We start from the raw sequence: 288358 nt of genomic DNA, 5'->3' as shown, positions 1-288358 counted from the left end.
CAGGCACATCTTCAGATTCTGTCTATCCCCCCCCCCCCCCCCCCCCCCCCCCCCCACACACACACACACACACACACACACACACACACACACCATGTTACTCAGACAACATGGTCGAAACATCTACGCTAATATCTACAGTCCAAACTGGTCACAATGTTACAATGTAAACTGAAATGCCTTCAATGGTTGATGATGTTTCCACACACAACTTGTGCTCACTGGACACTTTATTAGGTACACCTGATTCCTTTGCCTGCAGATGAGATCTGGTGGCTGTGGAGGCCATTTGAGTGCTGATTAGATATTTGTGCTAATGAGTAGTTGAATATGTGTAACTAACAAAGCAGCTGGTGAATGTCAGTTCAAATATTATTATTATTATTAAATCCTTTATTTAAACAGGTAGTCTCATTGAGATCGAGATTTCTTTTTCAAGAGAGACCTGTGTAAAAAAACATACAAAAATTGAGGAAAACAGCAATATAATAAGGAACAAGTTATAATACTAATTAAGAAAAACATTTACAGAGCAGTTCCATACAGACAAATTAAACCCTTCAAAATGTTTCAGTGAAATCAGAGAATGGTGTTTCATAGTTTTCTGTAGCTTGTTGTATTTGTAGGCAGCAGAGTATTTGAATCTAGTGAGAGGCACAGCTAATGTTCAAATGTCCTGCGTCCTGACACAAGTACCGCGTTTACATTCAAAGAGCAGAGGGAAGCCAGCAGTCTTTGCAGCACCACCTGTAAATAAACATCCCATTTTTTCACATAAGCTTGTCACGGTCCTGGGTCCTTTTGACCCTTTGTGTTTTGTTTTTGATTTATTTTGTATGTTCTGGGTTTCTTTTGCTGCGGGGTTTGGTTATGTTCCTTGTGTTTCCAGGTGTTCAGTGTCCAGTCTGCATCTTTGTCCGCCCAGCTGACTTCCTGTTTTATTTTGATAGTCATCTGGTGCCTGTATGTTGTATTCAGTTTTGGTTCACCTGTGATCCCAGCTGTTTCCACTCCCCTCATCAGCCTTTTTGTGTATTTTAGTCCTGTGTTTTCTCTGCCTGTTGTCATGTCCTTGTCATTGTTTTGGCCTATGCTGCCTTCTGTCCTGCTGTGTGCTACCTGTTCCTAATAAACTGGCCACAGAAAAGACTGCGTTTTTAGAGACTGTGGATATTATAAGGGCTGAAAACTTAGCTCCGGTGGGGTGTTTTATATGCGGTGCAGGCTGGGACTTCTTTTTTGGTCCTCGCTCTTTGTGCTCAGTTTTTTGGCTGCAAACATATTTGTCCCTGTTTTTTTTTTCCCACTTTCTTCATTCCTTCACGTCCATCCTGATAGTTTCAGCAGTCTCCTACCAGGAATTTGCTGACAGTTGTGAGTCCTTATACTGATGCTTTGATTATTATTCCTGATTGTTATTCTCTCACTGATAAAGTAGCCGGAAACGCACAAGGACGCAACAGTTTAGTCACAACACTCTGGGCTGCATGGACCCGACAAGTTATCCCGTTTCTCCAGAGGCGCAGGCCAGGTTACCTGGTAGGATCAGAGCAGTTTCTGTTGTGTGCTTCTCAGGTGGACTTTGATGTTGCTGGTTTTTCCTGACTGAGAAATGTTCCGCACATTTTTCATCATCCACAACAAGACTTTAGATTCTGTCTGTGCTCTTGTACTCAAAGAGCCTCCATACAGGACTCTGCCGCTTACTCTGCAGACCGCAGCCATTACTTTGCGGACCAGCGTGGTGAGCGCACGCACATGCGCACACACTCACACAGTTGTCCTATGGCGCTCCCAGCTTAAACTCGGAGAGCAGAAAAAATGATTTCATATCAATCCACAAGGCTTAAAAAAAAAAAAAAACAAGTAAATGAAAGTCAGTTTATCGATAATTTCAGTTAGTTTTAGTTAGTTTTGTTAACTCACAATTCAGTTTTAATTAGTTATCGTTTTTTTCCTTTTAATTATAGTTTTTATTTATTTTAGTTAATCAAAATGTTTTTTCAATTTCAGTTTTTGTTATTTCGTTCGTTTTCGTTAACTATAATAACCCTGGTTGAGACTGGGTAGCTTAAATGGTGATAGCTCTTATATAACGCCGTTCTACTGCACCCATTCACACACACATTCATACAAACACTTTTTTCTATGCTTAAGCTTCGAATCCACCATGGTGGCAAGTTTAGCCCCAGTTTTCAATAACAGCTTGGACAAAAGACAACATGGGGTTGTTTTATGGAGGAGGATGGTCTTACTGTACCAGTCAAGTAGAAAGGAATCAGGAGAATGAAGGACAGATTGTACTTTGCACAGCAGTTCCAGTCAGGGCTGAAAGCAGCGATTTCCACGCTTCAGAGGACCAAGCTGGACAAATGAAACAAACAATCTAAGGTTCAGTGTGTCTTAAGCCTCGGTTCATGCTGTAACAGAGCGATCGTGGACTTTGAGCACGTCCTGCACATACACGAGATTTTCGGAGAGCTTGGCCAAAGCAGTTAAGAACTAACATCAGGTAACCGGTGAACACGTGAGTTTGTGTCTCCACACTGGAGGGTGAAGTCAGTATGTTGCTGCAGCTCAAAACAATTAAAACTTGAACTTTAAGAAGAGCTTCATCTGCTCGAAGGCTGCCCCTTCCAAATGTCTGTGTATACAGCAGTCACTGCACTCTGTCACGGTGCCCGACGTCCTCCAAACAGATCAAATCAGGATCTTTAACTGCAGTTTACGTTATGGGGTGAGAGCACTTACTGGAATACACCGACGTAATGTGATGTCTGGCCCTGTGCGCACGGGGACTGCACCAGACTCGGTTCATTAACTGCAAAAGATGTAACGAAGCAGCGTTAGCAGGTCTGACTCTGCTCAGCCTCCTGTGCTGCTGTGAAGTAAAAATGGATGAATAAAAGTATAAAAGGGTGCACAGATATCTGCAGAGAAAGCACTGCTAATGCTTCAAACGCTACCATCATCAAAACCAAGCATGAACTCTATTCAACCTCCTTTCAAATAAAAATGTCGAGGAGAATTCAGCTCGAGTGTGACAGATGTTTGCTCCCCAAAAGACAGAACAATTTAAAGGAGCGTGCGAGCTCTGAGCTTCATGGTGCATCTTAAGTACTTGAAGAAGAAAAAAAGAATGTCTCAGCAGCAGACTCACTTCTGTAAGGAACCAAAGCTGTGAGTCATATTGAAATACCATTTAGTCATTTTTGTTCTTAATCTGCTCTCGCAAGTTAATCATTGATCTGACCTCTTCCCAAATCTTTGAATCTTTCTGTGAAACATGCATTAAACGTATGTCTGCTGTGTCATAACAGTTTCCCTTACAGACATCTGTAATGACTTACAGCCATTTAGTGCATTCACCTTGTGATTGTGGAAGTCAAAACAAAACAAAAATCAAAGCCTCTGTTCTCATTCTCAGCTGCTGGAGCCCTTTGGCATTGGTGCAGTGTGCCAAAGGGGACGTAACACTGGGCAGAACAGCAATGCTGGGACAACATTGAGATCACACTTTGATATGCATCTTCCTGCCACGATTTAGGTCCACTTCTCACCTCACGATCTCCTCACAGTCCTGTCGTGAGGTGAGAAGTGGACCTAAATCGTGGCAGCAAGATGCACGCCAAAGTGTGCCTTATGTGCAGGATTTATTTTTAATAAAGCAGGTGAAAAACAGGCTGATGCGTCTGTCTCTGTGACGGCTCCTAAATGTCAATGAGATGGATTTTATTTCCAAAACATGCTGAGTAATAAGAAGTGCTTCCCGCCTCTTCTCTAAACCAACCACCACATTTTCTTTGCATTCCCGTTTGCTCCTAACTCGAATTTATCATTTTCACCTCCTGTTATCCCTTAGACCCAACCTCTGTCTGACTCTTTAGCACTCCTCAGCATTCATTAATAATGCTGTCAGCCTCAATTCCCCCACTATGTAACACTCATGGAAGCCAAGTGCATTTCCCCAGAACAACAGAGCTTTCCAGTTAAGGCTTGACTGTGGAGTACTACCGTAAATTTTAATGCTAATTGCATGTCATAGTTCCTGTGTTAGAAATTTTAATCGTTAGTAATATTTCTTCTTCCAAACTACTTCTTCCATGTTTTTCTTGGTTTTCCACCCTCCTTCCTCCTCTCTGTTCGTTTTGGCATGGGCTGAAGTTTCCAACTGCTGTGATGATGATGATGATGATGATGATGATGATGATGATGACGATGATGCATTTCGTTAGCCTCATAGCATAATGGCCTAAGTCATATTTTGGCCAAATTGAGACATCTATCTAAATGAATCTACAGTGTTAGCAAAGTAGAATTAGGAAGGTATCTCAATGTGGCCAAAATATGATTTAGGCAATTATGCTGTGAGGCTGAAGATTTACTGTTATAGTGATAAAACCTCTGTATTATTGTACAGTCTTTTCCTTACAATACAAACCGCCTTGAAGCGACTGTTGCTGTGATTTGGTGCTATATAAATAAAACTGAATTGAACTGTTTTGAATTATTCCTGGGACTGACACCAGCTCAAGTTGCACTGACATGTCGGCCTGCGGGGAGACGACAGTTAAGCTGAGAGCAGCACTTAAAGAGACAAGTTTTCCACTCAGGATCCAAACTACCATCACTCACAACTCAAACTTCTGGAGGACTTCCAACAACTGTCCACCAAAGAGTTTAATCATTGAATTATTTGTCATTGGTTATCAAAGTTCTTAAGCGGGATATCACGGAGGAAGACTGGCGGGAGGCAAACCAGAGAAATTTTAATTCACAAAAGATAACAGGATGCTATCCACACTGAAGGAAAGCAGGAAGATAACCTAAACCTAACGGAACATTAGGCGAGGTAAAAACAAGCCTGAATGCAGGAGCAAGAACTTCCAGAGGAATGACCCAGAGGCAGGCATGCTGGGCAGTGACATCTCTACTGGCGGTGAGGCCGGAGAGCTGGGCAGCTGGAGCAAAGACGTGGACATGGAGGGTGAGAAAGGAGCAGAAACTGGACCGAGCTGGATACACGACTTATCGGTGGCAAGTGAAATGCTAACAGGCTCCATACTGTGACTAACTACAGTCAGTGGGAGAGACCAGCAAGCTTGACAATAACGATCTTATGCTGACCCTCAGCGCAGGCCCTCAGTTCATCCTCCTGGAAATTAAAAAAAGCCATTTCAGTGCTTCTGTCTTTAAGGCAGGTGTCGTTTCATGGGTCTCCATGAACAGAAAGTTTGAACCAAGCAGAAACCCTCACAGTTGAAAAATGAAGCCCGTGTAAAGTTCCAAACACATTTGTACAGCACACTTCCTCCAGTGAAACAAGTGTCTGGAGCTTCTCCCTCTTCATAACATCTCTACCAAGAGGAAATTTTTTATGCCCACTGGAGCATTTTGGATTAATCATTAATTAGCAGGTATCTGTGTGAAGCACCTGTACAATCATTTCTGGCATATGAGCTTTTGCTAATTGCATTAAAGCTCTCCATCTGTGGCAACCTGTGTGCGTCGCTGTTTTCTGTGTATATGTGTGTGAGAGGCTGTGCATAACACAGAGCTTCCTGCTTAGCATGTTCTGAGGTTGGAGAGAGTATCAGCACATGAACGTCTGTGTTCTGTGCTGACCTTTTTTCTTGAATTGTCTTCTCTGGTCTTGGTTGCTGGCCTGTCACCTGACAACATGCCATGCTAACAATAAGTGCTGCTGGTTTTAGCAGAAAGCCCATAAATCTGTTCCTGCCTGCTTATCCTCAGTCTGCATTTCCAACCCCTCTGTGAGAGGTAACTGTGTATTAGAATCATGTGCTGTGGTGCTGTGATTTATCTTCACATATACTCTCAGTGTTTCTCCTGCCTCCCAGACTTGGTGAGCGCATTGGTTAAAAATTTTGATTTATTTCAGAGGAGTACAAATAAAAAAAGTGACATACTTTGCTGGCTGAGTGAATGAGGAACTTGGTAAAAGGATCAAAGTGCTGCTTTTCCTGAGTTACAACCTCAGTTGGTCCAAAATGCAATCCTCAATTATTTTGAAGGCATGAGGGAGCGATCTTGCATATATTTACTAACCCACCTAAACTGAGACTAACAGTGCAGGGCAATGCTGGGTTCAGGCATAACAATATCAGCCTAACTATGGCCCAAACCACACAACTAAGACAGTTCAGCACAAAATTTTATGTTGAATGGTGTTATAATGGTTGAGACCCAACAGAAAGACTAGCATTTCCAGCATTTCTATGAGGCCGACTATTAAGAAAACTGAGTGCTCTGCTAGTTGTTACAGCTGTGTACAAGTGTAGACATGGAAAATTAGAAGAGGAAGGATGTTGCTGGTGTAGTTGTTGATATCATACTTGCTGCTTTGGTTGCTCCTGCCCCTCCTGATAGCATCGTCACATCGTGACAGTGTCATGGCTCGTGCTGGTGTGTGGGGATTCTCTGGATTTGGGAGGGCTGGGTCAGTTCTCCTGCCCTTTGGGCAAAGCCTTTTTCCTGTACAGCATGATCATCGGATCATTTCATGGTAAACTCTAATCTGCTGGCAGCCTCACACCAGAGGCCTGTTACAAATGTGTGATCATCTAATCAGACACAGTGACCAAAGACAAAAATATCATGTAGTCCAAGCCAGGCAATAATTTAACCCTGTTTAACGATCATGGGCATCGAGTTAGGTTGTCTCCTGGGGACCTCTTTTCGGTGGGTCGGTCGGTTGGTCAGGATAAGACAAACGATATTACTGTATGCCTTTCTTTAGAAAGAAGAACAGATATGGAAAGAAAATGAAAAGACAAGTTTAACATTGTAATATTTATGAATACCCCATTAATTATTTTACTACTCATTATCTTTGAGGTTCTTCCTTTCCTTTCTCTCCACTCATTTTACTCTGCTGTTGGTTTTTTTCTTTGTTCTAGGTCTTTGATGCATATTATATTTATCATTCTGCGTCTCTCCCTTCTATGTCCACTTCTCTCTCAGTTGAATCCATCAACATTTCCATGGATCATCAAACAAAAGGATAATAAATCCTTTTATCCATCTTCTTCCACTTATACAGGGCCTGGTCTCAGAAGCAGCAGCCTAAACAGAGAAATCCAATCCCCTGTGGGACATGGTTGCAGAGGGCGGGAGTTACCCCTCCCTGCTACTCCCTGCTGTTCCCACTGGGATATGGGTGCCTGTGGGTCCTGGGGTCCATGGCTGGATGTCTTGGCGTGGCTTTTGACCTGCTCCCTTGGCGGCTGTGGCCTGGGGGTGGCTCAGGCCTCTTTGGCGTTGGGGGGAGGGGGGGGGGGGGGGGGTGTCTGCTGGATGTTGGGCGGTTCCTGGGCGCCTGGGGCCTCGGGGGCCACATTCTTGGCTTGTGCTGGGGGGCTGGCCTACCGAGGGGGGTGGGCTGCTCATTGCCTCTGTCTCTCTGGGCTCTTGCCCATTGACCGTGGGAACTCCGTCTGGGGTCTCCCGCCTTCCTCCTCTGGGGTGTGCGCACGGTTGCCATCGGGATGTGTGGCCTCAGGTCTTCTGAACTCCTGGTGGGCCGTGGATGTCTCCTGGGTCTTTCCCTGCTTGCCTCTGGATCCCGAGGGGGTGGTTGCGGCTTCTTGCCCTCATTATTGAGTACGTTCCATGACAGAGCAAGACTGTATGTATGTGTGTATATGTATATGCATGTATATATATGCGAATGTGTATGTATGTGTAGCTATCTATCTTCTATTATTTTTTCTGTTCTTTCCCCCCTTTTTTCTCTATCTCTCTTCTTTTCTTCCTTCCTGCCTGTCAGATCAGGCAAGAATAAATAAAACAAAAATAAAAATTCAATTAACAAGAAGAGCCTATAGAAAACTTATAGAGCTCTTCTTGTAAAAGCAAATACATTTGTTACAACAGTGCATTCAGATCATCATTCTGATTGAGAAACAAAACAAAACAAAAACAAAACAAAACAAAAAACCCAGAGAAATCTGGTTCTTATATAGCATGTTAGAATAGATAAACGCTTAACTGTTTTTCTATGTATCACAATGTGTTTATCATAAACATGCACATGGAAAGCAGGTAACGCCTGTTTCCTGAGGACACACACACACACACACACACACACCCACATACACGTACATGATTACATCATGTGACGTGAGTGATGTTGTTACCTGAGCTTTGTGTAAACTCACATGATGCTAAAATAAAAGAGCCAAGCAGGAAGAAGGTTCAGACTCTCCCTCAGACATACACACACACACGCGTGTTGGCTGACTGAGACTCTCCCTGCAGGTTAAAAGATCAACTACGGGTTTCTGTGTCTTTCTTTATTTAACGGTGGTCCGAACCTAACATAGCACTTTTCTACTCTATGTAAACACTCAAAGCACTTTCAACAACATGCCCCATTCACACAACACTTTCTATCTAACATTCAGACTCCAGTGAACAGGCTGGGTTCAGTATCTTGGGTTCAGTATCTGCAAACGCTTTCTTTTGGTCACTACCCAGAGCTTATGGCCACAGGTGAGGGCAGATCGACTGGTAAATTGACAGCTTCACTTTAACTCTCAGCTCTTTCACTCTTGACTGCTCCAGTGCGATCTGTAGACCACCACCTGATGAAGCCAACAGGACCACATCATCTGCGGGCTTTCCACTTGGCCTGCTGGTATCAGTAAGCTGCCTCCGATGTCCAACATTCTAACCAAGCCTGATAGGACTCTTTCTTCAGCTTGATGACTTGCTTCACCTCTGGTGTCCACAGCCTCAACAGTGTAGGTGTAGAACATGGTCCATTCGGACTCAGTGTCCTCAGCCTCCCTCTGAATACTGCTGAAATTCTGCTGGAGGTGGAAGTCGTAGATCCTGCAGACTAGGGCCTCAGCCAGGTGCTCCCAGCGCTGTCCAGCATCCTCTTCCACTGATAGTAGTGTTAAGACACTGTGCTGTGTGAGCCATGAGGTTCAGAAGTCCTCTTACTTTAAAGGACAGCAATCAAAGTGACATTTAATAGATGACAGCAGTGATTGATGTCTGCCACCCTCCTCAGGGACACATTCAGGCCCCTCAGACTCCTTTGTCCTCTGAAATAAAGGTCTCTGATGGAGTGTGCATGCTTGTAATGAAGTTATCCCTGTGAGTCAATTCTGTCAGCTGATGGGCATGAAGTCATCTCTAGTTTTACTGTCTCTCTGCTGAGCAAATTAAGCTTCATTATAAATGTTAACAGAGATTACTTTATGTGATCTCTCATGCAAAAGATTCATAATTACTATTTTCACCATATAAGCTGCAGTGCCACCGTTTTGCTCCTCTCCTTTAGTCCAGACTTAATCTCTCAATCATGCATGTTCATGAATTCTGATAGAGTCCTTTTTGATAAATCCCTGTGATGGTGGTCACACCCTGGCTCTTCATCTGACATCATTCCAAGGATCCTGTGCCTTAGTGAAATTTTGCAATAACTAAAGTGCGTTTAATGTCATTAAATGGCCTTTGAAATGTGATCACGTTGGGTAATCCAGCACTTTCTTCTGATGTAAAGCTAATGCAGCCACCAGCCTCAGGAACACAATCTGGATGTTAACAGCTTTCTGAGATCCGTAGAAAAAAAATTGGTACTGACCAAAGGATTTTGGCCAAAGGGAGAATCACCAGGACTGTGGATCAGACTCATAAGGCAGAACTCAAAAGCAGATTTTATTTCGTGTGTTGTTTCACAAACTTAAGAAGATCTTGTAATTAGACTCTGTGAGCTCACTTGTTTCTTGAGTAGGCACTTCTGAGGGGCAGCTGGGAGACAGATGGGTTTAAAGGAAGGCTGGTGTGATAAAGGAAGGCGAAAAGTTTGAGTGGAGAGCTGGAAGGCCGATAAAAGGCAGGTACGCCGTGTTAAACAGTCTCCTCAATGCAAGAGGTGTCCAAAGGAGTTGAGCAACAGTTTTCACGTGAACACCAGTGATTGTGGAAACTAGTTTTTTTCCCCCCAGCATTGTATTCAAATACTGAGCACTGAGTATGAACAATAGACTGCAAATGGCCACTGTAGAGTTACCTAAAGATTAATGAAGCGTTAAGTTTTAACCAGACATGATGAGAAAGGGGAGGATCTGTGCCTCAATTAGGACCACAACTTCTAAAATGAACATGATGTGTTCTACAATGATACTGAGACCATGAACTTGTCAAGAACGTATTTATTGAGCTCAGATCAGGTGAGGAGGAGGCTCATTTTCTCATAAACCTCAATACAATCAGACTTCTAGCTTACAACTTGGCTTCACTTTTTAAATCTAGAAGGTATACCGATCTTTTATAATACAGTCTTTGGGGAGGGAAAGTGGACCAAGTCAAACTAACTGAGGTTTATGAGAAATGAGGATTATAAAATACATTTTACACATTTTTCTGTTTAATTTGAAATGTTATTATTAATTTGAGTGATTCAGCACACGAGGGTGGTAGGTTAAACAGGCCAGTCTGACACACACACACACACACACACACACACACACACACACACACACTGAGTGTAGTCTGGAGTTGAGCAAAATACATTTGGGAATAAATACAGAGAAATGTGGAGCTGGTTTGGAGGTGTTTTGATGATCTGTTTTGCAGACTGACTTCCAGCATTATAACAGCACCTTTATTTGTAGCCCTGCCCAAAGCGTCCCTGATTAGATGGACTTTAAACTTTAACGCTACATCATGATTTTTACTTTCCTCTTTTCAGGCAAATTTGCTTCATGAATATTTGCAGCCTCCAGGTTTCTTCCAGTAACTAATTTCACTGAAACAAGGAGCCTGATTATCCAGGTCTCAGAGATATGGATGGAACTTCTCGGATCTTCAGTCTTCAGCTCTACCGTGACACCAGGTTATTGACTCAGGTACTCGGTCACATTTAAGCCATTCTTGTGCTGAGCTTTGTGCTTGTTGCCTTCTTGCTCTGTGTCCAGTCTCATCCAGTCCTGCTCCAGATCTGCACGGCTCTCCTGGCCTGTTGGATCATCTGAATGCCAATCAGCTCTTTCTGTGGCTCCGCTTGTCTCAGCTGTTGGTTAATCTTCCAGCTGCCTCCTCCAAACCTCACCCCCAGCTCTCTGACTCAGCTCTCCATTTGAATTGACAGTTAATTCTTCATAAGCCCTAATTAAATTCTTGCTGAATTATTTTTTCTGAGCTCCAGCCTCAAGGTGAATGTTTTCTCCATGAAAACCAACCCTAATGAGCACTAGCAAGCAATGCATGTGTAAATAACTAGACAACTTATTTTCTTGATGAGACGGTTTTCTGTTCTTTGTTTAGTTTTGTTATTTTCCAGCAGCGAGCAGCTTCTTCATCACCCCCGTTTATCCTCCACGGTCAAATGAATTTTCTCTCTTAATTGTGTTGTTTTTCAACGATTCCAACTCAGCACTCAGTGCTGTGCTTCAAGTGCTGTTTAATAAAATACTAGCTGATCTGTATAATTGTAAATGTTCAGATAAGCAGACAGCTGTATTCAGAGAAAAATGACTATACAGGAAATTTGCAACAGCAAATGATTGACAGATGGGCGAGAAAATGAAACCCCAAGCAAGCGGCATAACCCCAAGCATATCACCCTCGGAATACCACCCTCCCTCTGCCGCTGGGTCTTGGACTTCCTTACAGACAGACCTCAGGCAGTCAGAGTTGGTACCAGGACATCAGAAACAAAGACAGTGAGCACTGGGACCCCACAAGGCTGTGTGCTCAGTCCTCTCCTGTACACCCTCTTCACCTACGACTGCATCCCCTCCCAAAGCAACACCTCCATCGTCAAGTTTGCTGACGACACCACCGTCATTGGGCTGATTACTGGGGGAGAGGAAGCAGCTTACATTGAAGAGGTGGCCCAGCTGGTGTCCTGGTGCCAGGAAAATAATCTCTCCTTAAATACAGAGAAGACTAAGGAGATGATTATTGACCCGAGGAAGAGAAGAGACCAGCATGCTCCATTATTCATCAACGGGACTCAGGTGGAGAGAGTGAAGACCTTCAAATTCCTTGGCACCCACATCAGTGAAGACCTCACCTGGACCTACAACACAGCACAGACTGTCAAGAAAGCTCAGCAGAGACTCTTCTTCTTAAGGAAACTGAGGAAATTGGGATTATCCCCCAAGCTCCTCAGCAACTTTTACAGATGCACTGTGGAGAGCATCCTGACAAACTCCATCACGGTGTGGTATGGAAACTGCACCAGTCAGGACAGGAAGGCTCTCCAGCGTGTCATCAAAACAGCACAATTCATCTGTGGAGCTGCCTTCCCATCACTACAGGACACTTATAATACCCGGGTAATAAAGAGGGCACACAACATCATCAAGGACCGTACCCACCCACAGCACACACTGTTCACACTCCTGCCGTCTGGCAGACGTTACAGGAGTGTAAAAGCAAGAACAACCAGACTAAAAAACAGTTTCTATCCACAGGCCATCAGGCTACTGAACCACTGACTGATTACCAAACTGTGATTACCTGCCTTTCTTTCATCTCTATATATCTGTACATATTGCACTTGCTTTATTATTTATTTATTTTTATTTTCTATTTTCCTAATATACTAGTTCTTAAATTTTATTTTAACTTAGTTGCTTATTTCAATTGTTTGTAAAGCAGTCGCAAGTAAGAATTTCATTGCTCAGCATAACCACAGTGTTTTGCGGTGTACATGACAATAAACTTCTTGAATCTTGAATCTTAAAAACTACACATGTTTAAGGTATTTGTACTTGAATATTTTGAGGTGGAGTACAGAAATTGTACTCCACCTCAACCAGCTGCTGGAACAAAACTCCAGATTTTACAGTAATGCACAAGAAATAAAGAACAAGAGACACAGAACTCACACTTTTCTGCAGAGTATAATTTACCAGGGTTTTTCTTTTTTTGCTTACAGTGGTTTCCATCTTCAAGAAGGGGGACCAGAGGGTGTGCTCCAACTATTGGGGATCACACTCTTCTGCCTCCTCATGAACCTCAGATTCAAGGGGAACAAAACGGTTTCATCCTGATCAAGGACCACTGGATCAGCTCTTCACCCTCTCAAGGATATTCGAGTGGGAGCTTGCCCATCCAGTCTACATGTGTTTTGTGGACCTGAAGAAGGCATTTGACTGCTCGAGTATGGAGTGTCTGGCCCATTGTCACAGTCCATTTAGTCCCTGTATAACTGCAACGAGTGCTTGGTCCGTATTGCCAGTGTGGTGTAGCAAAAAATGTGTCATCCTGGTGTTTTTAGTTACTTCATTCAGTTACTGTATTTAAATATACTGCATTTGTGTAATCTTTAACATTAGACATTTTAATGTACCATTGTCAAGAGCTTCCTGAGTTTTTAAGGGTACAGAGCTATTAAGAACAAAATGGAACCTTTGTTGTGGGAGTAGTTGCCAATCAGGTTGCTCTTTCTGGGGGGACTTCTTGTTTACCTCAGTTGCAATTAGGATGTGAATGGCAGCACTCTATTGTAATCACTGCTCTGACCAGTTGCTCTATTCTTTCAGGTTAGTACACAGTCAATTTCAAAGGTGGGAAGTAACAAAGTACAAATACTTCGTTACTGTACTTAAGTAGATTTTTTTAGGTATCTGTACTTTACTTGAGTATTTATTTTTCTGAGTACTTTTTACTTTTACTCCCTACATTTTTACACAAGTATCAGTACTTTCTACTTCTTACATTTTCAAACAGACTCGTTACTTTTTAACATGTCAGAGAGAAGTTTGCATTTCCGGTCAGTGCGCCGTCAGTCATCAAACGATCTGAGCCTAAATGGAGGAATAATAACATATAAGAGACAATCGTACTGGCGTGTCCTCCATCACCGGGGTTTATTGGGTACAAAGGCATTAAATACAAAAACCCATATAATTAATGTCTCATTTATAGCCCTATAATCAGTGGTTACAGCGGGCCGGACCGAGTCCGTAAGCTGTGCTCGTGGGACATAAACAGCTTAGCTAGCGCTACTGAAGAGGAGCGAGCATAAAGAGAGTAACGTGTAGCTGGGGTGGGTATTCTTGTATCCCCCTGGCTTGCTGCCTGTACGTCGGAGTTTTCACCGGTGGACGAGAGGGTAGTTTCCCTGCGCCTTCGGGCTGGGGAACGGGTCCTGACTGTTGTTTGCGCTTATGCGCCGAATGATAGCTCAGAGTACCCACCCTTTTTGGAGGCGCTGGGCGGGGTGCTGGAGAGTGCTCCATCTGGTGACTCCATAGTCTTGCTGGGAGACTTCAACGCTCATGTGGGCAATGACAGTGAGACCTGGAGGGGCGTGATTGGGAGGAACGGCCTGCCCGATCTGAACCCGAATGGTGTTTTGTTATTGGACTTCTGTGCAAACCACAGTTTGTCCATAACGAACACCATGTTTGAACATAAGGATGTCCAAAGGCGCACATGGCACCAGGACACCCTAGGTCGCAGGTCGATGATCGATTTTGTAATCGTATCATCAGATCTGCGGCCGTATGTTCTGGACACTCGGGTAAAGAGAGGAGCTGAGCTGTCAACTGATCACTACCTGGTGGTGAGTTGGATCAGGTGGTGGGGGAAGATGCTGGACAGACCTGGCACACCTAAACGTATTGTGAGGGTGCGCTGGGAACACCTGGCAGAAGCCCCAGTCTGGGAGATCTTCAACTCCCACCTCCAGCATAACTTCGACAGCGTTCCGAGGGAGGCTGAGGACATTGAGTCCGAATGGACCATGTTCCGCACCTCCATTGTTGAGGCTGCTGCTCAGAGTTGTGGCTGCAAGGTGGTTGGTGCCTGTCGTGGTGGTAACCCCTGAACCAGATGGTGGTCACCGGAGGTGAAGGGAGCCATCAAGCTGAAGAAGGAGTCCTATCGGGCTTGGTTAGCCTGTGGGACTCCGGAGGCAGCTGACAGGTATCGACAGGCCAAGCGGAATGCAGCTTGGGCAGTGGCCGAAGCAAAAACTCGGGTGTGGGAGGAGGTGAGGCTATGGAAAAAGACTTTCGGATGGCATCGAAGCAATTCTGGCAAACCGTCAGGCGACTCAGGAGGGGAAAGCAGTGCTCCACTCACAGGGTTTATAGTGCCGGTGGGGTGCTGCTGACTTCAACTGAGGCTACAGTCGGACGGTGAAAGGAATACTTCGAGGACCTCCTGAATCCCACTGACACGCCTTCTGTAGTGGAAGCAGAGTCTGGGGACGAGGGAGATGACTTGAACATCACTGGGGTGAGGTCACTGAGGTAGATGAACAACTCCTTGGTGGCAGGGCCCCTGGGGTTGGTTGACACGCCTCTGCAACATCGTGTGGAGATGGTAAATGGTAAATGGACTAGTTCTTATATAGCGCTTTTCTACTCAGTCAGAGCAATCAAAGCGCTTATACAACATGTTTTACATTCACCCATGCACTCCCATTCATACAAGCACTTCCATGTTTACTAAGCTAAGTGCTTTTAATTAGCTAACATTCACACACATTCATACTCCGACAGGACAGTCGGAGAGCAACTTGGGGTTAAGTATCTTGCCCAAGGATACATTGGCATGTAACCTGGAGTAGCCAGGAATCGAACCGCTGACCTTTCAATTCAATTCAATTCAATTTTATTCTCATCGAGTGTCATCTCTGCTCTTTGCAGATGATGCGGTCCTGTTGGCTTCATCAGGGGGTGGCCTCCAGCTCGCAGTGGAACGGTTCGCAGCCGAGTCTGAAGCGGCCGGCATGAGAATCAGCACCTCTAAGTCTGAGGCCATGGTCCTCAGCCAGAAGAGGGTGGAGTGCCCTCTCCATCTCAGGAACGAGTTCTTGCCCCAAGTGGAGGAGTTCAAGTATCTCGGGGTCTTGTTCACAAGTGATGGGAGAAGGGAGCGGGAGATCGACACACGGATCGGGGCTGCTTCTGCAGTGATGCGGACGCTGCACCGGTCTGTCGTGGTGAAGAGGGAGCTTAGTGTAAAAGCGAAGCTCTCGATTTACCGGTCGATCTACGTTCCTACCCTCACCTATGGTCACGAGCTTTGGGTAGTGACCGAAAGAACAAGATCGCAAATACAAGCGGCAGAAATAAGTTTCCTTCGAAGGGTGGCTGGCCTCTCCCTTAGAGATAAGGTGAGGAGTGCGGCCATCCGGGAGGGGCTCAGAGTAGAGCCGCTGCTCCTCCACATCGAAAGGAGCCAGTTGAGGTGGCTCAGGCATCTGATTAGGATGCCTCCTGGCCGCCTCTTGGGTGAGGTGTTCCGGGCATGTCTCACCAGGAGGAGGCCCCGTGGTAGACCCAGGACACGCTGGAGAGATTATATCTCTCGGCTGGCCTGGGAACGCCTTGGGGTCCCTCCGGATGAGCTGGAGGAGGTGGCTGGGGGAGAGGGAAGCCTAGGCTTCTCTGCTTATTCTCCTGCCCCCGCGACCCGGCCCCAGATAAGCGGAAGAGAATGGATGGATGGATGGAAAACTGAGAACACTAGGTCAGAGACCCAGGAAAATGACAGGGTCAGGGACGAGTTGCTGCCCCAAGTGGATGATTTAAGTATCACAGGGTCTTGTTCACAAGTGATGGAAGCAGGAGATTGACAGATGGATTGAGGCTGTGGCTGCAGTGATATGGACACTGCAGTGCAGCACCATGGTGAAGCGGGAGCTAAGCGTGAAAGCTAAGCGTGAAAGCAAAGCTGTCGATTTACCGATCTATCTACCCCACTACCCTCACCTATGATAACGAGCTTTGGGTAGTGACCGAAGGAACAAAATTGCAGGTACAAGTAGCAGAAACGAACTGCGAGAAGTGCAGCCATTTGAGAGGGGCTCAGAGTAGAGCTGCTGATCCTCCACATTGAAAAGGAGACAGTTCAGGCTTTTGACTTGGATGCCGCCTGGGCACCTCTTGGGTAAGGTGTTCCAGGCATGTCCTACCAGGAGGAGGCCCCAGGGCATATATCTTACCTTGGTGTTCCACTGGATAAGCATGTGAGGTGGCTGGGGAGAGGGAGGTCTGGTTTTCTCTGCTTACTCTGCCGCCCCATGACTCCAGATAAGCGGAAGAAGATGGATGGATGGATGGATGGATGGATGGATGGATGGATGGATGGATTTTTTACTTGAGTACCCTGCGGGTGTTTTCCAGTTTGTAGACTATAAAATGATGTGTAGGAAACAGGAAAATCCTTACCAGCTGCAGAACAACAGCATGGAAAATAATTATCCAACTCCACTTTTTTACGAAATGTCAGAAAAAACTGAGGACCAAAGTAGGCACAAAGGGTCTAAAATCCTCACAGAACCATGTTAGGATAATAACAGTGTGAATGGTACTGCTGTTGTCACACTGAAGGTGTGTTTGGGAAATTCTGGAATATCTCCTGGTTAATTTAAGCCTTACAGATCATACTGGGTGAGCTAAAAATATACCAATCCCCATTTTCACAGGAGCACAGGGAATGAGGGTTATTCCTGGAGAAACTATGCTGGCCTTGAGTCAAGAGATACTACCTGCCTTCAGTAATTCATCTCATCGACACAATCTGGAAGAAATGAAACTATAAGACACTGACCAGTCCCATCTTCTTTAATGAGCATGGAAATAAAAGATCTTTCTGGAGAGATTCAGAGAAAAAAGGAAAATGAAAAATGTCACTCTCTATGAACGTGTTAGAGAAACTCAACAATTAAGGAGTTCAGCAAAAGAACACGAGCTGGTATTTACCCAGACACTGAGGAGTTATGAGGAGAAAGATCTCCTATAAGCCAGTCAGCAGAGGTTGTACCTGTCGAAGCCAGGGGAGGTTGTATCCTCCACCCTAACATTTAGCAGTATTAGCACATCATATTAAACTGCCATTCACACAATGCTCTTTTCATTTGAGCTCAGCACTGATGTGAAGTGACAGGAGTGCCGGCTGAGCCATGCAGGAGGGACAGGACGCTCGAGTTCCTTTTTAAATGGCATTTGGAGGATGTTAGATTTCCTTCTCTGTGAGGAAAACACTTCTCACTGAGGAGCCTGAACTTTACTCACAGAATCAATTACAGCTAAGGGATGAATCTGGTGTGATTCACCCTGGTGTTCAGTGTATTCCTTTAATGTGGCTCCATGGGCCAGCCTGACTTTACAGTCTCCACTGCCACAGAGATGCAGAGAAACAAGGAGTCATAAAGAATGAGAACCATGCCTCTGACTGCATTCGGGAAATATTATCTAAGCCAAGCACCTGCATAGCCATCCTGCTTGCTTAAGTTTGAGGTGAACTTTCTGGAAGCTTAACAGCTAAATACACCCAGAGGTGCACAACCCAGCGGAATATAAGGGTCATTTCAGTTTGATGGTTAGCTGCATTCATTGGAACAAGAGTCCACAGATGAGGAGTGAATTCAATGGAAAATGAGTGTCTCGATCCCAGCAGAGGGACTGAGAGTGTGTTTGTGGGGGCCAGAGTGACTCCCATTAAAAATCTGCTAAGATAGTCTTAAAAAATAAACACAGTTCACATGCTTAACTTTGGGCAAATGTTACGCTTCTACAAAAATACAGTAGAGAAGTGCCTTCTTGTAATGAAATTGTTCTCCCAAATCTCAGCCGTCAGGAAGCAAAGAAAATAATCATTCTGACACAGCAGGAACTTACATTTCTTCTAACACAGTCTGTTCTGGTTAACACCTGTGATGGTTCAGAGGGTTCACCTGCAGGACGCCCACAGCAACGGCTTTCGCTGCTTTCTTTGTAGCACTGGATAAATGCCAGACCCCAGAGAAGTGTAAATATTACAGCTAGTAAAAATGTGGTACTTACAGGTGAACAGGCATAAAAATGTTGTGCGGTCCCACAGAGAGTGGAACACCTGGTCATCCTTTCACATTCCCAATCTGCTGAACACTGAGGAGGAAAATATCTGCTGCAAAGAGCAGGACCTAAAGACTCCACATAGATAATATTCCATTTTTATTTATATAGCACCAAATCACAACAAACAGTCGCCTCAAGGTGCTTTGTATTGTAGGTAAAGACCCTGCAATAATACAGAGAAAACCCAACAGTCAAAACGACCCCCTATGAGCAGCACTTGGTGACAGTGGGAAGGAAAAACTCCCTTTAACAGGAAGAAACCTCCAGCAGAACCAGGCTCAGGGAGGGGGGGGGTCATCTGCTGAGGGGGGAGAGAGACAGAACAGAAGACACACTGTGGGAGAGAGACAGAGATTAATAATAACTAATGATTAAATGCTGAGTGGGGTATAAACAGAGTAATAAGAGGTGAATGAAAAGAAACACTCAGCGCATTATGGGAACCCCCCCCCCCCCCTTCCCCCCCGCAGCCTAGGCCTATAGCAGCATAACTAAGGGAGGGTTCAGCGTCACCTGATCCAGCCTAACTATAAGCTTTATCATAAAGGAAAGTTTTAAGCCTAATCTTAAAAATAGAGAGGGTGTCTGTCTCCTGAATCCAAGCTGGAAGCTGGTTCCACAGAAGAGGGGCCTGAAAGCTGAAGGCTCTGCCTCCCATTCTACTCTTAAGTATCCGAGGAACCACAAGTAAGCCAGCAGTCTGAGAGTGAAGTGCTCTGTTGGGGTGATATGGGACTATGAGGTCTTTGAGATAAGATGGGGCCTGATTATTCAAGACCTCGTATGTGAGGAGACACCATAAAAGTAATTCTAGCTGCCTTAAAAAAAAAAAAGAAAGAATGAAAAAAGAAATCTGTCTTTAACCCCTTAACTGGCAAGGGCCCGGTGACGGGCCGTTTGTAGTCCCTTTTATATGGCAGGCTAGACCCTCCCATTTTTATTGACACGTCATTCGGCCAATCATGTAACTGGCTGCACCAAATCACCTGACAAAGCTACGTGACGCCCTCTGAGTATTATTGGCTCTGGGAAACCCATTTCTTAACATGATTGGCCGAATGAGGTGTCAGTCAAAATGGGCGGGTCTAGCCTGCCATATAAATGCACTTCATTCGGCCCGCGGACCAGACGCAGCCGATTAATAGGCTATGAAATGGGTTGTTCAGAGCCAATAATGACCAGAAGGCGTTATGTAGTTTTTGTCAGGTGATTTTTTTGCTGCCAGTTAAGGGGTTAATAAATTCTGCCACTGTGGGGTCTCTTATCATAATTCTGGCTGATTAGCTAATCAGGACTTGAATGATTTATCTGTGGATCCTTATAGATGAATGATCTGGAATAGACTGACCCCTGACCTCTGACCCCTGACAGAAATGGTTTTGAGTTTACGTTGCAACATTCAGACTGGTGTTACAGGCAGAGCCTTCCCCTTTAGGATTGCAGCCTTGTGGGGGATGTATTCCAAGTGAGAGGTGCCATGTTGTAGGCTTGGAGGGACCGCCCATGTGTTAGTTGTCCTCTGCGCCGCCCTGTGTTGTGTGTTGCGGGCTAGCGCAGGAGTGGGAAAGAAAAAGTGTGTTCGGGGCAAATGAAAAGAAATAAAGTTTTGTTGCTGAAATCGTGGGAGTTGCTGTCTTTCTACGCCTGGCGGAAGCTGACCCGCTGTGAAGAAGCAGGCTTGTTACCCACTACGAGCCGAGTGAAGAATACGCCAGGGGTCTCCTTACCACGGTTGGGAGCCGCGATCTGGTCAGGTAACACTGGGGGCTCTTGTCCGGGATTAAGCTCCGCAAAGGACGGCGAGAGAGAGAGTGCTCCGAACGAGAGAGAAAATGGCAGCACGCGAGGATGCCGAGCGCAACACCAAGGTAATGCACCGTAGCAGGAGCGCTAACCCATTTTTGCCGGAGCACACAGAGACTGCTAAAGTTAATATGGACTCGCCCGATAAAGTATATGCTAAACGATATAGTAGCAACCCTTTCATCACAGGCATGGAGCTAACATTAGCCGCTAATGAAGAAGCCGCTGATATGTTACAGAGTGAGGCTGCATGGCATCTCACCCCGCCACCCTCCACACACACCAACCCCTTCTTAACACCAGAGGCGTCACAGAAGGCAGTTTGTGGCGATTTCAATTACCGTCACTATCCAAACTGTGACAGCTCTATAAACATGGCATCCACACCAGTTAAAGCTGCACCCTGTGGCACAGATCAGCATCCTACTGAGTTCGTTACACCCACTGTATGTGACCAGCCAGCCATTTCGCTCACGGCTATGAACCGTAACCGTTGCGCTCCTGTAAAAGCCCAGTTTACTGAGCCTGCTGATCCATGTATCGTGCCATGCACACCCCAGCCTGTACAACTCAGCCCTAAAATGCTGGCTCAGGATTGCTGCTCCTCCACGCCTCACGTAGCAGCAGCGCCAGCTGGGGAGCTTGGACTTTATGAACATGGTCAACACAGCCCAAAGCAAGTCAGGCCAGTGCCACGTTACTGTCACTCTAGTGCGGCGCATGATCGTGACTCTGTAGACAGTAGTGACGATGAACATTACAGAGGCAAAGAAAAAATTCCTGTACTGCAGCCAGGTCACTTTGATGGATCAGGTTCATGGAAAGATTTTCTTTATCAGTTTGAGAATTGTGCAAAGGCTAACCGCTGGACAGAGAGGACTATGGCTGTCCAACTCAGATTCAGCTTGAGGGGCGCGGCTGGCGCCATAATCCACAAAAACCCCAAATCTGCTCGTTGGAGCTATGGGAGGATTGTGGAGGAGGTAGAGGTTGCCTATGGGCCATGTTCAGAACATGCAGCAGCCATCGGCATTGAGTTAAGACAGAGACTCAGGAAACCCGGTGAAGCCTTGCACACCCTCAGAGATGACATTTACGAAAAAGTTTCTATTGTGTATGCCGATCGATCCGAGAGGGAGCAAGATCGCATTGGTGTAGAAATTTTTATCAATGCTGTGGCAGACGCTGACACGATCCAGAAATTACTGGAGGAACAGCCACGCACCCTGGCCAAAGCATATGGAATTGCCCACCAATTCGAGACAACCAGGAGGGCCGCCAGGGCAGTCACGCAGCTGATGCGGCCAGGCACCAGGGGCTCAGCAACACAAGCGGTTCGGGCGGCTATGGTACGGGAGAATGTGCACATGCTAAAATATAAACCATCAGAGAGAGCACACAGACCTCAGCAGCATGGGCAGCAGAATCCAAGCATGCATGACAAATTGAACAGGAGAGAAGCTGTCTGTCACAACTGCTCGGGCATAGGACACCTATGGAGGAACTGTCCCTCCCCTCGTCCTCGTGCACAAAAGCCACTAAGGGCCAGCAGGGACCAGACCTCTGACCCAGGTGCTGTGGTCATTTGCAACAAAAATCGCAGAGATGTGATGTGTGTTGAGATACTGGTGCATGGGCTGGAACTATGTGGTTTGCTGGACTCTGGTGCACGGAGGAATGTGTTGCCCCTCCACCATTTTGACACCATTCCCATAGACTCCAGGCCCCAGACACAGCCATCCACTGCTCAGGTCCTACAGGGCATCAACCCAGAGGGTTTGGCTGTCCTTGGAGAGGTTGTCCTGCCGGTGCATGTCGGTAGCAGGGTCACGGACGTGAATTTCATCCTGGCTGACATGGCTGAGAGCACCGAAGTTATTCTGGGGCACCCTTTCCTGCAAGAAGCAGGCGCTTGTCTAGACTATGGCCGCAGTGAGGTAACCCTTTTCGACGAAAAGGTACCCCTCTTTAAATCATATTACCGACCCCAAGTACATGTTGTTAGAGTGGCACGCACCACAGTGTTGGCGCCCGGCTGCGAATACGTAGTCCCAGGGTTCTCCCGTGGCATCACTCATGGGGACTTGATGTTGAGCCCCACTAAAGGCTTCGTGGAGAAGCACCAGGTACTTGTGGCCCACGCAGTTGTGCAGCCTCGGAAACCCTCCAGCATCCCTATCCAAGTCTTCAACCCTGGGGCTGCACCTGTTACCTTAAGAAGGGGTGCTGTGGCTGGGGTCCTCCAGCCGGCATGGGTCTTGGAAGGGATGGAGCCTCATCTGCTCAGTCCCCCAGCAGCCTCTAAGTGCAGCAGCCCTAACCCTGCTTCCGTGCCGGGCCATCTGCATGCCCTGTATGCCGAGAGCTGCTCCAGCTTGACGTGGGATGCCTGCCACAAGTTGGCTGGCCTTCTGCAGTCCTACGGGGACGTCTTCTCAACCGGCCCAAATGACCTTGGCCGCACCAACGTTGTTCAGCACGACATCCTGATCACACCGGGGCCACCGGTGAAACATCCACCACGCAGGATGGCAGGGGACAAACAGACAGCAGCTGACCAGCAGGTACAGCAGAGTCTGGATACTGGGTTAGCTCAGCCTAGCAACAGCAGTTGGGCTGCACCAATTGTGATGGTGAAAAAGAAGGACCAGAGTCCACGGCTGTGTGTGGATTATCGGCCCCTAAATGAGCGCACCATCAAAGACGCTTACCCCCTGCCACGCATCCAGGACACCCTAGATACGCTGTCCACAGCCAAGTACTTCAGTACACTGGACCTGACATCCGGGTACTGGCAAGTAGAACTGACCCCTAGAGCCCGCAAAGCAGCTGCCTTTTGTACTCGAAAAGGGCTATTCGAGTGGAACGTGATGCCCTTTGGGCTATGCAATGCGCCGGCCACGTTCCAGAGGTTAATGGATCGAGTCCTGGTTGGGCTGCAGTGGGAAACGTGCTTGGTATACCTCGATGACATTATTGTCTTGGGGCAGGATAGCAACCAGATGTTGGAGCGGCTTGAACAGGTCTTTGCTAGGCTACGCAAAGCCAACCTAAAGCTGAAACCTTCAAAGTGCTGCCTTTTCCGAGAGCAAGTCGCCTACTTGGGGCACATCATCTCGGCCGGGGGCATTGCTACTGACCCCCAAAAGGTTCAGCAAGTGATCGAATGGCCTGCACCTCGGAATGTCACAGAGGTGCGACAGTTTGTTGGATTGGCTTCCTACTACCGCCGCTTTGTGGAGGACTTCGCCACAATAGCCAAGCCACTCCATGAACTCACTAAGAAGTATGCACGCTTCAAATGGACTGCTGAGTGCCAGGAAGCGTTTGAGGAATTAAAAAGGCGTCTTACAGTAGCACCCATTTTGGGCTACCCCCTGGACCAGGGCGAGTTTCTCCTCGATACGGATGCCAGCGACTGTGGGATCGACGCAGTCCTCTCCCAAGTACAGGGAGGCGAGGAGAAGGTCCTGGCTTATGGGAGCAGGCGGCTGTCAGCCACCGAACAAAACTACTGCACGACCAGACGAGAGCTCCTGGCGGTTGTAGAGTTCACGTCCCATTTCAGACAGTATTTGTTGGGCAGGCCCTTCACGGTTCGCACTGATCATAGCAGCCTCCGCTGGTTAACTAGGCTGAGGGAGCCAGAGGGCCAGCTCGCCCGCTGGTTAGAGAAGCTGGCAGAGTACGACTTCAAAGTGTTGCATCGGCCTGGAAAAAGCCACCAAAATGCCGATGCACTTTCCAGGAGGCCATGCCGTACGTCGTGCCCCTGCATGGCTCCAGATCCCAAATTCAACAGTAGCCAGTTCCAGCATAAAGGTGTGCAGTGCAACCTAATGGACCCCCCTACCGTCATTAACCCCCCAGGGCACCCTCGAGTGGGGGTAGTGGAGCCTCAGGTCGGCAGTAGCGATGGTTCTGTAGGTCACCCAAGCATCCACCGGTTGAGTGAGTTGCCCCACTCAAAACCATTCAGTGGGTGGACCCCAGAGCAGCTTGCGGCTGCCCAAAGGGCTGACGCAGACATAGCCCCTGTGGTGGAATGGATGGAAAAAGGGGGGGGTCGGCCACCCTGGGCTGACGTAGCCGCTTGTGGACCCGCCACTAAAGCCTACTGGGCACAGTGGAAAAGACTGTATCTAAAAGATGGTGTGCTGGCGAGGAAGTTCCATTGCACTGAAGGCAAAGTGTTCTACCCCCAGATCTTACTGCCCCACCCTTTTCGCCGCTCAGTGATGCAGCAGATGCACGATGGCCCAGTGGGTGGTCATTTTGGGGCAGAGAGGACTCTGGCGCGTCTGAAAAACAGATACTACTGGTATAACATGAGGGATGATGTGACACTATGGTGCCGCACTTGTACAAACTGTGCCGCAAAGGCACGGCCACTGAAAACCCCACATGCAGCGATGGGCACAGTGCGCGTTGGCGCCCCCATGGAGAGAATTGCAGTTGACCTAATGGGGCCACTAAATGAGACAGAGAGGCATAACCGTTTCATACTAGTGGTGCAGGACTATTTCAGCAAGTGGGTGGAGGCCTATGCAGTCCCTAACGAACAAGCATCCACGGTGGCAGAAAAGATTGTTTCAGAGTGGGTGTGTAGGTATGGGGCCCCCCAGTCATTGCACAGCGACCAGGGCACCAACTTTGAGTCGGCTGTTTTCCAGGGGATGTGTGCACTGCTGGGGATCGAAAAGACACACACTACCCCGTTCCATCCACAGTCTGACGGCCAGGTGGAACGTTTCAATGCTACCCTCCAGAAAGCATTAGCCGCCACTGCAGAGCGCTGCCACTGGGACTGGGATATAATGATCCCGTATGCTGTCATGGCTTATCGGGCAACCAAACACAGTTCCACAGGGCTGACCCCTAACATGATGCTATTCGGACGAGAGGTAACCGAGCCCCTTGACTTGGTTGCCACCCGACGATATGCACAACAACACTCTCCCACATTATGTGGTGCAGCTCAGGGAAAGGTTGGAACTTTCTCATCAGCTGGCACGGGAGGCCCTTGGGAAATCTAGTGAGCGTGCTAAGAGACAGTATGACAAGAACATCTGCCAGGTGCAGTACCCAGTTGGTGCTGCAGTGTGGTATCTGGTTAAAGGGACCAAGAGAGTGAGACACAAAGTCCGCAAGTTCCTACCTTCCTACGAGGGACCTTACTTTGTAATAGGCCGGTTGGATGATCTGGTCTACCGCATTAAAAAGGGACCAAGAACAAAGGCTAAAGTGGTTCATCATGATAGGCTTAAGCCTTATCACTCCAGGACTCTGCTGGACAATGGCTGGGTCTTCCAAGAACCCGATCTGACAGCAGCGGCTGAGGTACCTCCTCCAACGCCCGACGAGGATGACCCCGACACCGACCTCGGCCCCCTCAACCTGTGGGACACTCAGCCAACAGCCGATGGTCCTGATGCAGGAGTTTCCTCGGGAGCTGTTTCCCCACTACCTGCCCTGCAGTCTCCGCATGGATCCCTCCAGCCCGAAGTGGATGTGGCTGGTGGGCTGTGCCCAACTGCGAGACCAGACCGTCACCCCCCTCCAAGCATCACACCCCATTGCAGGCCGCAGCGGAGACGGAGGGCACCTGACCAGTTTGGTGACTGGTTAATGGACCAAGGCTAATGTAGCCTAAAACTGAGTCAGGGTGTAGGCGGATCGCTGCCCTGCTCAGTCAAAAAAAAAAAAAAAAAAAAAAAAATTTGTAAACTGGTAAGCTTGACTGTTTTGTAAGGACTGTAAGGGTACAATTTCATGATTGCATTGTCCTGCTTAATTTGTTGTTTTGGTCGTGATTCACAGATACTGTGTAATGCCTTAGCGGACCAAGGAAAAAAAAAGGAGAGAATAATAACAGTAATATTGGTTTAACAATATGTTCATACCCTCAAGGGAGGGACAAGAGTTCAGGTTATGCAGCCCTAGGGCGGTTCCATGCCCAGTGTGAGTCCCATTGTCGTTAGGCTGCCCGGTTAGGTGAATGGGATTGTCTATGTTTAGTTTGTTTTGTGTGTAAAACATGATAGGTTATGGACATTTAATTGCATCCCTTTCCAGAGTGGAGGATGTTTACACTCGTGTGGGAAGTTCAGTGCCTTCATCTTCAACCTGGACTATCCTCCACCAAAGAATTGCTTGTTTATGGACTGTGGGGAGGAGAGTGTTTTTCTTTTCAGGATCTCTTTTGTTTTACCTATTAATGTTATAACATGCTGGAGTGATGTTAAGGGTTTAATCATCATCCAGAGTGGGGGTAGTGTTACAGGCAGAGCCTTCCCCTTTAGGATTGCAGCCTTGTGGGGGATGTATTCCAAGTGGGAGGTGCCATGTTGTAGGCTTGGAGGGACCGCCCATGTGTTAGTTGTCCTCTGCGCCGCCCTGTGTTGTGTGTTGCGGGCTAGCGCAGGAGTGGGAAAGAAAAAGTGTGTTCGGGGGCGGATGAAAAGAAATAAAGTTTTGTTGCTGAAATCGTGGGAGTTGCTGTCTTTCTACGCCTGGCGGAAGCTGACCCGCTGTGAAGAAGCAGGCTTGTTACCCACTACGAGCCGAGTGAAGAATACGCCAGGGGTCTCCTTACCACGGCTGGGAGCCGCGATCTGGTCGGGTAACACTGGTTTTAATTGCAGTCCACTCATTAAAATCTGTTACCTTTTCAGAGTGTCTGCCTTCAGTCTTTTGGATGACATTGGCACACTGAAAATGTCTTCACACATTTCCTAGTTAAATATGAGAAAATTATTTTAGCTACAAACTTGAATAATCTGGTCTTATTTCCTGCGCTTATCTGAATATTGTTCGTACCTGGCTGGACCAGCATGGCTCAGCTGCACCCAAAATGCCACTAATCACATGCTTTACTTCATAAACCTTGTGCTACCATTTAGGTTTGCTGATAAAAGGAAGCAAAGTTTGGCCCTAATGGAGGCTGAGTCAGGAAACACTGTCTCCATCTTATTTCATGGTTTTAAATGACGTCCATTACATCTGGGTTAGAAAAAGCCAGGACATGTTTAAAGCAAAGTGGACCCAGCAGACAGAGACGGAGCAGGGAGAGAGATTTTCCTCTGGCTAAGAAAAAGAGAAATGTGCTTTTCTCTCTCTTGACTAGAACAGAAGAAGGTATTAAAAGGCTTTACAATTATATCATGAGTCATTATATCAGTTTTATTTCTGTATACTGTGTTTTCTTCATGTAGATTACAAACATGCTCTCTAATGGATATGAATCATGTAAGAAAATATGCAGAATTTGTCACAGACAAGAATCAAGTTCTCAGAAAACGTTTGTCTCTGGCTGAATGACTCTGTACAGATGGAGTGCCACACAGCACAGCAGCTTGGTTAGGACAAAGTCAGAGGAGGAAATGAGGGTGACAGTCTATTGGAAATCTTATTGATTTCAGCTCAGAGCCAAACACGCTTCCTTCACCAGCAATAATTTTATTACTGTTTGTTTGCAGGTGTGACGTGGGAGAAAGAATGAAGCTCACTGAATCATAAATTAGACGTATATGTAATCATCCAACGGCTGGGACACATAACTGCTGTGTAATGACACAAAAGCAGCTTTGGCTCTCCTACAGCGCATTACTGGAGCCACACCAAGGACACGCTGAGTCTGATTTATGTGCAAACAGCACTGAGTTCATTTCGCTTTGTGCTTAATTGTGGGATTATACAAGCAGACCTGTGAATGAGATGTACAGCAGCTGAATTAAATTCCTTTTCCTTTTCTTAAAACCAACCACTGCTACTGTTCTTCCTGCTGTAGCAGTCCACTCTACACTCATAAATATTTTACCTCAAGACTTTTGTCAAGAGAAGTCATTGACAGCTTGTGGATGAGGCCATATTTGAGGTACCTGAGGAGTAATGCAGACTTTACAGATCAGTGTCACCAACCATGAAAACACCTGAAGTTCTCAGATCATTTATTGTGGATCACAAGACATAGTAGTAGTAGAGGTAGTAATAGTGCACCCCATTCACTCCAAGCCCCCGGACATTCAGTTTTTCCATGCAGTAGCCATCTTTCATCATTTTTATCTTACTGTTACGAGGATGTTTGTCTCAGGATGGCTGTTTATGTGAGGCACTCCAGACTCGCCAGCTGTGCTTGATGTCAGTCTGTGTGTAAAGGGGAGGAACACACACACACACACACACACACACACACACACACACACACACACACACACACACACACACACACACACCTCTAAATTCCTAGTTTAGGCTTCGAACCAAGTGTTAAAAAACTCATTTCAGGTCAGTCGTACCAAGCAGAGCCGGAACAATGAAACAGCAGCACAACACAAGCAGCATTCAGAGGATAATCAGAATGAGAACTTCAATAGCTAAGAAGAAAAGAAAGGGCAATGCAATACAATGGCATAATGATAATGTGGCACAGAAATGAATTTGTTATTAATAAAGTGGCGGCTGCACAGCAGAACCTGATTTAGTCATTGTATCATTTTATTCCATGATAGCATGACGGTGCATGGCAGTGCATTTACTAAATTGCTTAAGGAGATGTTGGAGTTCAGGGAAAAGAAAACAGTTCCTGCCTGGTCGTTTCACCTCAGTTCTGACTGTACAGGATTTCTTTCAGATGGCTGAACATGAACAAGCTGGACAATGGACACCATTTTTTTTTAAGTCAACATCAGGAAGAATGAGCACAAGAAATCAGAGAAGCACCAGGGCCTGAAGGAACAGCAGGACCAGATGTGGAAGGTAAACTCCAAAGTGGTCCCAGTGGTAGCAGAAGCATCAGGAGCTGTAACCCCCAAACTGGAAGAGTGTCTCCAGCAGATTCCAGGCACATCATCAGAGGTCTCTGTCCCAGGAACATCTAAGACACTGCGCAGAGCCCTCAAACTCCCAGGCCTCTGGTGTAGGACCCGAGTTACCCTCCATGAGGGCGTGTGTGATATATGTGTGTGGTACACGTGTATATCTTGAGTCTCTAGTTGTTTGGATGAGTGCTTGATGAACGCTGAAGCCTAGAATCTTTTTCAGATCTGTAATTTTATCTGATGTTGAAAACATTTTCATTTTGTTTGAGCACTTTTGAACTTACTTTATTTTTGTAATAACTGCAGAGACTTTTTAAAATGTCTTTAATTTTTGCTCCTTTTTCTCTGCACTGATGTTGCTGTCAGGTGAGTCCAGGTTTATCAGTCGACCCCTGGATTCATCTGATCAGCTTCTTCTGTCTCTCATCATAATTTGGGGGGTTTTCAGCTAAAAGTATTTAAAAATTGAGCCACAGTAATTGAAAGGACAAGATCAAAAATAGGTTTGAATAAGTGATTCTTTGAACCTTTGGATGAAAAATCAAAAAAAAGTGAGGCTTAAAATAGGCCGAATAAAGCAGACAGAGGAACAGACGGAGTAAGAAGGTACAGCAAATCAAATCACAAGTCTGCGAGAGACATCATGCTGAGCTTTGTGGCAACAGCATGCAAATCTGAGTCATTAGTCTCAATCATCTCCTCCCTGAGAGGAAAAATGAGAAAATTATAAATGCAACAATTCAACTTTCTACCTCTCGCCACCTACATGGCACAGATGGTGTTTGTGAAGACATTCAGAGACCAAAATACTTCTGCAGCAATCAGACTTTCAGAACTTTTGGAAGAAGAAGTCAAACTAAGTTCAGCTGCTGCAGTGGAGCCGGGAAAAGGCCTCCGAGTGGAAGTCTCCTCTTACCGGCACTCAATCACACATGAAACTCTGGGCTTTGTCAAACTGATTCCCTCCCTCCTCAGAGAAAATGATTGCTCCTAACTACGAAAATATTTGTGTTACTGGGGAAAGTGAGTTGAAATGGTGGGAGTCTAATGGGTGAAACAGTAGCTGCTTTGAGACAGCGTGGTGGGTGAAATTACACAGAGGGAAAGTAAAGATAAATGTCAGAGAAGAAAAGTTGAGGAAATAAAAGTCTGAAGCACTGAAGTGAGTGGAGACATGAGCTGTCCTTTTAGTGAACTTTGAGAATCAAAGGTCACAGGAGGCTGTTTGAGCGCCTGAGGACATTCTGCTCCTGCTCTAAATGTTAAATTGGCTTTGCTACTGAAATTATTTTCTAACTGTCTGTGAAAAACATTCATGAATTAGATCCCAAGAATGCTTCTCATCATCCCTGACAGTGCAGAGACAAACATTAGGTCTCATAAATACAGGCAAAAAGTGCTGAAAATGTCAACAGACGACAAACAGCAAGCTGGCATAAAACATTTAAATTAAAGGGGATCCCTGCTTGAGGAAGAGTATAGCTCTGTTTTAGCTATGACGTTTTCATTTTAGAAAATAATCCATGAACATGATTTCATTTGCAGCAGGTAATGAAACTGTTCACATGAGACACACTAAAGTCGTCGGGGCTTACCTGATGGGCAGCAACGCTAAAATAAAATTCACTGAAAAAATAACAGTCCCTTATTAATGGCTGCTTTAACATAGCAATAGTCATTCAATTTTATTTATATCGCACCAAATCACAACTAACAGTGCTTTACACTGTAGGTAAAGACCCTTCAATAATTACAGAGAAAACCCAACAGTCAAAACGACCCCCTATGAGCAGCACTTGGTGACAGTGGGAAGGAAAAACTCCCTTTAACAGGAAGAAACCTCCATCAGAACCAGGCTCAGGGAGGGGGGGTAATCTGCTGAGGGGGGAGAGACAGAGATTAATAATAACTAATAATTAAATGCAGAGTGGGATATGAACAGAGTGAAAAGAGTTGAATGAGAAGAAACACTCAGTGCATCATGGGAACCCCCCAGCAGCCCCATTCTACTCTTAAGTATCCTAGGAACCACAAGTAAGCCAGCAGTGTGAGAGTGAAGTGCTCTGTTGGGGTGATATGGGACTATGAGGTCTTTGAGATAAGATGGGGCCTGATTATTCAAGACCTTGTATGTGAGGAGAAGAATTTTAAATTAATTGCTGGATTAAACCACTGCAGTGCAGTACCTTTAATACCTATAATATATGTTATGGTCAACAGTATCAAAGCTGCACTGAGGTCCAACAGGACAAGAACAGAGATGAGTCCACTGTCAGAGGCTCTAAGAAGATCATTTGTAACCTTCACTAATGCTGTTTCTGTACTGTGATGAATTCTGAAACCTGACTGAAACTCTTCAAATAAACCGTTCCTCTGCAGATGATCAGTTAGCTGTTTTACAACTACTCTTTCAAGAGTCTTTGAGAGAAAAGGAAGGTTGGAGATTGGCCTATAATTAGCTAAGACAGCTGGGTCAGTGATGGCTTTTTAAGTAGAGGTTTAATTACAGCCACCTTGAAGGCCTGTGGTACATAGCCCATTAATAATGATCATATTTAAGACTTAAGCATTAATTAATAGTAGGATTTCTTTGAGCAGTCTTGTAGGAAATGAACCAAAGATGAATCATTGAGAAGACTGAAAATGTTTAAACACAGCTGGTTACATCAGGTCACCAGTTTACTGAGTTTACTGATGCTAATTCTTCACTTTGCTGCACTTATGTTCAGTGGAAGTTTTCATGGCTGAAGAATTTCTGTTCCCAAATAGCAGACTGAGACAACCTGTACCATAGTTGAGAGCTTTATTTACAACAACCCAAAGAATGAATGGGAAGGCCGAGGACTGGAGGACACTGGGAGACATGGAACATGGGGTGGATTTTCATGAAGGGAGGAAGCTAGAGATGGCAGACCGATTAATGACCATGTCAACTTCAACGGGACCAAGATAGCTGGGAGAGCTTACAAGACTTAAATGGAATGTCTTTGGAGGATAACCAGATTGTCTGACCAGGGAGGTATTCTGGGGTGGTTTGCAGTCCTGAGTAGAGCCTACTTGATCTGCCTCCACACCCAGCAACAGCAGCAGAGATGGTATTGCACAGAAGGCACTGCAATGTCACTTTCTTGATCTGAGAGAACAAGTGGTTGGTAACCGAGAGAAGCTTTGAACGGCGATAACCCGGTGACTGAGGAGGTTAGCGGGCAAATGTATTCAAACCTGGGATGTGAACTGTGGAGGGAATACCATGGAGTCGAAAAACATGGTCGGAGCAGAAGGCAATTTAATCAGCGGAATGAAACGAGCTGCTTTAGAGACCCTGACTGTGAGTATTACTGTGCTGCCATCAGAACGAGGTAGTACGGTCACAAAAACTAGGACTGTGTGACCAAATTCAACTAGGAACAGGTCCAGACACAGCCAGTTAGGATTTCCTCTCCCAGCCAGTTCCCAGCTGCTGGGAGTCCCCCTCCTTCTCCTGGAGCAGATCTACGTCCCACTATAAACACGCCTCTTTCACTCATTTGCAGTGTCACCAAGAGATGGCGCTTTCTTTTGATTTTTATAGTTTCAAACTGTTGTGATAACTTTCATGCTTAAAAATTTTGACCTGCTGAAATATACAAATTTCATTAAAGTTCAGTTTTGAAATTGTAAATTGGCACTGCAAATCAAAACTATTCCCAGCAAAAATTTCTCCACCCATTTCAATCTGATCTCCTAAATAGATACAATTTTAAAGAAAATTAAAAAAAGAAAAAAACATCTTGCACACAAACGTCCTCGTGCACCCAGCAGCACATGTGAAGGTTATGTCTGTGCTGGTCGAACTTCATTTTTCATTTTTTGTTTGTTGGGATCAGACTTGTGTTTGATTCATGAGTATCCCCTTATAAATGTCAGGTTATAATTTAAATAGTTTTGATTCATGCCATAAATTTCTTTAAACTTTGGTATTGAGCAAAAGTCTTGAGCCACCTCTCATTTCTTTATATTTTGCATATGAGAAGCCAGACTCACCGGGCTTATGAAGGTCTTTCAAAGTTGATCTTTGGACATCGGCTGTGTTTGAAATCATTTTCAGTCCAGCCCTTTTACCTGAAGAGGAACATTTGTTCATTGAGCTACTTAATAATGAACCATAAATCATTCAAAAAAGCACCTAAAAGGTTTTGTGCAGTGATGAATGCAAATTTGAGATTTTTGTTCAAATTATCATCAATATGTATGGAGGAGGTTGGGAAAGAGGTACAGTGACTGTATAGAGCCATCTGCAAAACACTGGAAGTTCTGTCATATTTGAGGCTCCATTTCAGGCACTGGAATCGGAGATCTTGGCAAAATTCATGGAATTATGAACCGAACCGATTTCGGTGCTCTTTCCGTCTAGAAAGCTTCTGATGAACAGTTTCATTTTCCAGCATGACGATGGTCCCAAACACACTGCCAACACAGTTAAAGCATACCTGGATAGAGAAACACAAAATGCAAAACTTTCAGTCATGGACTGGCCTCCCCGCAGCGCAGGCCTCCGGATCAATAAAGTATCTTTTATACAGTCATTGGTGCAGTCGGATTTTCTGAGCAGCAGATATCTCTCTTCCTAAGTCCTCATTAATTCTTTTTTCACACCTTTCCCCACCTCATGACATAAAATCCATTTTACTTTTCACCCCCTCCCCTTAAAAAAATAAAAAAAAATCAAATATTTCCAAGTAAATATCTGATGAGGTCATCCAAAAGCAAAACATAAATTCTTCCTCCCAAAGTAGACCACAGAGTGCAGTCTGGGGAGAAGTGTCACAGTGTGTGTGTCATGGTCCTGGGCCGGTGGCCCAGTGTTTTGTGTTCCTGTTGTATAGTTCTGTGTTATTGTGGTTTCTGTCTCCCTGTGCTATTGTTTATCCGTAAGTGTTTAGTGTCTGTGTTTCTTCCTGTTTTATTTTGGTAGGTCTTTGGTCAGTGTGCTGTGGGTTTAGTTTTGTTTCCTGTGTTTCCCTCCCAGCTGTTTCCCATTTGCCCATTACCTCCTGTGTATATAAGGCTTGTGTTTTCTGTGTCTGTTGACGCATCATTGGTTGTTTGCTGCTGTCTTGTGTGTACGTCCATTCGAATAAAGCCAGTCGGTTTCACGTCTCCCCCCGTTAGGTGTATGCTGGGGAGAACTCCCGTATTTCTGTTATTTGTGCAAATAAAGCGTGTGAGTGACTTACACCCGTCCCAGAGTTCTGCGTTTTGGGGTCCTCCTTCCTGCCTGCACAGCGGTGAGCTGTGACAGTATGTTAGCAGACTGTGTGGAGGTGAGGACACAGGAGCAGGAGGTTATAAATAACAAAAATTAGCCTTTATTGCAGCTGAAACAAAAGTGAACTTGAGACAACACGGGGAGACAGACACACTGAGGAAAACAGACACTGGAAACTCCACACACAGCGGGAACATTCTGGGACAGAACACAGGGGACTAACGAATACATAAAGAGAACAAGTTGAACCATAAAACTAACACAAAAGTCCCTTCAAAACAAAACACTAGGTTACAGACCTAGGACCATGACAAGAAGTGGAAGAACCTCACATATAATTCCATCTCTGCTGGAAATAAAAAGCCAAATAAAACAAAAGAGAGAGGCAGAGATGAAGTGAAGAGAGCTTTAGTCAATTAAGGAGGAATTCACAAAGTAGAAACAAAAAGAGGCACAAAGAATAAAGAGATAGATTCCGCTTAGTGTGGAAAATAATGTGTGTGGAAAATAATGTGTGTGGAAAATAATGTGTGTGGAAAATAATGTGCCTTCACTCATCACTCAGTGGGCAGGATGCTGACTGTAAGGTAACATAAACATTTTGTTTTTGAATAAATTAAAGACTTTTGATTGCCACGATAATCAAAACAGATTCAGATTCCTGCTGTTTCTCTGCAGCTCACGGCACCGGCAACAATTTCAACCACAAATATAAAAAAAAAGAAAACAATAGAGAATAAAACCATTTCTCAACTACTGATGTCACTGCTCCCTGTAGGGGGCGCCACATCGGATCATCTGCCTCCATCTCACTCTATCCCAGCATCCTCCTCTGTTACTCCAACCCTCTGCATGTCCTCCTTCACTACATCCATGAACCTCCTCTGAGGTCTTCCTCTTCTCCTCCTGCCTGCAGCTCCATCTTCAGTATCTCCACCCTCCCTCCTCTGCACATGTCCAAACCATCTCAGCCTCTCTGACTCTGAGCTGTCCCTCTGATGGACTCATTTCTAATCCCATCCATCCTGCTCACTCCCAGTGAAGATCTGAGCATCTTCAGCTCAGCCTCCTGTCTTTGTGTCAGAGCCACCGTCTCCAAACCATCACAGCAGGTCTCACTACCATCTTTAAACCTTCCCTTTCACTCTGGCTGCTCTCCTTCTGTCACAGATCACCCCTGACACTCGTCTCCACCCTGCTGCACTTTCTTCTTCACCTCTCTTTGGATGGCTGACCCCAGGTATTTAAACTCATCCACCTTCACTCCCTCTGCTCCTTGCAGCTTCACCTTTCCACCCGTCTCCCTCTCACGCACACACATGGATTCTGTCTCGCCTCTTCCGACTTTCATCCCTCTTTTCTCCAGGGCATACCTCCCCTCTCCAGGCTCTCCTCCACCTGCTCCCTGTTCTCACTACAGATCACAGTGTCATCTGCAAACTTCATAGTCCACAGAGACTGCTCCTGACCTCATTCCTTTCACGTTAACTAGTAGTGACTTCATGGATTTCTTTACAAATAAAATTTTAGACATTCAAGAAAAAATTATTCATAACCATCTCAAAGATTATTCTTCATGTTCGGCTGCTTTCAGCACTGCTGGTATTTGTTTAGACTCTTTTGCTCCAGTTGATCTTTCAGAGTTAACTTCAATAGTTACTTCCTCCAAACCAGCAACATGTTTGTTAGATCCCATTCCTACTAGACTGTTCAAAGAAGTCTTTCCAATTATTGATGCTTCAATCTTAAAAATGATCAATCAGTCTTTATTAGTTGGCTATGTACCACAGACCTTCAAGGTGGCTGTAATTAAACCTCTACTTAAAAAGCCATCACTGACCCAGCTGTCTTAGCTAATTATAGGCCAATCTCCAACCTTCCTTTTCTCTCAAAGATTCTTGAAAGAGTAGTTGTAAAACAGCTAACTGATCATCTGCAGAGGAACGGTTTATTTGAAGAGTTTCAGTCAGGTTTCAGAATTCATCACAGTACAGAAACAGCATTAGTGAAGGTTACCAATGATCTTCTTACAGCCTCTGACAGTGGACTCATCTCTGTCCTTTTCCTGTTGGACCTCAGTGCAGCTTTTGATACTGTTGACCATAACATTTTATTACAGAGATTAGAGCTTACTATAGGTATTAAAGGTACTGCACTGCAGTGGTTTGAATCATATTTATCTAATAGACTCCAATTTGTTCATGTAAATGGGGAGTCTTCTTCACACACTAAGGTTAATTATGGAGTTCCACAGGGTTCTGTGCTAGGACCAATTTTATTTACATTATACATGCTTCCCTTAGGCAGTATTATTAGAAAGCATTGCATCAATTTTCATTGTTATGCAGATGATACTCAGCTTTACCTATCAATGAAGCCAGATGACACACATCAATTAGTTAAACTGCAGGAATGTCTTAAAGACATTAAGGCCTGGATGACCTCTAATTTCCTGCTTCTAAATTCAGATAAAACTGAAATTCTTGTTCTCGGCCCCACAAATCTTAGAAACATGGTGTCTACTGGTTTTCTACTTCCGGCGCCGCGCGAGCAGGCAGCCAGTTTCAGCAGCTCCGCACTAATTCCGTGTTTTTTCTCATTTTGTTTAGTATTAGATGTGTTTTTGTGTTTCTGTATCTTCTGCTCTTTTTCCTCATGATGGAGTGGACTTTTTTCTGGAAAACATTGTTTTTATTTACCCTTTTTATGGTGTTTATGTTTGGAGACTGCGAGAGTGGCCACGCTCCTATTGTTTACTCTCGGGACCAGCTGATCTCCATCGGGAGCTCCGCTGTGCCTACTCCTGCAGAACGACTCGATATTCCCCGCGAACTGAGAAGGAAGAGACGCGGGAGACGTGCGGGCATAGGTCGTCGTTGCCAGGGGAGAAGGTACAGGCCCGTCATCCCGTCCATCATCATGGGAAACGTGAGATCTCTTCCCAACAAAGTGGACGAGCTGGCGGCGCTAACGCGACATCAAAGGAGCTACCGGGAGAGCAGCCTCATGTGCCTGACGGAGACGTGGCTAACCGAGCTAACCCCGGACTCACACATAAACATGGACGGCTTTCATTTGATCCGTGTCGACAGAACCAAGGAGAGTGGTAAGAAGAGGGGCGGGGGTCTGGCTGTGTTTGTAAACGATAGATGGTGCAACTCCAGACATCTAACCATCAAAGAGACGCTCTGCAGTAAGGACATTGAACTGCTCGCTGTTGGTATGAGACCACACTATCTTCCTCGGGAGTTTTCACGTTATTGTGATAACTGTGTATGTGCCGCCCTCTGCTAACGCTGCTGCAGCCTGCGATGTCCTCCATGCTACTACCAGCAGACTCCAAACACAGCACCCGCAGGCCCTCTTTCTGATCTCAGGGGACTTTAACCACGTCTCCCTGTCCTCCACTCTCCCCACCTTCACCCAGTATGTCACCTGCCACACCAGGAATACCAACACACTGGATCTACTGTATGCCAACATCAAGGAGGCATACAGCTCATCACCTCTGCCTCCCCTGGGGGGCTCAGATCACAACCTGGTTCATCTCCAGCCTGTGTACAAACCCTTGGTACACAGAGAACCAGTTGTGACACACACAGTGAAGAAATGGTCTGAGGAGACTGAAGAAGCTCTGAGAGACTGCTTTAGCTCCACTGTGTGGGAAGAGCTTTGTGCCCCTCATGGGGAGGACATCGACAGCATCACGGACTGCATCACTGATTACATCAATTTCTGCGTGGAAAACACTGTGCCCACCAGGAGGGTACGGTGTTTTTCAAACAACAAACCCTGGATCAACTCTGAAATAAAGGCTCTCCTGAAGGAGAAGAAGAGAGCCTTTAGATCAGGAAATAAGGAGGAGCTGAGAGCCGTGCAGAAGGATCTGAGAAGGAAAATCAGGGATGGAAAAAACATCTACAGGAAGAAGATGGAGGACCAGCTACAGCAGAGCAACATCAGTGGGGTTTGGAGGAGTGTGAACTCAATTTCAGGCCACAAACCAAGCCCTAGGGTTGTGGGAGACTTAGAGTGGGTTAACAACCTGAACCAGTTCTTTAACAGGTTTGACCAGCCACCCACCCCTCCCCCAGCCCAGTCCCCCCTGCTGTCAGCCCCACCATCTTTAATGACTGCCAACCTTTCTTCTTCTTGGGACCTCACACCTCTCAGCTCTCAGCCATCACCCACCCCCTTCACTTCTGAGGACTCCATCTCACAACCCCCATCCCCCACCTCCATCTTGTCCCTCTCAACTCATCATGTGAGGAAGGAGCTACGTAAGATCAAGGTGCGAAAGGCTGCTGGTCCAGATGGCATCAGCTCCAGGCTCCTGAGGTGCTGCGCAGATCAGCTGTGTGGCATCATGGGATACATGTTCAACCTGAGCTTGAAGCTGGGGAAAGTACCACAACTGTGGAAGACCTCCTGTGTGGTACCGGTACCAAAGACCAAACATCCAAAGGATCTTAGCAGCTACAGGCCGATAGCCCTGACATCGCATCTAATGAAGACCCTCGAGAGGCTGGTCCTCAACCATCTACGCCTCATGGTGTCGTCTTCGTTGGACCCGCTGCAGTTCGCCTACCGGCCTGGCATCGGGGTGGATGACGCCATCATCTACCTCCTGCACCGAGCTCTGACCCACCTGGAGAAGCCTGGAAGCACTGTGAGGATCATGTTCTTTGATTTCTCCAGTGCTTTTAACACCCTCCAGCCAGGACTTCTGAGAGACAAGCTGGAACTGTCAGGAGTGGACCACCACATCTCCGAGTGGATACTGGACTACCTCACTGACCGCCCACAGTACGTGAGGACACAGGGCTGTGTCTCTGACAGGCTGGTCTGCAGTACGGGGGCCCCACAGGGAACTGTGCTGGCACCGTTCCTCTTCACCCTCTACACTGCAGACTTCTCCATCAACTCCCCACGCTGCCATCTGCAGAAGTTCTCTGACGACTCTGCCATAGTTGGCCTCATCACAGGTGAGGATGACTCAGAGTACAGACAGTGGACTCAGGACTTTGTGGACTGGTGCCAGCGGAACCACCTCCTGATCAACGCCGCTAAAACCAAGGAGCTGGTGGTGGATTTCCGCAGGCGCAGACCCACCACACGGACACCGGTGAACATCCAGGGAGTGGACATTGAGATAGTGGACTCTTATAAGTACCTGGGTGTTCACCTAAACAATAAACTGGACTGGACTCATAACACTGATGCGCTCTACAGGAAGGGTCAGAGCAGACTCTACCTGCTGAGAAGGCTGAGGTCTTTTGGAGTGCAGGGGACACTCCTGAAGACCTTCTATGACTCTGTGGTGGCATCAGCCATCTTCTATGCAGCAGTATGTTGGAGCAGCAGCTTGTCTACAGCTGAGAGGAAGAGGATAGACAAGCTCATCAGGAAAGCCAGCTCTGTCCTAGGATGTCCTCTCGACTCAGTGCAGGTGGTGGGAGACAGAAGGACTCTGACCAAAATAACATCACTGATGGACAAAGTCTCCCATCCCATGCATGAAACTGTTGCTGAGCTGGAGAGCTCCTTCAGTGACAGACTGCTGCATCCTAAATGCACAAAGGAGCGTTACCGCAGATCCTTCCTCCCAGCGGCTGTAAGACTTTATAACCATCACTGCTCCCAACAAAAACCACAATAGCCTACACAATGTAGGATAATATATAATATACTGTAAATAGTCCGGCCTGTTAAGGTTCAACACACAGGCACATCATGTACATTGTATATAGTGTTATTATTAGTAGTATTAAGGTTAATATTGTTTGTTGATTTTATATATATTCTTTTCTTAATAGTGTGAATTATTATATCTTTATTTATATTTATAATAACTGCGGCTGCTGTTACACCCAAATTTCCCCTCTGTGGGACAATAAAGGCTGTTTCTTCTTCTTCTTCTTCTTCTTCGTCTAACCAGATACTTACTCTGGATGGCATTACTTTGGCCTCCAGTAACACTGTGAGAAATCTTGGAGTCATTTTTGACCAGGATATGTCCTTCAATGCACATATTAAACAAATATGTAGGACCACTTTTTTGCATTTGCGCAATATTTCTAAATTTAGAAACATCCTTTCTCAGAGTGATGCTGAAAAGCTCATTCATGCATTTATTACTTCTAGGCTGGATTATTGTAATTCATTATTATCAGGCTGTCCTAAAAGCTCCCTGAAAAGCCTTCAGCTGATCCAAAAGCTGCAGCTAGAGTACTGACAGGGACTAGAAAGAGAGAGCAGATTTCTCCCATATTGGCTTCTCTTCATTGGCTCCCTGTTAAATCTAGAATAGAATTTAAAATTCTTCTCCTCACATACAAGGTCTTGAATAATCAGGCACCATCTTATCTCAAAGACCTCATAGTACCATATCACCCCAACAGAGCACTTCGCTCTCAGACTGCTGGCTTACTTGTGGTTCCTAGGATACTTAAGAGTAGAATGGGAGGCAGAGCCTTCAGCTTTCAGGCCCCTCTTCTGTGGAACCAGCTTCCAGCTTGGATTCGGGAGACAGACACCCTCTCTATTTTTAAGATTAGGCTTAAAACTTTCCTTTATGATAAAGCTTATAGTTAGGGCTGGATCAGGTGACCCTGAACCATCCCTTAGTTATGCTGCTATAGGCCTAGGCTGCTGGGGGGTTCACATAATGCACTGTTTCTCATTCACCTTATTTACTTTGTTTATACTCCACTCTGCATTTAATCATTAATTGATATTAATCTCTGGCTCTCTTCCACAGCATGTCTTTCTCTCCCCTCAGCCCAACCGGTCGCGGCAGATGACTGCCCCTCCCTGAGCCTGGGTCTGCTGGAGGTTTCTTCCTGTTAAAAGGGAGTTTTTCCTTTCCACTGTCGCCAAGTGCTTGCTCATAGGGGGTCGTTTTGACTGTTGGGTTTTCTCTGTATTATTGTAGGGTCTTTACCCACAATACAAAGCGCCTTGAGGCGACAGTTTGTTGTGATTTGGTGCTATATAAATAAAATTGAATTGAATTGAATTGAATTGAATCTGTCAGCCTGTCCATCACCACTGCAAAAACAAAGGAGCTCAGAGCTGATCCCTGATGTAATCCCATCCCCACCTTCAACCCACCTGTCAGTCCTACTGCACACCTCACCACTGTCTCTGTCCTCATACATGTCCTGCACCACCCTCACATCCTTCTCTGCCACTCCTGACTTCCTCATGCAGTCCCACAGTTCCTCTCTCAGCACCCCATCATCTGCTTTCTCTGGATCCACTAAGACACAGTGAAGCTCCTTCTGACCTTCTCTAAACTTCTCCCTCAAAACTTCCTCAGTGCTCCAAACCTTAGAAGCATGGTGTCTAATCGGGTACATCCAGTAACACTGTGAGGAACATTTCTAAAATTTGAAACATCCTGTCTCAGTGTGAGGCTGAAAAGCTAAATTATCCATTTATTAATTTGGCCAAATTTTTAAAAGAGTTTTGCTTTCTCTTATTATTTTAGAGTTTCTCTGTATTGAATTTCTTTTGCACTCAGTTTGCTAATCTGTGGATATCATACAGTGTGTAAATGCTGATGGAGAGTGCTGAATATTAAAACGCAGCCTGTAGCATCAAAAAAAAAAAAACTGTGGAAATTAGCTTTGACTTCTGATGGCTCAGCATGATTATTGTGAATCCTAAAGCTTTGGGGAAACACAGAAGATATTTGAGTCTGAACAACTGTTAAAGGTAATGTCCACTAGAATGCTATAAAGTCCCTCCATCTCTCTATTTTCTCCCACTTATCATGTTTGGGGTCATGGGTCAAGCAGTCTACCTCATCTGGGCCACACCAAAGTGTTCCCAAACCAGCTGAGCAGTGTAATCTCTCCAGGAAGTCCCTGTTCTACCCCGGTTCCTCCTCTCAGTAGGACAAGCCTCAAACACCTCACCTAGGTCCCAGGAAAACAGCTTCCACTCTGCCTCACAGTCATGGCCACAGTGAGAAACAGTTTAATGATGAGGAGAATAAACACTGACTGTATCAGAAAATACAGGAGGAAAAAAGGAGTCACAGCTGCCTGTAGGTAATGATCCTGGTATCAAATGTAGGTAAAGATGAGACCTTTCATATAGCCTCACCTGTTCTGAGCAGACACCTCTCCCACATGCTGATATGAAGGTTTACCCAGAATGCACTTTGTGAAGTTTCCTCCAGTGAACAGACATTCATTCCGACTGTGGTGGATCACCACACTGATGCTCACAGCTGCTCAGAGAACACAACCCTGCTGAACACAAACTGATTTGGTCTTCACACTGGGACTCTTGGACTGGGTGTAAAAGAAGCATTTAAATGTGTTTTTCAGTCCTGAAACTTTCACTCTGCTGTGAATGATAAAAGGCCTCTGGAAACATTCACAGTATGAAGGTAACATTGAGCTTCATTAAATATATTAAGGTATACAGCTGATTCTGAGGGGTCACTGTGACTAAAACAGCAGAAACATTTTGCCTCTCTCATGGTTCCATTTATTCAAGCAATAAATGATAAACAGCTCCGTAACCTTTGGAGCAGCAGACTCTGGTACTCACATCAGCTTTGAGACTGAGACTGAGATAAATAGTGAGTAATGAGCTGAATAGCAACAGATAAGAAGAAGGAATGACAAAGTAATTAAATTCATTACACCAATGAGGGATGACACAGCAGCTTGATAGAGGAGGAAAAATATGATGGTAATTTGTTACAGCACAAGCTGCTGACTGCAAACAAAGCAGGTCTGTTCTGAGTTCTCTGCCTGTGGATGGGCTTCAGTTCATTAATGTATGTGTTTAATTTGCACATAATGAATATTGATAGTAAAACACACTCAAGCAAGTGGAGAGCATCTGTACAAACCTCAAATTACACTTTAAATAAATTAACATTTGTGTTCAGGCCAATAAGATGAGAAAAAACTGTTATACTACAAGCTATATTAACCTATCATTACACACACACACACACACACACACACACACACACACACACACACACACACACACACACACACACACACACACACACACACACAGATGCCTCAGGGGTAGCAGGGAGCACCCTGGAGACCCCACTCTCCCTCCTGATCTTAGAGGGGAAACAGTAAAAGTACAACAGCGCTGAGGTTTTCTATAAATGTATACATTTATGAATATAAATGTATACATTTATATACAGTACTAGTTAAAAGGTTGGACTTAATTAAACCAGGAAAATTAGTTAATAGTTTTTCCTGCGTCATCTGTCAGGTGGATTTTTTGTTTGTATTGTTTAGCACATCTCAAAGATTCTCAGTGGGGTTCAGGGCTGGACTCTGTAGAGGCGTGTGAAGGTGATGCTTCCTGAACAGGTCTTTGGCTGTTTGAGCCTGATGAATCCTGGCATAGTCATCCTGGAATATGTCTGTGCCATCAGGGAAGAAAAAAATCCACCGATGGGAAAACCTGGGAATTCAGTCGACTTTGGTTTCTGTGCATATAACGCTGCTAAACTTTGACCTGACCATCTGAAGCACACCTAGATCATAACCCTGCATCCACAGGCTGGTGCAGTAGACACAGCACATCGCTTCACCTGCCTCGCTTCTTACCACGATGCCCCCAACACTCTAGGGCAGGGTACATCTGGACTCATCAGACCTTTTTCCATTGCTGCACAGTCCAATCTTTATGCTTCCAAACAAACTGAAGCTTTTTGCTGATTAGCCTCACTCATGAGTGCTTTTCTTCACTTTAGTCAGTCCCTTGAATTCTCACTGCATCATGTGTGAGCAAATGCTCTGACTCACAATTAAACATTTGTAAAAACAATTTTTGTACCTTGAGTTCACCAAATATTTAAGTGATCTTTGATTATAATCATTCATTCTTGTTTGAAGTTGATCTGTGCAGGTTTTAATAATGCGTTGGACAGTTTTTAATCCAGGGTTAGTAGTTTCAGTTCCTCTGTACTTGTTTTCTTTGCTTGATGCAGGGCAATAACTTGAACCTTCTGAAATGGAGTCAGGATATGTCTTCAGACATGGCTGTTTAAATTAGAAGCTACTCACTGCATCAGTTTCCAGTTGAAACACAATCACCATCACAGCAGTGATTGTTGAGTGGCAGATTCTTACCTGTTTGCTCAGGTAAATCCAGGCAGTGTGTGGCTTACATTTAACCTCATTTGAGGAAAGCATGTGTGTGCCATGCAGGGTTGAAATAATGATATCTCTGTGGGTGTATGTTTCTGTGTTTCACTCAGATCTGCAAACCGATTTCAGACCCAGTGGCAGCTTTGTGTCTGATCAGGTCATTTTCTCGCTGCAGCTGTTTTTCCAGCTTTTTCATTTACACTTCAGCTTCTTTAGTTTGTTCACCTAAGTATGTATTTCCTGTTATGTTGGTGTCATTTGATAACTCTGATTGCTCCGTCTCAGTTTTGTATGCTGTTTGTTGGGCTAAAATATTTTCATTCTCAAAGCCAGAAGCTCACATGAACTGCACACAGGCTGCTGGAAGAAGTGCTTTCCCCTTTTTTAATCATTACACAATTGCCAGAAACATTCCTTCACTTTGTAATATTTACTACAACTAAACATCCAACAGCTACTGAATCAACTAATTGGAAACATGAGACAGTTTTCGCTCAGCAACAGGCAACAGCAGGGAGCCACTGAGCTCTTTCAAATCCCTCCTGTTTCTGCTCAGATACTCAGATTAAAGGGCTAATTATGTTTGGGAGCAGTCGTCCAGCCGCTTAATACACACACACACACACACACACACACACACACACACACACACACACACACACACACACACACACACACACACACACACACACACACACAAAAGTATGCATGCAAGTGCAGTGTAGATGGATAAATGCACTAATGGATCCACATAGAGAACAAATGCTGTCTTACTGTCAGATTTGCAGCAGTAAATTTACCAGCAAAGTTACAGCTTAAATATTTTCAGTCTCAGTTCTGTTTTTGTGAGACTCACTATGTTCAGTGTGCAGACTTTCAGTAAAAAAAACCAAAAAAACCCTCGGATAAAGCCACTGTATGCCAGACCCAGAGAAACACACTCATCTGGTATGAAGCACATCTGTAAGAGTCTGCTATATGTGGAACTAGGGCTGCAGTGATTCACCGACGTAATCGATGACGTCGACTACAAAAGCATCGAAGCATCATACTTTTAAACACATCCATCTCTTTTGTTCCGCTTATTGTGTGGTTTTGTCATTGCAATGCACTACAGGAAGATATGGGGGCAGTATTGGCTCCATTGTCTGCCAGCAACAACAATACCAACGAAGAAGAAAGTAGCAGAACAGCATAACGCTTAGTGGTGTGCGATATTGCAAGATTGGTATCGGATCAATACCAAGTAAATACAGGGCCAGTATCACCAATATTGATACCAGTACCGATACTTTTATAATAATCATGAAGAATTTTCATGAAGTTTAAGTGTTTTGTGATTTTTTTTTTCCCCTTTAGTTAAAAACCAGGATAGAATTGGGCAAAGTTTATAGTTAAATAGAAAATACTTTATCAAGATAAAAGTTTTTGTTCTGAAACATTAGAACAATACCAAAACAATTTTCCCCACACATTGTGATGTCTGGATTTTTTTCTCAAAGTGTACAAAATGATCACTCAAGAACAAATTAAAAGTTTTTTCAGGTAGTGTGCAGAAAGTATAATACAAAAATGTAATAAAAAATATCCCTTCATTCACTGATTTTCTGGATTTATTTATTAAATAAACAAGCTGTACAAAATTATCACTGTATAGAACATTTACTCTTACGGCTCCGCCCCCTACTTCTGGCCCTTTAATTTGGTCCTTTAAGTTACTTTTGTGACATTTCGCTAACTCCTCTTAATTGGAGCGGAAAGCAAAATATCAAAAAACATCAAAATATCGCCGAGAGTTTGAAACAGCTGACAAATTCCTTTTTTTCCCCAAGTAAAATATGTTACATGTGATGTGACGGTATAACATCAAAACACTGCGGGGAGGGGAGGAGCAAGTGTTCCTGCTCTATGCTGTGACAGGAGTGGCACTTAGACAGTCAGCTCACATCTTTGATAAAACCACAGCACTGTATACAGGAGAGAAACTGAAACTAAAGTATCAATCTCATTACACTGGTATTATCAATATCAATACAAACGTTGGTATTGATATTATCGATATTTGGATCGATCCACCCACCACTAGTAACGCTAGTGGAACAGAGAGGAGGGAGGAGAAAATGAAAGAAGACGGACTGTCAAAGGTGTGGGAGCGTTTGACAGAAACAAAGATAAAGCTGAATGCAGAGCAGAGCTTTCCTTCCCCGGCAGCACGTTAGTACATTGTAGATACCTGTTAATGTTTGTACAGGTATGTGTTAGTTTACCTGTCAGAAACAAGCTCTCGTGGATAATATTTGCTAAGCGCCACCATTTCAGTGATTTTAGCTAACAAGTGAAGGACAACAGGAGCAGCTACGCTGGCTCCTATTTTTTCCCCTCATATTAATATCAGTGTTTATTCTGAATAGTAAACCTCTGTATGAACTGAATCATCTGTAAACTTTTCAGCTGTTTTGGATGGAAAAAACTTTTTGATTTAATTTGAAGCCTTATTTGAACTTTTGGACAGAGGCCATTTTTATTTCCATTTGTTTCTTCTCATTCACCTTATTTACTCTGTTTATACTCCACTCTGCATTTAATCATTAATTGATATTAATCTCTGGCTCTCTTCCACAGCATGTCTTTTCTCTCCCCTCAGCCCCCCCACAGCAGATGACCCCCCCCTCCCTGAGCCTGGTTCTGCTGGAGGTTTCTTCCTGTTAAAGGGAGTTTTTCCTTCCCACTGTCACCAAGTGCTGCTCATAGGGGGTCGTTTGACTGTTGGGTTTTCTCTGTATTATTGTAGGGTCTTTACCCACAATACAAAGCGCCTTGAGGCGACTGTTTGCTGTGATTTGGTGCTATATAAATAAAATTGAATTGAATTGAATTGAATTGATTTGCACATTATATTTTCATTTAAAAATAAAAATTACATTCACTTTGATATGCATTTTAATTGATATTTATTGTGATGGTCACATTAATGTTAAAAATACATTTGATTAGTTTCAACTCGTATTTTTATGGGTCATTATTTCAATTGTGAGAAGAGAACAAGGTGATGGTAACAGGTGGGCAGGCTTGAACAGGTGAGTTAAGATTGAAATAATTGTTGACTAATCGAATAATCAATAACAAAAATGACAGATTATTCGACTACCAAAATAATCTTTAGTTGCAGCCCTATGTGGAACAATAGTCACTGATTTGCTGGCACATCATAAAAACAAGCCAAAAGACACAAAGCCGAGACGTACCCACCTGACCCAGGTTTATAGTCATTATTGTTTTCCCTGATGTCCAAAAGAGAGTTAATCCAGCTTTAAATATGACAGCTGAATATGATGTTAATTGTTCATATGTCAGTCCTTTCTACTACAGTTTTCATACAGGTCCGACTGATGCTGAAAAGCTCATTCATGCATTTATTACTTCTAGGCTGGACTATTGTAATTCATTATTATCATGCTGTCCTAAAAGCTCCCTGAAAAGCCTTCAGCTGATCCAAAATGCTGCAGCTAGAGTACTGACAGGGACTAGAAAGAGAGAGCAGATTTCTCCCATATTGGCTTCTCTTCATTGGCTCCCTGTTAAATCTAGAATAGAATTTAAAATTCTTCTCCTCACATACAAGGTCTTGAATAATCAGGCCCATCTTATCTCAAAGACCTCATAGTACCATATCACCCCAACAGAGCACTTCACTCTCAGACTGCTGGCTTACTTGTGGTTCCTAGCAGGGTTATTATAGTTAACGAAAACGAACGAAATAACGAAAACTGAAATTGAAAAAACATTGTCGTTAACTGAAATAAATAAAAACTATAATTAAAAGGAAAAAACGATAACTAATTAAAACTGAATTGTGAGTTTACAAAACTAACTAAAACTAACTAAAATTATCGATAAACTGACTTTCATTTACTTGTTTTTTTGGGTTTTTTTTTAAGCCTTGTGGATTGATATGAAATCATTGTTTCCGCTCTCGGAGTTTAAGCTGGGAGCGCCACAGGACAACTGTGTGAGTGCGTGCGCATGTGCGTGCGCTCACCGCGCTGGTCCGCAAAGTAATGGCTGCGGTCTGCCGAGTCCCGTATGGAGGTTCTTTGAGTACAAACACCTGCACACGACCACAAGGTAATTAACACACACAATCCAGCTACACAAGCATAAATGCGGACATGAGGTCGGCAACTTCTGTAGGTTGTGTACAGAGGCCGCAAAGACCCTGCAGGTTTAATTAGCAGCATCTAACCAAGCTAGCTCCAAAACAGAAGCAGCTTCAGGTGGTGAGAACATCAGGATGCAGATGGATTTGAGCTTTGACTCCTTCAAAGAGTTTGTTTTTGTTTAACACCACATGTAGCTGTTGTTAATCTGCTGCACTGATGCTGAAGTTTATTGTGGAGTTTATTGTAGAATTTATTGAGTTTGGGAGTTCATGTTTTTCTTTGTTTCTCCCTGTTGATGTTCATGTGTGTCCTTAATATTACACACATTTAGCATGTCTTGTGAACAGTTGGTTGTTGACTATATTTCTTTAAACTGTATCTTTTGTCAAGTTTTCATTACACAATAGTCACTTTTGCGCCTTGAATCTTGCACCTGATTAGGTATGAAAATACTAAAACTAATACTGAAACTAACTAAAACTAAGCATGAAACCAAAAATAAAAACTAATAAAAACGGGCAAAACCACTCTGAAAACTAATTAAAACTAACTGAATTAGAGAAAAAAAAGTAAAAACTAACTAAAACTAAACTATAATGTAAAATCCAAAACTATTATAACCCTGGTTCCTAGGATACTTAAGAGTAGAATGGGAGGCAGAGCCTTCAGCTTTCAGGCGCCTCTTCTGTGGAACCAGCTCCCAGCTTGGATTCAGGAGACAGACACCCTCTCTATTTTTAAGATTAGGCTTAAAACTTTCCTTTATGATAAAGCTTATAGTTAGGGCTGGATCAGGTGACCCTGAACCATCCCTTAGTTATGCTGCTATAGGTCTAGGCTAGAGACCACTCTGCATTTAATTATTAGTTATTATTAATCTCTGTCTCTCTCCCCTCTCAGCAGATGACCCCCCCTCCCACTGTCACCAAGTGCTGCTCATAGGGGGTCGTTTTGACTGTTGGGTTTTCTCTGTATTATTATAGGGTCTCTACGTTACAGTAACCTTGAGGCGACCGTCTATTGTGATTTGGTGCACTATATAAATAAAATTGTATTGAACTTAATTGAATAGAATGAACCGTGCATGATACCTGCAGGTCGAGGTCACTGACGAGCAGCTCATCTTTTAATAGATCTATAATCCACATGGAGTTGTAATTACACCATGCTTCCAGAGTGTCCACTGTGTGTGTGTGTGTGTGTGTGTGTGTGTGTGTGCGTGTGTGTGTGTGCATGCGTGTGTGTGTGTGTGTGCCTGTATGTTGGTGTATTATTTAATTTATGATTTTATTATTATACTAACTATGGTAATGAGGACATTTCTACATTAAAAGAGGCCTTGATTAGCATCAAAGAGCTGTTCAGGGTTATGACCTGCTGTTAAAGTTTGGTCTGGGGGGTGACAGGTAATGCATGTCCTCACAAAGAGAGAGACACACACCTATGTGTGTTTCTGTTCTCGCTAATTGCTCTGCTTTACTCTGTGCTGGGTTTGCTTGAGCGGAACGATGGAAACTCAAAGGCCTTTATTAATTGGGAATCAACCGAGTAAACCTTTGGCAGCAAAACGTTCTCACCCTTCCTGTCACGTGAATGATAATCACTGTCACCGCTCTTTACGTGCTCCTTTTAACCATGTTGGTTTGAAATAAACAGTTTTCATTGTTCTTTTAATTTAAGATTCATTTCATCCTCATTTTGCCTGTCAGGAGAGAGGATTAAAGGGTGGGCATAGAGCTGAATTAAACTGATAAAACACACACACACACACACACACACACACACACACACACACACACACACACACACACACTGGGATCTAGATCAGGAACACTGAGAATGCATACAGGGTGTGAACAGATGATCTGATAACCAACATAAAGGAGAGAAACTCCAGCTAGTGAGCAGGTTGAGTTCACAAACTCAGACTTTTCAGCTAAACCTGCTTCCTGGAACAGGGCACAGAGGGATGAGCTGGGAAGCCAGAGTGAAGGCTTAGTCAAGCTTAAAGTCACAGTTTTATGTCTGACAGTGCTTCTCTTTTTTACCTGCTAAATCACTGATGCAGCACATGTCACCTGGTCAGGCGAAGGTTATGCTCAGAGTTTTGGTTTAAATGAACTTCAACAGTTACTTCCCTCAAACATCAACATGTTTATTAGATCCCATTCGTACTAGACTGTTCAAAGAAGTCCTTCCAGCTGTTGATGCTTCAATGTGATCCTTTTAAGGTGGCAGTAATTAAACCACTAACTGACCCAGCTGTCTTAGCTAATTATAGGCCAATCTCCAACCTTCGTTTTCTCTCTAAAATCCTTGAAAGAGTAGTTTTAAAACAAATCTATAAATGTTTGTCAGATGTTTTATAAAAAAGAAAGCAAAAAAATAATTTGGAAATTGGAATTGTTAAAATAAAATGAGTGAAGGTGCAGAGAGGTCACAGAAAGCTGTTACAATGCAAAGGTGAAGTAGATGATATTAATAGCCACATGCCCGGCGTGAACAAGAGTTCAGAAGAAATGTGCACAGTATGTAAGTTTAAGGCGGTGGACATTACAGGCTCCACGTCATGGTTTTGGATTGTTGTTTCTGTTCTGTGTATTTCCTGTTGTATTTCCTATCACTGGTTTTTGTCTGTTCCCGTCAGTTTTACTTCCCTCGCTTTGATCATTTTTCATCCCAGTTATCCGTCTGCCCATCCTGATTAGTCTCACCTGTGTTGTGGTCCCTGTCCACCAATCCCTCTCCTGTGTACAGTCTGCAAATCACTGTCCTGCTTTCCAGTATTCCATGTGTTCTTATTATTCCTCCCTAGTATTTCCACTGACCGCCTTTCATAGTTTTATGGATTTGGACTGTGTGCCTGACTGCTGTCCTTCCTGTGTATGACCCCTGCCTGTTTCTAATGAAGGGTTTGGTTCTGTGCGTGCTGCGTTTAGCTCCTCTGCTCACAGTCCTGCGCTCCAGCAGTGTAAGCTAACCTTCTCATGTGTATAAGCATCTCCTTAAATGTCACTCACTGATGCCATTTGCTTCCATCAGTAATGAGTTGCTTGTGTCACGAATGAGAAAAGTTCATTTCTCCACTTCAGGTTGCAAACAGTGATTTCACCTGTCCTCACCACACGTCTCAGAATGTCATCAGGTGCTCGTCTCTTCCTGCGTCAGTGCCCTTTATCTGATGGAAGCAGTAAAATGTTGGTCTTCATCTGTGTACACCACACTGTCTGCTCTTACCTGACAAGTGACCGTCATATTTTTCACTGCATAACCTCACCTGCGTGACTAATACCAATAAATGACAAATGGCCATTCAGCAAATGCTGACACCCCTAACCAGGTGACACTAATTTGACCTGGAGGGTGCACCACGGTCCTCAGACCAAAAGAGCAGGTTAAGTCTTTACGGTGAGCACTCACCTTTCTGGAAGACAAAAACCATGTGACTCAGGGTAAAGGTATAACATGTGTATGTATGACACTGTACTGTGGGACCTTTGTTCTTTGTGGATCGGAGATGAATTTTTAGTGTGCACTTCAATTGTTTAATTTGCACTTTTATTTACTCGTATTTTTCTTCCCCTTATTCTTATATTGTGACGAGGATGGTTGTAACGTTGTATTCTTAGATCTTTTTGGTATACTGTACTGATGTGAGGTTTTTAAAAAATGGTCTTTTCTATTTGTTTCTTATTTATGTGATAGACTATTCTGGTACATCCATGATTTCAGGTGTTCTTTGTCCTATTTTTTTCTTGGACATTGAATGGTACCTGTCACTCAATTTCTTGGTGACGAGTGGGTATTTAAACAGGTGTGTAGCATTACCTTGTTGAGTCTGAAGAAGGGCATTCCAGCCTGAAACATCACTGTTTGAAATGCTGATGGATTAAAATTTCTCAAGGAGCTTTTTGGTGCGCAGACCTCCTCCTTGTTACTCAGAGGAAAGGTCCCAATTTTTCAAAAGAACATGAGTTATTTGTTCCTTAACTGTAAAATGATGTTAAAATTGTTATCTGTGGTCTGAAATGTGTGACGTTAAAGCCAGAATGGATGTTCCATTAGTTTCCAGTTTTCCATCAGGCAGCAGGTGATTTTGTGCCTGACAGAAAGTGAACATTTTAAAATGACCTCTCAGCTTTAATCTGACTGCATTAACTACCTGCTGGATAAAAGGATGGAGAAGGTTCTTTGGTACCTGAAAGCAATCATGGTGGAAAAGGGAAACAAATCAAAATACAGTTACAGTATATATATATATATATATATATATATATTATATCGCTGCATCTTGTCTTGGTCATGGTTTTGAGATTTTTTTGAGTTTCACATTCTTAGTTAATATATTTTGATGTTCTAGCTGTTTTATTTTTTTTTAGTATTTTTTTTAATATATAATATGATATAAGATTTTACAGGTTTTAAAAAAATTTAATTGAACAATTAATTAACTGTTAATAGGAAATGCTGTCATTTCATATTATTTTCATGTCTTCATTTCTTCTTCTCTTTTTTCCCACCGTTTTGCTCAATGATAGGAGCGCTCGTTATGGAACGACTGATGCTGTCGTTCATTCGGATTGGAGGACATGTTGGGGGGGGAAACAGCTAAGTGAAAGAGGGGAGCTAGCTAAACCATCTAATCCCAGGTAAATTAGAAGATTATTTGGCCCTGAAATGAGCAGTTTGTGGCTGAGCGACTCTCTCTGGAGGCCTGAGCAGAGGTGGATGCTGGCCAGCATCAGGCTCAGAGCCCACAGTTCATCCACTGACACTGAAAACTGCAGGAAGCATGATGTGAAGCATCAACAGTTTAGCTGTCATGTTTTCTGCTGCTGTGTTAAAAATAAAGATCAGATTCATGTTTGAGTTGCACCCCTGTTAATGTTGAAGTCACAGCTCGTTAATAAAACGTGACAGATGTGAGTTTTCTTCCAGCCTCGCACTCTTTTTGCCACGAACAATCTTTGGCTGGATTATAAAACAGAAAATGAAATGCTGCTTTAAACAGTTTGAAATATTCAGTCATTCTGTTTCATACTGTACATTAGAAACTGGTGGTGGTGACTTTCCTCAGATCATCACAGGGTTGGTTTCTAGTTGTTAATTGGCTCTCCTTCATCATGTTTCTGAAATTCTCAGCTTTCACTAGTTTTCGCTTCCTGTTTTATTTTGGCGATGATTCTTTTTCCTTTAAAGTCTGAGCGCTGACGTGCACAGCGAGCACTAAGATGAAGATTGACTGTGTGATTTAAGGGAACAGATCAGCTCCTGGTGAATGAAATATTTGGAAACCGTTGCTGACAGTCGGGGGAAACAGAAATCAAAGCTTTGAGGGTTGGATCCAAAATCACAGCAGATAAAAATATAAAGATAAAAATTGTTCACATGTTGAGCAGGTAGCAGCTTTCTCTGTTATTTCACTTGCAGCACCAGTGTTGCATGTTGTGTTTCCATTTGTTTCTTTTTAATCTGTCTTTTTAAATGTCTCTGGCTGCTCAGCTGATCCTTTTTCTGCTGAAGAGTCAAACAGCACGTCGGGCCCCCCCTCAGATCCAGAGGAAAGGGTTAGCAGAGAAAGTCGTGATGGCCGTTATCGGTTACTCGGGTTTCAGGTTGTGTCGCGTCGGCTAACAAAGAGCCTGCTGTGCTGTTTGTCCGTTCACCGTCCTCTTCTGTGTCTTTTCTCCTCGCAGCTCATCGTCGTTTCCTGTGTTTTTATTAGCTTTCTGCTTTGTTTTCAGTTTGGATTTTATTTTTTGTTGTTTCAATCCTAATATTTCCTGAATCTCAGTCCCTGCCTGCCATAATTACCTCCTGTAAGTTTAAGTGCTTTTTGTTGAATACTGTAGGTGCTTGTCTGCAACTTCTTTTTTTTTTTGAATTTGCCTTCTCAACCTGAAGGTCAATCATAACATGAGTATTAATTAATGCATTAGTTTGATGGCATAAATGTGAGTTGTTGCTAAAGCTTCTACAAGCAGCAGTGCCAGTAAAACATCATTGCACCAGAATAAGATGAGAGAAAAAAGTTGTAAAGAGAGAACATGAACGGAGAGAAAAATACCAGTGAAGTGACAAATTAGAAGAAAAATAAGAGAGGAGGAGAAGGAGCCGAAAGAACAGATCTGGGGGAGATGAAAACAGAATTAGAGAGAGCCCTGATGAAGAAAGTGACGCAGACCTCTGCAGTGACAATCAAAGCCGGCTGCTCCTCTCTGATCATCCAAATCTTGGCGCGCTGCTGTGCTGCCTCCAAGATGTCTGCCAGCCCTGCTCAGATTCCCACACAGCTCCAAATAATTACAAATGGCGTTTTCACTCAGAAAGCACAGGCTGAGATTTCAGGGAACAGAAACACCTGCACACACTTTAGTCCTGGTTTCCTGGTTGACAGTGAATAAAAAAAAAAAACATCTTAATGAAGCATCTGAGCACAGAAGGTTTTTACAGGTATAAAGATAATCACTGGCAGCATTCCAAAGGAGGCTGAGGACACCGAGTCCGAATGGATCATTTTCCTCACTTTCATTGCTGAAGTTTCTGCATGGAGCTGTGGCTGGAAGGTGGTTGGTGCCTGTCATGGTGGTAATCCCTGAACTAGATGATTAACACTGGAGGTGAAGGGAGCCATCAAGGTGAGGATGGAGTCCTACTGGGCTTGGTTAGCCCGTGGGACTGATGGGTGCGAGCAAGGCAAGTGGAATGTAGACACAGAAAAAGGTGGAGTGCCCACTCGGAGTCAGGGACGAGTTGAGCAGCTTAAGTATCTCAGGGTCATGTCGGGAGCTTTGAGTAGTGACCAAAGGAGCAAGATCATGGAAAGAAAGCAGTGCAAATGAGCTTCCTCTGAAGGGTGGCAAGCCTCTCCTTTAGAGGAACAGTGGAGCGTGCAGCAGCTCGGGAGGGGCTCAGGATAGTGCTGCTACTCCTCCACATCAAAAGGAGCCGGCTGAGCTGGTTCGGACGTCTGACTTGGATGAATTCTAGGCCCCTCTTTGGTGAGGTGTTCTGGGCATATTTGCTGGGAGGAGGCCCCGGGGCATACCCAGGACACGATGGGAGAGGGAGGTCTGGGTTTCTCTGCTTAGGCTGCTGCCCCTGAGACCCAGCTCCACATGGATGTAACTGTATGACTGTTGTCTTTGTGGTTTAAATGAAACCTCTCTCATTGTTCTTCACTGAAACAGAACAGCTTTCATTGAGAATAACTGTGGCTGTGACTCCATTATAAATGTCTGTTCATATCCATACTCCTTATCTCCCAACTTGCTGCCTCAGATCAGCTGATCAGCTGCTACTTGAGGTCCCGAGATCTAAGTTAAAGCTCAGAGGCGAGGGAACTTTTAGCATTGCTGTTCCTATTTTGTGGAACGATCTCCCTTTACATGCCCCGTCATTGTCAACTTTTAAAACTTCTTTAAAGACACATTTTTATTCACTGGCTTTTAGTATACTATGAGATCTTATTAATTCTGTATTTGCTGTTTTAATATTGTTCTAATTATTTTTGCTCTTTTTCATTGTACAGCACTTTGTTACAGTTGCTGTTTTTAAAGTGCTTTAAAAATGAATAAAGTAAAGTAAGTAAAGTTTGCTTGTTTGTTCACTGATTCCATGGATCACCTGCTGTCTGTCCCACAGCTCAAACTCAGGGTTTGTCCAGGCTGCTGGCTTTTACATAGAAGGTGGTGGAGTAGGACACATGAGGTTATAGAACCACTGAGACGGGACTGTCTACACATCATATTTCTGCTTTGAAGTTACTGTTATGAAGGAATGTATTTTAAGTCAAACCACCATTAATCAAAAGTCATTTTCAAATTGTCTTGCATTCATTTGTTTGAATATTTCTTTTGTGAAGGCCAGTTAATATGTACTGTAGCTCAGAGTGTGATCAGATTGAATGCTTTAGATTTTGAAGCACTTTGGACTTTTATGAATTGGTGAATTTCTTTGACCTCATGTTTCTGGATGATCAATGACACCATATTTCTGGTCCACACCCTCCATAAACCACTGACGTTCTCCTCAGTCTGTGCCGTGCTTCATGTTTCCTGCGGCTTAGAAAATGTTTGCATGAACACAGTAAAGCTGTGATTTTGTCATTGTCCCTGTGAGTGTGTTAGGGTTAGTGCTACAGACTCTTAATTGAGTATGCTTTATTAAAGACCACATCAGTCTGTGTCACACACGAGTCTGAGGTGTTAAGAATAATTTTGCAGGTTTGTAAAATGCTTGATGTGATTCTTTTTGTGTATTATTTTTAAAACTATTCATATTTTAAAGTCAGATGAATGAGGCTGAAAGCTTTTCTTTTGAAATATTCATCCTGCCTGATGCTACCTTGTGATGACTGGTCATTAGTGGAGAGCTGCTCACAACCTTAAAAACCATCTTAGAAATGCTGGATTGAAATGATGGGAATGAGATGTGACCTAGAAAGCTTCAGTGTTTGAAGTCATTTCAGTAAAATGGACCACAGACAGCCAGCAGTTCACTTATGGTCTGCATCAACTAAAAGTCTATTTCAGAAGAAGTCACAGCCAGGTCGCAAATATGAATTTCATTTTCAGCAGCAGCAGCAGCAGCAGCAGCAGCAGCAGCACACTGACAGAGAGGCTGAAGCAGGTAGAGGGAAAAGGGCAGCAGAAAAAGCAAAAAAGGGTGCGAGCGAGGACTGACAGAAATCTTTCTTATGCAAAGCGCACATGTCTGATTCACTAGCAAATAAAACTGTCATAGTGTAATTACATTTAGCCACCAGAGTCAGAAAGGCCACATTCATATTAAGCTTGAAGGTCGGATATTGAAGTGTTAGATACTGATATGATGTTAGGCGACTGACTCTGCTCATGTGTGCCTGCGGATGCTGCCAGACTTACACCATAACAGCACTTCCTCACTTACCTGCAGAGCAGTTTCAAGGCCTCAGCCTTTAGTGTCAGCTCTCATACATGCAGCCGCTGAGGTCAAGCACTACTCACTCTGTGTGCTTTCAAATTTTTAATTCTCATATTTGCCAAAGCACAGTCTTGGCAGTTTGGCACCTGTTAACCCTTGAGCCAACAAGTGTTAAAACCAAAAAAAACCCCTCCAAATTATGATATCAGTAAAATACCCTAAAAATGTAACTTAAATGCTGTATTTGATAGCATTATGAAAAATATGATAAACAGCTACCATGAATGCACAGAAAATATCATTAAAATATAAAGTATAAGCATCCTTCTAACAGAAAAACACAGCTGTGAAGCCTGCTCTGTAGTCACTGATAACTTAGGCCAGCGTAGCACTAATGACTGGTTAAAAGGTGGTTAAAATGAAGGAAAAACAAACATTAGGTGTTTGATGGGGTCCTGGACCACCGTGACTGGGGGGGGGCTCTCCCTGACAGACCACATTTCTTCCACCGTTTTGACGGTGGCGCCGAGCACTCGCTGTCACGTCAGTCCAAAGGCTCCCACATGTGTTGAACTGCGTTTTCCTCTGGTCACTGTGACCAGTTTTATATTTATCAAACCACTCAGTGACCCTTCATGCCCCGTGGAGGGGGTGCTGTCATCGTAGAGGAGAAGAGAATGTTTTTCATCTCGAGAGGCTGTGAACATGTTTCACTGTTTTCCTCTCCTAACTTTTGGATTTTATCTTCCAACTTTTTCTCTCTTTTTTGCCATCCAGATCATCTGGAACTGTCTCCATAAAGCTTAAATAAGACAAAACAATAGAGCAACAGGCTGGATCAGAAAATGTATCATTTTAGTTGATAGAGGCTGGAATGTGGGTGAGTGTAGTTATCCATCATTCATGAGCATGTGTTACAGACCACACTACATTCATATGGGGGATGGTATAGCATGTATACTTGATGCCACAGTAATCAGAGCATAAATCTGGGTTACAGAAAAAGGGGACCTACGCATCATAATGCTGTGAAATGAGAGACAGAAGCAAATTAGTAAGACAGGAACAGTCACCACAGGAAGCCATTACACCCAACCATAGAGATCCAGCGAGCTCAGAGCCATTTGGAGACATCAAGAAAGATGAAAGTTTGGTGTGTGCTCTCTGCATCCCTTTCACAACTTTTAATGCACTTTGTGTTGCTGTAGTTAGGCTACAATTCAGTTCCATTTCCACTGGGCTCAGTTTACAGATCAGTAAACACACAACAGCGCACACAGATCAAATCCAGCCTTTACATCAGAACAGAATGGAGGTAGGAAGCAGTGTCTGTGCTGATGGTGCAAGTGTTAGCAGTTTTTATGTGAGTGCTTGACTTGTTGCACAAACACAAACTTTGGAGGACATTCACACCATGATGCACAGCAACATAAGGTGGGAAGAGTTTTCATCCAAAGCATTTTGATTAAAATGATTAAAACAGCAGGAGATATTAAACCGTGTTAAACAAAATAGCATTTTATTGAACTTAATTAACTCCTCAAACAGAACATGAGGACATTCTATATTTGTGATATGTGATCAAAATATTCAGTGCTCCTGATGTCCCACATCAGGGACAGCACTTTCTATGTTTCTCATAGATTAAATTGAATTTTTGAAGTACTAGTCCATGAAATCACTCTTTGTGTGTGTGAGTGTGCATGAAGAAGAAAGTCTTTAGTTATCCTTAAAGTTGGGAGAGACTCCCAACAGCAACCAGCAAACTGGAGGGGTGGGGGTTATTCACTAAAATGTAACTATTGCAAAATAAGGAGCTTAAATGAATGCAGGGATCGTGGTGTGAGATGGGGAAAATGTCCTGTATCTGTTCTTGGAGCAGCAGAACTCAAATAGATGTTTTCAGCTGGATGTCCAGTGAGTGTTGCAGAGGGTGGTCAGGGTCCACGGCCACAGTCATTTGGATGACCTCAGCATCAGCTGATGGAGGAATCCAAACAGTATGTTGATTCAAACTGCTTTTGCAGTCATGGAAACAAGCATCACTGTGGAAAATACCTGTCTGGAGGGAAACTTACCTGCGATGGTACTCACGTACCTGCTTGCTCTCACTCCACCTCCCCTCAGCTGGACTGATTATTCCTGTGCTCATTAAAAATCTTTGAAGCTGGTGATCTGACTCTGTGTCTGATTTTTGTCTGATCATGACAGTAATATTTATGTGGAGGATGATTAAATTGTTCCATGTGCCATCTTCAAGCACTGACACACATACAGGGGTGAAACTGAAACACCTGGTTTTAGACCACAATAATTTATTAGTATGGTGTAGGGCCTCCTTTTGCGGCCAATACAGCGTCAGTTCATCTTGGGAATGACATATACGAGTCCTGCACAGTGGTCAGAGGGATTTTAAGCCATTCTTCTTGCAGGATAGTGACCAGGTCACGACCACTATCACCCCAAAGTGGCTCAATAATATTTAGATCTGGTGACTGTGCAGGCCATGGGAGATGTTCAACTTCACTTTCATGTTCACTTTCATGTTCATCAAACCAGTCTTTCACCAGTCGTGCTGTGTGTATTGGTGCATTGTCATCCTGATACATGGCACCGCCTTCAGGATACAATGTTTGAACCACTGGATGCACATGGTCCTCCAGAATGGTTCGGTAGTCCTTGACAGTGACGCGCCCATCTAGCACAAGTATTGGGCCAAGAGAATGCCATGATATGGCAGCCCTACCCATCACTGATCCACCCCCATGCTTCACTCTGGGCATGCAACAGTCTGGGTGGTACGCTTCTTTGGGGCTTCTCCACACTGTAACTCTATTGGATGTGGGGAAGACAGTAAAGGTGGACTCATCAGAGAACAATACATGTTTCACATTGTCCACAGCCCAAGATTTGCGCTTCTTGCACCGTCGAAACCGACGTTTGGCATTGGCACGAGTGACCAAAGGTTTGGCTATAGCAGCCCGACCGTGTATATTGACCCTGTGGAGCTCCCGACGGACAGTTTTGGTAGAAACAGGAGAGTTGAGGTGCACATTTAATTCTGCTGTGATTTGGGCAGCCGTGGTTTTATGTTTTTTGGATACAATCCGGGTTAGCACCCGAACATCAATTTCAGACAGCTTCCTCTTGCGTCCACAGTTAATCCTGTTGGATGTGGTTCGTCCTTCTTGATGGTATGCTGACATTACCCTGGATACTGTGGCTCTTGATACATCACAAAGACTTGCTGTCTTGGTCACAGATGCGCCATCAAGACGTGCACCAACAATCTGTCCTCTTTTGAACTCTGGTATGTCACCCATAATGTTGTGTGCATTGCAATATTTTGAGCAAAACTCTTACCCTGCTAATTGAACCTTCACACTCTGTTCTTACTGGTGCAATGTGCAATTAATGAAGATTGGCCACCAGGCTGGTCCAATTTAGCCATGAAACCTCCCACACTAAAATGACAGGTGTTTCAGTTTCATTGTCCAACCCCTGTATTTGAACTCAGTTTGATAAATAAGGGTCCTGCTGACGCAGTCATAAGGAACCAAATCATATGTTCATGTTCGCCAAAGACAAATTATGACATCAGACAAACAGCAGCAGAGAAATATCAGTGAATCAAAACTATATTTAGAAACAAAGCCCATAAATTAGAGTTCAGGTTCACTTAGTATGGCATCAGTCTGCCTCCATCAAGTCTAATCTTAACTGAATTATCAAATGAAGTGAACAAGAATGGCAGTTTGCTTTATGATGCTTCTTAAGAAGCTTGAAATGGATAATTAGGATGAGATATATAGAGATGATCTGTGGTGGAATATGAGAGAGGGAGTCACAGAGTGGAATAAGATGCTTGCGTGTTAATTTTGACTGTTTTCAGTGTTTGTTGTGGAGAAGACCACAACAAACACTGCATTCAGGAGATCTGCATTCAGATCCGCTCTTCTTGCTCTTGCACCTGCCTTCACGCTTGGTATGGGAAACCATAACGCTGCTCATCTCCCTACTTATTATGTTTCTGCAAGCAGATATAAACTGTTCTGATTGCTCTGATGGCATCATGCCCCCAATTTGTAAGGTAGTAGGAGTGGATGCATCCTGTGGAGCTCCATGAATAACTTTATGTGAGGAAGACTCCTCATTTACATCAACAACCTGGAATCTATCAGACAGAAACCATTCAAACCAGCTCAGTGGTTTTCCTGGAATACCAGCAGTGAGTTCCTGTCTCTGTAGTAAAATGTTGTGATGAGTGGTACTGAATGCTTGAATGCTGCACTGGGGGAAAACCCACAGGAGACGAGTCCACTGTCTGCTGCCCACAAAGCCCGTGTTAAGAGGTGAAGGGGTGGTAGTTTCAGGTGTACATCTTTGCATTTTTTATAGATTATTTTCCACTTGCTTATTTTTTTTAGTTTTAACTCACTTTTGTGTTGGTGCTTGTGAGGTGTGTAAGGTTTAGTAAAAGATGGTGGTTTAAATTAATATACCCTCCTTTCCACATGATAACCTGCTCACTGACAAATGACAAGCTGGGATGACTGATGGATGGTGTGTAATTGAGCCACACCAGCAGCTCTAAAATAAACAGCACTGATGTCCCTGAGAGGAGATCAGGAAGAGTCACAAAGAGTCTCAGGACATGTGATGAGAGTTCTGTAAAAATGCTGATTTTCAAGCTTTCTCCTGTTCCCTGTTTGGTTTGTGCTCATTTTCTAGCTTCATTAACTACATTCTTCAGTCATGTGTGGGTTTAGAGAGATTGTGACTGAAGAAAGGAAGGAAAAATGTTGCTTATGCCTGCTGGACACTCTTGTTTTTGCTTGATCATTGGTCGGTGAGTCGCACCCTCATTTAATAAACTCACCACAAACAGGAATAACAGTTCATATCCAGAATGATGTGCAGACCAATACGCTGTTTGTGAGCAGACTTTAGGACCCCCGACATAACACAGCTCACTGCTGGAGCACAGAGACCTAATTTTTCTTAATCACTCTGCACACGCTGAGAGCAACTTTCAACTTCAGCTCTTTACATGCTGACATGTCGTGTTTGGCCAAATGTGACTCAGAGTGAGAGGAGGACTGTGTCATATTTTCCTTGTTCTCAACAGTGTTTACCATCTCCACTTAATAAACTGTAGGTGAGACAATAGATCGGCCTTGGGCCATCTACCCAGCTGTCATGCACCAGACACCACGGATCAAATCTTGACAAAGCTGTAGGGACGATATTTGTCACAGCAGTGTTACTGTTAATTATAATTTGGCCTGAAGGTGGAAATCATTTTGTCACACACAGTATGTGATAAGTTTTGCACATGAGACAATAATGTGCCACTGTTTCAATGAGGCCCGCAGATCTGATATGATGTGTTCATCAAGTTTTTTCTCCATTAATTTAACAAAATAAGAGGCATCTTACCAGGATACCTCCCAGATACCTGCTTCAGGCCCTTCTAACTGGGAGGAGACCTCGGAGCAGACCCACAACACGTCTGGATGATGTCTCCAGGCTGGTCTGGCAATGCCTTGGTGCAAGTAAGTAAGCAAAGTTTTTTATATAGCACTTTTCAAGACAAGAACCCAGCCACAAAGTGCTTTACAGAAGTCACAATGAGAAAAAAACAAGATCAAAATGGACACACAAACCAGCAAAACCGCACAGAACACGACCCAGATGCCTGTGTGAACAGTGAACAGTTTTAAGCTGTTTTTCAAAGGATGTCACAGAGTCAAGGGTGCGACGAGAAAGGGTGGCAAGTTGTTCCAAAGTTTTGGAGCAAAGCTCCGGAATGCTGAATCCCCCTGAGGTTTCAGATGAGTCTGTGGGATGACAAGAAGACCCCTATCTGCAGGCTCAAGAATCCAGCTTGGAGAATTGGGGTGGAGCAGTTCAGAAATATGGGTGGGGGCCTCACATTGAAAGGCCATAAAAGTAAGAACCAAGATTTTAAACTGAAATCTAAACCAGACAGGAAGCCAGTGCAGAAACTTTTAACAATGGGGTGATATGAGAAGAGTTATGAGAGGCAGTTAAAAGCCTTGCAGCAGCAATATGGACAGATTGGAGGTGATTAACAGATGCTTCAGACAGACAAGAAAACAGAGCATTACAATAATCCAAACGAGAGGAGATGGAGGCATGGACAAACATCTCCAGTTCACTTTTTGAGACAACAGTCCTGAGCTTAGCAATATTTCAGAAATGGAAAAAAATAAGAGCGAGTCAGAGACTTGAAGTGAGCGTCAAAAGACAACAACTGATCAAAAATGAAACACAAATGAGCTTCTATGAAAAACAGAAAAACACATGCTGTCTGATTTGGGCAGTAATGCTCTCAGGAGTGAGAATTAGACACCCTGTCTCAACTGCATCAAGCTGCAAAACGTATTTGCCATCCAACCTTTAATTGCATTAACACAATCAATTAAAATGGATAACTTATCCAGTTTGTGATGTTTAAAAGAGAGATACGGTTGAATAACGTTAGCATACAGATGATAAGAAATGGTTTCAAAAGTGCTGATAATATGAATTAATAGGAGAATACACAACCAAAATATCAAGGGACTTAAGCCAGATCCTTGTGGAATACCGTAGGATAGCGCAGCGACATCTGACAGAAAATCGCCCACAGAGACCAAAAATGTAAACCAATCCAATCCAGAAGTCCTGCTGTGTGCTTTAACCTGTGGAGTAAGATATGATTTTAGACCTGAAGAAGCCTCTTGAATGAGAGGTGAAATGTCTTCAAAAAACTTAAAGGTCGCCTTTTTTCAAGCTCTTAAGACACCAGTGACCTGTGTCTCAGCCTACGTCAGCAGGGTCACATCAGAGCCTCATCTGATTCTCTACACCATCAACTTGATGCATAAATCCATAAAAGTATTAGTATTAGTGTTAGCTCTGTACATTCTTGGAATCATTTTCCACATGTTTTCATGCTCTTACTCTGAACAACACCACCAAACAACCATGATGGGATTGGAGTGTGCACTTCTTTAGCTGTTAAATGCAGCATTAAAAATCTGGGCTTAGATATAACCTGGATATTATTCAGTGGTGTCGGTTAAGTCAACACTGTGTAAGACACCTGAAATCTGACTGAGCATCATAACTCTTTAAGTCCATAACATAAAAACACATCCACATATTGAGCCTAATTTAACTTTCTGTTTTTGTGATCCAGCTGTGCACAAAGTTTAGGTGCCACTGAGGTTAAGCTGCCATCACTGTGGATGCACAGATGCAGTTTGGTTTGTGATGCTGGATTCAAGCATAACACAAAGATAAAAATCAAAAATATTCTGAATCATTTACTCACCGTTCTTTGGAAATTTGTCATCCGTGATCTTATTGACTTTGAATACTTTGGGCTTCTCTGCAGAGGGTAAAAACACCTGCAGAGGTAACATCTGGATTAACCCTGAGTTTTCAAATCCATTTTGCTTGGAAAATCACTTTTGTAAGTGACCCAATGAAGCTCACTCTGAGGATTGTGAAGGGTCTTTCAGGAAGGCGAGAGTGCTCAGAGGTGCTGAAAATGTATTTATACAGAGCTTTGCACAGACAGATGGCTTTCTGCAGAGCACATTGTGACATTACAAAACATTAAAAAGAAAAAGAAGAGGGCAGGAGATGAATGCATATGAACACCATTTCATTCGTCAGCCTGTGAATAGAGACATAATCCTAAGCAGAGACTGATTAGACAGGCTCTGCAGCTTCCTTACAGTTTTTATAAATTACAGTCATATTTGCTCATATGCATCAGTCTGAATGAATGTATGTTTATTATGTTTTCTTTTGTTCCAGGAATGTTCAGCACAGCCAGGATCACATGAGGCTAAAATGTCTTACAGCCAATAAGAATCCATCTAAGCAGCACATAATTTAATGTATGAATAATCAGACTTCCCTGTGCCTGAGTGATGGTGCAGTGATATTCACAAGTCTTTTAACTTCACACAGTCTGCAGCTCTTCTTCTGCCAGCTTTGTGTCTGGGATTATTTTTAGTCTGGATTTTTTTTTTTTTAATTCCTCCATAATTTGGATGATAATTTCTTCATCTTGTGAATAAATAAATGCAGCCTGCCCATGTTTGCTCATCTTGTGCCAACACTGCCTCCTTTACATGGAAGCAGCCAAAGCTGGATTCAGAAACCTGACTTACCTGTGCTTACCTGTGTGAATTAGGGCTGGATCATGTGACCCTGAACCATCCTGTTATAGGCTCATGCTGCTGGGTGATTTCCCATAATGCACTGCTCTCCCGTCTTTCACTCTGTGCATCTATATTCTACATGGGGGTTCCCTGTGTGCCTTCTGCTGTAGTTTCCTTGTTCTCTCACCTGGATCACCTGGATCAGTCAGACTCCGCCTCTAAACGTGGTTTCCAGAGAGTTTTCCTTTAACAACAGAGTTTTCTTCTGGCTGAGTGTGAGTCCAGCTCACAGAGCATCTGCGGGTTGTTGGCTTTTCTCTCTGATGTAACATAAACACACAACATGAAGCACCCTGAGACGGCTGCTGCTGCTGCTGCTGCTGTGAATAATTTTAAGTACATAAAACTGAATTAAAGTGAACGAACTGCGTGGCGGCCTCGCATCACTGCGGTTATTTGGCTAATGTGAAGCCAAAGATACCATCAGCTGAACTGGTTTCATGGCAGGCTGCTGATCTGATACACTGCAGGTACATAAATAAATAAATCACTTTTCATTTAATAAAAATGTTTTGTATGTCCAGAAACCTGAGCATCTATCCATACATACACTATGATCATGTAATGATCATAGTGTATGTATGGATAGATGTTTGCATGTCCCCTCCTCCTGCTGTAGCTGATTTTCTGTTAGAGTTCATTTGATGATGTCAGGCTCAAAGGCTGTGGTGGCCTCACAGAGTCTGTCTGATTTAGTGAGACAGGAAGTGAGTGTGCGCACAGGTACGCTGGCCTGCTGCCCGCTGGTGTCTCAGCAAAACTAAATAAACACATTCATGGCTTCATAAGTGAGCACCTACAAACACTTTGATTTATATTTATTCCTTTTTTAATTAAGTAGCAGAGCCATTGTGGCATTTTAAAAAGCTGTTTCATCTGCTTGACAAACACTGCTTACCTCACAGCTGCTCCACCAAAGCTCAATGCCTGGTTGAAGCTGATATTGATGTCTGTTGATACCATGTAGCATCATTTGTAAAGGGTGAAAGTGGAAACAGAGCTTTCTTCGGAATAAAATTTCAGGTTTATTCAGACGTGTAACGTGACACTAATTACTTAGAAAATATAAATTAATAAAAATAAAACAAAACCAGACTTTTCTTGCGAGAGCCCATCCCGCTGTTGGGGCCCTGGACGCCCCTACTCATAAAGACCATGTGAGGTCAAGGTCAAGGTCGAATCCAGAGGCCAAAGGGCAGCTCCTGGCACGTTTCCTCGGTTCACGTCAGCAGGAACGACTTCAGCCAAACGGATCATGTTTATCAAATGAAGTGTGTCAGTGACGGAGAGAGCGCGCGAGCAAGGGAGGAGGGCACGCTTCCTTCTGTTCAGGGCTAAAGAGGAGGGACCAGATCGGTGCGGGTTAATGTCCGCTGCGAGCTCGGGCACAGCGGAATAGCGCTGCTGACTGCACGCAGTCCTGACTGGTCTCGCTCCACGCAGCTTCTCCAACCATCTGCGGGCTCTCCTCAGCTCTCCACCAGCTGTCTCCACTTTTCTCCTGGCTCTCTATCTCGCTACCTGCGGGCGCGCATCGCCACCGCCGCTCCTGGCTGTCCTTGCGCACTGACAAGTCTCCACATTCCCGCGTCTCTGCTGCGCTCCGCTTGTCATTCCGCTCCTGTGAAGAGTCCGGAGCTGCAGCCGCGACCTCGGGCTGTTTCTCCTATTTGTCTCCGGTTATCACTTTCGCTTTGAGCTCGGAGTGGAGAGCGATGTGATTGAGGCTCATGGGGATTTAGTGTCGTGACATGCTTTCAGGACCCGGCGCCTCCGCACAGAAATGGTGAGTTAAACGCGCTTTATTATGACACATTATGAGCAGCTATTTGCTTGAGCTTTTGCAGTTCGTTTGTTCTCCGTGTGAGCGGCTGACCTCTGCGGTCACATGCCGGTGGAGGACTGCTACCTGCTTCAAATGGAAGCATATTATTGACATGGGACTTTGGGGAGATTGGGATAATGTCTGTGAGGGAATCTGAACTTTGACAAGTGTAACAATTTCATATTCAATTTTATTTTACTTTCCGTGTGAAATGCAAACATTGTCACTCATGCTTTTCGTTCACCTGCACGCATTCAAACAAAATACCGCCCGCCAGTCTAGATGTGGTAACATACCTCTCCGTAGATCTGGTTTGGACAGGTGTCGGGCGGTGTGACTGTGCGGCCTGCGCCCGTTTCATACCGATCAGTGATCTATCGATAGGCAGGCTGTAGATCCGCTGAATGGATCCGCTGTGAGTGGATAAACTGTCAGCATGAAGCAGAAGGCTGGATCCTGTAAGTGATGGAAAATCTCTGATATTGTTGGATTCTGATAAGACTTTCAACTAATAAAATAAAAACTCTTTCTTTTGAATGCGCGTTTTAAGGCTCTTTGGGGGTCTGTGTGTTTTTGAGGACTGCTCCCAGCTGTTTGGTTAATCATGCTTCTTATCTGGATTTCCATGACTTTGGGGTAGATTTTATCCTAAAACAAAACTCCAAGTGCCTGAATGAAAACAGAAACCTGCTTTTACCGCAGACTCTTCATGTGTGAATGAAGCAGATGGAGGACAGTGACAGTTATTAAATCTAAACGAGTTCACTTCAGTGAGATTCACCAACTGAAGCTGCAGTTTATTATTTGATGGCAGGACATTCAGAGTGGTTTTCACGTCTTCTGCATCTTGTACTTGACTATCTTTTCCGTGCGCTTACTTAAAGTCTGCTCTTATCATTATTATATAATATTTATGGCTCAGGCCAGGTGGGGAATTGGTGTGACTTGATCAAAGGTGCAGGTAGAGTGTGCCTTTGTGTCAGCTGCTGTGGTGTTCGGGCCTCACAGCTGTATCACTTACAGCTCACACTCTCCAGCTGTGTGAGACAGGCTGGAGGCTGCTGCAGTTTTGCAGGCACATTACCTGAGGTCATGCATCAGCGTGGGCACCAGCACCGCTCAGACTCACTCTTTTTTCTCGCTTTCAGTTCTAATATATATTTTTACCCATTAAGTATGGAACTTAGTGAGACTGATGAATGATTACACTGTGTGACAGTGTAATTTTCACCAAACTGTCGATTTGTCAGTTTTTTCCCACTTAAAGCTTTGCTAAATGATTTTAGGCCATTAGAGGGCAGCGTACAGACTTAAAAACAACCTCCAGCAACAAATGGAGACTGTCCACTTTGTCCAGATGTTTTAGCACCAGCTACTCAGACTTTGGTTTCGGAGACGTTGCTCTCGTTCCATCTCGCTCCATCTCATCGCTGAGCATTAGGTGTTTGAACTTTGGTGCTAGAAGCAGTGAGATGAAACTGAGTGTGATGGTGTCTGTGGGGTTAATTATGGGAGCTGAAGTCTGAATGCTAACTAATATTTTTTTGTTTGGAATAATGTGCTTATCACTGAAGTAGAGACGGCATTATGTGCTCTTCATACACATCCTCCTTTTCCTTTGTTCATCTGCAGCTGCATCTAAAGTATCAGAGAACTGAATACAGATGTTGAAGAGCAGTGATGTTGAATGGTCTGATGCACATTTTAAAGAACGTCAGGAGGCATTCAGTGTAGGACATGCAGCTTAAATAACTGAATGTTACTGGGCACAGGAAAGGTCAGGCAGGAGTGATCCATGTGTGCACTGGACTGCGTCACATGGACAAAAAGAAAATGATGGCGTGGAGATGCTGGCAGCTTGAAGATTTTAGTTCAGTGAGATGGATGAGAAGGGGGCTGTTAGATGGTGATGATCATAACTTGTAGAAGAAGCACTTTGGCTGAAGTGTGTCTGCAGAATACAAATTGCCACACATATTGTAAATATGTAAATATTGTGCATTGGTAATTTTAACATAATGCTGAGCCACATTGTTCCATGCCAGCAGAGCGTTGTTTATGGGAAAAGTTTCTGGCCTGCTGTCACAGCTGTGTTAGTTTCATTTCCCTGACTTTAACCTCTTAATGACTGCATTTGTCATGTGTGTTGCAACAGTTGCTGAAAGTCAGAGAATGTTTTCTGCTTGCATGCTGAACTGTCTTCATTTCCATTGGACTAGTATTCGGCCTGGCTTTGTACTCATGTTAGCTGAATACTGTTTTCCAAGAAAGGCCAGTGTATGCAGATTCATTTGAGACTAAAACCAATTTCCAGTGAACATGGCAGCTGAGGTGGGTGTGCAGTTTTTGGAAAATGCAGGTAATTCTTTCCCATAAAGGTCAGCTGACTTTACTTGTCCTCCTGCATTATTCTTTTCTGCTGTTTCACTCTTGTTGTCTCAGGGTTTCTGTTGCTATTTTTCTTTCTCAGGAATACAGTCTTACCATTCTTAATCCTGCACACAAAGTTTTGAATTGTTGGTTGATTTCTAAAATCAGGGAAAGACGGGTTCAGCCGGGACAAACGAGATGAATACAGCAAAGTTTGGCAAAGTTTGGAATAAGATTCGCGGCAGCCTGTGATCCCCTAAAATATGCTAGTGCACATCTGGTGCAAAAATACATTCCCGGACATGATGTGACATGGATGCTGGATAGGGCTGCAACGATTCATCGAAGTAATCGATGACGTCGACTACAAAAATTAGTCGACGTGGAATTTTAACGTTGAAGCGTCATATTTTAAAACCCATCCATCTATCTTATGTGATTTTCTTAAGTGCAGTACACTGCAGGAAGATATGGGGGCAGTATTGCCTCCATTGTCTGCCAATATCAACAATACTAACAGAACAGCACAACGATGGTGGAACAGAGAGGAGGGAGGAGAAAATGAAAGAAGACAGACTGTCAAAGGTGTGGGAGCGTTTGACAGAAACAAAGATAAAGCTGAATGCAGAGCAGAGCTTTCCTTCCCCGGCAGCATCACCCAGCAGCTGTGACGTCAGCATCACCCTGCAGCTGTGACGTCAGCATCACCCAGCAGCTGTGACGTCAGCATCACCCAGCAGCTGTGACGTCAGCATCACCCAGCAGCTGTGACGTCAGCATCACCCTGCAGCTGTGACGTCAGCATCACCCTGCAGCTGTGACGTCAGCATCACCCAGCAGCTGTGACGTCAGCATCACCCAGCAGCTGTGACGTCAGCATCACCCAGCAGCTGTGACGTCAGCATCACCCAGCAGCTGTGACGTCAGCATCACCCAGCAGCTGTGACGTCAGCATCACCCTGCAGCTGTGACGTCAGCAACACCCTGCAGCTGTGACGTCAGCATCACCCAGCAGCTGTGACGTCAGCATCACCCAGCAGCTGTGACGTCAGCATCACCCTGCAGCTGTGACGTCAGCATCACCCTGCAGCTGTGACGTCAGCTCTGGATGTGTACGTTAGTGCGTCGCTGATACCTGTTAATGTTTGTACAGGTATGTGTTAGTTTACCTGTCAGAAACAAGCTCTCATGGATTTTCTCAGTGATTTTAGCTAACAAGTGAAGGACAACAGGAGCAGCTACGTTGGCTCCTATTTTTTTCCTCATATTAATATCAGCGTTCATCCTGAAGAATAAACCTCTGTATGAAGTGAATCATCTGTAAACGTTTCAGCTGTTTTGGACGGAAAAAACTTTTTGATTTAATTTGAAGCCTTATTTGAACTTTTGGAAAGAGGCCATTTTTATTTATTTGCACATTATATTTTCATTTAAAAATTAAAAACATTCACTTTAATATGCATTTTTTATTTGATATTTATTGTGATGGTCACATCAAAGTTAAAAATACATTTGATTAGTTTCAAACTCGTATTTTTATGGGTCATTATTTTAATTATGAGAAGAGAACAAGGTGATGTTAACAGGTGGGCAGGCTTGAACAGGTGAGTTAAGGTTGAAATAATCGTTGACTAATCGATAAAAAAAAATGTCAGATTAGTCGACTACCAAAATAATCTTTAGTTGCAGCCCTAATGTTGGATCAGAATCAATTTCTTGATGACTTTATTCTGGACTCTTTTATGGAGGATAATACAGAGGCTGTAAATCCATAAACGTGCATGTGTGCAGTCAGTTGAAATCTCAAAGATCAGATGCAAAGTTCCTGCACATGCAAACATACAGTCATAATCCACCATCCACCCATTCTCTTCCACTTATCCCGTTCAGTGTCGCGGGGGGACTGAAGCCTATTCCAGCTGTCATAGGGCGAGAGGCAGGGCACACCTGTACAGGTCGCCAGCCTGTCGCAGGGCCAACACAGAGAGACAGACAAACATTCACACCTATGGGCAATTTAGAATCACCAGCTAACCTAACCCCACTGACTGCATGTCTTTGGACTGTGGGAGGAAACCGGAGTACCTGGAGAAAACATGCAAACTCCCCACAGAAAGGCCCGGACCAAGGTGGATTCAAGCCCCGACCTTCAATCTGTGAGGCAGCAGTGCTAACCACCATGCCACCGTGCTCCCAATCCACACTTCATGAATTTTCTGAACACTTGGATGAAGACTCCATACTAAAATCAAATGTAACAATTCACATTGTGTCAGGTTAATGACCCCAGTGAATAGAATTTCATAGCCTAATTTCTTATCATAGTAAACTCTTTCATGCCAGGAACCACACTCTAACCTTGACCCTGACCCTAAACCTAACCTTTTTGTATGTCATGTCAAACGTCACACTTAAGACTTGGGAGGAGGTCAGTTTCCTGCATATTGAAAGGATGCAGTTGAGGAATAGGATGTCTCCTGGACCCTCCTTGACGAGGTGTCCCATGCCTATCTGGGAGGAGGCCCCGGGGCAGACCCGGGACACAATGGATTGTCTCTCTTGGTTGGTTTGGGAACTCCTGTGTTCCCCCAGAAGAGCTGGAGGAGGTGGCTGGGAGAGGGAGGTCTGGGAGTTTCTGCTTAGAGGAGAAAATAGATGAGACACGAGGGAAAGTGTAAAGTAAGGTGACTTGCTATTTTTAATGCAATCCTGTGATATCACCTATTTAATACAAATGAACCCTCTTTGTGCCAGCTGTGAGGTTGTCTGATCAGAAAGCTAGGTGGCTCCTCCAGTCTGCAGGTCTAAGCATCCTTATGCTAGTTAGTGAACTTAAACTGTGCACAGTGTTTCATCTGTGTGTTAGTGTGTGTGTGACTGCTAAAGCTCAGTATCTATACTATGAATGTGTTTGTGAATGGGTAAATGTGGCTTATAGTGAAAGATGCTCTGAGTGGCTGACAAGTCTAAAAAGTGATTCATAAATGAAGCCCATCTGTCTGCTGCTTGGAGTGATCAGAACGAGCCTGTGCAACAATCCAGCATGAATCTGCTGGACACAACACACACACACACACACACACCAAGGATCAATAGTCACTTGTCTCTCACACTGTCTGCCTGTCTCTCTCTGCCTCTACATCTGCTGGAGCTTCACACCTGGCAGGGTGACAGCAGTACACTTAGGAGCCTGGCTGCATAATTAATTGGATTAAAATCACACTTCTGATCAATTACAGCATTTGCATTTTGATGAGATGTATTTTCAGCCTCCTGGCTTCTGGAACCAGTGTCACTGGTATAAATCCAGACATGTAACCAGACGGTGCAGGAAGACGAGGCAGTGACAAACAGAAAGAAAATACGCTTCACTGTAATCGGACAAATCTAGGTTCTTGTATTCATGTCAGTCACACAGTTCTTAATGCTAGTTCTGATTTTAAATACCAATAGAAACTACTGTAATTAACTGTGGAACCTAAACCATAAACCTGTAATGAGAGCTCGTTGGGCTTTTGCTGCATGTTGTATGGTGACTCTGTGACATTCATTAACCTGGTCCTGATGCATTATTTCTTTGGCTGGGAGAGAAAATGGCATTTACTGACAGGTGGTAGATATTCAGAGGGCGTGTTGTTAGTCCTCTTGTAAATTTAGCATTTTGTACAGTGAAATAATAAACCTGCTGAATCTGCTTCCCTTCACGTTGTCTGGGTCCATTCTGAACATTAATGAAATCACTTTCATTAGCTGCTGATCTCTTAATAAGCAAGGCCTTTTTATTTATTTATTATTTGAGAAAATGATTATTGACAGAGACAGGAACTGTGTGTGTGTGGGGGGGGCTCAAAAAAGTAAACTATTACTTGTTACTTTTCTTTAAAGTAATGCAGTGTGTTACTTATTTACTTGGTGGTGAAAGTAATTCATTCCACTTCTCGTTACATTACTTTCTCATTACTCTGTAAAATGACCTGAAACACACTGTCATATAATGACCAGTTAACAATATAAACCTGAGGCTACAGTCACACAAATCCCTGACCTAACGAGGACACACACACACAAAGCAAAGATGAAAAACATCCCAAAGAGACTTCAGAGTTAAGGCCGCACTGATTCTACTGTAGAAACATGGACAGGTAGACACGGAGGCTGCAATCCTGCAGGCCTGACTGCTCATCACTGCCTTTGTTGAAGTTCAGGCTCCAGCGGCTGGGTTGGGGTCAGCACACACTCAGCTTCATCATCACGTTGGGTCCGTCTCTAGCTTTGTGTTAGCATGCTGTCTGGGCAGATCCTTGCAAAGGGCTGAAGTTGTGTTAGCAGCAGAATGCAGCTGTTTCTGTCCATCGCACGCTTGTGCTTTTGTAGAGTAGCAGTCACAGTAATGTCCACATAGACCTCCATTCTCTTCCTCCTGCACATGAACTGAGATCAGCTGATTGCAGCAGGAGGCAAAAAATCATGTGTGTTTGATGTTGTGTTTTTTCATTTTTTTAATCCACCCTGGGTGCAGATACCCGAAGAACCTTTGTAACGCAGTAATGACATAATTGCAACTGTAATGTTGTGATGTACTGAGTAACATGTTACATTACTGCGTTACTGAAAACAAGTTACTTTGGAACATGTTCCTACAACACAGCTGAGATTACACTGAGCATCATCGCTTTGAAAATGGCTAATTTACTAGTTTGGAGTTTATCTTGAACATCATCATGTTTTGAATTTACATGAGAAAGAAGAGAATGAAGAAGAAGTTCTATGTTAAATAATCAAGATTACGGTGCAGTCCAAAATAATCATGATTATGAGGGACTGTGGATATTTTATCAACTTTGAAAAGGAAAGCACTCTGTCTCACTCAGTCACAGTCCTGGAATAAAATTATGCAGAAAAATGACTGAAATGATTGTTAATATTTTAATAAGGCATAATGTATCATACAGTGACTTTAATCACTCCATTTGGTTTATTACAAGTGGGGTTTGATGCTGTTGTGACTGTTATCGCTATACACCAGCTGCCCGTAAAGCCTCGGCACCGTGTTTCCTGCTCTGCTTTGGTGACCATGAGTTTTTCTTCTTCACCCAGAGAAACCTAAACACTCCATTTTTTTAGTAGTACTCATGCCAGTGATGCTTGTAGTAGAATGTAGTACTCCACCCCCCATTTTCTCCATCCTTTAGTGTGACTTGTAGAGGTTTTATTTGGGACTTGACAATTTGAGAATTTATGGTGACATTGAATCTGTCCCGTGTGAGTGAGCTGGCTGAAATGTACAAATTCAGCCTGTGTGTGTGTGTGTGTGTGTGTGTGTGTGCATGCGTGCGTGTATGTGTGTGTGTGTTTCTGTACAGAGACTCAGACGTGGGCACTCGGGCACCCAGTGATTATTTTAAATCTGAGAATACACAAGCTAAGATTTGCATAATGCTGAGCAAAGTCAATGCAGGTCTGAGCTGCTGAGTGGAGACCATTACCTCCAGTCAGATCTGCTTCTAAATGCAGCTTCAGCTGCACACTGATGGTGACTGATGCTTTCAGAGCCTCAGAGACGGTGGGTTCAAAATGAGAAAATTTGTTTTCTCCCTGATTTTTTGTGTTGTCAGATTTCTTCACCATTTGTTTAACTGAACATTTATTTAAGCAGGCTTCTTTTAGATGTGAAATGTCTTCTGTGAGTGGGACCTGATCAAGATTCAGGACGCTGGTAATGACTGGTTGCAGAAAAAGTGGGATGCACAAAGCGGGAATCACAGAATAAGTCTGCGTGCATAAATATGGTAAACATCAGGATGGTCAGAGATCAGATGGGGCAGTGATGACGTTACCTGGAAGTCAATCAGTGAGACCTCAAAATGAGTGATTTTGTAGCTCATTCTAAGTGGAGGGAGGTGCATGTTTAAATATCTGTTTGTTTTGATTTCAGTGTGGGCTCGAAGGCTGGAAAAATAAGAAGAATGTAGATTTGTATTCAAGATGGGAGAGTACCAGAAGGTTCTCGCAAATAAAAATATGCTGGTAGATAAATCCATGTGAGGATAGAGCAGAAAAAGCAGGTGTAGCAGAGAGTGAGGACTTTAACTCTGTGCAATAAATGTTTCTGTAGGCAACAAAGTGGGAGCAGCAGCATCGGCCCCCATGCTCCATCTGCGTTTCCACCGGCAGTCAGACTCAGTATTGAGCTGCACGTCACTTTGGAGCACTCACAGCCATTTACATAATCAACATGGAAGTAAAATGTAGGGAAAAAACCTGCTTTGGGTCAGTTTCTAGATGCATTTTGTTATCTCAGTACAGGAGGGCACAGAATCCCTCCTGCTGCTGGTGGAGAAACTCCTGCTCCACCATCTTATTCAGGCGGCAGTCATCGAGGCTACAGCTGCTCCCACAGAAGCCTGAGACCAGATTCAAACCGAGGTGATGGAGCATTTGCAGCAGCACCAAATCTATGGAATAACCTACCGCTCCATATCTGCACTGCTCAGATGGCACACGCATTTAAATCTTTATTAAAAACACATTTGATCATATTTTATTTATTGATTTTTTATGCATGTGCTGTGCTCAATTTTTCTTCATTCTGTTCATCTGGACACAAAGTTTTCAAGTTTTCAGTGGGAAAAATCAGGATCAGCTTACCTGGATGATCGAGCATGCATCAAGACAAAAACAACAAAATAATTTGGCTGTTTTCTTCATCCAAAAATGGTCTAAAGAAAAAAATCTTTCCCATGTTGTTGGTCCCATTGTGTGCAGTGTGTAGGGTATTATTCTCTTGACCTGTTAAACAGTTGTGCCTTCAATGCAACAAAAGGACAATTACAAACAAAAACTGGCAGAGGAGGATAATAAAGAGACATAATGAAGTAACCGGGGTTAAACAGAGAGTCACACAGAGACAGAGACTGAGTGAGAGTTGTGGGTGAGAGACGACTGGGTCAGCCACAGTTCATGAAAAGTACAAAAGGGGAAATGGATGTGAATGAGAAAGAGCACGGAGGGCAGGAGAGGTGACGCTGAGGGCAAGAGCAGGGGCTGAGAGGCAGTGTGGGAGAGAGTGTATTTATTTTAGTTTAACGCTCCAAGAAGAGAGAGATAACTTCAGTGACACAATAAGACATTTCATGACAACCTGCTAGAAATTGTTAGAAGTGTGTGTGTGTGTGTGTGTGTGTGTGTGTGTGTGTGTGTGTGTGTGTGTGTGTGTGTGCTCGAGCCCGATGCCTCGTCTGCGGCGGACGCGCAGCAGCCACACAGGCTGCAATCAGCACATTACTGAAGCTCTTTAACTGCTGTCACACAGTCAGTCCGGTGCTACACAAGCCGAAACATTTACGCCCTCCTCCAGTTCTCACTGTCTGCAGGAGGGAGAGCCCGTCTGAAGCAGCCAATCTCAGGCCCTTTTACCGTGAATCAGGTAATGTAGATATGATAACTTCACTCATTACCTGCTGCTCATGTTCATCAGTCACACAGTCAATGCTAATATGTAACTGAACTGTGTGTTTGTGAATAGACCACATGTTTCGAAGGTGGTTTCAGTCATTAAATCCAGTGTCAGATGGATCATGTCAAAGTGTGGCTCACAGGACTGCTGCTCCTTGAGGTTTCACCTGAACAGTCACAGTGCAGTTTGTTAATCTCAATTATTGATTTGATAATTGGAAGTTCTGGTTTTCTGTTCAATGCTTGTGTGCTGCTTTTATTTTTCATGTATAGATTTTTTTCAGGGTGTGTGTTTGTAAACCTGACAGGCAGCAATAATGGAGCAATAATGGAGCGGTGCTTAGGTAGAGCTTGTCTACTCTAATTGAGCACTCAGAGCACTTCTTACTACAAGCCCCGTTCACCCAATCACACACACATTCATGCAGCAACACAGGTTCAACAGCTTGTCTAAAATCCAAGCACACACTTACACCAGTGGATGCATCAGGGGAAATTCGGGGTTCAGTGTCTTGCCCAAAGACACTTTGACATGCAGAGTGGAGATCAAACCACCGAACTTCTGATCAGTAGATGACCAACTTTACTTTCTGGGTCGCAGTATAATGAATCCAGCAGCACTGAACTCCTGAAATGAGATTTGAATTAAGATTCATTGGCTCTCGCTCTCTAAATGTTTCTCCTCTGGCTGTAAATTAAGAACATTCAGTTTTTTTATCTATATTTACTGAGACAAAACTTATCTTACTCATTCCAGTAATCATGAGTTAGAGACAAAGATTTAAGAGCTCATGCACATGGTTTTTCACTTTACGTTGCTGTGTTGTTTAGCGTCTTTGTTCGTGTAACAGGTCTGCAAAGACATAAATCCCAAAGTTTATGCTCAGGGATGGCGCCAGAGCATAACAACTGGATGGGCAGTTGACTCTGAGAAGGAGGCGTTTGGCTCAGCTAGCTTTGCTGTCTTGTAAAAGAAATGACAGAGAGGATCCGCTGTGCATGCTGCACAGCTGCATGAAACAAGCTCAAATGCTCCAATAAGAAACCTTTTAGTCCTGTAACACCGGGCGTTTGCCGCTGATGCACCTGTGACCTGCCCTTACCTGCCGTGAACAGCTGGTTAATGCCGAGCGTATCACCACTGAGACGTCTGACCAAACACACTTTGAATTACCTTAATTACCTTTTGTCCTATCAGAAAAATTCAAATGGTTTCTGAAAGCTGAGAAATTGCGCTTCACACCCAACAAAGAGTAATTACGCTAATTGTTGTCGGACGTCCACGAACAGCAGGACATTTGAAGTATGCTGTGTCCCCGATGACACGCTCAGGTTTATAGGGTTTTAACTGAGTGTTTTGGTGGGTGTGGCTCAGGAGGTAGAGCAGGTCATCTACTAATTGGAAGGTTGGTGGTTCAATTTCTGGCTGCTCCAGTCTGCATGTCAAAGTATCCTTAGGGAAGATACTGAACCCCAAGTTGCTCCCTGACGGTTGCATCAGAGCTCAGTTAGAGCAGAAAGGCGCTGTATAAGAACCGGTCCATTTACCGTTCTCCTTCTAACCCGTTAAAGCCATCAGCATTTATGCGTCTTTCTAGGAATGGTTTCATTCTGATCTGTGCTTTTTTAGTTTTATTTATTTTTTGTTAAATTGTTACTTTTGGAGATGAATTCGCTGAGCTCGTACACAGATAAGAGAGTCAGCTAAATTCCCTGAATGTGAGAAAGCAAATGTAGTCCCTCATTATTTATGCATACAAGCTGCAGGCTGCTGGAATCTGCGTTCACCTCCAATAAGACTCAGGCGATTTCTTCAAGCTGAAACACAGAAGAAAACTCACGGCTCTTCGTGTTTGCTCTTCCTCTGCGATTATTTCATGCTGAAGTCATTTTGGTGACCCTGTATCTGCAGACGCTCTGTGCTCTTTTCATAGTCTTTTGCAAAAATACTGTTGGTCAAACACATGGGAAAGCCTGAGGTAAATGCTTTTTAAACAAGATGATTTCATTTTGCTTCTGGTTGGATTTACACCTCCTTGCTGTCTTTGAATGTGGAGAACAGGAAGTTGTAGATCTGGCTGTCATTTTTAGGGGTTTGGTGCAGACTCCGAGGAACTTGTTTCTGTCCACTTTTATGATGCCGGATGAGCTTCAGAATGCTTTTGTTTAGTTAGCTGAGTTTTTAAAGATCTTTTTTTTAAAGGTAAGCAGGTGTGTATTTGATTTAAAACAGCCGAATGAGACAGGAAATTCAAACAGCAGCTATTATTGTTGGTTTTTTCACCTCTGCCTGTTTCAGAGCTGCTGCCTTTTATGATGTTCTGCAGTGTCATATTTGTGCCAGATGATTTCAGCAGCAGTAAACGTAAAGCTGTACTTGTGGCTCCTGCTCCAGTCAGCGATGAGCTGGAGTGTGAATGGTGCCAAACATCGAAGGTGTCATCTGTAGATGCTGGTGGAGTATCTCAAATGTTGATTGATAACTCCTTTATCTGCAGTTTTCATTTGACTTTGTACAGCATGTTCTCTGCTTAGAGTCAACATGTAAGTGTTTTACTGTCTGGACTTTTGACTCGACCTTTCTGTCAAAGTTTATCCTGATGAAGGGAATCCGAGTTCCCGAGGATAGATGGTGATTTCACAGATGAGCAAACCCAGACTGCTGCTCTCATTTCCAGAAACGTGCAAACACAGACACATTTCCATTTCACTGCAGTCTGTCTGCTCCCCCAAGTTAGCATCTGACTGATTTTAGTCGACATTTACATTTTACAGTGCATTTAGTTTACTGTGTACAGTTACGGTGGCCTCAGAGCCAAACCAGGCCGGTCATTATGAGTCTGTCCTTTCTAAAAAGGCCACGTGTCAAACTCTTCAGTTGTGAGCCCGGACACTGAAGAGCTGGGACTCCAGCGGGTTTCCTAAAGTGAGGTTTGAGAGCAGCTTCCTGCAGTCACATACACGGCGATGCCACCTGAGCAGTAATCCACGATCCATCTTTGTGTTGATGTTCTCAGGGGAGCGGGCCGAGATTCACTTTGACTCTCACAGACTTCTAAGATCACAGCCAAAAACCAAGCAGAGGAAAGCAAAATGGATCCAATATAGAACAATTACAGTTACAGCTGTACTTCTGAATACTGGATTACACAATGCTCATAATTTTCCTCTTAAGTTTGTGTTTTTGTGGCATGACGAGCCTCAATATCAGATGTAAACTTGTATGAATTGTGGGAAGTATATTTAGAATAGTCTTCTGATTGTATAATTATTTCAGTGATTCTTGGAATTTTTAGAAATTACGTGGTCGTTCGGCTAACTGGTGATTCCAATTTGGCCGTAAGTTTGAATGTGAGCATGAATGATAGGCTGGTGACCTAACCAGGATGTTAGGTCATAGGCTGGTGTCCATCCCACCCTGCTGGGACAGACGGCAGCACATCCACAACCCTGAATCAGAGACGTGCCTGAGAAACAATCACCTGCAACGAAGAACCTGATAAAATCACGATGTATTGAAGCATCCACATCAGTGAATATGAGGAAACATCTGACCTGTGTGTGTGTGTGTGTGTGTATGCTGGCATTCAGAACAGGATTTTTTTTTTTTTTTTTGAAGGATTCCTGTATTTACATCGTCTTCTTGACCTGATGACCCCACACACGGTCGGACACAGACTGTTGGATGGGTTAAAACCGGGCCGGTCATTATGAGCCTGTCCTAAATAAAAAGTGTCAAACTCTTTAGTTGTGAGCTCAGACACTGAATACCCGAGACTCTACATACACGAATACAGACAAATTACAGTTATTATATCTGTACTAATGAATACAGACACTAGGCCACTAATGAAACGTATCTTACACAATGCTTATAATTTTCCTCATAATTTTGTATTGTTCTGGTTTGATGAGCTTCAATATCAGATGTAAACTTTTATGAACTGCTGGGGACGCTGTCACCGAGGCTGTACTCGGATCTGTGCCAACATGGGAGTCGAGGTTTGTAAAGCGCTGCCAGACGAAGATCAATGAGATCGTCTACATTATGAAAGGATGCTGTTCCAGAGTCTGTGGGCTCCGCCCCCCTTTGAGTTATGTTAGCATGGCGGCATGTAGCATGTCAGCACTGATGAGGAGGTACTGCTGAGGGTGACGTCAGGCAGGTGAAAACTGTGACCTGTCCTCTTAGAAAGATATCTGGGACCTGGAACGCGTCTCATCACATGCATTTTGTTATGATTTACCACGTTTGTTGTAAAGAATTCATGATATTTGCTTTGTTCAAATATCACATAGTCTGGATTGTGAGAACTGATGTTGGAGGAGAAGTGGGCCATGCACAGGTTCTTTAATGTCTAAATGATGATGACCCAAACAGACACAAAGCTGCAGATTAAAAAGGAGTGATATTCAGTCAGGCTTTTTTCTACTTAAAAAAAAAAAGTTTGTACCCCAAAAAGTGGATTTCCCCAAAGGAAAATCACCAGGACTTTGATTAAACAATTTAATCACATCTTAAAAGATTGAGGAAGGGTTTCATTACGTCCAGCCCAGGCACCAGGAGAACATTCAAACCCTGGAGATGACCGTGCAAATCACCATGTCACCCAAAAGAAGCTTTGTCTATGGATAATGGTTTTTTTTTAACTGTCTTTTATTTTGAAAGTTCACTCACTACAAACATGTCTCATGTTGCCCTACCCAAACTTTCAAAGTGAAGCATTTACATACTGCACAGTCGTCCTTTGGACCTCTCTGAAGAGCAGTGTTACCGATTCAAATATTATTCAGTCTTTTCAGAGTGGAAGCAGTCGGAGTTTTCTGGAATTTTCTAAAAAAATTCAAACTATGTGGACCATCAGTAGCACTGAAATCTACAAAAATGCTGCTTTCTAAATCTCTTTTGGACATATTTGGTCTAAACTGAACCGACTGTTTACACAGAGGCTCTAAAGAGGCCAGGAGTCAAGCGTCGAGCTTCACAATATTTATTTGTCACAAACATCTGAGCATTTTTGTAATCCCTAGAAGATCACGTCCAGCGAGCCTGGAAGGAGCTGTGAGATTGTTGTTCTTGTAGGTTTTACACTGTAGCAGGTTTAAATGTGTGTGAGGAACGGAGACTTTACTGTGAAACTAGAGCCACTGTTCAGACTGCTCCCTGAGAGCCGTCTATACCCGGGAGAAAAACTGAAACAGTTTTCTCAGCAGGTTCTGGTAAAGGTTGCCTTTAAACTGTGCGGTAGGCCAGCCTGGTTTTGATGTTGGACCAAAATCTCCCTTTTTTTCCTGGGACCGTGAGACATGTAAAGATCAAACTGTAACTTTATTATATTTTTCTGTGAATTATGTGTGTGTGCAGAAACCCCAAATTTTAAACGTGCACAGATCACCTTATGATAACCTTAACCTTTGGGTCGATGGCACATCATTAGTTTATGTTTGACACCCACTAAAAAAGTTGAATATGCCTTTCATGCATAGAGGTCACTACAGTGGGCAGCTATCCAAAGCTGTTGTCCTGTATATGCACGTTTCATTGTTATAGCTGCACATCATCATGAGGATGTAATATTTTCTGTTATTGGTTTGTTAAATACATATATCTCTGGTCCAAAAGTCAAGTGCATGGTGTCCAGCTGAGTGGACGTGTTTGTAACTCCATGAAAAATAGGATCATAAACAACATTTTAATTGCATCGTTTCTTTTTATGCCTAGAGGAATAAAAACAGTAATGTTGACTGAGGTTCTCATAATTCATGCGTGAAACATCATCTGCCACACAGTAAGATGCAGCACCACGTTCAAACCGTTTCTGCTTTCCAAAGACTGAATTCAGTGGATTGTGCAGCTGACAGGGGTGTGATCTCTGGGCCTTTCTCATTTTACATTTGGCTTTTAGACAGGAAAAGGATGCTGCTGGTGCCCAATAAAAAGTTTTGAAGTGTACATAAGGGGAGCGCATTGTAGATAGTGTTCCTGTGTGTGTGTGTGTGTGTGTGTGTGTTTGTGTCTGTGAGTGTTCAGCTGTTTGTACCTGTTATCATGTGTGCTGGTCAAACAGTTTGGAATCAGGTCTCGATGTAAAACAGCCCGCTGACCCACTGAGGGTCCGGCTCAGCTCGCCGTTATTGCTCTGAGGTTTTAATGCAGTGACTGTCGAGGGATACGTGGGGATGACACCACTGTTATAATAAACTGTAACACACATACAGTTGTGCTCAGATGTTTACATCATGGGCAAGAATATTATGGTAATTTTTGAACTTTTTTCCAGAGTGGAATGACAGCATATGTCTGTAATGACTTGAAAAACAAGAAATAGGTGCACAAGTTTGAATTTATTTGGGATTTTTTTTTCTCAAATCCATACAGGGTCAGAATTATACATACAGGCTTAAAGATACACACACACACACACACACACACACACACACACACACACACACACACACACACACACACACACACACACACACACACACACACACACGGGTTCTGCAATGTCTTTTACTTGATGAACCAGGCCTGTTGACTTGTGTTCAATGACAGTGAGCGGCCTGCCTGATCTGAACCAGAGTGCTTTTCTGTTACTGGACTTCTGTGCAAACCAGTTTGTCCATGACCGACACCGTACTGGAGCATAAGCGTGTTCATAAGTGCACATGTAATGCAGTAAAAAGACAAATGCGTTACAAAATAGAATAAAATGTGCAAGTAGAATGAAATGAAAAAGCTCCACTCAGTGAATATAATAAAATGATGCAATGCTGAGTAAAAATACCAAAGAATCAATACAAATAATAGTTAAAACAAAATTATAAAAAAGGTGATGCAGAATGGTGCAGTCACAGCCTGGCTGAAGAGGAAGGCTTTAAGCGGTTTGTACAGAGACATTAGTGAGCGTGCAGAAGCAGCGAGGCGTTAGCCGCGATGGCTGAAGCTGCAAACTTGACCTCACATTTGTACCTCTAAACAAAAACATCTGGATTCACGTGGCCGTTTGAAAGCTCAGTGAAAACATGTTTCTTATTAATCAAATGAATGAAAGGACAAATTAAGTTTTTGCAGTTTTATCAAAACATCTCAAAATGACAAATTATTTTAATCACCTTGCAGTTTTTGACAGCTGCCCAAACAGCTCACATCATCCATTCTGAGTTCATTTGCTCACATACAGCACTATAGCATACAGTATACATTTATGGGCCATTCAGCTGAATGGGTTCAAATTGCAGTCCCATAAAAACACATTTTAAAAACAATTAAATATTTGGACCCCTGACATTTATTAATTAACACCATATTCTGATCTATTTAATCCCTAAAGCATTCGTTCAGATAGTGATACACTAAATATATATCCTCCTTTCATGTGACTTTCTATAAGGAGGCAGATGTCCATAAGAATACATTTTATTTTTCAGACATACAAATAGTTTCTATTTTATCATATATTTTCCTATGGAAAGAAAAACATAAAAGTGCCTATGAAAACAAAACAGAAAAAGTGGGACTAAGAACTGAGCCAGTAAAACACCAGTTTATACTCATCTGGCATATGTGTTATTTATTCTTTCAAAGATTTGGACCACAATATTCATATTCCTGGATGTTTAGTAAACTTTGTACAGTTTGGCTGTATTTAACTGACGTGGAGAGTAAACAACATGGAGGATTCCAGGCTGCTAATGCTATGATATGCTAATGATATGCAGCCTCTTTCTAATGCATGATTGGCTTAGCTTAATGATGTGATCATATTGTCCCATATCTAGCAGCTGACCTCAGTCACTGAACAGTAGCTGATCGTGAGAAACTTCCAGGTAAAGGTCTGTTTATAGGAACATCGGTTGTAGGCTGCAGCCTTACTGATTAGCCTGTGATGCCAACTATTGATTGGCTGAGCATTGTCTAACATGTTGGTCAGAGATGATTCATGGCTGTAGTACAGACTATGACTCATCATTAAGCAATATCAAAGCCATACCTACTGCTCAGGAATATTGCTCAGATGTAAACAACATGGTAAATGGACTGGTTCTTATGTAGCACTTTTCTACTCTGAGCACTCAAAGCACTTTACACAACTTGTGCTTGTATGTGCTTTCTTAAGTGGCAGTGGCACAGCGGGTAGGCGTTCGCCTTACAGCCGGAGGGTTGCCGGTTTGAGCCTCTGTCCCTGTGCTGCGTTGTGTCCTTGGGCAAGACACTTAAACCACGTTGCCTAACGTAGCACCGGTCTCTGGCTGCATGACTGCAGATGCTCATCTCTGGATGAGTGATCTGGAACCATCATTTCGTTGTGTGCCTTGTGCGCACAATGACAATGAGTTGAATCTAACATCTTCTATCTAACATTCGCACACATTTGTACTCCGACGGGTGCATCGCAGAGCAACTTGGGGTTCAGTATCTTTGGCAAGCAGACTGGAGCAGCCAGGAATCGAACCGCCATCCTTCCGATGAGTAGGTGACCCCCCCCTGAGATACAGCTAAATATGGTTACATTATTTTTTGTACATGGTTGCCTTATAGTGCTGTTATATGTAATGCATTGATATCAGATTATGCATTATGTAATAATATTCCTGTGTACACATGAGCATAATATGATGTGAATACCTTCTAAGTATGCATCAGGGTTTTAGCTAGCACCCGATTGCCCGGTGCTGTGCCTTGCTGAGGTACTGTCGCTCTGGGCTGAGAATTACCACTGTTAGCTACTGGATCGCTGTGGTCACAGTTAGCTAGCGCCGTGGCCATTAGCATTAGCAGGCGGTCGTTTGGTCATCCATTAGTGTCGGCCTGGGAAATCTTTCTGACTAGAACCATGATGCATTATATCTGGCTTATTGTTATAGATTATATAAATGGAAAGACATCATGTAGTGTACACCCTTGTACATGAGTGCAGTACGTACTGTTTCTAATTTGTTTTCATGGAAATGTTTGTGTCTGTTCTAGGATGTGGTTACCAAAAGGTATTTGCAGAAATAAGATAATCACAGAATATCTCTTACAGCATGCTTACAATAGTTTTGATTTAATGAGCATTGTTAATATTGAAAACATATTTTTTCTGTACTCTGTATTATATCTTTACTAACCCAGGCGTGACTATGGTATTTGGATAAAGGTTTATGGAAGGCCTCCAAATTATGGCAGAATAGTTTTGCAGAGGGTAATCAGATGTCTGCTGAAGGGTTTCTGTTATGATATCGTCCTGTAATTTTATCCTGACCTCCTGACCTCTAACAACACCCCACCCTGCACCTTTTGCTATCTTTTGGACAAAATACAGCTGCACACGTCCACTCAGCACTCCCTGACATATACATTCATATACATCTGTGTTTTATTTATTTGTGGGTATAATCAGTAACCTGGCAAAGCTCTTCTTTTTAGTTTTTATAAATGCTGGTTTTATTTATAAAGCACAATAACAACAATCATAAATGTAATTTGATGGAGTTTAGACACTTCTTTAGACACTCCATTTAGAAAAGGAAAACCAGAGTAGAGAGAGGACTGCATAACCACAGAAAACAGAGACACATGATGAGAACTGTGGTGAAGACAGCTGTAATACCTGGAACAAAACTTGGATGGGGTTAATAAAGTCAGCACTTAACTGACAGCCAGAGGAGCAGTGAGCAGCATGTGGTGAGGTCGGGATGCTCACTGGAAACGGTTCTTGCAGGAGAAATATTTTAGTTTGTGGCATCAAAAGCCCAAATCAGTGGGCACCAACACAGATGGTCAGAAATCTGTGGGCTGACTCCTGCAGTGCAAATGTTGCACGGCACTGCCCGTCTGCTGTTATCCTGAACTGTACAACACACACACGCACACACACACGCACACACACACGCGCGCACGCACACACACACACACACGCACGCACACACACACACGCACACACACACACACACAGGCTTTGAATTTCATGGACACTTCTGCTTATGATGGATTTTGAAACTGGAGGATTTTATTGTCAACTGAACATTTTTATGACCAACAGCTGAAAATGGACTCTTGACTTTTCCAAACGGTTCTTCTTGTGGTTGGAGCAGCAGCAGGTTGAGTGGCAATATATCTGTTTTTTTTTTAGAAAAAAATAAAAAGGTTTGCTGGCTCCATCTCCATCTGACTGTTTATCGGTTGTTACAGTTTTAATGTCCATGAATGATGGGAGCTTATCTGTATATATTACGACATGGTAAGCACTCATCTGTAGTGTGAAGACACACAGTAATGCAGCCCCGCAGATGTTGTTTGCTGGAGAATGAGATCATTTCCTGTGTTTTTTGTCTATTCCTGATATAATAAATGTCTTGTTTTTCTCATCTCTGTGTAAAGATGTACGCAGCTCAAACAGATGAAACAGAAGTACAACCAAAGAACCACTGAAGCTTTTTCCAAGTTAAATGCACAGAACCTTAAATTTCTTCCTGACATGGAGGTACATCTGCCATCACAGCTCAATTCAATTCTTTTTATACAGCATCAAATCACAACAGTCACCTCGAGGCGCTTTATATTGTAGGTAAAGACCCTACAATAATACAGAGAAAACCCAACAGTCAAAACGACCCCCTATGAGCAGCACTTGGTGACAGTGGGAAGGAAAAACTCCCTTTAACAGGAAGAAACCTCCAGCAGAACCAGGCTCAGGGAGGGGGGGGTCATCTGCTGAGGGGGGAGAGAGACAGAGATTAATAATAACTAATGATTAAATGCAGAGCGGAGTATAAACAGAACAGTCATCGTGGGAACCCTCCAGCAGCGTAGGCCTATAGCAGCATCACTAAGGGATTCAGTTTAGACAATTATAACATAAACTCTGAACATGCCTAGTCAGAGGATTTTAATAATGATTACAGGTTCTACAGTCTAAAAAATAAAAACAACCTGAAAAATGTATATTATTATTTTTCATTCAATTAAACTGTTATTACTGTCCAATACAACAGCCAAGAGCTACAGAATAACAAGTGAGAAAGAATAGAGTTATAGAGATTCTACTTTTTTCTTGCATCGAAGATAAAAATTTTAAGTGGATACAATCTGTTGTTTCCAGATGTTATTGAACGATCAGAGTGCACAACCCAAGCAAACATGTGTGATCCCAGCTGCTCGCTCACCCGCTTTATTGAAGTTCCTCAGTTTGCTGGTTCTGTCTCATTTGAAATAATGATCGTCCCACAGGTGAGATAGTGTGAGGGTGGTGAAGGAGTTTGGGCTGCACAATCAAATATTTCTGAAAGGGAAAGCCTGCTGCAGGGACTCTTAGATAAAAACTTCTTGGAGATGTCTCCTAAAGCCTCTTTTCTGATCTCCTGGTTTGGAGCAGCTGACAGGCTGACTGACATGGTTGGCACAGATTCAATCCTATTCCACCTGGCTTTATTCCTCATCAAACCTCCTCCAACTCTGCACAGAAACTCTTTCTGCACATTTTCTCCTTTAGTTTGTGTGGCAAAGGCTGGAGAGGTGAGGGCAGAACAAAGAAAAGCTGATATTGGGAGATATTGATTTGGCCTGTTTAAACTGTGGGTTCAGGACCATATGGGAACCTGAGGAGCAGGAGTGTGTCACCGATCATCAGATGGCCTCGTTCTGTTGTTTTCACAGATCTTAGTTTGTTATGAATGAAAAAAATCATCAAGACAAAAAAACAAGAAAAGGAAAAAACAGCTAATTTGATCTTAAAAATTTACAGTCTTTGGGGCACTAAAGATGTTTCAAATGCCAACACTAACAGAGCAGACTGGATCTTTGGTTACCAGCGGCTGGGAACCATCATCCTCCAAACTGATCTGGTGGCAGTTTGTCACAGATGACCTCCTTGAGTTGGTCTCTTTCAGCTCAAGTGCAAATTCAGGCACACCACAGGCAATGGAATTGAATGCAGGAGAAGGCCAGTTGAAAGCAGAACTGATTTTGGATGCATTTTTTCCCTAAACCAAAAAAGAGGAAACACAATGAAGGCAAACAGGAAAAATGAAGGAGGAGAGAGCAAAGCTTAAGAGGTGAAAGAAAAGTGTGATGGAGAGAATACATTTATAATGGATAGATCGATTACTTGAACATCCAAGTGCCTGTGCTCACCGGCTGGACTTCCACCCCGTGTGAGCGGACAGCAGTCACCCACAGAAAGCTGCCTTTCCAATCAGCGGGAAAGAGACGGAGAGAATTGGAGGAGAGACACAGCCAGAGGAGAGCTTATCCCGGAGCTCTGCAGGAGCCTGGAAAGGAGACAGAGCACAGCATTCCTCGAGGTGAAACTTGAACATCAGTCTGTGAACGACCGTCTGCAAACTGCCTGAGTGTTTACCTTAGGTTGGGAGCTCGGTGCGAACTCATCAGTTTATCCTGGCAGGGCTGTCTGGGCAGTCAATAACAGGCGGCTGAGGTGGCACCAATAAGACCCGAGGACCTGACTCCACGGAAAAACACACACACAGTCTAAATCACAGCATGTCGTTAGCTTTATGGACTCAGCCTGAACTCTCACACACGGACTGCAGCAGACAGATGAACTTGGATTCAAAGATTGTGTTAGCGTGATGACACACTGACAAAGCGCTCACAGTCCTTTGCAGCGGAGGAGATCAGCTTTTTCTTATTTTCTTTTTTTTTGGGGGGGGGGGGGGGGGGGGGGGGGGGGCTGATTGAGTGTAGTGATTTTTTTATTTTTATTTTTTTTTACTGCTGACCTGAACTCCAGTATCACTTACCTTTTTGACTGCAGTAATTTAATTTCCACTGAGTATTTGTTCAGTGCATTGTTTGATGGAGCTGCAGAGATGTTCTTCTGCCCCCCCCACCCCCTCACTGTATCAAGAGCTTTAACACATCTGCTGATTTGGGAAATAAGGTGTGATATTTCTGGGAAAAGGGGTTTCCTGCCACGGTCTCAATGAACTGAAGTGTATGTTGTGTAACTGAGTGAATTCAGATGATATTGCGTCCTTCATTTAGCATTTGCTCCTTTCTGCCGACTGGATGCCTCCCTTTTACGGACACGGGGGGGGGGTCGATTGTGAAATTTGTTGAAAGCGATTGAAAATGTTTGACAGTGCAGCACAGCGCATCGTGTCCTCTGTGAAGGCATCTTCAGTTTGTTTTTATTGACCACCAACCAACCAAAATTTGGTCCCTTTAAACTGAATTTGATAACTGTCAGTTTCTTTTTTTCTGGAAAGCTCAACAGAACCACAAAGCAGTGCAGTGTGAGCTGAGGCTCCGATTTTAAGCAGAGTTCACTCAGCCTCTCACGTCCCACTCAGGGACTCCGGGTGGAGAAGCAGTTAAACGGGTGGATGGACGTCTAGATGAATGTATTCTACACTTTGAGAGGTTGTTGTTTTACTAAATCTCAAAAAGCCATAGGTTCAGTACTGGAGACGTTCGAGTGGAGAGAACAACATCCATGAAGTGGTAGATACTGTGTTCTCTGTCACCCAGCATTCCTGGATTCCTTGCAGCATTCCCATGAGCATACATCGGACTGAGGCACCCAGTCAGAGGGAAAACTGTTAGCAGCGCTCCATTAGGAGATGATTTAGGAGACATGCTGCTCCGTGGGAGACCACACATCATCTGCTAATAAATAACAACTGTCTTGTGATTAACAGTGGGACATGTGTGACCTGGGAGACAGTTTGGTTATAAATTAAAAAAAAAAAAAAAAAAAAGTTTATTTTTTTCAAATTAAAATCATTACTGGTGAGAAACTGAAAGGAGGGAACTTCCTGTGTTGTTTTGGTTCAGTGGAGCTGTGTTGAAGGTTCCCTCAGTGACTGTGTGGATTTATTATTATTTATTTATGGATTTGTTTCTTTTCTTTAAGAGAAAATGATTTCAAAGCAGCGGAAGCAATAAAAAACAAAGAGTGACGACTAAACTGGGAGATCTTTCATTAGTTAAGTGTCTGTCAATAGAAAAAAAGAAAAGAAAAGAGCTTTATTTGTCACATACATTTACATGCAGTGAAATTCATTCTCTGCATTTAACCCATCACACACATTGAGTATGTAGTACACACAGCACAGCATGGAGCAGGGGGCAGCCAAAGGGCACCCGGGGAGCAACCTGGGGGGGGTGGGCTTGCTCAGGGACCCACAGTGATGCCAGCCCGAGGATTTTGAACCAGGGTCCTCTCAGTGACGAACCCTCTTCTTCTCTCCTAGGCCACCACTCCAGTACAATAAAAGCTCAATAAATAGTTTTTGAATATTTATGCTATGGCAGAAAATGTGACTAAATAATTTACTGATTGAAAATCTTTGCAGGGATGATTAAATAAAATCTCTAAAGCCTAACGTTCCTTTTTGTAATTAAAGAGAAATTCATCTGGCAAGTTCAGTGAGGTGCACCTGATGCTTGCTCAGGTGTCTACCAGGAGCGATGAAGAGCACAGAGAAAGGTTCCTCTTCAGTCTGAAAGCATTTCCCCACAGGATGTGGAACGAGAAGCAGTGACATCAGCATGTCATCAGTTATCATCAGTGTGGACCTCGGCTCCTGGGGCCGAACATGCTTTCCATTAGAAGACATCCCTGCAGCATTTTATTTAAAATCAAATACAGTTTGAAGTTGTCAAATAATTATGACCGCTTGATGTCAGAGCTGCTGGCTGCCTGAGTTTGCAGCTCTGTGTGTTCTATTTATACAGAAGCTTCAATAAAATATTAGAAATATTATAAAAATGCAATATTCATATAATATTAGTAATAGTAATAATAAAAATATATATTTTTTTTGTACAGCACTTATCAAAAACCAGCAAAAGTGCTTCCCAAAGACACACAATAACCAAACAGAAAATTCTAATACTGTCAAAATCAAAATAAGAAATAATCTGACTCCGTAATAAAGACGAGAGTCATATTTTAATTTTAATTGGCTGCAAATGGGGGATGCAACACACTTAAATTATTCAATTGATTAATTTAACTATCCTTGAAAAATATATCTCTGCTTTCACAGATTACATACAGATTACTAAGAAGTATGTAAGTGAAGTTCTTCCTCAATCACTGCAGGCTTAGGTACACACGCTCGTACAGAGTGGCACACTGTGTCAAATGTAAATAACAATGCAATGATTTGCAAATCTCATAAGCCCATATGTTATTCACAATAGAATAGAAACAGCTGACTTTGTAAGTCAGACTTACTCAGTGCCCACAGTGTGAGTGACACTAACTTCATCTGCCAGCTGCCATTTTGCTGAATTCAGTGTATCAGTATGTGACACTGTCCTCCTCCACCCGCGGACCCTCGGCTCAAACCGGCAACGTCTAATGGGTAACACGAAAAACTTGGGAAAACACGACTGTAAGTTATATCATGATGCATACGCTGGTGTTCTCATCTGCAGATGTAATATAATGACGTTATCTCCCAGCTGCAGCAGTATCAGCATCTGGGAGATAACGGCCCCCTTCCACACTCATAAAGTTCACATTAGGAGATTTGAGGGGTCAGCGTGGCCTGAATCACAGATTTGTCACAGATGATGGTTCTTGTTCTGTCATTGGGTTCACTTTAATTTTTCCACTTGCTGATGTGTTTGCTCTCCTGTGGTTTAGGGTACTTGCTGAGTTTTAGGGAGGAAAAATCATAGTTTGGGTTAAAATGCATAGATTCATTTAGTAAGGCATCACATGCAGTCTAATATTGGCTGAATTATTAAATTAACTGAATCAGAGAGGCAGTTTGCTTTGCGATGCTTCTGGAGAAGCTTGTTAATGGATGATTAGCCTGACATATACAGAGATGATCTGCGGTGGAAAATGAGAGAGATGAAGATTAGAATCAGAGATGCTTTCATCCTGAAATGTTGCTTGTTGTAAAACAAGCAGCGGTGGAGGAGGCTGGTGTCGCTCTGCCTTCAGCTCCTCTCTTCTTGTTTTTGTACCTGCCTTCATGCTTGATATGTGAACCCAGAGTTCACATATCAACCATCATACCCAAGTTTAATGTCATAAATCTGACACACAGTCTGCCTGAAGTAACGTGCCATTGCAGTGCGCTCTGATAAAATGCCCTCTGGTCTTGTTCCACTATGTTTCCTCCATCACGCACAGAGTGACTGCCAACAGGTAACAATCTCATTTTGAAGTTATAACACGATTAAATGCTAGAAGCATGTTGGTGTTGTAGGTCACAGGTTTGTCAGTCAGAAAACTGGTTCATGCCCTTTGACCTTTGTGTTTTGAACATGCTGATTTATTTTAGTTTCAGGCACTGAAACGATCATTAGGAACCACCACTGAACCAGGGCCGGCCCAATCCTTGAAGGGGCCTTAATCAAAATTTGATTTGGGCACCCCTCATATCCCTTCATTGTCCCCTGTTTTATCGCTGTTTTAGTCTCATGTGCATAAGCCCACTGAAAAACAATGTCTTTCAGTATGATAAACATTGTAAAACTATGTCATGTCCATGACACTGAGGAGAGTGGGTCAAATATCAGTGCATGCCATATCCAATCTAGAGGGCATAGGCTTTTTAGGAAATATGTGATTTAGGGTGTTTGACCTGCTTTTGGACATGTTGGACTGTTTTCATCCAAAGATGTATATTTTTGCATAACTGTGCAAATGCAACCTAATTACAGACTAGTAAATAGCCATTTCTAATATATAAACAATAATTATTCAGCATACAGAATTGCTCAGCATCAGTAGAATAATATCAATACATAGTGGTCAGCAATTTGGGCCCGTGCTCAAGAAGTGCTGTAAATATGTATTACACTGCTATACCACAAAATGGGAGTGTGACACCCCAAGAGCACAAATGAGGCATAAAGTGAGGTCTACTAGTCTAACCATGCAACCTGACCACAGTGTGAAAACAACAAAACGCCGTCATCACAGAAACAGTGAGTAAGCCAGATGGATTAAACCACCACAGCTCACAAATGCAGCTCTGTCTGAACATGCATGAATAAAGTCAAGATATGCAAAGGTAGCATGTCCTATCCACTGAACCTTGTAAATACTGAACAACCCTGACATATAAGAGTCATGATTCTGCAGCGCTGCAGGCAGGATAAGGACCCAAACACAGGACTCAGGAGGGAAAGCATGAACACAACTTTATTGCTCAACTGGAGCTAATAGGTCAACAACTAGGAATAATCAGGGATACTCTGAACCAGGAAACACCTACCTAAGTGAGACGATGTGACAGAGAACAGAAGGACACAGACACACAAGGTAATCAGGGAGAGAGGACACACCAGGGAGCACAAACTCAACAAGACAAGGGGAGTAACACTGAATATGATACAAAGAACTGCCAAAGTAAAACAGGAAGTAGACATAGAAAGAGAAATGCTGACTGGACACAACACAGGCAAGCGGACACCTGAGGGATTACAACACCTACACTAGAGGACAAGAACATAACAGGTAACTAGACACAAGAGGAGGACTTAAACTACAGCACAAGGAACAGAGACCAGGACTAAATCCACTAAACAGGAGAACAAACCAGAAACATAAAACACCAAACAGAGCTGAGAACACAGGAAGAACTGAAACAGGATTAAATAGAAAGTGAACAACAGCCAAGAACAAAACTCAGAAAACTAAACTAAGAAGCCTGAGGATAGAAACAATTACCAATCAGAGATTACAGAAAAAGACAAAAATTCAAAACTGCAAAAACACAATAAACTAGGAATCAAACAGTAACCTTAAAAATATAAAACTGAGAGTCCAAAAAAACGAAAACACTGGGTCATAAACCCAGGACCATGACAATAAGATCCAAGCAAGACATATATTAACTAGAAACACACAGAAGTCTCTGACACAGGCTGACAGGTTGTGTTTGACATGATAAATACCATACTAGCCAGCTAGCTATAGCTAACTATGTTTGGAGTTGGTTACCAACTAAACATGTTGTAACTGCTGATTGAAACAGCTTGGTTTTTTATCTTCCTCTAATCGTCTCCTTCCCCTCCTCTCTCTGCCTCAGAGGGACAGCTCCTCTCTGTCACATTTCTGTTTCGTGGCTTCATCCACAAATGACCGATGGACCATCAGGTCACCTGGAGCACTGCTCATGTGCATGCCTGCCCAAAAAAACCTGGATGCAGGCTGACACACAGTCAGTCAGCAAGTGGCCTACTCATTAAATTAGTATTGTTCCAATTGTACAAATCTGAAGAGGTGGAATAGTTTCGTCTTTCTTTTAGGACACTGACATGTTAAAAAAAAAAAAAAAGTTTCATCCCAAATGTAGGTGAGCTTGGGGGCCCCCTGGTGGTCTGGGGGCCCTATGCATCCACATATGTCGCCTATGCCTTGGATTCTACCCTGCCAGCTACTACAGTCTGTATGATGACCAATTACTCCATGTTTTGGAAGAGCACAGTAATTTTCTGGCACTGATTGTAACCCTGCTCACTGACAAATGGGGAGCTGGGAGTGAGAGGCCTGTTTCTTCCACTCAGTCACGGCACGCCATGCCAGCAGCTTGACAACACAACTGATGTTCCAGTTATGAGAACAGGCAGATTTATTTCTGTAAAAAAATAAACTACAGAACTTTATATGTGAGAAAATAACTTTCTTTTTTTTCAGCATTATTTGAACTGGTTCTTTGTTGCAGACGGTGCATTTTGAATTAAAGGTCCAGATTTTTCTTTTTGTCTATTTTTATCTGGTTACATCTATCTTCAGTTGGGTCAGTATTGTCCTTCAGTTTCTGGCCTCCTAATGTGATGCTGTAATGAGTTTGTACTGTGAAAAAGTTCTTTAGTCTTGTTATAATTCTTAAAATGTAGGAGCCTCAGGTTCAGGGTGTCTGTACCAGAGAACAACACTTCATCAAAACAAAAGTCCTGAAGTGTTAAGACAAGAGTGTGAGAGCATCTGATATTTACTTAAGTGAGCAGGATGGACTTTTTTATGCCTACAGAGTCGAACAAAGCATGCTCGACTCTGGAGGCATAAAAAAAATCTCACTGGTGAAGTTAAATCTCAGTGGGTGGAATAAAAGAAAACATTCATAGTCTTAAGTTTGGGAAAAGGTCAGGAAAAAAGCCTGTTATTGAAGGGTCCAAAACTGATCTCAGCATTCACGTAATATTAGTCCTTGCGGTCAGAGCTCAGAGCACGTCAGTATCTTAGCGCTGCTTTGCTTCCTGTGCGGCGCCTCATTACTGACACACTGAAACGAGTCGGTCTGTCGGTCCGGCCGCTGCGTTTGCGACCATTGATGTAATGACTTCTATTTTCAGCTGAGACCCACTGAGCCAGCTGGTCTGATTTGAAGGCTGGGTCCTTCCTATAAACATTTGAATTTGTTCAGTTTATGGCACAAAAAGCCCTCATGCTGTTGAAAAATGCAGCGGATAAAATTGTGTTTTTGCTGTGCATATATTTTATTGATTATCCTCTCCCCGAGGTGTCAAGAGAAAATGGACCTTATGAAACATATTTCTAACAGCTGTGCCAAAAACACAGCTTCCTGTGGGTAGATGAACCACTTCTGCATTAATGACCTGCAGTATAAAGTCCTGCTTTATGGTATTAACAGATGTGTTTATTTATGATGCAGGTTTATTAGGTGTTATATTAATGTTCATTTATCTTTTTAAATTAACAATAAATCAGAAATCCTGCATATCACAAAATGACAGACATCAGCTGCTTTCACCACACAAACTCTGGACAGCGTTTGGGAATCAAGCAGGAATGTTCTCACATGTTGCTCCCAACAGGAGCTTCACTGTGGTTTAGGTGAGGGTGCCGGCTGGGTAGCCTGTGCAGCAGGTGTATTGCTGTGAATGTACCAGAAAATTACCTGTGCTCTTCAAACATGGGAGTAATTGTCATCATACAGACTGTAGTAGCTGGCAGGGTAGAAATCCATTTGATGTCTGATGTGACTAAGTTGAATATTTACATTGTTGGCAACAGCTGTTTCACAAGGGAGATATCATCTGAAAGAACTGAACATAATTTAGTGAAGCACAGCGTTTGAGTCAGAAAACATTTGGTGATGAGACTCTGAGGAACTGTTAGGACTCCCCGGAGGCTACACGGTGGTGGCTGTGGTGGAAATGAAGCTGGTGGAGACTTGGTTGAGACTCTCTGAGTGAGGTGAGTGAATGAGGCGGAGGTGGGACCTCAACCTTCAGAGAGCTGTGCATAAATGAATGCTGAGAACGTCAATGAATTGAAGCAACACTGTGAACAAGAGTGGGCCAAAATTACTCCACAGTGATCTGAGAGACTGATGACGACACAGAAAAACCATTCCTGGGAGTCGTTGCCTGCTAAAGGAGGTTCTACAAGCTGCTGAATCACAGGGTGGACTTCGTTTTTTACAGGACTACAGAAGAGACCTTTTACATGACACCGAGAACAGAACTGACTGGATGGCAGATGGGGTGCAAGACAATAACTGAACCAGAGTGATGACAGCAGAACTGAGTTTGAACTGTGCAAGATGGCAGTGATGTAAAGAAGAGACCAGCAGTCCAAACACCCAGCAAAGCAGGGCAGACGAGTGCATACGTCTTCCTCACTGAACTGGTGCAACAACTTCATCACAAGTGAAACAATCCAACAGCTAAACAGCTATGTTTGGTTCAGGAGGGTGAATTATGGTTGTACAGAAAAAAAACCCAAAATGGCCACTCGTGAAAATTCCTCACTACTAAATATTCCACAGTCAGCTGTTAGTGGGATTATAACAAAGTGGAAAGCAATTGGGAACGACAGCAACTCAGCCATGAAGTGGTAGGCCACGTAAAATCACCATTGATGCTGAGGGTCATAGTGCACAGAGGTCACCAACCTTCTGCAGAGTCAGTCACTGCAGACCTCCAACCTTCATGTGGCCTTCAGATCAGCTCAGGAACAGTGTGTAGCTTCATGGAATGGGTTTCCATGGCAGCTGCATCCAAGCCTTACATCACCAGCTCAATGCACAGCGTCGGAGGCAGTGGTGTAAAGTGTTCTCTGGAGGGATGAATCACACTTCTCCCTCTGGTAATCTGATGGACGAGTCTGGGTTTGCTGGTTGCCAGGGGGAAGGGACCTGTCTGACTGCACTGTGTAAAGTTTGGTGGAGGGGGGGTTATGGTGTGGGGTGTTTTTTAGGAGTTGGGCTCGGCCCCTTAGTTCCAGGGAAAGGAACTCATGATGCTTCAGCATACCAAGACATTTTGGACACACCCCTAAACCTTGTGAAAGCCTTCCAAGAAGAGAAGCTGTTATGGCTGCAAAGGGTGGGCCAACATCATGTTATCCATATTACCCAATCACCCTGTGGATTAAGAATGGGAGGTCAAGTCAAGTTCATAAGCGTGTGAAGGCAGTCGAGTGAGTACTTTTGGTATATAGTGTATCTTCTCTACAACAGACTATCCTACCAGTCCAGAGATGGTGTGAGGAGCTCAGAGTAGAGCCGCTGTTCTCCACATCTAAAAGAACCATTTGATGTGGTTCAGCAGCTGAGTAGGATGCTGGCTTGGGGACCGTCTTTGTATCCCCCAGGGAGACATAGGTCTGGGTATCTCTGCTTAGACTGCTGCCCCCACAGCACAGACTGGATGGATGTATGGTTTGATTTTTTTTAAATATTTTGGTGCAATCACCCGGTAACACAATCCATATCTCTAATGAGTTTCACCAGTGTCTGAGAAAAACATAGTGATACTTGCTGGTGTTTGTGTAGCTGAGGGCCTCCCTGCTCATTTTCAACATAGTTATTACAGCTCTTAATAACATAAAATACTGATGATTAATGTTTTACCAAAGATCTCTAGAGAAAAATGAGTAATCTAATCTAATGGTTTCATGAAGGGATTTTCACTTTTTCAAGAGCTGATTATGAAATTACTTCATGTGGCCTGCTTGTTTATCTTTAATAGCTGTGGCTAAGCACCAGGGCTGCTGTGAGATCAAGGCTTGGCCTCAGTTGATGATCAACTTGTCACAATAAAACTAAGACCAGTTCTGACTTTCCAGCTCAGTCAGAAATGTCCCGTTCTGTTCTTTTTTCCCCAATGAAAGCTTTCCTGTAACACCCCCGGAGAGCCTTTGTTGAGCTCTTTATGTCTTTATTGTTGAAGGTTTGCAGCTGTCAGCATAATAAATGATCTAATGTGTCAGATAGCAAATACATAGTTGCTTTGAAGATAGATGGTTATAATAGTCTGACACATGTGGGACTCTGAGATCAACTGTAGGGTGCCACTGTACCAGGAAACGCTTGCTTAATATGACCAGGGGATTATGGACCTGTCATAAAGAGATTGAAGCATGCGCACGAGAACGCGCAGGGAAGTGAGAGCAAACAAGCATGCAAAGAAGAACTGAAAGGGAGATTTCTATAAATGCACCACATGCACACAAATATCACACACCCAGAAATGTGAACACACAGACACATTTTATCACTAATTTATGCACCTCTTTCCTTCATGATAGAAGAGTTAATCCAGCAGCATGGACGGTTTGTCATGCCTTTCTTAATCGTTTCTTACTAGCACTGTATAAGAATCTGATGATAGTTCAAACTGTTGGTCTTATATATTTGGTGATATTTTTTTATGCCACTGACAAGGCACCCTGTTAGAATAATCAGTTTCTGTTTCCGGACTCTGGATGCTTTTTACCACTCTGATCGTCAAAGGGAAAACAGAAGAGCATTCACTCTGGATGAAAACTTTTTAAGAATGAGGAAGACAATGTTAGTTGTATTTATGATATATCAAAGGCCAGTGTATCAGTGTAGTTGCTCAGCCACTCACCAGCCACCGCAGTGATCACCGCTGTGATCACCGCTGTGATCACAATGAGTGCATTTTCCTCTGCTTTCTGCTGTTTCTTTCTCCGTTAACCAGAGAACATATCTGGGTACCACTTTACAGTCTCATTAATGAGCTGCAGCAGTGTACCAGCATGTCTGTGACCTACATGCTTGGAGTTTCTATCAGTGCTGCTTACACAAACTGCCATTAAGGTTAATGGGACTGGGAACACTTGTTGGGCTCGGTGGAGCCTTCTCTGCTGTTCCCCTGTGTCTGAGGTCACTCTGAGTTTAAAGTCAACGGTCAGCTTTGAGAACGTCTGTATTTGATTTCCAGTTCACCAACAATCCCTTGGGAGGCAGAATTCATCTTGCTTTGGTTGTCCTCAGAGGACAGAGGGTGTTTCCAGCTACGTCAATTCAAAAAACATAATACTGGATCATTCTACTTTTACTCGCTACTTTTAATGTGCCATAAAATGTCTGATGGTTAGGTTATTGGTAGCTGATATGGGTACAAAACCACCTTATTCACTATAACCTGAACTACAGAGGCTGCTGATTTCAGATGCACATAGCTTGTTTGGGTTGTGGGTAACTCACAGACCTGTTTTGTTCTTCATGATTTGATTTATAGAATAGCTTTTCCCATGACCCTCCAAGCAAGTGGCTTTGCAGACATGTTTAACATGAAAAGGGAACAGATTTGTTTGCTGTGTGGCAGCCACAGCTGCTGTTCATAACAGCAAATAAGACTGTGAAACAGTAAAAATTGGCTTGTGTCATTCCTGTGTTAAATGTCATTTATAACAGACAATCTATAATATTTTGAAAAGCCAAAGTTTTATCTACTACAAGCAGCTCCGGTATTATAAAGTGGAGGGTTTTGGAGAAGGTCTTTGACTCTGGACTTTGCCCCGAGGTGATGAATGAGAAGAACCAGTAATGTTGGTAATGACTTGCTAAAATGTTTAGGGTGCTATAAAAAGGTGGCCTGAAGGTGTTAAATAATTTACAAGACAAGAGGGTGCTTTGTTCTCAGTGGAGGGATAATAAAACTTGTGTCTTTGTGGGTGGGTTGTGTTGTAATGTGCTGGCCTGACTGGAGGTCTGACTTTGTCAAATCATTTTGTGTATACAGTACTTACAAAAATATCTTTCTAAGCACTGTGAGAGATGATGTAATTCCATTTTAACTGCCTGCCTAGTCCCTCGCTCTCTGTGTGTATATATATATTATATATATATATATATATATATATATATATATATATATATATATATATATATATATATATATAATATATCTATCTATGGGATTTTTATCTACTTTCTATATATATATAATAATCTCTCTCTATCTATCTCTCCTAATATATATAATATATATCTATCTATCTTATATCTTCTCCTCTATCGATCTCTATACCTCTCTATCTCTATCCTATCCCATCCTCACTCTATCTTCTCTCCTCTCTCTCTGGAGCTTTTTCTCTTTCATATCTCTCTATTTATAATACTATATAAAATTCTAACAATCCCGGCAGTCTCATTTTGCCCTACAAGCTCAGGTCCTCTACCAGAGGCCTGGGAGCTTGAGGTCCTGCGCAGTATCTTAGCTGTTCCCAGTTTTGCGCTCTTCTGGACAGAGATCTGGGATTTATTCCAGGAATCTGCTGGAGCCACTCTTCCAGTTTGGGGGGTCACGGCCACCGAGTGTTCCAGTTAGCACGGGGACCACTGTTACCTTCATCTTCACCATCCTCTCCAGCTCCTCTCTGAGCCCTTGGTATTGTCAAGCTTCTCTGTTCCTTCTTCTTGATGTTGCCGTCACTTGGTCTATCACTACGACCTTCTCCTTTGTTTGTCCACTGCTACGATGTCCGGTTGGTTAGCCCACCACAAGTTTGTCTGTCTGTAGCTGGAAGTCCCCACAGGATCTTAGCTCTGTTGTTCTCAACCACCCTTGGGGGCGTGTCCCATTTTGACCTCAGGACTTCCAGGTCGTACTCGGCACAGAATGTTCCTGTATACTATGCTGGCCACTGGGTTATGGCGCTCCATGTATGCCCTGCCTGCTAGCACCTTGCACCCTGCTGTTATGTGCTGGATTGTCTCAGGGGCATCTCTGCACAGTCTGCACCTGGGTCTTGCCTGGTGTGGTAGACCCCAGCCTCTATCAATCTTGTGCTCAGAGCTTGTTCCTGTGCTGCCATGATTAGTGCCTCTGTGGTGTCTGTGCTGTATGTTGTGTGTGTGTGTGTGTAAAATAGCAAAATTGCAGTTTTTACAACTGTATTAGTTGTAAAGGGGATGAAGTGAATTTCTTTTTTATGGCACTTGTCTGTCTGTGGCCATAAACGCGAGAGGAAGAAAGAGTATTCGGACCCGTCAGTGGTGCTGAAGCAGTTTGTTTCTTGTGTGTTGCAGGAGTCTTTCCTCTCACAGCTTCTTGTTACACCTACAGAGTCCAAATGAGAGAGAGTGAATAAATTCTTTATTCAAATATTCATCCTTGAAGGCTTCTTTAAACTGAAGGTCTACAGATCAAGAGGATGTGTAACTGATATATGACCGAAATTGATATTTTTGGTGCCGTTTCCTGTTGGAAACCAGGAAGTCACAAGTTTCTGGACGAATGCTGTTTTGCTTCTAATTTTAGAACAGTAATTTCACCTGTAGCGCCCCCTGCAAGGGCTGCCAACCCTCATCAACAGTGTGATTAACATTTTTATGTTTGTCTTCAGTTAAGGAGGAATGCAGGCAGTGCGAGGTTACTGACGCAAGGATAATAGGAATAAAAGTGTTTGTGAGTGTGTTTCCATATGAAGTCAAGGAGAGTGAAGAGGTAAGGACTTGTTGACCTATTATATAATGCAGGGTTCAGGCGTGCTCTATTGAATTAATCATCAGAGCCCTTCCTATTTGTCCTCCAACTGCTGTTTCCTTCTTCTTCTTCTTCTTCTTCTTCTTCTTCTTCTTCTTCTTCTTCTTCTTCTTCTTCTTCTTCTTCTTCTCAAGGTACCAACTTGTCTTTCAGCTACTTTGACATTCATATCATTGGCCAGATGTTGTAGAGGTGAGGTCTTTTTGTGTGGGTATGACCACAGATTTTATAGTCTATGAGTCTGTGCCCTTGGTGACATAGTTTATGCAGTCATGAGTCACCAGCTCCTCAGGTAGACTTTTGAAAGACCAGCAGGGTTTTTATGGCTTCTGCTGCTGAAATCTCCGCTGAGTCACCGTTCAACACGATGCTAGAAACTTCTCGTTGACGTACACAGACAGACAGACAGACAAGGTCATCAGTCGGTATGAAAGGTCAGTTTTTGATGACTACTCAGAGCTCAGGGACCAGTCTTGATTGCCTGTGTTATTGAGTGTTCTGACATTCAGTTCAAGCCAATATCTGAACAAAATACCAGCTGACGTTTATTCCTCCGCTCACTCAGTCTCCTCTTCTGCTCAGAGTGGGCGAAGTGTGTTTTTTTCCTTTTGGTCAGAAGCAACAGCTCAGTAATTAGCAATTATTTAAATTATCCTTTTTTGATGACACTTTTGAACATCAGTGTGTGTTTTGTAAACAATGTTTTTTTCAACTAGCAGCCCAAAACAAAAGTTCTTGTATACAGTGATGCGTCATTTGAAAGGCTGGAACTATAGAAGATCATCACTGGCTTTTGTTTATTATTTTGATGCAAAAAAAAATTACAATTAGTAATCAGCTGTTTATTGATTAGTTTCAGGTCTACAGTGAATGCTTGAGTTGAAAGCATGAAAATGTGGTACGAGAATATACAAATTATTTTCCATTCATCCATCCATTTTATCTCAGTCTCAGCAGTCAAAGCAGAGACTCCCAGATCACCCTGTCACAGACACCTCCTCCAAAGGCCTTCACAAGCCAGCGCACAGAAATCTCCTGTCCTGGGTCTGCACTGGGGTCTCCTCCCAGTTGGACATGCCCAAGACACCTCACCTAGGAGGGACCCATGAGGCATCCGAGTCAGATGCTGAACCACCTCAGCTGGATGTAAAGGAGTAGCAGCTGCACTCTGAGCTCCTCCTGAATGACTGAGCTCCTCACCCCATCTCTAAGGCTGAAATATAAAGTGAGGTCAGAGGTCAAATGTGACCTGATATTTTAAATCTTTATACGGTACTTTCTATATGTGGATGACACATACCACACTGGTCAGAATCATAGTGTCTAAGCTGTTTTGTCAGTTTCCACCAATAAATCGTTAAGCTGGCCTTGAAGATCTCGGCGGATGTGAGCCAAGATTTTAATGGACATTAACATGACCCCACTCTACACCTTTATCAAAATTCATTCAAAACTTTACAAACTGTTGTGTTTGCAGACAGAATGACACACAAACACTACCAAAAAATGAGCACTTGTCGGAGGTAATAATCTCTGAAACTGTGTGAACTCTTGTGGTTGTTTGTCATGTTGCAACCTCATCCATGAAGCCGGGGAGTGACATTACATTTGTAGGAAGCGAACCCAGCTCTGCTGGAAGAACGATGCCTTTAATTAGGCGGAGCCTTATCTTCTATTCTTCTCTTCCTTAATAGTTCAGAGGCCTTGAACTGAGACCAGACTGACATTTAACAGGACAAATTGCCCATGAAATAACCACCAAGTGTCAGCTGATATTAGAAATCAATAGCATCAAGAGACGCAGACTGAAATAACTCAGAGCAAGGTCCAACAAGCCCCTTCATCCTGCTGTCCTTTTGCCTCTTCTTCCTTTCTGACTCCTTTGTCTCTGATATTTATCATCTGTGTTTTAGTCCCCCTATTTCTTCTTCTCCTTTCATCTCTCTATTTTCCTTCATTTCTCTTCATCCTGCCTTATCTTTGCCTCTTTCTCTCTCTCTGCAACTCTCATCACAGCCCATTGACTTAAGGATCATCACGGTTCCTCGTCATCCCATAACGAACGTGAAAATCACATGCAAATGGAAACTGGCAGAAAAGACCGGATAGATCTCATCAGTAGAGAGTAAATGGTCTCCTTTAGCTGCTCAGGGTTGTAGCATGTTTACCACAAGACCACAGGATGCTCATTATCCTCATTTTAGCAAATTGGGTGTAAGACTCTCACTGCTCAAGCCTCCATGTGTAGAAGCCATACTGAAATAGTCATGAGAACAAATGGAAGCTTACTCAATGGAACACGCAACCTGCAGAAGCATCCATCTTGTTATTGAGAAAGAAGAGCCCCAAGACTGCCATCAAACTCAATTAGCATTTAAATTAAATTGGAAAATTCATCAAGAGGTAGAGACGTGTGTGTCCTGGTTCACAGGCACAGGAGAGCAGCATCCTCTCCACCAGAGCGACTGCAGGAGTTAGCTGCCGCACCGCAGCTCCACTTTGTCACAGTGAAGTATTACCCCGGCTGGATAGCCACACAGTTGGCAGCTGGATTGCCTCCTCAACAACAGACAGACAAATTTAATTACAGCTGTCAAATAAAACCAAACAGAGTCATCTGTGGGCCTGCACTTGGAATGAAACCTAAGAGAAGCTCTGTCCAGATGTCTGCAGGGTAATTTCTGTAGCTTCTTGAAACACAGTGAAGGGCAAAGTTATGGTGATGAGGGTTTGGTTGGAGGGCCCCTGAGCACGCTGAGGCCGGCAGATAATTGAAGTGAAGAGAAAAGGAATCAAGGAATTTTCAGTCAGCAACAGTTAGTGTGGAGCTAGAAACTGAAAGGGACAGCAGCCCCCAAGGCAGAACAGGCAACCATTCATATTCACTCTTACGGGTAATTTAAAATCAGTAATTAAATCACTAATTAACCTAACATGCGTGTCTTGTGGGAGGAAGCTGGAACCCAGAGAGAGCCCATGCAGGTAAAAAGGAGAACAAGCAAACTCCACACAGGAAGAACCCAGCTGCACAGTGGATTTAAACCCAGGAACTTCTTGCTGTGAGGTGACGGTGCTAACCACCACATCACTCTGTTGCCCATCAATTCCTCATATTTGTCCTAATAATATGTTTTTGTTTTACTTTGTCTTCAGATAAGTCGTGCTTTGTAAGGCACGGTTACTGTTATTGTTTTTACCAGTTCACATGCATCATCAACAAAACCTCCTCTGAATCCAACCTTAATCTTAACCATGAGTCACGCTGAACTCACAGACATGAAACTGCAGCTCTTAAAGCATTGCAGTGGAAGTATTAAATCTGTTTATTTATATGGTCTTACTCCAAAACCTGAACTTTATTATTTATTGCGTTACTGCTAATATAATCCAGGTTGTATTTTCAATCAAGCAACAACCTCCGGGGCTCAAAAATGAAGCAACACAGAAGTGCCAAAAACTGTGGTTGCAAGCTGGCTCCAAAAGCCAGTCAGTCCCCACAGACTGCCACATTAAAATTCCCCACTAAACAGAATTAAAAGACGTGTTTACAGCCTGCTCCAAAAAAACAGTTTTGGTCTCCATGGATGGTTCCCCCTTCATGACAGGGAAAGGAGGATTTTGCGTTTGGAGCTCATGTGTTTAAATTATGTTAAGGCTTAAAGTTTCCATTTTAGAAGCGGTCACTTTGTGTGACAGGTACAGTGACACAGAGTGTGTCCAAACTGTATGTGCAGACAGCTGTATGTACCAGCTGTTGGTACCTTTGGAGTATTTTGTTGTTATGCTGGATAACCAAGCTAGTTGATAACACTCCAGTCTCTCATCCCAGTGTGGTCCCCAAAAAACCAACACGGTGACGGCCAAAAGGCTCACGTTGACCTTTCAGGATGTGAAGTCGAGAAACCGGTATCGGACACTGGCTCTGAATGTTGGGATTGCTCCGTTTTCCCTCCTGGCTTTACAAAAGCAGCATTAAAACATTTTATTTTACCCTAAACAATATTTTTTTTTCTTATATGAAACAGTTGGCTGATGAGAAGCCAGGAAACTTTCTCTTGCTCAGTCTGGCAGGATAACGAGCGGTTCATTTTGGGATGGGCGATTGCTGCCAGAGGTCCTGGTTCGGTCCGCTGGCCCCTGACAGGACCCGGTTCAGGTCACCTCGCTCCACAGTGTGCTCTGTCCTGAGGCTCAGTGTGGCTCTCCACAGGGAAGGCAGACAGCAGATGGTGTGGGTGACAAAACCACTGAGCGGCACCATCACAAGTGCACGCACGCAAACTCATGTATGTGGCTAATATTGATTTTATTGATCAATTTTTTCTCCACAATAAACATTGAGTAACTCCATAAACTATGATACAGAAGCATGCTTTACCCTTTCACCCTCATATTTCATTCAGTTCATTTCAGTTCTATTTATACAGCACCAATCACAACAGTCACCTCAAGATGCTTTCATAATACACGTCATGTGTTTCCATCAGGGCACGTTGGTTAATCTGTCCTCAGGTAAAGATTTCAAAATTTGGGTTTTATAAAAACCTAACCTTAATGAGTTTTTGTTTTTATATGAATAATGAAGACTGGATCTGAGTGAGAATACATCACATGCTCCTATGATAGCAGCTTGTCAATCAAACCACAGCAATTCCCTGAATATATTTATTATTATTATTGTATTGATCCAAGGGACTGGGACCCTAAAATGAGTATTACTAATGTTAATACATGAGGGTTTTTTTCTTCTATGGAGTCTGACTTATTTTTGCAGATATTCACAGTCTACCCCACACCCTCACTTACTCATCCAAACATTTGTACCATTAAAGCTTTGGCTTTAACTTGTCCACTCAGCCCGCTGTCATTCCCAGAGCATCAAATACTGCAATTTCCACAAAGCCTCTGACATCTCAAAGGTATCCGTGAGATCTCCTTGGCATTGGTGCCGTGATGCACTGGTTTTAGGGGAATACTGAGGCTGGTCTGTCACTTGCCCAGCTTGTCATATATAGACCTGTGTTAAGGACCTTTTAGCGCCACCCATAATTCAGAGCATCAGGGCATGGATGCCAAAGGACGCTGTGTGTTAATGAGAGATACCCACAGCTTTGACAGAATGGCACTAATTTATGCCCCTGGGGTGAGAGCAGGTTGACATAAATGTTTTCACCTGCAGGGTTAATGTTTGTGAAGTGGCATATTTTAACTCAAACCACAATTTTTTGTGAAGCTAACCAAGCAGGGAGTGAAAACACGAAGGTTCAAACAGGAGGTGAATGCCGGCCTCCCGGATGATAAACCTGTGACTAACTGCCCCTCCACCCTCGTCAAACAGGCTCTGTTGCTGTTTAAAAAAACAAGGACCATTATCTCTTGGGATCCACTATCACCTCAGCTGGTGCATCAATGCACATTCACCAAAGTGTACTTTGGTCATGTCTTTGTAATACCAGCAGCAGCTGACACCCCAGCACGGTCCAGCTTTTAAAAGCAAAAAAGCATCACTCCCTCTTTGCTTTGGTTTGAACTCCAGTAACCTAAAAAATACCTCTGGCCCTGTAGCTGCTAAACTTTTCACTTCCTTCTCCATCTAGTTTACTGTGTGTACTATGAGCTTCACAAGTACACAGACCACCAAGATCAAAGTCCCAAACCCCTTTGGTAATTCACAGCTGGTTAATCTGAGACCTTTTCATGATGGACCCAAAATGCAGCGCACAAGGACAGAGTCCAAAAACAAAAGCAAGCTGTTTATTCGGCTGATAAAGGTCCTAACATGAATCCATGAAACACACACACACACACACACACACACGGGAACGAGGCAAGTGGAGACAGCTGGGGCAACAACTGTGTCGATGAGCAACACAGTGAGGCAGGGGGAGGATACAATAAGACAAATAATCCCAAATAATACAGGTAGTATATAACTAACTAATATACTAATAACTAACAGGGAAACACAGACAGAACTAAATTAAACAGGGAACTGACACAGAAGGAAAAGGCAGGGAACACTGAGGGAAGGTGAAAATTGAAACAATAAGCAAACTAAGAAACAGTCAAACAGAACAGTAAAAAACCTAAAACACTGAGTCAAAGACCTGCCAGGACATACGAGTTGTTTCAGCTCAAGTTAACCGGAGAAGAAAACCCATAATTACCCTTTCAGTAATATAAAGTCTGTCACTTTTGAACGGTTGGTCATTATCATGTAATACAGTATATCTTACTCGGTGGTGATATATTCAGATATACCCATCCTTAGGGTTCTGTATGCTGCGAATAAGAATTTAATGCCATCTTATCACCTCAGTTCTCAGTGCCAGATGTTGAAAATGCATGAGAGTGGTAGAGAAAATTGGCAAGGAAGTATTTCCATGGCCTTAAATGTCATTTGACTTTCTCATTACTGCAGTTTGACACCATGGTGTTGAAAGTAGCAGAGCGGTGCCATGTCTCAGTCATGCTGCTTGATTCGCAGGCATCAGAACTGTAAGACTTCCTGCTGGTGTGAGGAAATGTAAAACAGTACTGTCAGGTCAGCGGGCTGTAACAGGAAAAGGAAGGCTACGATGAAGTGATGATGATGACGGGTGGGTGGATGCTGGAAAAGTGATGGGGAATCTTTGTTGGAACCTGAAAATGATAGGACAGGTAAAATGGTCTTTACAAAATGTTTCAGATGGTTCCTAAAGTGCATGTAATGTAGCAGGAATAATAAATTAGAGCCTGTATTGTTTTATTATCAAGAGCAGACTTTAGAGTATTAGAGAAGGTGTGTTTCCAACTCTGTGACCTAGAATGGGAGGCAGAGCCTTCAGCTTTCAGGCCCCTCTCCTGAATCCAAACTGGAACCAGCTCCCATTTGGATTCTCTATTTTAAGATCAGCCAGTTAGGCCTGGATCAGGTGACTCTGAACCTCCATTAGTCATGCTGCTATGGGTTCAGGCTGTACTTGTGTGTTGTCTCTCTGCTTGTCCTTTCTCTTCTTTCTCTTCACCCCCAACCAGTCAAGGCAGATGCCCCCCCCCGACCTTCCCCCAAGCCTGGTTCTGTCCTTTCCTTTCTCTTAGTATATAAAGCACCTTGAGAGTCACCTGCCGGTTGCTGTGAACTGGTGCTGTATATATAAAATGGAATTGAAATGTTACTGATGTCAGTCACTAAAGTTTGATTCAGTACAATAAATAAGTGAGTAAGTACACACTGATGGAACCTACTGTAATGGTAAAAGAGTCCCAGCCTGGATGTGAGTGAATTTGGGCTTCCTGGGGGGACAAAAAGCACCGCTGTGAAAGAAGAGTGGATTTATAACCAAGACAAAATGAAAGCATTATTGAGAAAGAGAATGTGCTGCAATAATCTTGATTATCTCGTTTCATATTGCTGGAAGCCAAACTCAAAACTGGAAGGCAAAAAAAATGAAATTAATTGTCTGGCTTGATAATAGGATCTTTGTTGCTGTTCGTATCCCTCTCACTCCCACATTCCCCCATTACTGCTATCAAATGAAGGCATAAATGCCAAAAAATGATATTTACAACAACCAAAATGATGCTTGTTAGGTGAAATTGTGGGTGCAAAAAGCACCCAAATCACTACAGCTTCAGCTGGAGGCAGATTAAAATGGAGACATGAAAAAGAGTTTGGTGGAGCAATGAAGAGCTGTAATATTGCTCATTATTATTGTTATTATCTGAGACAGACACATATGTTATATATTCATCATGAGTTCTACACCAAAACACCAAACAAGCCGACTGCTGGTAAGAGTGACGATGAGTGCCTCGTCATGTATCTAAATTATAGAAGTTATTTTACATTTAAAAAACCCTGATGATACATTACTGGTGATCAAGCATGTTCTTTCATGACAACTAAAGCAAAGATTGTTTACTCTGTTGAATAGAAACATTTTCGGGTAATTATATTTAAGATTCTTCTGCTTATTTCCCACCATTTATATCCTCTTCCAGTGGGTGTTCATATTAAACATGCCAGAGTTTCTAATGCGGAGGTATCGGTCGCTGTAAACACTCAGTGTCACGGTTTTTTTTACTCTTGGCTCTGTGTGATGCACCTGTGAGTCTGTATCTCCTGTCTTTGACCGTGTAAGTGAGAGGTCAGCTGTGACTGAAAGCTCCTTATTTGGAAATTAAAGTGTTCTGATCTAATCTGAAGATAAATTTTTCTGGAAAGATAGAGAATCATTCAATTTCCTGCATTTCCTGACCGGAAATGTTACATCTCTGTTATATTTTATTTCATCTCATTCTTCAGACTTTTTTATGTGTTGCAATTTTCTTATTGGTTGCCTCTCCCTTTCAAATACAAATATATCAGAATGGACATTTTCGTGCAAATCCAGAGCATTAAAACTCTTTAACACTGAGGATTGTGCAGGCCTCGATGGAGGAATGCTTTCTCGTGTGTCTGCTCTGTTTTTACATCGTCTGCTAATTAGTTCTAGCCCATCTGTCTGCAGTGGTGTGGTGTGTGTGTGTGTGTGTGTGTGGTCAGTTGTGGTCTGATGCTTCAGGTCAGTGGGTACAAAAAGTATTTTGTCTCAGTACATGCTAATCTTCTTACAGAGGCAAACCTCACAGATTCTGATGTTTCCTTTTGGAACGTGTGTGTTTGACTTTGAGAGGAAATCACCCTTATTCCATCTCCATGTAGACTGAAAATAACCAACTCCTCTTAACGTCCTTCCTTCTCAAATAAAATGCAAACAAATAAAAAAGGAATTAAAAGTGGCAGGTCATATTAAAAGTGGTGGCTCTAAAAGCTTCAGCAAACTTAAGAAGACCATTTTACACGTGTCTTGAGGTGTTTATAATGATAATCTTTTAGCTGGGATTGTTTGAGATTCTGATCCAGAGGCAGTCGTATGACACCAACACACAAACAGACACAGCCTGGTGCGAAGCTGCCCTTTCCACTGAGGAATCAGCAGCTTTCCCTGAGGGAAGCTGGAAGCTGCTGCTCGGCTCTGGATCGTTCAGTCTGTGTTTATGTGAGCAGGTTAGTTCAGATCTCAACTGTTAAAACACAAAAGTCACACGACTTCCTTTTCCAGGCAAAATGGAGTGTTTGCCAACTCTTGCCTGGTTTTGGAGAGAGACTTATTTCCAGAAACTACAGTTAACGTCCTTCAGTGTGCTGTCTGCTGCCACGGTGCCCATCTGCTCAAACCTTCCCGTCAGCGATGCCGTTCGTTCCCTGTGGCAAAATCATTAGTTCATTCAAGTTGCATTTGCGCTTAAGCCCTGAACACATCCTGAGTGTTCCCATGTGTCCTTGCATTAGCAACACAAGGCCAGCTGACAGACTGTGTGTGCGTGTTTTCAGTCACATGTTCAGTAAATATGTCACAGTCCATACATACAGTGTCCTTACTGATTAGAGCTGTTTCCAGGTGTAGTTTATAGTCTTCAATGACACGGTGTACTGTGGTTTTCAATATTTCTGTATGATATTGAAGTTTTTTATACTTTTGCTCATTGGGACGTTTGTTAAATCTAAAGATGAAGCAGTGCTTGGTCAGAACAGGATGTTGGTGATTTAATCTGGACTGTATCATCCAATTAGATTGATTTCATATATTTTGAACCCAGTTATGTGTGACTGTGACTGACACAACAGCTCTCTATACTACTGAGGGTCATTACTGCATGTCAGTGGGCCCCAGTGTTCAGTCAGGGGACTGGTACTTAGACCTGTAGCAGTGTAACTAAGGGAGGGTTCAGGAAGATGAAAAGAGCTGAACTACTTTAACCTGCTGCTATGTTTGGTTCTGAAAATATGGTTTCATTTTAACAAAACATAAAAGCCTTTACACACCGCATAAACATGGCACTGTTTCATCAGTGAAAATACATGCAATATATATTTTACTGCACCCGCTTGGTTTCACAGTAATAAGAATGCAGCATCTTGTGCTGTTGGTTTTTCCCTCCTGAGGCTGCTGTGCTGAGGTAAACATTATCTCCTGCATACAGGAGCAGAGATCAGGCCCACCTTCACTGGAAACCTTTGACTGAACACATTTTAATAGACACAAATGACCCCCCCCCCCCCCCCCCCCCCCCCCCCCACACACACACACACACACACTGCTCTGTCAGTCAGTCTGGAGTTTTCTGGGTTTCGTCTTCTCTTCACTGTTTGCTTCTTCCTTTGTTTATATTTTTCTTTTTTTCTATTTTTAGTGTGACATATTTGTGTTCTTCATCAATATTTTGCTTTTTTCTAATGTATGAACCAAATACCTTGTGTGTGTGTACAGAAAGCTCTGTCCTGACCTAGTTTTAAGCATTTGCTTAATGAAGTGGTAAAGAAATGCCAGTGATTTAAATGCTGTTTATCTTTGTGACAGAACAGGAACACCAGCTGCAGACGGGAATCCTGGTGTTGCATCATACTGGGAAAAAAAATAAGATCAAGCTTATCATACAAAAACCTGTGGGGAAATAGGGAAATAACAATGTTGACCCATTTATTTTATTTTATTTTTTTTAAGGTTATAGAGCATCACAAATACAGCGCTGTTAAAAAGTATTTGCCCCATTCCTCATTTCTTAGTTGTTTTTTTTGCATATTTGTCACACATACATGTTTCACATGATCAAATAGATTTTAATATAAGGCAAAGATAACCCGAGTAATACAAAATGCAGTTTTTAAATTTTGGTTTCATTTATTAAGGGAACACTGTGTGAAAAAGTACCTGCCCTCCTTGTTAAATCATGAATTAACTATAATTAAGCAGAGTGTTTGGAAGGCTGCGTTAAGCTTCACTGCCATAACCAGGCCTGGTTACTGCCACACCTGCTGAATCACTTAAATAGAAGCTGTCTAAAAAAATGAAGCAGGTTAAAAGATCTCAAAAGCAGCACATCGTGACACGATCTAAAGAAGCTGCTGAGAAACAAACTCACTGACATCTATCAGTCTGGAAAAGGTTGCAAAGCCATTTCTAAGGCTTTGGGACTCCAGGGAACCACAGTGAGAGACGTTATCCACACATGGAGAAAACCTGGAACAGTGGGGAACCTTCTCAGGAGTGGCCGGCTGCCAAAACTACTCCAAGAGCTCGTCGACGACTCGTCCGGGAGGTCACAGAAGAACCCAGAACAGCATCTCAAGAACTGCAGGCCTCACGTCGTCAGAGTTCATGATTCAGCAATCAGAAAGTGACTCAGCAGAAATGGCCTCCATGGGAGAGCTCCAAGGAGAAACCCCCTGCTGACCAACAAGAACACAAAAGGCTCGTCTCACATCTGCCAACAAACATCTGGACGATCCCCGAGACTTCTGGGAAAATATTCTGTGGACTGACGAGACAGAAGCTGAACTTTCTGGAAGGTTCGAGTCCCGTTTGAGTCTGCATGAACTAACACAGCATTTCATAAAAGACCATCAGACCAAGAGCGGCACAAAGAGTTATTTGGTTTAGGGGGCAGTTACTTTTTCACACAGGCCCATCTAGTTTTGCATAACTTTGTTCCCTTTAATAATGAAACCAACATTTAAAACTGCATTTTATATTTACTCTGGTTGTCTTTGGCTAATATGAATTTTTTTGATGATCTGAAATATGTAAGTGTGACAAATATGAACGAAACTAAGATATGAGGAAGGGGGCAAATACTTTCACAGTACTGTATTCAGCATTTAGCGTTTGCTTCAGGCCACTGTGGCAGTTAAAAATGGTTCGATTTGGATATTATTTGTCTGCATTTGTTCATGAAGTAACTCACGTCTTTGGATGTATGATGCTCTATAAAAAAGTGGATATCCCATCATGGAACCATGGAAACCATCTTTAGATATGTTATTAAGTTAGCCTTTGCAGAAGAGGATGGTGGACGACATTCATCTCATTAATCTCTCACAAGGTCCACTAGGTGGAGGTGATGGTAATTAAAGTTCAAGGAAATAAAAATATGTTCTGTTTTTGTTTTTACATTAAAGGGCTGGATTACAGCTTATCTTAAATAAAGTGATCACAATACTGACCATAATGGAGCAGCCTCAGAATATAGACTAAAGTGCCATATGAATCTGTGTGGTCTAAGACCAGAAGCCCACTGTATCAGGTCATGACTCGGTGTGGCCTGAACGCACTCAGCCACTGATGTGCACGTGCTGCTCTTCAGGCAGCTGAACTTATTTTGTCCTTTTTTTAAGGGTGTAGTCGTCCCATGACGGGAGTATGGCATCAAGACAGAAACATGTCAACACAACTCCAATCCCACTGTGAACATAACAGGCAGCCGCGGCTGAGCTTCAAATATTTTATGAGATTCAGTCTGCCAGCTGCTTTCGTAATGGATGCAGGAATTCCTGCTTGACTTATAGTAACTTACACACACGTGAACACTGGCATTTTGTCCCATCATCAGTGCCTGTGTTTACATCGCTGTACATTAACTGGGTCGTTGGCTCGACTCCGGTTCAGGGCTATCATTTTAAACTGTTATGTGCACTTTTGATACCCTGTGCTGAGTCTCTCATTCATGTTGCCATGAATAAACCTCTTAACAGAATATTTCTGTCCACTTGTGATGTCCCACCCACTGCTTCAGCAGCCTGCCAGCTACAGACCAAAGCAGCTTTTCTGGCTCCTCTGCCTCAGCTTGTTGTCAGTGCTTCTGCTGGTGTCGTAATGTGGTGTAAGGGCTGAACTTACCTGGGCTGCTGCCTTTTCATCTATGAACTCAAAAATGAAATTGCCAATGCATGAAAGTAAAGCAATGTACTGTATCATACTTATTTTAATTCTTTCTTCTTCACCACTCTATTATCATATTCCATTCTTTCATTTACCTTTCAGATTTCTACAGTTGACTCTGTTAGCGTCTCACACCATCTTAGTTCTCCTTGTATTTCTGCTCGCTCTGCTCGTGTGACTGGATGAGAGCTGACAGACTCCAGTAAACCCCTCTTAGCAGCCTCGCCCATTAGCTCTGTCATGCATTCAACTCACCTCCCCGACTGTGACTATTATAGAACAGAGTCGGCAGGCCCAGGGCGACCTGAAGAAGGAGTTTTCTGACTTGTGGCAGATCAGTGATGATATAATAATGACTGAAGGTTTCTGTGCTGTACATGCAGGGAAATAATGGGCCATTATTTTGTGAGATGATGTTTCACAAATTCTTGAACTTGTCATTGGTAATGAAGTGCTTCTTCTGCGAAGTTGACGAGGTGCTCCCGTTTATTTAAGAGCTGAATTAAATTCAATTCAGTTTTATTTATATAGTGCCAAATTACAACAAACAGTCACCTCAAGGTGGTTTATATTGTAATGTAATAACCCTACAATATTACACAGAAAACCCAAACAGTCAAAACGACCCCCTATGAGCAGCACTTGGTGACAGTGGGAAGGAAAAACTCCCTTTAACAGGAAGAAACCTCCATCAGAACCAGGCTCAGGGAGGGGGGGTCATCTGCTGAGGGGGGAGAGACAGAGATTAATAATAATTAATGATTAAATGCAGAGTGGAGTATAAACAGAGTAAAAAGAGGTGAATGAAAAGAAACACTCAGCGCATTATGGGAACCCCCCCCCCCCCCCCCCCCCCCCGCAGCCTAGGCCTATAGCAGCATAACTAAGGGAGGGTTCAGGGTCACCTGATCCAGCCTAACTATAAGCTTGATCATAAAGGAAAGTTTTAAGCCTAATCTTAAAAATAGAGAGGGTGTCTGTCTCCTGAATCCAAGCTGGAAGCTGGTTCCACAGAAGAGGCGCCTGAAAGCTGAAGGCTCTGCCTCCCATTCTACTCTTAAGTATCCGAGGAACCACGAGTAAGCCAGCAGTCTGAGAGGGAAGTGCTCTGTTGGGGTGATATGGGACTATGAGGTCTTTGAGATAAGATGGGGCCTGATTATTCAAGACCTTGTATGTGAGGAGAAGGATTTTAAATTCTATTCTAGATTTAACAGGGAGCCAATGAAGAGAAGCCAATATGGGAGAAATCTGCTCTCTCTTTCTAGTCCCTGTCAGTACTCTAGCTGCAGCATTTTGGATCAGCTGAAGGCTTTTCAGGGAGCTTTTAGGACAGCCTGATAATAATGAATTACAATAGTCCAGCCTAGAAGTAATAAATGCATGAATTAGCTTTTCAGCATCACTCTGAGAAAGGATGTTTCTAATTTTAGAAATATTGCACAAATGCAAAAAAGCGGTCCTACATATTTGTTTAATATGTGCATTGAAGGACATATCCTGGTCAAAAATGACTCCAAGATTTCTCAGTGTTACTGGAGGCCAAAGTAATGCCATCCAGAGTAAGTATCTGGTTAGACACCATGTTTCTAAGATTTGTGGGGCCGAGTACAAGAACTTCAGTTTGATCTGAATTTAGAAGCAGGAAATTAGAGGTCATCCAGGCCTTAATGTCTTTAAGACATTCCTGCAGTTTAACTAATTGAAAGCAGAAGAAAAGCAGAAACATGATTAAAACACATCATGAGAGAAGAATCAACAGCAGCTCAGTGGTGCAGTTTCCTGACACTTCGTCATCATGAGGTCATGAAGGTGATGAGTGCATGTCAGTCATAGGTATGTGATGAGAGCAGCCATGTGTCAACCAATGGGATTATATTGAAATTATTTTGGAAATAAAACTATTTTTGCTCCCAGCACCAAACCAGGACACATTTGGATCTTCATCCTGTAGCCCCTTGCTGGCACACCTATATATGTGCAACACAGTCAGTAGGATTCATTTTAAAATTAGTAGGAACAATAAAACCACAAGTTTACAGATTAATTTAGGATCGTAAATGCGGATAAACACTCAAGACTGCAGATCATGTGCTGGGATGAACATAAGGCAAGGACCTGCTGGGGGGTTCCTATGATGGATGTTTCTTCTTCATTCACATCTTTTTACTCTGTTTATACTCCACTCTGCATTTAATCATTAGTTATTATTAATCTCTGTCTCTCCCCCCTCAGCAGATGACCCCCCCTCCCTGAGCCTGGCTCTGCTGGAGGTTTCTTCCTGTTAAAGGGAGTTTTTCCTTCCCACTGTCACCAAGTGCTGCTCATAGGGGGTCGTTTTAATTGTTGGGTTTTCTCTGTATTATTGTAGGGTCTTTACCTACAATCATACACAAAGCGCCTTGAGGCGACTGTTGTGATTTGGTGCTATATAAATAGAATAGAATAGAATAGAATCAGGCAGTCGAGCTGAATGGAAGGATCTATACCACAGACATGAAGGTGGGATTCAAGAGGAATGTGGGCTGCAGTGTTGTTGTTGTTGTTGCTGTTGTTGTTGTTGTTGTTGTTGTGTGTGTGTGTGTGTGTGTGTGTGTGTGTGTGTGTGTGTGTGTGTGTGTGTGTGTGTGAGATTTAGACATTTCCACATTTTGTTCTAAAGCATTAAACGTGTCAGTGAAAACATTTGTTGAAGTGTTTCTTTATCTCAGAGTTTTTGTTTCTAACCTGCACCAACCACAGGTGCCTGATGACACGAGTCATGTGACCATGTTGTCTTTCGTTCATAGCCTAATACATGTTTTATTCTTAGTGAGCATTTTCAGTCTGTTTACGTTTGTTAATCCCATTGAATTAAAGCTAAAGTCTGCAGTTAAGTCACATGTTGATTGATATAAAATCCACTGTGGTGGTGTACAGAGGCAACATGATGAAACCTGTGTCATTGTGCAAATACATATGGAGATGACTGCATATTAAACAAATACAGCAGATGAACATGTGCTCGTCTGATGTTATAGGACTTCCTTCTTAATACTGCTGCTGAACGCAGGTTTTTTCACTGCATTTTTCTGTATTTGGGAAGTCCACGTGTATGATTTAACGCAGGTTTGTTGCTGGATGGTGTGTGAATCCAGCAGCTTTTCCCTCTGAAGGGTTACTGCGTGCAGTCACTGAGGCTAACATGGAGCTAGCAGATTCCTCCTAATAGACTGGCTGCCAGTTAAACAGCATCTTAATATCTTTGTGTTTGCGTGTTCACTGCAGATGGTCTGTTAGAGGATTTTGACCTGCTGCAAAGCACTGAGCTGGTTTCAGTTACTGATGGTGACAATATTGTATATTTCAAGCAAGCAGCCAAGCAGGCAGAATGGCTGCAGTACAGGCTATCAGAAATGTTGTAGAGCCAATAAAGAGCTTGTCATCTATATTTACATCATGCTTCCTGAATAAATTTCATACTCTATATGATGTTTTCTTTGTCTGATTTCCAGATATTAAGGACAGGAATTTCATTTTCTCTGACTCATGATAGCTTATATATATAGTGCCATAGATTTAATATGCTTTTCCTTTATTTGGTTTTTAATCCAGAGGTCTAGACCCAAACATGAAGTTGTTTAGCACTTAAACCTACAGTCAGAGTTCCTGTAGTGTCTGACACCTCGGTCTGATGCCTCGGCTCTTTGTCCACTCCTTTGAGCCATTCCTGATCACTTTCTGCAGTCAGGGTCAGATCAGATGATAAAGCTCAGGAGACTGTCAGCTTCAGACACTTAGAAACCCGTCTCTTCTTCACTGATTTCAAGATGAAGTTTTTTTTGTTTTTTTTTTGGTCTGTGATTTATTTATTTATTTTTTTGCAATCCCCACAAATCAAAAATGTTTTCAAGTTTTTCTGGTACTCATAACTGTTTTCAAAATGGAATAATACCTGATCCCAGACTTTGGCTAATTGTAGATAACAAAGTACTTTTTTGAGGGTTGTTTCCTGATTTTTTCCAAATATGTTTTCCAGTTTTATGAGTAAAGGATGGATCCATTCTGAAATCTTCAAACACTTTTAAACAAACAAACCACAAACAGGTCTCATGCTTCCTCATTCTGAATCTGTAATCCTCTTTCTTTCTGTTTTCATTCCTGCAGCATGCAATTATTTCTGAAGATTAGACCTTTGCACCTCGATGCGTTTTTCAGTGATGATGAGATAAAGAGGCTGTGATCTTTTCATAACGCTCAGACATTTTTCTGAGGATATGGCTACGAATTCCCATCAGCACATTTTCTTGTGTGAGTGTGAAGCTGCAGTGTTGTACAATTGGATCACAGATTTAAGCAAATACCCTTAACCTTTGACCCCCACAGTAACCCCTGTGGCTCAGTTTTGTTGTGAGGGGCATTTGATTGGAAAGGTTTGGTTCTTGGCCCTCACAGAGGGAGGGCTCACTAGCTTTCTGGGGATGCTTGCAGTGTCTTTGTGGCTGTAAATGTTGCAGACTTGTTCAGCTGGTGTTGCACATGATCCCAGCATAATGTGGAGTAACGTGATATAAATGAATGTTTGCACATGTGTTTGGTTGTTGTAAGAAGATTATGTGCACCAGCTTTATCCCGGGTGCCTCCAAACTGGGCTCATGTTGTTACCAAAACTGGAGAGAAACAGTAGAGACAAAGTGTTTCTCTTTTATTTTATTGTGAAATTGAAACAGTGCAGATGTTTTATCTTTTGTGTAGCGCTTTAAGCTGGGGTTTGTTAGCATGTGTGATGTATGTAGATTAGGTGAGGGCTTTGTTCATGCTGTTGGGGATTGTCAGCTTTAAACATCACATGATGAACCACTTGTGCCAGCTGCCCATATGGCTGAAGCAAAATTATTTTTTTAATGCAGGGGGTAAATCTGCGGGTCGTGATCCCCCTTGGTCTCTTTCTGACTGACTGCCCCCCCCCCCCCACCCCACCCACCTGCATGTCAGTGGACATTTACAGGCAGGCTTCTGTTGACATTTCTGCAAAATGGAAATTAAGTGGGAATAGAAATGTATTTTGCTGTGATGCATTATTATTTTAGGAATTTGACATATGTATTGATTATTAATTGATGCTGCATTTTGAACCCTCTCAATCTTGTTTGGGCTGACTGAGCGTCCGGGTTTCAGGAGACCATCATAATAATAGTTTTCTAAAATATAGAAAAAGCAGAGTATAAAAATAGTTTCTTCCTACTGTTGGAAGAAGATGTGCACACAACCAGCTGGTGAGCTTCTCTAATTTAGATTTTTAAACCGATTTTTTAAGACTCCTTCCATATGAGGTCAGAACAGCAGAGCCCCTGTGTGAAATGTGATGGCCTGACAGCATGGATGACCTCGAGACCTTTGGCTCTGCTGTCTTCTATTATATTTTGCATCTGTGGAGACTTAAAGGCCAGCCCGAGTGCCTATTATCTAATTTGAGTTTCCCATAGTTGTAAGGAGGAGTAGATGCACGAAGAGCCACAAAAACTCTCTAGAAGGACGGACTTGGAAATTCTGGTCAGTCAGTCTGTTGTACTGCTGTTTAGTATCTAGCTTTCCTTATGCAGCTCAGACTCTGGAGTCAGTTTGCAGTCTTCTGAATTCAAAATTGTTCCACCCAAATCTACGTAAAGTTGCGTCCACAGCATCGACTCATTCATCAGTGGACTCCAAATGTCAAAGAAAATTGTTGCATTTGCATAATCCTGAAGTGTTTTAACTAGCCTATGTTAATGTAATCCGCTGACACTGTTAATGGCAGGTCTCGTGGAATAGCTGTAATTAATGTTCACACTTTAATAATTTAAATCATTATGTTAAATTTTTAATCGTCATCTTCTGTCTGCAGGGACTCTCAGCATTTATGGTCACATGAATGTCAGCGCTGCAGGCCAGATGCCGGCGATGGCGGAGCTCGGCGGTGAGAGGTGAGACTTAATCAACTTTTATAGAGAATAATCACGATGTCAGTGATTAGACACATCACGACAATGGTCACACTGATTAATACACAACACAAAATCCACTTTTGAACTGTTTCTTTTTGGAGTCAAATGAAATTCTGACATTTTTCACTGTTTACCATGTGGAGGTGACCGCTGCACTGCACGTGACATAAGCAGCCCAGGGCGGTGCCGGTTAGTGGTTCAGCTACCACCATCAGAGATATAACCAGTCAGCTCAAGGTGGCATTTCTGGATGCTACACTTCTGTTCATAATGTGCTTTACAACAAGACTTAAATATGTATGACTTTTAAACTTGGGCGGCTGGAAGCTGTAGAGAACTCCATGCTGAGCTTCACTTCATGACCTGCCCGAATTAACCCTGTGTTCAAAGCATGCTCAGAAAAAACACTGCATAAGAGTAAAAATGCTTTCATAAAATAATATCAAACATGATGCATGTAAGTCACGCTAACTCTAAAGTGTTCATAATTTCATCCACACGCTGTTTTCTGTTATGTAAAAGTAATAAACCAGTCAAAAATCATTCAGATCAAACATATTTTTGACAGCCTCGGTTTCCTCTTCAAGGGCTTTCTCATCTTCAGATATGTGGCTCAGCTGAGGATACAACTGCTAGTCAGGGCTGCCTGTGTGTCTTTCGCTCAGGCTGTGGGTTTGATTAAAACACTGATGCAGATGAAACTGTTGGGAGGTCTTTTTTTGCTGTGTTGGGATGCAAAGAGAGCCATTTCCCTCAGCCTGGTTAACAACTTTTAGCCTGGAGGGTGTCAGAGAAATGGGATTTTTTTTTTTTTTTTCAAAAATCATCAATGTGAAGGCTTACATTTTTCTGACAGCTCACTCTGACTCACAGATCCACAGACTGACAGTTCAAGAGAAAAAAATCCACAGGATGAAGGCGAGGCGGATAAAAGACACACATACAATTCTCCAAGAAGGCAAAGATGGGAGAATATAAATGTGAGCCAAAGAAAGGAGCACAGCATGAAGTAAAAAGTGAGGTTTTTATAATTCAGCAGTAAATATTTTCCCCAAACCTTCTTGGTGTGGACATTTCTCTTCCTTACTTTCTGGGAGATTCTTGTTTATGGTCAAAACATTGTTCGTGGTGTGATTATTGTTTGGATCTCCTATGTAGTGCTACCATGGTATCATCTCCCTGCTGAGAGCTGTATTCCTCAGCACTGGACTAATTCTGCTTTTCTTTATTTCCTGCCATATACCTCCTGTTCCAGCAGTGCATGTTCATATTAAACATCAAGTCAGTGTAAGTGCAGGTAAACCCACTCAGTTTATCACACTTTGTTACACGGTGTATCCCAGGCACAGAAGCCCCACCCACCTGCCAAACATATGATTTTATTCTCTGGGGAATTTAGAGGAAGTTTAGGCTTAAAGAAGAATTAAAATGAGGTCATTGATGTAAGAAGCCATAGTAGTTAGTCAAGCGTGTGTAAGAGGTAGTACTACATGACCTACTTATGTACTATGCTGTTATGAATGGGTTCCATATCATGTGAGGACTGTCTCCAGCAGCCTAGAAATCTAACGGTTTCAGCCATGATGTAGTCTAACTCAGGCCCACGCAGCGCCCTACATACATTTCATGTGTCAGTGTATGTAAAACCTGGTGACACGTGTGTTATGATACACATATTAGTCAGTGGTAGGCAAGTGACTCACCTCCATGCATGAAACTGGTAAAATATGAGGGGAAAATAAAACACGTGTGCCATTCAGTGAGTGATGGATGTAAACTGGAATCACATTAAGAAAAAATAAATAAAAATTAAGAGGTCATTTGTGTTCTAATTTTTTTCCAGCCTCAGCGTTAAGTCTTTATCCAGCATCCTAAAGTTGCATTCAGTCACAGATACAGGCATCAGTTAGAAAACACAGATGCATACGTTCACACTGAGATCTCCAAAGTTTTCTGTTGGAGGTCCCGGCGGGACGGACATTTGTCACTCTGCACGGCATTGAGTTCATGTCTTGAAGTAATCCTGTCCCAAAAGTGGTTCACCTAACTGCAGGAGATTTTAAATTTTACTCCTGAACAGGATATGAAGTTTAATTTAGCAGGTTTTAGAATAGAATAGAATAGAATAGAATAGAATACTGTCATTGTCATTATACAGAATGTACAATGAGATTGGAGGGCCACTCCTGTTCAGTGCAATGCAGTCGAAAGTCACATTTTCTAAAATATAATATAGAACTTCTAAAAATATACAGAAAATAAACTAGAATGTATAAAATATATACATTGTAAAAAATAAAATAAGTGTATACATATAATAATGAAGATGGTTTGTACTGCACTTGGTGAATGAAAATTGGATATAGATATTGTTCAGTATGAATAATATAATATTGCACAGAGATGTGGGTGTTGCACAGTTACAGTGTGTGAGTTCAGGGTGGTGATTGCTCTGGTGAACAAACTGTTCTGGAGTCTGTTTGTTCTGGCTTTGATGCACCTGTAGCTCCTGCCAGAGGGCAGCAGGTCAGAGGTCAAAGCCAGGGTGTGAGCTGTCCTTGATGATGTTCCTGCTCTGCTGATGCAGCGGGAGGTGTAGATGTCCATCAGGGAGGGGAGAGGGCAGCCAACGATTCTCTGTGCTGTCTTGACTACCCTCTGAAGCCTCCCCCTGTCTGCCTGAAGTTTTAGTCAGCTGTAACTCTAGGTCGTCCGTTTTATTTACCATGGATCTTGTGTTGGAGAGATACAGGCTCGGGCGGAGGAGGCCTGTGTGGTTGGAGTTTTAGCTTCAGCGTAAGGCCAGACCTACACCCCGGCTTCTGCTTCTTCTCCCTCTGCAGGCAGTGGCACCTTCCCAATCTGATAAACCACGGAGCACCCGACAGTCTCACTATGTCTTCTGGGATGTTATGAGTGTAGTGAAAAATCACTCAATACTGATATCTTGTGCTGGTAGTCGATGTCCACAAGATCCTGGCGTGTGTAGCAGTTGATTGCAGACAAATGCACAGCTTAGCATCACCTTAGATTAATGTTGAAGACTTAATGCAAATGAGCCAGATGTGGAAGTCTTTCAAGAACCAACAAAATCATAGTCTTTGTTAGAGCCTCAGAGGGAATCATTTATTGTCTTTCCTGTCTTTTATTTATGTTTCTTTTCAAATGATTTTATGATAGCTGACAGAATCTGAAAACAAAATATGCAGTATCAGTCAAAAGTTTGGACACACTCACCCATTCAAATGAATGGGTGAATAGCTTCAGCTCTTCTGGGAAGGCTTTTCACAGGTTTAGGAGTGTTTATGGGAATTTCTGTCCATTCTTCCAGAAGCACATCTGTGAGGTCAGACACTGATGTTGGAGAGAAGGCCTGGCTCACAGTCTCTGCTCTAATCCATCCCAAAGGTGTTCTTTCAGGCTGAGGTCAGGACTCTGTGCAGGCCAGTCAAGTTCTTCCACACCAAACTGGCTCATCCATGTCTTTATGGAGCTGCTTTGTGCACTGGTGTGCAGCCATGTTGGAACAGGAAGGGGCCATCCCCAAACTGTTCCCACAGAGTTGGAGCATCAAATTGTCCCAAATGTCTTGGTCTGCTGAAGCATTAAGAGTCCCCCCCCCCCCCCCCCCCCCCCCCCCCCCCCCCCCCCCCCCCCCCCAACTTTACACTCAGCACAATGGAGTCAGACATGTACCGTTCCCCTGGCAACTGCCAAACCCAGACTCCTCCAGCAGATTGGCAGATGGAGAAGTGTGATTCATCCCTCCAGAGAACACGTCTCCACTGCTCTAGACTCGTGCTTTACACCACTGCATCCCACAATTTGCATTGCGCTTGCATGGTGTGGCAAGACTGTGTTTCATGCTCTCTGACACACCTTCACAGACGCACTCTCCAGGTACAAATTTTACTCTTTATTTAGGACTTTTACACACTTCTCCTTGTCTGCTGGTTTCTGAGCTACTCTCGTAATATATATGATGAGAAGCAACATCGGAAAGTGGAGCCACAGGTGAAGGTAAAAGATTGCAACTAGATGCTGGTGGTGGAGCACACATGGCTGATGTAGACTTGGATGAAAGGATGCACAATAGCCAACCTGAATTGCCTAGGAATAGATTACAATGAATGAAAAGAACAAGGCCTAGAGGTGAATTAGTGTGGAGAAGCTTTGCCACTGTGAATGAGGAGATTTTGACAGTGAGGGAAACTGTGAAAGCAGAACCACAGGAACCGGCCAGACCACCAGGAAGAATAAAGAAAGAACATGAAAAATAGATCTATGTTATACAGACAAACTTTATTACACAAAACTGTTTTCTAGCACCTTCCTCAGCATCAGGTAGAGCTTCACTGTTTAGGTTTTTACATTTATATGAAAACAATATTAGATCCAGATCATATTTGCATGTTAAGCTGGTGCAGATTTGGGGTCTTTATTATCACTGTTATAGAAAAACTGTGTTTTCTGTAGTTTTTCAAATGGTTTTGATTGGTGGACACAGTTTAAGATTGTAAAGTGTGTGAGATGATCCATTTCCCATACCACACATTTTTATGTAATAATGTTGCGTAGGTATGTACAGCTTGTTCAGAGTCCCTTAGCCAGAGATTTTATGTATAATGCTAATCATTTATCACCTTCAGTTCACAAGTACGTTACACCACATGCATCATCAAAATTATACAACCCTCCAGAGTATGTAGGGCTTTGTATTTTAAAGGCTTCATTATGAGCTGTCCTTTTTTTGGATTTTGTTCAACATCTTTGTACATTTACATTTCTTCAAAAGAATAAGAAGCATGTTAAAGTTAACCCTGGAGTCTCACCTCCAGGAGGCATGCTGGTCAGATGTTGAACCACTGTGACATCCTTTTACTGTGGAGGAGCAGAAGCTCTGCTCTGAGCTCCACCTGAACGAGCAAACTCCTCGCACTCTCTCTAAGGCTGAGTCCAGACGAGCTTCAGCAGAAGGCTGTTTCCACCACTTGTATCTGCAGTCCCGTTTTTTCAGTCACCACCGACAGCTTGTGGTCATAGGTGAGCGTAGGGATGGAGATCGACCAGTAAATCACCAGCTTTGCTTTCACACTCAGTGCTCTCTTTACCCCTCCTGACCAGCACGATGTCTTGATTTTGTAAAAATAATAATTCCCGTCAACATTAATGACACCTGCTTATGTCAATCGGAGGTCACTAAAGTTCATATTGAATCGGTTTGTAACTTTACCAGAACAATGTCGGACTCTGTAGTTTTCTCTGGTTCCCTCCCCAGTTGGACCAGGAATGACATGTGGTGTCCAGAAAAACAATGTGGGCTTTATAAATAATTGGAAAACTTTCTGGGGACAACCTGATCTTGTTAGGAGAGATGGCATCCATCCCAGTTTAGATAGAGCAGCTCTCATTTCTAGAAACCTCCCCAAAATGTGATGATCCAGGATGGAGACCAGGAAGCAGAGTTGCAGTTTTGCACGCCTGTCTGCAGCTTCTCTCCTCCTGCCATCTCCATAGAGATTGTGCCTGCTCCCAGACCACCAAAAAACAAACCAAACCGGGCTACTGTGGGGCTGACTCAAACTCCCCTCCTCAGCTAACAGTTCTGATAAGATGTGGAGTTCATCAGCAGCTAGGTCAAGGGAGATCAGTCCAACACAGGTCAGAAAAAGACAGGACAGCGGGGGCGTCTGTTTACAAAACATCTTACTACTCATCATTAATTGAAGAAAAGAAGAACAAGCCCAGGTTTGTTTTCAGCACTGTAGCCAGGCTGACAAAGAGTCAGAACTCTGTAGAGCCGAGTATTCCTTTCACTTTAACTAGTAGTGACTTCATGGATTTCTTTACAAATATAATTTTAGCCATTCGAGAAAAAATTATTCATAACCATCTCAAAGGTTTATCTTCATGTTGAGCTGCTTTCAGCACTGCTGGTATTTGTTTAGACTCTCTGTGATTGATCTGATAAAATTAGAAACATCCTTTCTCAGAGTGATGCTGAAAAGCTAATTCATGCATTTATTACTTCTAGGCTGGACTATTGTAATTCGTTATTATCAGGCTGTCCTAAAAGCTCCCTGAAAAGCCTTCAGCTGATCCAAAATGCTGCAGCTAGAGTACTGACAGGGACTAGAAAGAGAGAGCAGATTTCTCCCATATTGGCTTCTCTTCATTGGCTCCCTGTTAAATCTAGAATAGAATTTAAAATTCTTCTCCTCACATACAAGGTCTTGAGACCTCATAGTACCGTATCAACCCAATAGAGCACTTTGCTGTCAGGGTGCTGGCTTACTTTTGGTTTTCCGTGCCTTTCTCTCTCCAGAAAACACGGTGGTGTGTTGGTTTGCACTGTTTCTCCACAGCTAGAAGTTCCTGGGTTCAAATCTACCGTCTGGCTTGGACCTTTCTGGTGGAATTTGCATGTTCTCTCTGTGTCTGCATGGGTTGATACAATAATGTTAATAAATATAATTCATTTACACTTCATAAATGTTTATTATAGTACAAACCTTTCATTTCCTCTGGCCCACAGTGAAAGCCTGAACTGTATGTTAAGGTATCATGTTTTATGCAGTGGCTGGCTGCTGGTTGTGAGCAGCCACAGCTGACTGTGCGTCGACTTTCTGCACGAGCAAACACGTGACACACACACTGACACACGGATGTCGTGGTGTGTGTGCTTTTATAAAGATGCTATGCTCCTCAAGTCCTGCAGTGTGTTGGTAATACATATGTTAAATAAGGATTTCAGTTGTGATAATGACACCTAGATTTATCCAGAGCACCATACTATAGATTGAACCACAGCAGCAGCATAAGTCCACCCAATAATTATCCAACCACAGCTTCTTCACAGCAGCTGTGCTCTTAAACAGTAACTGTGTACTGATGGAGGCGTCACACTCAGTAATGAGCACCAAACACATCCATTGGTCACATTTTTTTTCTGTTAAATTTTATTTATATAGCACCAAATTACAACAGTGGTCACCTCAAGATGCTTCATATTGTAAAGTAAAAGCCCAACAATGTTTCAGGAGAGACCCCCCAACAATCAGACGATCCCCTATGAGCAGCACTTGGTGACAGCAGGAAGGAAAAACTCCCTTTTAACAGGAAGAAACCTCCAACAGAATTGTGCTGAAAAAATGATAACAAACAAGACAAGATAAACAGTTTTTAAGGTGAACTATAAAGGTAAAATCAAAAGTAGCCAAAAACAGCCAATTATAGACCGGAGCCCAAAGGGTTAACAACCCTGTAACCTGATTGGATTAGAAGCCTCAAAAAGTTGGTGCAAAGAACCTTCAGAGACTCTGAGGCCCACGGATGATGTTTTCAGATGGGTGAAGGTTAAGACGGTCGAACTATTTTGATTGAAGCCAAAATAACATTGAACACAAACCTGTGTTGTTAGCCTGTATGTTCCATAAATCAGGGGTGTGATGTTCTTTCTAATGTCTTTGCAGTTTGATTTTGTAAAGTAACTCGTCTAATGCGCCATGTGTACATGTGCTGAAGTGTGTGTGCTGCGAGTGTGTCTATAATAATAATACTTTTTTAAACATACAGTTGCAAAGTGCTTCACAGTTTAGGTAAAATCATACATAATCCAGCATACAGTACATACAAACACACATTCACGCACACGTCCTTACACACAGTTAGGCTCATAAGTCTTTGGACAAATTGATGTGATTGCAGTGCAGATTTCCAGCTTTACCTCCAGAGGTTTAACACGAGAATTGTATGAACTATTTCAGAATTGCAGCCATTTTTATACACGGTTATTCTTTAAGTTCAGGAATGAGTTATAGAAATGGACAACAATGTTGCTCTGCTATAGGTGCAACTAATCTTGGCTTTAGTTGCATATTGCAATGAGACTTTCTGTGTACATTTCATCCTGTAATTTGAAGGTAATTCTAGCATTTGTACTGTCTGAGATCACAGCTGGTTGGCCAGCAGCAGCGCTCAAACAGTGAAAAACTGTGTTGGCAGGAAAGAAACAGAATCTGCCCTTTAATCCCAAAACGTCTGCTCCTGCAAATTTGCATTGCGTGCCAGAGCTCTCCTCAGCTAACATTTCACATGTCAAACACGTCCTGCGGTGGAATTGCTCATTTGAGGAACTTTTATGCAACCGAGCAGTCATCCCGGAACAGGAAGCAGCGTTCGAACCATAAGTCAATACGACGCAGTCAATCAGACTCGGAGTGCTCCGATATCAATGAGCTTCTCTTTCCTCTCTTAGGATCAGCTTTCTGCCTCTCTATTTATTTTCCCGCTCCGCATCACCTCAGGTGTCCTGTGACAGATCCTGTTTTCTGCATGACTGCTTCCAAAGGGAGCGTCCAGCTTCAGAAGGCCAAACACAAACTGTGAGGTCGCCTCTGCCCGCCTGTGTCGTAACAGCACATTTGTCTGCTCTGTTTACGCCTTCCTTCAGCTTATAGAGTCATCTGTTCATTTTTAAAGAGTATGAGGCCACTTTTTCTTTAAATACCACATGGCCATTTTTTATTTATCATTTTCTTGTAGAAATATTCTGGGTGAGATGATGGTTTGTTAGCTCTGGGTTCCTCTAAGGACAGACGAGAGGTAAACTGCAGTCAACAATGTTTATTCCTGCACATCAGGAAAAATTAAACACAAAGCCGCGTGGTCCTGCTGCTGCCCGGCTGGCACAACTTTAACAAACACTATCAGGGCGAGCAGACATGCCGCTCTCTCCTTCTGCTACAAATTCCCGCACACGAGCGCCGATAAAGAACACAGAAAGAGAAATTAGCCAACACAAAACACTCTCTCCAGGAACTGCTCCCACTGTGATGCAGCTTAGCTCCAGCTGAGCCCCACTGCCGCTGTGACTGCATCCATTTTCATCAGAAATACAAAGAACTCTTGTTATATTACATGTATGAAAAAATTAAAGTTCAGGGAGTTAAGAACATTTTCAAATACAGAAACTAAAATGTCAAACAGTCATCATAAACATACTATCAACAAAAACAAAAAGGTGATGTTATGTGTGCAGAGCAAAATAACTGCAGTTAGTATTGCAGGAATCAGATCAGTGTGCCAACAGATCAACATACAAAACAACAAAACGGGTTGTTTTGATTATAAAAATTCTCCCGTGTGACCTTTCCAGAATGATTCATATCTGTGGGTTTCATCTGCTGCCTCTAGGATTACATTGAGTTTAAATTTGGCTGGAAAAAAGTGATTTTCAGTGCAGTAAGAAAATCAAGATATCTGTCATGTTGTTCAGGAGTGTTCAGTATTTGAATTGTCTTCATTTTTCTCTTAAAATACTGCATGTTTGCAGGCTGTGCTATCATTGGGAATCCATTCATCATCTCCAAGGCATGATTTAGCCATATTGATTCTTCACTGCTGCTCTGGCAGCCGCTGACACCACAGCCTCAGTATATCTGACTGCATTTCTATTCATTCAGGCTCAACATGTGCTGTTGGGTGGCTGTGCTGCACAGTCAGGACTTGGCACTACACCGTCACTTTTTTCGCAGACTAAATAATTCATTCAGCAACTGCTTATGTAATCTCAATAAGAACCCCTCCATTCACATAAAAAGCACCTGCTGATGCATGAAAGCTGAGCACCCCCCCCCCCACACACACACACAAAACATGGTACAAAACCCAAAAAATAGGATTCCTTTCAGCTGAGACACACACACACATCACACCAGTGAAGTGAAGCACACTAACAATGCTGTCAAAATCTCCAGCGATGAAATCTGTGAAGCAGCTGACTCGCTTTTCCTGCCAGTGGAGACGAGTCGGCGAAGACGGCAGGCGTGTTGGTCGGGCTGAGCGCGCCATTGTACTGTGTTTCCAACCCATTTCCATTCATGCCTGACAAGGTGATTTATCCCACTTATTGATTCAGCCCGCAGAGCCTCCTTTCAGAGTGCACCTTCTTTTTATATGAATAGCATTTATTTACTTTTTTTGGTTAAATAAGATGAAGGCTATTAACAGTTGATCTAATGACTCCATGTGATGTAAGAATGGCTGCTGGTGGTAACAGAAAATTATTCTGCAGCAACTCTGAGGTCTGCAGATCTACTTTGTAGTCCAGCTCAGTATTTTAGTTCTGTGCTCTGCAGTGTAAATGTTTCAGTGTCATAAATATATTATCTAAGAAAAACTGAGGACTACAATCTGCACTGTACACTACCTGACCAGCACCAAAGGCCAAAGTTAGTGAACTGCTGGTGAGGCCCGATAGGTTCCTATCAGGTGTTGCCTGATCTGAACACAGATCTGATCTGATTCCTTTGTGTTTGAGTTCATGTAAATTCATGTGACTTTGTAATCTTTCAGTAAGCTTCTAGCAGGCAGTACCATCTGTGTATATCCATGTTATAGCAGAGCTGACAAGCTGACAGCGGGGCTGTCAGTCACCAGAAAGTAAACTTCCAGTACTGAAAGCCACCAATTTATGCTGGTTTGTCCTGTCAGTTGGGTTTGTTATTTCCTTTTGGTTTATATGCCTGCAGGACGTGGCATTCTGATCTCAGTGTCTGCCTACTGTCCTCAGCCTCAGGCATTCAGAAGACTAAAATCTGGCCACTGTGGAAGTGGACTCTAAACTTCTGTGTTTAGAGGAGACCTTTGGACAGCAGTGGGTGACTCTGAAAACAAATAATACCCATGATGCAGTGAGAGAGGAGCCATTTACAGTAACAAACAGAAGAAACAGCTGTTAAAAAATCTAAAGAAACAAAGTCCAAAGTATGAGAAAAAAAATGCTGAGGACACAGACAGGAGGAGCAGGACAGAGAGACACGGCTGAAAGTCATCATACACAGGTGATGACAGTCAGGGCAGGGCAGACAGTCACAGGAAGCAACAGCAATGCAAGAAAGCTAACTTTCAAAGTAAAACAGGAAATAGCCAAAATACAACTAAATCTGAGAAAAGAAGACACGCAAACAATAGAGCAGCACATCACTCCTGTTTTAGCTCAGCTGCTCTGTCTGTGACATAGATTTCAAAATTTTATTATTTGTTTTTTTAAAGCCATCCATGGATTTGCTTCACAGTACATTACAGACCTGTTAACTTTTGCCTCTGGGTCACTGAGGTCATCATCCCAACAGCATCCCACAGTGTCCTCCTACAGACTAAAGGTAACCGGGTCAGGTTGCTGTCATTACCCCTAGACTCTGGAATAGCCTTTCCACATAAGAACCTGTTCAACCATTTTAACCCGAATTGTTTTCACTCGTGCTCTTGGTTTGGTCGAGCTCTTTCTAACGGCTTACGGCTGCTCGTAAAGCACTCTGTGCTTCAACACAGAAGAGGGACAAAGTGACAAGTCCATGTCATGAGAACCAAAAGTCAGAGTAACAATAAAGTCAAAGAAGAAAAAAAAACACCAACAACAGTTTAATTAAAGTGCTGGAAAATCTGTGTGGAGGATATGAACATACCAGGGGTGTTATTGCTGCTGAAAGATTTCTAGTTGTTGCCAAATGTAAAAGGAGTTTCATATATACAGGATGGCACTTGTTACCCTCCTTGAGCGTGTTCTCCTGGGTGCTGACAGCTGTTTCTTTTTCCTTTCTTTAGGTGTTTCAGTATCAGGCACACTTTGAGGAAGGTACAAAATGCAAAGTCTGAGCTGAAAATCTTCAGTGGATGTTTTTCTTCTTCAAGACTCATTCATCATCTGTCATAAGACAGCCTGAATATTTATTGTGCAGCAGTAATACAGGACAAAGGCAGGATGAATGGAGGAAGTGTGACTCCAGAGCAAAGCTTTAAACCAGAGTTTGTTTTGAGCAAAGAAATAATGAAACCTGTTTTTTTAATCATTTTACAGAAATAAATATTAACTTGAAGTGCAGAACAATTATCTAATTTGCACTGACAAGTGGCTCCAAGCTGCAGTCTGCTCGGTGTTCTCACACAGTTCTCTTTGAACTGTGGGATAGTCCACTTAGACCCCTGCATCACCACTCGACTTCAGATTAGGATGGATGTATGGATGGATGGAGTCACAGGGACTATTCCAGAGCGTTGGTGATTTTAATGACACACAGTTGTTGTATGCTCAGTACACTGTCTTTTTTGTAATTGGATACATAATCACAATACAGTCCCACTGCAAACACACAAAATCCTGTGTGCACTCAAATCTGTGCACACACAGAGACATGCAGTGGAACAGGAGCGACTCTGCTGTCTGCTTTGGCTTCCTGTGTTGTGAGTTTAGTCGACAGTGTCTCCACACTCTGATCAAAGCTGGAGCAGCTGCTTGTCTGTGTGAAGGGGATTAGATCAGGTAAACAGGCGGAGAGCCTGTGGTGGATACCTGCAGGATATGCAAAGCCTGAGCTGGAGATGTTCCACATAGGTGGTCTGCAGCTGAGCTTTAACATGAGCAGCACGAACACCTCAGTTAGATCATATTGTTATATAAGGTGATAGGTTATTGATTTTGCAAAGATAACAGCAACATTAATTAAAAAAAATACATAATTCATGAAAGTGCTGGTTTCAACACCCACATAGGTCAACAAAGATTAAACAATAACTCAAACAGAAAAATAAACTGAATACTTAAATATAAATGAACTCTAGTACAGACAAGGTGTAGTTCAGTGATTCCTCCAATAAAAAGAAGCATTTTTCTTTATATTTGGCCTCCTGCGTCACAACCAGCTGCCAAAGCTACAAAGTGGACCCAGGCACAGAAACGGACAATGAGGCTAGAGTGATTCTCAAACAGTTTATTGACAACACAGGGTAGCTTAAAGGGGAAGGTAGGAGCGAGGCCTTGAAGAAAACTTTTGAATGATGAGAGTTCACTAGCAGTGAGCTTGGGGAACAAACTCCAGGGACGTGGGTGGCTCTTTCTAGACAGAGGAAAGGAGAGGTTATTGGGTGTTCCACAGGGAGGGAGAATGAGCTGGCAATTCCAAAACGCTACTAAGAGTCTTACTCGAACACGGAGAAAGAGTAATCCTTGGGGGAAAGTACGTGGTTGCTGAGGGGGCTCGGCGGTCCTCGGGAGAGCAGAGGGGAATAGGTGAGCGCGGAATGAGGTTCGTACGACGTGTTTCTCTTTCGATGACCACAGGTGCTGGCCATAAAATTAGAATATCATAAAAAAGTTGCTTTATTTCAATAATTCCATTCAAAAAGTGAAACTTGTATATTATATTCATTCATTACACACAGACTGATATATTTCAGATGTTTGTTTCTTTTAATTTTGATGATTATAACTGACAACTAATGAAAACCCCAAATTCAGTATCTCAGAAAATTAGAATATTACTTAAGACCAATACACAAAAAAAAGGATTTTTAGAAATGCTGGCCAACTGAAAAGTATGAACATGAAAAGTATGAACATGAAAAGTATGAACATGAAAAGTATGAGCATGTACAGCACTCAGTACTTAGTTGGGGCTCCTTTTGCCTGGATTACTGCAGCAGTGCGGCGTGGCATGGAGTCCATCAGTCTGTGGCACTGCTCAGGTGTTATGAGAGCCCAGGTTGCTCTGATAGTGGCCTTCAGCTCTTCTGAATTGTTGGCTCTGGTGTATCACATCTTCCTCTTCACAATAGCCCATAGATTTTCTACGGGGTTAAAGGTCAGGCCAGTTTGCTGGCCAATTAAGAACAGGGATACCATGGTCCTTAAAGCAGGTACTGGTAGCTTTGGCACTGGGTGTCAAGTCCTGCTGGAAAATGAAATCTGCATCTCCATAACTTTGATGCAGCAGCATTCTCATAAAACAGTGAGTCTGCTACAAGGCTATGGAGTGAAGAGAAACACTTGTGATCACAAGTGTAGCGTTTCCTCCAGACATCCCATTCAGAAACAGGATAGCTGCTCCTTTATTACATGAACTGAGGTGAAACTGGAGATGGGTTCCAGACTTTATTTCAAACCACATCCTCTCTTATCAGATCAAAGTGCTGACTGCATCATTTCTCCGGCCACTCGATGGCTAATGGTGCCCTTTGGATTGAAACACGCACTTGCTGCTTGTGGAATCTGCTATCCATCCTCACTCTACAGTGAAAATAATACTTTTGTTAGATTCCTGCTAAATAAAAATAGTCCATTAAATGTCTGTAATCTCTCCTTAGCTTTCACACTCTGACATGCTTGCATTTGTTCTTTCTGTACCACCATGTCGTGGTTTAAAATATTTACTCTTCCAAGATGAGCTCTATAGATTCTCTATAGGCTCCTCTTGTTAATGTTTGCCCTTTTATTTTAGTTATTTATTTGTGTTATTTTCCCACACATATATATTGTGTCCTTGTAATGCCAGTGTTGACATGCTGAGAGAGAAGAGAAAAAAAAGAGAAAGAAAACAAGAAAAGGGGACAGCAAAGGAACCACAGTGGATCATCAACTGCTGCACTTGTAAAAAAGATAAAATAACATACAAAAAAAAACAATACTGGGAAAAATAAATTTATGAGGAAAAAACAAAACAGAAACAAACCAACAACCCTGCTATGCTGTGCCTGCATGAGTAAGTGTGAGTGTCTGTGTCCATGTCATGAGATGTAACGAGGTGGAAAGCCGCAGCTCCGCTCACCAGAAGCCAGAGACGGATAGAGAAAGATCCAGGACACCCGGGCTGTCCGCAATAGGGTTTAATATTTTTCCCGAAAATGACATGGATCAAATCCCGGGAAATGACGAGCCATTTCCCGGGAATCCCGGGAAAAAGTTTATTTATTTTTTTATTTTAATTAGGCCTTCTGTAGCCTGTGTCGGGCTTAACCTATTGTGATATTGTAGAGGTAGCTTTCCAGCTATGTCCTGTTATGCCCAGTAGGGGGCAACGTCGTCTTGATTAACGCAATAAAACCTACATCTCGACATTCGAGTGCTCGAGCTATGCGGTGTTGTATCGTTCCTCAACACTCCCTTAACAAATATAATTCGAATATTCCTCCATTGTACATGGAATTATACCAAGCTATTTTACAACTGCTGGTGCAAAACAATACGGTTCATCTCCACAGCATTGATAAAGGCTCAGCCACGCTGTCGTGGCGACATCTGTTGCGCTATATCTCCACCAGTGGAACGCTGTAATAGTCATTGAAAAGTTAACTACCGTACTACACTATAATATGACATAACACAGGGCCTTGAGTAATGCACCACGACTTGGTCATTGCCATTCTGGCAACAGCAAATTTATAACACCGTGTCTGAGGGTTAAAGTAGGTTCGCTGTGAATCGTCTTTTGAAAAACTGGCCAATCCTTATAGCCTAAAAAATATACATTTTACTCAACTCCATTTTAAAAGCGAAATATGTTAAAGTAATCTATTTCATGATAATTTCTTCACACATTAGGCCCGTATCCTAATTCATGGTTGTTAGTAAGCGGCTGCAAACGAGGAAAAGAAACACTCGAAGTTAAACAGATATTTCTTTATTGTTCAGGGCAGGCATATTTTATAGGCTATATAATGCAATATAACAATATATAATAATATAAAATTATATAATACAAAATACCTTAGGGTAAACACATTGCCTACGATTTCAACAAAAAGAGGAAAAAAGCACAACTGTGTAATACCTCTATTAAAACGCTTGAGATGAAGCTGAAGCCTTAAACGGAGGCTGAACGTGCCTGAAATGAAGAGTAATGCTTTTCGCATTAAACGAACCCTTCTCTCAATATTTCCTTAAATTTAACATTCTGAAGCTTTCTTTTCTTTCTGAAAGTCAAATCGACGCGCGCGACTTTTTTCCCGGTTTCCCGTCTAACGTTTCCCGGGAAACGGGAAATGGTTCTGATCGTATTTCCCGGGAATCCCGGATCCCGGGATTAAACCCTAGTCCGCAAGCCATCAAGAGCACTGAAGACCCATGGCTACACACTGCAATGACAACTGCATGCCCATCCCAAGAGACGGGAGAGGGAGGTCCCAGATGAAGCCCTGCCAGCAGCCACCCGAGGGGCAAGGACCCCAGAGAACCCGAGGCAACAGGTACCCCACCCCCACCCCCCACCCCATAAGAGGCTAACCCCCTGCACAGGCCAGCCGCAGGACTCCAGGCGCCTGAGAGCCAGGCCCACGAAGCCCCATCTACCCTCATCCCGGGCAAGTTGTAGGGAATAGGGGTGTAGGACGACCCTCCCGCATCCCCCCCGCTGATTAGATAAGCGTATGTATTTGTGTTTCTGAATGTATGAGGTGTAGAAGGTGTTGTTAAAATTGAAAGTCGTCATGCTCACTCACACCGTCCCCCCAAAACCTTTAATCTTTAAGGTGCAGTGACCCTCATTTATTAACAGTGTGTGCCACAAATCTGTGCACAAAGTGTGTGCACGAGCATTTCACTCAAAACTCAGTGATTCAATGTTTTTGTACTGAATTTGTTTGTACTTTATGACCAAATGTAGAAGTACCTCAGACCAAAAGCAGAAACGAATTATGAGTGTCTGACTGTGAGAGAACATCTTTAAACTGAATACTGCTCCTACTACTACTGCCACTACTAATACTATTAATGATGATGATGATTTCCTTTTCCTGTTTACAGTTTTCCAAAACACTTTAACCTTTTAATTTAAACACATCCCAACAGACATTATCTGATCTTCGATTAAACATGACTCTGTCATTGCTGGACGTTGTTACTGTCCAACAATGCTGGAGATTTTTTTTTTCATTTCAGTGAGTTTCTGGTCTCGGGCTGACCGAACACTCCACCTCTTTCCTTCTTTATTTTGCACTCTCTTGGTCTTTTCTTCACATCAGCTTTGATGTCTGAACTTTTCTCCTTTTTTTTCTTTATATTCTTCAGTCGGCTTCCTCCTGCTTTCTTGCCTTGAAGCCTTGCAGGCTTCTCTCGTACATCATCACCTCTCTCTCCACCCCAACTCCTGCTAAATGTGTTTCCTAATAGAGAGAAATGTGTGTGTGGATAGTATGGAGATTCCAGGCAGTGAGCATGAGCCCGTGGATTTGGTAATACCGAAATTGTCCAGCGCACGTGTCATGAATGTGATTTTGATTGTGGATGTTCTCACACATGTAGTTGTGTGTGAGGCCAGCTGTCTTTAAATTAAGCACACAGTTTAATATAAAATCAAAATCCAGGAACAGACCTCAATCACAGCACTATGTGTTCAGGTGACGAAGAGCCCGTACACTGCAAAAACTACCTGTCTAAATATAAGGAAAAAACTACTTAATTTGGAAAGATTCAGACTATAATCAAGTTAAATATTCTGCCAGTGGATTGAGATAATTACACTTGATAAGATTTCTTGAAATAAGACAAAATATCTAGTCTTTAGACAAGTGAGAAATAACTTAAAACAAGTTGTTTAACACTCATTTCAAGTGCTTTATCAAGTCAAATAAACTCAAAACTAGCCTGCCAATGCTTCTTTCAGTGTTTTTTTCTTTCTCACTTTGAGAGAAAAACTCTTAAAACAAGAGGAACTAACAGCTGTTCTTCTGAATTCAAGAATTGCTAATTCTACATATTCTGTCTTAAAATAAGAAAGCATTTACACTAAATGAATCCAAAAACACAGTACAATATACAACAGCCTTTATTTAAATTGCTTCTCCAAATAGCAACAATAGTATACAGCAGTGCACACATGAATGTGCAAAACAAACCCACACAGAAATGATAATGTTGAGGTTGTAATGCAAGTAATGCTATACATTATACATGGTGTCATTGAACTAATAGTAACTTTCAATTACAACTAAAAACTGGTAAAGTTAATTAACTCTAATCAACATTTAAAGCTACTGAAACTCACATTATAAAGCAGAACATTTGAAGAACAGAAGATGTGTTTGTATTAGATAAACAAAAATGAAGAATTTAAATGTCTTTTTACAGCTCTTATGTTAGGTTAAAACTTTCCAACACAGACATGAAAGTCGTGTACCTGTACAACTCTACTCCTGAATAAAAGCCTTCCACTCTGCCATGGCTTTTTTGTATGAGCTTGTGGTGTCTCGCTCATGGATACTGTCCTTTAACACTTCAGTCTGAATGACAGACAGAAGGGTTGCCACACACTTTGGATATGTGAGATGCAAGGTGTAGTAGTATGCCATCAGATACAGCAAACCTTGATGGAGGTCTTCTTCAGCAAATGTGGTGATGGGTGTGGTTCCAATTGCCATAATACAGTGGGACCCATCAAAGAGCAAAACAGGGCTGAAGAGAGATCTCCTCTGAAGGTAGATGGCTGGATCTTCTGTTGGCTAAAGAAAAAAGGACAAAACAGAGAAGAGAGACATTAAAAAACTAGCTGAGCAGTCAAACTACTGAGACACTATTATGTATATATGTATATATATATATATGAATGATCACAATCATAGAATACACGTGGTACAGCTCATCTTCATATCATTTTGTTTCTTTAGTTTGAAAAATGCCCTACAGAAAATGTCAAATATGCCTGCCAATGAAATAATTATGACAAGATTAACTTGTGTCTTAGTCACTGTTAGTAGTCATTCTCCACATACTTTGGGAAATGACAGAGATACTGCACCTGTAATGTTTTAAATCTGTTATTACTTCCAGTTTGTTTTGTGAATTTTTATGATTTTAATGAATTTTAGTTTAATTAGTTCTTTTTAATCAATTTATTAGTGTTTCCTGTAGACATTGGTCTGTATTTGTATTTTGGCAGGCCATGCTGTCCTCTGACCAACATAGTGCTGCAGAAATTTCAGTATCAATTTTCAAATGTAAATTCTATTATTTTTAGGAGCAGAGATGCTTAAAAAGGACCAAATAAATTGCCAAAATGTACAGTGAAAGCCCTTGCAGACATACATTGCCTACTTTCCTTCGGGATCAATAAAGTATCTATATATTAACTGATAACAATATGAACAAACTCTGACCTGAAGGACATGAAGCAATGCCTCACTGGCATGTCCCAGCTTCTTGGGTGGCGCAGTTGGTGAGGGGAAGAGTGTGGGGAGTGCCCTAAACAGGGCGATGTTGCATTCCACTGGAACAAAATAAATCAATGTTTAGTTCAATCCTAAATGATCTAAATTTGATTGGCAACTTAATCTTGATACCACAGAAAATTAGGTGTCACCATGAACAGTACTGTTGTTCCAGTTTTATTTAATCAGCACTATCATACACAATCCTATACATATTTATGTCTCTGAAAACAGCTACATGATGTATTAAAGATAGCACAATGACTAACCTCTATTTTGGTTCATCGGTGGCTTTAACACCTTCTTCCAAAGACCATAAAACTGAACCATGGAGCAGAAGTCCTCCCATCTTGCCTTTACTTCAGTTATGAATTTGTTGTTGTTCTTATCCAGGATCCGCCGTAGCTCATCCATCACCTATAGTGCAAGTAAATGTTAAAACCTGCACCAGTGCTTGCTTTATAAGAAAGCCACGATGAAAAGTAAGTCACTTACATTGTGAAGCTCCTTGAAACATGGATATGCCTCTAGAATCTTTGTTGGCCTATCTTCTTCTTTCAGAACATCGCTGTCAATGAAGGCTCTTCTTGATTGAAACTCAAGGTCAAGAATTTGGCAAACAGCATCTCGGTTGGGTTTTGGCTTCTTATACAGGTCCTGCAGAGTCTTGTAATGCCTGGCCTGTGTTGCTAGACTATCCATGTTGACTAAAGGGGAAAATACAGAATCAGTAACTGGATCCAACATATCAATCTAAATGATACTATGTGTTTTAGCCAGCAAGCCTAACATTGTGTGTTATATATTTATGATGGTTATTCTACAGAAAGTCAAATACATGAATATTGAAAAATCACATCCTGTCACAACAGATCAAAACCTAATCAAGTTTAAATTTAAAGTGTAATATATCAAGACATCCCAATCTATCAAAGTCATCCAGCCTTCACGTCCATCATTATTGCCATAATTAGAATTTGTCAATTACCTGAACTGTCGCCATCAGAACTGCTCACTGGTGGCAAAAGAATCGTTGATCCGACACTTGAATCTGCATCATCATCTTCTCCCTGGTCACTTGGTGAGAACTCAATGTGGCGCCTTTTTTTGAACGGCCCCTCTCTGGTGTGGGACCCTGCCTCTTTCGAGGGGACTTAATATTCAGGATCCTCTTCTGAAGATAACTGTACATGCTCGTCTATGGTGAATAAGATGTTGAAAGAAAAAAAGAAACGTAATATCACGTATATAATTTCAGAAGTCTGAAATAAATGTGAAAAAAATTTAATCACATACATATTTGGCAGGTAAGTCGTTATCCTGTAGCATGGGATAATACTCCACTAGTTTCTTAGCCATGGCAGTAACATCGTACTTGGACGGGTATCGTAACTCCTCTCCTTGTCGATTTGCTCTCAAGATTGAAATCATGCTGGTGACAGTGTTTCTCACCAGCCTGCATCTCAGCTCTTTGGACATGGCAGCTTCTCCCTCTCTACCAGTGCAGGCCATCTCAAAATAGTGTTTCCGAGCTAGTTCCAGCTCACCATCTGTATAGAGCACATATTCAGGAGGACTGGGAAGCTGTAGAGTCTTCTCTGGGGTTTTCTTTACCAAAGGAGTGGATGTCTGGGGAGATGGAGGTGTTCCTTTAGGTGAAGACCTAGTTCCTGCTTCACCAGGGCCAGCTTTGTCTGGTAAGGTGGAATAGTCCTCCTAAGAAAATAATTCAAAACATAAATATTGTAGGTGTTACAAACAAAACTGCACTACACGTTTTTAGATCAAAGGCAGCAAAAACTTGCCTCTTTGTGAAGATGAGCCCACAACTGTTTCCTCCTGAGAAAGTTTTCTGGACCAGGAAAAAGATCTCTTAAATCATCACGACTGAGGGTGTGGATTAAAACCTCATCTATGTTGGCAGCTGTAAAGAGAGGTCAAATAGTAATAAACCTTTTAGAGTTGAAAAACTTGGACCTTATAAATTTAATGGTATTCAACTTGACAGGGCAAATAAAATCCAAATTGTCCTCTTACTGTTTCATCTCCCAGCTACAAATAAATATACATAGAATAAAATTTTGACATTTGGGTGTTTTGAGATTACATAAATAGTTAAAATTCAAATTTGAAACCAATGTCAGCATGGACAACTTTATTTTATTAAAGACACTTAAACTTGACATACCATTTAGAACTGATACTGTAACATCATCTAGTCCATCCATGATTTCCGTGTGTCTTCCTTTTAATTGCGCCTTTATCTGAGGGCATGAAAAAAAACACGACATTAAGCCAAGGCTCAAAAAATCATGCTCAGAAGTATGTCAGACCATTCAAACAGTACAACACCTTATGGACTTTTCAAATACAACACATGTATTTTCCTTCTGTATACAGTGGACCCAGAGTGATTGACAGGAGCCTCAACTAGTGCAGAAACTAAACTCTCAGCATTTTCCTCCACAGCCTGCATAGGTCCCTCAGCTAAGACATGCACACCTGCCTCTGATCTGCATCTGCTGTTCCTACGTTCATTAGTACCAAGTCTGTCTGCATGTCCTGCTAATTACATCAAACATGTACATATTTTATGTGGAAAATTATATTCAAACTTTTAACACCATTGGTTAGTCATGGTAAACAAAAAAAAAAAAACTTAGCGCATTGTAACATAAATTGCAGGACCAAACCTGTTAGCTAATATTAGCTAAGCAAGCTTAGCTAGCTGGCTTTTAGGCTACAGTGGCAAAAAACTTGTGGACGTATTATGAGAACTGATAGTCCATCCATGGGTAAACTGATTGCTGGACCAGGCTGCTGTTTTCCCAGTAGTACAAAATTTTTAAATCAAATGCTGTAAAAGTTCTCCTTACCTCAGCAGAATCCAGTCCAAGCCTGCTTCTTCGCTCCCCTTCAAACGGTTACAGGACAGACGTGACCACATGAGGGCAGTCAGGGGGGAGTAGGTGCAGACCATAATAATGTTTCTAAAACTTGTAAAGTAATAACAGTCATAATAGGGGGATATTATAACTATAAATTACATTTTAATTATTACTCCTGTTGTGGTCCCTTACTGAATCACAATAACTAGAGTTTAAACTAGATTTAATGAGAGTTTTGATGTAACCGACCCCCCTCCATATTTGGTAATGACCTGCAGCGCCTGTATGAGCCCGCCAACAACAGCTCAAAAGTGATGTGAAGCAGTAAGGTATTTGTTTCTGCTCTTGCTTCTTAGACTGAACGTTTTGTCTACTTTCTTCTGCTACATTTAAATTTCTAATAGAGGTTTACGAACGTGTGCTGTAGTGCTAGCATGACTTGATTTTGCCGTGAGTGAAGATTTTCATTAGGCTAAGAATAGACTGTCTGCATTCAGCTAGCTGCCCTGTTTTTTCTTTTTGGCGGTTTAACATGGCCTGTTGGAGGTGTATGATTTGCTTTGTTTTTGTTGCCTTAACATTGAAGTCTCTCTTAAGCCATATTAACAAAACACATAGCCGCAGTCCAAACTTCCGAGTCATATGCGGAATAGATGGTTGTACAGAGGAATACAGAGTCTTTAACTCTTTTTACTACCATATCAGACGCACTCATGCTCTGTATCTTGCGACTGGGAACCCTCCTACCCAGTGGATGACAGCAGCATCATCTGACTTATCACATGCTGCAGGTGAACATTTTGACATACCAGTTTTTTCTGACTGTGCCACTAAAACACAAGGAATGCAAAGGACCGACAGTGAGGTCAACATACCTGTCATAACAAATGAAATGTCAAGTCCGGAGCTTGAGGATTTCCAGACTCCAAATACTGATAATCAGGTAAGATGCAATGTTTGCTAATGAAAATGTTTAACAGTTAACATTCAGGTGTTTATATTATTTTTTTAATGTATATTAACACAACATATCTACAGGAAGGAGCTGCTACAGCAAGTGAAAATCTCGTCAGATGTGCAGCTGCATTTACCATCAGTGTCCGGGAAAGATGTCACCTATCCCAGGTATTGCACAAACCTAAGTGTTAGGGAAGTAAAATATATATTGAATATATGTATGTGTGTCTGCATTTAAGTATGCGTTTTACCACAGTCATAATTTGCTTATAAAGACTTGAAAATTGGTCCTTGATAGAGTTTGAAAAGTGCTTGAATAAAGACTGGGAAAAGGTCTTGAAAGCATGTAAACTTACAATTCTAATTCTATGGACCATTTTATAATTCCACTGTCAGAGCTACAACAGTGTCATATTTTGTGACAAGGATACACACAAACTTTTTGGCTCTGGGGCCACATTGACTTTTTGAAATTTGACAGACGGGCCGGGCCAGCACCAGATGGATACATATTTAACATAAACATATAAAAAAGCATTACAGTGTTAATACTTAGATTTGCATTTAGTGGGAACAGTGTTGTTTTTAAGTAATGAGAACACGCACGTGTGAAAAGAGGTCAAAAGGGTGCAGGAACAAGAGCAAAAAGAAAGTCTGCACACCAGAGAAGTGTAATTCTGACTTTTGAATTCTGAGCAAGAACTGGACAGAGATCATTTTGGTATGAAATCCTATTCAGAATGTTCTTAAGAAGTGTAATGCTAGTCTCATATTGAACAAACTGTATATAGCTCATATTTCTTTGTTGTTTTTGTTTCAGAGGGGTGTCAACAGTATTGTCTCTGGAGTCCAGCAGTATCAAACTGCTCTTCTCAGTACCATGAAGGACACCATGAAGTCGCTCTTTCAAAGACATTCAGACAATATGGAGCAGCTACAAGAGGCAGTATTGGCAGAACTGGAAAATTTTCAAGATCCTTTCTCCATGATGGCTTCCACATACATTCAGGACAGCACAATCCAGAGGCTTTTTAACCCAGTCATACCAGAGGAGGTAGTTATGTCTCAAAAGGTTTGCAGAGTTAACAAAGGACAGTCAAGAGTAATTGCCATCAAAAACAGAAGTTTTTACTATATACCCCTTATTAGGAGCCTTGAACAGTTGTCCAATTCCAGGATTTTTGCCATGATCAACACCGCACCTCAGAGTTGCCACAAAGATGGGTTTTTGTATGACATTATTGATGGGAGCATTTATAAATCCCATCCACTGTTTTCAAAAGAACCTTCTGCTTTACAGATAATTTTGTATGCTGATGAAATAGAGATATGCAATCCTCTTGGGTCACATGCTTCAGTAAATAAATTATTCATGTTTTATTATACTTTAGGAAACATAGACCCCAAGTTTAGGTCAAAGCTTGCTGCAATCAGACTCCTTGCTATAGCAAAAGCTGATGATATTGACAAATGTGGTGTTGATTTTGTATTACAAAGGATTAATGAAGACTTAAAGTTGCTCTATAATGGTGTCAAAATCCAAACACAGCGTGGTAGCATGGATTTATTTGGCGCTGTAGTTTCGGTCTGTGGTGACACACTTGCCCAACATGAGCTTGCTGGTTTCAAGGAAGGAGTTGGTTTTGCATATAGTAAGTGTAGGCATTGTGAATGTACCTTTGATGACATGCAAATTAATTTTAATGAACTAAGTTTTACTAAAAGGACAATGAAAAAACATATTAAGCAGTGCTGTGAAATAGAAAAGGCTTGCACAGACTTCTTGAAATCATCTCTCAAAACCACCTATGGTATAAACAGAAGAAGCAAGCTGATTGATTTCCCAGCCTTTGACCTCATTCAACAAACACCACAGGATATAATGCACATCATTCTTGAGGGTGTTGCACCCATGGAAATTAAGTGTGTGCTAAAACACCTTGTTCTCTCTGGACAGATGGAGTTGGATGTGTTCAATTCTGCCATGCAGAGTTTTCCTTTGTCACCAATAGACATACGTGACAAACCCTGCCCTATCAGTGTCACTACCTTGGCATCTAATGACAATAAACTGAAACAGTCCTCGGGGCAAATGCTGATACTGTTGAAGATCATGCCTTTTCTGCTCAACAGTATAGAGAAAAATGAATATGTTCAGTTTGTTTTGGACTTAATTAAGATTGTTCAGATACTCTTTGCCCCTATTTTATCTGTACAAAGTGTGTTCAGACTGAAGAATATGATTGAACAGCATTTGAAACAGTTTAAGAAACTTTTTCCTGAGAATAATATAATACCTAAGCAACATTACTTGTTGCATCTCCCTGCTCAGATTCTTCATCTGGGGCCTGTGATAAGGCACATGTGTATGAGATTCGAATCAAAGCACTGTTTTTTTAAACAATGGGCATCTAAATTGAACTTCAGAAATGTCTGTAAGTCACTTGTGAACCATAATCAGCTTTCTGAATGCTGTCAAAATGAATTGGGCACTGAGCATCCAATATTTGTACATGAGAAGGAATTGGGTCCTGTCTCTGAAGTGACAAATCCTGAGTATATTGCAGCAAAGATAAGAGATTTTTTGGGGATAGGTGGCATACAACATGGAGTCAAAGTAAAATGGCTTATTCTCAATGGGTACATAAGTACATAAGTGAAAAGTCTCTAATAATCACCAGTGTGAGTGACACAGTTCCTGTTTTTGGACTTATTAAAAACATTTATGTGGTAGACAGTTCATTATACTGTTTTGAATACCAGCTTTATGAGACTGTGGGCTTTAATACAGATTTTTTAGCATATAAAATTGTAGTTCCTAATCTCACCCAAGCAACAGAGTTTATAGATGCTGAAAAGCTAGTTGATCCTACATCATATTATCCAGTCAGTTTCAAATGCAGTATGTATGTTCTGACAAAATATAACCTTGATGATGTCATTGCACTTAAAAGTTGAAATGAAACAGTGGAAGATGTGCTGTGATTTATTGCCTATGTTGTGGCTGTGGATTCTTACTACATAAAATGTTACACTGCAGCTTTGTAAATATTGTAAATAAATGTGTTAATGATGGGCCAACAAAAGCCTAAGCGACTTATTACTGAGAGGCCTTAAAATAAGCTTTCGCATCTAAAAATGGTTATGAAATATACAATGTGACCTCAAACAGTGTCTCAGTGATATAATTTAGCGTAAAATGCATGTAAAGTAACTAGTTTAAGGATTTAGTAACTAAGTAAGAAATAAAAGTAATATATTCTAATAACAAGTGTTATAATCTTACACATTCAGCTCCTGCTTAGTATATCACTCTCAAAACAAGATCAAAAATACTTTTTGGCTCAATGTAAGATTATTAGACTTAGATAGACTGTCAGTTTTTGCAGTGATCAGCTTAAAATCACCTGGTCAGAGGACCTCAGCTGCTTTCTACATTACACCTGCAGCACCTGTGCGATCAGCCAGCAGAGCTCTGCAGAGCTTCTTCTTTCCTCGTTCTTTGGCTCCAACTTTTGGACTACTGTGAAGATGTCACAGGATAAATTGATGAGCTGTAAGATTGATGTTGTGATTGTTTTTTGATGGATCAAAACAAAGTATGATCACACTGATTTGAACTTGGACAGGAAACTAGCTTCACAGCATTATTGCACTTCATAAATCTCACTTTTGTTTTTTTGTTTGAGTGTGTGGGAGGCAGCCTGAGGATGGTTATTGTGTTTTGTGCTCAATGTGTACCAATTTTTAAAAGTGAAATTTGAAAGGCAAAATAACCTCTCCTGTGTGTGAGAGAACAGGCTGGTTTGACCTCCAATTAATTCTAATTGTTCAGCTTGATTTAACATTGGCTGAAGGGCTGCATAGTAATGAGGGCAGCTGTCCTTCAGCTGGAGGACCATCTTGTAAGAATCTTCTGGAGTGTCCTTCAGAGTGAACCTGAGCTCTTGTGGTCTAAAAGCATGCTCAGATCTCAGATCTCAGACCAGCCACCTTCAAGTTAAACATGATCCTCTAAAGCAGCTCGGCACACGTGACCTCTGTTTTTCTTCTTTTGATTTTTGATATTGAGCAGTTTTAAGTTTCTGTGCCAGATCTTTTCCACGAGCACTGCAATAGCTCACTGTCACTTAAACCCTAAGCAAGCAGCACACAAATTACCTCCAGGTGTTATTTTTATTATTATTATTTTGTGCATCATACACCAAAAGCAGTCTTGAATACATCACTGTAATGCTGTCATCAGTGAGCTGCAGCTCTTTACTGTGTGACTCTCAAACAGGTTTGTGAGGATCAGTGGTCAACAAACTGGGACCAAAAACATATTTACATAAACATGAAATGAGGGCATAATGCAGCAATCTGCTGCTTACACAAAAGATCAAATCACAGAATATCACTGTTAGTAAAACATAAAACAGGACCTGAAAATATGTTCACGCATTTATAAACCTGCATCCATACAAATGAGCAGGCAGGGATTATTGTGAAGGAATAAAGCATTAGAAAGGCCATCAGTGGGGTCAGAGTGTGCTTTATAACGTAAGGATGCAAACTAATGAAGATCTGCACACACTCAAACACACACAGTGAAACACATGTGCACACACAGACAATGACACACACGCGCATACACACACATGCACACTGACACGGAGACATACACACACACACACACACACACACTGTATATCGCTTCCTTTTTATATCAACATCCTCCGTTCTGTGTGCCTGTGTAGAAAAGGCTGCCTCTCTTGGTTTATTAATAATCAAACATGAAAGCTCGAGATGAACGCAGCTGTTTGCCAGCTTACCATCAGGCTCCGATCCAGCAGAGCAGCATTTTGATCTGTCATGCACAGGTTTGTTGCTCGCCTGCGTTTCTTTGGTACTTTGGTGACTCTCTGTCAGCTCGACGGTGGCTGAGTGGGAGGGGAGCTGCAGTTGGGGGTGTCCGGAGAAATCTGGCTCACGGAGAAGCTCTGCTGTCTTGCTGGTCCTGCCCAAACCATGCACAGTGAAAGCTGCAGGTGGCCTGCAGATTATTTTCTGTCTCTAGTCCAGTGCACACATCTGCAGATCTTGTTCTAAACTGGTTCTAAGCTGGTGTTTTTTTCAGTACAACGGGAAATTTTAATGGGAGGAGTTCAGCTGTATAAAGACAATCTGCACCTTTCCAACACATTCTCATCCCAGGGCGTCAAATACGCACACACCCCCTGGTGTTCCAGCGATACGCACAACCTTGGAGTTGGTGTCATGATGTGATGGACACGATTAGATTTGATGCTGAGAGACAATCGTCCACCTTTAAAGAGCAGAAATGCCACTAATCAGTAGCTTTCAGTTTGCTTTCAGTCACTGGTTAGATTAGGAAAAGTATTTAAGACAGTTCTTTAGGTTAAAATAAGCCTGTTTACAACACTCTACCTTTTAGTTTGTGCAGCGTGTTTACATGTGAGGCAGAGTCACTTGTCTCACTACTGCTTGTGAGCATCTGTGAGGCACCAGAAACTCAGACGAAAGGGCAGAAACCCTGCAGACGGGAGCAGGCTGAGCTCTTACACGTGGAGTTGGAGTGTTTAATCAGCTCTGAACTGCTCTCCTGTCGGCTCCACAGGAACAAACAGAGACCGCATGCTGCCAGCTGCTTGTTTTTCACATTGGTGCTGCTGTTCATGTTTTTTGGATCAGTGCATCTCAGAGTTCAGAAGTTGAAGGGCTACAGCCCACACCCAAAACTTTTTATCACTCAGTAACAATAAAAAATGATGTGGGTGTTATTTTAGCATAAATTTTAGCACAAAGGTCAGCATGATAATATTTTTTAAGTCATGCTCATTCAGCTTAATTTCTCTCCATATTTTTATCTTGCTTTTCTGAGCCTCTGGTTTGAGAACCACTGATTTCTGATCACAGATTCGCCTTTTGTTGTCTGCCAGATTAAAATGTCTGTACCTGAAATTAGAGGCTCCAAAGGCCAAAAAAAGATCTACACCAACAACTGAGTCTGGATCCATCAGAGCGTTCTGAATGAATGATGAAAGCTGTCAGGTGGTTACAGGAGATTCAAAAAGTTGATGGCATTCTTTAATCATAAAATAATAGTATTGCTAGAATTACTAATGGCAGACAGTATTATCTTCAGGCATGTCACATCTGTGTGTTTTTGGATAAAATCAATTATTCTTACAGTGGCTGTGACAGTTTTAAAAGTCAGTTAAACAAAAAAGCCTGAACAGCTTCAGGAATTATAGACCATGCACAGATATGTCTTTTTTTTTTTAATATTTCTGCCACAGATAATTTAACACTTTAATCAGTTTAATTCCACTTAGAGAAATGTTGATCATACATCTGAGCTGAGCTATACACACACACACACACACACACACACACACACACACACACACACACACACACACACACACACACACAGAGCTTCTTCTCAGATGCATCCTTATTTTACACACACACTAAAAAAAACAGGTAACCAAGCAACAGAGAGGACAGGAACGTTTCGCTGAGTGTGTGTGAAGCAGAAACCATTCTGAAAAGAACAACGAGCTGAGCAGTATACTTAAAGTTGCATTAAGTAGATTAAATTTGATGCTTCTTGGTAATTCAGGGCTAAGAGCCACATTTTAATAATAAATGTATTCTTTCATACAGTACCTCTTTCTGAGAGAGTCTGCGTGCTTTACTGCAGGTGTCCTGATTACAGCAGACAAAATCCTGCACAGTGACAATCCTGAGCAGCGACTCACACTGACATGTCTGGAGATATGCATATGAAAGTTTGAAGTGCAGTGCAGTCAAAGGTATTTGAGAAAATCATTTTTCTATTTTTTTTTTTCATTAAATTTTATGCTTTTATTTTACAACATCGTTATAAAATGAAAATGTGCTGCTGCAGATGCGTTTGAGAACATGGAACACGAGCACAGCAAACCCAGCGCAGAGTGAATCAGACAAAACCAACGTGACTGTTTAACATAACTGACTTTAATTGTAATAAATGTGAATTTGGCTTCATGGTGTAGAAGGGATGAGAAGGAAATATTAATGTCTTTAATGCAACACCAGACAACTTTTTGCTAGCAATCCACTGAATGTGAAGATTTGGACATACAGTCAAAACAAAGCTTGTACAGGACTCTGCAGTAAACCCTCACGGCCTCCAGAGGAATTAAGAGGAAAAGTAGCAGCCAGGTGCTGCTAATCAGATGAACTCGATTAACTGGTCATTAGCCAGTGTGAGCACCGTAAGCAGTTTGCATGTCTGGTGTGTGTTCAGGTGTGTGTTAACACAAAGCCGCAATCTTCCCAGGAGTGGACATCCCAGCAGATTCACCTGCAGCTCAGATCATGCAATGGTCAGAGAGCAGAAACTGCAAAAAACCCAAGAGCTCCATCTCAGACTCTGCAGGCCTCAGTTAGCATGTAAAGTGTTGACGTTCATGACAGCGCAATTAGAAACAGACTGACCGAGCATGGCTTGTTTGAAAGGGTTGTAAGCACAGTTTAGGTTTGCAAAGCTGCATCTGAACAAACCGCAAGACTTCTGGAACAATGTCCTTCTGACAAACAAGATCAAAGCGGAGATGCTTGTCCACACTGCGCAGCACCACGTCTGGAGAAAACCAGACACGGGAAATAAACACCAACACCTCAGACCAACTGTCAGCACGCTGGTGAGATCTGAGAGAGCTGAGAGGATTTGGAGGCCTTGCTGTCACTGAATGGACCGAGGGGATCTGTGTCCTCTTTGTCCACCTGTAGCACAAAGAATGGATTTAAATCTTCAGTCCTATGCTGATGACTCACTATATAATACAACTCAGTACACTAACAACTTCAATATGTGGCCTCAAAATGACAGAGTTCATTTGGCTTCTTCTTGAAGCAGAGCCAACAAGGATGGAAAAATACCAGCTTAAGAAAGGCGCATTTGTTTCATTATATTGTGCATATTTGTCTTTTCTAAAGTGTCAGCCCCCTCGAGTTTCTCTGTCAGAGAAATAAGAAGTTCACACTTTGGCAGTGTGGTGTAGCAGCAGGGATGTGTGCTCTCTGTAGGTGGTGTAGCAGCTTTCATTGATTACTGTGGCAAAGCTTTGTTTGTGCACGCTGCATGCCTCTAATGATTATGCATCATGTCTCTAAAATGTCTTGTTTGCAGCTTTCCAAATTTCAGTTATCCCCCTCAGATCAGGACTTCAAAAGAGCCGGTTGGCATCAGCATTTACAAGAACACACGACTTCATCATTGCATCATAATCTGATAACATGTTGTCACAAATGTAGGAGTCTGTAAGAACCGTTCCACCTCATGTTCACTATAACATTTCTGGGAAAAGAATATAATCAGCCAATATTTTATGATGTTCTAACTTTGCTTGTGACCACGAGGTTTTGGTTTACGTTAAGTGCTGTTAATGTGGAGCACACAATTTCTTACTATGCACACTAATTAAACTAGCTCATTAGGAGATTAGTTTTCCCCACAATTTGAACAATGATGAGAAAATCAGCATAAGAATTGTTGCAGTCAGAGCTGTCAAATTAAATACATGATAAAGTTTCTGTCCTGAATAGGGTTTAATATTTTTCCCGAAAATGACATGAATCAAATCCCGGGAAATGACGAGCCATTTCCCGGGAATCCCGGGAAAAAGTTTATTTATTTTTTTATTTTAATTAGGCCTTCTGTAGCCTGTGTCGGCCTTAACCTATTGTGATATTGTAGAGGTAGCTTTCCAGCTATGTCCTGTTATGCCCAGTAGGGGGCAACGTCGGCTTGATTAACGCAATAAAACCTACATCTCGGCATTCGAGTGCTCGAGCTATGCGGTGTTGTATCGTTCCTCAACACTCCCTTAACAAATATAATTCGAATATTCCTCCATTGTACATGGAATTATACCAAGATATTTTACAGCTGCTGGTGCAAAACAATACGGTTCATCTCCACAGCATTGATAAAGGCTCAGCCACGCTGTCGTGGCGACATCTGTTGCGCTATATCTCCACCAGTGGAACGCTGTAATAGTCATTGAAAAGTTAACTACCGTACTAAACTATAATATGGCATAACACAGGGCCTTGAGTAATGCTCCACGACTTGGTCATTGCCATTCTGGCAACAGCAAATTTATAACACCGTGTCTGAGGGTTAAAGTAGGTTCGCTGTGAATCGTCTTTTGAAAAACTGGCCAATCCTTATAGCCTAAAAAATATACATTTTACTCAACTCCATTTTAAAAGCGAAATATGTTAAAGCAATCTATTTCATGATAATTTCTTCACACATTAGGCCCGTATCCTAATTCATGATTGTTAGTAAGCGGCTGCAAACGAGGAAAAGAAACACTCTAGGTTAAACAGATATTTCTTTATTGTTCAGGGCAGGCATATTTTATAGGCTATATAATGCAATATAACAATATATAATAATATAAAATTATATAATACAAAATACCTTAGGGTAAACACATTGCCTACGATTTCAACAAATTAAAGAGGAAAAAAGCACAACTGTGTAATACCTCTATTAAAACGCTTGAGATGAAGCTGAAGCCTTAAACGGAGGCTGAACGTGCCTGAAATGAAGAGTAATGCTTTTCGCATTAAACGAACCCTTCTCTCAATATTTCCTTAAATTTAACATTCTGAAGCTTTCTTTTCTTTCTCAAAGTCAAATCGACGCGCGCGACTTTTTTCCCCGGTTTCCCGTCTAACGTTTCCCGGGAAACGGGAAATGGTTCTGATCGCATTTCCCGGGAATCCCGGATCCCGGGATTAAACCCTAGTCCTGAATGTTTGAACTGGGTCTGCATGAGTAAAATGTGGAAGTTTGACCCTGATTCTTTTCTTGCCTGAAGTGAAGTCTGAAGGCCTGGCCAATGAAATTACACAGAATGATGGATTAATGTGGGTCAGGCACAATAAGGTGAGATGTGGACAAAGTCTGCAGTCCTGCTTCTCCTCCATCACCTCTATTTGTTCATTCTCCTCGATATCTGACTTGTGACCGCTGGCTTCTTTTTCTTTACTCTGTCTGCCTGTCTTTCTATTTATGTCTCTCTTTATTAATCTTCTCAGTGACTCTGACAGTTTCTCTGAGCTCACTGAATGCAGTGTGGGAATCCCTTTGGCTATATATGCACTCGGTATTGTGCTTTTCTCAGACCTTAAAAAGCTTCAACAGACATTAATCCCCAGGCAGGAGACTCCTCTCCAACACACAGCAACGTTCCACAGTCCTACAATATAAACGGATCAACAGGAATTTGCTTCAGTAGCAGTGAATTTTATTCTGTGTTATACATCAGCGGCTGCAGCTTTACTCTATTCAGTTACTCTGTGTCATCCTGGTTTTCTAAAAAACATATCAGCTATGATTTTAAGTTCAACACTGGAATCAGTCGAGCCATCTACACCTCTGGCTTTACGGCTCTTACAAGCCAGCAAACACAAGCCAATCCATAGTTTTATGCTTCAAATCTGTTTTCCTTTGTTAATGCATGCAGCCGTGGTCAAAAGTTCACATGCACTCATCATGGGCATGAATGTCATGGTAGGTTTGGGCTTTTAATGATTTCTTTGTATACTAAGAAATATTATCAGTCACATATTTCTTAGTATACATACATGTCAACTAATATTTGGTTAAATGTCTTTTAGCAAGTTGCAACTCGTTGCATTCGGTAGCCATCAGCAAGCTTGTGGAATACTTGTGACTGCATATTTGACCACTCGTTTTGGCAGAATGGCAGAGCTTCATTTAAACTGGGTGGCACAAACCTGGTTTTTCAGGTTTTTAGTCTACAAATTTTCAACAGGGTTAAGGACGGAGCTTTGGGAAGCCCATTCCAGCAGCCTAATCTGAGGAACGTTGACGAATTTGGAGGTAGTCCTCCTTCTTCATTATTCCATCCAATTTGCACATTTTACCAGTACCACTGGCACCAAAACAGCTCCAGAGCATGATGCACCCACCACCATGCTTGACAGCTGGTACAGTGTTCTTAGGTTTGAAAGCCTCACCTTTGCTCCTCCAAACGTATCTCTTCATTGTGACCAAACTGCTCAATCTTTGTCTCGTCTGACCATCAAACTGGAATGGTCTTCCCAAAACCTCAGCCTGATTGGTCTATACCGGTAAACCAACCAATTTAAATTAAATGGCAATTCTGCCAAGAATATTGCTCAAATATCGAGCCAGAATCATACAAAACACTTGTTGATGGCTACTAAAGGTGTCTGGTCGAGCTGCAAATCACTAAGCGACATGTAACCAAATATTAGTGGCGTGTATGTATACTTTTGACCCTGTGTAGGTTAGAGAAAATCCAAAATAATTTCAAACTTGTGCACTCAGTCCTTGTTTTTAAGGTCATTGAAGATGTATGCTGTACACTCGTTCCACCCTGGAAAAAGCCCCAAATTACCCTGGCATTCATGCCCATGATAATAATAATAATGCATTAGTCTTATATAGCGCTTTTCTAGACACTCAAAGACGTTTTACAATTTCATGCACTATTCATTCACACCTCAATCATACCTGGTGGTGGTAAGCTACTAATGTAGCCACAGCTGCCCAGAGGCAGTCTGACAGAGGCGCGGCCCCTCCGACCACCACCAAACACACGACCACATTCACACTATATGATGATGACTGGATGGAAACAAATGTATATACATATATATGCATTATATATGCAGTCATCATCCTAGATGCAATCAAAAATGTTCTCAAACTTCTACCATAAAAAAGAGCTCCCTGGAAGCTCCGTTCTGACCACATTTGTAGTTTTCCTATTGCCGATAAGGACTCTGCCTCCCAGATGGACTGTTGATATGTCTCTGAGACTGTGGAGGGAGGGAGACAGTGGGGTGTGAGGGAGAGTGATGCCTTTCCAAAACTAACTGCTGTGCAAAGCCAAGTGGTGTGAATAAAGTTATTTGGTGTCTTTTGTGTGTAATGTGAAGGTTTTTCTGATGTTAACCCTCCTTTGAACATTTTTGCTAACTGAGGTGAGTTCTGTGAATTGTCTGAGTTGTACGTTAGCATTTCTCATCATGTAATTGATGATTGTGTTAATTAGAGTCCAAATCAGGAGGGACGTACACTTATTTGAGAGACTGTGATATTTTTCAGTATATTTTGGAGATGAATTTTTAGAAGGAGGGATGTTGATTGGGTCTGAGGATGCCAGAGGAAGATCTAGGTATTTGCTTTGTTAGGGTTTAGTTGGATGGATGATTTGAGTTTTAGATACAATACAAAAAATGAAATAGAAAATTACTCGACAATTTACCTCTTGATCATGGTATTATTATGAAAAACATGTCACAGAGGTTTGAAGCCATGTGTGGTTTCTTTGTAATTGTGAGGTGTGGGCTGTGCCAAATGAGAATAATTTGAATGGGGCAAAGAGGAATGTTTGTGATTTGGTGGAATCTGCAGCAGGCTGTCAGAGCTGCTGCTGCTGCTAATGATTCAAAACAAAGATGCTGTTTGTCCGACTGGAACTGAGACTAACGTGTTATTTCAAGCTGGATGTTTTACATCCAGCCAGGTGTTATCTGATGGGTTAGTGTGAGTCCATGTAGTGTATTTTGAAGCTGATTGGTCAGCGTTATGTGGAGCATTCAGGGCTCCTTTTATTGTTTTCTGTGAAGGTGTCAGTTCATTTCTCTGTGGATCTTTTTTCCAGTAGAATTCTGAAGTGATTGATCCTGGAGAGCTGAACGAGGTGACAGAAGAATGAGTCAGAATCATTTATTTTTCATAAGTTTTGACATTTTAATGATTGAAATCATGCATTTGATCATTCAGCACTGAAAATCATTATTTAATGTTTTTAGTAGTGGGGTGAAAGGCAGATTGATTGAGACATTTGCTGAGCATGTGGAGTGCATAATGGGATGGATGGCAGAAGGCTGAGACCTGCAGAAAAGGTCCTGTAAGGTTTAGGTCTCATGCAGTGATGAAGGGATGCTGCAGAAACATTAAATCATCATCTGCATACAGGCTGATCTTATGTTTTACATTTAATGTTCAGATTCCTATGACTACCACTGGCTTCCTTGCAAATCCTGTAAAAAAGTGGGATTTTCCTGGTAAAATAAATGTTAAATAAATAAAAAAAATCTACTCAGGTTAGTCTCAGTGCAGCTTTGTCCTCCTCACCAAAATAAAATTCAAGTGTGAGGGTTTCCTTTCCGACATAATGGGGGACCTCCCATATTGAAGTGTGAAATTTAAATTTGATATGTAGTGTTTTTTTCTTATTGCTGGATCTCTGTAAGTTTTTGATCTGCCCTCACATGCTGAGTATCACCCACAGCTCAGTACTGTGTCCAAATGCAAACATGTAGAGAATGAATGAGCTCCACAGCTCCTGCTAACACTTTGAAATATACTTTTACATTATAACGATAATAAATGAATGAATAAATAATGAATTGCTGGAATCCTGACTGTGAACAGCAGGCTGTTAAGCAGATCAGTGCACCCATCAAAAAGTTTCTCTGGGCACTTTACTGTTGAGGTAAACCCAACAATTCTCTCCAAGCAGGAACAAAGTTCCTTCCTGCCTCAGTGATGGGGCCATTTGCTTTCATTGACATTCAAAACAAGTAAAAAACCTGAATAAATGTGGAAATTGCAGATGTATATGAATTTAATCTTTCAACACTTTTCTACATGTTGAGTTTGTAAATAACAGCTCAGAACACCACAAACATGGTAGTTGTCCTTAATTTGCACCAGTGTGAGGGAGCCAAGGGTAATTACCAGCCAGCATTGGATTTTATTTTTTTTTAGTAAATCATGGAGTAAGACTTTCAAAATGATCTGTTTCGCCTTCCTGTCACGACACTGGCTCAACATTTAACAAACGCTAAGATTATTTTCCACACCTTCTGTGACTGAAACTCCTCTGTGTGTGTGTGTGTGTGTGTGTGTGTTTGCTGAGTGGCTTTAATCACCAGGCTGGTCTGTGGGCCTCTCTCTCCTGCTGTGGACCAAACAAAAGCAGAGTCATGCACACTTGGTCAAAATATGTTGCCTGGCAACCCAAACCGGTGTTTGACTGCAACTGTCACAAACTTGAATTTTCTCAGGAGACTTCAGGAGATGGATGTGGCTTATTGCTACCAGTGTATGATCAGTCACTCTGTCAGCATGTAAATTTCTGCTGCACGTTTTGTCACGTGGAGTCCGTTTGAGCTTCGGTAAAAACCTGAAAAGTCAACATGCAGCTTATCATACTGAGTATTATGAGACAGTTTGTCAAATAAAAAAATGAGTTGCTTTTTCCTGTTAGCTGTATTTCACCGTATGTGTGAGTAATGATAACTCAGCTGTTGGTTAATACTCCATAGAAGGAAATCATTTTCGTTCAAGCATTCATTTATTCTGTAGTTCAATATCTGTGAGAATCTACACAAACTATCCGTCCATCCAGTTACATCAGCCTACACAAACTACTGAAGTATAAACATACTACGTATAAGGTACTAAAGAAATACTCTGAGTACTTTTTGGGTCTTTGAGCTAACCCTATAGCAAGCTCGATAAGAGGGGAGAACCTGTGTCAAAATCATACTTTGACATTGTTACTCTTTGCCTTTAAATTAAGACCAATTCTCCAAAGAATATACTTTTACATAGTTTTCTAGGTAATTGGCAGGTAAGATGTTCTAAGCAGGCTGGAGAATGGAGAGTTGGAGGGTCAAGAACTGCAGTTCCTCTAATGGCCACTTGGCCCTCAAAAATCAGTCAGTCCCCACCCACCCATAGACTCCCATGTAGAAATGTGCAGCTTCACAGCAGAACTGAACATGTTTACAGTCTGCTACAACATTGGCTGCTAGACTTCACCTCATTTAAATTCAAACACTCAACTGGACCTCCTTTTAGAGCATTTTAATACAAGACAGTAATGCGACTAACTGCATGAAGTCTTTGGTTTGTTTTTTTTTCACCTGTACACTTTATTATTCCAGTCTGGAAACCAAACTAGTTTGCATTGTCTGACTCCAAAAACCAAAATGGTGACAGCTCATATATATACAGCTTTAAATCTGAAGTCCACAAACCTGTTGGCTAAATCATGTCCTGAACTGATATGGTGAACACTGTTAACGCTCTGTTGCAGTGTCACCTCACAAAGCTGCTAGTCTAGGTGGAGTCTGTTACTTTATTTATTTTAGTGGAATTCAATCAGAATATGGATGGATGGATGGATGGATGGAGGGATGGGTGGATGGATGGATGGATGGATGGAGGGATGGATTCAATTTGCCCTACTCTCCTCTCACTTCCCTTTTGATGAGAACGTCTTTGATTGGAGGCATTTGTTCACCTTTAAATTTGCCAAGGCAGTGAATTCAGACTGAAAGCTAAAGTTTCTAACCTAAAATGTGTTGCCAGTTAGTTCAAGAGTTACACATTTCCTATTCAGCCTCATTCACAGGTCATTTCCAGCTGTCAATCATACCTGTCAGAGCAGCTATTCAGTAACTTTTCTTCTCGTCTAAAGCATAATCTTTGTCTGACTGCTCTGTGGGTGGACATGAGGATGTAGCTGTGCGGTAGGTCACATGTGGTAACACCATCTCGGTCCCAGCTTCATCAAACCTGGCCCCAGGTGCAAACCATTTCCAGGTTTCCCCTGTCGCATTACAGGGCAAAGCCAGCCATCAGGAAGAGGCCAATGAATGGTTGATAATTGGAGGGGAAATGGACTACCAAAGAAGCTGATGTAAAAAACTGAATGAATCTGAGCTCATATTTGATTGCCTGAAGCTTGTTTCCTCGGCTTTGGGATGTGTGGATGTGGGAAGCTGCCAGAATCACGCCCCGCGCCTTTGGGAAATTGTTATGAAGACAGTTTGCCTCAAATGACTTGCAGCTCTTTTTATTCCACCTTAACAGTAATGGCTGACTGATGCCTCATGCTGTTCTGTCACTAATTTGGGTTTGAATCACATGAGGAATCAGTCAGTGACTCTTTATGAGGGAGCGAGCTGCTGCCTGTTTCTTTCACTTCCGGCTGAATTCAGGACTGTGACTCAGTTGCATTTGTCTTCACCCACTCTGAAATCTCAGGTGAGGCAGAGGGTTCAGAGTGTGGTGGAGAGGGAAAAACTTATTTAAAAGTGCATTGATTAACATGTGACCTTTTAATGACCAGTATTCATAGAACCAGGTTCATCTTATCTATAACTGACACAAACAGCTGAAAGGCGGAAGTTATTTGTTTCAGACAGTAAAACAAGCAGCAAATTATAAAGTGTAATTTTTAGAGCTTTACTTGCGTTTCATTTCATTTCAAGTGGAAGTGATTATCATGAGTATCATTTCTATTGATTGAAAACTGAGTTTTATGGAGATGTTTTTCCATCTTAGGAGGGCTGTATGCTTTTTACAGGTTTTGTGAGTTTTATGACTTAAATCTAAAACTGAAGGCAGTTTCCTTTTAAATGAAACTCTCTAAAATCCTTCTTTTCCAAAGATTTCTTTCACGAATATAAAGAAATCCTAGAATTGAGCTTTCAGTGAGGATTTTTTTTTTTTTTAGGCCACAGCAGCTTTATTGGCAGTATAGAGAGAGAAAAATGGGGGAAAGATACGGGGGAAGACACACGGGCAAACTGGCACCAGGCCAGGACTTGAGCTCGCGCCACCCACACCGCGGGGGTGCACACGCGTGTGGTCGCCTGCTCCACCCCTGAGCCACCTGGGCATCCCAGTTTATTGAGGATTATTAATGGAAATGGAGCAGTACTGTTGATTGATTTTAAGTAGAAATAAGGAAATCCTCCCCATGTCCCTCTTTTTCTGCAAAGACTGGCCTGGTTTCCATTTCATAGCCCTGTTTGTGTAAAGGTGGGCAGCTTTTGATGATTCTAAATGATTGGCTCCTTACAACCTTTGTGCACTCTCTCCCTAAACTGATTGCATGCCTGAGGTGAAGTCTTTGCCCCCCCCTCCCCTCCATCTCTTTCCCTCTTTTTTCCCTCTTTGCCGTCTTTGCCTCCTCTGACTCTGGGGCTCCTGGTTTGGTTTCCACCAGTGCAGCTGCTGAAGGAAGGCTCCCGATAGATGCTGAGCATATCAAAAGTCCTTTCCCCTTCTGGTTACCCAATCAAACCTTCATTTTGGAGCTAGAGTTGTAAGGCATGTAGCCTCAGTAAGTTCAGGAGAAAATGAGGCAAGGTTAATCATGTGGACTATAGCTCAGCTGTGTCTACATGTAGGATGTGTGGCACTCCATTTTATGTATCTGGACCAGATGGACTTTAAGCTACCAAGGAGAATGCAGCAAAGGCACCATAAGGCTTCATTGAGAAGGACTCACTGGTGCTGTTATCTGAACACAATCACACCACGTGGGCGTCCCAGACCTCAGAGATTTTTTTTTTGTATCTTGAGGCAGCTTTCACACAGACCGTGTGGGCCTTTTCTATTCTGAACCCTCTCTGGTGTATTTTTAATGTCAGGATGCATTGTGGACTCTTATTGTCCTTCTCTGCCTCCTCTGTTGGTCACACATCATTACCTGTCCCATTCAGGAAGACAAGGTCATCACATTATGTTTAGGCAATCATCTCGTGAGTTCAGATGAGCTTTACGGCTGAGAAATGGGCTCAGCTTTTCCTGACACTATTATACTGAAAATATCTTCTGTTATTGTCAGCAAACTGCATTTTCTCACTTCGAATTTGTAAACCATTTGTGAAACTCGCACCTTTTATTTCATAAGCCTAAAATAAAATTGTACATGAACCGCATTCAGTTGTTATTAACTCTAACATATTAAGATGGGATCGATATGAAAATGGTGTTTAAGTGAATACTTTTGTAACTTACGATCAGAGTTAATTGATCATTAATGTTAAAAAGAAAAACTTTTTTCCCCTCTGTGTTATTTACAGCTTTGGCAGCTCAACATGACAGTGAAGCAGCATTTAAGCCCCGCCTACTGTCAGCAGTAATAAATGATGATTTACCTAAAAACAAGTGTAAGAGGCATCAGCCTGCGTCATGGCCATATATTAAATCAGTGTTTTCAGTGTTGCTCATGTTTGATGTGACGAGTATTCAGATTGAACTCTAATCACTTTGTAGTGTTATTGATGGTTTGCTGTTCTTAAGAGCAGTAAAATAAAGTATCATTAAAAAATGAAATCATATTTCTTGTGACAGTGTGTGGTTTCCTCGCATTAGTCAACCTTCATCCTCTGTCTGAAAAGAGCTGTTTTAGCTCCTCCCACTTTAAACCAACATACTTCTGATTGGCTGCCTTTAATAAACAGGAAGTTTGAAGGTGAGATGACCATATCAAGGCTAGCCCCTCTCTTTGAAATCATAGACATCCAAGAGACATTATTTTATATGAAACCATCTTTTATATGCACATCCAGCAGTATGTGTTTGACAGAATTTCATGGAGGTAGTGTTGGTACTAATCAGTGCTTGAGTTTACATCTCGTTTCTGGCCCCAAGATTGATCGTTAGTTTAACGTATCTTAACTATCAAAGAAATGTGTTGAACATTTATTTCTGTGCATGAGCTCATAGATTTATTCATGCATACCTTTTTGTTCCGTCAGTAATTTTTCCCGAATGTCCAGTTTCGATCCTATTTTTAATCCGACCTTGAAAGCTTTGACTGGTCAGAGGCAGCTAATCAAAGGTTTGCAATCACAAATGCAGCAACGGGCCAAACTATTGTTACTATGGTTACAAGAAGTCTCATTTGCAGCAGGTTTAAGTTTCTAACAGAGAATAAACTGAGCGTTTAGGTGGTCCGACAGATACATACTGTAGGAGCCAATCAGCCGAAAGTGTTTTTAAAGCTGCCTCTACATCTACTCGGTGGCAACTGAGTCAGAGGAAAGCTGTGGACAATGAGCACATTTTGATGTCAAAGGCGTCTTTGTCTGCCTGAATTATCAACCTTTTCTGAAGTTAAGCATGAGTCACCACCTCAAACTAATCTATAAACCAAGTTCTCAATCTTTCCAGGCAGCTTTCATGGCTGTCCGGTTTCAGAACATGAATTAATTCAAGCATTCATCGCCATGTTGATGTTTCTGCAGAGAGAGCTCCTGTCAGTCATCTGTCAGGGAGACGTCAGTCCAATCAGTGAACTCTGACGTATAAGCACTGATGCTGCATTGCTTAGAGAGCTATCCCTCCATATGACCAGTGTGGGCAGCACTGAAAAGCAGCTGGTTGAAAATTCCGGTCGATAGCCATAAAGATCCAGCAGAACGGCATGTATTCATGGCTGGACACGTCCTGGATACATTATGAGCCCAGCCTTTGCAGCTGCTGCTGCTGTCTGTTAAACAGTTTGGATTTCATGACAGAATGCTGATCTGCAAAGAAGTGTCAGGAACTTGTATTTCAAATGAATGGTGAACTTTAATTTGCAGTCTGGGTCTTTTTTAACTGAATTTGAGGGATTCTTAATTAAAAAATTTCTGTCTTTAAAAAATGAAGCACTGATATTGCGCTGATTGAAAGGTGTGGTGGTGGAAAACACTGTGAATAGCTGTGTGAACACAGAATTATTTTTGAGGAAGGGTGTTTCTGCATCAAGACAAAGGGAGGGTGAATAGGTTTTGATTACTAATAAATCCGTGTGTCGGCACGTTGGGAGTGAGTCTGAAGCACTGCAATGCTGATGATTATAATTGCTTTTCTTGTGTATTCTGCAGTTCATCTGATGCAGGTGGTGTTTTCTTCTGTTTTCCTGGTTTTTGTCATTTTTGTGGCTGTTTCATGGGAAACATTACTGCCAAGGTTATGGATATGGTCTGATAATAAGGCTGTATTCTGACAGCTTCTAACTTTGGACAGTTTGAGAAGTTCTGCAGCTGTGTGTTGCGTTGAAAGAGTAACACAAACTTGACATTTGCAATCATGATGCTAGCTACACTCAGCAAGCTTAAATAAGCTTAATTGAAATGAATCCACTGAACTGTGTGCTTCTATCAACCGTCATCACAGCCAAAAATATCCTGATGATGCATCAGTGTAAATGTCAGGTGGAGTCAGGTTGTCACCGTGCTTTACGGTGACAACCTGTTTCCTCATGTTTCATTTTACTGCATTAGATTTCTGATCACAGACAACAGAAATGGAATATTGTAGTTACATATGAGAGCTCTCATTCTGTAACTATGAACTAAAACTTGCTTTGTGATTAATTATTGGTTGACTGTATTTTAAATAAACTGAACAGTATTTTACATAAATTTGGCCATCATTAGTAGCAGTTACACCCACTGACTCTCATTATTTGGATAATGAGTTCTTAAAATAAGTTTATTTAAAAGAAAATGCACAGTCTTTTAAAAAATATAAAATGAGCTTCAAATCTGAAACATTATCAATTTGAAGGTCTCCACTGGCACAGAACAGCATGGATTCTCAGAAACAACAATAATTATATTACATGATTTACATAAATCATAAGTGTTGCTGATGAACCTCGAGTGTCTCATCAAAGAAACATATTGGAGTTGCTTCCCATTTTTCTGACTGTTCATTTGTTCTGCTTCTATGCCCATTAATGGTTATTTTCCACTTTACAATCCTACTCAGCCAATCAGAGATTTATATACAGACTAAGGATGCAGATCTAATTTAACAAGTCATCCATCCATCCATCCATCCATCCATCCATCCATCCATCCGTCCATCTGTCCATCCATCCATCCACTTCTCTAGCTCTTCAGACACTGAGGTGTTACCAGTTGAGCTGAGAGATATAATCTCTGTCCTGACCTGAGGCTGCTCTGTGGCTGCCTCCCTGTTGGACGCCTCACCTAGGAAGTATTCTGGTCAGACGATGAACCACCTCAACAGGCTTCTTTCAGTGTGAAGTAGGGGCTCTACTCTAAGCTCCTTCCAAATGGTCAATCGCCTCACTCCAGACACCCTTCAGAAGAAGTGCATTTCTGTGGCCTGCATCCACAATCTCATTCTTTTAGGCACTTCTCAGAGCTTGTGACAATAGTTGATGGTAGGAACGTAGATCGACCGGTAAATCGACAGCTTTACTTTCCCACTAAGCCTGGTACAGTGACACATCAGTCCATCTGTCTCCCACTCCACTCTCCCATCACTTGTGAACAAGACCCCCAAATACTCAAACTCCTTCACTTGTGGCAGCGACTCATCCAAAGTTCAGATGCAGTCAAAATCCAGTTACAAATGGTAATAATGGAGAATTCAGGAAGAGAAAAAAAAAAAAACCCTTCTGCAGTATGTGTGCATTGCAGCGATGGCATGGGACAGCTGAGTAAAAAAGCTGAGGTTAACTTAGATTTGTGCACATTCAGGTCTCTCACATAAAAGTCAGTCATTAAGAAAGTGATGCATAATCTGCTGCCCTGTCACTCTTCCTGTTTTTGGGACTGTACATAAACTGTGAATTATTGAATCTTCCAATATGTCTAAAATTATTATGGTTACTTGGGTCTTATAGTTCTAAGAACAAGGCAAAAACAGAGCCAGAGCAGCATGGTGAAGTTTTACAGTAGTTCAAATTTAAATGCAGCAGCCCTGTCTCATTCCTCATTTTAGTTGCATGAAACCAGAGTTTTTCCTCATTAGCAGTCTTCAGCCACTGGTCACTGTCAAGAAAGCAAGAAAGGCAGTTCTTTACTGTTGCACTTGACTGTCTGTCACTTACAATGTTCGTCACACTACAAGTCAGGAAAACAGCATCCAGCTGAGGCTGTTGGAGCCGTCACAAACCCCTCAGTGCTCCCTCAAACTCTCTGACAGCTACACTTGCAAAGCAGATTGTGTTACCTTTCTGCTGCTGTAAACATATTTCATACTAGGTGAGGTAAAGATAACAGAACCCAAAACTCCAGTTTGACCTGCCAACTCAGAAACAGAAGTACATCTCAGCAGCCAGGCTTAAAAAGCCTTCAGAGCAATGAAAATAATCTTCAGGAATCAGAGAAACGCAGCAGAATGACACTTCAGAGGTGGGGACCTTCACTGTGACTAAAACACCATGTCAAACCTTGATTGAGCAGCCTGTTATAGGTAATTTCAGGTTTAAAACGTAAATGGTTATAAAAAAAAATTGTTTAAAGAAAGATGACGTGCATGTGTGTCATTACCATGTTGAGCCATGAAGGTTTATTTTCCTACCCAGATCAGAGAAGTCAGCGTGTCATATTTAACCCTTATGCCCTCCTCCTCGGGCATTTGTGTACATTTTTTCAGCTTTTTTTTATTTGGTGATCATTTTGCCTGTGTTGTAGCGAGTGGCATGAATTTTCTTTTTCATTAAAGTTTTGAAATCTATTGAAATCTATTGTTACTCTTACATGTCATTCATGCTCTTGGGATGCACTTTATACCCTCTGGACATCTTCGTCCTTTAAAATCATCATTTGCTTTTTTTTTTATAAATCACCTAATCAGCTTCCTACCTACTCAAAAATACCAAACAATTAATCATTTTCAGGATTTTAGCCCTTTAAATACCAGTTTTGATTATTTTTCATATAATAAATAATAAATGATAGCACACTAGTGGTGATTAGAGTCTTGGCTATGTCAAAGATCATTAACAAAATTGTTTTGATTGCATTACTATTTTTTATGTGGTGCCAGATTTCAAATTTGGCACCCTCTGGACACCTTTGTGTACATGCACAAAATCACACATGCACATTAATATTTTTTAAAATTGTTTTCATAAATCACTTAATTAGATTCTGACCTACTCAAAAATACCAAACATTAAATAATTTTCAGCATTTAAACCCTTTAAATGCCAATTTAATCACATGAATCATTAATTATTCATTAATTATTCATTTTTTCCATATAATAAACACTAAGGGGGTGGGGCATGGGTGATGACTAGAGCCTTGAATATGTCACAGATTAGCAACAAAATTGATTTGATTGCATTATAAATTTTTTATGTAGTGCCAGATACTCCCTCATGCCCCATTGACTTCCAATGAAATTATGTTTTTTTGATCTCACTGCAGTTACAGAATGAAACCATGCATTCTGTAATGTTAGCATTTCATTTTGAAGAAAAGTGGTGACGTTTGACATTTTTACTGTAATCCATTAGATTCAGTCATTTTCCAATTTTTTGGTTCTTAATCTTTGACACATCCAAGGCTCTAATCACCACCAATGTGCCATCCATTTTTTATTTGTTTTATCAAAAATAATACATTTTTTTGTGGGGTTTTTTTGCAAAAAAAAAAAATTCCCATAATAAAACTGGCATTTAAATGGTTAAAATGATTGATTGTTTGGTATTTTTGAGTAGGTCTGAAGTTGATTAAGTGATTTATGAAAAAAAAAGTATTGATGTATGGTGATTTTAAAGCAGTTTTTTGGTGCATGTTCATTTTTGCCACGAAGGTGTCCAGAGGGTGCAAAATTTGAGGAGGGCATAAGGGTTAAATTTATTTAGCTGCTGAGTTTTTCAGGAAGTTTCAAAACAGAAAAGTTCTGCTTATCAGCAGCAGGGGGAGAATATTCTGCACATTCCCAATAATCAAATATGTCATTTGACGTGATACGACATTTGAAGAAGTCTAGTAGTTTGCCATGTGCTGTAGACATGACGTTAAGGGATGATGAGTGTGTTAACATGTGGCGCCTGCGGGTCCAGACGAATCATTAGTGTGTGACGAGTTGGGAGCGAGAACCAGGTGGCCCAGCCAGCGGGAGAGTCTGCCATGACCCCTGTTCTGACACATTTTCCCCTGTTTGTGTTGCTGAAAAGCAGCATTTGATACCAGTTTGTGGCCTCTGATACCAGTCTGCATAATGGTGCATTTGTGTTTGCCTGCTGAGAGAGAATGCCAGTATCCAGACAGCTATTGTTTGCAATGGATTCCCACTGAGGCCTTTACGACCAGACAGAATGTTTCCTTTTTTTCAGACTGAGACACAATGTAAAGTTGGAGGCCTTCCCTGCTGTTTACGCACTCTTCCTGTGTGTGCGTAAACTTGTGGCCACGCTTGGGTGAGCAGAACAGAGAAAACAGGTTTGGATGGACAGGGTGGGGTGTGGGGCTGAAGTGGCATTTGGGACCAGACAATGGATGCACTCGCTAACAATCTTACTCAATATAACAGAAAACAAAATATGGATATGGTGAATTATTGTTCCCACTCAGAGACAAACATGGTGTGTTTATATGATGTTATAGGAAGAATTATTTTTAGGTGTGTGTTGCTTCTGCAGTAAAGGTCTAACTCCTCATTAAAAAGTTGGGGTGAGTGGCAGCTGAAGGTCTTCCAAGGGTCAGCTCAGAGGCGCCAAACTCATTTTAGTTCATGGACGACATACAGCCTCGTTTGACCTCATGTGGGTCGGAACAGTAAAACCATCGCACAAAAACCAATTAAAATCACCTCCAGTATTCTTGCCTGAAACCTTTTTCTGTGCTGTGGCAGGACATCGATGTCTTTGTCAGTAAGAAGCTGGACAAAGATTCAGACCTGTAACACAGGTAGGTTAAATGAATATGCACCAATCATAATGATCTGTACAAATTTATTTTCAAATGCTAAAAAAAAATGTGGTTCTTTAAAAAATGGAGAAAAACCTGAACCTCACCTTCCACAAATACCAAATCTTCATTTATTTGCCAAATTTCAGAAGACGTTAAGGCGACTGTATTTTCTGCTAATGGAGCTGCTTAAATATGAGGAAAAAAAATCACACAGTTCATGTTTATGTCAGTCACTACTGACTGAGATCACAGACATTAAACACAATTACTCCAACTTTGGGAAAAGAGTGGATTTTTTAAAAACTTAAAAAAGAAGAAGTGTCTTTTTATTTGAGTAAATTTCCTTGAACTTTAATTAAAATTCAGTTCAATGAACTAAATAAAGAAATTTGAAGTGAACTAAATGCCCCACAGCTGGGCGGGGAGTGAATCTGAAGATTTTTCAGGAGCAAAAGCAGCTGAAATGGGTGGGCTGAAAGTCCAAATGAGAATATTATTAGGAAACAATCATTTTAAGTGTGTCAGTTATCTTGTTCTAATGATCCTTGTATCCATTGCACAGTCTGAGATGCTAACGCACTGATATGAATTGAAACAGAGCACTATCTCTCTCTCTTCAGTTTGCATATGAAGCTTTCACTGTTTCTTCGATGAAAATCTCTCTAAATGTGGGACATCCCACTCTCTCTTTAGCGTCCATCTCTCTGATGGAGGGCTCAGAGCGTTTCGCTGCACCTCTCACCCAGAAATACTTCCTGCGTCCTCAGATGAACATGAACTTTCTAAGACTGAAAAAAGAAGCATTTAAATGATGCATCAGTCCTGGATGTTGCACTTCAGAGACCTCTGTGCACTTAGCTCGACTTCTTTCGTTCAGGTTTTGCAATTCTTTGTTCATTTTATTTCCTTAGTAATTTTTTTAATGCTCTCTTTAATATGAACTTTTGCCCGACTACAGAGCTCCATCAGTTTCCTACAAATGATGAGGCATAAAATAATAAATGCTAAATTTGTGGCATAGATAACAGAAAAAAATACTTGTGTTATTTTGTAAATGGAAAATAATTATATATATTTATAAGAAGAAGTCTCAAAATGAAAAAAAAAAAAAGAAACTGAGCAGTGTTATTTTTATGCTGTGTAGATAAGCTCCATCGACCACAGCCTGGGGCATTTCTGCAGTTCTGATGCATCAGCTGCATCCAGGTGTTGGGAAGGGATACAGCTGGGAGCAGGTGGAACCAACAATGCAATCTCTTCTGAAAATGACAGTTTCTGTGCAATCAGCCCACCTCAGATGACTCAACAGTTCTCAAAGAATCACTTGTGCATTCTGTCACAGTCATTTCTTCTTCTGTTTCACACAGTAAGTGTCAGGCAGCTTCAGCTCTGAGAGGAAATCGGTGAAGTCCACTGAATCTGACTGCAGCTTCAGCTCTATAAAGCCAATGAGTGGCACTTAGACAAACCATTTAGTTCAGCCACTTGATACGGTACGTCATATAGCTGTAAAGGCATTGCTTCACTGCTTGACACACTCAAGATATATAGTTTGTATATAGCGCTTTTCTACTCTAGCTGAGCACTCACTCATACAAACACTTCCTTCTGTAGCTAAGTGCTTACTACTACTACTACTACTACTACTACTACTATTACTCCTTTTTTCAAAGGTTTGGCTCCTGACCTGCCACTCACCACAGTCAAACCAACTGAGAATCATCAAGCCTAACCCCAAGAATGTGCAAAAACATATCAATCATAGATTTCACAGATTTTGTCTTCACGAGGAGTAAAAGAAACCAGATGTTCAGTCATAGATTGGAAAGCTTCTCGTCTCTTGGTGGTATTTGCCCATTTGACCCTGATCTGTCTCCTCTGAGCTCCTAATTGGGGCTGCTGCTTGCCCAGCAGAAGTTCGCTTAGCTGCAGGTCAAAGTTCATGTGTGTCTGATGTCAACAGAATTACAACTTTTATGGTTCAGACGTCCCTTTCCTCTTAACAATTCCTCCACAGTTTCTGTGTGTCTTTAAAGAAGGGGGTTTAACAGTGAATGACATCGTGCAGAAACATCTGCAGAACCAGGAACACGAGAGGAAAGCAGCAAAGAGATGAAGGGGAGAAGATCATTTACATTCTACTCTAAAGCACTGTATTATAAAGTATAATTTGGAGAATACCAGTACCCAGTACACCTGTCCTCAGGTGTGTGTGCCATCCCTGTTAACATGATTGCTGCATCTTCCCTTTCTGCTTTCTTACAGCCATGAGCATAAACATTAAGAACAGCTGTAAACGTGCTGACAGATGGAGCATCAAATGGTTTAATCATACCCCCGCCTTTACATAAAATCCCATAACAGTAATATAGTTCAGAGGATGTGCGTGAAAATGTTAAAACTACTAGTTTAGATCTAAAAGTTGTGTTTCAATCAGATTGGTTTTATGTGCAAATCACTAGAGGCTTAGCTGAGAGGAGGCGCTGCTGAAGGACTGCAGGTCTGTGAGTGAAAAACACAGTTTCCTCAGCTGTGTCTCAAAGCACAGCTGAGGATCAAAGTTCAATAGAGGACTGTGGTCTATGGCAGAGTTCAAACAGTGAAGTTTAACAAATCTGAAAAATAAAAATCTTTTTTCATTGAGCTTAATTGTTCCTTAAGAAGCAGAAAGCCAGCAGCTGTAGAGCGTGAACGCGGCACCAACTACTGATGAGTAAGTGTGTGCTTTGAAAGCTTAGCGAGGGAGCGCTGCTCTGGCTTCTGCATCTGATCCATTAATTATGAAACCAAAATGAACCGAGACTCTTTCATGAAAGCCGATAGGTGTGTGCCACCTTTCATACCTGCTGCTGTGTTAAAAGGCAGTTGATACCACCATAACAAGCATATCAATGTCTAATTTGGAGGAAAGGTGTATCTGACAAACGCAACATGAAAGATTAGTGTGAGGCCTCTCGATCATTTCTTGGTAATGATGCTTCTGTTGAGAAGCTGTCAGTGTTCCCATTTGATCTGATTAGAGTGTTGGCATCACGGATCAAAGAACAAGCCTCATTTGCACACTATCACTTTGCCTTTGAACCTCAGATGCTGAGGGGGAAATAATTTGGCAGACAGGGACAAGACATGGTTCCTGAATTCAGCATAGAGGCTCCTATTTGCATAATACTGATAATGTGGACAGGACATAAAAGCCACAGATAAATGGCCTCTAATCGTCACTTTTTTCTCTTTTTTGTCAACAAGAAAAATGAACATTTTGCTTGTGTAAAGAGATGTTTGCAGGTGTGAGAGCACAAACCTCAGAAGGGTTACTATGAAGCATTACCAGTGTCAAACAAATGTCAGTTTAAAGAGGTCGTTTTCTGAGATCTCTGAAACTGCAGAAGTCACTCTGACACCTTTGGTTTGTAACTCATTCTGGCTGCTTTGCTGTACCTGCAAAAGACATTTGGTTGAAGCTGTGCCAAGATTATATGAATGGGAGAGAAAATGCAACACCTGCAGTTTTATGCCATATAATATATCACTTCCCTCATGTTGGAGACTGAATAAGCGCAGCAGTTTTGTACATGTGACCAAAGAGGTCTCGGTCTGAGGTATGGTTGGAAAATGATCTGCTCATTTTAACAGTTTTGTCAGAAAGATGTTTGTTGCAGCAACACTCGAGTAGTCCATATGTTTTTTGTATTTGTACTTCAGATGAAATAATTCAGCCTCAGTAAATATTAATTATGTTTTTGGAGCTGTGACTTCAGTCTTGAGTACTGTGGATTACTTTGTTGCAGTTTGTGGATTATATAGAGCTCCCTGATCTTAAACATCTCTGCTTTGACCTTGTCGTGTCCCACAAGGAAACACAGGCTCAGCACAGGGTGCAACCCTAACCCTGCAGGTGGAACTGCGGCAGTGGTGGAGCTTTTCAACCACTACTGTGTATGAAAATTGATATAGAAAATAACAGCATAGCTTTTAGATGTAGCAGCAGGCACTGGAGCGAGGACATGAGCAGACTAAGGACGCGGCTGCCGTAATAAACACACCAATCGGCCACTGCACTGAAAACACTTGCATGACATTTTAGGCCCCTTTGTTACCAAAACTGCTCGGACCCATCGGGGTACAGACTCGGGACCTCTGGCACCGGGATGTTGGCATCAGATCTCTGGGGTCGTGTGGGTTGCAGATAGTAAGAGGGTCTGAAGGTTTTTGGACCTCCTCCTCTGTCTCTGTCTATGTCTGATGAGCATCAGTAAGATTAGACAGATTCTTAAACGCAACTTTATTCCTGATTTTTTCCTGTTAATTGGAATTTGACACTGATTTATTGATCCTAAAACAGGGTGTGGACTTCATCATGATTTCTGTTTTTATATTTATTCTTTACACTCAGACCATTAAACACCACCTGGGCTGCAGCAGAGAAAACTTTTTCCCCCAGATTTTATTTTGACTTTATTAATGTAGCAGCTCTTTTTTCAGTCTTATTAAAGAACTTCAAGTCAGAGTCTTCTGTGTCTCAGAGCGGTGCTAGATCACCGTGGTAACTTGTGTGTGACTTAGTCAGAAAGAGGTTGTTTTTATGCTCTTTTAGATTTTTAATGACATCATCATCATCATATTCTGATAATGTCTCTGATTGGAGCAGCTGGCACTCACAGGGATCATTTTGTGCTGAAGAAGACTCACATGACCAGTGAAACACACCTTTTTATGTGAGCGTGCTCATAGGTGGACGCAGAGGAAGCTGATGACCACCGTTGTGATGCTCTGGTTTTGTTGAGTCAGCTAACACAAAGGAAGCCTGGCTTTGCTAAACTTAGTCAGTTCTGGAGATAGATTTCTTTCTTCTTCTTCTTCTTCTTCTTCACTCACTCAGATGCATTTGTGTAAGTTTGTCAAATAAAAAAGTGTTTCATTGTAATAATTGTTCCTGTGGCTGATGGATGTTTTTCATTTTGTGTTGTGGGCACAACGCTGGTCTGCAGCAATGCTTAGATGGGCAATATGTGTCGGTGTAATATCCAGATGAATGGCTTCCAGCAGGACGCTGCACCGCACTGCTTTGAATGCTTTGGCTGATTGTTGTATCTTATGAATGAACCAGTTTATCAAACTGGTCTGATGTGTTTCCTGATTTTGTTTAAAAAAAAGTCAGAGAAATTACTGCATAAATGTTTCTGCCTTTCATTTCTGAAGGTTGATCTTTGTGAAAAATGTGAAGGGGCTTGTAGCTACCAGCTTCTGCTCGAAAGCCTGGAAACCTACAAGGTGTGGAAGAGTTAGATCTTTAAAACTGTTGTTTTTCTTGTTGGGACTTCATTTCTTCTTTTGTTCAGCTGCAGTTCATACCACCTCCATCTTGTATCCCTCATCAGCAACAATGTGAACTGTACTGATGTATTATGAAACCTTTTTGAGTACTTATGTAGGTGGAAGCAATCAGTGAAGCAGAAGAAGAGACCTTTGCTTTTAAATAAACATGTATAGCATCACTGCTGCACCTGGCTGCCTCTTCTGATTTAGAAGGCTTCCCTGGAGATGGAAATAAATCTCATTTGCATCTGAATGTTTTCAATGGCATCCATTTCACCAGAGATACCAAACAAGAACACGTGAATGCATTTTTACCTGGATGTGAGTTTGAATGCTAATGATCGTACCGATGGCTGCACCTAATGAGTCACCTCAAGCAGTGAATAAGATTGGATTTTGCTGATGCAGCTCCACTTCATGATGTAGGCTAATGAAAGCGTGCTTATTTTTCTACATAAACAGTTTGTCTCAGTGTAACTCACCACAGCCCTGTGTGAGCTTCAAACTGATGTGCTGTTGTTTGGTCTTTCTGCAGCGACAGCATGCCAAAGCGGATGGCCCTGATCTGCTTCCTGTCTCTGGTCATGCTGATGAGCGTCCTTGGAAACCTGCTGGTCATGGTGGCCGTCTGCAAGGACAGACAACTCAGGTGGGAATGACCTTTTTAAAAACACTTCTGTGTGATTGGCTGATGCTTATGAGAGGGAGTCAGTGACAGTCAGAGGAGGAGAGCGTCAGAGATTCAGTGCAGAAACACATGGTTTCCACCAACAGCGAGCACTCACCATCACAGATCTCACCTTCAAGAAATGGGGGGGGGGATGCACAGTGAAGTCGTTAGAGGCGGGAAAACCAGCAGACACAGGTGGAGTTGGCAGGTCAGCCTGAGGATGGAAGGCCATGTGGGAGCTGCTGTCACTTCAGTGTTTCATTTCTTCTTCTCCACCTTGTCTTTCCCTCCTTCCTTTGTGCCATCTCTGTGTGACGTCTCTCTCTGAGCATTGGTCTCTTTCTTTCTTTGTCTCTTCCAATCTCAGGACATCTGAGAGCTCAGGGTGACCTTTGATTCTAATGTGACATGTGCGTCTGTGTGTGTGCGTGTGTGTTGGGAAAGGATAAGCCACAGTAGGCAGATGTGCATCTGGTCTGACTGTGTTTGTTTCTGTGAAAATGAAGGAATTGGAAGTTAGGTTTCAGTTGTGTGGAAAGCTGCCTGGATGCAGCGTGTGGATGTATCACCAGCTGCTGTGTATTTAAAATCACTGAGTGACAACGGTGCTGCTGTGATGTCTCACTTTCCTAAAGAGAGAACAGTGACATAGCATCTTTGTGTGTCTGTCTGCTGGGACTCAGCAGCCTCAGGTGTACGAGCAGAGACAGGAGTGCTCAGCAGGGACATCCCTCTGGTGAATGTGGGTGACAACAAAATAAATGGGGACACTTTGCACATCATTTACAACCATCAAGTCTGTTCCAGGTGGAACAAGCTGTTATATGTTCTTTAACAAACAGTAATCGTGTCATCATGTCATCACATACAGTCATTATGTGATTGTTGTCTGGTTTTGTCACTTTCATAAGCAAAGCAGCATAGGAGAAGCACGGCTTTCTCTTTTAACACTGAGGGAGAAGCTTAGTGTGTGGATAGCTTTAGCTCATATGTGGGATAAGTGCTTGCACAGACTGTAGATTGTAAACAGACGAAGGATGTAGCCACCATCATGTCACCCATTGTTTTATTGTTTTCTGGAGCCTCCCGTTTATCAGCCATATTGTTTTTTTGGAGCCAGAAGTGATCATATTTGGATGACAAGATGGTGTGCTCAGTAACATCCAAATAAAATCCCAGAATCTTACTCAGTAAAACTGGAGCTCCGCCTTCTTGGATGGTCTGTTAGTACAATGAAGCCACAGCAGCCATATTATTGTGTTTGGTCAGATAATTGCATTAAAAATGCTCCAAAAGGCTCCAACAGCACAAACACAAGGCAGAGGTCCAGTTCAGGGACTCCAGTTAGCTGAGGTGAAGCCTAGCAGGTAGCTAGCAGCTACAGCCGCCTGTGTCGCCATCCACCTGTCAGTAAAATTGCCTTAGGAATGTCCAAATGTGTGAGTTATAAAGAATTCTCCCCCATACAGCTGTTATGAAGGGGGAATTTATCTACAGAGACCACAGCAGTTTCTGTATCAGGCTGTAAACATATTTATTTCTGTAAAGTTGGACAGCACGGTGGCATGGTGATTAGCACTACTGCCTCACAGTTAGAATGACATCTAGAAAGCCTGGGTTTGATCCCACCTTAGCCCGGGCCTGTCTGTGTGGAGTTTGCATGTTTCCCCATGTCTGTGTGGGTTTCCTCCAGGTACTCTGGTTTCCTCCCCCCAGTTCAAAGACATGCAGTTACTGGGGTTATTTTAATTGGTCACTCTAAATTGCCCATACTGTAGGTGTGAATGTGAGTGGTTGTCCGTCTCTCTGTGCTAGCCCTGCGGCAGGCTGGCGACCTGTATAGGGTGTACCCGGCCAGATCTCACGACAGAAACAAGCAACCAGCTCTATGAAAAGAAGCCCAAAATAAGCCCAACTGGCAACCCACAACATTGTGTAAACCTGAGGCCACTTTTAAACAGTATAGCTCTGTAGTAGTATAGACTTCTTTGTTTTGTCTCATTGTGTTTTGGAGCAGTAAAACCCATGGTTCTTAGCCTCATAGAAGAGAAGGATGCACAGTTTTTTTGTGTGTACAGTATGTGTGTGTGTGTATGTGCTTCTCTGTATTAGCATGTTGAACTAAATCAGCATGGTGAGCACATATTTCACACTTGCAAAATCTGGGAATGCCTTTGGTACGTCTCCCATTAGGACCGCAGCTACTTTCAGAGGTGTATGCAGACACATTTTTTTGGGGGGGGGTGGGGAGGGGGCGACAGGAGGGGTGGGGGGTGGGGGGGTGGGGGGGGGGGGGGTGAAGGAGCACAGGGGTGCCTAATCAGCGCCGTTCCTCTGTTACTGATCATTTCATATGCACTGTTGCCAACTCCTCAGCAAGGAAAGTAGCTATTGGCTGTCCTAAAAGTCGCCAGAAGTTGCTATATGACGTCATCAACTAATTTGCATAATTGGTTATTTGCATGTAGTTGCAATCGAGGATGTAGGAGAGAGGAATGACATCTTTAGAGAGACAAAAAGTGAAGAAAAACACCCTAAATATGTTTAGAACTACTAGGACTGGGCGATATGGACCTAAATAATATCTCAATATTTTTTACCTGGATGGTGATATACGAAATATATCTTGATATTTTTTCTTCACAAAGGTATAAACAAAAAGGCACCTCTGAGTCAAAGCTACATGTCCCAAATGTCACACAGACACTTTTATTAACATTCAGCTGTAGATGTACATGAGAAATTGCTCAAAAATAAACCACTGGCATATTTAAATAATAATGCTCCTCAAATAAATATTAAAATGTAAACATAAAAGATACAGAGCGAAAATAGCAAAAGGCTGACTGATTCTTTAAAAAGCCAGTCTGCAGTGAAGCAGACTTCACCAAACTGCTTCCTCCTGTGTAAGAGAGCAAAACATGTAAACAGACTGAATGAACAAACTTCCATCCTTCAGTCAGCAGGATTTGTGAATCCATAGGTATATATGCTGACTTATCACAGCAACGCGCCCACCCGCTCAATGCAGCGTCGTATCCGCCGGTTGCATCACGAAGACACGAACAGACCCACTTCCGCCATTAAGGTCTCGTGACTTACGGTACATACCAACAACCAGGTACTCTTGGGGGTCCGGGCGATGCCAAAGCGTCTGAATGGACGCAGTACTAAGGCTGAATGTATACAAAACCCGGCGACAGCGGAGGATTTCAGGTTAACAAAAAACTCTCCAAAAGTCGCTGACGTCACCGGGAAAACTCACTAAATTTGTCGCTAGTCGCTTTTTGGAAAAAAACTCGCTAGGGGGGTCTGAAAATCCGCTAAATCTAGCAACAAAGTCGCCAAGTTGGCAACAGTGTTCATATGCACAGCTGTTAAATACAGAAAATGCGACTAGAGAAATAATTTCGTCGCATCGTTTTGGCGCAGCCCTCTTGTGTGGCGCCCCCATGCATATAGTGCAGACCCACTTTTAGCGCCACTGTCTCCCATCTGAGCTCGGATCCATTCTGTAAGTGCGCTCTTTCTCACACTCTTTATTATATTTTTTCTATATTTTCCCCGCTTACTGGAGTTCATTCTTGCGCTGCCTCCTCACTCTGGGCTGTTATGAGTGTTTGTTTGGGTGTGCGCCCGGTCAGCTTGTGCAGGAGCGTTAAACAGGAAACGGGGGCTTGGAAGGGACAAATTACCTGCCACTCGTCTTTTGCTTTTGCGAGAGGTATTCAAGGAGTTTCACTCGGAAAGAAAGTCAAGCCCAAATAAGCAACTCCACGTTCAAAAACAAGCCCAAAAAACCGCAACCCGCGACTCACGAGATTTGCAAGCGACTTTAGAAAAAAAACAAGCCCAAAGTCGCTTATAATAAGCAGACTTGGTAACACTGCTGCGTCAGCTGGGATAGGCTCCAGTCCCCCTGCAACCCTGAACAGGATGGTTGGATGGACATTTTAACATGAGTGTCTGTGGGGACTGACTCACTGCTGGGGCCTCTGCTGGACTGCAGAGGAACTGCAGGTTTTGGCAGGTTTATTTTTTATACCTGGAGGCAGCAGTGCAAAAAAGTGGATATGCACTATATGCAATACATAAGGGTGCTGCACAGGGGGGGGGGGGGTTGCGGGAAAAGCGATGTGGGGAAAGTATTTCTTTAGTCTGCATTTTCTGTATTGAACAACTGTGCGGCACAGCACTGATTAGGCCCCCCTGTGCTCCCTCACCTCCCCTCCTACTACCCTAACCCCCCACACACACACACACACAAACACACACAGTGTGTGCGCATACACCTGATAAATATATAGCTGTGCCCCTGCCTGGAGGCTGCTGCTGGGTGAACTCCCTGTGAGGGGGCCCTTGAGTTCTTCTGAGAGATCACGTTTTTTCTGACCCAACGTTTCTGCTCTGATGGGAGTTTAAAGCAGTTTAAAGTTGAAGTGAATTGTATGTTATGGCCTTTACGGTCACTCAACACAGACAACAAAAAGTGTTTTTTGTTTTGTTTTTTCCTTTTGGTGGTTCACATCATTATCTTCATGGAATATTTTGGAGGAATATTGTTACCTCTCTCAGGAACAATTCCAGAAACTTGGAGAATCCATGATAAGCCATAAAGAAGCTTTTCCAGGTGCTCATGGAGCCCCCCCCCACGCCCCCACCCTATTAAGTTATTACATTTTCTGCTTTCCTTTCTTTTATTGCCCATCTGTATGTAGTCTTGTTAAAATCTGTTCCTCATAAAGCACATAGAGAAACTCAGAGTAATGGCCATACTTTATATTCACTGTCACAGAGGAGAATAAAAGCTCCTTCTCACGTGCCTTTGTTAGTGTCTTCTCCATCTCTCACTGCAGGGTTTGTCTAGACTTGGCCAGGCAGAGAAACTCTCACTTTGAGACCATCTTTTTCAAATTTGGAATCTCAATAACAAAAGTGACATTTGCTGTCTCTTAACTCAGTTCAGCTCAGTTTTATTTGTGTTACGTCAGTTCATAGCTACAGTTGCCTCAACATGTGATATAATGTCAAGTGCTTACTGTATTAGAGAGGAAACCCTAACAATCAGATGATCTCCTATGAGCAGCACTTGTTGACAGTGGAATGGAAAAACTCCCTTTAACAGGAAGAAACCTCCAGCAGGATCAGGGTGATGGACGGGCAGCCATCTGCTGCTATTGGTTGATGGGGGGGGGGACTGCTCAGCGCATCATGAGAAGTCCCCCAACTTTTAGCCTTTTAAGCCTAATCTTAAAAATAGAGAGGGTGTCTGTCTCCTGAATCCAAGCTGGGAGCTGGTTCCACAGAAGAGGGGCCTGAAAGCTGAAGGCTCTGCCTCCCATTCTACTCTTAAGTATCCTAGGAACCACAAGTAAGCCAGCAGTCTGAGAGTGAAGTGCTCTACAGCTTAGAGGCATTTTACACAGCACACACACACACACACACACACAATTAACACCAGCAGAAGGTGATTCAGAGGGTGGTAAAACACTCATCATCAAACATCACACAAACACAACCACTGCTCCCACCTTTTGTTTCTCTCAACATGTCATATCAAGTATGTGAAAAGACCCCCCCCCCCCCCCACACACACACACACACACACACGCACACACACACACCCCGAGTCGCCTGCTGCCACACAGTGTGTGTGTGTTTATACCTGACACTGAACAGCTCTATGAGCACTCGCTGTTATAAACTGATCATAGCTGAAACTTTGCTTCCTGCTATGATCAGCGAGCGGATGGTGATTGGACGCCAGCGAGTGAGATTTCCAACTTCATCTTTTCATGTTTGTGCATCAGACCTGCTAGAAGAGTCAAAGTTTATTTATATTACTGCTGATTTTTTCATTTAAAAGAGTAATGAACACAGATTTAATTAAAGGCCCTTGAAGAGCTAAATGAAATATCAAATCAAATGCTGTCATTGAAAATCAGAAGTAGGGACAAAGAATCCAAAAGAAAACTGTTTTGGTAATTGTTATAGTTCTCCTTTAAAACATACATGTTTAAATGAAATTATCTTCATACTCTGAAGTGTTATGTTTTAAAATATATTTTTAGCATTAAAGTATTTGGGTGAGCTGCTTTGTGTGGGCCTATTTTAATACGTTGTTGATTTAAATATGATAAATGAAATCGCTCTTCTCATGACCCTGCGTATGCTCCAAAGCTGGATTTGTGCAGGCATGGATTTATTTTTGGATTTTCGTGCTGTTTTAAAAACAAAAATACAGTTTTCATTCCTTTAGTATCCAAAAGTGAACTCTGCCACCCTCTTACCCTGAGAACTTCCTCAGATGCAGGAGCGAAATAAAAGTCCTGTTACAGGGATGGAACTGAATTGTTGGTTTCATCATAATTGTTTCCATGAAATGCTTCTCATACTCTCATGTTGCTGAAACAATTAATGCCTCGAGCTCTAATTTGTAAACCCAGATTATGAGCATCATGCTTTTTATTAGCATCAGGTCGTTTTGTTGCAACTTCAGGTGATCGTTTACTTTACATGCAGGAGACAATCCAAACATCCACGAACAGTCTGATGACAGCATCTACTATCACAGTAACTGCTTTCATAGAGAAAAACATTAAAATCATTTCCTTTTCTCATATCTTACATGTTGGACAGTCTCTGTCCATAACGCCAGCTTCCCTGTAACCCAGTCTCTCCTAATAAAGTTTATTTATTCAGAGCACTTTCAGCTAAACACAGTATGTCATCCTAACCAAACACAGCGCCTCCTCCCCCACCTCAGGGCTTCTTAATGCTTTCTAAACTGCTCTGAATTACAGCCAACACAACTCTGTGTGTGTGTGTACAGTGTTTGTCTGTGATTACATAAATGTGTGTGCATTTTCATGTTTCACATGTGCAGGATTAACTGTGGGCTGAGGTCTAACAGCATGTTTTAGAGCAGTGTTTGGGTTAGAGGCACCAGATGGAAACCCTTCACAGCCGTTCACTCATCCTGAGGCTGTTTCTGGAGTTAGATAGCTGATGATAGCTGATGATAGCTGATGATAGCTGATGATAGCTGATGATAGCTGATGGTGCAGAGAAGGTTGAAAGTGACTGACTTTTGTCTGCTAAACTGCTCGTCCAGTGTGGGGGTATCTTCTGTGTTTGAGTGCCTAACTGACAGTCTGACTGCTGTTCAGCTGCCTTTTTCTCCATTACGCTGACACACTTGACTACAATGACCACAGACAAACAGTGTTGTCAGTAATCAATAGCTCAAATTGATCTCTCACAATGGTTATGGCCTTTGCAGCTGACTGACAGAGCAGCGTGCTGTCACTTTGTGTCAGGAATTGTTTGTTAGTCTAAAGTGCAGGAAATGCCTGCATGTGTGTGTGTGTGTGTGTGTGTGTGTTTGTGTGACAGTAAAACCAAGACAGAGTGAGTGTGTCTGTGTGTTTCTGTCTGTGATCACTAGTGTCAAAGGTGAATAAGATCATCCGCAGTAGATCAAACTTCTTCAGTCTCGTATAAACGCAGTGAGGTGCAGTTTAAACTGTCAGCCTGCAAAGTAAAATCCACAGAATGTACTTAAAGACGGACGTGGTTTTCAAACGTGAACAGTGGAGCTGATGGAGTGCTTTCAGCCTGCATTCTCTTTAAATACCAGCAGGGGGCCACGCCTCTGAATTCTGATCTTTCATTTTTTTAAATTATGGCCCAACTCAGAGTGAAATAGATGATTTAGAAGCTGCTACACTATGAATGTGGAGTGTCTTTGGGTTCTCAGTGACAGCTCCTGTTCCAGTGGCGGATGTTCATACTAAACATCACCAAAGTTTCTAATAATGATTCAGTGTGTGTGCAGTAATCCCTGTGAGCCCAAAGCTCAGGCTGCACTCTATCACTGTGTTTTTTTAACTCATGGATCTATATGATGTCATACAGAGTGGCTGTTCCTAATTGCATTGATTCATACAAAAGCAAACTCTATTTATACTTTGAATCAAATAGGGTATATTATAGACAGTATGCAACACATAAAATAAGTAATGTAAAGAAAAGCTGCTATATCGCCTCCCTAACAGCCTCGTTGGTCAGAGCTGCTGAGCAGCAGGAGCCGCGCTGCGAAGAACGATGAATAAGGACATAAAAACATGTCTTTGGGGTCCTTTTTAAAGTTTGTCTTCTTTATCTTGGTGATCCTTGAATACTGTGAATCCCCTCTGGCACCTGTATTGCTGAGATAAAGAAAATCACCTTTAACACAGACAAAGGGAATAAAGACTCTGTAGGCTGTTAGTCAAAGAAATCAAGTCCCTCAGACTCAGTCCCTGAGTCTCTTTTGTACGCTTATATTTACCTGTTTTCTGAAAGAATCTCTTAATCACCTTCCCTCTTTGTGGTTTTGCCTTCTTTTACGTGTGTGTGTGTGTGTGTGTGTGTGTGTGTGTGTGTGTGTGTGTGTGTGTGTGTGTGTAGCGTTTTCACTTTCTGGTGAAGATTGATTGTGTTCCACTCTTGTTGTTTGTCCTGTTCTCTTAAATTCTGCTCTTCTTTCATTTGTCTTTGTTTCTTCTTTCCTCTGTGCTTCCTGATTTTGAGCCAGGCCTGATTCCCTCCTTTTTTTCATTGATTGCTAAGTAAACTTTAATGTTTTGGTGATAATTTCCCCCAAAGCTATCATAACACCTTTAATCGTATTGTAATTTGGGTGTTCGGAGAAGGAACCAGACTCCTGCTCAGAGTCACAGTCGTTTCTGACCTCACTGGGACTCAAACATGGTGGATAAGCCACTTTGTGGGAAGGATCCAGACAGGTTTGAAACCTGACCGCTGGGATTTGTGGTCGTTCGGTCACAGGAGCGTTGGAGTGGTTCAGCCCTGCTGTTGGCTGATAAGATGCTGGTTGCATTGGTATTCTATCCCAGCTCGTGTCTAAAGAGCGAAGGACTTTTCCGACTCCGACGATGCTGGAAGCGCTCTGCTCTCTAAAATGCCACTGTGACTCAATTTTTGACATTCTGACTTTCAGCAATATTTTGTGTTCTAATTCAGCAAACCAGGCAGACTCAGACTGAAGTAAATGGCCAGAGGTTATCATTTTGCTCAGTAATAAGCAAACGTGGAATGAACAAATCATTTTTTTGGAGAGCAGGCGTGAGGTAAAAGTATTTTGAGTTGCTCGGCGGTGCGTACTCAGCTCCTCGCTGAAGCTTTGATGTTCTTTATTATGAAAACCACACTGTGCAAACGTAATATGAGGAATGCATCAATAACCTGTTTGTAAGCAGTTTATTTGTTTATTAAGCTCAGTTCATTACTGAGTGATTTTTCATACAATGAGCCTGTATTTATTTTCATGTAGGAAGTTTTCATTGAAAAGTGTTCATTTTATGATAGATGATAACTGCTGCTGTTTGGTGTTCAACATTAAAAGGATTTCTCATGCTGTGTGATTATTTTCATGTAATTGCTTTTCATGGATCTGTTGTTCTGCAGCCTTCCAAGTAAGATGAATGAAAACATTTGGTTGCAGCAGAACAATTCGGCTTTGGCTGATTGTTGCAGCTCTGCATCATTTATTTTAACTCTGTCTGTGTGATGTTGACAAAATGATGCCAAAACCATTTCATGTTAACACAAATTTTATGTTTTCAAATCATGACTGTCAAAAGAAAATCTCTACATTTTATACGTACGTCACTGGAAATCAGTCATGACCATTCACTGATGATGAATTAACTGGAAGAATCGCTGACCCTGATTTTTCCTCTTCCCGTCTCATTCTCCAGGAAAATCAAGACCAACTACTTCATTGTCTCTCTGGCTTTTGCCGACTTGCTCGTGTCAGTGCTGGTGATGCCATTCGGTGCCATCGAGCTGGTCCACCAGCACTGGATCTACGGCGAGACCTTCTGTTTGGTGCGGACATCTCTGGACGTTCTGCTCACCACCGCGTCAATACTACACCTGTGCTGCATCGCCCTGGACAGGTGAGACTATCTGATACTGTGTGTGTGTGTGTGTTCGATCTGGCATCATCAGTGACTTAACCAGCACTGCTATCATTCTTATTCAACCTGATATCACGACAATGCGTGTGACAGACACGCCGGTCCACGGTGTAGATCTCACACTCGGCCTGTCCTAGGCGTCAAAAGGACGCACGTGCTGAAGTTGCAAACTGAATACGACTACATTTGGATAAAGGCCACATAGAAGCATCACCTTTGATTGGCTGGCTGGTGTACATTGATTTCACAGCCCTTACAACCACATGCTGTATGGAGGAGTTTATTCTCTGTTCTTAATTATTCATCATTTTGCATTAGAGTGAGGAGTGTGTTTAACTTTAGAGTGAAGACTTGTTTTAAGTCAGTTATCATCAGTATATGCTTTATGATCCTTTTCTGAAATTTATATCGAATAATCACATTTGTTGAGGTTGTAACTTGATCGGAAAGCTTCCAGATTTTTAAGTTGCTTGTAGGATTTTATTGAGGGACAAAGCTGCAAAGCTGCTAAGAGCAGAGGAAGTGAAGGTGGAGGAATTTAAATACCTGGAGTCAACCATCCACAGCAATTTGCAGTGCATAAGAGAGCAGCCAGAGTGAAAGGGAGGGTTTAAAGATGCTAGTGAGACCTGCTGTGATGGTGGATCTGACACAAAGACAGGAGGCCGAGATGAAGATGCTCAGATGTTCACTGGGAGTGAGCAGGTTGGACGGGATTAGAAATGAGGGACAGCTCAGAGTCAGAGAGGCTGAGATGGTTTGGAGGGAGGGTGGAGATACTGAAGATGGAGCAGATTTCATGAAAAATATTTGGCCTCACCTGAGATTTTATATAATGTAATGACATTTTAAAGTGATCAATCAGTCAGTGCCTGAACACCTGCTTTGTTTCTGTGGTAGATCATCACAGTGATGCTCACAGCTGCTTAGAGCAGAAAAAATGTGCTGAACAAAAACAGATTTAGGCTTTTGATTGTGACGGGTGGCCGTAAAACAGATCTGGTTAAAATTTTTAGCAAAACTTAAATATCATTATAAGCCCTGAAAATCTCATGTACATATTTACACCCACTCCTGTGTGCTCGGAGTACCTGTGAAAATGTTCATAGTATAAAGACACCAGCATGGCTTCATTAAATATGCTAAAGTTATAGTTTTGAGGGGGCCGGTTTGAACTTTTCTCAGATTTGAATGATTTTATATGGAATGAGCCTTAAAATGAGTTTTGTGTAGCACTGCAGGTTACTGCTGGATGCTGAGAAACACTGGCCTGTGTATCATTCAGTAATGATGGGTCCGTAATAAGAAAACAGGGAACAGACATGAGCAATACTGGGAGGACCTCTGTGACCTGTCTGAGGCATGCAGGCTGAATGCAGAATAAATGTTTAATGACCACGACCATCTCGCACATATGTGCATTTATTTTTAATGCAGACACTCACAGAGCCACAAACGCAGGAGAATTTCAAATTAGACAAAGCAAAGCTTGGACCAACAGCAGCGGAGGAAACGGTTTCTTCATTAAATGATCTGGCTGCAGGAGCTTTGTATCCCTGCGTATGCACAGCTGTCTCTGCATCCTGCCACAACTTCAGTTACCAATTCATAGTGAGGCAATCGCCCTTCATTACCCTCGAGCCCCCCGTCCCCTGTGATTCATACCAGATCTACTGTGCGCTGTGTTTTCCTCCCTTACCTGCTAATTTCCTGCATCCACATTTCCTACTTATTTATTATACTGCCCCTGATTCTGCGTTTGGTTAGGTCTGCTTCTGTTTCTCTGTTTTCATTCAGCAAGTATAAAGTTCCTGCTGTTCCACACCCAGCTGAGTCAGGACTTTCAAAGACATTTTGTCTTCTCAGTTTAAAAAAAATGGATGCACCTAGCAGGTAGAGCTACAAATCACATGCAAGGCAGAGCTTAACAGAGCTGCCATCACTGTATTATCAAAGATAAAACTCATTAGATGAGCTTTAGACCACAGCCTACATGCAGGTGCTTCATGCAGTCATTCTAATCAGACGTTAATCAAGTAATGTGATAATTAATGAAAAAATGCCCTTAAGCTATAATAACATGTCATTATGGTAAGAACAGGGCCAGTTAAGCACGCAGCTGCGTCTGTGTCATTACGTCCGTGACTGACTTCTGTGCGTTGAGCAGTTTGTAAACCATCGAGCAATAATTACAGGTTGTCGTGTCATCTGAGAATCCCATCATGTTTGTTGTATTAAAAGCCTGAAATTATGTCACCGCGTGAAACTGCAGGATTTAACTGTGAATTAATGAAAGTGTCAGTCAGTGGTAGCAAAATGGAAGAGAGAGTCTGGAGCTCCATATGGTACAAAGCCCAGATTAAATGTTCCTCTCTGCTGACACTGTGTATATGTTCTGCCTAATCTTTAATATATCCAACAAACAGACACACACTAATGTTCACATACTGGAAGACAACAGAAACAATTCTGAACACTGGATTTGTTGCTAATCCTCCTTCATTACTGAAACTTGGAACCATAAATTCTTCTCTGCTTTGGAATTCATATGCAGCAGTGAGATAAGTGCTATGACACACAGAAAAAAGAATTTGCACAAATATTTTTAACAGCAGTGATTACAGATAATATTGTGATTGAATTATTCTTTCCAAGGATACACTTTTACTGTCGAGTAGAAAAAGTTTCTCTTCATTTCAGTCCATCCATCGTAGAAACTCATCAATCCATTATTGATATCAGATGCATTAATCTGCCCTGCCTGTGCATTTTTCTATTTTTATATAATGTAATGTATGGCACTTTAACCCCAACACAAACGATTCTGTAAAATGAAATGTGTGCAAAAGACGAGTGAACTGTGCCCTGTTATCATGTAAAAACATGCACGTCCTTCTTAAATTAGACAAAAATCTTACTGGTAAAAAATACAGCAGTTACATTCACTAACAGCCTCTGAGCTTATGACTGACGTATGCTCACAGGGTCCAAATAGAAAAAAATACCAAATCTAAGTAAAAGGATATGTGGTATTTCTTCCCCTTTAAATATCCTCCTCCAGCCTCCATCTTTTTCGCACCATTTACACAAGTTAATCAAGCTTTACAAGGTAATTGCCCCATTTAGCCTTACTAGAAAAAACCTTGAAGAAAAGAAATCCGCTCCACCCACGTGCTTCCATACAGCTCACTGCTGTGACGATAAGAAAGCTGCTGAAGGTGATGAAGATGAATGTGTCATGAAAACTTTATTTATCATAGGACTAAATGTAGTTTATTGGCATAGTTCAATAAAAAATGCCTCCTACATAAAACCAAAAGTTGTTTATGGACAACTGAATCACATATTATTCATATTACAGAGAAGAAAGCCGAAGTTTTAATGCTGCTGCTGTCTCTGTGGAGTGATCCACTTCATTGTGAGTCTGTGGACAGCACCACTACTGAATTATTTGAATGGTTTTGAATGCCTTGTTTTTTGTTTTTTTTTACTACCAAATGCACCTTTGTTTTCCTTGCTAGAAAAAAATCTTTAAAATATATGTTTGATGAATATCTGCACACTAAAGGCAGCCTTTTATTATGTTTTATTATGTTCAAACTGATCAAATTTGAGCCAGAAGGAACCAAAGATTGCCTTTGAGCTTCACGGTTTACTTTAATTTATTCAAAAAGGGACCATGTACAATAGTAACAATATTAACATGTTTCTATTTGATACACTGTACCAGAGTTGGCTTAAAGCTAATTTGCATCCGCAGTTTCACTGAAACCCTTCTTGCGTGCACGCATTCACCAGCAGCCTTCAGGCTGTGAAAGCTGAATTGAATGTAAAAGACAAACAGCGTCTCTTCCCCTAACCTCCAGTTTACCCTCGGTCCTCGACCGGTCAGAGGGCAGAACTTAGAAATGCTCATGAGCAAGGCAAAGAATCCCTGCATAAATACAGTGGTCCCCCTGGTCAGCTCCCTGCACGGTTAAATGTTTTAACCCTAAGCACACGCCGTCTTTAAAGCATGTGCGTACCTTTTTTGGCCAAAGGTTAAATCGAATGAAAGCGAAGAGAAATGTCGTTTTTAGCCTGTGTCACCGCTGTGAGTCTGCTGGAGGTTCAGTTCAGCCTACTGGCAGATTTTGGCATTTCCCTTTTGGCTGCAGGTGGGCTGTGGTTCAGCAGGGCCCGACCCCACTGCCGTTTAAAGAAACGCTCAGACACACAAACTGAGCTCAGTACGTGCTGAGAGGCAACACCATTACACTCATCCAGCCATATGCACGCACACACACATGCCACATATACAAGTGTGTGCTTCCACTGGCCTTTTGGAACAGCTGACCGGCACGTATATTTTCAAGTAGTTTGATGGGGTTGGTTATGGTTTATCAGTGGAGTAGCCCTCTGGCCTGAAGGGGACATCGATGAGCTTGTCCTTGGACGTTGGAGCCATTTTTGTAACTTAATGAAACCTGAATCCCTCCCACTGCTCAATGGGGGGTGAACAGAGGGAACAATACAGAAACTGCACCACTGTTCAAAAGCCTGCAGACCTAACTGTATATTCTAGGTGCACTTTAATCTATTATTTTTATAAGCAATAAAATGTAGAACTTTAATGTCGGCTGTATGAGAAAACCTGGAAGGACTGAGGCTGGTGCTAATCGTGAGTCTAATAGAAGGAAAGAAAGCAGACTTGGTGGGGAACGCGCTGCAGCCTGCTGCTTCATGGTGCAAACCACAGACGAGTCAGTGCTGCTACAACTCAAACAACCAAAACATTTCAAATCTTGTGGTGACAACTGAGTAAAAAGCAGATGGAAAAATCACTTTTCACAACAGGGGTGAGGGGGAGGTAAGGAAGACTGTCATTTGTAGCTTCCAGCATCTAAAACAGATTTAATGAGAAAAGACCAGCACAAGAGAAGAAGTTCTAAATGTCTGAAAGGAAGCATCTGTTGACTGCATCTATGAACAGAGAGCACAAACACTGCAGGAGACTGTGAGAGACAGAATCACACAAACACAATGACCATGACAAAATAATGAAAATAGTTCCAGCATATTCCTGTCTTAACATATAATTTAGCATTTTTATGTATGTCTCTTTTACTGCATTCACTGCATAGAAAATATTTCCTGACCCAAAAATGAAAGAAAAAAAAAAGAAGGAAAAAGTGAGAAGCACATTTTGGGACATGCAGAGATAGTCGTGTTTTGTAGTGTGAAAATGAGCGTTTTAAAGATTTCAGCTCACTCTGTTATTGGAGGATTTCAGCCAAGATGTCAGCCTCGTCTCGTCTTGTCTTATCAAAAAAATTTTAGTTTATTGTTTTTCCCCATCAATGTTATAGCCATTTGTGTGTTTCCCTTTTCCTGGAGTTTAATAAAGAGACTCCTTTTAAAGCATTTTTCTACACCTTGTTAGTTTTGTTGATGTGCAAACAGAGGGTCGGGGGAATTGAACCCCAAACCTTGTATTTGCAGGCCCAGTGAGCCTCCAACTGTGCAGGAGAGCCACATCATTTATGCAGTGGTGCACCAGCTAAACCATCATGGAAACTGATTGTTATTTTTTGTTTGTTTGCTTTTATTTATTTATTTTTTTTTACTTTGCATGTTGTTGTATTTTTTGGTCATTCAATCACTATCATTTACTTGTCCAGGCATGACAAGCAGCCACCTACCTGCAGAAGCTACTTGAACTGAGATTTGTTTGTATCGCACTCATTTACCGTATTTTTCGGACTATAAGTCGCACCAGCCAAAAAATGCATAATAAAGAAGAAAAAAACATATATAAGTCGCATTTTTTTTTTTTTGAGGGGGGGCAATTTAAGGCAATTTAAAATAATAATAATGGATTAAAGAACGGGCCGAATAGGGTTATGCATACGTTATGCTAACGTACCACATTCAGCTACATGACGCACAACGAACTGCGTATGTGTCTGGTATGTTAACGTAACATTAACAGTTATTCAGATAAGAATAGCATAAAGAACATGCTAACAAGTTCACCAAACCATCAATCCATTGAATTCTTCATCCTCGGTGTCACTTCTAAACAACTCCGTAGGTAGACGAAGCGCCGCTTCCTCTTCTGTGTAGCTTTCATCATCAGTTGCAGTTCCAATTATTCCGGCATTTCTGAATCCCGACAGGATGGTTTGGTTGTCACTGAAGCCCACGCTTTGTTGATCCATCCAATGACTTCCAGGAAAGTTGGGTGGCGCATTCTCCCAGTTGCAGTGAAGCTGTGCTCTCCATCCATCATCCACTGCTCCTACAGGTTACACAAGACTGCCTTAACGCTCCGGTTCACAGAGATGTCAAGTGGCTGGAGTATTTTGGTTAATGTGTTAATAATTTCACATATAAGTCGTTCCGGAGTATAAGTCGCACCCCCGGCCAAACTATGAAAAAAAGTGCGACTTAGGTAGGTCCCAGGTACCCCGTACAGCCTGTCTGGACTGGCTCTCCATCTAAAGGGGCTGAATAGGCATCACCACAGACTAGTTTGGGTCAATGGCGAGGAGACACGGCCAGCTGCCTTCGTCTGAGCTTCCTCTCCTCTTAATGATGTGAGCACTTGGTGTGATGTGAGGTTATTGCTTTAGTGGCCAGGATACAGGTCCCAAGGATCGGATTATTTTTATTGGCTAGAATGACTGTTAGATGTTACAGACACAAACCTTTTACCATTATTCAGAGAATTACAAGGATAATGTGCACAGTTCAAACTTTAACTGCTAACTGGAGGCAAAGCATACAGCTCAGTTCAATTAGAAATGATTTCATCACACAGATCAGGTCATAGAAGTCAATGGTTTAACATAATGCAGCTGGATTTAAAGAACTGAGACTGGATATTTTAATAAAAATATTTGGAGGGAGTGAGAGAAGAGTCGCACGGCCAATACAACCTTCCTTTCCCAGCCAGTGTATGAAGGGATCCAGGGAGGAGTTGATTAATCCATGTAAAGTCCTCAGATCTATGGAAGGATGAGCAGAAGGTGAAGGTTAATCTGGTTCTTCTGCTCATGATGAGAACAAATCATGAAACATGGCTTTTTATACTTTTCCAGCTACCTCACTACCACGTGTCCTTTGTGAGTTCCTCTAAAGGCTTAGCCTTTTGGAGCATGTTTAATGCAACTGTCTCACCAATAAAACGGCTGCTGTGGTGTTCACTGTACTAACAGACCGTCCAAGAAATCTGAGCTCCAGTTTTGAGGGGTGAAATTGTAGGATTTTATTTCAATAAGTTGGCAGAAATGTGTGATTTTGCTCAGCACTATACTGTACAGTCTGTGTTTGCAGCTCTCTGTCAAAGCTAGGTCACATTGGCTGATGATTTTATCACTCCAACCTCTCCTCCAAATACGGTCACTTCAATAAACCAACATGGTGGCGGACCACGAGCTAACACTGAGCATTCACTGGCTGCGTCTGTCTCTACGTGCAGTCCTTGGTACTGAAGTACTTGATCTGAGACACAGCACCAGTTCCCTGAGCTACGTGCTGCAATATCATAATTCTCTGTCCCCGGTTTCTACTCAGGTGGAACAGCCAGAAGACCACCAGGGTTTCCCAGTCCAGCACTATGAGCACTTAATTAGAATTCCCAGACTGGCTGATTTCATAGCACAGGTGGTACTAATAACATGAACAGGCTGTCACACCAGAATAAAACAGAGCCGTCCTCTGTTCTAGCGTGGTAGCCACCAGGGATGGAATTCAACCATCATCCAGTCATTTATATTTGTGCTTAACTTGTCAAAACATCTTCAGTGAACAGGGGCCACCAGCTGGATTCTTGTTGTCTCAGCTTGAAACAGGTCAGAGGTCACCGTGGCTGCTTGAAGAAAGGAGAATTTCAAAGCACTAAATTTAAAACAGAAACTGAAATCAGTACACTAAAGGCACTTATTATGTACAGGGGTGGAAACACGCACACACACACACACAAAAAGTGTTTTGCTCTTTTTACAAAGATATATATTTGGAGTGAACTGGAGAAGAAAACAGAGGACATAGAAAAGAAGTGAGCAGCTGCAGGATGGAGCTTCTTATTCACCTACTGGAAGCTGAAGAAGCTGAAAAGAAATGAAAGAAAACTAAAAATAGCACAACTGCCACAAGGAGGATGCTACAAGTCAACAACCCAAAAGACTGACAGCTAAATAAAATATTTTCCAAAAGGATAAAGGAAGAAACTAAATGAAACAGCATGATCTCATACACTGGCTCCCTGTAAGCATTGTGGACGACGTTAAACTAAAGTTGTTGTTTTTGTGTCTAAGTTTTTACAGCTGTGAATGAATTCTGCTCTGACAGAATCGTATCACATAGAAGAGATGCACATCACAATAACAAATTAAACCATTTTAGGATGAATTGTGACAAAGCAAAAATAATTGAATGAGCATTTTTCTTCAATAAATAATGCTGTTAAGTTCTGCTGTTATAAACTTCTGAATAATCTCATGATGTTCATCTGCAGGTGGAGTGTGGTTGTAATGTTTTAAATGTTTGGATTTCCTCGTTCCACGGACACTCTGAGGAATCCATCCTTCTGCAGTGTGCTCTGAGTGGGAGTACAGCAGATTACAGCCCGGGGGGACGGAACGCACTCAGGCAGCCATGGCTAATTGTACGGCTCTGTGACTGAAATTATTGCACTTTATTTAGAGTACGAAGTAGATGATCATATTGAATACAGAGCGCCTTCAAGGATCAACATGGCAGTGACATCACTCTGCAACAAAGACCTGGCTTCAAAACGATCTGAGTCCTATAAATGGAAAAATAGATGACAGAGAAAGAGTAGAAGGGTGTGAATAGATAATGAGATCATTTCACCGCTGGTCTCAAAGTCGTTTATCTGGTAGCAAACACGCAGCACAGAGATATAGAGGAAGAAAAGTGGAAGCAGAAGGCAGATGGGCCGTGGCTGCTCCAAACTGAGCTGTGACCTTTTTACAATAGAAATGCTTCACAGAAGAGCTTTGGAAGTCCTCTTCCATTATTAAAGCTGTTGTAGAAATCGCCCTTTTTGCTTAATGCCATGCCTAATGGTTATTGATTCTATATCTTATATGAAAGACTCCTTGTCTTGCAGAACAGCAGCCAGCAAGCTGTGTTTTAGTATCATTTTCCACCAAAATCACCAAACCTGCCAATAATGACATCGCTCTGAGGAGTGGCAGCTGATTTGAGTGTAAAAAGCTGGATCATGTTCAGTCGGAGAAAGAATGGTCCGCTCTGGTTGTTGGATTAAATTACCTGTTTCACTGAAATGTTGTGCGTTTTCCCACCGCAGACAATGAATAAGCTGCTGCTCGTGTAACACTCAGTCAGCTTATCAGAGTTATGCTGCGCTTGAAACATGCTGACACCCCCCCCCCCCCCCCCCCCCCCCCCCCCCCCAAAATCAACAATGTTTAAAATTCCTTTCACTGAACAACCTGGCAACTGTGCACAGCGTTGTGTTAACAAACCTTACACTTCACCTTTGCGTTGGGACAGGATTATTGTGCATCATCTCTTATCTGTCAGTGGGGCGTTGGCTTCAGACCCCACTCACCACTTTTTAACCTAAAACACTCAAAGACCGTGCGGGTGCAGGTGAGTGCAGGTGGGCGCAGGTGAGTGCAGGCGGGCGCAGGCGAGTGCAGGCGAGCGCAGGCGAGCGCAGGCGAGTGCAGGCGGGCGCAGGCGAGTGCAGGCGGGCGCAGGCGAGCGCAGGCGAGTGCAGGCGGGCGCAGGCGAGTGGCAGCGACTGACCGTTGGAGGCAAATAAAAGAAGATGCTGTAAATCTGTAAAACAGAAGTAATCAGATACAGAGTCTGCTGCTGTGAAAAGAAGCAGAATGAAGTAATAATCCATAACAAGAAACTGACCTCTGTTTTATTATTCCAGAACTGTTATTATATATTTATCTGCATTGATTCAATATGAAATGTGTTATTCATGAAGACTTGAGAGCTCCCTGGTGGAATCAGCAGCCCACAAAATATCAATGCTAAAGTGTAGTTAAGTTATTTAACAATAACTAACTGAATTTTAACATCATTTAAATTCTCTTTATTCCAACTGATGCACAGCAGAACACAATTAAGTTTCCTGTGCACCGCGGCGAGGAAGTCCTCAGGAAGAAAAACAAAAAAAAAACCTCGGGGGCTGCATGCTCGGCTCATGCTGGGGGTGCCAGCCTGCTGGGGGTGGGGGGGGGTATGCTCATCGCCTCTGGCTCTCTGGACTCTAGCCCTTTGACTGTGGGGGCTCCGTCTGTGGTCTCCCTCCTTCCTCCTCTGGGGAGTGCACACGGTTACCATCTCGATGTGAGGCCTCAGGTCTTCTGAGCTCCTGGGCTGTGGATGGCCTGGGTCCCCTGGGTCCCCTGGGTCCCTTGGGTCCCTTGGGTCCCCTGGGTCCTTCCCTATTTGCCTCTGGATCATGGGGGGCATGGTTGCAGTTTCTTGCCCTCATTATTGAGTACATTGCATGACAGAGGCGCATACACACATTACTACAAACAAGAAAATTGTATGTGTATGTGTATATGTATGTACATGTGGGTGTATGTATGGATGTGTGAGTGTGTGTGAGTATATTTACTTTTCTTCGATTTCTTTTTTTTTTCCTTTCTTCCTTTTGCCCCCCCCCCCCCCCACCTCTTGTTCTTGCCCCTTCCTTGTTGCCTGTCAGACCTGGCATAAATAACTAAATAAAAAGATAAGTAAATAAAAATACAAACATTAACAAGAATAGCCTATAGAAAACATATAGAGCTGTTCTTGTTAAAGCAAATATGTTTGGTACATCAGTGCATTCGGATCATCATTCCGATGGTGAAAAATGCCAAACATGACAGGCTAAAAAAAAGAAAAACAAAAAGAACCATAAAGCTTCTTACATTTTTTTACATTGTTGCATTTTCTGTGTTCGGCATCGAAGCTGTTTTTGTATTTTTACATTTCCATAAAGAAAAGATTTGAATTTTCAAAACATGCAAAGATAATTTGGCAGCATTCAGGTTTGACTGTTCCCGGAAATCAGCTCTGATAGAAACAGTGGGGACATCTACAGAGAGGGAACTCAGAGGGAACTTATAGGGAACTCAGAGGGAACTTATAGGGAACTCAGAGGGAACTTATAGGGAACTCAGAGGGAACTTATAGGGAACTCAGAGGGTTCTCAGAGGGAAATCAGAGGGATCTCAGAGGGATCTCAGAGGGAACTTAAAGCCCTCGTGGTCAAGATATGCTGCCTAATCTCAGGTTCATGTGTGTCTTTGTGCATTTATGTTGCACACTATGTGTGTGTGTATGTTTGTGTGTGGATATGTGTGGGTGTATTGACATTTGTATTCATACAATACAGGGATTCATAGTTCAGCTGGACACACTGGGGAGTTGTGTCATTCAGACCTCCACATCCACACTTAAAGAATCAATCTGCAACCTTTCTACACGACTATTTTGGGAATTCAAGTAGAAAAGGCCCTCTTGACCTTTCTTAATGGCACTGCACATGCAGACCACACACTCACTTCAAATTACTGATGGCTATGAAATGCCAGGCACTGCAAATAGGTAATGAGGGAGGATCACAGCAGAGGAGGCAGAAATAAAACCTACACAGCTGATGGAATAAACTGGATTAGCTCTGATCCAGCAGCAGAGCAGAGTTCAGCCTCATGAGGATAAGCAAAGGTTGCAAATGATCAAGTCTGGAGTTCAGCATAAAGATCACAGCCAGGTGTGACAGTGAAGTTGTGTCTGTGGCTAAAGAGAGCAGCTCAGTAACTGTACTTTAATAAAGTGATGTATTAATGTGTGTGTGTACTATCACACAAACCCCCCCCCCCCCCCCCCCCCCCCCCCCCCCCACACACACACACACACACACACATAAATATTAAACACAACGTACAAATAAAAAGCTTCAATCAAGAAGGAAAACCCAGTAAGAAAAAATGAGAGAGAGAGGTCAGATGAAAAGAAGACAGTGAACTCTGTCGGGCTGTTTGGGGTTTTCCTTGTGGGATTGGGGGTTCTTGATTTTTAAGTGTTGCTGGTTTTTGGTCCTCAGGTAAATTTGGAGTTGTAGTTATAGTTTAGTGATTTTTCTAGCATCCTCCTGTGATTCCTTTTGTCTTTCCTCCTTTGTCAAGTTTGTTCTTGTGTCTGCATTTCCCTGTTTAGTTATTATTATTATTCACGTCCTCTTTTGCTGTGCTGTTAGTTATCTTCTGTGTCGTACATTTAATTTCACGTGCTCCCCTGTGGTTGTGGTAATTGTGTGCGCCTGTGTCTTGCTCCTTCCCAGCTGTGGCTAATCCTCATTAGCCTTCAGTGTGTGTTTCCACCTGACTCCTGCGTTTATGCTGCTTTATTAATGAGTTGCTGGATGACGTATCCACTAATAAATGCGTGTTTTCTGTTTCTCCCGTCTGCCTCCACATGTCTGCACCTTCCAACAGTCTGCATGAGTCTGCAGATTCTGCAGATTCATGACAACACTAATGTAACGTACCTGAAGCGTGGCCTGAAACGAACACACACGGCTCACCTAAAACACACTTTTGTGCACAGGTGGACAGGTGAGGTCCAGGTGGTCAGTTTTGGTTGGTTGACTTCATCTGTTACCTGTCACAGTGAAACAGGCCTGAGCTCACTGAGCAGATAAAAGTGGAGATATGGAGGCTTAGTTCTCATCAGGAACGCCACATCTGTCATTGGAGCTTTGATAAAGGGATTAATCAGCCATTTTAGGCTAATTCTTCCTTTCACTTCCTGCTTCTGTTTCCTTCTTTATTCCGCTCACCCTTCTTTCCTCATTCTCATTTCTCTTTTCCTCTTCCTCCTTTTTTATTATCACTCCTTCCTTTTGCAAAAGCTTCCTCTCCTCCTCTTCTCTCACAGCTCTCCTTCGTTTGGTTTCAAATCTGAGATATGGAGCTGCTGTCACTTGTTTGAAGAGGCAGAAGTTTAAACTGTGATTTAGCATCAAATGGAATAAATAAAACAAATAAAGGTAAAAAATAAAAGAAAAAGTGGAACGACAGGTCAGGGTTAGGCCAGAATGAGAATTGTCATATTTAAAGGACTATTCCAATAACTAGTTTAGTCTTTTGCCACCTGACCCTTGACCAACACAGCGTCTGTGATTTGGAACGTGGCACATCCAGTGTTCTCTGTACTTAATGTAGGGTCACCGCCAGATGCATCAAATGAAGCAAGCTATTTGTGCTACCAGCAGTGTCAAATATGTCATGGAGGACAATTCTGCAGCTGACAAACTGAATGTCTGCAGCAACCAAGACAAGCTGACAATTTACTGAGCAACAGTCCAAAGAAGGGGCCACAGATGGGCTGCGATGCTCTCTGTGCAGCTCCTGTGCTCTTTGATTTTCAGCTGAGGCTCAGCGATGCAAACTGGTGGGTGGTGGTGGTGATTTTTTTTTTTAGAAAGGGCAAAAAAATTTAATCAAAGGTTAAAATCAAAGGAGAACAGATGGAGAATGAAGGCAGAAAGACAAAAGTGATGGCAGGGACACGAGAGGAGGCAGAAAGACGAAAGCGGACAAAATGTGTGGAAATACAACAGAGACATGATGAGAGACAGACAAAGAGTCCTTACAGAAGAGGAATGGGAAACATTTCATTTCTGAAGTCAGTGCTAATTGGTGGTGGTTATTGGTGGCTAACATATTTGTGCACTGATGGAAACCGTCTTCTCGTCCTACCAGAAGAGCTCTGTGACAATGGAAAAAAGAGCCAGACCGGCGGAGCTGAGGGACACCAGAAAACAGCAGAAATAAGCGAGTTTATTGTCTTTGGCTCCTTTTAATGGTTTTGTATTACAAATAAATGGATGGTTGTCTTTATTACATAAATAAATAAACTAAAAGGAAAGACCAACTCAAAGGGGCTTGGACTCTTTGCTTCCTTTAACTTACTTTGTATCCAACAAGTTATACTTTCTTCTTGTTTTACCCGCAGCGTTCATTTTGAGTCGGTGTTTCTCTTCCACTTTAGTCTCCTCGTCACTTTGAGGTTAAAACAATGTGCTTGTGGTAGTTTTTAATGAATGCTGTGTGAGTTTGCTTCCTGTAATCACACTTAGACTCTTTCTGTCATCTTTCTGCAGATACTACGCTATCTGCTGCCAGCCTCTGGTCTACAGGAACAAGATGACGCCCATGCGAGTGGCTTTAATGATCGGCGGCTGCTGGGTCATTCCTACTTTCATCTCTTTCCTGCCCATCATGCAGGGCTGGAACAGCATCGGCATCGACCACCTGGTGAGTGCTGCGGGCTCGGAGTCTGTGTGGGAGGGAAAGAGTTCATCGAGGTGGCTGAGCTGCTTTTTTTTTGAGATGCAAGTTTGTGGCAGTGAAAACAGGAGCTGCCTGGACGAGACACAAAGAAAGAACCAGTCAGATGGAAAAAAGTATGTTTTGCATAAACAGAAAAAAAAATTGGATTCTGGGAAGTTTTGTTTACAAGGAGGAAGAAATGCTTCATGTGTTGCTGTGGCAACAACAACAACATATCAGACACAGAGACAGATGGACGAGGCCACTGACACCACAGACACGGAGTCGAGCAGTTTCCTAATGTCTCTGAAATCGGAACGTTGGGACTGTTGTGTTTAATATCGACTACGATGCAAAAGCAGAAGGAAACAGAGACGGTAACAAACAAATGAAAGTCATACACTCACAGATTAGATCTGCGAGCGTCTGAGGGGAAAAGGAGCCCACTAAAATAGTATTGGCCAAAAATAAAATCCACTGTGGTGTCTCTGAAAACGTCTCATCCACTTTTTTCACGTCTCTCTAAATGTTTCAGTTTTTCTTGTTGGGTGCCATCTGCTTTTCAGCCCTCTCAAAGTTTTCCATTTGAAATTAATAATAATTAGAATTCATTCATTTTATTAGCTAATTAATGTTTCCTAAACACTGGAATGAGTGTCCAGGCCACTCTTGAAAAATACATTTTATCCTCAATAAATACACAACTAAATGTGTATTTAAGTGTTAACAGGCTGCATATTCACTGTGCATACTGCATATAATTAATATATACCAGTCATTATGTCATAGTCAGCACTGAATGTAAATACTAATGAGCAGAGGGGTCACGTTTAGGTAAACGTGTGAAAATCTGACAGCTTTTTGGACCTCAGCACTCTCGGGATGAACACTGTGTGTGTGGTTGATGGCTCACCTGTCTCAGGTGTAATGAAGTCACGCTCTGGTGCCACGTGCAGCTCTCGGACTTTGGACACACATGTATGGATCCCGTGAAGCTGCAGGTCTTTAATGAACTCAAAGAGCTGCAGGAACAAACACAGTGTCTGCTGCTGTGAACAGTTTGTCTCATTAATAACCTTCACTGAACCTTCAGTTTCAGCATGGCAGATGTATTCTGTGTCCTGGCAGGTTCATGGATCAGTGCTGGTGCTGGAATAAAAGGCTGCTGTAACCCATCCATTTTTTCACTAAGTAAAAAGTGCTGTGTGATACAGAGGTAGTTTGGGAGTTATGTGTCACTACCTGTAACCCCAGCCCTTGGGAGGAAAATAGGCTCACCTAATGCTCCTGCTGAGTTATGAATCAGTCAAATAAAGAGTGAAAAAGGATTTCACAGGATCTGCTAGGCAATAACATTTAGTAAAATATGGCCTGCAGGTCAGCACCAGCCCACAGACCCACTTAATCCTCTCCAGCATCCTTAAGGGAAACTAAACAGTCTCCCCTCAGAATGAATGAAAGCAGCATTAATGAATAATAATTATAATGTTCATGAATCTCTAGGCAAATAACTGTAACGGCTCATTTAGACATCTGTGGTGAATCTTTGTAGAGCCCACGATGTAAGCGCCATCATGTGCTGGTGTTTTATGTGTGAGTAAGCGTGTGGTCGTGTCCCCGTGTTTAAATGCGGTGCCAGCCACAATAGAAACAAATAAAATGCAGCAACGTTTTCCCTGCTGGGTCCCCGCTCTTTGTTGTGGTCAGTTTGTTTGTCCTTCGAGTTTTTCCATTTCTTTGTACATTCTGAGACTTTCAGCAGCCTCCCTCCAGGACTTTACTGACGTCCATGAGTCTTTATAATGAGACAATGATTGTGATTCTGTCTCTGATGCATTCAAGTCAAAATGCAAAAGTTACATTTCCATGGGGGTGCAGGACAGGTCGTGGCGCCGGGTTTAAGGAGGGTCTGCGGTTAGGACGTACCCATGGCGCAGATTTAATACACGAGTAAAAATCCTGTGTGACGAGACAGACCAGCACATGTTTGACTAACAGATATTCATGTACATGTACAGAGCAGTGGTGCATGTGCAGTAAAGGTGGCCTGTAGTGCAACAGCAAGTCTGAGTTGGCCACACTAGCGGCCTAAAAGCTCAAACTCAGTACAGATGAATATGAATGGATATTGAACTATTTTTTGATCATATTTAGTGTCGTGAATATAAATATTTTAATCCACTGATGCAGGCATGCCTGTAATAGCAGATATTCCACAACAGTCAGTATTTGTAAGAAAATGCGGCGTTTCATGATGTGACCTGTGCAGTGCATCGGAGCAAACAATCAGTGAGATGCGGCCTCAATTTAATGTTGATACGGGATTTAAGCGCATTGTTGTGTGTGTGTGTGTGTGTGTGTGTGTGTGTGTGTGTGTGTGTGTGTGTGTGTGTGTGTGTGTGTGTGTGTGTGTGTGTTATGACCTCATGTTTCTATTCAGTTCTCCCATGCGTGGTGCTTTTCTAACATTATCTCAGTGAGTGCAGCCCTCTGGAAACAGCGACGCGGTCCTCCCTGCATTACACACTCTTTATATTCCTTCTCTTCTCTCAGCTGTTTTACAGATGATAGGCTGATAGGTGATATGATACTCAGTATGATAAAGAGAAATCTTTCCCAAAATGACCAACACAAGCATCTTTCTGACACATTGGTGAATGAAAACAAAGCAGAGGTGAGAGTGTGAGTGTGTGAGGAGACTGTGAAAGAGGGAGAGAGACTCCCCTGCCACTGTTAACCTCGCTCGCCCCCGTCCATCTTCTCCTGAACACCAGGAAAACTTTCTTCTGAGCTGCCTGTCAACACGAGGCTGGCTCAGGTTGGCAGCAGTGACACACACACACACACACACACACACACACACACACACACACACACACACACACACACACACACACACACACACACACACACACGCACTGCAGTCCAAAGTTCTTGGTGTACAGCAGCAGTGGCAGCGGCTCTCTGTGGGTTTAATTAGAGCTGCTGAATATTCGGAGTCATTTCTGGCACAAAACAAGCAGAATCCACATGCAGTTCAGGTACATCTGTGTCTGTTTTCACTGCTTTCTGTTGTTTTGATGGCTTTATGGAGCTCTGTGCTTTCAGTCCCGATCACTGTAACTGAAGAAGGCACAGTTTGGATTTAGGATGATGTCCCATGAGATCTCGGCACTTGGTGACAGATTTAGCAAAGGTGTCATAGCAATGTTTGATTCCCACAAGTTTAACGTGTCACCTCAGCTTTATATTAAACAGACTGGTTGAAAGCTCACGCTGCCATGGAAGCATTTATTCAGATTAAATTAAGAAATCCTAACAAAAATGTAAGAGAAGATTTGATCTTTTAATGCTGTTATCAGTAACTTCATATTTCAGCTGTGCTTTAATTGTTAATGATTTTTTTGACCTCCTGCTAAGCTTTTTTATATTTTATATCCTTACATTGCATTACAGGCAGTTTGAGCTGATTATTTAAACAATTTTAACTGAGCAAATTCTTACTCAAAGTTAAAGTGACATGTCCTCAGCCATCACGTGAAATCACCTAAATCCTCATAAAAGCGTTGATGTTTCTTTGCATGCTCGATAATTACATTTTAACAGTTGGCTCAGGGTGCTTATAAGATGGAGGTATTCACCACATGTAGCGTAAACGCACGCAGCTTTTGGTATTTCTGGGCAAAGCTCTGAATCCTCCAAACGTATCTGGCAATAACAGAGAGAATGAGGCCATACGTGAACCACTGAGGTGTGGTTTGTGTGCTCATATATATACTCATGTCTGGGATCATTGTGCACACTGAAGCAGGACATCCAGTAACCTTTACATGAACATGTAGAACATTGTACCTACATATGCGCCACCAGTCATAAAGACAGCTTTAATTTTTCACACGTTTGTTCAGCAGGATGGATCGATGTGTTTTTTCATGTCGTCCTCCTGAGCAGCAGCTTCTCACAGAGCCGATATGAATCCAGGCTGGGACCTCTCTGTGATCAATGCTGACGTGCACAGCCTTCCCTCTGCTTCCAGATCTGTGTTCCACTTTTGCTCGACACTCAGCTGAAGCCTGAAAGCAGAGCCGTTCATATTTACAAACATTTTATTAAATTAAGCAATAAGATGACACTGATACACATCTTTTTGATCACCTTACAGTAGTCAGATTACTCTCTGTAGTAACAGTTAATTGAAGTGCTCTGTCACCACCACCGTGTCTGTCATCGATTGCAATCAAAGTCTACACAAAGACACAAACTGTAAAATTCACGCTAGGTGACTTAAAACTATTCCAGCACTGCACTGATTGTCACACAGACTGGATTTTCCTGATGTTACTGCAGTCTGAGTGCAGCTGAAGCAGCTTAGAGACGGGAGAAAAAGGAGAGGACTTGGAGAAATGTGAAATCATAAAACTTCTTGGTAAGATTTGAAAATATTTGACTGAAATTTGACTCCAGCTGTAGGTTGGACTCCTCCTCCAACCTACAGCTGATGCAGCAGGTTTGGGGAATAATGAAGTCTGTCACAGTTGGTCGTACGGAGGCTTGTAAAGGGACCTTTTAAACGCACTGTGGGTCAATGAGCAGGTTTGCTCAGAGTCGTCTCTCCTGCCTAACCGAACCAGTGAGTGAAAGACGCTGTAAAAACTGAGTGAAAACAAACAAAACACAACATTTCCAAATGGCACATTAACCATTCTGTACTTGCAGTCGACTTTGCGACTTACTCCTCGCTCTTTAAAAGACAGTTGTTATCTCCGGGCGTCTAATATTGCCTCAGGCTGTGCATCATGACACCGACAGGAAAGGACACCTTAGTGTACCTCTGCAACACCAGCTGTATCAGACAGATTGGCTGCATTTTATGCCCCAAACAGGAGGCCGCATTCAGCTCATATTTTATCAAAAAGCTATGTAATGAATCACCCGATTGTAGCAACCAAAGAAAATAACAGCAGCACAGTCCAGCCAGCTGACTTTCCTCCCTGATCTTTCACCAGATTGAGCTGAGGCGCTACAACAATGGCAGCAACACTACATCCTGTGTCTTCATGGTCAACAAGCCATATGCCCTCACCTGCTCCTTGGTGGCCTTCTACATCCCTCTAGTCCTCATGGTGCTGGCTTACCAGAGGATCTACATCACAGCTCGTGCGCATGCCCTACAGATCAGCATGCTCCAGCGGGCGGGAGGAGCCGGTACCAGTACCCCTGGTACTTCAGGCGCCAGCGGCGGGGTCGGTGCCGGTACAGCGTCAGACTCCGCCGACCATCAGCGGAACCACCGTATGCGAACAGAAACGAAGGCAGCAAAGACTCTGTGCATCATTATGGGCTGTTTCTGCCTGTGCTGGGCGCCATTCTTTGTTACCAATGTGGTGGACCCCTTTATAGACTACACAGTGCCCGAACAGCTGTGGGCCGCCTGCCTGTGGCTGGGCTACATTAACTCCATGCTGAACCCCATCCTCTACGCATTCCTCAACAAGTCCTTCCGCCGTGCCTTCCTCATCATCCTGTGTTGTGGGAGGCAGAGGTACCGCAGACCGTCCATCCTCGGGCCCGGCGCTCCCTGCACGGCCACGCAAATCAACGGCTCCACACATGTACTCAAGTAAGTCCTCTCATCATTTCAGTGTTTGGGTCGGTTTGTGTTGGTGTGAAGCTTCTCACTTCTGGACTTCTCAGAAGAACTTAAAGAAAGCAAAGGTGTACTTTAATATTTTCTGCTTCATTGTCTGAATGTGCACAATCATACTGTAGCAGGTTTAATAGGAAAATTTACAAAGCATAAAGCACAACGTTTATTAGTCCCATTTTTGTTGCAAGAAAAAGTGAATGATCTGCAGACGGTTAAAGTTTACCTGGCTGTCTGCACTCGTTCCCTTTTTTCTACAAATTTTAAAAATTTTGGAGAAAAAAAACATGCAAAACTGATTGGAAAAGTACGCGTATGATGTGATGATTTTATTCATAATGAACTAAATCTTTTCAAGAATGGGATTGTTTATAAATTGTGTATAATGCCATCTTCAGTCATTTTTATTATCAGTGCATTTCTTTTTGTTTTTGTAATCATGTTGGTATTAGAGCTCATTTACTGCAGTGTCTTTGGGCCATGCTGGCAGTTTGGGCTGACCTCAGCATCTTAGCATTTCTGTTTTTGGTTTTTCAGTAGTAATATTAATACAGAGGGAGCAGTTTATCTTTCATCTGCCCTGCAGGCATTTCATGAATAATGTACATAGAACAGGGTCAAATGTAGAGTAGCAACAGTCTACTGAGAGAGAAAATGGTGTGTTGTCATGTGTGTTAGAGATGCCTTTATCTCTATAAATACCCTTCCCTGTCCCTGTGCACTCAAAAACACTGCCTTGACTCCTCCACCTAATACAGTTTATAGAAGTAGAAAATGTGTTTTGCAGTGATAAGGACACACGTATGCTGGCAAAAGCAGCGGCGCTTACCGACAGATAAGTTCAGGATGTCCTCAATAACTCGTTTCAGTGTCTCTGTCTCTGGTCAGAGCTGAGCTTCTCTGACTCATCCACTTGTATCGGACTCCTTTCACAAAGTCTTACAGCCTCCTCCAGAGTAAATAGACGTGGACGGCTGAGGTAAACAGTGGACAGAGAGCCTGCACTGCAGTCTGCAGTCAACTGACATCTAGTGGTGAGATTTTCCACACTGTACCTTTAAGGTACTGTGACGTATTTAAGGTGTTGCGTGCAGTACCTGAAACTTGGTTCTCCTGCTCAGTGACATTTCACATCCCTTTGGAGTTGAAACCGAGCTATAAATGACTTTGAGTTTTCATGAGTTGACTGTGGAGAAACATCTGCTTGATGCTTTGATATCAAAGCAGCAGATGTTCGTTCAGACCGGCGTTGATATGTTTTGATATGTTGAGACTTTAAGGAACTCTTTGCAGCCGGTTAATAACTGTTTGTAGAAACGCAGCTTTGATCAGACGATGTGAATTCTGTCGACAGCGTTACATTTTCCTCTCTGACTTTTGTGCCTCTCCTCCAGAGAACTGAGGGCGAGCTGCTAATGAAAGCCATGTCATATGGAAGTCATCTGTGCACTCATGCTTTCAATTATTAAAAATCTCATATAGGACCGCCTGTGATTAGTGATATTCTCAGATGTGTCATCTTCCTAACTGTACTGGACTTTAACTTGACCTTTCAGTAATTTGACAGCAGCCGTCTTACGTTTCAGGATTTTATTCTTGTTTTTGTTTTCAGATTAAATTAGATGAGGCCTAACTGTTGCCACACCTGAACATATCTTCCTACCAGCCTTGTTAGTACAGAGTTGAGCACACGTGTGGCGTGGCATGGTTTCTGTGGTTTCTGCTGTTTTTGAATCAAACAGTTTTGTCTAGAAATGGTTCAATTTTGCTGTAATTTTGAGAAAAATAAAGAGTAATTTAGCCTGCAGAGGAAAATATCAGTTACACTCTAATATTGATCGCTTATGCCCCAATAACAGAGTTTTTTCAGCAGAGCGTGTTACGTGCTTTAAAAAAATCCATCCCTTTGCATAATGAAAGTCATTAGAAGTTGGGTTTCCTACCTGGTGACATTTTTAAATATTAGCACTTATCTACTACAGATATTTGACTACAAGACGTGAGTTATAAACTGTGTTATTCACCGCACACATAATTAAACCTCCCGGTGTGTCACTGATAGGAACCCCACTGTGCACCAGTACTTCTGGGCCTGTTTTGTGCTCAAAGACATTCATCAGTGAAAGTTTGCTCTCCCTGCTGAGCTGGATCAGGACATGAGCGTTCTTTAGGGGCACCGTAGCTATATTTCAGGATTATCTACTTAAATACACACATCTCCGAGATTGAAGAAGTGCTGAAGGTCACAGAAGGAGCTGTCCTTTTGTGACCTCTCAGAATAAAAATGTCCACATTTAAGGCTTTTGAAAATGAGGGTCGTGCTAACATACCCACAAAGAACATGAAATATGATTCCCAGGATATCAGTCAGCAGGTGACAGTTATGGCATGTTTCTGTGACATCCTTCAGAGTTCAACTTTTTTCTGCTTTTAGTTAAAAGCGTCTTATTTCCTGCAAACAAGCATCGCTCTTTAATGCCGTCAGTCCTCTGATTACCTGGACAGATGTTATGTTGTGATGAATTTTGTAGATAAAACATAAGGAAACAGAAAATGTGGGTTCTGTAAACATATTGAATATTGAGCGTCACGTTGAAGGTAAACTATGACCTTGCTCCCAGGTGTGAGAGAACTATCCTGCATCCTAACCTGCTACTTCTGTTCACACCTGTCCCAGCTGCTCAACAGCAAACTCTGTTTTATGAGCTGAAAAATAAATGAGTTCAGTTGCAACAGCTGCTCATTTGTGTTTATGTTAACTGCATGCACTGACTGAGTGCTGCAGGTTTTTATTGGATCTATGCACAGAGGCAGGCTGCTAGCCGATGGGCAGCGCTGCGTGACTGTGCAAAGACAGATCAGCACTCATGTAGAGCCGATCACCATTAAATGCAGGGACCTTGTGACTGGCACTGTACTGTTTGCTGCAATGAGTTTAGTAAATCTGTTTCTCTCCAGCTGTTGAATATCCCACTCGAACGTTGGGGACTGTGAAACCTGCTGAGTTCCAGAGTTTTTCTTAGATTTGAATCATATTTGAAAACTTGTTTAAATTTTAAAACCTGATTCATTTTAAGCTCTTCCCTGAGAGTGAAAACCTGAAAGTGGGGGTCAGTGACACCCCACATCACCGGAGCTGTAGATGTGACAAAATAAAAGGAACGGACTGGATTAGGTTAGCTTCCTTCTCTGCCACTGTGGGCTGATGATGAAGCGTCTCTGTTGTGGCAGCAGGTGGAATCTGTGGCTCGGTCCTGCTCAAGAGCATGAATGAAATGCTGCTTTTATAAACAGCTCCTGCTAAGAGCTGCACGTGTGACTGTGTGACCCTCAGATTCTCAGTCTGTGAAACACTAAGTCTGTGCTGCTGGTTAAATATCAGCTCGCGGCATCTGCAGTTACTTTGGTTTTTCTGCTTTAAATCAGGCCGTGATTAGGTAATTATAAAGCAAGCTAGTGTTTACCATTTTGGGGACGTTTGTCTAAATTTGGTTTGGTAATCACTTCCATTTCATATGTCTGTTGGTTTTTGTTCCTGTGTATCTCCTCTGATCTTTGTGCTCATCCTGTAACTTGCTTCTTTTTTTGGTTTGGATTTTTTGTCTCTTCAGGAGGCTTTGACTGTTTGTCTTGTTCTGCTCTGCTAATACCATAAGAGTACAACATTCTGGATAATTTCCTTCACATGTAGACAAGCATGATGGTTTTGTTTTGCATGCGTTACTGTGAGCAGTCGGGGGAAAGGTGGTATCCTGCTTTGAAACATTTTAGGAAATCTTTGAGAGATTTTTTGCCTGCCGGCTGCGTTTCTGCTGGATGTCGTATCAGAGCTGCAGTCTTGCAAAGGTGAATTAATTTAAACACAACACTCAAAGTGAAAGCGCGTTAGAAAAACACACTGAGTGGGGTTATTAAATACCCATCAGGCTATATTAACATATTACAGAATCACACCAAGCTCAACAATGAAACAGTCAAACAATGAAACAATGTTAGCGTGCATTTCTTTCTGGGACCTTTTGTATCTGATGTTTTCTACATGCTGCACAAAACATTTTTCCATCTATTCATCATCCTCATTATGCCTGCTGGGTATTATTTATGTGAAAAGCACACTGGTATCACTGGAATTATTATTTTTATCATTAAATGTTGAACTTCTCACCAAAAACCTCTCCCTATGTAAAGGGCTAATTCTAATTCTAATTAAACCACAGTGGTTCTTATTTCCCGGTGATTTCACACTAATGAAGATACAATTAAGCATATTTTATTCCATTTCTGATGACAGAGCTCTGAAAGCCTACACCTGCTGAAGTTTTAAACCACAGCAGGGCCCTTCAGCCTGACAGGGCTGCAGGAAAAATCACAGCTTGTGTAATAGCTTTTAAAATGCCAGAGGTATGTCAGCTCGCTCTGAGATTGGTTCTTTGTCTGGTACATTACAGTAAGAGCTCAGGAACGAGGCCCGAGGCAGGATTAATATGTGTCTGACTCACACGGGGTGTTGAAGTCGGGTTCTCGCTGTGCTCTGACATTATCCACAGGAAGTGACGACTGACGTTTCTCCTCATTCGTCTCCTGCAAGTCGCACATACAGAGTCACCCTGAGCCTGTGCTGATCGGGAGGTTCATCTTGATAGTCATCCATCTGTGTGTGTGTGTGTGTGTGTGTGTGTGTGTGTGGGTGTGTGTGTGTGTGTGTGTGTGGGTGGGTGGTTGAGCAGCTGCTATGAAAACACAACTGTATAAATGTCACTTTATTTAACAAACAGGGCGGCTTTACGAGGACATATGATACCACGACTCACTCTGATGCTGCCTTCTGGGAAATGATCCATTTATAGAAGCGGCACGCTCCTCACTCATTCGCACTGATTGGAGTTTGTTCCAGTTTGACCTTCTGCGCTCTCTGCATCAGAGCTAATCACAGGCTGCAGAAAGGTCGCTCACAACTGTAACAGGTCATTACTCGCTCCATCATTGGCAGACAGACGGGGATGACGCCTGTTATTGTTCCATTATTATTTTAAAGTTGAATATGACTGAGACACCTGATAAATCTGGAGGTAAAAGTGTCTCACATATATGAAGAGATTCACAGATAAAGGAAGTTATGTGACCTCTCACTCCTGATACAGGAAATAAAAATACTTTCAAGACAGTCGAGTAGATTAAATCAGATGCACATTTAATATTTTGTCAACAGCGCATGAACACAAAAATAGATTCTGTAAATAAGAAAATTTCCATCTGGAATTCATGCAGATTGGAAGCACACAGAGAAATGAATGTCTCAAAAACAAGTTGTGACAAATAATTTGCTCTAACAGTAATAAGACACAACCAGGGCAGAGAATTCATCTCGGGCCACTTCTCATCTCTGAGAGCAAACCTGTGCTGATCTCACATGCAGTTATTGCCCCCAGCAGCAGCAGCGTGAACACAGTGTGTGTCTGAGCTTCTGTTTTTGACCTGCTGCCTCTTATTTTTCAGTTTTGAGCTGCATCTTTGAGCCTTTCTCTTCAGAAACTCTCTGCCTCCTGTTGTTTTCTTCTGGATAGGCTGAAGCAGGTGATAGCAAGGAGAAAATGAGGTGGAGGGTAAAAGCATTATAAGAAAATGAAAGATAAATGGGAACATTTCAGAATTTAATATCAGAATATTTATAATTGTGTTGGATCTCAAACTGCAGGTCTGTGAAGTATGTCAGCATATTTTACTGCCTTAACTTAATAGAAAATCTCCATCATTTGTGACATGCATGAGGACTGAGAAAACAAAGAAGCGGAGTTTGACGTGCGCGCTGCTGTTTTTGTTCCAGCGAGGTGGTTAAACACACAGAAGCAGCTTCAAGTGGGCCTGAGAGCGAGGAAGGAAAAACCGAGAGTGCTTACAGAGAAGCCGAGTTTTTGAATCACAAATATAAATCAAAATTGATCCAGTTATTGTGCTTTTTTGAAGACTATAATGGAGTTTGTGTTTGCGTCTCAAACCTCTGAGTTGGTGTGTGTGTGAGGGTAACTGATTGGAAAGACTCAGACGGTTTTCCTACTGAAGTCAGTCCATTTTAATTGACTCTCACTCAGAGTGCAGATATCTTTGTGTTTGCGCTGAATGAATACAGTCATAAATGAAACTTGCTAACCAGGCCTGCCTAACTCTCCACGCTCTAGTCCAAGCAACATTTAAGGCTTCGGTTGTGGAGTTTAAAACAAATGTCTGCCATCACGTTGGCCACATTTCTCTTTGTTATACAGTCTGCGGTGCCCATGAGCCTTCTTGTGCTGTTTGGTTTCACAGACCATGTTTTTGGGTTTAATCTTCCAGCAGCAGCTCCTAACAGACACCAAACTAGCTGTTAAAGAAAACTGAGCTGGACAGACCTCAATTAACGTCAGTGTTGCTCAGCATCTGTTTGATGTATACGACGGTGAATGTTTCCGATCATGTTCGCCTTCACATGTGTATCATGCAGTTATGTGACTGCATTCTGAAAACTCTTTAAAGCTTGTGAAACGGCGCTTTTTAACCACGTAATCCTTCCACTAAACCTTCTCACACGAACCTCCAAAGTTCTAGAAATATTTCTGTTAATGGCGCTGCAGGCCTCGGGCTGTATTTATGCGTAATGAGAGCTTTAACAGCACTTGTTCAGAGAGAACTGTTCTGATATTCAGACTCAGAGCTGCTTTTATGGATTCTGTCATATTTTTAAGAATTCCTCTGCTTCTTTTTGTGTTTCTGTGAAAACATGAAGTGCTCTGTGCTCTGAGTATAATCTCTCGCTGACAGACGCACAGAAATACTCTGTACTTCAATTAACACCTAATTGTCTTTTCAGATGGAGTAAATCAGCACATTAGCATTTTATATTGGCTAGAAAAGTGGCTCATTTAAATCCATCGCCTCATCATATTAAGAGTGGGATTATTGATGTGCTTATTATGTGACAAATGGATGTGACTGATGCAGCTGAGTGTGACACTGAGCCACACCACATCAGACCTTCTTCAGTCAAACATGTCAAAGTTTTCTAAATGATGATGTGATGAGCACTATTCATCAGTGACGGGAAACTGTGGAAGCAATCACAGTGTTGGAAGATGGGATGAAATTGTCAGTTAAACTGATTATAGCATTATTTCATTATATGAAAGATAATGAAACACAAAGTCAGGCATCTACAGGTGAGCCTGGTGTGACTGTCTCCTGTCAGCTCGCTGTATGTCTTCATCTTTGGTGATAAGCCACAAATGCTCATCTGTGACTGTGGCCTTAGAGAAAAATGACATTTATTGATTCATGCACTGCTGGCAAATTGGCCATTTTCCGCCTCATTAGATTGCATTCTGTTTGATTGTACAGGTAGAAATTGTTAGGTCACTTGTCATAATTGGAGACAGATGTTAGTATGATTTAGAGGGAAGCTTCCACCCAGTGAAAAGTTCCAGTTATTTCAGCTCACCCACAAAGAAATGAGCAACAACTAATGGCAGCATTTCAGTTCATTATGGGGAGGATTAAACTGCTTTTCCTCTTCAAATTATTAGAGCACCGCTCTGCAGTGAGAGTCTCGTGACAGTTCACCTTTTTCATTAATCCTAGTTGCTTAGTGGAGATGATTTTCCAAAGTTGCATCTGATGTTTGGGTCATTGAAGCAACAACCACTAGACTACAGGACACACATTCAGCCTCATCACTGCAGTCTGGTGACACCACTTTCATGTTGCAGATATCAAATACAAAACAAAACAACCCAAAAAAAAACAAAATTAAATGAGATTAAACAATTTTCTCTTCAAGCGAGCTGGTTGAAGTTAGTGGTACAAATTATTACAATTAATTAAGGCTTTAAAACTGCATGAAAGTGATTATGGTTAAAGATAAAAGCACTAAATCAGTGCCTTAAACCTCTGCTCTTATTAAACTGCTGAACTTTAAATGATTGATTTGTTGAAGGAACAATTACAAAGTTAATAGAAGTATATTACCTTTCTTCTAACCAGCTCTTTTTTTAAATATTAACTCTTTCAATTTCTTGACATTTGTTGGAAATCGAACAGTCAAGGCTCCTTTTATAAGATTCATCTTTGATGCAGAGAAATCCATCCCAGATGGTGCACAAACACCACCCTGCTACAACCGCAAGAGCCAAAACAGCAGCAAGTCCGAGCTGTGAGGAAGAAGTGGATGAGGCAGTCTGACTGGAAATGGTTCCATCAAAAAAAGTGAATTATCCAAACTATCCAAAATAAAAAGAAAACCTCCTGAAATATATTGAACAGCACGTAACGAGCCTTTTCTTCATCAGAGGTCTGAAGCGTTTCAGGTATGTAAAAATGTTATCACACTCAGCTGGTCAAGTTTGTACAGACAGAATAAGCAGCAGTTCCTCTTTTTTATGCACTGAGACGCCTCCAGCTGGGCTTATTACATCTGGCTTAAAATATACAGCTGCCACTCAGCCTCCTGCTGCTCTGTTTGTTCTGTATGCAGGACAGAGATATCCATACCACACACACACACACACACACACACACACACACACACACACACACACACACACACACACACACACACACACACACACACACACACACACACACACACACACACACACAGTTTTCATGCAGAAACTCCTGATCAGGCTAGGAGTGAAACTGTCCATTCTCACATGTAGCCCACAGTGCTAGAAGCACGTCTCGTTACTCTGTATCCATCTTGAAACATATTTGGCTGCTATTTTGATGCAGTATCTAAAATAACTCTGATGATCTCCTCATAGTCGGGACTGTCCAGGGCAGACCCAGGACAAGCTGGAGAGAGCCACGATTTTTCTCTCTGCATTCAGACATTTTATAGACTTATAGAACACTTTATAGAAAGCATGATGCTTACTTGCTGTATTTCACCGGACTTTTATGTCCTTGCATTTGAAAATTGACATACAGGACTCCATACAAAAGTTAAAATTTAAATTGTATATTTTATTTATTTATATTTCAAGAACTGTAAAGGTCTTTAACCTCACCAAAACTGTCCTCCCATTAAAACCTTTTCTGACCCATCATTTAAGCATCTACATGTGAGACAGCAGTACCCAATTCAATAAAGTCCTCCAGAATGCAAGTTTGCACTCAGGTCTTTATTAAGAGTAGAGGCAGAGCCTTCAGCTTTCAGCTTGGATTCAGGAGACAGACACCCTCTCTATTTTTAAGATTAGGCTTCAAACTTTCCTTTATGATAAAGCTTATAGTTAGGCTGGATCAGGTGACCCTGAACCCTCCCTTAGTTATGTTACAATAGGCCTAGGCTGCTGGGGGGTTCCCATGAGTGTTTCTTTTTCATTTACCTCGTTTTAATCTGTTTATACTCCACTCTGCATATAATCATTAGTTATTATTAATCCCTGTCTCTATTCCACAGTGTGTCTTGTGTCCTGTCTCTCTCCCCCCTCTCAGCAGATGGCTGCCCCTCCCTGAGCCTGGTTCTGCTGGAGGTTTCTTCCTGTTAAAAGGGAGTTTTTTCCTTCCCACTGTCACCAATTGTTTACTCATACAGGGTCATTTTGACTGTTGGGTTTTCTTGTATTATTGTAGGGCAGTGGTTCCCGAAGTCAAGAGTGCTGTGGCCCACTTAAAAACCAGCAGGGGGGCCTTGACTTTGGGAACCACTGCTCTATGGTGCAGGTGGGACACTGCAGACTTCAACTGTTGCAGGCCATTGTTACCGTTTCTATTCAAATTTTTATGGACAGATTTCTAGGCATAGCCAAGTGGCTGAAGGCTTCCATCTTGGTGGCCTCAGAATCTTATCTTTTTGCAGATAGAGTGATCCTGATGGCCTCATCAGGTGGTGGCCTCCAGCTCGCAATGGAGTGGTTTGCAGCCAAATGTAAAATGGTTGGAATGAGAGTTAGCACCTCTAACTCTGAGGCCAGAAAAGAGTGGAGTGCCCTCTCTGGGTCAGGGACAGGTTGCTGCCCCAAGTTAGTAAGTTAGTGGAGAGGTGACCCTGCAACAGTGTGGTGAAGAGAGAGCTGAACATAAAAGTAAAGCTAGTGATTTACCTGTCAATCAACCTGCCCACGCTCACCTATGGTCATGAGCTTTGGGTTGTCACCAAAAGAACAAGATTGTGGGTACAAGTGGTGGAAATTAGCTTTCCCTGAACGGGAATCTGACTAGGATGCCTCCTGGCCACCTCCTGGGTGAGGTGTTCCGGGCATGTACTACTGAAAGGAGGTTCCAGGGTAGACCCAGCCTTGGTGTTTCCCTGGCCAAGCAGCCCCCTCGATGATAATCTGAAAAAAGTGGATGGATGGATGGATGGATGGATGGATGATATATTTCATTCTTCCAGTTTTCCTTCTTTCATGCACATTTTCTCTTCTGTTTGGTCTCTTGTTCTTTGCACTCTTCATATTTTCATCTCTTTGTCATTCTCGCTCTCCTAATGTTCTCCCTGTGTCCTGACAGCACATTTCCAGTGTGTGGTGTCCCTTTGTTTGGTTACACAATTATGGACCTGAAGCAATACCACACGCACTGTCCTTCTTGTTTTTGTGTGTGTGTGTGTGTGTGTGTGTGTGTGTGTGTGTGTGTGTGTGTGTGTGTGTGTGTGTGTGTGTGTGTGTGCATGTGTGTGTGTGTGTGTGTGTATCAGCTAGTGTATATTTGCATGGGCACCCCTGTAGATGATGAAAAAGAGATGTAAAATGTGTATTTTTGCATTTTCATTCCAGTTTCTGTATCATGTTTTTGTTTGTGCATATTTCTGTGTGCGTGTGTGTGTGTGTGTGTGTGTGTGTGTGTGTCTGGATTGCATTGTCTTGCAGATATAAACAAAGTCAATCAGAGAAAATCCTAACAGGAAGAGCCTTCAGCCTGTGGGATAAATGCCGATGTGATGCTGTCAGCTACGTTCAACCCTAAACAAACAACTGCAACTTACACTTAAGTTTTGCTGTTTGTAACGTACACACTGAACAAGTCCTATCTGAACAATTACATTTGAATTGACACGGTAAGGTTCAAGTGAAGAACGTTAAAAGAACCGTCCCTCCTGAAGTCAACGGTGTGTAGGCAACATTTTTTCCTGCGTATGCTCGACCCCATGGTCTGTGATAAATCCTGCACTAGACAGGAGACTAAAGATCTTTTCAGACTACACTGGAGGGCTTCAAGTGACTGTGGGCCAAATAACTGCTGGCAATGGGAACTTGCAGGCAAGCGACTGACATATGACTTTGTAGTAAATGTATTAGAAAGTTACCTAGGAAACCAGAGCCTGTAATATCCATGCGAATGGCTTTAAAGTGATGTGCAACGAGTAAATCGTGGATGGAGTAAATTTTCTAAAAGTTATTACCAATGAAATTCCACAAAGAAAGCGGACGAGGTAAACTGGTGGGAGCGACTTGAAATGGAGAAGGCAGAGCTGCAGGAGGACGACTGTCTGTCTCCAAACTTTTTTTTACCTGTTCTCACCATCTGCACGCTGCAGCTTTAAAGCAGCGCTGTTTATTAAAACTAACATAAACACATTCATTTATTCAGGCCCAAAAACAGCTGGACCCGAGCCCGCAAACACCCAAAGAATCTGCTTCCAAAATGTTCTGCGAACAGTGCATTTTTTTAATCACTGCTGCCCTCTGTCCTTCATCCTTCAGAGGATGTGGTTTTGGTTTCATTTGATTCTGTTTTTATTGGTCAGGAACAAAGTTTACCAAAATGAGTTCCCCCAGTGCTTCATATGTGGATCAGCCAGAGAGAGAAAGTAATGAGCCTTTTTTGAAGATTTATCTGTTCCCAGCTCATCATTTTCACAGACAAAGCAAGTCCAGGCTGTTTAGGTGTAAACGTCTTCAGCTGTATCAGATGTGATGTTATATACACAATAGTATTTATTCACATCGTTCTTTATGCACTTTGATTAACTAAAATCACGTAAAAGAATGGTAAATACAAAATGAGAAATACAAATTTATACAATATATATTACACTTGTAAGTCATAATAAGTCATATTCTGTCAGTAGACATGTCTGCTAGCTCCAATTCCTTCTACCTGTGGGTCAAAAATGGCCTCAAACAGGTGAGATGATCCTGAAATAGAGCTTCAGTCTGAAGGGGCTGCTGTCATGTTGGCTGCTCAGGAGCTGGTGTTTTCTGTCAAAGGGGTTTCTAAAAACCTGCCACCACATTTTTCAGGATTGTTTTTGTCTTGCTGTTGTCTCATCATCCGGTTTGATGCTTCCTTCCTTTATCGAAACTTAGAACAAGTTTGAAGAACAAGGGAAGAAATCATCTTGATACGGTTGGATTTAACAACCAAACCTGATTTAAATTTCACCTTCAGAGTCATCTCCTCATGCACTTCTGGAATGTATCCAGTGTGGCTGCTATTTTCCAATCAGTCCCTGGAATTCCCATTCAGATCACTTGCACCTGCCCACCTGGAATTTCAACCTCAAACTCCAACTTCTTTCCAGCTGATCTGACTTTTGTTTCCAGCATCATCACAGCAGTCATGGTGGCTCTCTGGCTACGACTGAGAGAAGCTTTCAGAGTCTGCAGTGTCCAAGCTCAAAGCCAGTCCTTCGGTTCATACGCATGCTCCTCCCATCATCCTGTTCCCAAAATGAAATTCCGGTTGAAGGGTCAGTGCTTTGAGATGCCGGGGGACATTGGCATCCATCGTGTATGCGCCAGTGCTTCCATCAGAGTGGTTTTCCAGGGAGTGATGTTAAAATAGCCACAGTGCTGAAGCACTGAAGCCTGAAGAGATGATGACAAAAAAAAGATCAGCTCTGGTTTTTACATTTTATGGGTTGAGTCACAGAACCTGGAGACATCACTGCAAAATGTGGTACATTTTCTATATTGACCAAAAATCATATTTTATTTGGCACTGATCAAGGCTGCAACTGCAGCACTCTGAGCAGGTTATAGGCTTTGTGCAAGCACAAATAGCCCTAAAATAAACTAATATGTAGCGCTTTTGCCATTTAGATGTCACTCATTTCATCTGTGCCACAGGAATCCTATGGACAGTGTTTACAGGATGAGCAGTTACAGTAGTCTTCAACATTTTTCAGCCTGATGACCAAGAGATCTGTCACAGACTCTCCATGTCTCATATCACAGCCTGTTTCCTCTCTCAGCTTCTCTGAGCTCAGGGTTGTCTTTCTCTCTCTGTGTGTCCACGAGCAGGTTTTCGGTGTTTCAGTTCCTGTTGACGTCTTTGGTTGGATTTCTTTAGGACCTCTGGCCACACTGATGCTTCACATCACTCATAAAAAGCAAACAGATTGGGTTCAAGCTCATTAAATGTCAGATTTGAACAAAACTTTCACAGTTACGCCACTTCCCTGTGGAAGTGATGTGGGTGTGTGTGCATCTCTGTGTGAAACAGAATGAAAAAAGATCAAAATCAAGTTTGTGTGTGTGACATGACAACAGAATATAAGATATTGCACCCTGTTTTTAGTCAGAGTGGGCGGGTTGGTGGCTCGTAAACTTGTGTATTTTGCTTTTTTTTTTGTTTTTCACTTGGTTTTTATTTTGCTTTTACTCACTATTTAGGTTGAGGCACTAACATTTGGTTAATGTTAGGAGTAGATGGTGGTTTGGAGTGAGACACCCCAGTTCATACAGTAACCCTGTACCACTCACTGCTGCTGTGGCTCTCACCTTCTTTTCAAACATACTGGAAGTCAGTTCTGAAAATTCATCAGTGCCTCCCACAACTACTCAGACTCAAACTGCAGCAATCAGGATCACACACACACACACACACCCCACCCCCGCCCCAAAACAAAAAAAAAAAGCTAATACAAAATGAGAAATACATGGAAACAAGGCAGCAGAGAGACGAAGACCAAGCATAGTTTATATGAGCAGAATTTAAATGTAAGCTTTGCCTGTTTATCCTTTCGGCTCTCATTTTCTAAATATAATGCAGGAAAACACACACACACACACACACACACACACACACACACACACACACACACACACACACTTGCCTGCTGACTGATGGGTCGTCTGGGTGTAAACTAACCTTGTTTTTCCCTTTCTCTCTCCCTCCCTTTCTCCTGCTCTTTGTTACCTTCGTTCTTCGTCCTCTCCTTTCTCTTTCCTGTTTCCCTTTTTTAAACTACATCATGAAAACAAATCACCCTTTAACACCACTTTGCTTTTCTGCACTTTCTCCTCCTCTCCATTGTTCCATTCACTCCGTTTCCTTTTCATACCATCTTTTTTAACTCTCTTCCATTATTTAACATTACATTTTTTTCTATTTAATTTCACCCGGTCGCTCTTGTACCTTTTTTTTCATCTTGGTCTTTATTTAATTCCTTGTCCTTTGTCTCTTTGTTTTCTTTATGCTGTGTATTATTCCTTTTGTCATTTACTTCCTCTCCTCTCCTTCCCTGGATGCACCTGCCACCTCTTATATTCCTTTGTCATCCTTCATTCCTATATTTCTCTCTTCCTCCCTTCCTCCTCCTGTCTCTCCAGTGGCTGTTCCTCTGCCTCCAAGCTGCTGCTCTGGTTCTGCAACACCAGACCAGTGCCTGTCTAGCTGCTGTGTGTCTAAAGCATCTCAAGGCTCTATCAAGTGAGTCTGCTGCTTCACACACTCAAACACACACATTCCCACACAAACCTGCCCAGGTCAACGTCTTACCTGCTAGCAGTGAGACCCATTGACTTCTACGAGCCCCTGCTGAGCTGAGCGCTGTACAGTGGTATGCAAAGGTTTGGGCCCCCCTGATAATTTTCATGATTTTCCTTTATAAATCATTGGTTGTTGGGATCAGCAGTTTCAGTTAAATCTATCATATAGCAGATGAACCCAGTGATATTTGAGAAGTGAAATGAAGTTTATAGGATTTACAGAAAGTGTGCAATAATTATTTAAACAAAATTAGGCAGGTGCATAAGTTTGGGCAGCCTTGTGGTTTTATTGATTTGAATACCTTTAGCACTAATTATTGGAACACAAAATTTGTTTTGTAAGCTCATTGACCCTTGACCTACATACACAGGTAAATCCAATTATGAGGAAGGGTTAAAGGTGGCCAATTGCAAATGTTTCTCCTCTTTGCATCTTCTCTGAAGAGTGGCATCATGGGAGCCTCAAAACAACTCTCAGATGAGCTGAAGACAAAGATTGTCCAGCATCATGGTTTAGGGGAAGGATCCAAAAAGCTCTCTCAGAGATTTCAGCTGTCAGTTTCCACTGTGAGGAACATAGTGAGGAAATGGAAGACCACAGACTCAGTTCTAGTTAAGGCCTGAAGTGGCAGGGCAAGAAAAACCTCAGATAGGCAGAGATGAAGGATGGTGAGAACAGTCATAGTCAACCCACAGAGCAGCTCCAAAGACCTACAACATCATCTTGCTGCAGATGGTGTCGCTGTGCATCGTTCAACTATTCAGCGCACTTTGCACAAGGAGAGGCTGTATGGGAGAGTAATGCAGGGGAAGCCTTTTCTGCACACACGCCACAAACAGAGTCACTGAGGTCTGCTAAAGCACATTTAGACAAGCCAGCTACATTTTGGAATAAGGTGCTGTGGACTGATGAAACTAAAACTGAGGTATTTGGACATAACAAGGGGTGGTATGCATGGTGGAAAAAGAACACAGCATTCCAAGACAAACACTTGGTACCCACAGTAACATTTGGTGGTGGTCCCATCATGCTGTGGGGCTGTGTGGCCAGTGCAGGTACTGGGAATCTTGTTAAAGTTGAGGGTCTCATGGATTCCAGTCAATAACAACAGATTCTTGAGAACAATATTCAAGAATCAGTGACAGAGTTGAAGTTGTGCCGGGGCTGGATACTTCAACAAGACACCGACCCTAAACACTGCTCAGAATCTACTGAGGCGTTCATGCAGAGGAACAAGTACAACGTTCTGGAACGGCCATCTCAGTCCCAGACCTGAATATTATTGAAAATCTGTGGTGGGATTTAAAGCGGGCTGTCCATGCTCAGAAACATCAAACCTGACTGAACTGGAGATGTTTTGGAAAGAAGAATGGTCCAAAATACCTTCAGCCAGAATCCAGACTCTCATTGGAAGCTATAGGAAGAGTTTAGAGGCTGTTATTTCAAACTTATGCACCTGCCTAATTTTGTTTAAATAATTATTGCACACTTTCTGTAAATCCTATAAACTTCATTTCACTTCTCAAATATAACTGGGTTCATCTGCTATATGATAGATTTAACTGAAACTGCTGATCCCAACAACCAATGATTTTTAAAGGAAAATCATGAAAATTATCAGGGGTGTCCAAACTTTTGCAAATCACTGTAAATGGTGTTGCTGTAATAATGCATGATGTAACTTTTAACAATAAAACAGCAAAGCTGTTGTTTTTGTCTTTCAGATATATATATATATATATATATATATATATATATATATTAGGGGTGGGACTTTAACGCGTTAATTTCGATTAATTAATTATGGGGAAATTAACGCGTTAAAAATTTTAACGCATTTTAATCGCACTTTGCACCGTGGAACGTTTCTCAGTGCGCGAGTTCCCGGCATACAGATTATATCAACGCACAATGTCCAAATTAGGGGCCGCATCCTGCGAAGGACCCGGCCCGGGTCTTTCGCAGCCCACGAACACCACAAAGACCGGAAGTGAGCAGCTAGCCTTCATATCAGCTGCCGTCACCTCTGCGTAGCTCATGTCGCCTAGCAACCGTGAGTGTGAAGCACAGCTGTGTAAAAGCAGCTGTTTAAACAGAGAACGAACTTTTTCTCCTTTTTGTGGTTTAATTTTAAGTCTTTAATTCAAAATAAGCTGTTAAAACAAGCATAACAACATCAAGGAATACAGCTGAGTGAATGATTAATTTCCAACTATAACAAGTGAGACATTAATGTTGAATAAAACTATCCAGTTATGATGCTTAACTTTAATTTCAGGAGTTTATCACAGGAGCACTTCCACCCTTCATTGGTCTGTGTAGTAGACTGGTGGGAAAATAAACAACATTTTGAAGTTTAAGCTTATGTATATTGATTCATTCATCAACTAAACTTAAATTAATATTTCTCATGTCAAATATTGAAATGCGATTAAAATGCAATTAATTTCAATTAATTAATTACAAAGCTTGTAATTAATTCGATTAATTTTTTTAATCGAGTCCCACCCCTAATATATATATATATATATATATATATATACCTGTATAGACCCTAGGATAATGCAAAATAAAAATAATAAATGTATATATTAAAAAATCTGCATTGCCACTCAGAGGATAAGTGTCCTCTCCCTTCAGAAAGGGGAGTCATTATATGTTTTAACCACAGCAGGCACAAAAGATTTCCTTTATTGGGCCCCATTGCAACAGAGTTGGAGCCTCCTGCTGAAAACAGTATGCTGTCTGATCAGTAGGTTGTGCAGGAGATGTGAAGTATTGTCCTATCGAGTTACTGGAACCAGCTGTAAGGGCTCTAGACTAGTCCCCCAATCAGCTCTCTGCTGTCACTGGCTCTAATGCTGCTACCCCAAAAAAAATGTTGTTAAAAAAAAAATTGAACAAGCAACAACAGACTGGTTAAAAACTGAGAAATCCCATACATTAAATGACCTCAAGAAGTTGAGTCTGCTCTTTCCTGTAGACAGCCTCCGTGCGCAGTCTGCTGTTGAACACCCAGGTGTACGGAGCTCGGCCTGGGTGGAAACAGTGTTTAAATTAAGCCCGGTCCTCCTAAAATCTGCCACCGTCTCCTTCACCTTGATCACGTTTTGGAGGAATGGGTCACAGTGCCTTGTATTCTGCCTCCTCCCCGCCGCTGACACACAGCAGGTCACAGGACTCGGAGTTAGTATGGAAGCCAGCTAAAGACAAGTGTGTCACAAACCTTTGCTCACATTTTGTTGATACCACTGTGACTAAAATGGATGAACAATTGAATTCTGATTCAGAAATGTAAAATGTAAATCTTTCTACATTTTTTTTTTTAATTAATTTTGGCCTGGTCATGGGAACAATGAGAATACATAAACATATATTATCCAGATGTTTCATTTTGGATATACAGTCGGTGAAATAATTATTTGATCTCTTGCTGAATTTGTAAGTTTGCTCATGTCCAAAAAAATAAAGTCTCTTACTTTATGGGTGTTTCATTTTAATGGAAAGAGATCAAATATCAACAAAAAATCCAGAAAAAAACACCTTACATAATTTATAAACTGATTAGCATGAGTGAATTAAGTATTTGATCCCCAAACAATACATGGGTCAGTACTGGGTGGAGAAACCCTTGTTGGTGAGCACAGCAGTGACACGTTTCTCGTCACCAGGTTTGCAAACATCTCAGGAGGGATTTTGGCCGACTCCTCTTTACAGAAACTCTCTGAATCCTTCAGGTTTCTGCTGCTGGGAAACTCGGAGCTTCAGCTCCACAGATTTTAGATAAGACTGAGGTCTGGAGACCGTTTAGGCCACTCCATGACATTGATATGCTTCTTCTTTAGCCACTCCTTTGTCGCCTTGTGTTTTGGGCCATTGCCATGCTAGAAGACCCGTCCACGACCCATCTTCTGTGTTCTGGCTGAGGGAAGGAGGCTCTTGTCCAAGATTTTACAGTACATGGCCCCGTCCATTGGCCCCTGAATGTGATGACCTTGTCCTGTACCCTTAGTAGAAAAACGGCCTCAAAGCATAATGTTTCCACCATCATTCCTGACAGTGGAGATGATGTTCTTTGGGTCATACTCAGCATTTCTCTACAGGGTGAGTCAAATTGATGCCAAAAAGCTCGATTTTGGATTCATCTGACTGCAGCACTTTCTCTCAGACTTTCTCTGAATCATTTACAGGTGCTGGTCATAAAATTAGAATATCATGAAAAAGTTGATTTATTTCAGTAATTCCATTCAAAAAGTGAAACTTGTATATTATATTTATTCATTACACACAGACTGATATATTTCAAATGTTTATTTCTTTGATTTTGATGATTATAACTGACAACTAATGAAAACCCCCAGTTCAGTATCTCAGAAAATTAGAATATTGTGAAAATGTTCAATATTGAAGACACCTGGTGCCACACTCTAATCAGCTAATTAACCCCTTAACTGGCCACTCCAAAATCACCAAAAACGCCTGAAAAACATTAAATCAGCAGCTGTTCCTGAACTCTTTGGAGTACATGCAAAAGCTTGGTCTCTTTGTGAAGAAGACAACCTATATTTTTCAGTGATTCCTTCACATACCCAAAATAATTAAATTGTATATTGATCAAAAGTTACAGTAAATGTAAACACTACCTATTCACATAAAAAAAAAAAACCCACAATCCTCCCAATAGTCCTTCTCTGATACACAACTTACAACCCCCTCCCAAACAAATACCCCCACCCCACAAACAAAACAATGTACACAAAGCATAAAACTTTCTGTAAAACTTTAGACACTTACTGGTCAAAAAAAGCTCTGAGCCATCGTCCTCCTCATCCTGCAGTAATAAACGTAATAAAGACCCCCATGAAAGCCTTATCGAGACCTGTAACAACCTTCCCTGCCCCCAACACTGCTCTTGTAAATTTACCATATGCAAAGCACACACACACAATATAAGTGGCGTAACAACAGCGTACGGTGATATTTTCTCTGTAATGGTGCGTGTCAAGCTCACCATTACATACATATTTACATCAAAATGGCATATAATATGAGGACGAGCAGAGAATAAAAAGTTACACGTACCATGGATCGCCTACAGCTGTTCGTTCGCTGGATTTTGCAGCGATAAAACAGGTTGAATCAGCGACAAAATCCTCTAATACATAATAATCCACTCTCATGAGTCATTTAATCACTTCTTTGAATAATATAGTCTGTTTTTGATGCATTCTGACAATCTCTTGGCTAAAAAAAAGTATTGTAAACACTTTTTACGCACGACGGCGCGCACACTCTTACTTCCTGCTCGGTTTCACGCACGGAGGACGCACTGAATACTCAGGGAGTTCATGGTTTCATGTGAAAACACACCCCATAGTGCCATATGCCCACGTGTCAGGAATTCTATCGGCTATACATCTGTGGTTTTGGATTTTGGATCAGAGTCGACCAATCAGAACGATTGGAGAACATTTGAGGCATGTCCAGCAAAGTCACATGACGCTGTCTGGTTATTATTGGCTCTGGAAAATCCATTTCATAAGATGATTGGCCAAATGAGGTGTCAATCCAATTCTGAGGGTCTAGTCTGTCATATTAAAGCATCGTAAAGGCAGACTGCAGCGTTACTGTGACGCTATGAGGCTTCAAAGTCGGAAAGCACTACAAACGGCTTGCGGGTGGGTCATTGCCAGTTAACAGGTTAACTCCAAACACCTGCAAAGGCCTTTAAATTGTCTCTCAGTCTAGTTCTGTAGGCTACACAATCATGGGGAAGGCTGCTGACTTGACAGTTGTCCAAAAGACGGCCTTTGACACTTTGTACAAGGAGGGTGAGACACAAAAGTTCATTGCTAAAGAGGCTGCTGTTCATAGAGCTCTGTGTCCAAGCACATTAATAGAGAGGCGAAGGGAAGGAAAAGATGTGGTAGAAAAAAGTGTACAACAACAGGGATAACTGCACCCTGGAGAGGATTGTGGAACAAAACCCATTCAAAAATGTGGAGGAGATTCACAAAGAGTGGACTGCAGCTAGAGTCAGTGCTTCAAGAACCACCACACACAGACGTATGCAGACATGAGTTTCAGCTGTCACAGTCCTCGTGTCGAGCCACTCTTGAACCAGAGATGGCGTCAGAAGCGTCTCGCCTGGACTAAAGACAAAAAGGATTGGACTGCTGCTGAGTGCTCCAAAGTTATGTTCTCTGAGCAAAGTCAATGTTGCATTTCCTTTGGAAATCAAGGTCCCAGAGTCTGGAGGAAGAGAGGAGAGGCACAGAATCCATGTTGTTTGAGGTCGAGTGTAAAGTTTCCACAGTCAGTGATGGTTTGGGGTGCCATGTCATCTGCTGGTGTTGGTCTATTGTGTTTTCTGAGGTCCAAGGTCAACGCGGCCGTCTACCAGGAAGTTTTAGAGCACTTCATGCTTCCTGCTGCTGACCAACTTTATGGAGATGCAGATTTCATTTACAACGGGACTTGGCACCTGCACACAGTGCCAAAGCTACCAGTACCTGCTTTAAGGACCATGGTATCCCTGTTCTTAATTGGCCAGCAAACTGGCCTGACCTTTAACCCCATAGAAAATCTATGGGCTATTGTGAAGAGGAAGATGTGATACTCCAGACCCAACAATTCAGAAGAGCTGAAGGCCACTATCAGAGCAACCTGGGCTCTCATAACACCTGAGCAGTGCCACAGACTGATCGACTCCATGCCACGCTGCATTGCTGCAGTAATCCAGGCAAAAGGAGCCCCAACTAAGTACTGAGTGCAGTACATGCTCATACTTTTTATGTTCATGCTTTGCATGGTCATATTTTTCATGTTCATACTTTTCAGTTGGCCAGCATTTCTAAAAATCCTTTTTTTTTATTGGTCTTAATTAATATTCAAATTTTCTGAGAGACTGAATTTGGGGTTTTCATTAGTTGTCAGTTATAATCATCAAAATTAAAAGAAATAAACATTTGAAATATATCGGTCTGTGTGTAATGAATGAATATAATATACAAGTTTCACTTTTTGAATGGAATTATTGAAATAAATCAACTTTTTCATGATATTCTAATTTTATGACCAGCACCTGTAGATGTTCACTGGCAAACTTAAGATGAGTCTGTACACGTGGTTGCTTCAACAGGGGTGTCTTGTGGGCGCTGCAGAATTTCAGTCCATCACAGTGTAGCGTGTTATCAATGGTGCTCTTGGTGACTGTGGTCTCACCTGCCTTCAGATCATTAACAACCTCCTCCTGTGTAGTTTTGGGTTGATCGGCCACGATCACTCCATAAGGGAAGATCTTGCATGGAGCTCCAGATCGAGGGTGACTGATGGTCATTTTATATTTCATCCATTTCCAAATAATTGCAACAACAGCTGTCACCTTCTCATCAAGCTTCTTGGTGATGGTGTTGTAGCCCATTCCAGCCTTGTGCAGGTCTACAAGCTTGTCCCTGATAGCCTTTGACAGCTTTGTGGTCTTGCCCATGGTGGTGGAGAGGTTGGTGTGGAAGAAATTGATTCTGTGTGCTTTATACACATAATGGTTTGAGCTCAGGATTATCTGTAATTGATTGATTGATTGATTCATGGATTGTAATCTTGGGCAGCCAACCTGTGAGAGCCAGAATTCTGGCTGGCTTTTAGAGGATCAAATACATATTTCACTCAATGACATGAAAATCAGTTCATAACCAATAATGTATTTTTGTTAAGTACTAATGTTTTTTTTTCTGGATTTCTGGTTGATTCAGTCTGTCGTTCATTAAAATGAAACTATCATAAAATTAAAGACTTGAATTCTTTGGAAATGAGCAAACTTACAAATTCAGCGGGAGATTAAATATTTCCCTTGCTGTACATTTGTGAAGCTGTTACTGACTGAATTTGTAGATGTTCAGGATAAAATTTAAAAACATAAATATGAGGGTAAGTACTGTTAAACTACCCCGAGGATTTTCATTTGGGACATCTGCATATCTCAGACCGACGTCATTATCTTTGTCAGACGTACTTTCCCTCTGTGCTTTGCTATCTTTCTCTCACAAATGATTTGACAAAGCTGGACACAAACAGCAGTTACCGGCTAAAATAAGCCTGCATCTCTGTCTTCTTTTTCTGTCTTCTCCCCTTTCTCTCTCCTTTTTTTATCTTTCTTTCTTTCTTTCTCACTTTTTTTTCCTCAGCCTGTCAAATGGAATTAAATGTATGTGTACACAAATAAATAAATAAAATAAAAAGCAAACAAACAAAACAAAACAAAAAAAACACAAACATTAACAAGAAAAGCTTATAGAGACTTTATAGAGCTTATCTTGGAAGAATAAATATGTTTGGCACAACAGTGCATTCAGATCACAATTCTGCTTGCAAACACTGCCAGACATGACAGGCTTTAAAAAAATAAAATAAAATAAGCCTGCATGTTAATCCAGTTTTTTTTATCTGCAAGAAAAGCAACTTAAATTACCTGTGGACATTTGCAAGGCTTATGTGTTTCAGTGAATACAATTTTGTTATGCAAATGTGCATATGCAAATATTGCAGATATTTTTCCAGAGTAAAATAAATATAAAAAATATTGATACTCAGTTCTTTGCGCTAACAGTAGATAATGTGTGTCACCAACCAGAACAATACAAAGGAAACCTCAGATGAGTAAACACAGCTTTGTTGTGGTCCAGACTTCTTCAAACCTCCGTGTGCGCCTGGTTCTGTGTTTGGTTCTCAGGACAAAATGAGACTTCTTTTTTTGGCTAGAGGTTAGTGCATCTGTCAGGCTGTGGCCTGAGGTGGTGTTAGACTGGAGGCATCCTCACAGCTATGGATGAGTATGAGGGGCTGGCAGTGTATCTTCAGAGATAAATGGTGTTGATAAAAGCACTCCATCTTCTTTAGCTTATTTTCCATAAGCTGTGTGTGTGTGTGTGTGTGTGTGTGTGTGTGTGTGGTGTGTGTGTGTGTGTGTGTGTGTGTGTGTGTGTGGTGTGTGTGTGTGTGTGTGTGTGTGTGTGTGTGTGAGACCTGGCTACTAATCTTCTCTGGCTGTTGATCTGCTCGGGGCCAATTGTCTTCGATCGGTTTTGGTCTTTAAAAAAAAGCTGCAGACAGCAGTGCAGCCTTTTATTTGTTAGTTTTAAAAATTATATACTTGTTGGAATAGATTGTTGTTTAGACTCTTCAGTTTCTAGCTGTGCTTTGACAGTCAAAGGCTGCCTCCTTTCATGAATGCCCCTAGAGATATTTTCCCTGAAAAGTTTCTGAATGTTCCTGAATGTTCCTGAATGGCTCTCTGCATGCTTGATCATTACTTTCCACTGTGAGAGGGATGAAGAGTAGTGATGAATGTGAGGATAAGTGATGTGATGATAAGAATGGCAGGAGCGGGGGGGGGGGGGGGGGGGGTTTCACTCCCAGCCAGCTCCAACAAAAGATTGTGTGTGTGTGTGTGTGTGTGTGTGTGTGTGTGTGTTCATCTGTCTGTGGGTATTCTGTGACATCAGTCATTGGTTAGTGAAGTCCCTTTTAAAGCCTGGAGCTGAGCGTTTTTCCCCATCGGCATCTTGATGTTTTTGAAGTGTCATGAGTGAGGGGGGTTCTGGCTGTGAATCTAACAGACCCCACAGGCTTAATCACAAGTAGTCCTGTCCTTCTTTCTCTGGATAAGAAGCATCTGTGGAATAAAACTAATACTTTCACACTCAGACCAGGAAAACATAATCCACATATTCATGTTCTCAGGGCTTGACTGCTGCTTGACTCTGGCCTCCAACTAATTCAACAACTTGGTTTGTTCTGGTTTTATCAGACAGCATCACATTAGCCCGATCCTGGTTTCTTTCCCAATTATCTATGAAGCTCACATTCTGTCTTTTAGGTCTGGTTCCAAGCTGCATAACAGAAATATTGACCCCAAATGAGCCAGTTCACACTTCTAGATCCTTTTCCTGGTCTGGCCCTGCTGGCCTTTCTCATGTAGTGGCACTTAGCTTTGGAATGACTCACCTCTTACAAAGTCTATACCCCAGAAAACCTCCACACTCACTCACTCTCACAAATCAGTCAGCACAGCTCATCTGCAGCCCATCTGAGTGTTTCCCAGTGAAGGAGACAAACCCACAGACACACATCGGCCTTTCAAAACACATCATATCACAGTTTAGACAAAATACAAACCAAACTGCAGCCTAGAGTAGCTCATGTTAGCAGCTCCCTCTGCTGTCACCATGAGCATCACAGAGATAATTATAGGTGTATTTATTGTTCTGTTTTTTCTCTGTTTTTACTGCATGATCCAAAAAAAATTTGTTCAGTTTTTTGTCACAGCAATGCAGTTAGAAATAATTGTTTGGTATTTCAGATCTTCCATCCCTTCATACATACATTTTTACCTTTGATTTTTAACATTGCAGGCTCTCTGAGTGGTGTCCAAATACAATGTGAGCTTTATAGATAATTGGGAAACTTTCTGGGGAAAACCTGTTCTTGTTAGGAGAGACAGCATCCATCCCAAGTTGGATGGAGCAGCTCTCATTACTGGCCAAATTTATTTCACAGAAGTCCTTCAATTATTGTGATAAATCTATCTCTATGAATGGGCTATGTACCACAGACCTTCAAGGTGACTGTAATTAAACCTCTACTTAAAAAGCCATCACTGACCCAGCTGTCTTAGCTAATTATTGGCCAATCTCCAACCTTCCTTTTCTCTCAAAGACTCTTGAAAGAGTAGTTGTAAAACAGCTAACTGATCATCTGCAGAGGAACGGTTTATTTGAAGAGTTTCAATCAGGTTTGAATCATGTTTATCTCATAGACTCCAATTTGTTCATGTAAATGGGGAGTCTTCTTCACACACTAAGGTTAATTATGGAGTTCCACAGGGTTCTGTGCTAGGACCAATTTTATTTACATTATACATGCTTCCCTTAGGCAGTATTATTAGAAAGCATTGCATCAATTTTCATTGTTATGCAGATGATACTCAGCTTTACCTATCAATGAAGCCAGATGACACACATCAATTAGTTAAACTGCAGGAATGTCTTAAAGACATTAAGGCCTGGATGACCTCTAATTTCCTGCTTCTAAATTCAGATCAAACTGAAGTTCTTGTTCTCGGCCCCACAAATCTTAGAAACATGGTGTCTAACCAGATACTTACTCTGGATGGCATTACTTTGGCCTCCAGTAACACTGTGAGAAATCTTGGAGTCATTTTTGAATAGGATATGTCCTTCAATGCACATACAGTATTAAACTGCTTTCTTGCATTTGTCTTTTGTCCTGTCTCCCTCCCCTCAGACCCAACTGGTCACAGCAGGTGACTGCCCCTCCGTGAACCTGGTTTCTTCCTGTTAAAAAAGAGTTTTTCTTTCCCACTGTCACTGAGTGCTTGTTCACTGGGGGGTCATTTAATTGTTGTGGTTTTCTCTGTATTATTGTGGGGTCTTTGTCTTACAATATAAAGTGCCTTGATGATAAAATTGAATTGAATTTTGGTGATTTTTAACCTTCAAATGACATTTAAAAGTCAAAAATAATAACAACATACAGGAGTGGTGCATGATAACAGCCTAAGCACAGAAATGGCCTTGAGTGAAAGGATACGGAGCCGTATTTAATGCCGACCTCACACTCCTTTACTAATCTTCATTACTAAACAGCAGCACTAAAAGAATTTACAGGAATGAATGAAGGATAAACCACAGAACCACTTTTAAATTCATTCAATTTATCTCGGCTCTTGTGTTTAATGACTTTGGTGATTCAGATTTACAGGTTTTTATACTACATTTGTAGTACATATACTACATATACATATGCAGTACATATACTACGTTCTTCTCAGTTATCCTGGATGCAGCTCAGCAGTGCTGTCAGTGACTACAAAACATGCAGTCAGGCTTCCCAACACCTGCAAACAAACTGGTGGAGTTTTCTGAAAGACAGAAAACACCCGTATGATGATCATTTGTCAGAGAAATATTTGATTTCACAGCATGTTTACTGCATGTCATTTTGAATATCTAATAAAAATTCCCTTTTTAATTTTGATCAAGAGGAGGAAGATGTGTGGAGGATTAGAATAATCTTGGCAAGACTGAGAGAGGTTTAAGGTTGCTAAATGAAGAGGAGATTTTTTAGTTTTTTATTTACCCTGCACTGGCCACTTGAGTCTGTCTGCTTCTCTTTGCTGCCTTGTTGCTGCTGGCAGGATGCTCAGGTCTAATTACATCGCTCCTCAACACTGCTCATCTTCCTGAGGGGTTATCAGGCTGCCAGATTTCTTAACAACTGAGACACAGACACACACACACACAGACACACACACACACACACACACACACACACACACACACACACACACACACACACACACATACACACACACACATACACACACACACACGTTTGATTATAAAACAAATTGAAATCAGGTTGCGCACTTTGAGTACTTCTAGGAACAGCAGTTATAAGGAGCTTAAAGTACTGAGCATCTATATTTGGCATTCTTCATGTAGACTTGTATTTTTGTACAGCACCTTCACAACAGATCTGTCCCTCAGATCCACTGCTTCTAAGATCTGGAAGATTACCAGTAATATGATTTAGATTTAAAATAGTTTTAAAAAGTTATGTGCAGTCTAACTTGTATTTGACAGTGCAGGGGGCTGCAAATCCTCATTTAGTCTGTTTTGAGAATCTGAATGATGTGATCAGGTTTCAGCACTTGTGTTTAAAGGTTTAAGTATTATTACTGAGACTGCTATAATAAAAAGCAGTCTGTGTGGTTGTGTAGTGTAAATGTGTGGTAAATGGACTAGTTCTTATATAGTGCTTTTCTACTCTGTCTGAGCACTCAAAGCACTTATACAACACGTTTACATTTACCTCATTCACACCCATTCATACAAGCACTTCCATGAGTATCTAAGCTATGTGCTTTTATTATCTAACATTCACACACATTCACACTCCAGCACATGTGTTGGAGAGCAACTTGGGGTTCAGTATCTTGCCCAAGGATACTTTGGCACGCAGCCCGGAGCAGCCAGGAATCGAGCCTCCGAGCTTCCGATCGGCAGGTGACCTGCTCTACCTCCTGAGCTACAGCCACCACCTGTGTGTGGTGTGTGTACTTGTGTAGTGTATGGGACTGTGTGGTGTGTGTGGTTGTGTAGTGTATGGACTGTGTGGTGTGTGTGGTTGTGTAGTGTATGGGACTGTGTGGTGTGTGTGGTTGTGTAGTGTATGGGACTGTGTGGTGTTTGGGGCACAAGGATGTGAGAAAAATAAAATCTGTCTCTTCACGCATGGTGTTAATATTATAAAGAAGTACTTTGAACCTTGTGAAAACATCTTATGAATAGCCATTCAGTGTTATTTTCTATCTGCATTATAAATTATGCTTAACCAAAGTTGTATAAAATAACGTGACTCTCCAGCTGGTAAAAGAAGATGCTTTTCTTTTACTTTGACTTTTTTCTCCTCAGACTTTGTTCTGACATTCAGAATATCTCTAAATGTTTACAAGCCTCTCAGCAACTTCTCCTGATCTCCTGATTGTGACTTTTGTTTTCTGTCCCAATCAAAAAATCTCAGATTACCATTTAACCAATACTAAATACTAAATAGCTGTGACTGGTTGTCTTAAAGGTGCATACGTGAGTTTCTGATGTGTGAACAATAGATTGCTGATCATTGTATGTATGTCTGTATAGCACCCTGCACTGCATGTGGAAATGATTAGCATCTTGACAAACACGACTATGAGACTTGTTGCAGACCGCAGCGCCATTTTCAGAGCTATAAGTGTGAAATGTATCATAGCTCTTTAAATGGTACTGCTGTATGTATTCAACTAGCCAGCCATCTGAAATCCAACATCAGCACCAACATGAGCCCCTTCGACGTCAGCAGGAGCTGCAGACAAACAAACCTTACAGCAGCGATTTCTCTTGATACTTTCTATGAGATATGATGTCTTAGTGTGGATGATTTAATCATAAATACATAACCAGAATTAAAGGGGACCTATGGGTCTTATTACTAAGTTGTTTTTTGTTTTGTTTTTTTGACTCTACTAGTGCAGCTTTGCACAATTCAGTATTCAAAACAATCCTTCTTTGTCTTACACTGGGTTCATCCGCTTTCTGAAATTAGCTGTTTTAAGCTGTCTTCTGATTGGCTACTCCTCACAAAGAGAAGGTTTGTGTGGGGCTTCCCTGCTTGAGGTGGTCTTATTAAATATATGCCCTCTGTGACATCATACAGAGCTAAGGGCAGAAAAACTGTGATGAACAGAGTTTTTAGAGCAGTCTGTAGAGTTACCGAACAGACACTGAGCTCATTATTAGAAACTTTGGTTGTGTTTAATATAAACATCCACCACTGGAACAGAAGATATATGACAGGAAATAAGGAACAGAGAGTAAGTCTCTTAAGCTTTCAATGGTGCTTTTCTTAAGTGTCTGAGTGGATAGTTTAGGAGTCTATTTAAAGTGTCTGAGGTATGGAGATCATATACAGTCCTTGTTCTCCTTAGATAGTTGAGCTGTAGGTCTCTGTTAGGACCTTGCTTTGAGACACTGGGCAAGGAGCTTTGTTCTAGAAGTTTAAAATGTTCAGATGCAACATTAAAAGCTGACAATGTCCCTGGCAGGGATTTGCAGGATAGTCAGGAACAATTTTTAAATTTTTTAAATGAGACGTGTCAGACTGGAGCTGCTCATAATTCAGACTTCTGTTTTATGCATGTTTTAAGTCAGCTAACTCTGTAGAGTTCAGTGAAAGATGAGGTTGGTTTATGAGCTGCCGTCTTATCATTTTAAGCTTTGTGGTTTATTGGAAAATATAATCTGATTGGGAAAAAAATTAAAAATGTCATCACAGTCATACCATCAGTTAAAACTTGGTTATTAAAGGTTTCCCAGAAGGGCTGAATCCTGGGAGCTGCACTGTCAGTGAGTGTAGCTGCAAACACTGCTGACTGTATTCTAGTAACGCGGGAGAAAAAATTTCATGAGAAAAAAATGATGCTTTCTATCCTGTCTGCATATTACAGTAAATGTTTCTAATCTTTTGTCTGCACTCTTGTGTCCTAAAGTTGTACTGTAGCTGTGTGTGTGTGTGTGTGTGTGTGTGTGTGTGTGTGTGTGTGTGTGTGTGCGTGCGTGCGTGCGTGTGTGTGTGTGTGTGTGTGTGTGTGTGTGTGTGTGTGTGTGTGTGTGCGCAGTGCTGGTTGTCTCTAGCTTGGCTGCAGTTTGGCTGGAACTCTGGTGGAGCTCTATGGGGAGAAGTTTGCCTCAAAAGGGTTACAAATGGGTATGATGTAATCCACAAGTACACTAAGATTTACACATGTGTAGACTTAACCTTTGAGGACTCAAATGCATGCTCCAGTCTGCACACAAATATAAAGCAATTTGACCAAGAAATTTTACAAATGCATATATCTAAACCTGAATCAATAATCATTTATGCACAATTTTTTTTTAATGTTCAGGTTCACAAATCTGATCATGTTTGCTTTCGAAAAGCTTCCTGTGCAAACAAATGTCTATAAATATTTGACACTCTTTTCGTACATCATGAGCTTTCTGACAAAAACGTGTTGTTAGATCAAAATGATGAACTGTTAAAAAAAAGTGCTGTTATCAGAGAATGATAACATTAAAGTGTTATTCCACATTACCTGGATTATATCTACATTCAAAACATACAGAAATTAGTTATCATATACTCGCTTATGAGGTGGCTGTGGTTTAGGAGGTAGAGCAGGTCTTCTACTAATTGGTTGGTGGTTCGATTCCTGGCTGCTCCAGTCTGCATCGTTGGGCAAGATACTGAACCCCAAGTTGCTCTCTGCAACCGTCGGCGTATGAATGTTTGTGAATGCTTGACAGAAAGCACTTTGATATAGAAAATAGTGCTTATATGAATGTGTGTGTGAATGTGTAAATGCACACATGTTGTATACGTGCTTTGAGTGCCCAGCTACAGTAGAAAAGCTCTATATAAGAACTAGTACATTTACCATTTACTTCAGAGGATGATTACCGGGATGTACAACCATCAGCATCTGAGCACTGACTGACTGTTCCCGGCAGAAGAACATCCAGCATGTACCAGCAGCTTATTTAAACCATATATTAACCTCCGTGGGCTCTTGTGTAGTCGCTGTAATTGTTAAATCTGTGTTTTCCAGTAAAGGCCTAACGTGCCGCTTGATTAGAAAAAATGCAGGAATGCAGAGGAAGCCCAGGTGTCCCAGCTGTCCACTGGCGCTTGATCACAGCTTACATTTGTGGATCTGCATGAAGCTGGCAGTGTGAAATGTGTCTCAGATCCCCACGTGGGCATGTGATGATGCCTATCAGGCGATCCATGCACACATAGTCATGTAATGTTTTCAGACATTTGTATGTGCAAGAAGCTTTTGAACCACAGGAGATGGATTTTGAGTGTGTTCGTGACTTCATTTTTGAAGTACACTCATTTTTATAAACTGCAGCAAAAAGTAAAATAAAATTGTGCACAGTTTGCAAAAAGACAACATACACTTTGAAATAAACTATTTCCAAAAATGCAATCAAAGTTCTAAGTGTCCCAGGAACTTAGACACAGAAAATCCAAGAGTCAAACACTCCTTTTCAGTAGCACCACAGAGCTGTGATAGGCCTTGGAGGCCTTTTTTGGTAGCTCCATCACTATTGTTGACCTCCATGACCTCCTGGTTTTGACACAGTGAAGCCCTGATTTGATGATTGGGTCCATAAGCTGTGTTGCATTAAGACATTTGCTGTAGTTGTAGCTGACATTCCATGCTGGCCTTCACCTCCCAAGCCCAGCATCATTACTGCTCTAAATGAACTTCAAACTCAGCTAAAGCACTGTTATTTAGTAGCTACAGTAGAGCTAGTTTCAGCAATAAATACTTTACATCCTCACTGAGCAGCTAGCTGTCCTCAACCACAATAAACTGGTCTTGGGGGGCTTTTCTCTTCCTTATGAAATGGACTTGCTGTGTGGGCTGCAGCCGCACTAACTTCACTTCTCCTTCTTTTCTGCTTGTTCCTTTTCTCTCCCTCACCATAAACAACATAGATGCATCTGGCTCACATCTGCATACACACACAATTTAAATTCAGGATAAACAGTCCATATGTGGTTCACTGCTGCCACATGTGGCTGTCGGTTAGTGTCCATCACCTAGATCTAAACATCTGTGGTCCTAATAAAGTCTCTTGTAAATCTTGTACATACAGCATATTTGAAGAAAGTTTTGTATCTGTCCATTCAGAAAGACAAAATTAATCTTCAGTAGTTCTAAATCTAGAAGACAGGCTTTCCATCAGAAACACTGTAAGGACCGTGTCTTCTCTGCAGGTCTACTAACACTTTTCAACTGGTTTTTTGTACAGATGAAAACTGCTAATGGAACCAGCAGGCTGAAAAGAAATATATAGCTAACTTAATGTTTGTAGCTTATGTTTGAAAAATTCCCTGATGCTTAGTCCTGTTGAGACACACAACTTGTTATATACTGTCAGAAACCATTGAAAATTGTGCCCCTGAAAACAGCAAAAGATGTTACCTAAAATAGTGCTAAACCTTTTCCTTTTTCTAGCACAGGCACCATTTCCAGCTTTCCTGAAGCCAGATTTAAGCCTTTCAACATGCAGTTCTTAACAAAATTACCACTGGCAGCAAATCTGCCGATGCCAGGTGCTCACCTGGCATTGGGAGCAATCATGGCTATAACCAGGCTTTGAAAATTACCGAGCTCCAGATTTTTTTTCTCTTAATGCATCATATTTAAGGTGTAGCACCTGTACTCCAATGATCTCCTGAAGAGTCTCAGTCCTACAGCTGCAAAACAATCAAAACCAGAGATGTTAAAGACTGCAAGGGACTTTATTTCATACATCATAAATACAGAAGATGAGTTTTCTGTGTATATAATAATGGAAAAAACTTATTCCTTTAACTGAAATAAAATAGCATGAGTGGAAAAAATTACTTTCTCAGTGCCCCTGGCTCTACTGTGCCTCTGACTCATCCCTCATGCCTAAACCAACCAATTATCATTCCTCGTGAGTCACACATCAGCCTAACCTCCTAAACACAACCCAATCAGAGGCACTGTAGGGTGGGCCTTAACTGGAATTTTATTGAGTCTTTTCAAAGTAAAAACCATCTCGTGTTTCGCACGTTGATACCTGCCAGTTTTTACTCCCTCGTTTTGAAAAAAACACTACAGAGGTCCCGACCTCAGTGACCTCATAGCTGGCTAGATTATGGAAGCAGTGTGGGGTTTCTGAATTGTTTGTAATAAAAGAGCAAAAATCTTCTAGGGCCTCTTACCGCCTGTCAATAATTTCTATATGAAGGGCTCAAGAATGCGACTCTCCTCTTGGGAACATTACTTAGCATTCGCTGATGTGACTGGTAGATTAGCTGGCCTCTTTCAAACTATATCATTAGCTAATATCACGAACAGACATCAACAGATTTGTGCAGTCTTCCACCTAGCTGGCTAGCCATATCTTGCTGGCCAATATTAACCAGGCTAGTCTGCCAAGTTACTGAACTGTCATGATCCATGACACTAACATTTCTATTATGTCATTCATTTTAGCCATCGATATGTGATATAATTATACAAAGCAAAGGTCTATAATTTAGGACTGTGTTATATAGTTATATAGTCGTCTAGTCGATTTCAACTTTGTTGTGATTATATTGATACTCAGGTAAACAGTATGGTCCATCAGTCACACATAGGTACATACAACAGAGCAACATACCAGCGCAGAACAGTCTGTGTGTGGGTCTCTGTACTGTTTTGGCTGACTGTTCCCATAAAGCATGTGGTTGTCATTAATAATAACAGAGCCTTTAAATAATGTCTCTCTGTGTCAGTCCTATGTTTAGACAAGCAAACTATCCAGGGTGTACCATACCTTAGGTGGTCGGAAGTTTCCATCCACTCATCATGGGCATGAATGTCACGGCAATTTTGGACATTTAATGATTTCTTTGAACTGTCCTTTTTTCCAGGGTAGAACGATTGTACAGCATGAATTTTTAATGACTTAAAAAATGGGTCTATTGGGTCTAATTTTGCTAATCTGCACAGGGTTTAAAAAATGCATACAAGCTCAAATACATGCGTACACTCACTTAAATGTTTTAATAAATGGTGAAGGTTCTGCAATATCTTTTAACCTGACAAGAACAAGGCCTGTCTATTCTATTCTATTCTATTCTATTCTATTCTATTCTATTTTTAAACAACTGCAGATTCCAAGATCATCTGTTTAAACAATTTTATGTAAGTACACATTATTCAGATGTGTCACCACCATGAAAGAAGCTCCTGCACCAAAATTGACACCTACAAGCTGGACTGAAATTTGCAGCTGCCCAGATGTACAAGCCACATATGTTCTGGAGAAAAGTTTAACTGTCAGATGAGATAAAGATTGATCTATTTGGCCACAATGAAGAGATGTGTTTGGTAAAGGTGAGGCTTTCAAACCTAAGAACACTGTACCAACTGTCGAGCATGGTGGTGGTAGCATCATGCTCTGGGACTGTTTTGCTGCCAGTGGTACTGGTGCATTGCAAAAAGTAGATGGAATAATGAAGAAGGAGGACTACCACCACATTCTTCTGACTAATCACAAATCAATAGCTAGATGGTTGAAACAGTTGGGTATTTCAACAAGACAATGATCCCAAACAAAATGATCCCCAATCAAAACTGGTTTTGGAACAGAAAAAGCAGCCTGACATTAAGCTTCTGGAATGCCCTTCCCAAAGCCCTGAGCTATTGAAACTTTGTGGACTACACTTAAAAGCTGGGTACATGATAGGAAACCAACCAATATCAATTCAATACAATTCAGTTTTATTTATATAGCGCCAAATCACAACAGTCTCCTCAGGGTGCATCATATTGTGGGTTAAGACCCTACAATAATTACAGAGAAAGCCCAACAATCAAAATCATCTCCTATGAGTAAGAACTTGATGGCAGTGGGAAGGAAAAACTCCCTTTTAACAGGAAGAAACCTCCAGCAGAACCAGGCTCAGGGAGGGGGGGTCATCTGCCACAACTAATTGGGGCTGATGTGAGAGAGACAGGACAAGAGACACACTGTGGAAGAGAGGCAGAGATTAATAATAAATATTGATTAAATGCAGAGTGGTGTAAAAAACACATAGACAAACGGTGAATGAAGAAGAAGCACTCAGCACAACTGGTTTGACACCATGTTTCTAAGGTTACTAAGAAATGATCAGACAGGAGGGGGCTTTCAGGGAATACTGTTAAGTCTTCAGTTTCTATGCCATATGTCAAGACAAGATCCAGAGTATGATTAAAGTGGTGGGTGGGCTCCTTTACATTTTGAGAGAAGCCAATTGACTCTAATAATAAATGCAGTGTTGAGGCTGTCATTCTCAGCATCTACATGGATGTTAAAATCACCCACTATAATTATTTTATCTGAACTGAGCACTAAATCAGATAAAAAGTCAGCGAAATCAGACAGAAACTCTGAGTAAGGACCAGGTGGACGATAGATAATAACAAATAAAACAGGTTTTTGATTTTCCCAATTAGGATGGACCAGACTAAGAGTCAGGCTTTCAAAAGAATGAAAACTTTGTCTGGGTCTTTGATTAATTATTAAGCTGGAATTGAAGATTGCAGCTACTCCTCCTCCTCGACCTGTGCTTCGAGCATTCTGACAGTTACTGTGACTCGGGGGTGTTGATTCGTTTAAACTAACATATTCATCCTGCTGTAACCAGGTTTCTGTAAGGCAGAATAAATCAATACGTTGATCAATTATTAAATCATTTACTAACAGGGACTTGGAAGAGAGAGACCTAATGTTTAATAATCCACATTTAATTGTTTTATTCTTTGGTGCAGTTCAGGATGCTATATTGATCTTTCTTTGTGAATTTTTGTGCTTAAATAGCTTTGTGCTGATTTTAGCTTTGTTTTTCGGATGTCTGGGAGCAGCACCGACTCTGTGGGGATGGGGTTTTGGGGGTATGGCAGGAGGAGAGAAGCTGCAGAGAAGCATGTAAGACTGCAACTCTGCTTCCTGGTTTCAACCCTGGATACTCACATTTTGGGAGGTTTAATACATTTGGCCACATTTCTAGAAATGAGAGCTGCTCCATCCAAAGTGGAATGGATGCCAAGACCAGGTTTTCCCCAGAAACTTTCCCAATTATCTATGAAGCCCATGTTGTTTTTTTTGGACACCATTCAGACAGCCAGCAATTAAAGGATACAGTCCCACATTGTTTTGACAGAGTTACACACCGATTCAATATTAACTTTGACCTTTGATTGGCATAACTGGGTGTCATTACTGCCAGTTTGTTCTTTGACGGGTGTGTTGCCAACTGGGGAACCATGATAGAGACGTGAACGGGTTGGTGGTGTACTGGGGGCTTCTGTTTAGGACTATGCTTTCTCCTCACAGTCACCCAGCCATCCTAGTTTCCTGGCTGCTCAGAATCTGTCGGGGGAGAGTTAACACTAGCTGTGTCCAAATTCAGGGGCTGCATCCTTCGAAGGTCACATTTGTAGGCCTATTATGTCACAGCGAGGTGACAAAGGCTGTCCTGGTTTATTTCAGTGTTTCATTTGTTCCTGGGCAAACCGGTTTGACTAAAATTAAAGTTAAGCATCATAACATGATAGTTTTATTCAACACTAATGTCTTACTAGAGAGCCGTTAATATATTTGGAAATTAATCATTCACTCAGCTCAGCTGTATTCCTTGATGTTGAAATGTGTTATGCTTGTTTTAACAGCTTATTTTGAATTAAAGAATTATAATTAAACCACTAAAATTAAACCACAAAAAGGAGCAAAAGATCGGCTTCATTATAGCAGCTTCTTTTCCACAGCTGTGCTTTGCATTGTCACAGTTGCTAGGCGGCATGAGCTACACTGAGGGGAGGGCAGGCGACGCTGATATGAAGGCTAAACCGTCCAGTTTCACTGCCGCTCACTTCCAGCCTTTGCAGTCTGTTTAGACCATGGCCTACCTAGATGGCTACGGCCTTAGAAGGCTGCAGCCTCTGAACTCGGAAGCACCCAAAGTGAGAGGGCCACCCAAAGGAAAATTTAATTCAAATCTACCAATTCTGCCAAGAGTGGTCAGATATCCAGCCAGAATTATGCCAGAAGCTTGTAGATGGGTACCAAAAGCACGTGGTCCAGGTGCAACTTGCTAAGGGACATTTAACCAAATATTAGTGAGGATTTATGTATATATTTGAGGCTGTATGGATTACAGAAAATCCCAAATAAAGTAAAACTTGTTTACTTGTTTTATAAAGTCATTAAAGATTTATGTTGTACAATCATTCCATCCTGGAAAAATTACCACAACATTCATGACCATGATGAGTGGATGGAAACTTCTGACAACAGCTATGGATTGATGGATGGATGGATTTATTTATGATGTTGCAGTGTTGTAAACTCTTTCTACACTTCAGAGTTTGACGCATTCTTCTCAGCATGTAAAGATTCTCCTGAACTAAAGGTTAAACTCAGCACTGCCTACTTTATCACACATTAACTGGCACCCTGATGCGTTATGATGAACACCTACACTGGAGCAGTATGACTCCCTGTTTTCCTACGTCTCACATTATTGAGTTTTTATTTTGGGGACTCAGAAACACAAATAAAAATAATTTCTTCTGTGGACACCTGCTGACTTGAGCAACAGCATCAGTATCAATTTTTGAGTTTAGAAGGTCAACTGTGACAAATAGTCTGAACTTTTCTTCAAGGCTGGTGATGAAACTGAACAGTGCATGTTTCCAAGGGTAATGCTGTGGCTGCATTGGGCTGTTTGTGATTGCAAATGCAGCTCAGGCCATGTGTAAGCACTGATATGTATGGTCTGAAATTAGATTAGGTTTGAATTTTTTAGGCTGCACGATGTGAGATGGAAAACAAAAGAATCTGTCCCCTTCTCTTTGTTTCATTGCTATACACACACACACACACACACACACACACACACACACACACACACACACACACACACACACACACACACACACACACACACACAGTCTTTTTTTAATTTTGCTGACATAATTTTGAACACAACCCCAGTGTGCACACACAGACATGCATTGAGTCCCTCTGAGGTTTCATTCATGATTACCCATCTTCTGTTTATGGAGGTCTGTTTATTTTTTTGAGCATCATATAAATATGAAGATGTTTCCCTTCATCTCATGGGACTCCAGGCTGCAGAAATGTAATTTTCTTCCTCCCTGCCAGGTACAGAGCCCAGCTTGGCAGGACTTATTCCATTCTCCTCCCTTCACTATTCCACTGTTCACAGCGTGTTACATAGAGATATGAGTGAAATGAGCACAGGAAATAAAAAGAAAGACAGCTATGTGGAGACTGCTTTACATGTACCACTAATGATTCAAGCAGCATTTTTTTTAATGACATAATAAGTTTGTGCCAAACTACAGGGCTAAAAAAAAAACCCCATGAAATAACCATAAGCTGCAGTTCATCTAATGTCCACCAGAGGCTCCAGCAGCGACTCAGTCCCCATACACTCCCACGTTAAAGCGAAGCGTTCTAACAGAAATAACTGTGTTTACAGCCTGATACAGAAACCGCTTTGGTCTCTATAGATAATCTTCCCCCTTCATAACAGCTGTACGGGGGTGAGGATATTTTTATAAGTCAAGTTTGCATTATTAGCAGCATGGCCTCTTTGACTGACAGGTGGATAGCGACACAGGTAGTGTTGCCAACTTAGCAACTTTGTCACTATATTTACCAACTTTTCAGATCTCTCTAGCACAGGGGTGTCAAACTCAAATACACAGTGGGCCAAAATTCAAAACTGGGACAAAGTCACGGGCCAACATTGATATTTATTGAAAGAAATCTTCCTCCGGATATAACAATGAACCTTTTCATATGAACCTTAACTGGTTTTGCTTAAAAACTGAATATGGAACAAGCAAAGCTTAATACTATACAATATATAACTTAATATTGCACACATGCAAAATTGAAATTCAAATAGATAAATAAAAAATAAATAAAAATCGTATGCCTCTTTTTATTTGCAGCCTTCTGAATTAAATTTCAACAGTAACCTTTTTCCACAGGCTAATAACAAATGGAAAAATAAAATAACAATAATAAACTAATTAACTAATAATAATATCCTTCAATGAACGTGAAACCATTCAAGCCCATGTCATGGAGTAGCAAGAAAAAGTGCATAAAGAAAACGTTTATTATAGCTCAGTTTGCTACACACTGATGTCCAAGCCAGATACCTGGCATCTCTTCTTGGATGCTAGTTCCTCAATGTCTGGGCTCAGGCTCTGGGTGGAAGAAATCCTCAGGATCGACTTAGGCAATTATGGTTTTAGGCTAATGATATGTAAACAGATATTCTGCCTCCCACCTGCCTAAAAAGCTCCTATTTTCTGCCTTTCTTTTTGCAATGTTTTGGAGGGAAGCATGGTGCCAATATTAGCATAAGGTTGCTATGACTACTGTCAACAGAGGAGAGGGCGTTTATGGGTCCTGTCATGATTTTTGCGCCAAAACACTAGCAGAGCATTCTGGGATTTGTAGTATTAGCAGTACGTGCGCTGTAGGCTATAATACTGGCAGGCCAGCTCCAATTGTCATTTGGTATGGCTTCACGGGCCAAATATAATTACACTGCGGGCCAAATCTGGCCTGCGGGCCAGAGTTTGACACCTATTCTCTAGGAACTTTAAAAAAAAAAAAAAAGCAATTAGCAACAAATCTAGTGTATTTTTCCGGTGTTATTGGAAACTTTTGGTGACTTTTTGAACTGCCAATAGTGACATTCCTCAATGAGGAGTTAGCAGGACTGGATACAGACAGCTGTAGCTGCTAGCTTTCTGCTAACTGGACTGTGTTTGTGCTGTTGGAGCCTTTTGGAGCATTTTTAATGCAATTATCTGATCAATAATTTGGCTGCTGTGCTTCATTGGACTAACAGACTGTCCAAGAAGGCGGAGCTCCAGTTTTGTTAAGAGAAATTCTGGGATTTGGATGTTACTGAGAACTCATTAGCAAGTATCTGAGTCTGTGTGATGCTCCCATACAGTCTGAGGATGCAGACTGATAACTTATCATTATGAAAGCTTAGTGATCTGCTCACTGAGTCATCTGACTGGCTTGACTAGGGTTAAGAAAAGGTTCCAAATCAACATAAGTACGTAAAAGGTGGGATATGAACTGTGCTTTGGACACGTAACACTGTGCTCTGACCTCATCTGTGTGGCACAACATGAGGATTATATTCGCTGTTTCCCTCATTGTAACAAATCATTAACACCATTATGTTATGAAATTTACTCATTTGGATAGTAGCTGTGAGTAAATCTTACTCTGGTGCAGGAACAGATGGACCTTCAGTGCAACACACTGACCGACCAGAAAACTGACATCACTGTCCTGAGGCCTCGCTGCTGACGGGTCAACAGGTCAGGGATCAGATTAAGTGTTCCCATTAAGCTGGTAGTAACTGCATTAAACAGAAGTGAAACGATGGGGCAGCACACGTTCTTGTTGGTTAGACAGATAGCCCTGCTCTCAGTCTCTTTGGCCTTATTTCATACATAAAGGAGAGCCCACACAGCAGCTACACTATAATTAGTTTTTGACTCCCACTGGTGTCAACTTGGCATCAACCCTGGTCAACAATACAGTCAATCATGTATTATTTGTATATTAAGTTTCATTTAAATACTTGCTTTGTGTTTTCAGAAAAAAATAATCTAGTCATGGAGCTGTTTACCTTTTTTTAGTAAAAGAAGTAAAATTCTTCTTATTTCATGGAGCTTTTCATATCTCAGTACAGAGCAGTCATGAGGAAAATTCTTACAAGCCATTGCTATCCATATACAGACCAGGATTACAGTTTTGCAATTCTTGCTGACTAAATGTATTTTTGGGTGTCAATATTAATTGTAGCACATATTATTTATTATACTTCATTTAATAATAACGAACTAACTTTTGCCCTATGACAGCTGTGATAGGCTCAAGCAGAAGAAAATGGATGCATGGGTAATAACTAACTATAATATTGTGCTGACTGAACATGTTTATTGTGCATGTCAACTTTATGTTTTGGGTTTGTTTCCCCTCACCACTGGAGGCCTTCATAGGTTCATAAAGACTTACTCCCAAACCTGCCTGAGGTCAGGATGAGTTTTTCTCCGTGAGATATTTGTAGTTTTCATTTGTTGCTGCTTAAATGACTTTTTGCAGTTAGTTGATGAAAATCAGCAACCATAAAATAATGCTTCTGTCATCCCTCCTCATGGTAAGATGTCCAAACCTTTTCTTTGACTCCAGTCATGTTAGTCCTTCAGAGGCTGCACAGCTTTAGTGTTTGATATTCTCTTATTGAGAAGGGCTCATGCATAAATGTGATATAAGTGTTCACTTGTATGTACAGCGTTGTGTGTATGCAGTAGCTGTCTAACACCTCTGAGTGAATCAAAAATCAGTTCTTTTAAAGCTGACCCTGTTTGAAAAGCTGTGTCTGAATAAATGTCAAGATTTCTGACAATAAGCCCGAGCAGAGCACTGACAAACATGACGGGACTCTGACAGGACATGAATGTTGAACGAGTCTTCTCACGGTGACGTGGGGGGGTGATCAGTCATGCAGAAACAGTACCAAGCACTGGTTTTAAACCCAGAGGACCATGGCAGACATGACATATTTACAATAACATGTCAAAGCAAGTGTTTACAGGCCAGTTACATCATTTCATCATGCTGGACTGAGAAAAAGCACGCAATATGTTTTAAGGCTTTTCTGTCAACTGATGCTTGGATTCAACTCCGGTCATACAGACAAGCAAACAACGACTGGCTTTCAGATCACTGGCCCTTTACAAGCACATTACAACTCAGGTTTTAATTCCAATACTGCCAAGCTCTTTGAGAGAACAGCTAGTACATCTTCAGAAAGCTGTCAGTGGAGAATGAAAAACTGCTAAAATGTTTCTGTCAGTGCCACAGATTCTGGTTTTTCAGGCCATTCTGTGCCAAAAAAAACAAGCATATACTCGTATAAAGTAAAAGTATTGCAATATAATCCAAGTAAATGAGCACATTAATCATTTTACTTCAGTATTGGCACAACGGAGCAGCACGGTGACCTGGTGGTTAGCACTGTTGTCTCACAGCTAGAAGGACATCTAGATTTGAACCTTGGATTTGGGCCTTTCTGTGCGGAGTTTCCATGTTCTCCCCTTGTCTGCATGGGATTTCTCCGGCTTTCCATGAGTGTGAATGGTTGTCTGTCTCCCTGTGTTAGCCCTGTGACAGGTACAGGGTGTACCCTGTGACAGCTGGTATAGGCTCCATACCCCCCCACCCCCGTGAACCTAAACAGGATAAGCAGAGGACAATGGATGTATGGATATTCCCAAAAATACAGTTCACAGTGCTACGGCAGTCTGTACAGTTTATATGTAGAGATGTTCGTAATATTTGGCATATTTTGTGAAGTAAAAGTAATATATAAAGAAAAGTAGGGTAGACATATGAAGTTGCACAAAACTGACCAAACGGACCTGTTGCACAGCAGAGCTCAACTTTGAGCGTTCTAGCTCTTCATGCTAGCTGGAGTCATGCTGCCGCTTGCAGTCTGCACAGTCTACTGTGCAGTCTTCTCGTGGGCGATGTCAGTAACAGGGGTGTCAGTGTGAATCTTCTCCCATCATTCAAGGACAGAAAAACCTCTTTGGTCAATGAATGTGAAGCTTATGTGCCCCGACAACCAAAATGACTGGTTAGCCAACAAGAAATAATGAACATCAATTCAGTGAAGTGAAAATAAGATGCTTTCATCCCATCACCATTTTAGGGATAAAATGTTGTCATGGGTCAGCAGTGTACAGTGGAAAACATGCTGAAGTGTGGACGAAAAGGTCTTCAAGCTGTTTCATGATGTCATGCAAATACAAGCTCTGTGCTTTCAGCTTCAATTCATCCATAAGTTTCACTGTAGTTTAAGTCTGTAGGGTTTGATGTGGACATTCAGGGTAGTCATATGTTAGAGCTGTGCAACTTGTATTATTCACTTTGATTTTTATTCATTTATTTGGCCATTTTGAGAACCTATAACATAAGTTTATAGAAGCAGGTCATACTAATATACACTTAAAAACATAGTGTAGAAATCTGAGTCGAGTATTAATAAAAACATCCTGAAGGCATTTTATTGTTGTATTTATACACTGAAGGAAAGTTACCAAGGTAGCCAGTGGGCCACTTCTACATGCAAATTACATCCAGGTACGGCTCAAACAGTGTGTACATGCAGTCGCACACATACACAGACACACACACTGGTTATTTCTCCTCATTCCAGGCATGTAGGCAATTAGCTGAGGAATGCTGCGTCAGTCATCCAGAAATAATCAAACCTCTGATCTGCTGAGAGCCAGCAGTACACCACTCTCATTCCTAGAACACACACACACACACACCATGTCTAAGTTACCTGGAAGCTCGGACTAATCTACTTGTATATTTTTAGCATCTTTCTTAAGGACTCGTCTGGCACACTTGTGCTGCTGTGAGTGTCTGCATGCCTTATACAGCATGCATGCACATATACATGTAGTGAAGCATGCACGTGTGCTGCACTCACGTCCCCACGGGCCTGCCTGCATACTTCACCCTCATGCCTCAGTTGCTGTGTCCCGGCTGAAGCCTGTTCTAATGTTCTGAGACAAACAGAGCAGGCGTGTTTCAGCCTCAGTGCTGCTGTGAAATTAATAAACCACGCTAGTCACTATTTCCTGCAACAAGTTTAAGTGGAAACCAAAAACTAGAAACTACTTATTGTCACATTTGTTTAAAAAATAAACTCTTAAATGTATAAAACTCAACTCTGAGACACGCAGACACTTCCACAGTCGAACCGTCACTGCATTCTTATCAAACCAGCAGCAGTGTTGGGTTATTAGAGCGCGTGCTGAAGGATGTATAACGGCCCCCAGCCCACCATTACATTTTATGACCATCAAAAGAAGAATCACTTATTTCAGACGAGGGAGGGACAATAAACACTTTCTGAAAAAAACGATTTATAGCTCCCACCTGGCAAGTGAGTTATGAGAGGTAATAAGGTGGTGCGGTGCATGTGGCAAGTGACAGGTGGAGAAGCTAAACAGTTTAAAACCGGTTATACAAAAGAAACTGTGGCTGCTTATTATATATTTTATTAATGGGTAGGTCTGAATTTCCACTAGTAATAGTTATTATTAGTTTTCCATCCTAAAAGAAAAAACAAAAATGAATGCAGTGGTGTTCAGGGTGAGCTCTTTGTCTTTATTCAATATTTAACAACACAAAAAAAGAAATTCTTGATTGAAACGTGGCAGAAATACAACTGACAAAGAAGTGATCTACATGTATGTGTGAGGCTTTCTTTCTGTAACACTGAGCCTGGAAAAGCAGTTTGATCTCTGCGCACGGTGACAACGATCTGCTCAGTTTGGTTGCTGCCGCCTTAATCAGACACTGATGGTGCTGTTTACTTTCTGCCCAGAGGCTTTATAGGTCAAAATTGTATTATTGTATTATTTATTATTATTTCAAACCTTCTACATTGACATGCAAAAACAGATTTTTTTTTAAATATCTGTTTATTTTCTATGAATTTTTAACTTGAAGATGTTAAACTTTATTCCATTTATTTAGGTCAGGGTTGTGGGGGTGCCTATCCCAGCTGCCATGGGGTGAGAGGCGGGGTTTACCTGAGGCAGCTGTGGCTCAGGTGGTAAAACGGGTCATCTGCCAATTGGAAGGGCAGTGAATTGATCCCCAGCTCCTCCGGTCCATGTGTGGAAGTATCTTTGGGCAAGATACTGAACGCCGAGCTGCCCCCAGTGCATCCACTGGAGTGGGAGATAAAAGCACTGAGGCACAGATTAGTGCTGCATGAATGTGTGTGTGATTGGGTGAATGAGACGTGTGAAAGTGCTTTGACTGCTCAGCTGAGTAGAACAGCACTGGATAAGTTTAGCAATTACCTGGACAAGTCGCCAGGCTATCGCAGGGCTAACACCATGGATTGCTAATGATTCAAATGGATAAATACGCACTTGTTGTAAAGGTCTGACAGAAACTCCACTAGATTTACAAGAAGATGTTGATCAGTCACAGGCCACACGGTGTTATCGTCACAGGCTAAAGATGGAAAAAGCTCCAGCATCACTAATTTCAATGGCTGACTGACCAGGTCACACCTCCAGCTGTGTGCAGCTGTGCAGAGTGGGGTTTCCCCCTCATAGCCGGGAGGTGTGTTGGATGTAGTGTATTGTTTATTTGCAGTTTGTGTATCAAAAACTGTCCAATAAATTACATTTTTGAGAGATATTTGTACATAGTGAGGTTAAGATAACAAGCACTGGGAATGTTGGAAAGTCTGTTTGTTCTTGAACGCATCACTGCTTGGCTGTTTTGTGTTTTGGGATTCTCGTCTGCGTCTTTGGCCAGCTGTTATAACTCTGCTGTGTTCTACACGTTGCTGTTATTTACCAGTAAAAGCCTGGTTAAGAAATTAGATGGTTCTGTCCACTGAGATGCCAGAGGACTTTAATTTACAGTGCATACAGGAAGTGTTAACGTCCAGAAAAACCAAAACAGAATTCCTGCAGCTGAAAACGGACTGTGTCCAGTTGTACTTATCAAACAGAGGCAATAAAGACAGCCTGCCTGCAGAACCCTTCTGCTTGCTGGATTTGTGGAAAATAACTGTGATTGTTTGAGGAAGTAGAGCGTGAGTTTTAGCAAACAGATTTGAGTGCTATATAAAAACATTTCTTTCCTACAAACCTACAAAAATAACCTGTCCATTTTAATACACATGCTACACAAGCAGTAAGTACACAAAGGCTTTCTCAGGGTCGTGGTGGACACCCTCTCCTCTTCTCTGTCTCGGAAACTAAGTTCCCAAATTTCAGCTGGTGTTTTTGTGACAGAAAAGAGAAGATTGTAGTTTGCGGAGAGCGATGCTTTATACTGTACAGCGAGCTCTACTTTAATCCCACACAGCTCAGCGGGGGAGCTGGCTATCACGACGAAGGCAGAGACGATAGTGATGTATTACACGCTGATCACAGAGCGGCTGCAGGGAGACTCTGAGCACAGCGGATTTCTCACCTTTCTTTGTTTTCTGCTTTAAACACTGCAGGACAAAACGTGTCATGTTGAGCTTGTTGATGAGCCGTTTGTAGCGTCTATCCAGGGAACGCTGACCAAACACAGACCTTCTCTTTAGTCTTTGTGAAACTTCTTGGTTTCACTTTGTTGAACTTAATGAGGTGCAGGAATGGAATATTTTGACATAAATATTTCATTTGAACTGCACACTCAGTATGTCTGTTTATGATGCTTAAAGCTGGACTCAAGCAACATGAAGAAGGTTTGATGTGTCCCGAGTCAGTTTGGTCCCGGAGGCATGTGCTCAGACTGCTGTGGTTTGGAAACAGGTGTTTACGCTCTGTGCAGGTACATCCAAGAGTGTGACTGAGATTAAACTGGAGGATGAGGATGAGTGTGGTCTGACCTGAGAGTGCTAAAAGTTGCTGCTGAAAGTAAAGAGGTCAAGGGGCCACTGCAAATACAGGCTGCAAGCAAGTCTGTCACACTGAGAGAGAGCACGAGCAGCCTACTCCTGACCTCTGCAACATGCTGCTGATTCATCGGCTTTATCCTGTGCACCACAGAGCTGGTTCTTCTTCTTCTTCTTCTTCTTCATTCTCAGTTCTTGTTTGGTTCTTACTTTCCTTAACGTCTTCCTGTTCTGTGTCCACTCACTTTATTCTTGTTCCCTTTTTAAGTTAATTTCCTGTTTTATTTTGAAGGTTTGTTCTTGTGTTATGTACCTGATCATCCAGCTGCCTGCTGTGTGTGTTTAGCTCTTGTTTGGTCATCCTTTTGTTCTTGAATAATCTCAGTTGATTCCTGTGTGTTTGGTTTGTTCTTCTCTTTATACTTTATACTTCATATACTTTGTTATACTTCGTTTGGTGCAGTCACTGTGCAGTTCAATTTTTTTCAGGAAGAATTAAAAGTGCCTTTTCGTTCTTTTGTCTGCATGTGTGGCACTTAATGATTTCTAGTAAATGTGTGACAGCTGGCAGGAGGGGACCGTGCATCTCTGTAGTACACCGTTAAATAGCTCTTTGGACTCCAAAACTTAAACTGCAGTTTACATTCATGCAGGCTTGTCCAAGATGAACCTTTAATCAGTCACAGATGTATTTCCAGCTGAAAGGAGTAGGTCACAGAGGATAATCAAACCGATAAATGAGGAGAAATAAATAAAGAATAAATGAAGCTTAATCGGGTTACAAGACTCTGTCTGGCACTATAAACACAACTGGCATCACAAGTCGTTATTCTATTCACTGTTAAATGTGTTGATTCATACATCATAGATGAGCTGAGCAGCCAGTGATCCATTCAGGTTTAAACAGGCTGTGATGGGGCTTTGATTCAGCTTTTTTTCCCGCTCTTTTCAGCTCGTGTGAGGTTTTGATGCTGCCAGGATAAGCATGCATTGATTGTGCAAAGTTTTGAAAGAAGTTCTTATCATTGTCCGCTTCATACCAGTTTCTCATTAACCTCCTGCCTCCATCCTGCAGACGTATATGAAATGTTGATGGTGCTCCATCGTATGTCTGTGAAGCTGCATTCCTCCAGGATTTCCTGTTTCTCTCCGTCTGTTTACCTGGTGCAGACTGGATTCTTTGGCACATTTTAAAAATCTCAGTCATCCCAAATGCTGTCTGACCTTCTTTCTGAGCAGCTTTATCGAATAAGAGAGGGTAAAAAACAGCTGACGAGATTTAATCCTACTAAAGTCCAAACTTCTTATTCCCTCAGTAGACCTGAAGTCAGCAGTGTTGCTTTAGCACTTTGAGTTTTTCCTTTTGGATTTTGACACTCTGAAGCCAGTGAAGTTTTTTTTTTCTCAGGAAGTTTTTGGGTTCTTTTTTCCGAGCTCAGGGGTAAAACTGTGCAGGGTGCAGGTGCTTTTTAAATTAATTTCTTATCTCCCCCTGCCCTCTTCTCTTTGTTTTCTCCCAAACCGGTGTTACTGCAGCTGAGTTGAAGACATTCATTTAACACTGAAGACTCCTAATCCTCCTTGGTTACAAATAAATCTTTCTTAAAGTTCAAAAAAGTTCACTTTGGCACTTCATGTAAAATATGCATGTATTTTCTCGCCATGTTCAGTCCTCTCATTAATTCATATTGGATCTGAGATGGAAACAAACGTTCCTCGTGGGTGTGAAGTTTGAATAATTTTTGCATAAAACCCTCCATCTCATTCATTCCTGTTAGCTCAATGCTGTGCAATCTCTTTCCTATTCAAATTCCTGCCTATTGTATTCCTCTCATATTTATCACCCCTCGTCCTCTGCCCCTCCCGCTTTCATCAGCATCCCGATGTGCTGTGAGTTCTCATTTCTCAGCTGGCTTTGGTTCCCTTAATGCATGGCTGTAACTGGCCACTTACTGCTTCAAGTGTTAAACTGAACAGAAACAAACCCCAGCACAGGAGACGAGAGCTTCCTGATTGTGGCGATCACTTCAGACAGAAAGAGTGGCACCATCAGAAGGAGCAGAGCAATGGAGAGTGGGGATGAGAGTGGTTATGGAGAAAGTGTGAGTGGGAGGGGGGCCACGGGCAATACCGACATAGGCTGCAGAAGTGGAAGATTGGATCATTTGTGGAGACGCTGACTGGAAAAAAAGAATGATTGAACATTTCAGCGGCTGCTGCAGGGATTTTTCCTGACAGTCAAACAGGAATTTGAGTGGAAACAAAGACTGTTGCACAATATTAACATTTGTTCAGTTTGTTGATATCAAATCAGTAACCCTGACCATCAGGACATGTGTTTCTGTCACAGTATGCTGTGATGTGCTGATATCATTTTAGGAATTCTGTCTGAATTGTAACTAAAATGGTGACAAACAGTCATTTACTCCAAAGATTTCCTGGGGGCCTCCCGGCCGGTAATCTCAAGGAAATGCTTGAGAAGTACAACATCATATCCATTCATTCATCCACTTCCACTCATCCTATTCAGGGTTGCGGGGGGGCTGGAGCCTATCCCAGCTGTCATAGGGCGAGAAGCAGGATACACCCTGAACAGGTCGCCAGCCTGTCAGAGGGCCAACACAGAGAGACAAACAACCTTTCACACTCACATTCACACCTATGGGCAATTTAGAGTAGCCAGTTAACCTAACCCCAGTAAGTGCATGTCTTTGGAATGTGGGAGGAAACCCACGCAAGCACGGGGAGAGCATGCAAACTCCACACAGAGACAGGGAGAGGCCCGGGCCAAGGTGGAATCGAACCCAGACCTTTCAGATGTTATTCTAGCCGTGAGGCAGCAGTGCTAACCACTGTGCCATCGTGCTGCCCAACATCATACTGTATCCTGGTCAGTAAAATTCTTCCACACCAGACTGAGAAAACTGTCTCTATGGTAAGAACCATGTGCACCTGAAAAAGGAGCCTCTGCAGCCAATCAGCACCAGCGATGGGGAGAGAGTATGAGCGAGCAGCTGATGATGGGAACAATAAATGTGCCATCACACGGAGCACATTCTACATGTAACAGAACCAAACGAGGGAAAACAGCCCCCAGACCAGCAGTACCACTAAGACTGTGGACAACAGTGGTGTTTCACAGAGGAAGTATTCCACAGTATCACATCACCTAACCCAAACACATCTGGGGTCATTCATCCAGCTGCTGCTGTACTTATAAGTTTAGTACAGTTTTAGCCTTTCTTGTGACAGGTCAGTGGAAAGAAGACGGAAAAGGACACAGAGCAGGGAAAAGGCCTCGGGGCGGATTTGAACCCGGGTTTCTGCAATAGCCTTACAGCATCTGGGTCACCAGTTCAACCCCAGGCCAGCACCCTGAAAGGATTTTTTTTAAACGAGCCAAACAACCAATCAGGTGGTGAGATGAATTTCATCTCTTTATGAGCTCATTGGTGTGACCCACCCCTGCTGTAAAGGTTCTGGATATAAGTGTAACAGTAAAAGATCTGGATAACTGTAGCTGACTAAATGAAGAACGTTCCCCTTTCCTCTTCTTTTTTATCTCAGTACTGAAAGTTACCAGATACACCAGAACACAAAAACAGCTGATTATTATAATTTTAACCTCCAAAATGTGTTGTTTCTTCATGGTTGCTGTGCTGACTCTTAGACACACAAACTCTTCACCAGCTTCTTTGGATTTGCTAAAAACTGTCCAACTTTTTAAGAGCAACTTATCTGAAACAATGGCTACTAAAACATGCAGGAGGATATGCAGAGCAAATTAAAAAATAATCTCCTAGCATCTCCTTCCACTCCTGTAAATTAACCCAGAAATTAACCTTTGTAAAGCTTCTGGGCCTCCTGTGTTCAGACCCAGTGGAAGTCTCCGTTAAACAGTCACCGACTAAACAAAGCAAAGCCCGTTTTCCATGTCATCAAAACAGTGTTCATTTCTAAAAGGTTAATTCTCAGGTTAATGCAGTTGAGTTCGAGCACTTCAGCCGCTGCTGATAGAGCTAAAGGGGGAACTGCACGAACATGAGACAGTTCAGTACAGAGTCGGCTTCTTCCTCCAGCTGCTCCCTTCAGTGTCACACAGTGTTGTAGTGATGAAGCTGTATAACGTATCCTCTGCTTTGTCCTTAATAGTAGCTCATTACTTTTTAGTAACACATCCTCGTTTTTTTTTATTGTTTATTTTTTTTTCTTTTTACAATATCATTTTTCTGCACGAGGTGAGGACAGTGCTTCTGCGCGTCTTCCCGTCTCTGTCTTCCTTTGACTGTCGAGTTTAAAATGGCCCTGTTGCTTTATGGCGTTAAATGACAGGTGAAAAGGTCGAGCTAAAGGTCGGGATGTGACTCTGTGTTATTCATGGAGTACTTCATGATGCCAGATTGGCCACGCCCCCATAAACTGCTGTTTTGCCGCACTCTTCTGACAGCGTAACGAACCTGCCGCTGCGTTTGGCTCCATTCTTGCTGTTGGCTTCATTAAACAGTTTGCTTGGCTTGAAGCTTTGAACTCTCAAATGATGTAACTTTCAAATTTATTTATTGATTATTTATTCATCCAGGAACACACCTCTGAGTGATACTGAGAAAGGGCAGCAGAGTGTGACTGTGAACGTCAGCGTCAGAAACATCTGCAGACTTATTCGGCGAGCATTAAATGAGCCGACACAGAGCAGAATATGAATTATAGCTGTGAGACTTGTACGTGCACTCAGCTCAGAGTTTTGGCCTCACACTGTCAACTGTTAAAAAAAGTCATACTGTATAAGTAATCTAACTTTCTTCTGATTTCAGCTGTAAAATGAATTCAAAATAAAATTGTATCATAAAAAGGTTTCTTCTCCTGGGACACAAAGAAAGCCCGACATCACCGTCTCTTCTTTTTTCCCTCAAGAAAGATTTTCTCTCAAATCAAACTTCTGCGTTTTCAGCCTGCATTCATGTCGGGACGTTTCACATTTAATTCCTAAGAAGCACAACATGAAGTTCCCCCTGAACCCACAGAGGAAATGTTATTTATTAGCTCTAAGTGTGACGCACTGGCTGCAGTACACATGACAGCTCATGAAATATGTATTTCACTGTTTTCTGGATTTGCATATTCGTCTTCATTGAGAAATTTTTCCTTTCCCCCTCTCCACATGGAACACACGTCTGCTGTTCGGCACATTCGGAGTTTTGCTCAGGGGCACTTCATCAAGATGAATGTTTGCCATATTGGTGCCCAAAATATGCAGAAATGTTTAGTCTGCCTGTAATCCGGGCCTTCTGTCCCTCTGCCGCTCTCTCCTGGCCTCATTAAACAGATCTCCATCCTGTCTCCTGCTCTGTCAGTTGGTCTGTTGGCTTAGCTGCGTACAAATAAAACCACAACTAAACAGAATGGATCCAGCCTGCTTCACATTTGCTTTTCATCCCATATGAAAGTGGATTCCTGCTTTGAGCGAACTTCCTGTGCGGCTTTTTGTGGGATTGTTGCTCGTGCAGACCTGAGCGGCGCTCGAAACTTTTCGTTCTCTTTGGTTCCTCTTCTGAGGCTTTCATACACCCACAGTTTGAGCTTTTCAATGTAACTGCTGCTGAGACATTTTATTGATTCTAATGAATAAAGCTACACGACTGAAATACACAGCTCGTTATAGATCCTCTGAAGGTCTTTATTAGAAATCTTGCACTATGTTACATAACAAGTCAAAGCAGATCTTTCCATTTGACTTCCTTCCTATGTACAAGTTGTATTTGTCATCCAAGTAACAGCCCACCTGCTGTTTTTAATGACTGTCAGCTAACATCATGCTATAATGCACACTATGATAGCAGCAATTTTTTTACACAAATTACTTGATCAATATAAGGTCGATTTATATGTTCTGATTGGACCGTGTGACTGTTTTTGGGATGGGAAATGGGAAAAGCTGCTCAGCTTACTGCCCACCTGCCTGCGGTCAGCACACCTGTAAAGAGCCCACCTTCAAGTCCGCCTCTTTGAGTAAGTGAGTGCATTTAACTCATGGGTCCAATTGGCCATTTCAAGAATCAGAACATAAAAAAAAAAAAAGAAGTTGATGATTGATGGACAAAGCATGTTGTTGTGTTGTTGCACACACACATACACACATAAAGAGACAAACTCACTGCTCACATAATGCAGCGCTGGCGTAGAATACACAGACATAGACCCTTTGTTACAGCTATACAGCATGAGGACACAAATGCAGGACCTGAAAGGCAGCAATAGCAAACAAAAGACAAGCTTTAATTTAAAGCTGATGTGGAAAAAAAAACAGAAAAGTACAGTTTGAGGCTCACAGAAAAATCACGACTGACAGGAAAAATCTGCACCAAGTGCAAACCAGACCTGCAGGCCGAAATCCAGGAATGCAGACGAAACATGGGAATACAGGTAGATATGCTCCACAGATTTCAACAACTAAATAGTTAAAGATAACCTGAATCATAAATCAGATTTACCTGCCCCCTGCTGTGGTGCAGGTCATGTTCAAGAGATCATCAGGTGCTGGAAGCTCTCAGACCTCACTGTGCAGACAGCAGTGGCTCAGTCACACTACAGTAAAAATGGACTGCTTCTTTTAGAGTGCATTTCTGCTCTACAGACACTCAAAGTGCATTACTCTGTATCCCTCATTCACTCATTCATTCACACAAGCACTTTTTCTACCCCTGAGCACTTTCTAACATTCGCACTGACCAACACATTGGAGCAACTCGGGGTTCAATACTTTGCCCAAGGATACTTTGGCATGCAGACTGCAGCAGCCAGGGATCAAACCACCACCCTTCCAATTAGTAGGCGACCTGCTCCACCTCCTGAGCTGCAGCCAGGTTACAGCAATGTGGCTCCATTTAAAGGGGAAATAATATGAAATTTATCACCAAGAAGCATTGTTACAATGAAGAAGCAGTCAACCAAACACAAATGTCCTTACGTTGGGTTTTAAGTTGTAGTAAGATGAGAGCACTAGACAACCCTGTACTTGTTGAACTCAGAAATTTGAATTCTGTTTTTATTTTATTATTTTCTTTAATTGCCCTGATACCATTAAACACCACCGGGACTAAAATAAAAGGTGTCTTACGCACATCTTTTAATTTAACTGAATATGGAATTGTAATGATCAGACATGTCTTAATGGCAGAGCTGTGATACTCGGGGAGACAATCTAACTGGGGGGGAAACAGCCAAAGACAGGAAGTAAAACTAACCAAAACACAAAAGGAAAGTGAGTAAGACCGACAGAAACACGGGAGACGGGGTGAAAAACGTGCATGAGGAACAACATGGAAGTCCGTTAGTCATTTCCCCTCACGTGGGGAGCCGAGGGTTTAACACCAATGTGGCAGCAATTTTGGGTTCTGCTCTGACAAGAATCTGCAGCCTGGTTCCGTTTGAGGAGCTCTAAATGTTCGCGGCTGACTGGAAGGTGCATTTCACGGCCAGTTTGTCAGCAGGAAGTGTGTTTGGTCAGGGGGTTTGCATAAACAGCTTATAATGGTTTTAGCCTGTGGCGAGGCACACACACTGTCTGCATGCACACACAATGTATGTAATTATTTAGTCTATGCATGCCCACAGGTGTGTGCTCAGGTGTGACTCCTACACTGCACAAGTGAGACCCAGAATGGCTGCCAAAGCAGCTTCTGTTGCAGTTGTGAGAAGAAAGCAGTGTGAGCCAGTGTCACATTTCATTTGTTAGTGTCACATTGTTTATCTGAGCAGATGATGTGCTGCACGTATAGCAGTGCTGTGTGTGTCCCGTTCGTCTTTGGTGCTGTTTCTTTATCCAGAGCGAAGCTGCTCGCGTCAACAGTTCCAGCTGAGCTTATTATCACCGTGCAGTAGATGTGTTTCCTTTCATTCACCATCACAGACACACAGATGTGAGCTGTGGAACCTTTTTATTTATTTCAGCTGTACAGGATCCGCAGCTTAACATCTGCTCCCCGATTCGGCTTTCTGACAGTGAAATTTGAAAATGAAGAACAAGGAAACAAACAGCCTCAGACTTCACTTTATTTTAGGGTCCTTCCATGAAAAGTCAGGTGGTGCCTTCAACCCAACCTCCTGATTTTTTCTCTGCAGTAACTTCAGTATATTTAATGAAGCCATGCAAAATTTTACCTTCATACTATGAATATCAGCTTGATCAGAACAGGTTAGAGCATGTGAAGGTCTGCTTTTCCCTGCATTTAGAGAGCAGCATCATCTTGTAGCTGTGACTTCTGGATCAAGATATCCTAATTTTCTAATGTTCCATCTCTGATTTTCATAAAAAGGTTTGAATATATATATATAATGATTGCTGTGAAATTTTAGCTCCATATATAAAATACCTTTAAATATATGCGTGTTTTCCATAATTCTTGGAACAGAGACATCATGTTTGTAGTGTTTGGTTTTGTTTTGCTACCTTTGCTTTCCTGTATTTTCAGAACTTGTAGAGTTGTCGCATTAATACCTCTTAGCATACTGGCTCAATGGACCATTTTTTAAAAAAAAACAAATATCTTGCAAAATATTTGATACATGAAGCTAAAAATTCACACAAATCATTAAATATGTCCAAAAATGTTTTAGAAACTCGGTGATGGTCGAGCAGAAAATGTGATGATTTGAGATGGAATTCAGTTACAGAACTACTGGCTTGTTCTGAGGGGGTCAGATGGGAAGGTTTTTTCAGATTTGATTATTTTTATATGAAATGTTAGAATAACATACTGATATTCATCTGGCAAAATGATTATTAGCTGAATAGCTGAGATGGCACACTTTCACTTGTTATAACTGAATCTATTCTTTTTTCTGAGCTTCTTATCTTGATCCACCTCTTATTAATAATGGTCAGTTTGTTTTATTGTCTCTTTGTCTTTGTTTGATATAAACTCTCAAACTTTCAGCACACACTGAATTAGTCCAGATATGATGCTAGAAAACCTAAATGCAGGATTATGTAGCACAAGGTGATCAACACAAAGGTTTATTAATTCAGTTCAATTCCATTTTATTAATATAACGCCAAATCTCAAGAGTCACCATATTACCTCCATCCACTGCTGGTGTTTATGAGCGAACGAGGTCATAAAGATCATCCGATGATGACTGAGCCAGTGTCAGATTTGTTTTGCATCTGTTTGAGGCCTACTTCCTCCAACAGCTGTCATTATTTTAATATTACACCAAGAAGCAGAAGACTTATTGAAGTGCAGTTGTTTCTCATTTTGGAAAAACAATTTCCCTTTTTTAATTTGTTTCATATATTTTTTTTTGTCGTGATGTTGTCGTGAGTTTGGAGACGGTGTGTTTTGTTGCTCTGCTCGTGAACACACTGAATGACGTCGGTGTGTGGAGCTCAGACTCAGAGCACATTAAGAGCCTTCCCAGACATCTCTGCCTCCTCTTTCTGGTTTTTATTGTCATCCCAGTTTGAAGAATGTCTTGGAAGAAAGTCCGACTGCTGTCAGCTTTAAAAGCTTCTCTCTGTCACCCTCCTCTTACCCAGATTCCAGGAAGCAGAAACAGATGATTCTGAGAAATGCTTCTCTTTCCATCATGAGATTAGGCAGTAGCTAGTATATCCTCTTTTTACAGAGGTTCGTGTGGTCTAAACTGACGGCACAGGTCTGGTACTGATTGTAAACTTCAGATTTTGGCGAGCCTTTATGAAAGTGGTAAATGTGATAGAGGTTAGAAGAACCCTCTGAAGGCCTTTCAGCAGGTCGTCATCGTCGCTTTATTTATGTGATGGTGATGCAGTGAGAGTGGAGGACAGTGGCACTGCACTCAGATGCTTTCAGTCTTCTGTAGTTTGGCGTGTTTTAGACAGAAGGATCCACAGCAGCTACTGAGGCTGCTGCCTCCCACTTTACAAAAACCCGATATCCAGAGAAATCCCAGTCTATGAGTAAAGGGCTTATACGTACGGTAAATGTCTGATACGATGAAATGCATTAATGAAAGAAATCTTTTTTTTTCCTTAATTTTTTTTGCAGACTTCAGATGAAACAAATGCAAACATATTCAAATATGAGATCTTCTGCTTATTTTCAGTGAAGTAAGATTTGATGTTTGGCTGCAATTTCACCGTTTGGTCTATAAAACAGTCAAAGTGTCAGCACAACTTTCCAGATCCAGCTCAACAAATTCTAAATGCTTTTTATCTCTGACCAACAATCCCAGAGCCCAAAACAAAGCTTCACCTGAAGACAGATGAGTACTCTGGTGGTCTTCATGTTTAATTTCACACACACACACTTTCTCTCAGACCTGACCTCTCTTTTCAGACCTTTTCTCCACTTTTCAGGTGCTTTTTTTCCCCCTTCCCTCACTACACTGGTGATCTCATGGATTTTTGCGGTGGCCCAATCAGTGTCAGCTTTCAGCAGCTCTGCTGGTATTTGGATGCTGCTGCTGCCCCAAACCCCAAAATATCCAACATAAATATGACAATAAAGCAGGAAAAGCAGCAGAAACGTACATTAGAAAAGTTTTTAGCTTGACAAACAGCCTCACTGAGTGCTCGTTTTTACCTCTGCATGTCCTGATTATTTTGCTTTTATATTGCTTATATGAGTTATCCATTTGTCTTACAGCCCTGACATGCTGTGGACAGTGAAAGCAGCGCGGGCAGTGGAAAGTCTCTTTGTGAGCACGAGCAGATTCAGCCTCACAGGCTGCTGTCAAGCTAGAGTTGTAATTAAAATGAGCCATAACACAGATTTTTTATTTTAGTGGCTGGTTATTTATGGTTTTAGAATCTCATTTTTCACCTCTTAAATGGTACTAACCACCCCTCTGTCTCTGTTTGCACTCAGGTATTGTGTCCTTCACAATGGGAACCATGCCGAGCAGGAGAAGAAGTCCCTGCAGACCCACACAGAGTCCCATGAGTCGTGCTTGTGACCAACGACGACTCCACAGTCACATTTCCAACAGCCTCGGCTCCCGCTGTCCCTCCACAGAGTCGATGGAAATGCACCGCCGCCTTCACACGTCTGGAGCTAAAATCCATCATAGATGCTACGAATCCGGCAGGGCTCCAAACCCGAGCCCAGGAAGGACGTCAGGGATCTAGAGAAGAGATGGGGACACTGCCAATGGTCCATCTGGTTTTAAAGCTCAGCCAAAACTTGACCTGCAGTCTCCAATGAGGTGCCAGAGGCTAGAATATAAAATCAGCACTGTGTGGTGTTAATTCTCTTGCCTGCAGGCCCACAGAGGCTGAGCTGACCCAGTGGAGCAGAGCAGAGCCAGGATGTGACTGTGATCCCGTCAGCACGCCCGCTGGCTGCTTTCTGTGAAGTCCGGCTCGCCGTGTGGACGAGCGGCAGCTTTGGTGGAGTCTGTACGATTAATGACTGTGCCAGGAATCTTGGAAGTGAATTATGTCACCAAAGCTATTTAATGCACATACAGTGGACGTATTTGTGGTTCTGATGAGAGGCTCCCCATTGTTTTCCACTATAAAAATGTAAAAGATTGACTCTAAATTTTAGAATGCTGTTCCTTGTAAAATGACTATCAGTTGGCAAAATGAGCCTTTATAAAGCAAGTGTTATTGATGCAAAGAGGCACAGTTTCTGGACTTTTCTTTTGCTGAACATTGTGTCTTTGCCTTGATACAAGGCTCAAAATCCTGTTTGTCTCCCAGGTCCAAGCTTCCCAGCTCTGCTAAACTCTCACTAAGCTGAAAGCAAATCCTTGATTTAAACTGTCAAAGTGCATTATTACAGAGGCTGCTGTGTTCATAACGCCATGAAGCTTCATCTGCTTGTTCTCAGTGGTAAGTTCCAAAATAAGAAGTTCACTGGCTGCTCATGAATGATTCGATGGGAATTGTGATGATCTCGGAGCAATATGTGCTGGTTTTCATTGTCTGTGTGATTATAAGCGTAGGTTGTTTCAGTCTGTGTGAGTTTTGAGGGTGATGTATGTTTTCAAATGTGTTTATGAGTGAACTCAAAGGTGATTTCAGTATGTATGAAGCTCCCTCTTCACCTCGTGTTACATCCATTCCACCCTACCGCACCATTTGTTCCCTCCGTCTCTGCTTGCCTCGGAGGCTCTCATGAAGATTGCTGCAGAAGTCTCTCCATTTGTTTGTACTCATGAAACCTGGTGAAACACTAAAGCCAACTGTTCTTCTGCTTCCTCAGAATACAAACCATCACCTCGCCTCATTGGTCCCTGAAGGACATGCTACATCTCACTGCAGGATTAGTCTCCATTTGCAGTCCACAAATTACTATTTAATGCTGGCGCCATTTGGGTGTAATAAGCCAGTAAGTCAAGGAATCTTCTTTAATGCTAACCTTCCCTTTATGCTGCCCCCTGAAGCACCAAAGAAACAGTGCTACAACATACAGGACATTGAATAAATGATTGTATAAGAGTGTGATGAATACAGTGTAAGAGGAAGCATAAGCATAAGTTCATCATTGCAAACTCTGAGTGTTGCATCCCTCATCTGTACTGAAGGTGGCTGAAAGGACTCTATCAGGTGTAAATATTGCTCACAGGCAAAAAGTGCAGCTTTGCAATGTGTTCTTCATATACAGTATCATCATAATTTCTGCTCACAAGCAGGTCTAATGCAGTAGGTTAAAAAAATGTGCCCAGCACCAAAATGCAGACAAAGTTAGCACCTAGCTGGAGAAGAAAGTGAAACACCTTTCAGATCCAGATCATGTTCTTTGGAGGGACAATGGTGAGTGATTACTGAATGTCAAATTAAAGCTGCTGTTGCCCCGTCTCTGCCCTGTGTTTCACGTCACCATTTTTATTGTCAGCAGGGCTCTTTTGTGTGAGTTCATTGTGGAGATTTTTGGTCCTCATGTGGTCAAAATATTCTTCAATTTGAAAGAAACATCAATGAAGGTTTGACTGTGACCAAAAATGAAACGAACGATGTTCTAATGCTGTTCTGAACGAAGCAGGTTCTGCTTTTGGTTTCTTTTGCTTTACTGGAAACATTCACCGGGAGGCAGAACGTGGTTTTGAAGGAAAGATGAAATGATTGTTTGTGTTTGCTGATAAAAAGTCCTCTTGCTCCACAGCACTGTTTTGTTGGTTAATGAAAGAGTTAATGAAAAGAGGATATTTATGGCCTTTACTACAAAGCAACAAAATTCAAAGATACTGAACCTAATCTCACACTGAGCCAGAGTAGGAAGAAGAGAATCTGTTTCTAAAAGTGTTGCACAAGGACAAACACAGATCACTTAATCAGATGAAAGCACTGCTGAGCGCTGATTCTCCAGCACAAAGGAAAGCCAAAAAGCTCTTGACATGGAAAGGTAATTACAAATCACCCAAGACAACTCCCAGTGTTGGAAGCCAGAGGAAATATCCGATGCAGATGCACAATTTATAACTGACACCAACACCGCACACACTCATGGATGTATGCTACAGTTGAGCTAAAAGAGTGCTGCAAACGTTTGCTTTGCACATGGTGAAATTACCCCATTCTGAGCCCATAAAAGCATTGTAATAAACACAGTTATTTAGTTATATTTTGGCATGTGAATAGACAGTAAGGCTTGGTAATGTGGGAATGTTATGATCCTATGCACATTTTCGGAATTGAGTATCACTTTAAAGTTAAAAAAAAAAAATCACTGAAATGAAGCCCTTATTATTCCATGTTTATACCAACCCCAAAATTCATAACCCATAAGAAAACAACATACCCAGGCTGTGGTTAGACCTTAGTTCATAATGTTGTTACACTCAATGATCCAAAATTGAAAACCAGTTGGCTTTCAGGTCTCAAACTCTTTCCACCTCTTCCCACAATCCTTTGCAATTAGGGGAAATTTCCTGTAACTGGATCAGATGGTGCTCTGATCCATGGGAGAATGGGAGAATAGGGGAATGCCATGAAGATATTAGCAAATACAACCAAAGGAGTCTGTGGTACATGGAAAGTATTCTTAAACAGAGTCCACCGATTCAGGTGCAAATTCTCTGAAAAGCTTCAAAGCTCCAGTTTCTCTCTGCTGCTGGTTCAGTTCTCATGAAAAGTTCATCTGTGTTTGTGGTGTGGAGAGATAACAGCATGCATACAGATGAAGTCATCACAGGACGACTTCACTGTATGGATGCTGAAAAAATGCTGCATTTTAGTTGATACGATGATGGTCCATTATGGAAAGCTTCTATAACTTCTGACTTGTGTCTGTTTTATTACTTTTTAGCTCTCATAAACACCCACATGCATTTCTTTCTTTTCTGTTTCAGGTTCTTTTTTTAAACTGTAACATCTTCCATAATTGAAGCACATAAACTTCTGTGATTCACTAAGTTTTTCATTATTCACACCCATCATACTCTGATATATTTTCTGAAGTTGATAAGAAATATCTGGTAATTCTCAAACTCATAATCCCTCCAAATTCAATGTGCAGTTCATGTGCTGCAATTTTTTTGAGGTATGGCTAAACATCACTGGCTTGTGCAAGAATTGAAAGATAACAGAGAACTAGCTGAATATTTTCTTTATAAATAATATATAAATAATAAATACATTTTGATTGAGCAAATAATACAAGAATACATTAAAGCCTGTAGCCTATTGGTGGTAACCCTTATTTATCCTAATAATATCTAAACTATTATATATATATATATATATATAATATATTATATATATAATATATATATACACACACACACACTTCTCATTTAATTTTAACTTGGATCCCGGACAAGCCCCCATTTATCACCAGTACAGCGCTGGTTAAAAAAAAAAAAGATAAGTGAAGAGACATTAAAGACTCCACACACTGCTGAAAGTCTATATTAAATTAAGCATAACAGTTAAAATACTATATAAAGGTTGGGTGTCAGTGACAAGTGTGTGGACGAGGAAAGTAGGAGAAGTAAAGGACAGTAGCAAACTGAGATGGTCAACATCGCTTCTCTTTAAATTTTGAATTCCAGCTTTAAGCAGCGCTGATCTGTCCCTCACTAATGTGACGTCTCACTGGAGAGTGAGGCCACAAGAAGCCAGAAACAAAGACTGTAGCATAAATGAAATAACTGTACTAAAGAAACGCAGATTCAGCCTTTTTAATGAGCAATCATATTCATGTTTTCAGCATCTTTAAACCCACAGGTTCCCTTTCAAACAAACCTCTCTTTTTGCATGAGTGTAAAAGGAGATAGACATCCAGTGTCATGTCAGTTTTGCTCTCACTTTCCAAACTGCACTTTCTTTGACATCTGTGAGTGTGCTGGTGGCGTTGTGTGTCCGTTCATGTCTTAAGATGTTTGTACATTTTTGTGCTGTATGCAAAATTTCTTAACTATAAACTCAAGCTCACCAACGTTTATGAAATTTAATAAGCCAAAATCTGCGAGAAGACCATTTTTTGGAAATGTACCAAATACATTATGAGATGCAAAAAAGCTGTGTAGTTGGAGAGCATGTGTGAAATCGGAGGGGTCATGTAGCTCTGAAGATTGTTGTCCAACCAAAATGGAAACACTTTCATGTTTTTTCATTGCTTTTATGAAACACAGATTCCATCCACCTCTGAGGAAATGTGGATTTTTGTGAACTCCAACAGTCTTCAAACATCTTGATCCATTAATGCTACATGCTTGAATACACATCATCAGGCTCAGAGTCCTGCAGATGAGCTGTAATTGCCTAAGAGTTAGTGTTCTTTACCAGAGAGATGAAGACCAATGCAATATGGTTGATACATGCATGGCTTTCCAAAATTATCATCGGGAGGGGGGGGTTAAGGTTCAGTTTTGTAAAAGATGTGCAGAGGACAGTTTCTACAACCACTAGAACCTAAAAGGACAAAAGGTCCATGCAGCCCCAGGATTTATTGGTTTTTAAGATCTATGGCTGTAGCTGTTTAAGAAACGAGAGGTCTGAAAAACAGCGTGACTAAAAGTTGGTTTCTGTGGTGGTTTAAAGTCATTTTGGGATGTGTGGGAAGCCTAAGGAGTGTAATTTCAAAGTTTGTTCATTAAGAGAGAAATGTAAAAACACGGCTGTGCCACACTTTGATATCTTGAATTTTAGCTAATGTAATGCAGAAAGCTTCAGTGCAAAGAGATGAACAAAGGAAAACCTCACAGTGTGCAATGTGTGAGGTCACATTTTAGTAAAATGTCAATTTATTGCAAATATGCTTCACACTGGCAATCACAGTTGTTCCCGATACAGCCCAGCATGCAACACATCAACACAACAATTACAGCCACTTTGAAATGTTCAAACAGAATTTCCCCCAAAAAGTACAAATTAAAATAAAAGCATAAATACTGAAGTGTGATTAAAAAATAGATCTATGGTTTAGAGACAGAAAGCAGCACTACCACTAAGACCAACCATGTATTTTATCTGAGTCCTCTGCCAACCTCCAGGTACTCCATCATCCCTGCTGGTGTGGTGATGGAGGATGGAAAAAACAAAGGCATTTAATTCTGCTCGAAGTACAATATCCTTTATAGCCTGTAAATGTGTAGCCTTTAAAAGCCTTTAGCCTCCTAAATACCCCACATGTGTATGTTGAAGTCATCTCCAAGATGGCACGTTTCATTTTAGTTTGTGTGGGGAAGAATCTATGACTGTAATAATGTTTCAGTATGTTCATAAACTCCAGTTTATCCACCACAGTTAGTGGGTTTCTGGATGATTTTATTTCCTAATGCTGGATTCTTTACTTCATATAAGCTCACAAGTCATTTTGGAACTGAAGTTCTCAGCAGAATATGGAAACCGCTCCATATTATTGTTTACTGGGCTTCAGCTGCAGCATTTCACAGCTACTGTCCAAGTCCTGCTTTGTAAGAAAGACAGACTAAATACATTTGCAAAGTCATTTCCAATAAATATTTGGACAATTCATTGATGGGATTTACAGAATAAATGAGTACGCTGAGCCCAATTATAAATACTTACAAAAGTATGTATTATGAGCTGCTTAAAGCAGGATTTAAACAGTAGCTACAGGCCAGTTTTATTCCATGTTTCTCCTGCTCTGAATCACTTCTACAGTACCAGTCAGAAGTCTGGGTCCAAACCTTTGCCTGGTGCTGTATGTCGACTCTTTTAATTTATTCATGTATGTTCACAGCTTACAGCATGAATGTGTATAGAAATAAAAATAAATAAATAAAACTCCCATAAAATGTCCAAAGGAGACAAAAAAAAAACACCCAACTTTTATAAAACTCTTCAGTATTTATTTTGACAGAACAAAATGGGTATTTTCATGTATTAAAAGAGCATAAAAGCTTCTCTTTCAAGGAGCTGAAATGTGTATGACTTTGTTTCTGTTGCTATGTGACAGTTCTGATAAAGGAGAATTAAAGAAATGTTGATAAGCCTGGTGTGGATTTGTTTGAAAATGGTGACAGTATCAGTCGGACCCATCAAAACATAATGAAAGCACTTTTGTAAGTCAGACAAGCTGAGCCGAGCTCACTCTTTTACTCAGTTTCCTTTTTTGTATGGAAGCTTTGACAACTCTGAGGCACTCAGAAAGATTAAGTTTGCAGTTTAGGAAAAAATCTCATAAAGATAAAGCCCAGAGAGGACTTTATCTTAATGATCTACGTGCCAGTGATGAATGAAAGTATTACTCACCACCGCATCAGCTCACGGCTTGTTTTTTACCATTCAAAGCAAATTCATTCTTAAAATCCTGATGAGACGTAACTTGGGCTACGTTCACACTGCAGCCTGAAGTGACCCAAATCCAATTTTTTCGCCCTCATGCGACCTGTATCCGATCTTTTCATGCCAGTCTGAACAACACAAGTTTTTCAAATGCGACCCAGGCCACTTGGATATGTGGTCTTAAATCCGATATGTATCCAATCTTTTCAAATGCGACCTGAGTGTGTACGGCCAGGTCACATTTATCCGACCTGCACATCATTGATACTCAACAAATGTCACTATTCTGCATCCCATATACGTGTATTTGGTGGAGAAACCCAGCATATACACCGGAGAGAAGCTGCAGCACATGTAAGTCACTGGATGCTTACAATTATGTTTGCAGCCGTGTACCGAACATCAAATATCCTGACACAGAGTTTTGTGTCTTGAAGGCAGAAGTTCTTCCAAGTCAAAGACAAGGAAACAGGAGGCTGAGTATGAGGCTCGGGTCACTGTAAACAAGTCAGAGAGCTACATCCTCACAGCGGATTGTACCTGCATGGCAGTGAGAGTACTTCATCAAACTGCTTTTCTAGCTTGTTAAGAATTTTAGGGCTGCAGATATTATTGATTTACAATGAAAAAAAAATATATATACTCTTCCAGTCACACTGTGAGACACACTCAACCATTCATATGTGAGTCTGCTCAGACTTTTGACTGGCACTGCATTTTGTAATCTATAGTGTAAATAAATATTAATTTAAAAATCAGGACTCTCTGAGTCCAGCGATGCCTCACCTGTAAACCGCCACACTACAGTTTAAAAGCCAAACAGCCTACCAGTTAATGCTGCTTACTTTAGATACCTGACATCCCGGTATAAACAACGATAGATAAATAACTTTACCTGATATAAACTGGGCGCTTCAAACATGAACATTTCTGATCCTCTCCTCAGTTCTGATCGTGTCCTCTGTTTTCTCTCAAACAGCTGTGATCCTGTGGGATTCGGTACAACTTCAGTCCACTTTTGGTAGAGTAGAAATTCTGACAGCCAAACACGCAGCAGCAGACATTTTGATGCTGATATCGCTTTTAAATCACGTTTAAACGCTGTGCAGTCTCCTTTGATTTGAATGGAGTAGCAGTTCACTTCCGTTGCCAAAATGCGGCGCATCCTTTGATGACCTAGGCTGTAAAAGGGTCTATAAATGTCTGGACGCAGGAATGAAAACGTGTGACTTCCACAAACATTGAGCACGCTTGCTACATGTGACGTTATAGCATCCTCTACTGCACATGCGGGACACTTTCAGGTTCGTCTGCTGTTCACACACAGATCACATCCAAGTCACATATATTTGGGAATGTGAACGACCACGCAAAAAAAAATTGTCTTTCATAAAAAATCTGAATTGGGTCATTCAGGCTGCAGTGTGAATGTAGCCTTAGTAATGGTCAGGGCCCTAGCTACCCTCTCCTGTATTTAAATGATCAAGATTGATGGCCAAGAATATGATCACTATTAAAAGCCAGATAGAGGATTTGAATTCAGGACTGGTGCGGCCTCCAATGCTCGGATCCACTTCAGCAGGAGTAGTTCATTCTTTGGACACGCGAATTAAGTTTTGTCCATCCATCCATTCGCTTCCGCTCATCCTGTTCAGGGTCGCTGGAGCCTATCCTAGCTGTCATAGGTACACGCTGTACAAGTCACCAGCCTGTCACAGTGCCAACACAGAGAGACAAACAACCTTTCACACTCACACCTACAGGCAATTTAGAGTAGCCAATTAACCTAACCTCAGTGGAGGAATGTGGGAGGAAACCCACACAAGCACAGGAGACCATGCAAATTCCACAAATTGAACCCAGACCTTTTAGGTGTTATTCTAACTGTGAGGCAGCAGTGCTAACCACTGCGCCGCCGTGCTGCTGATTATGTTTTGTATTGTATTTATTTACACTTGAAATAAAGGCTTTACAATCGTCAGGATCACGGTCAAAAAGCTGTGTCCTACCACCTCACCAGCTGACCTGATCCCAGTGCACCTCAAATCAGCTTGCAATAGGCAGAGCAGTGACGATCTCATTTTCTCTTGCCACCCATGACACAGCAAAATGAAGCAGGTTTTATCAATACAAATTACAACAAATATTTACTAAATCATATAAACAGAAATGGCTCCAATATTTCAGCCCCTAATTGTCTGTAATAATTTGACAATTACCACAATGACCCTGGAGCCCTGAAATGCATAATCTACCAGTATTCAGTTTATATATGGCAGTCTAGTCTGTAAGTAAATTCTGATTCTTCTTCATAAGTGCATTAAAAATAACAACAAAAAAGAAAAAGAAAAAAAGGCTTCTTTTCTTCTAAAGTGCAAATCACAAGTTAATCAGTTTAAGAGTCAGAGTAGAGTCAAGTCAGGCCTCCAGTAGCAGGCATAGTTTTGTGATTGGCCTTTCCAAGATGTTGTCTGGTTTGAATTTTCACTCGTCTGACATGGCCTCTGCTGTCGGCAGTTGTGGCTATCACTCTTCCCATAGGCCAAGAGTTGCAAGGTGTTGTTTCATTTACAGCCAGGATGATGCCACCAGGTTTCAGATTTTTCCACACAACACTCCACTTCAGACTTTCTTGCATCAGTGGAAGATATTTTTTGACCCATCGTTTCCAGAATTGCAGCTACTGCACCTGTCACCATCTTCGTCTGGACCGGCAGTCATCCTTCTTGAATAGTCCTGGTGGCAGCAGGGGTTTTCCTTTCAAGAGCAGCAGATGTTTCGTAGTGAGGGCCTCTGGATTGTGAGCATCAACAGAAACTGAGGTCAGTGGTCTGCTATTCAGGATGCTCTCTGTCTCACACAAGACAGTCTGTAGGCTTCCATCACCTAGCATCTGCATTCTGGTATCAGAGAATAGGACCTTCTTGACGGTTCAGATGAGTCTTTCCCATGCGCCTCCATGGTGTGAGCCCAAGGGTGGATAGAAGGACAGTTTTATTCCTCTTATTGACAGGTCTTACTGGATATGGTTCTGATTCAGGAGAGCAAGTTCTTCTTTTAATTCATGCTCTGCCCCCGGAAAGTTTGTGCCATTGTCTGAGAAGATTTCTTTGCACTGACCGCTTCTGCACATAAATCTTCAGAGAGCAGAGATCCTGGAGTTAGTGTCTAAAGAATAAACCAGCTCTAAGTGCACTGCTCTGGTGACAAGACAAGTAAAGAAGACTCCATAATCAACACCAATGTAAGTGAACGGAGGGTTATCAGGCAATGTACGAAAGTAAGGCAGATTGGACATCTTCTGTTCACTAGGGGGAGTGTGCCAATGTCTACAAAATACACAGTCTCTTACGGTTCTTCTGGATGTGGAATTGTCATTGGGAATCCAGTATTTTTGGTGAAACTGTGAAAGCATTTGATTTCTACCAGCAGGGCCTACTGAAGTGTGGATGTGATGGAGGAGCAGTTTAGTTAGATGTCTCTCCTTGGGAAGAATGGCTGGATGCTTAAGTTTTTCAGGAATTGCCATTCTACTCAGCCTTCCACCTACCCATAATACTCCATCACAAACTCCATCTTATACAGCGTGCTGCTTCTTTTCACTGATTTCTTTCTCGTTTGCCTCTCCCGCCCATGTCATATCTTCTGCTGAGAGGTGTTGGTAAGTCTATACCTTGGTCTGAGATTGGTGCGCAGAGTCTTGAATAGCAGAAGTGGAGGAACTGGAGGTGTTCCAATCTGGTTTTAAATCCCGTCACAGTACTGAGTCAGCACTGTTGCAGGTTTTTAATGACATTTTTTTATCCACTGACTCTGGTCACTGTTGCTTTGGTCCTGTTGGATCTAACAGCGTCTGTCTGGAAAACTGGGTGGGCATTAAGGGTGTTGTTTTAGATTGGTTCAGATCCTACCTATCCTATCAGAGAGAAGTTGTTGTGTCCATATTGGAGCTGCTGAATCTTGTGCAGCACTCCTTACTTTTGGGGTGCCTCAAGGCTCTATACTTGGCCCTCTTCTTTTCTCTCTGTACCTTCTTCCAATGGGATTAATTTTTAGGAGACATGACATCGCATTCCACTTTTATGCTGATGACTGTCAAATTTATATGCCACTGAAGCAGCAAAACGCATATTCTGCAAACCATCTTTTAGTGTGCATTGGAGATATCAAGATATGGCTGTTCACAAATTTTTTGCACCTGAATGAAAAAAATACTGAGGTCATGTTATTTGGACCCAGTGACACCTCCAAAATTAATGTTGATCTGGGGTCCTATGAGTCAACATCTGACAGTGACAGCAACAAACCTGGGTGTAAAACTGGACGGTGATCTTAAACTTGATGCTCAAATTAAGTCAGAAGTCAAGTCCAGCTTTTATCAATTAAGACAACTGGTCAAGGTGAAGCGATTTCTTTCACAACACCCCTTTGAGATTTTAATCCATGTTTTTATCACTACTCGATTAGATTATTGCAATGCACTTTATGTTAAACTGAACCAGACACTACTCGTCCGACTACAGATGGTACAAAATGCTGCTGCTTTTAGTTGGTGTCAAAAAATGTGAACACATTACACCTATTTTAGCCTCACTTCACTGGCTGCCAGTTTGTTTTAGGATTGATTTTTAAAATTCTTTTATTTGTTTTTAAATGTCTTCATGGCCTTGCCCCACCATATCTGTCTGACCTTCTCCGCCTATATGCCCCTTCATGCTCACTCAGGTCAGGCAATAACATATTATTATGAACTCAAACTTGATGGAACATGCTTTCAATATCTGCAATGGCCACTGGTTCCTGACTGAATCAGAATATGACGCCTAGGAGTGAATTGGTGAGATCAGGTCCCTGTAGCAGTTGTTGGTTCAATGAGGTGCCCTGGAAAGATGCAGTGAAGTCAAAGACGACATGGATCTTGATCTTTTTATAGCAGACTCCTTGGTGTGGTATATACCAAACTCTGCTGTCATTTCTTGCCAGTTCATCATCTGGAACCTTCTCAGCATAGGCTTGCTCAAACATGGCATCAATAAACTTGGTATAATCTGAACGAAAAGCTGGGATCCTTTTAAGCTTCCTTTGTAGCTCTCAGCTCTGCAACAGCCATGTTGTTTGGCATGGTCAAGGTTTAATCACAAAAAGGCAAGCGCATGAGGTAATGGCCATCTTTCTTCTCACTTGATTCATTTGCAATCTTTAAGAGTATCTTGTCCTCAACAGACAGCTCAGTTTCCTCCTCATAAGTCCTCTCTTAGCAGTCCATGTTGTACTTGTAACCCAGTGTTAAAAACACAAGCAAGAATGAATGAATATTGATTTCATATCTTATTCTATAATGAGAATCTCCGTGTAGCATCAGTCAGGTTTTCTTTCTTTTGGTGGTGCACTATTTGACCCATAGTGCTGCAGAGAAGACTGGATCATCTTTCCAGAACTGGGTGGCGAGCCCCAGCCCAACGGATTGAACCAACTGGTAGATTGTGACCCGATTGGTCACTTTAAATGAGACATTGCAGCACATTTGACAGACACGTTGAAACAGACAGAAAACTATAAAGACTGTTACATCTTATGTTATTTTATTTTATTTTTCAGAAAATCATTTATTGTTATATGCATATTTGTTTCATAACATTTTGTTCAGCAAATTCTATTTCTTTCCATAAACTGTGTATATCTTCCTATGTTGTTGCTCACACCTGGGCTCCCTCACGAATCCAGAGTCTTCTGATCAGGCCCAACATCCCTTTAAGTGTGTGGTATTGGTGTTAGTTTTTAGTTATTGACCTTACCATATTTCACAACTGTCAAGGGTACTCAAAGGTAACCTATTTTGGGTTACACATGTGTTACATACTGATGAACTAACAGTTCCTCCAACTTTATCACAGAGGTTCTGTGTGCAAATACACATGGTTAGCCATTAAATGGACCATTGATGACCCACCCGACACGAGTCTTGACAGCATAAGGCCCATCTCCTTGTCTGTGAATGATCCTTCATGGCTCCAGTGCTTTTGGGGCATTGACACCAATAAGCAACCCAACATCTGCTTTAATGGTGGGAAGCTGAATGTCTTTCAGGTAAGGCCACTTTTGTACATCTATGCCTGCAACAATATTCCTATGATATAAAGGAATGCTAACCTGTGTGAAAACTTCCGGTAAACGCAGGAATTCTGATCCATCAATGCTGCTCACTTCTAATCCATTAACACAATAGGTTTTCACTGCTCTCTCTTGTCCTATGGTTTGAAGCAGGAGTTCTATTGTTCTGCTGTCAACACGAAGATCCTCCATTAGCTTCTCTGTACAAAAGCAGGCAGTGCTTCCCGAATCAAGGAAAACGTGAGTATGACTTTGTTACCTTTAATGGATTTGACCTTCACAGGTACAATAGAATGTTTGCATTCAGATGTGCCGGTCCCAGTATGCTTTGAAGACAAAGAAATAGCAACAGGGCTGCTGCTGACGGCAGTATGGACATTGGACTGCTTCTCTGGGCCATCTTTCCAACTCTGTTGGGCAGAAGGCGTTGGAGCTGATGCTTCCTGCTGAAGAATATGCAGAATCGTAGGGTGCTTTTTCTGACATGCCAGGCAAGTCAGATGTTTTTTACAAGCAGTGCTCATGCATTGCTAATAAGGCATGCATAGCACAGACCATTTTCTTTTAAAAACTGAAACTTTTCTTTATGTTGCTTAGAGGCCATCTGGTGGCAGGACTCCATGATGTGATCACCTTTGCAGAAAAGGCAGGACTTCATGAAGGCCACCCTTGTGAAGTTTCTCTGCTCATTTCTGCATGTTTCTCCAGTTATCTTAGTTTTTCATCACTCTGTTGAGCAGGGGCTATCATAGGAGTGACTGCAGTAGCAAAACCTTTTCTTTCCACAGACCACCTTTGCTGTTCAGGTAGTTTTATGGCCTTAGTAGAGGACTGTTGAATTGAACCAAACACAGGATTTGTTTTACATGAGATTTAATGAGTTTTACATTAGATGGAGTGTCAAGCTCAATCATATCTGGAAGATCGCTGGCAACATTAAAGGGGACATATCATGCAAAATCTACTTTTTTAGCCCTTAAATACATTTTTTGTGTATGTTCTCCCTGTGTCTGTGTTGGTTTCCTCCCACAATCTGAAGACATGCAGTTACTGGGATTAGGTTAATTGCTCTCTCTAAATTGCCCACAGGTGTGAATGGTTGTCTGCCTCAGTCCTACAACAGGCTGGTGACCTGTATGGGGTGTACCCTGCATCTTACTGCCTTGTCAGCTGGGATAGGCTCCAGCCCCCACCACCCCCACAAAACCATGAAAAGGATAGGGGGAACTGATTGATCAAAATACATTTTATTTTTTCACGAACTATAAAAGATAAGTTTGGTCAATTAGAACATACAGTTTAGTTCATTCAACAGAAATGGCTCCAACAACGACTTTCTTGCTGTGAGGCAACAGTGATAACCACTGCACCACCATGTTCCCCTGAAACAGTCACTGTCCATAAGAAGTCCAGAGAAACAGTGGAAAACTTCCAGGGGGGGGGCAGCTGATAAAGTGTTGGAGCTTTGCATTCGGAGCACAAATACATTAGATGCATGTGTACTGTGCTCGAATCCAGCTGAACTGCACATCAGGCAAATAACCTGACTCTGAGGGTCAGACGTGCTTATTGCTGTGGCCCCCGTCCTACCACTGCTGGGCTGGACTAAATTTCTCTGTTGCTACTTCCCCACCGCCAAGAAGCCAGTCCTCGCACCAGTGCTGGTGCTGGTTTCAATGAACCGGCAAAACACTTAAGAACGGGCCCGCGTTTCTGTGACCTGCTCCTTTACATATGAGCGTGGGCGGGTCCTCGTCTGGACACGGAAGCCGAAGCGCACAAACGTGGGAGAACACGAGACCAGCTGGTTTGCGGGGCTGGAGTTGAACCCGTTTTTCAGCCGAGCACCGAGTGCTTCCACGGTGGAAAACCCGCTGAACGGTTCAAATAAAGGCACCGGAACCCTGTTGGTGGGAAAGAGGCTTGTGTGTCTTTGAGGGTACAAGAGGAACACACCTGGATCATTGCTCACATTTCTCTGTGATTCCAGCTCGTCCCTGTCAGTGATCACTGACTGTTTTCTTTGGTGCAGTGAGTGGAGAGCAACATTATCACCTCAATATTAAAATATGGAGATGTTCTTTGTCCCAGTTCTACATTCAGTTTAGTCTCCAGTCGCATGAAGAAAGACGAGATCAGAGCTGCAGTTCTATGATATGAAAATGAGACCTCGGTGTATTTCCAGCCTTTCCCCCAGACTCTCACTGTGACACTGACCAAACTGCACAATTAAGCAACATGTACGTAGTAAGCAGTCTGTGCAGCCCGGTGCCCACCAGTAAAAATCTTTTTAACTCTCATGTTTATTTATTCATCTTTCCTTAAATTTTCTGATAAATTGGCACCCAGGAAAAGTCTGACAGGGAGGAGGTCACAAAAAACTTCAACAAAGGAAATCGTTTAATTTGCAAGACTTCTGTGACTTCTCTGGGTATGTTTTCACTTTACTTACTTTAATCCGTGTTTTTATGCCATCCTTCCCGTGCTCGGGCCTAACTTCCTCGTGATTCATAAACATAAGCAGGCGGCTGGTTTATTTGCTGCTCAGAGGCTAAAAAGCATTCAGTAAAGGGAATATTGTATGTTGGGCTAAACAAATCAGTGCTTTCAGTGGGGCTCATTACTAGAGAGAGTGGAGGTAAACTTCATGGGATTGTTAGAATTGGAAGGATGGTGTTGATGGGCTGATGGGATGTTATATTTTCATGTGAAAGAAGGCAAATATATGCAGATGGATGGGCCCATATGTGGAATATCTCCTTACTGGGATTCTTCTCATCTTATAGTAGGCTCTAACAGTCAAGCTTCATGCCAGACATGTTTCTTTGTCCTGGATATCATTCTGAAAGGGTGGATGTCTGTTCTCTGTTCTGGATGTGACATGGATTCCCTTTTTCCATGTCTGTGGAAAAAGGGAATCCTGTGACTGGGATGTGCTTTGTGTCATGACCCTGGGTCTTAGTTTTGTTCCTGTGTTTTTAGTATTCTGAGTCTTTGGGTTTTTATATTCTTTTTAACGTTTCCTTGTTGGCGTCTTTATGGCTATAGCCTTACTTTTGGAATGTTATGTTTTCAGTTTTCCTGCCTCCCCGGTGTTCCCTGTATCCCACTGTCGAGTCTCCGTCCCTGCACTGATCTTATGTTACTTCCTGTTTTGTTTTGGTAGTCTCTCATTCCTTGTGTCTTGTATGTAGCTTTACTTCCTTTGTCTTTCTTTAGGCCACCTGTGCACACAGCTGTTTCCTCTCCCTAATTAGGCCTCTGTGGCTTTAGTTGGCATTTGTCTTTGGCGTGATGTCTGTTTGTCTCCGTGTTGTTTCTTCCTCATTGTTCCCTGTATTTGGAGGCTGTTAGTATTCTGTTCCTCTGGATTTTTTTTGGACTTTTGTTTCATCCACAATTAAAAGGTATGATTTCTATTAAACCTGTCTGCCTACTGAGTCTGCTTTTGGGTCCACTATAGATGACACTTTGACAGCTCAGGTGCAGGTCAGAGCTGAAAGAAGCTGCAGTTTGATTTTTTTAAAAAGTTCAGAGCTGAGAGTGCAATTAAGTCATTGAGGAATGAGCCTTTAGACTTTTGAGGAAATTTTCCCTTCAGGGAAAGGACTCCAGAAAGTAGAGATGCTCACTTTTAATTGTGTGTATATATAAAAATAGGAATATGGATATCCTGACCTGAGTGGTGTTCTCTTATTGGATCTCTGTGCAAACCAGTTTGTCTGTAATGAACACCATGTTTGAGCATAAGGGTGTTCATAAGTGTATGTGGCACAGCTCAGATGCCATCTCACCACCTCCTGGTGGGTTGGATCAGGTGGTCAGGAAGAATGCTGGACATACCTGTTCATTCCAAATGTATAGTGAGGGTACGCTGGGAATGTCTGGCAGAAGTCCCAATCCACAGTATCTTCAATTCCCACCTCCAACAGCATGGATTGCATTCTGAGAGGCTGAGGACACTCAGTTGAAATGGACAATGTTCCCCACCTCCACTGCTGAGGCAGCTGCACAGAGCTGTAGCTGAAAGGTTGTTAGTGCCTGTCATGGCAGTAATCCCAGTCAGCATGGATTTTTGACCTGCAGTTAAAGGGGGTTTTAACTGCTAATGTTTAATATCAATGGAAATAAGCTGTGACTGCTTATATTAAAAGCACATTAGAGCAACATTAGTTGAAGCTCCAGGCAGGGTTTCCTGACAAGTACTGAAATTCAAATAGTCAGTTTACTTGATGTGACGGTCTCCCATCAGCACTTTGTCCTCCCTTCTAGTAAAGACGGGTCAGCTTGCATGTCTCAGATGGCTCCAGAAGGAGCTGATTTAAAAATGGCATAAGTTGGGGGGAAAAGCAAGAAATGGGCAATTCAAAATGTGAACTTAGACTCATTTTGTATATAATTTAATCCACAGTTAGGGCATGTTTGTTACATGGAGCATCCTGTATGAACAGCTAGCTCAGAGCACCAGAGAAAGTTATTCCAAACTCCGTTTTTGGGATTCATTGCAAAAGAGACCCAAAGGCCTGCAGCATCTCCAGGCCATGGGACGTGCTGCCTGGTGTTACTGTCCACAATGTATTTCAGAAACAGATGTTTGCAGAGTTCGGCTTAGAAAGGAGACTGGAGAAAATGTGTAGTTCAACTGCTGCAGGGTGATACTAGCCTGCAATGCCAGAGCCGTCTCTCAACCAGTCCATTTTCTATTGGTCTCACTGACCCTTGATGTTTGCCTCTATTGTGCACAAAAAAATAAATGAAGGCAGCAAATCATTTCTGCTGAGTCTAATAAAGTTAAGGTGCTGGTTTTCTCGGATAAATCTGAAGACAGATCTGTGAAGCGGTGAGTTTATAGCAGCACTAGGACAGTTAAAGTGAAAGCGGGCCTGAAGGATTCGGAGGGGAATTCTGGGACCTTCAGTTAAGCATACCATCGCTGACCCATTTTTCCACACCCCCCACCAGTCTTTACACTGTGGGTGTCTGCTGATACCAAAGGGGACACCCCCACCCCCAGGTCATCTGGTGATCAGCTCATATCAGGGTTTCCCCACCTGCCAAATACCACTTTAAGCTCTGGGTTTCCAGTTCTGTCTCCCAAACCAGCACAGATCTGTGGTACTCTATCAGACTGTTATAAAGCACCTTCTTAGGGTTAGAGTTCAAATGAAACATGTTTAACATTAGAAAAAAAGCAGTGAACTGTTCAGCAGTTCTTCATTTTCTACATGACTGCATGCAGAGAAATCAGTCTTGGCCCTCACATCCTTCCAACGTTTCCACTGGAAATGGTTGGATCCAAATTGTAAACACTGATCTGATGCTGTTGTTTTGTTGGTGATATCGAGCTCTTTGCTAACTTCATTTTGTGTAACTTTTTTAAAATTTCTGTATTCCAGGCAAAAAAGCTCCAGCAAACTGAATTAGGACCGGACAGTAAATAACCGAGAACAACAAGAAGGAAAGGGTAACAGACCGAGATGAAGTCAACAAAGCAGCCGGTCCGCACGCCGAGTCAATTCAATCAGAAGGAGAAAATCCCTCCTGATGAGACTTTAACATAGTTACAGGTCAGCTCATTGTCTGCGGGACCAACAAACAACAGAGGAAACAGAGATGTGATGGAGCTGAATGTTCCCACTTACATCCAGCCACACGGTGACCTCTGCCTTCTGTTCATCCCCGTGTTTACCGGGAGCACCGTAAGCGTTCACCATCTCTGTGAACGCCTTCCTGCTCATTACTCCCTCTGCTCGTGTTCCACCTGAACAAGCTGCTGTCTGTTAGTCTGCATTGTTTCCACAGGGAGTCCACTGACCTTTAATACAGCCACTGAGAAGGAAGGTTCAGTGCAGCAGTGGAGACATCACCTCCTCCAGAGGAAGTGAGGGTGGCAGAGAGGACACAACTAATGAATCCCATTCTAACGTGTCTGATTTTGGTGCAGCTGAGCATCCAGAAAACACATGGATTATATGAGTTATTAGCATTAAGGCAACCTGAGGGGTCATCCATTATCATCCATGGTGGGCCAAATGTGAGTGCTGAATCATTACAGGCTTCTAAGGCATGAAATTAATTACACATGTGAAGACTTCTGTAAAGACTATTCAGTTAGGAATACATTATGTTGGAATGAGGCTCAGACAGCAGTCCGACCTGTGGGATTCATTAAGCTGCTGAAGACTGTCTGATTGGATCGAGGCTGTGAGGAGAAATAAAAGCCGGATTCATAATGGTGAAGGATGACTGCTCAGACGGATCTTATGACTCAGAGGGAGGAATGGTGGGGTCACTGCCTAAATTACAGTTGACACTGATCTTCCTCTTTTTGTGGGTGAACTGAGGGGGCGGACAGCTTCTGGTTGACTGCTGTCTGGAATGAGTCTGTCTGCTTCAGCCAGACTTCAATGGTGAATCTGGAAAGCACTCTGATAACCTGCATTCCTCTGACACTGTACAACTTATTAACAGAATTCATCCCTATGGTCAGTGTTATTAAACACGTGTAAAGCTGATTATGAGTCCTCCACACTCTAATCAGGCTGTAGATTGGTGTGATGCTGAGCATCATGAAGGTAAATTTTTGCATTGGATTCTCAGATGTAAATATCCTTTGGGACATGGTTTCATCAGCCTTAAAACATCTGACGCTGCTCTCAAACGCTGTGCTTAACGAGGAAATCCTCCTCCTCTGGTCCTGCAGATAGACTGACAGAGGGTCATTATTCCTTCATCTGCGCCAAATCTTTTCATTTCCAGCCCAACTTATTAAATGGATTTCCACAATAAATGTCCATTTTCCACCCCAGCTGTAATTGTTCTGGTTTGAGACGACAGAAGAATGGTTCCATTGTTCCGTGTCGCGAGTGCCTGATATTTAAGTGGCAGATGAGGGAAAAAGCACAAAAACCTTTGGATAACTTTTGATGTGCTTACAAATAGATTTTTTTTTTTAAAACAGTCCCATGTTCTCTGTCTGATGGTGATATTTTGTCCACAGTTGATCACTGTGCAGAAAAACAGTGAGAGCTTGTTGATGTGGTGCAGTCTGAAAACACAAGTGTTCTTCAATCAAGTCCAAAATGTAACTTCAACACAGACATCTCATCAGCTGTGAATCTTTGTTTTTCTGGACATTTCTCTCTGTCCTCTCTTCCTTTGCTCTCTTCAGCACATACGTCGCTTCACCACCTCTGCTTCTTCTCTATCACAGTCCCATCCAACCATTTGCCTCAAAAAGGCCGCTCAGACGTAAACCTGCACCTGCTGCGGCTCATTTATCAAACATGTCAGATATTGGAAAATGATTAATGAGAATTCTTTAAAATTATGTTTAGTGACTGTTTATAGATGAGTCCTCTTATCTGCTTTTTGAAGCAGGGCTGTCTTATAAATTACTTTTTAAAACATCAGTTTATCTTGTTCCTGTATTAAAGCCTTCCTGTTCATTTAGGATGCTCTTGTGGGTATAAGCTGTTTTATTCATTGATCTGATTCATAAGCAATTTCTCATAGTTAACAGAGCATATTTTCAGGTGTCTCACAATAACTCTTCATTTTCTCCCTCTCACAGCACCTTTCAGTTTGGTTCTTTCAGAGAGCTGCAGAGACTCTGATTGGAAAAATCCCAAATCAACAGGATTCAGCTAACCGATCAAATCAAACCTCCAATTCTGCGCAGCCAAAGCCCTCCCACTGCATTTTATGGAACGTCTGTGTTAAGAAAGTTTGTCGTCTGATTTCGGTGAATGCTTCAGACATTGCATGCATCAGCTGTTGACCAAACAGCAGAACTGAACCCAGCTGAAAGCTGCGTCCGTTCAGGGAGGCCCTGCTGCCCCTGAGGTCTGCAGCAGCATTCCAGCTGCACATGAATGTCAGGACATTTTCCAGCTCTTTGTAACAAGATGATCAGTGTCGTTCACTCCACCAGTCGGTGGTTTTAATGCTGTGGGTGATGGGATGACTGTGCCAGTGTCTCAAATATGAACACTGCTGCTTCACAGGAAGTGTGCAGATGGACCTGTTCTCTACATTCATGCAGAGGAAAAACCAGATGAATCCTGATTGCAAACACTGAAGTGAGGGACGAGATATTTTATATGTAGGAAGTGCTCCGCATGACACTGAGTGGAGAGGTGCCAGTCAGGCCTTCAGTAAAAGCAGGAAAGAGTTCAGTCTGAGATTAAACGAGTTCATTTTCAGAAAAAATAAACAGGACACTAAAAACAAGCTCAGACTGGAAATCTCAGGAGACTGTGATGAAGACTTCATTCCATCATGTCAGGATTTTAAGTTTGAGCTGAATTGCTTCTAAGTTATAAATTTGGTGGCCTGAAATACTTAAATACTGTTTCTAATATTTAGGCCATATTTGTCTCTCTGTAATAATCTAAATCCACATGGATACAGCACAGGCAGTTGTTGTGCTATATATCATGTGAAGACAGCAACAGCCTGAGGGTCAAAGGTCAGAGAAAAAGAAGAGGAACGTCTGCAGTTAGAACGAAGGACAGGGGAGTGAGATGACTCTGCATTTGACCCTCAGTTTGAGACGTTTGACACATTCTTGTTTAAGGAACATTTTGCATTAAAAGCCAAACCACAGTGGAAAAGTTCAGCTTGTTGAACGCCTCTCATTCAAATTGTCTAAGTAGAAACCACCTCAGGCCCTCAGGGGAACAGGAACTCTTAAAGCAGTTTGTTTTTCGTGCAGTTTTGGTTATGTGACATTTCGCCAGATTAGAGGTTTTGGCAGTCGTGAGGAGTCCAAACAAATCCTTCTTCCTGTTTCACTGCTGTTCTGTTTACTGAGTCAAGATATAAAAAATCATGAGGAAATCCTGGTCAGATGGCAGCGTCTAAACAATGTGAACCTGAGCTGGTTCAGCGTGTTCCTGTCAGACTGAAGATTAGTAACAAAATGCTGGAAGAGCACAAAGTGAACTCAGAATAAATGATGAGGCCAGAGTCGTTTAAAGCCTGAAAGACAAGCGAAGGAAGCCCCGGTGCTCAGCTTATCAAACGATGTACCGCTGGCAGTCTCATCCTTTCACTCTCCAAACAGAGTCCCATTATTGTCATGATGTAAATGTGCTGTCAGGAAGAGTGCAGCGTGTTGACCATAGAAATGAGATTGAAGTCATCTCTGATTTTTTTCTGATAAGCAGCTGAGCAGTATCAGCAGCTTAACTGTGACCATGGCAACCTGGACGGAGCCTTAACTTTGCAAAGTGAGAAACTGTAGAGAAAGATGGAGATTTCTTTAGCAGTGACATAGCAAAAAATGGAACTTAATCTCAGGCTCTTCATCACGTCTCCATTACTGTGCTGTTTTCAGAATGTAGTGGGTTCTTTTGTTAAAAGTAAGGGATACATTTGGAGGTGTGCTTTGCACTGATTTCCCATCATTCTGGAACAAAACAAGGTCATCTTGGTTTCATCTGTCCATCAGATTTCTTTTCCCTCTGGTTATGGCCCATGAACCAACACGAGTCTGACACTTGTGATCTCTGACCTCAGTAAACATTTTCTGGCTGTTGTTTAATTGTGTTGTTTAGTCTCTGGTCTGGCCCCTACATATCGTTTTAGTGCTATTTTATCCTAACAGAGCACTTCGCTCTCAGACTGCTGGCTTACTTGTGGTTCCTCGGATACTTAAGAGTAGAATGGGAGGCAGAGCCTTCAGCTTTCAGGCCCCTCTTCTGTGGAACCAGCTCCCAGCTTGGATTCAGGAGACAGACACCCTCTCTATTTTTAAGATTAGGCTTAAAACTTTCCTTTATGATCAAGCTTATAGTTAGGCTGGATCAGGTGACCCTGAACCATCTCTTAGTCATGCTTCCATAGGCCTAGGCTGCTGGGGGTTTTTCTTCTCCACCCCCATCTTTTCTCTCCTCGGGTGTTCATACAGCACTGCTGCATGTCATTAACTTCTGTCTTGTCTCTCCCATAGTCCCCCCCGTGCTCTCCTTTCTCTTCTTTCCTTTCACCCTCCAGTCGTCACAGATGACTGCCCCTCCCTGAGTCTGTTGTTGTTCTGTTGGAGGTCTCATCCTGCTTAAATTGACTTCTTCCTCCCCACTGTCACCATGTGCTGCTTAGAGGGGATCGTCTGATTGGCCAGTCTTTATCTTAGAGAATAAAGATTGACTGCCCCACAGGGTGATTCCTCTAACTCGTTGTGAGTCTCTTTGCCTCACTGCCTGTGTTTAGTGACGATTGCTGTATTTGTCTAAATCCTCTGTCCAAATATTTGTCTCCTCTGGCTGTAAATAGCACTAAGCTGTGGGATGAACCTCTGTTTCCTTTTGCACTGTTTAGTTTATTTCAGGGACTTGGGTTAGAGTTTTCAGTCAGCACTTCTCTGACAGTATGACTCTTGTGTTTGTTATTTTGGCCTTGGTTCACCCTAGACTAGCTTTTGGGCACTGTCACATTTTTAGATGATGTTGTAAACTAGTACTGATCCTGACTTTGATTTGGGAACTTCATCAGGAACATCCTTTGTACTCTCACGATGCTCTCTTACCACTGCAGCTTGAGTATGATCTGAGTATGATCGGTGAGTTGTAGCTGACTGAAACATCACCCATTAACTATAGTTTTGAACACTGCAGCACTCTTACAAACAGAGGGGTGCGATTGCTGTCATATATAAAAACATTTTTGATTAGAAGTCTTTGTCATTTGACAATTATGTGAATTTTGACTGACTGTATATCATCCTCCTCGACTGAGACAGGGATTTCTGGAAGAAACTGATGAACTTTTTTCCAAAATTACAACAAAATTTGACCGTAATATTATTTCAGGTGATTTTTAATATTCCCACTGCCAGCAGCAATAACTCTGACCGTTCATCATTTTATTCAAGTGTTTTGATTTTAAACAGCATGCAGAAGGTCACACACTTGATCTGATTTTTCCAGAGGCCTCGACGTCACAGTCACAGATGTTGTAGATGTTGCTGTCTCTGATCATTATTGCATATGTTCAGAAGAATTCTGCTCATCAGTCAAAGCAAATACCAAATGATTTATCAATAAGCATCACGTCACTGGCAGCACGGCTGATACATTCATTAGTGATTTTTCAAAGTGCACTTTACTGGCACCATGTGATGAAATGATGGACATTTTCTGTCATGCAGTTTCTCAAATTATTGACCATATCTCTCCTGTCAAAACTATTAATGTATGTGGTGCACCAGAAGCAGCCTGGAGAAACCGTGAAGCTGGCAAAAAAGAATCAGCAGGAGAGCTGAGAGAAAATACAGAGAAAACTACAAATTCATTCTGAAATCTTTAAAAATGTGCTTTACTGACACAACAATGAAGTCAAATCATCCATCTCCCAACTGATGAACAATAACAGTTTCATTCTGCTTACTGGCTGAATTCCTTTCATCAGATAAGTGTGATTAAGTTTGCTTCTTTCCACAAGCACAAAGTTTACAGTATTGGAGGTAATATCTGAACAGTAGGTTATCTAGCACTGCCTCATGTTCCAATCATATTCCTGCCGGGAGCTGTAAACTTTAAAGATATGGAAGAAGTTAATCATCAGTTAAAGTTTTGCCCCTCGTTACTCGACCCCATCCCCACCAAACTGTTCCAGTCTGGATCTTACTGTTTTACAAATCATTTAGCAAATATTATCAGCAGCTCTCTACACTCTGCTGTAATCACATCACTAATCAAGAAAAATCATTTACATCCATTGCAATTATTTAATAAATACTCTCATTATAGTCATGTATTACCTGCAGCTGTTTCTGGGAGCAGGAAACCTCAGGTGGACCTATTCTGATCATTTTCAGCTCCTTATTTTTTTAATTCTTGGACTCTTCTAGAGTAGCTTTGCATGATTCACAGTTCAAATTAATCCATCTTATTCTGGACCTTGGTGCAGCCCCTCAGTTCATCGTGCCTGAAACAAGCTGTTTTAGCTCCTCCCCCTTTTTGAACAACTTTTTTCTAATTGGCCACATCTCATAAACTGAAGGTTTAATCACCAGGTCACTGGGCCTTCAGTGCACCTGAGATGACACACAACACTTTATCTTCATGACATCATCCTGATCCAAGACTATAAAAATGTGATAGACTGAGCTTTAGACTCACAACTTTACTATACATACACGAACCTCATTATTAGAGACTTTGACCATGTTTAATATGAACATCCACTACTGGAGCAGGAGCCATACAGTGCTGTGCAAAACTCTTGAGCTACCCATCATTTCTTAATATTTTTTAGGAAAATGTGAAATAGGTGCAGTGATTTATTGAAACATGCAAACATACATGGGAATATAGAATATGAGTTTGTACAGTTCTAACAGTTCTGGTCAGAATGATCCCACACTGCTTCAGTGATGCTGAGGTCCGGGCTGTGGGGAGGCCGATCCATGACTGATGGTGTTCCACTGTCTGTTTTCCTATCCAGGGATGCTTTGGCTGCACTGGCAGCGTGTTTGGGATCACTGTCATGCTGAAGAATGAAGCTGTTGCCAATCAGATGCTTTCCAGATGATATTTCATTTTAGATCAAAATCTGATGGTAATTTTCTGCATTCCATCAATTTTAACAAGATCTCCAACACCACCCAAACCATGACAGAGCCTCCACTGTGGTTGACAGATGGCTGCAGACACTGGCTGTCGGACCTCCTCCGTTCA

The 288358-nt window shown here is 42.1% G+C and overlaps 3 protein-coding genes and 1 long non-coding RNA gene across 7 annotated transcripts; 2 read left to right on the top strand and 2 right to left on the bottom strand.

The window, feature by feature from the left end:
- The first annotated feature begins 67583 nt into the window (after positions 1–67583).
- htr4 (5-hydroxytryptamine receptor 4) lies at positions 67584–264671 on the top strand. The gene is made up of 7 exons (XM_030739983.1): positions 67584–67950; positions 122108–122186; positions 175425–175538; positions 185324–185524; positions 199701–199854; positions 204876–205489; positions 262735–264671. The coding sequence occupies exons 2-7, from the start codon at positions 122131–122133 to the stop codon at positions 262820–262822; spliced, it is 1227 nt and encodes a 408-aa protein (XP_030595843.1). The 5' UTR covers positions 67584–67950; positions 122108–122130; the 3' UTR covers positions 262823–264671.
- Positions 139862–142895, bottom strand: LOC115787323 (uncharacterized). Its single transcript, XM_030739984.1, has 6 exons — positions 142479–142895; positions 142171–142380; positions 141678–141889; positions 141452–141599; positions 141132–141241; positions 139862–140477 (listed from the first exon to the last, which is right to left on the bottom strand). Exons 3-6 carry the CDS (start codon positions 141882–141884, stop codon positions 140166–140168), a joined length of 777 nt encoding a protein of 258 aa, XP_030595844.1. The 5' UTR covers positions 141885–141889; positions 142171–142380; positions 142479–142895; the 3' UTR covers positions 139862–140165.
- On the bottom strand, positions 142987–144136 carry LOC115787324 (uncharacterized). Its single transcript, XR_004020493.1, has 3 exons — positions 144059–144136; positions 143371–143446; positions 142987–143106 (listed from the first exon to the last, which is right to left on the bottom strand). It is a non-coding gene; the product is annotated as an uncharacterized LOC115787324 (long non-coding RNA).
- LOC115787321 (uncharacterized) lies at positions 143906–148010 on the top strand. Of its 4 annotated transcripts, XM_030739980.1 has the most exons (4): positions 143906–144151; positions 144349–144399; positions 145109–145195; positions 145848–148010. In XM_030739980.1, the coding sequence occupies exon 4, from the start codon at positions 145908–145910 to the stop codon at positions 147681–147683; it is 1776 nt and encodes a 591-aa protein (XP_030595840.1). In that variant the 5' UTR covers positions 143906–144151; positions 144349–144399; positions 145109–145195; positions 145848–145907; the 3' UTR covers positions 147684–148010. The 4 variants fall into 4 exon arrangements, with proteins under 4 accessions (XP_030595840.1, XP_030595841.1, XP_030595838.1 ...); XM_030739981.1 differs by lacking the exon at positions 144349–144399 and having other exon boundaries at positions 143907–144147; XM_030739978.1 differs by lacking the exons at positions 143906–144151; positions 144349–144399 and adding an exon at positions 144487–145013 and having other exon boundaries at positions 145848–147698.
- Positions 264672–288358: the final 23687 nt, after the last annotated feature.

This window comes from Archocentrus centrarchus, chromosome 10 (genome assembly GCF_007364275.1).
Source record: "Archocentrus centrarchus isolate MPI-CPG fArcCen1 chromosome 10, fArcCen1, whole genome shotgun sequence".
In the NCBI taxonomy this organism is placed as follows: Eukaryota; Metazoa; Chordata; class Actinopteri; order Cichliformes; family Cichlidae; genus Archocentrus; species Archocentrus centrarchus.
Note: the sequence above shows the minus strand (reverse complement) of the source record. Positions and strands in the feature narration are given on the sequence as shown.

Excerpts from the sequence above, each read along its gene's own strand:
- htr4 (XM_030739983.1), top strand. The coding sequence starts at position 122,131 with ATGAATGTCAGCGCTGCAGGCCAGATGCCGGCGATGGCGGAGCTCGGC. Across the intron at positions 122,187-175,424 it reads GCGGAGCTCGGCGGTGAGAG|CGACAGCATGCCAAAGCGGA; the intron begins GTGAGACTTAAT and ends GTCTTTCTGCAG. Across the intron at positions 185,525-199,700 it reads TGCTGCATCGCCCTGGACAG|ATACTACGCTATCTGCTGCC; the intron begins GTGAGACTATCT and ends ATCTTTCTGCAG.
- LOC115787323 (XM_030739984.1), bottom strand. The coding sequence starts at position 141,884 with ATGGATAGTCTAGCAACACAGGCCAGGCATTACAAGACTCTGCAGGAC. Across the intron at positions 141,242-141,451 it reads ACCGATGAACCAAAATAGAG|TGGAATGCAACATCGCCCTG; the intron begins GTTAGTCATTGT and ends ATTTTGTTCCAG. Across the intron at positions 140,478-141,131 it reads CATTGCTTCATGTCCTTCAG|CCAACAGAAGATCCAGCCAT; the intron begins GTCAGAGTTTGT and ends TTTTTTCTTTAG.
- LOC115787321 (XM_030739978.1), top strand. The coding sequence starts at position 144,603 with ATGGCCTGTTGGAGGTGTATGATTTGCTTTGTTTTTGTTGCCTTAACA. Across the intron at positions 145,014-145,108 it reads CTCCAAATACTGATAATCAG|GAAGGAGCTGCTACAGCAAG; the intron begins GTAAGATGCAAT and ends ACATATCTACAG. Across the intron at positions 145,196-145,847 it reads AAAGATGTCACCTATCCCAG|AGGGGTGTCAACAGTATTGT; the intron begins GTATTGCACAAA and ends TTTTTGTTTCAG.